This window comes from Equus caballus, chromosome 22 (assembly GCF_041296265.1).
Source record: "Equus caballus isolate H_3958 breed thoroughbred chromosome 22, TB-T2T, whole genome shotgun sequence".
NCBI lineage: Eukaryota > Metazoa > Chordata > Mammalia > Perissodactyla > Equidae > Equus > Equus caballus.
The window spans coordinates 40,467,065-40,755,422 of NC_091705.1; the positions used below are offsets into that span (position 1 = coordinate 40,467,065).

At 46.6% G+C, this 288,358-nt stretch overlaps 2 protein-coding genes across 11 annotated transcripts; both read right to left on the bottom strand.

Annotated features, from left to right (window-relative positions):
• Positions 1–3,019: 3,019 nt before the first annotated feature.
• ATP9A (ATPase phospholipid transporting 9A (putative)) lies at positions 3,020–130,673 on the bottom strand. 9 transcript variants are annotated; one of them, XM_023626759.2, is made up of 28 exons: positions 130,288–130,673; positions 101,582–101,726; positions 99,697–99,810; positions 92,737–92,845; positions 81,097–81,155; positions 79,780–79,831; positions 78,071–78,165; positions 74,600–74,680; positions 73,738–73,813; positions 66,680–66,756; positions 65,279–65,439; positions 62,728–62,870; positions 61,700–61,812; positions 51,184–51,396; positions 37,408–37,569; positions 27,349–27,441; positions 26,230–26,313; positions 24,685–24,855; positions 22,182–22,280; positions 20,015–20,104; positions 19,761–19,905; positions 18,865–18,929; positions 16,132–16,287; positions 12,983–13,047; positions 11,454–11,562; positions 10,597–10,654; positions 8,776–8,979; positions 3,020–7,425 (listed from the first exon to the last, which is right to left on the bottom strand). In XM_023626759.2, the coding sequence occupies exons 1-28, from the start codon at positions 130,311–130,313 to the stop codon at positions 7,289–7,291; spliced, it is 3,102 nt and encodes a 1,033-aa protein (XP_023482527.1). In that variant the 5' UTR covers positions 130,314–130,673; the 3' UTR covers positions 3,020–7,288. The 9 variants fall into 9 exon arrangements, with proteins under 9 accessions (XP_023482527.1, XP_023482526.1, XP_023482525.2 ...); XM_023626758.2 differs by lacking the exon at positions 130,288–130,673 and adding an exon at positions 129,443–129,516; XM_023626757.2 differs by lacking the exon at positions 130,288–130,673 and adding an exon at positions 128,952–129,275.
• Positions 130,674–138,770: 8,097 nt separating this feature from the next.
• Positions 138,771–157,122, bottom strand: SALL4 (spalt like transcription factor 4). Of its 2 annotated transcripts, none has more exons than XM_023626763.2 (4): positions 156,726–157,122; positions 145,519–146,538; positions 143,127–143,407; positions 138,771–140,831 (listed from the first exon to the last, which is right to left on the bottom strand). In XM_023626763.2, exons 1-4 carry the CDS (start codon positions 156,853–156,855, stop codon positions 140,412–140,414), a joined length of 1,851 nt encoding a protein of 616 aa, XP_023482531.2. In that variant the 5' UTR covers positions 156,856–157,122; the 3' UTR covers positions 138,771–140,411. The 2 variants fall into 2 exon arrangements, with proteins under 2 accessions (XP_023482531.2, XP_001914775.4); XM_001914740.6 differs by having other exon boundaries at positions 144,199–146,538; positions 156,726–157,116.
• Positions 157,123–288,358: the final 131,236 nt, after the last annotated feature.

Sequence of the window (288,358 nt, forward strand, 5' to 3'; positions counted from 1 at the left end):
CTCATCCCCTTTATTTAATAGTTAGCGTCATTCATGCCAATAAAATCACATGTAAATACCAGGCAGGGAGCCCGCGATTCCAATGGGAGGGGGCTTGCCGGAGCCCCCTCGGGACACTGAGGCGGAAATGAGAACAGGCTGGAGTGGGTCAGTGAGGCGGAGTAGAAGGGAGGGAGCAAGATGGGGCCCTGGGACACAGGTCAACTACATTGAGCTGCTTTAGTAACACTTGCTTGGTGCTCATCCAGGACTCGGCAGCCTGACTCCAGGGTCTGTGGGCCCTACCTACCTCCCTGCCCTCATCTCCTCCATGCTCCCCATGGTCTTAGCGCTCTAGCCATGTGCCCCGCTTTCCGTTCCTCCAATATGCCCAGCCTCTCCTACCCCAGGGCCTTTGCACACTCCACTGCCAGAACATCACTTCCCCCAGAGCTTTCCACAGCTCCCTCCTCTCATCCTTCTGGCTTCTGCTCCAGTGGCCCCCATCACTTTCTCTTACCCGATGTCGCTCTCTGCCTACCCCTCATCCTGCTTTGTCTTCAGAGGATAGCAGAGTCTGTGTCTGTTTGTCTGTTGTCTCTCACACCCATGGAAGAATATCATCACCCTCAGGGCAGAGACATTACGCCTCCAGCCCAAAGAACTGCACCCGACACACAGAAGGCACTCAGTAAATATTTAATGAATGAATTAATGAAAACGTCAGCATATTTCACACAATTCCTATCCCTCTTTCTCTTTCTGGATTCTGCAATCTTTCTTGAAGGGAAAAATATATATTCCTGAGCTTATCTGGACCCCATAAAAGAAAAAAAATGTTTTTCTCTTAAATCTCTTGAAATTGGGCAGCAGAGACCCGGAACACCAAGTTCTGAGTGTGAGTCAACAGAGCCCGCAGGCTGGGTTCTAGAAACGAGACCTGGCTGGTCATAGAGCACAGACTGTGGGGCCGGTGACGTCACATGTGACTCAGTTACCCCAAATTTTAGGGGGAACCCGTTTAAACTCAAAACTTCAGCATGGAAAGCGGAGGGTGGCTTGGCTGTGGCATTCCTACGAGAAGGCAGGCTTTCTGAAAAGATGCTACGTCGCAGATAACTCATCCACAAAGGGGGGGCGGTGGGGCAGGAGGAAAGGGAGAAACCCCAGGATCGGGCGTGTTTCTCTGCTGAGGCTTCGATGAAAACTGATCCCGGAGTGCGTGATCCTCCAAAAATCCACCAGCCCCCAAAGTGCTTCAGTTAGCCCTCCGACCACAGCCACATGGAGAACGAAATTAAACCCCACGGAAAGATTTGACTTTTTCAACATTATGCAATGTTTGGGTGAAAAAAAGGGGGGGGATATCAGAAAAAAACCTCATCTTTTTCCCAGAGTTTAGCAAAGCTATTTCTAGCTTTTAATGATACATTTCACCATCACTTCATGGGCAGTTTTCAGAGGCGCGAGGGCGGGGCCGTCCTGTTATGTAACCCATTTAAAGTCGGAAATTAGCGAGTTCTGAATGAATCCTGTTACTGTGCTCCCAGCTCTGGAAAGTGTGGAGCGACATCAGTTCTATTTTGAGGTGAGCAAATCCATCATTTATAGATCTCCTCACAAATACCGCAGGGTTTCGTGTCACCCTGAAAAGTTTCATAACAAAAACAGCTGAAGTACTTGGGGTGTTGGAACATTTAGTCTCAAAACCTTATTAGTCTGAACAGTGAGCAGGGCCAGCCTTCCCAGCGGCCAATTATTCAAAAATGCAAATACCCAAGATCAAATAAATATTCATCTCCATGCCCCCCCACCATTTTTTTTTTCAAGTCCTGCAAAACAGTCTGGTCAACAACATAAAAAGAAATGTCTGTTTCTAACGGAGCCGTTGGCCATGAAATAAATTCTGAAGGACTTGAAGCCGGCTGAATGTGCTCGGGCTGCCTGATTCTTGAAAACAGGAAACAGGAGCGTCTTCCAATCCCCCAGCCCCCCCCAGCGGCGGAACGGAGGAGCAACTGCGTGGTCCTGGGACCTCACAGCAGGCAGCGGTCAGACCCGACACCGATAGCACGTGTTTAAGGAAACGTGCTGTTCATCAGCGGCTCTTGAACCCAATCCCCAGAGCTGAGAGCACGTCCCCGACCTGCCCAGGGCAGCCCCTGTTGATGGAGACACAGCTAATTTACAATTCACTTCTTAATCGATAAACTGAGAATCGCCTCTCCATTGAAAGCCAGGGAGAGGGAATCAGTGGCTACTAATTAAAACATCTGGCCAGTTGGATGCGTAACTGGCTTTCTGCGACAGGAGTTCGGACTGCTGGGCTCTTTTGGAAATGGAGACAGACTCTTACAAACGGTAAAAGCGACACGTGCAGATTCTATTAGGGTTTCTCAGCCTCGACATTTTGACTTTGGGGCTGGACGATCCTTTGTTGTGAGCGCTGTCCTGTGTGTTGCAGGCTGCCCTGCAGCCTCGCGGGGCTGTCCTCATTAGACGCCAGCAGAGTCGTGTCCCCCACCCCAGTTGTGGCAACCCCAAAATGACAGCAGACACGACCACATGTCCCCTGGGGGACAAAATCACCCCCGGTTGAGAGTCACTGGATTAAGTAACTAAAATGCAGTGTCCTCTGCTTCCTACACAACAGCTTAAAAAGCTCTTTTGCCTAAAACTTAAGTGGCTGCACTCCTAAATCTTCTACCACTTGATGAAAAGAAAAAGTATCCAAAGTGATCAAGGATGGTGTATAAATAAAATGTGAATCATAAAATGTTTTTCATGTTTTTTTCTATTTATACCAATCACTTTTTGAAATTCTGACATGTCTGGAATAGACAACAGTACAGAATAATAAATAATGCATGGATTTTTTTTTTTTTTTTTTGCTGAAATCAAATTTTTTTAACTGGAGGAAAAGCTATTTACATTTTATGTGCCATGAGATCTACACAAAATAGGAGCATTCTAATAAAAAGCCCTCATTTTGACACCAGAATTCATGTTCCTGCACAAATTAAAATGACCCCCGAAGGCATAAAGCACACAAGCTTTATTGGGCAACAGCGATGGCGCAGGCTGGCAGACAATGAAAGGAGAACCACTCAGAAACACTCGGGATCACATGTGTGTCATCACAGGATCGAGAATTTAAATCATCTGGGAATTCCTGCTAAATTAAAGCATACTGCACCACAGCTTTCCTCTAATCAAAACGCGCTGGCCTGGGGAACATCTGCAGCGAGGACGACATAGAAAGAGATCCACTAACGAGGCAGTCATGGAAGCCTGGATGGGTTTACAGTCAGCCCCAGTGCAACAAAGTAACAAATTAGCCACGATTTTTTTGCAAATACCACGCCCCCAACATGCCCCCCACAAACACAGTATTCACTGACATCGCCCAGCGACATTAACAGCCGGTGCCTCCAACCACGCTGGGATGGGGAGACAGACCCACAGGTAGGCGACGCGGCTTCCGCGTGCGAAGATGCTACGGGACTCAAGGTGTCAGCATCGCTCACACAGTGGTATGCTTTTCAATTCCCTTCAGAAACATAATACATATTTTTTCCAGGATGAACTGGACATAATTAATGGAAATATTTCCTAAGAAGTGCATATAAATGACAAAAAGCTTTACATTAAAAGAGGGGGGAGAAATAAAATCTGTCGTATTTACAAAGCTCCTGGTATATTTTTTAAAGAAAACAAAGCCAGGAGTGATAGGATTTTAATGCAATGAAAACCAAATATCTCTTCAAAAAACTTGAGATGACATCATACCCTCACACACACACATTTCAAACACACAAAAAAGGTCAAAGATAAAAATGGCTGACAGGTGTTTGCCTTAAATAGGATGGAGCTGAGGAACACACAGGTCCCACCTGCAATTTTGGCAAAGATTTAAAATGCTGCCCCATAAAGGCGTGAAGGCGTTCCCGTCCCCACCCCCGTAAAAACAAAACAAAGGATAAAAACAAAAGTCTAGAGGAAGAAAAACAGGCAGGATCGTGTCAATTTTCAATGAGCACAAAACCCAAAATACATTCAAAAGTGTTGTCAGTATAAGCTAAATTTTCAGCAGAAAACATACTGGGGAAAGGGCAAGCAGACGGCGGCATTTAATACACTGCTACAAAAAGGGAAGCGAGTCAGGATCTGGATATAATAATGCTCAAAGTGGGAGAAGTCCCAGCTCTCGGCCTCCTGGCCCCAGGGGGCTGTAAACAGGTGGTCCACGCCAATGTCAGGATGCTCCCTGGGACGCCCCCCTAGCAGCCCTGCAGCACGGTCCCCTGCCCCAGGCAGCCCTGTCGGCGCAGCCAGCCCCACCTAGCACCATAGGCGACACACACGTGCACGTGCACGCTCGCAAAATTCAAATCAAAGCTGTCGGATATAAGAGATTAATGAAGACGGAGAAGCTTGTCCGGTCATTTTCTTACAGAAAGGAAGGAAGGAAGGAAGCGAAAAAAGAGAAACCAGACAGATCCCATTCTCCCCACGCACACACAACCATCATCAAAAGACAGCATAAAAATAACCATAAAATAATAAAAGTGCTGACTCTGACAGAAATACCTAGTGTGGTCGGAGGACAGGAGGAGTCGTAATCTTTAAGGAAAAGGGTTTAAACAGTGCTGACTGTGTACCATGGGGCCTCTGACTTCAAATTAAATGGGCTGTTGGGGACCCTGGTCCCAGGGAGTTTCAAGGCCAGGGGAAGGTGTCGACAGAGCTAAGTTCTTTCCAGATCGGTGAACCCAGAACAAGGTCAACGGAATCCTTGCGTGGAAGGTTCATGAACTCAGGGCTTTCCTGGAAAATAGCTCGGGTCTTTAATTCATTTCTTTGCCCTCTCCTCACAACTCAGACATCCCGGGAAGCGCCCGCGTGGCCCTGGGTCTCTGCCGAGATCACAGTCTGAGCAGTCAGGATGGTGGGCTCTCAACCCACTGGACGCTCCTGCTCTCGGGCCGTCCAGAGTTTCAGAAGCAGGCGTGTTCATTTCTAGACCCTCGAGGACCCCAGCGGGCGGTGTGAGCAGGCTGTCCACTGACGGGGGGGTTCTACGTGGTGGTCTCCACGTGCCTTTTGGTCCTCTTGCCCTTGAAGGCCTCCGCCGAAGTGTGATGGAGACAACGGGACAAGGTTTGCTGACGGCGCTGACGAGCCCCTTCGACTGGCAGGCATGGCTTCTTCCGCCCCTCTGAGAACCTTTCTCCCTGCGGGAGCTCAAGCAGCATCTTAGGTGTTGACTTTAAAAGGCAACTCACATGCCTCCATCACCTGGGAATTAAGGGGAGGACCAAAGAGACCAGATTCATCCCCTGTATTTCCCAACAAGGATTCCACCAGACCTCCGTGCAGGAGCCGTCTCCTGGCTGTGAACAAGGCCGGGCTCAGGGTTTGCCACCTCAGAGTGGAATGACCTTTGGTCTTCCACTTTTACAGGCTGACTTCCAAGAAGACAGACTGGGGCGCAAAAGCACCGAGCACAACTTTCTCCCCCTCCCCGTTTGAAACGACATCAGTCCTCAGGGTGAAGAGGTGAGAGCGCTTCTCTTTACAAAAGTCTCGCACAAAGACCCCAGAGTCCTAAAGAACCAGTCGTTCAACAAACATTGGTTTTCTGTCGACGTTTTCTGTATGGCAGAAATGGCTGGAAGAGACAGGGAATTCCTGCAAAATTGCAGAATCTTAAAACAAAACAGAAGTGATGTCAATAGCCAGTTTACCAGAGCCTGCAAATTACTGTCATTCTGTAAAGTTTTAAAAGGGCAACATAAATCTCTGAGCATATCAAGAGTGCTCCCAAGGCAAGGGACCGTGTGCTCCTCGTGTCCCCGACTCTCTCGGAGCAGCGGGCGGCAACCAGGCTGGAACGTACATCTCTGAAGCACACGAAGAATCAGGCTGAAGGGTTTGTACTCATAAAGGATTAATCGCAAATCTAAGATACAGACACAGTCAGCTCTTGAAGCTCTACCCACGGGAGCCTTCTGGCACGCATATGTGGCCGCTGCACGAAGTGACTGGAAAACCCAAGAATGCCTTGCCCTGCCACATCCAGTGCTTGCAAACTCCCTTCTTCCTCTGAAACGAGAGGCCACGGCTTTAGAAGAAACACACACGCATGCACTCCCTCCTGGTGGGGGAGGCATCTCCACGACCGGCTGCCTTTCAGCAAGTTCTCCTTGAAATCCGCAGGCAGGAGGGAGCCCAGACCCCAAAGCTGACGCCCGGGCCTCCCCCCACCCGGCTCCTTGCTCAAAGGTGCCACCAATGAGCGGCAATGCGCTAAGATGCCTCTGCCTTTGTCATTTCGTCCTCAATAATTCCTCCTAACAGAGAACAGATTTCTGCGGAAGTAAAGAGCGCCATTGCTGACCTTTCCACTTTGGACTCGGAGCGTTAGAGCCACATGTGCCACGTCGTCTAAAGAATTAGTGGAGTCTCTCATCTCACTGGTGATGCATTCGGAGGCCGCTCAGCGGCACGCTTCCTGCCGGAACAACTCTGCTGGAAATTTCCGAGGGTGTCATCAGAGAGCCACAGGCTTTCTAATCATCATCAGGTCCGAGCACACCTTTGAAATTCTGTTACAAGGCGGCAGGTGACGTGAACTCCAGTGCTGCAGATGCTCAACCAGACACAGGGTAACACACGGATTTACGGCCCGCTCCCCCACCCCCATCTGCTTTCTGTAATCCTCGGAGCCCGGGGCAGCTTCGATGAGCAGGGCTGCCTGAGAGAGGATATCTAGCATTTCCACATTGAGGCTGCTGTTCACGTAACTTTTTACCAAATGTCACTGTCTTTTCCCCCAAACCTACACCAAGAGCTTTACATTTCTCTGAAACCAGTTTTTAAGAGCAAGAAAGATGTAAAGAGTACACACACACATTCAGATTGTTCAAAAAAAATAAAAAACATAACCCTTCTAAAATCTTCACCTAGACAGAAATTATCATCACAGGACAATGAAATTCAAGTCATAGGAAGTTTGCACGGTGACCCATACGGAACCCTCTAGGCCAAGCCGTCAGTCTCAACACAGTCACATTCACTCCGACGGGAATCACCAAGGGTTCACACAGGCCCGAGAGGCAGCCTTGAGCAACCTCCCTCCGGTTTATTCGGTGTCAGGACTCCACGGACGCGCAGAGCCCCTTCGGGTCAAAACTGCACGTGTTAGCAATTACTGCAAAATCCACAGGGGGCGGTTAATACAAGTCGAACTTGAACTTGTCCATCAGGAAAGCACAGAGACCGGGGTCCCCTCCAGCGAGCGCACCGCCTACGACGTGAGCTTGGAGTAGCTGGGAGGGGAGAACCGTCTTCGCAGGTACTTGAGGACGTAGAGTGGGAGGCAGCTGACCAGCGTGATAACAGAGACTTTCCACAAGAAGGACAACGTGGCAATGAAGTACACATCTGCAAGCAAACCAGAAGACAGTGTGATGAGCGGGGCAGTGTTCCAGATGCCACGTGCAGTCCAGAAACAGCCGCCACAGCCTTCAAAGGGCACGCTGTCTCACGTCACCCGCACCCGGGCTGCCAGCATTGGCTTCTTTCCTCTATCCCAAGGGGATGTGCTCTGGGCTAAGAACACAGGAGGGCAGTCAGCTCCACTGCCCTCGCTCCCTCCTCCTCTCTGACCTGTTTCTGGAGCTTCCCGTATTCAGTGAAAAGCTATTTTCAACAGGTAAGGAAAGAAAACTCTTCCTGGTGTTTTTGATTTGGAACCTGACAGGTGGAGTTCGTCTTCCTAAACCCGGCCACTGGACAGCAGAAAGTGACACGTGAACACACGTTTCTGCTTCCCAGGAACTTTCTCTCTCTCTCCATGATGGTCACACAAAGCCAGGAGACGGATCTGAGGGTCGTGCAATGCGGGCTGAGACCCCCTTGTCAGAAACAGCCTAACCTCAGGGGCTCTGACCCCAGGACAGGAGCGCTCGCTTTTCTGCTGCAGGACAGTAAACCCTGCAGTTACGAGGTTTTTGTGAGAGAGGTGCGACAGCTTGTGGTTTTAAACAGCACATGGAGCAGATGCCACAGTCACACCTTCCCCACTTCCTGAGCACAGGATGGGGAAAATGCAGCCAGCCCTGATAAAGTACCTACTAAGAGCCAGACCAAGGGCCCAGCATGTGCTGCTCGCCCAGCTCTGTGGCTGGTCCACGTCTAAGGAGACCGACCGCAGCTTCCCGACGGCAGAGCTCACGTCTGCTGAGCCTCTGTGACCCCCCGGGCCTCAGCCATCAAGCACATAGTAGGTGCTCAAAAAACCCACTCTGAGAGACTTTGGGGACAAGTGCGAAACTGTCCTAAAACTTCACTTTTCACAAAGATCACGGTCCTCTTATCTTTTCCAGAACCTTCTTAAGGAGCATTTGCTGATAAGTAAGAGAGATCATCAAAGATGCTTTCAGGGAAAGGCAGAATTCCTCAACTGAATGATCATGACAAGTCCTGCTGGACTATCATCATCTGTGAGCAGGACCTGGATACCTGACACCCCCACAGCGGCACGGAGCCCAGCACTGGGGCCGGCTCCCTGGAGAAACCCCCCAGGGTCCTTGCTGAAGCAAATGAATCTCCTTCTAAGCCAGTTAGCACGGGGTGGTTTCAAAAGTGGATCTACTGGATGGCGCCCGACAGTCTCAGGTCCAGGCGGCTGACTCACAAGCGCCCCTCGTGCAGGCTGGGGAAGCTGCCTTCCTTCCCAGCTGCTGAGAGCTCTGGACCTGATGGACGGGCTTTAAAGGCAGGGGGTCTTACCGATGAATTCGTGCAGGAACACCAGGGAGGCAATGTAGCAGGCCAGGCTGAGCAGCTCGGCCACGGTCATGAGCCAGTGCCAGGTCTGGATGGTCAGGGCCACCATCAGCAGCTCGGTGAGGATCAGTGACGTGAAGGAAATCGCCACGATGTGCACGAATTCCGACTCGAACAGCAGCAGCGCCCCGTACATGATGGTGCTCCCTGGGAAGGCAGAGGGCAGCCGGGTGGGCAGGGGCCCGCGGTCCCCATGCAGCCCTCTCCGCTGGGAGCGACACCGCCCACACTCCCCACCCAAGGCGCACTCTGCGGGCCCACGTTCACTCCTTTTTTGTTTTTTCCATTTAGACGTGAAAGGTGCCACTTGTTAAATGAGGTTAACAAGTGGTACTTTATGCATGTTTTAAAGAGAGGTGTCCCATTCTAGTTTTTCCTACTTTCTCTTTTGACCTTATAGAACAAAGAGTCTCTAACTGCGGGGTGGGGGGGAGAGGGAAAGAGGAAAAAAGGAAGAGAAACTGAGAGAAAAAGTAACCACCGGGAGCAGGTGGAACAAGAAATAGAAATTTAAATATATTATTTAAAATGATACAGACAGTCAGTCACAAAAAGACAAATACTATATGAGTCCACTTATAGAGGAAGGCACCTAAAGCGATCAAATTCATAGTCACAAAGCAGCCTGGTGGTTGCCAGGGTGCGGGGCTAGGGAAAGAGGAGCTCATGGCATGGCTGCAGTTTCAGTTTGCAAGATGAAAGAGTTCCAGAGATCCGTCTCACAGCGACGTGAGCATGCTGAGCGCTACTGAGCTGTATACTTAAAAACGGTTAAGATGGTAAATTTTGTTATGTGTTTTTTGCCACACACACAAAATGATACAGGGAGCCAAGGGAGCCACTCAAAGAATTACGCGCCTCGACTGAGCAGAGAGAGGACAGCTGGGGCGGGTACAGACGAGTCCACTGTCATCTGGCACGGCAGGAACTGGATGGAGAATGCCTCTCGTTGATCGAAAATACTAGCAGCAGGAGCAGATTACTTAAAAGCGGGGCCAGGAGACCCTAAACCCACCAACTCCTCAAGCGCCCGCCTATCCTACGAGGGTTGCGGCTGGAGGGGGCGGAATGCAGCGCCACAGCTGGCTAGGAACTTCCGGCGGGATCTCCTTCCTTTAGCCAGATACGTTACACTGCTCAAAAAGACCCCCTGGAAGTTTTTAGTGAGAATTTAGCCTCCTGCCAACAAAGGGAACAGCCTCTAACCTTTTGATGGCCCATCTCAACAGTAAGAAACACTAAGAAGGAGCCCCCGATACACAATGCGTGTTTGTAAATTATACACGTGTGCCTGTGCAGACACAGAGAGACATCGGGACCCGCAAATATATCATGTGCATTATAAAACATACATAAAAGCAGAAATGCTAAAAGGAGTGAAGAAAAAATAAATACAGAGGATCTGACGTTCTCTTCCCGTGCCCCCATCAGTGCCTCACAAAGCCTCTGCAGTCTGAGGGACCTTCCCAGAGGCCACTGAGGTAAATACGCTTTTCAAAAACTGCAACTTGACCTCAGGAGAGGTGTCAGAACATTCCAGAAAGCAACTGCCTGTTGTCACAACAGCTCAAACACAGGTTTTGATCAGTGCTAGTTAAACTCCTCTCCGACCTCATCTCATTCAGCGTGTGGCCCCACGGCGCTGGGTGCTCCCGCCCTTGGAACACGCCTCGCAGGGTCTGCAGCTTCTTGTCTTCGTGACCTACAGTCAAGCTGACCCTTGGGTCAACGCCAGAGCACAACAGGTGGCCTCCCCTTCCTTACCTTGATAGATGCTAATCAAAACCCATATTAAGAATGTCTTGTAGGACAACGGCCGTCCCTAAAGGAGAGAGAGAAAGAGCAGGTTACCGCGCGTGGCTCACCCGGTGTGCCGGCTGCCTTCACACTAATCTTCCAGCAGCCGGACAAGGCAACCTGCCTGTCTGCATAAAAAAAGAGGCTTATGAGCCAGCCCTGATGGCCTAGTGGTGAAGGTTCGGTGCTCTCACTACTTCGGCAGCCCAGGTTTGGTTCCCGGTCGCAGAACCATACTACCTATCTGTCTGTTGCCATGCTGTGCCAGCAGCTCACGTAGAAGAACCAGAAGGACTTACAACTATGTACTGGGGCTTTGGGGAGGGGAAAAAAAATAAGAGGAAGATTGGCAACAGATGTTAGCTCAGGGCGAATCTTCTCCAGCAAAACAAAAAAACAAAAAAAACAAAAAAAAACGGCTGCTTACACATATCTGAATACATTTGAGAAATTACGCCTTTTAAAGAGAATTAGATAGGAATAACTCTGTCCTTTCATAAAAACTCCTTGAGGACAAAGAAATGAAATTACACACACACACATTTTTTAGAAGCATACACAAGAACATTTCTAGGCACAGACACAAGTTGCAGCTGCAAAAACTAACAGTCAGCGGCTTTTTAAAAAGTCGTTAGTTTGTTTTCAGTTCATACATTACTGTACGGTTATAATATTCTTTACATGTGTATATATTACTTTTTTAAGAAAAAAAATAAACTCCCACGCCTTCCTGCCCAAAGCCACCAGATCAAGTGCGATCCTATCAGACATGGAGCGTCTGTGACACAGACGGCGGCGGGGCCGGGAGAAGGGAGCTGGTGAACCTTGAGGAGATCCTTGTAGAGCTCGGGGTACAGCATGGCCACTTCCGACTTCACGTCTTTGTCCAGGACCAGAGAAAATACGGGAAACATGGTGTAGATGGTGGAGTACCTAGGCGAGAAGGCAACCCCGGATGAGACCCCGCCGTGGAACGTGAGCAACGTGCTCCACCAGCCTCTGGAGCCCACCTTCCATCCATCATTCAGCAGCTGTCCACTGATGCACCAGGGCGGGCTGTAAGCACTGAGATTCAAGACGAGGAGCAGACAGGAATGTCTGCCCTCAGGGAGCCTTCGTGTTAGTCAGTGAGTCGATAAACAAATTCAGGATACTGTACCGTGTGTCGGAGGTAAGTGTCAAGGAGGAAAATATAATGGGAAGGGGGAACAGACACGGGGGTGGTGCAATTTTAGAGAAGGTGGCCAAGGGACGTGACATTTGCATACCCACCCCGGTGAGGGGAGGCGACAGCCACACCAAGAGCAGAAGGAAGAGCATCCCAGGCAGAGGAAACAGCGAGTGCAAAGGCCCCGGGGTGCAAGTGCATCTGTCCTGTTTGAAGAACGGCAAGGTGGCCAGTGTGGCTGGGGTTGAGTGGGTGAGGGTGTGAGATGAGGAGATGCAAGCCGAGAGGGAAGAGGGGCCAGAGCATGGAAGGCCACCTGGAGGGCGGCTCAGGGAACCTCTGGCTATATTCTGGCACATTCTTTCACTCATCCAAGACCTAACAAAAGACAGTCCATTTTTCCAATGAGAAGCAGGCAGAATTCCAGCGCCTCCTCTCAGGCTGAACGTGCAAAGCATGAAAGGATGGAAGGCATACTCGGGAAGACTCTCCCCTGGGACAGCCGGCCTTTCTCTGCTTCCTGCCTCTCTGCAACCAGCTGTGTGCTCTGCGAGCATCTCCATCAAAGCACATGGTAGCCAAACTCCACCCACCTGGGTAAGCAAAGACTGGGTGCCCTGGCTGACAAGGTCAAAGGGCATGGGGGTGGGCGGACAGCTGCAGATGTCCCCGTGACATCCTCGCAGGTCAGCGGCACGCAGCGGTCAAGCTGTATTAGGTGCGCCCCCCAAGAGAGCAGGGCACTGGCCCACCTCAAGGCCCGACAGCAGGAGGTCCTACTGGGGTCCCTGCAGCAGGCAGAACCCTGCAGATCCCCTCTTTCACTTCTCCTAAGACCCAGTGAAATTGCTGGGCCTGGAACCTTCACTCTTGTCTTTACTGCCCGTCAGCCCATCACCTCGGACCCTCGCGAGCGAGCACTCCATCACCAGGGCCCAGCGGCCCAGCGCCACGGGCCACACAGAGTGGACCCTACTTCCTCCACCTGGTTAAGGGCTCGCCAGTTCAAAAACGTGTTAATTCCAGAAGGTTCTAAACTGCACTGCTGGGCCTGCCTCCGCTGGGGCCGGAGTCCAAGGCGGCTGACATGGGGACTGAAGGGTCTTCACACAATGCTTCTTCTCTCTTTTGTGGCATTTTAAGGAGGTTTCATTAAAAATTAACGCCTTGCCTGGATTTTCTTACCCAATGATGAGGAATCCTTGATAGAGAGGAACGGAGGCGAAGTAAAACACAGAGGAAAAGACAGCCTGTGCCAAGAAGAAAGGAAGATGTTATGAAAATCGTGACATATAATAAAAGTAACTCCCAACACTTACCTAGCTCTGGTTTCACCCCAGCACCATTACGGGTGCTGTAAATGTATTAGGTCATTTAATCCTTACACCAGCTCTATGAAGTAGGTAATGTTAGCATCGTCCTCATTTTACAGAAGAGGAAAGTAAGGCACAGAGACGTTAAGTGACTTGCCCAAGATCACACAGCTCATTAAGTGACAGAGCCAGGAGTCATACCCAGGTGATTTAGCTCCAGAGTCCCCTTTGCAAACATTTATTAAGTTATGCAAGGTGGACCCAGGAATACTTTGTGTATGATCTCAGTGAATCACCAGAACAACGCATGAGATCAAGTTTTAATATCGCCTGCATTTTGCAGGAGGAGAAACTGAGCAGGTGAACGGCACGGCGGGACTCAGGGCCAGCTCTCTCCAGAGCCCACACTCCCGGTGGCTCAGAACCACCGCCTCTCCGGGCACACAACCGCTCATCAAGCGCACACGTGTGCAAAGCGATATGGACACCATCCTCTGCTGGGGGATGGACACCAGTCACCCGGAGGCAGGGACTGCAGAGAAGGCCTCCCGCTCACATTACACTCTTGCTATTTTTGGAAATTCTTACAAAGAGCCCATAACCTGGCGCTTTTGCAATTAGACAAAAGCAATAAAGATATTTACAAACCCTTATCGAAATGTCTGCTTCCTGATATGGAAACTATTTGCTACTGGTAGTGAAAAATAGGCGGGAGAGATAAAATCAGGCTTGATGCTCTCTTCCTTCCTTCTCTAGACACCTCCAGGCCGACAGAAGGAAAGCGGCCTCAAGACGCTCATTTCTATTACAGGAAAAAGAAAGGGAGGCCAAGGACAACCGCGCCTGAAGGCTTTTTAACAACTGCACAGGAGAGATGCGGAGCCAGCCTAGTGAGCAGGAACAGCACCCAGCCAGGGACGTCCCCGCTTCCAGGGTTCGCCTGGACGAACTCTGGACAGATCTCAGGACGCAGGTGCCACCCAGGGCCACAGGCACAGGCAGCCCCGGCTGCACCCTGACCACGATTTCAGAATTGAAGGTGAAAGTCACCTTGCAAATGACCCCTCACCCAGGCTGCGCGGCCGCACAGGAAGGACGGTTGTAAAAGCATCAAGAATCTGGTGTTCGGTTTTGCAGATGCACGCCAGGAGCCTCTTTCCCGAAAAGGGCCCGGCTGCCCACACAGCACACCTGGCAAGAGCACTTTGGGAAGAATAAAAACACTGCGTCCTTCTCTGTCACAGGCATCGCGGTCGAGGTGGAACTCCACGCAGGACCTGCTCTCAGCCGCCCCCTTTCAGTACAGCGGACGGGCCGAAGGCTGCTTTTCCAGCACAAAGGACACTTCTTCATCCAGGAATTTTTTTTCTGAATCGATGTGAACGGGAACATACGGGCACTGAAGAAGTCAGCTCATCCAGGCCAGCTTTCGTGTATACGCCCAGGGACGAGCTGATTAATCTCCCAATGATTGAAACCACAGCACCACGCAGTTCCATTGATGAGCTAACAGAAATTAAAGGTACAGATGTGGCCTGATGAGCCATCCCGCCAGCCGTCCGCGTTTAGATCATGTTGATGAAAATCACTTTAAGGTTCCTGCACTCACAGATGCGATAGGTACTAGAAACACAACGTCACCACAAAAAGGCCCAGAGGAGGCCAGCGGAGGGTGGATGCTCACGCACACGCAGCAGCCCCATGCGACTCACTGTGAAAGGCAGGACGCCTTTCGTGGATGATCAAACACCCTTCCTGCGAATTAAATGTCACCTTCTGTCTAGACATTATCCTGTTCCGTTTTTCTTAATAATGGTAAGGATGCTTTGGCACTTGCTGCCTTACAGGATGCCCTGCTTTTCAAAGCAGCCCTGTCCGAGGGCCAAGGCAGGTCCCATCACCCCCATTTCACAGGCGGGGAAACTGACGTCTAGAGTGGCAGGTGACTTGCTCAAGGTCTCATTGATACTCAGCAGTGTGGTCAGAAAGAGACGCGGGTTCCAAGATACAACATCCCCATGTTCTCACCACTTCACTGGGGGTCTTTTCATCTAAACGCCCCAGGAAGAAAATCCGTCATAGCTTTTCAACACCTAAAATGATTCCCCTCCCTCCCCATGACCTCCTTCTGAGGACGCGCTTAACTGCCGCAGCCCGATGACAGATTCCGAAGGAGTCAGTGAGAGACGAGGTAGGAGAATACCTTAGACACTCTGGAATCCTTGCATGAAAAAAGCAAGCTGCTACTCCCCGGGAGGATGGACAGTGGGGATAACCAAGCTCGGCTCCCAGCCGGGCTGCGCTGGGAGGCAGAACCGGGATGCTGAGACCGCCTCTGCACCACGAGCTTCGCTGCCCCCCAGCACCCCCCCAAGTGGAGGCAGCACGGGCCCCTGGATGAGGGCACTCGAGAAGGAGGCCCTGATTAAGAGCGCAGGCTTTGGGGTCCCCCTGCCTGAGTAGACTAAATCCCCCAGAGACACTGCACGGATTTCTCAGCCTCCCCATCTGTAAAATGGGTGCAGCCTGTTTATCGTGAGGACTGCACGAGACCCTGCACTGTGAACACTTGGCCCGACGCCTGGGGTGGAGGAAGCACTCCAGAGAAGTCAGTTACTCTCCTTTTCTGGCTGCGCTCTGCCGGCCCCCGCCTCTGCACGTGGAAGACTGAGGGCCGGAGCTGACATTCGGCATTTAACTCTGCATCTCTCCCTCTGGTGAGCCAATTAGAACAACTCACCCTCAATTCTAATAACTTCGTCATTTGTACTACACCCACTTTGTGCCGAGCGCTGGACAGGTGCCACTGCTGATGCTCACGTCCACGCCACACGGTAAGAACGGCCATCCCACCCACCAGAGGAGGGACCTGGGGCCACCTGAGGTCTGGCAGCTGGAATGTGGCCAGGTGGGGATTTAACTGGCCAGGTGGGGGCCACAGCCCCAAAGCATCCTCCACTCCCCAGGCTTTTGCCGTGCCGGCCGGGTGCACCTGTGCGGAGGTGCCAGCCGCCCACCCACCTGCATGGTGCTGATGCAGAGGCTCCTGTGGATCACGAACTGGCTGAGGGCGGCCGAGCGCTTGTAGCTGTTTCGGCCGTGCACCATGAGCAGGCGGCCAAGGTGCTTGAATTGAGTGATGGAGAAGTCTGCCGCCAGAGAAGCCTGTTTTCCCTCCTGAAAGCCAATGAAATCGGGCACCGTCAGAAGCGCAAGAGGTCAAGGAAGCCCGCTGTTTCTAATTGAAAAAGCAAGACTCTGGAAGGAGGCCTTTGAAGAACTTCAATAGAGAGACTCTTTGGTTTCAAGCCCTGCATGGTTGGTGGTCCAGTCTAAATTTGATTTAAAAAGAGGAATTTATTTAAATAAAAACCATTCTGAATCACAGATAGTTATAATTTGGAGGTCAAATGAATCTAGTCTTAAGTCTCAGGGGCGAGGCCCAAACCATAATGTGTATCAGAGGCAAAGAACCATTCAAAGGTAGGCTTTTCGTAACATCCAGTCCCTTAAGAGTTAAACACAAAGAGGAGGAAAACCTGAAACTACTTAATAATATGAAAGGGAGCATTTCTGAACACACAGTTTTGCACATTTATAGAAGTGGCAATAACTTATAGCTCGGCCGTATAATGGAATTTTCTAATTTTAAAAGGTGCACGATGGATGCCACTGACGGGACAGACAGACGTCAGGGCCCCTGATGACATGCAACAGGAAGACACGAGTGCCCTTGTGCGCTGCTCACACCAAACACAGAACCTGAATGCAATCAGTCTGACCCACTGAAGTCGTGGAACATTCTACAACTGCTCTGAACGCTCTGAAAATATCGATGTCATGAAAAGCAACCCCTTTCCACAAAAAAAGATGGAGAAAAATGTTCTACATTAATGAAGACTAAAGAGACATGAAGACATGCTAATAAATGCAATGGGTGAGCCTTGATCAGTTCCTGGAGATTTTCTTTAAAGCTATAAAGACATTTTGAGGACTATTGGGGAAATTGGACTGGAGTATTCTACATTATGTATCAATGTCACATTTGGGGGGAGTGCTAACGTTATTTTGCATATGTAGGAGAATGTCCTTGTTCTTAAGAGATCCATACCAAAGGACTCAGGGTAACACGGTATAGCTGCAACCTACTGTCAACTGGTTCAGAGAGCGAGAGAGAGAATGTGGCAAAGGTTAACAACTGGTAAAGTGAAGTGAAGAGCAAATAGGTGCTCATTGCTCTGGTTCAACTTTTCTGAAGGAGTGACATTTTTCAACATAAAAAGACAGAGGGAAAGTAAAAAATGATAGATCTAGGGCCAGCCCTAGTGGCCTGGTGTTTAAGTTCGGCACACTCCACTTCAGCGGCCCAGGTTCGGTTCCCAGGCGTGGACCTACACCACTCCTCAGTGGCCATGCTGTGGTGGCGGCTCACATACAAAATGGAGGAAGACTGGTAACAGATGTTAGTTCAGGGCAAATCTTCCTCAGCAAAAAAAAAAAAAAAAAAGGATACATCTACATGTTCTGATATAGAAAAAATCGAAGATACAAAGTTAAACAAGTTGTATGACAAAATGCATAGTCTAATGTTTTTATTTCTAAATTATGCAGGAAAATAATATATAAACGAGTAAGATATATGTGTGTAGCTGTACATATGTAAATAAAACAAATATATTCATACCCATAACCAGTAATATACACATAGACCAAAATTCGGGAAGGATAACCAATGTTCCTAGTCTGACACAGCTGTCTAAAAGAAAGGATGCACTTTATTTCTAAATTGTTTTAATTTTTTACAGTGAGCACTTATTACTTTTATACTCCAAAAACAAAGGAACAGAATATAATTTTCAACAGAACATTAAATGTTTTAGTTCCACATAGAAATATGTAAAAAATTCTATTAAACTCAAGTGTGCTTCTTAAAACCTGCATTAAAGGTATCTATACACATTTCAGACATAGTACCATATTCAAGGATCATTTAACTCTGCAACTTCAAATAACTGTCAACTAGATGAGAATGAGAAAACCAGAAGGGGTGGAAAAGGAAAAAGGAAAGCTCATGGATTAGCCAAATTCATGAAGATACGGAACAAAACGTACGAGGAGCGTCTCTGGCCCTCACTCAGAACCTCTGAACTCTCAGTTTACACACAGTACTAACAAACTCGGTGCTCAATCTTTCTGCCTACAGTCATTTAGAGGTCACAAATCAGAGCAGAGTAAACTATCAGAGGCAAGCACACAGTGGACAAGGAAAGAGAAAAACTATGTCATAAGACACAAACTTTAAAAATTGCAGATGCCAAGACCTTTCAGTGAGGGGCAAACCATGTCACCTTCCTCCATAATCCCCAAGAGATCAGCGCACAGTGTGACAACTAAAGCTTTTACTGACAACGCTGCTCTCATGCGAAAGTCTTAAGTGCATTCAGTGTATCCTAAGAATACAGCAAACACTTGTTTTTTTGATTTAGGTGTTGGCAAGCAAAACATCAGCATTTGTCTGTTAAGATACAGTCACATGGATCTCTGGCTTCCACATAATAATACTAGGTAATTATAACACACGGGTCATGCTTTGTATTCTAATCTACAATTTCCAGAAATATTAAAGATGTGTTGTCTTTCGGGGAAAAAGAAACTCCAGCTAGAGAAGCGGAACAGCTCCCAGCCCAACGACACGGCAACTTAGATCTTGAACACCAAGCACCCGGCAGCCCTTGGCCCCCCTCATGCGCTCACCTTTCCCTCCACGCCCACTCCGCAGTCCGACTCCTGAATCATGCTGACGTCGTTGCCTCCATCACCTGCGGGTCACACAAAAGCCAGGAAATTGGGGGGAGGCAAGACACACGACTCCCGCAGTCCGTGCTTACTTTAATCACACGCTTTTGCCTTCCATGAGTGCTTACTAAGTGCCTTTTCCACACGGCTCCATTTAATCATTCTGACAACCCGTGGAATCAGGTTCCTATTTACAGGCCAAGGAGATCAGAGTCAGACGGACCAGGTGGCTAGCCGAGGGTCCCAGCCACCGAGCAGCAGCAGGAAGACCCTGTCCAGGCCACACCGGTGTTTACAACCACCGCACGCCTGCCTCTGCGGCGTGGGGCGCCGGTCACATCATCGGCAATGACTGACACTGTCCTTATTGGACCTCCCCTGCGTGCTGCAGCCAGTGCTTTTTGAATGCTGCCCCTTTCTACCGTCATAAGCACCATCTGAGGACAACACTGTTAAGATCTCATTCTACCAATGAGCAGACTGAGGCTCAGACGGGCGAAGGAAGCCCCCTGGGCCCCCAGCTGGTAAAAACCAGCAGAGCTTGGAACCCAGATCCAACTGCAGCGCGCTCGGCCTTCACTCCTCCGCAACGCTGCGTCCCGTGTCCGGAGCAAAGGACGTGCAAGCTAACGGAGAGGAGCTCTCGGGCACGCTTATCTGCTCTTTCTCAACGGGAAATATTAAAAATCATAATCATACCGAAAAGAGAGCCAAAGTGCATGGGGAAAATATCATGACCTGAGTCAAGTGGCCTGGGGGATCCGAGGACCCCGGCAGCAGAACCCGATCTTCCTTACGGAAAACAGATCCATTTCCGCAGCGGTGCGCAGGGGCGGGGCGGGGCGGCCACCTACCTACCGCGCAGGTGAGCTTGCCCGTGCGCTCCTGCAGCAGCCGCACGATCTGGGCCTTCTGGGTGGGCGCGCAGCGGCAGCAGACCACGGCCGGGCACTGGCAGGCCAGCTCCATGAACTCGTACTCGTAGTACTTGAGGCAGACCTGGGGGAGCGGCCAGAGGCGGGGGTCGGCCCAGGTCGCGGCCCCCACGGAGGCAGGAAGGGGCCCGCGCCCCCCCGGGAGGAGCAGCCGGTGGGGTCCCCGCGCCCACCTCCAGGGAGTCTCCAGAGATGACCAGGGCGCAGTCGTGCTTCCTGCGGAAGGCGTTCAGCTCGAGGTGGGCCTCGCCACGGTTGGTCACCTGGAAGGGGACATAGGGTGGAGGAAGCTTCGCTCCCTGAAGATGGTAGAACAACAAACAGCAGCTTCCTGGAGCTGCTGGCAAGACAATGGCCACCGCGGCCAAGGACCCCTGCCCCTCCCCTGCCGCCAGACCCAGAGCCAAATTAAACCCCGCTCGTTGTGATTCTGTGGGAATCAGGAGAGCCTGTAGCCCAGCCAGCACCCTGCATTTCCTCCAGGGCACCGTGACCCACGGAACAAAGACAGGAGCTAAAATCAACCGCACTTTCATGCGGGGCCAGGTACTGTGCTAAGCACTTTCCATGGATTTCCGCCCTTAGTTCTCACGATGACTCCGCGAGATACATCAGGAAAGCAGCTCTCCTTTGCACGTGAGGGACCACGGCGCGGCCAGACGGGTCAGCCCGCCTGAGGCACACAGCGAGCACGCTGTGGGGCAGGCCGCGGACGCCAGGCATCCAGCAGGGCAGCCAGCCTCTCTAGTAACGACCAGATGTGAAGCATGCCAGCTCTGTGGACCACACAGCCCCTGTCGGAGCCACTCCACTCAGCCAGCGTGGCACAAAAGCAGCCCCAGACGACAGGTGACAAATGAGTGTGCCTGTGTCTAAATAAAACTGTACTTACAAAAACAGGCGGCCAGCACAGGCATGGTTTGAAACCTCTGAATTCTAGAACCTACAGTCCATTCTCACTACTGGTGATAATTATATGCTATGAAGTTGCTGTGAATGCTGAACCTTTGCTCCCAGGGGAAAGGGGGGCTGGGTTCCTGAGCCTCTGCACAGTATTTTTGTCAATCGACCAACACATAAACTGTTTCACGTGTGCTTCTGTTTAAAGGCATCTTTTAAAATATCTACTGTTGGCTCATTAACACTGAACTCCCGGGCGACAGCACTGAAACTTCCACCGGAAGGAAGCGGATCTCTTGCGCGTTTTCTCCCTAAGGCGCATCCCGGGCTCCCTGCCCTTGGGGACAGCGGCCAGCACCTCAGCACTGTGCTGGGGGCCATTCTAAACAGTGAAATCGCTAACAAAAAGCACAAAAACAGTTGACATAAGTGGACCGTGAGAGGGACGCTCGCCTACAGTGTCGCAGCTGAAGCGGAAGGCAGCGCCTCGCCTCGTCCGCCCTCAGCTGGGAATGTGCAGGGCAGGCAACGAAAATTTCCCAGCCCTCTGCACACGTCCACAGATGACCCCGAAAGCGCCTCGAGTACTGATTTTCAGGTTACAGATAAATTTTAGTGAGTGCACAAATTCGCAGATACAGAATTCGTGAATAATGAGGATCGACTGCATCTGCCTTGACACAATGCTGTTGGCGCTACTCCCAACCTGCTGGATTTCCTGAAGCTTCTACGTGCTACGGACCAAGGCAGGGGCCGGGGGAAGACCCCCCAAAACATCTAGAGCCCTCCAGGTGTTTGGTAGGGTGGATCTGATTTCAGGTAAGTGGGGCTGCTGCATCCCGCCCCGGAGGGGACCCAGGGGCCTTACCGCCCAAGTCAGGAAAGCCAATCACAGCCTGTGGCTTCGAGCCTTGGAGCAGCGCCCAAGTTTCGGTCAAGCACTTGCCACGAGGGCAGGAAGCTTCTCATTTGCCCGCCCAATATACCTCCTTCCAAAGGCTCCTAAAGGCTTTCCTTCAGGAGGGCAGACAGACAGGTATCTGTGATCTGGAATTTATTTCTCATCCAAGGCCTAGGCCTTTGAAGGTTCAGGGAGCTCCCAGACTTGTACCTACAATTTCCCGGGCACAAGCTTATCTGCATCCTTCACGCTGGTAGGGCCAACCTTCCTCAGCTTCTCAGAGGGACCATGACCCCCCCAGGTGGAAAACACAGCGTTAACGTGGGCTGTAATGAGGCGCTCCTGAGCCACCACAGGAAGGAACCCTTCAGCTCACCTGGGTCATTCAGGATTTCCACGCAAACATACAACACAGGCCCCCCACCCTGGGTGGTTACTGTGCGTCCCCCTGCCCTCTTTAGGGGCCCACTCAAGGCTATAAGGTAACAGGGCCAACTGCAGCGTCAGCTCCTAAGGCCCCACAGCAGAGGACTCTTTACCAGCCGGAACACGTGGATGTCTTGGTTTCTGGTCACCAGATGTGCATTCTTCGCTGTGCATGTAGCTGTCTCCAGCTTGTCCCCCGTCAGCATCCAAACCTGGAATTACAATATGAAAGAGGTCCCTGCGTTAGTGTCTGAGGCCACCCGTGTCAGCTGAGTTTCCCAGAAGACTGAGCTGAACTCGACACGTTCCATCCACCTCCTCGAGGCACATGGTGTCCCCAAAACACCACGGAAACGCCCCAGTTCAAGGGCTTCAGGACCCTGAGTGACCATTGCTGGTGGCAGCAAAAGCTGGTGTGACCCTTTTAGAAAACCGTTTGGCCACACGCTTCAGCGGACATCACAAAGCTCAGCCTCTGACCTCGTCATCCTCCTTCTGGGAATTTTTCTCAAAGCAATAAATATTCTCAAAGAAGGGGAGAGCTGGAGGAATGAGGGGTCACTTCCGTATCCTACAGGAAACACTGCTCCGTCACGTCACATACGGCCTTTCTGCGTGGTCGGATGCCCGTGCAGAATCCGAGGGGGTTAACCCGAACTATAACATGCTGGCAGCAAAGAGGCCAGGGTCTTCCTTACCTCGTAACAGACCGCTCTGCATTTCACTGCTGTGGGCTCAGAGAGGGTAGGTGACTTGCCCCAAAGCTACACAGCTAGCTCCTGTCCCAACCAGGCCCAGAATCCAGGTCTTCGGAGCCCAAAGGAAGGCGCTCCCTGCTCTGCTCGTTCACCCATTAACCCTTTGTTCTCCTTGCTCCCAGCAGGGAGGGGCCCTAGGGCCATCAGACAAAGCCCATCTTGGCAGCGGGAAGTGTGGGAGAGAAAATCATAAGGTTTCCTGAGCGTCCGCCGTGCCAGGCGCCCTCCCAGTGCTGCCCATGGTCAGTGCCTTCTATCTCCACAGCGACTCTGAGACGCAGGAAACGGCAGCACCGAGAGGTCAGCCGCTGGCCCGGGGCCACAAAGCAGTCAGCAGAGGTGGCCTTCGAACCCAGGCAGTGGGATGGGCAGGATGAAGGTACCAGGCCCTTTTGGGAGGCCCTGGCCTCTGGGTTTGACCCTCATGCGTCAGCGTTTCCCCTCAATGTCCCATCTGGCCTTAAAAACAATATTCTTTTAAGGGATCCCCGTTTGCTGCCGGTTTTCAGGGTTTGCTGTAAGAGCAGACATCGGGGAAGGAGCTAAGAGGCTCAGGTTCTAGAACACCATGGAAGGTCCTCAGTGCCCCACGCGGCTGAAGCCCCAATGGGGACGATAGGGAGGGTGCGGCAGGAAGGGCCCAGACCTGAGCTCCAGGCCCAGCTCCAGGTGAGAACCTGGGCAGTGAGGCCACCTCGCTCGGCCTCAGGGGCTGCCTCTGGGACAGGGGCTGAAGTAGGAAGCGTCCAAGCTCTAGCATCTTCTGCCCGAGAAAGATGTTACCCAGGACCCTACTTACAAACTGCCCCGACCCTCCCGCCTCCCCACTCTCCTCCCACCTAACAAGGGAAACCAGACAGAGGAGCCCACAGCCTGCGGATGGAACGTCTGTCTTCGGGAGCGAAAGGTTTTAGGAAGGAGAAAACCTCAGGACGAAGCCAGAGCAGAAGCTGGAATCTCCAAAACTCCGAGAGCAGAGGTCTCAGAAACTGCCAGCGACAAATTTTCAACACCGCAGGGCAGCAGAAGCAGGCCCTTCCCACATCGGACTGTCTTCCCAACAATGGGATCTCGCTGGCAATTGCCTTGCCATGAACCAGGCCTGCGAGCCAAAGATCCGCGACAGAATTTACTTGACAACCAACCAGGTGCACATATGTGCCCCCCCATGGGACTGACTGGCTGGAGCTCCTGTGCTGGGCGTCCCGCCGCACCGTCCACACGGCCGCTCACAGGCAGCCCTCCCAACCGGGCGCGAGGGCCGGCGCAGATCCAGCATCCATCTTGCTTTTCTTTGCTTGGGTCCCTGGGCTTTGCTTGAGTCCATTAGGACGCAGCCAGCTCCTCAGATGCCCTCTACTGGCCTCCCTGGATTAAACTCCCAGATATATATTTTTTAGTCCCAAACAGCAGAGTACAAAATGTAAATATGGCACTTTGTTGGTGGAGGTGGTCACTCCGTTGGGCGGTCGCTCACTCACCCAGATCAAGAGATGGATGGCTGGTGGCCGGTTGCTCAACAAGACTATAAGGAACACCCCAAACATGCCGGGCACAGCTCGGCACTGAAGGATGAGCACACGCACGTGCTCCCGCCTTCACGGGGCCTGGTGGTGAGGGGACAGCTAGGAACAGCACACAGACGTCCTTCAGAACCAGGGCCACGAGGGCGGGAAGGGGGCGGCCCATGGCGGACGGGGCTGCAGGCCACTGCCCAGGCACCCTGGCTCCCTCCACTGCCACCTCCGCCTCTCCCCTCCTCGTGTTACACGCTGCTGCAGGGGGAAGTGGCTGACTCTGGAAGTCAGCTCCACACGGCGGGTCATCCCACAGCGGGGCCCAGGCGGGCTCGCCCTACCTTGATGCCCGCGTTCCTCAGGGTCTCCAGGGTGGGCCTCACGTCCGCCTGCAGCTGGTCTTCCACCCCCGTCAGGCACAGCAGCTCCATCTCCATCTCCAGGCTCTCAATCACAGTGGCCACTTTGAGGGAGCGGTCGTGCACACTCAGCTTGGCCTGGACATAGCGGGCCTGGGACACCAGGGGGCACAGTCACCGCTCAGGGTGGGGAGCTGCAAGGCTGACTGATCCAACCATGCAGGGTAGGGGACCCCAGCACGTGGGCTGGACCTCAAAGGGGTGAGATGGAGGTTTCCAGCCTCCTTCCAAGGTCACCAGCCCAGACACTGGGGTTGGAGAGACCTGAGTGCCACCCTTTGCTCTACACTCACCTGCTGTGCGACCTCCAGCAAGTCGCTTAACTTCTCTGAGTCTCAGCTGTTCTCATCGTGAAGCAGCAATGACAGTTCCAATCTCATTGGGTTGTTGCAAGGATTGGCACAACTCAAGGTCTCAAAAAACAGTAGGTTCCCCCACCTCACAACATACACTTTGTAACCAAGAACTCAACCACCAGGCTTTCTAAAGATGAAGTCCCACTTCCAGAGACCATCGACCCAACCCTTCTGTCAAGCCAGACTCCACAGTGTTAACAAAGATACGGACAAACAGTGACATCCCCTGATGGGCCGACAACGCACACGCCTTTAGAACCAAAAGGCAGGCAGAATGCATCAGGGCTGAAATTCTTATTAACCCCAACTTCGCGAAGAACTCAAACCCAGAAAAGAGACAGACCTGAGCACAGGTTCTCTGGGTGAAGCAAGACAAGAGCCCCAAAAGCCTGCCCCCCCAACCTCAGTCACCCCCTTTCAGCCGTGCGTGTGTGCATCCGGCTTTATGCCTGGTCAGGGGATACAAGAAGGCCCCTTCCCTCAAAGGACACACCGTGGGACAAGATGACAATAAACACGACATATTTATGCTGGACCCTTAGCCATGAAAGTCAGGGATCTGCTTCAACTCCAACATTCTTTGCAGCTTAAAAAAACTAGAGCTCTAAGATGTGATTCATTTCAAGTTTTCTAGAATGAATACTACGTGCCAAGGACGAGCCTAAGTTTTGGGGACATAAGAGCAAACCAGACTGATAATGTCTCTGCTCTCAAAAAGATTTTATTCTAGAAAGGAGAAACTAAGAAGAATGTTAAAATATATATGTAAACAAGGTCATTAAAGATGGTGACAAGTGCAATGAACGAAGTTAGACGGGGTGACGGATGGAGAGTCATGAGGTGGGGCTGCCTTAGGGGGGGGGAGTCCAGGAGGACTTCTCAGAGGAGGCGGCATTTGAGCTGAGACCCAAAGGAAGAGAGGAGTGGGCCGTGGCGCTCTGGGAGGGAGGAGAGTTCCAGGCAGAGAGAAAGCAAGTACGAAGGCCCCGTGATAAGAGGGAAACTGGTGTGCTCAGAAATGACGTCAGGATGGCCAGAGCAGAGTGAGCGAGGAGGAGCTGGGGAGACAGGCAGGGCTGAAGAAACAACGGGGAGGTCGCGAGCCACTTACTTCAAAGTCTTGATACTGCTCCTCGGCGAGAGACTTCTTCGCCACCACGAGCACCCGCAGCCCTTCGCGGGCCATGTTTCCACACTGGAAAGCAGACGTCAGTCAGCAGAGAGCCGCCCTGAGGGCTCTGTCCCCGGGTCCCTGACCCTCACTGAGGACAGCTGGACGCTGAGGGGACAGGCCCTCCCAAGGGGACAGCGAAACGGCAAATCAGAGCCCTGCTTTCCCCTAGAGCAATCTCCCGTGAGAAGACCTCGTAAGGGGAGGCTGCGTCCCAGCGGCCGGCCGGCCGAGCACGGCCTCCGCCAGGCTGTCCCTGACCCGCCCAGTGTGCTCTGCAATTAAGTCAACACTGTGAGGTTCCAGACAAACCTGGATTTCCAGCTTGTTGGGAAAACCAAACCTCTGACAAAACTGGGTGCACTTTTGCAAATGACCACAGTCAATGATGGCTGAAAACTGGCTGCTTCCAGGTGCTCCCAGAAAATGTAACTGTCACGTGAAGAATATTCCGACATGCTGAACACACAAAGTGCGGCCCTGTCATAAAACACATCCCAGCCTGCTCCATTCATTCGAGTTGCCCGCCTGGCCCCTGTGGGCGTTTGGGTTTGCAACTCCCCAGATGAAAATACACTATTACTGAAAGTAAAATTTGGATTCCCCTCCTGGAGCCGAGAGAAGAAAGAAAAGTGGCCTGACAACCGGATAGTTCCTTCTCTCCCTGCAGCAGCCAACCCCCCACGTCACAAAGCAGCCTGTGACGGGGCCCCCGGAGGTCCCCACTCCTGGTCCCGGCCTCCAGCCAAAAGCCGGTGAGGAGCTGAATCCCGCCCAGGGCCACCGGGAGAGCGTGCAAGCCGTCCTGCCCCAGCTGAGCCCTCAGATCACACCACGGCCTGTGAGGGACCCTGAGCGGAGGACCAGCTAAGCTGCGCCCCGATTCCTGGTCCACAGAAACCGTGAGAGATAAACGTGTGCTGTTGTGAGCTGCTGCATTTTGGGGTGATTTGTTACGTAGCCACAGGTAACGAATACAGAGACCCACCTCAGCACCCCAGAGATGGCCTCCAGATCACGTTTCTGGGGCCCAGTTTTCCCTCCCTGCGTCACACCTACCTCTTCCTCCAGCCAGTCGTTGTACTGCACGATGCCAGCCATGACGACGTCTGCCCCCTTCATGTAAAACGTAATTTCTCCAGTTGATTCATCCTAGAGAGGGGCCGGAAGCCATGAGTAACCGAGGGCAACGCTGCTTTCTGCTCCAGTGCCCACTTCCCACGACAGATGGTGCACGAAGCCGACTTAGCAGACGCCAAGGTTTTTTCATTTGGCCACAGATAAAAAGCAAGAGGGGGCTTCACTTCAGGGCAAAGGCCACAGAAAACAGAAGAAAACTCAAAGCATTCGGAAAATTATCAAATGATGAAAGCAAGATCAAAAGGATTCAAGAACTTTGTTTTTAAAGTTACTACTATTCCAACAGGAACGGACTGCCACGCTATAAGATAATTCTAAATGTTTATGTAGGACTGCCAGCATCACCAAATCGTGGTCCACCTGAAAGAACTGGGAAGGAAAATAATTACCTAGATCAGGGTTTCCCAGCCTTGGCATTCTTAACGTTAGGGGCTCGAGAGTGCTTTGCTGTGGGGGGCCGGCCTGTGTGTGGCAGGATCTTCTGCAGCATCCCTGGCCTCTCCCACTAGAAGCCAGCAGCACCTGCCATGGTGACAACCAAAATGTCCCCAGACATAAACAAATGTCCCCTGGGGGGCACAATGCCTCAATTGAGAACCGCTGAGCTAGATAATTCCAGACCCCAACGACCCCCTGAGGACTTAGCCAGAGATCAAATTAGCCAGATTTTCAGTTCACACGGACCAGATGTTCTGGGGGGTGCTAATGCCCAGGAACAGGCACCAACTGCTTGGACCCGGCACCAGCTCCCACTGTGTGCACTTGGACAAGCTCCGTCTCTTCTCCAAACCTCAGTTTCCTCATCTGTGAAACAGGGGTGCTGACAACTCTGACAGCACAGACTGCTGTGGCTTTAACAAAATCATCCACACGGAGCACGGGGCCAGATACTCAGAAAATGCCCACCCAGGTCACCTCTCCCGCTCGGGTCACCGCAGCTCCTCAAGGTCCTCAGCCGCCCTGTGTGTGGGGAACAAGGCTTAGCCCAGAGGTTCTCACTGGGGGCGGTTTTGCATTTGGCAACGTCTGGAGACATATTCAGTTGCCACAACTCTAAGGGGTGGAATTATTGCCATCTAGTGGGTGGAGGCCAGAGATGCTGCTAAACATCCTACAGTGCACAGGATGGCCCCAAACCAAGAATCATGCAGCCCCAAATGTCAGCACTGAGGCTGAGAAATCCTGACTTTGAGGAATGATGGTGAAATTGCTCCTTCCCAGCCTATGACTCTTTTTTTTTTTTTTGGCAGGGAAAGATTCATCTGATTCACCCTGAGCTACATCTGTTGCCAATCTTCCTCTTTTGTTTTCCTCTCCAAAGCCCCCCAGTACATAGTCGTATATCCTAGTCGTAAGTCCTTCCGGTTCTTCCATGTGAGCTGCCACGACAGCACGGCTACTGACAGACGGGTGGAGTGGTTCTGCGACCAGACAATGCACCCAGGCCACCAAAGCAGTGACAACGCCGGGGCTGGCCCCGTGGCCGAGTGGTTAAGTTCGCGCGCTCCGCTGCAGGCGGCCCATTGTTTCGTTGGTTCGAATCCTGGGCGCGGACATGGCACTGCTCATCAAACCACGCTGAGGCGGCATGCCACATGCCACAACTAGAAGGACCCACAACGAAGAATATACACTTATGTACTGGGGGGCTTTGGGGAGAAAAAGGAAAAAAATAAAATCTTTAAAAAAAAAAAAAAAAAAGCAGTGACAACGCCAAACCTTAACCACTAGGCCATCAGGGCTGGCTCTCCCATGACTCTTTCCTCAATGGATCCCATCATGGTGAGCCTGGAGGCAGTAGAGACAAGCGAGGGAACCAAGCAAGGCCATCACTAGCTCACGCCTAAATTTTGCCACCCCGAGAAGCCTGGAGTGCGTGCCTGTGAACTCCTCATTGAATACGAAATAAATACCCAAAGCCAAATTAGTGATATAACTTGCCTACTTCAAATAACTCTCGAATGCCCTCCAGTCACTGACGATCTTTCGGAATGACATGCTTACTCATAAAAGCATCCCCCGCCACGAAGAGGCACCTGCATTTTAAAAGCATTAGGACCACACGCTTCATCTTGGACAGATCGTGCCTATGCTGGCTCATGACTCAGGCCAAAGAGCCGTGGGGTCTGAACATGAAAGCACCCGAGTTTTTCCCTTTCCGCTTCAACCAAATGGTGCTTAACAACATAGCTGTAGGAAGTAGTGGCCCTCCCCAGCTTCCTCCACTCCAGAGGGGCTCAAGAGAGCTTAGCCGTCTCGTCCAATATAAATACTGGACCCACCGTCTCCTCCCATGAGTCATTTCCTCTCTCCCAGTTCATCACAAGGTTACTCCGTTCCCATATTATGGCAAGATTACGCTGTAAATTCACAAAGATCTGCTGGTTGTGTTGCATTGTTTGGGGACCTCATCTTTTTCCACTGTGGTTTGATTCTGGCACCTGTACAAAGGCTTCTTTTAGTCAAACAGTGACAAGGGTACAATCTACACCAACAATTCGACCCCATCATTCCACATCGGGGGGTAGGGGGAGGGCAGTGGAACAGCTCATACACAACCAAAACCAAACAGGCGACACACCTTTCCTCAGAAAGACAGGCACACAAGCCCAGAGAACCTGGCTTCTCCAACCTTGCCGACCTTCTCCAAAAACGGAGATTCACCCACAGACCTTTGCAAGAAGATGCTGACAAGTAGTGTCCATGAGCTCACATGTGTTTGAAAGGGCTGATGACACAGGTGGAAAACAAGAAAAATTCGCAAAATAATATGCACTTCATTAAAGACAGCCCAGCAAAGATGGATGCTCACAGATTTTTAGTGGTGAGAAAAGAAAAGCAAGCTAAGCATCCAAAAAAAGAATATTTTATTAAATAACGGTACTTTTCCGTTATTTAATAAAACACTATGCACATATTAAAATCATAAACATCATGTTTTAAATGATATGAGAAAATTTTCACCATATGTGTAGCTCAGTGGTTGGGGGAAAAGTTCAGAAACCCTGATGTGGAGCTCAATGCCAATTTTATAAAAATGTGTGTGGGTAGTTACACTCGTCCACACTTAGGAAAAAACTGAAGGGAAATTCTCTGAAAGGGTAAGAGTGGTTGTCTTCAGGTGGTGAAAATAAAGATGAATAGTTCTGATCCCCTTCTTTACATATTTATTTGTTCTAAATGCCTTAACTGAATGCTGTTTTTTTTTTTTTTTAATAACCTGGGAAGCAAGCAGCACTATTTTTAAAGAATGACAGACTGGCCCATGCGACAGTATCCCATGCTTCCAGGCACAGAGTCCTCCTCTTCCTGTGGGAGACAGAGGGGCCCCATCTCATAAAATGATGACACGCGTGTGTCTGGGGGTGAGAATCCTTTACAACTAAAGCAAGGGTGGGGCCTTGTGCCCACTTACTTTAGGACGGCTGATATTGGGCTGGCTATCTGATGATGATTCAGCCTCAAATGACTTCAGCAGAGGCCACAGCCCTGGAACTTGAAAAAATAATCACTGGAACAAAATGCAAGTAATTCCACAGGAGATAATGACTCTCGTTCCCCGGGAAACACCCACTTACAGGATTCACGCTGCTACTTCCAGGCCACGGATGCTCTTGCCATCAGATACGGTTTAGAAGCCACAAGTCGGGCCAGGTGTGGACCCGTGGGAAAAGCAGCAGCTGCATGGCAGAAAAAGTTCCCCTCCTGCTCGAAAGTCCTTAGAGCCTGAAATTACCTACTGGCATCAGGGACATAAAAATCTCTTAAAATGTGTTGATTTCAAAGCATGTTCATGCTGCGTGGAACTGGATCATCAGAACAGCAGCTCACAGAGCTGTTTCTACCTCCCCCCGGGGAGGCAGCCTCTACAATGCCTCCCAGCCATCCCACCTCCTGGTACTCACACCCTTCCGTGGGCCACTCCCAGTGAGTTGGGGCTGCCACCCAGTGACTGGCTTCTAATAACAGAGTAAGGCAGATTGATAAGGGTCAGTTCTGAGATCAGGGGACAGGGGACTGTGCCTTCCACCTCGCTCACACTCTCGCTTGCTCACTTTGATGAAGCCAGCTGACACGGGAGCTGTCCCATGGAGAGGCCCCTGCGGCAATGAGTGAGGGTGGCCTCTGGCCAACAGCGAGTAAAGAACTAAGGCTCCCAGTCCAACAACCCGCAAGGAACTGAATCCTGCCAACAACACTGATTTTATCTGGAAGTGGATCCTGCCCGAGTGGCACCCTGGCTGATAGCAGCGCCCCAGCTAAGCCCTGGACCGCGCAGCCTGCGAGAGACCCTGAGCCAAAGGACCCAGCTAAGCTGCACCCAGACTCCTGGCCCACAGAAACCAAGAGATGATATCTGTTGTCTGAAGCCACTAAGTGTGGGATAATCTATTACGCAGCAACACAGAAATCATACCCTACGTCAACGGCACTACGGGTGCTCTATGAGCTTTCTGACACCGCCTCATCACACCCAGACTGCCAGGTCCTAGTGGTACAGAGCATGGACCTGGGGGCCTCACAGCTCCACTACTTTCCAGCTCTGTGAACTTGGGGAAGTTTCTTAGCCTCTCCACACCTCAGTTTTCTCCTCTGTCAAATGCCAATCATAATCGTACCTACCTCATCGGGTTATGGTGGGAATTAAACGAGTTAGTTTACACAAATCATTTAGAACAGAGACTGGTACATAATAAGCACCATTTAAATGTTACCTATTCATTATCGTTACATTGTTCCTACTGCCGCTGATTAATACTGTTACCAATTACTAACGCTGCTTTTACTAATTTACTATAATAGAGTCTACAACTTTGATCTCTAAGGCATGAAACACTTGAGGGTGAAGGGGATTCTTACTTGTTTAAAAAAAAATTCAGAAAAGATGAAAGTTATTCCAAAGATTCTCATGATCTGAGTCAGTTCTCTCCATCAACTCAAATAGTGTGAAGAACCTTTAAAAATACCAGGGAACCACAAAAACAAACACACAGAGCCATGGAACAAAATTAAAAGCCAAGAAATAAAACCACACATCTACGGACAGCTAATCTTCAACAAAGGAGCTGAGAGAATACGATGGAGAAAGGAAAATCTCTTCAGTAAACGGTGTTGGGAAAACTGGACAGCCACATGCAAAAGAATGAAAGAAGACCATTCTCTTTCTTCATGCACAAAAATTAACTCAAAATGGATCAAAGACTTGAAGGTAAGACGTGAAACCATAAAACTGCTACAAGAAAATATAGGCAGTACAACCTTTGACATCAGTCTTAGAAGGACCTTTTCGAATACCATGTCTACTGGGACAAGGGAAACAAAAGAAAAAATAAACAAATTGGACTTCATCAGACTAAAGAGCTTCTGTAAGGCAAAGGAAACCAGGAACAAAATGAAAAGACAACTCACCAAGTGGGAGAAAATATTTGCAAATTATATATCTGACAAGGGTTGTTAATCTCCAAAATATATAAAGAACTCATACAACTCAAAACAAAAAAACCAAACAACCCCATCAAAAAATAGGCAGGGGGGACCAGCCCCGTGGCCGAGTGGTTAAGTTTACGCACTCTGCTTAGGCGGCCCAGGGTTTCACCGGTTTGGATCCTGGGCACAGACATGGTACCGCTCATCCAGCCATGCTGAGGTGGCGTCCCACATGCCACAACCAGAGGCACTCACAACTAGAATATACAACTATGTACTGGGGGGCTTTGGGGAGAAGAAGGAAAAAAAAGAAGAAAAAGGCAACTGGCAACAGTTGTTAGCTCAGGTGGCAATCTTTAAAAAAAAAAAATGGGCAGAGGATCTGAACAGACATTTTTCCAAAGAAGATATACAGATGGCCGACAGCCACATGAAAAGATGTTCCACATCACTAATCATCAGGGAAATGCAAATCAAAACTACACTAAGATATCACCTTACACCTATTAGAATGGCTATAATCACCAAGACAAAAAATAACAAATGTTGGAGAGGATACGGAGAAAAGGGACCCTCATACACTGCTGGCGGGAATGCAAACTGGTGCAGCCACTATGGAAGACAGTATGGAGATTTCTCAAAAAATTAAAAATAGAAATATCATATGACCCAGTTATCCCACTACTGTGTATTTACCCAAACAACTTGAAATCAACAATTCAAAGAGACCCATGTACCCCTATGTTCACTGCAGCACTATTCACAACAGCCAAGACATGGAAGCAACCCAAGTGCCCATCAACTGATGATTGGATAAAGAAGATGTGGTATATATACACAATGGACTACTACTCAGCCATAAAAAAGACAAAATTGTCCCCTTTGCAACAACATGGATGGACCTTGAGGGTATTTTGTTAAACGAGATAAGGCAGAGAAAGACAAACACCATATGATTTCACTCACATGTGGGAGATAAACTAACACATGGACAAAGAGAACAGATTAGCAGTTACCAGAAGGGAAGGGGGTCAGGGGGTGGGGATAAGGGGTAAAGGGCACATTTATATGGTGACTGACAAATAATAATGTACAACTGAAATTCATAATGTTATAAACTATTATGACCTCAATAAGATAAAATAAAATTTAAAAATACCAGGGAACCATCCCAACACCAAACTAGGTCTGGGATGGAACCAAGGAATCTGCATTTGTAAAGCTCCCTCGGTAATGCTGACCATCAGCCAGCTCTGAGAACTACCGAACAAAGTGGGGTGTGAACACCAGGGTCTCCCGACTTCCCAGAATGGAAAGGGGGATCTCTGAGGAAAAGAGCAAACAGACAAAGATGTTAATTCAGACTCTTCAGATTGGCAAAATGTAAAAAGTCTGATGCTATCAATGGTGAGGACACGGAAGAACAGGGGGACCAAGATTAGCACAGCACTTGGGAGAACGAGTTGACGGTATCTGGGAGACTTAAAGAGGTATATATCCTCCAACCCCACGGCTCTCCCTCTCGGTTCACGCCATGGAGAAAGACTGACAGATGCGCAATGGAGGCTGGAGCAGACGAGGCTACGCACAGCAGTGCTGTTTCTAATGGGAAAAACGTGGCAACTATCTAAATGTCTCTCAACAGGGAAGTGCACTAAGCCAAAGGAAGGGAAGTGTATCCGCACAAGGAGATACAGTCATGCCCCGCTTAACGACAGGGATAGGTTTCGAGGAATGTGTCGTTAGGCAATTTTGTCATTGTGTGAACGTCACAGAGGGCACTTACACCAACGTAGATGGTACAGCCTCTAGACACCTAGGCTCTATGGCACTAATCTTATGGGACCACCATCGCGTACGTGGTCCATCGCTGACTCAAACGTCATTATGCGGCACGTGACTGCACTATGAATCAGCTAAGATTAATGACGTAGGATTAAGTCTATAAATGGAAGTAAAGTTTTTTTAATTTTGAAGAAAAAACAGGAAGTGGAATAATGATACATACACAACAATGCCATTTATACAGAGAATAGAAACATGAAAAACACCATACATATTATTTGTACCCAAACATGTCTGACAAGACTATTTTAAAACTCTTAAGGACGATGAATTTGGAGTAAGAGTGGAGAATCTAGGAAAGGTACATGGGGCTTAGATTGAATCTACAATGTTTTATTTCTTTAAAAAAATCTTTTGAACTACAATACATGCAAAAAATATGGCTGAACCTCACAAACACAAATTTGAGCAAATGAACCCAGATACAAAATGGTTATCTACTGTACAATTTCCTTTTTACAAAGTTCAAAGAGAGACAAAACTAGTCAATAGCAGAAAGCAGGACAGAGGTTAGTTACACCCTTGGTTGGGGGGGTGGGGGAGGCAGTAAATGACCAGAAAAGCGCTCGAGGGAGCTACTAATGTGATGGTGGGCGGGATTCTGTTCCTCGCTCTGGATGCTGGTCACATGAGTGTGTTAACTTTGTAAACACTTGAGCTGTGAACTTAGGATGTTTGCATTTTTCTCGGTGTACGTTGTATTTCAATAAAAGTTTCAAAAATATAAAGAGAAAATCTGAAATATATATGGTAAAATGATGCTGCTGAGTGGCCACTACATTTTCTTTCAGTAACTTCTGTGATTGTACAAAGGAAAAACCATTAAAAATATTTAATTACAACAAACGTGCCAAGACCATTCAATGGGGGAAATAACAGTCTGTTCAACAAATGGTGCTGGGACAACTGTATATCAACACGCAAAAGAATGAAGCTGAACCCTCATCTCACACCATACACAAAAATTAACTCAAAATGCATCAGTGACCTAAACTACGAAACTCTTGAAAAAAAAATACAGGGGTAAATTTTCATGGCTTTAGATTTAGCAATAGACTCTTAGATATGACGTCAAAGTCCAGAGCAACAAAAGAAAAAATAGATAAATTGGACTTCATCAAAATTAGTAACTTCCGTGCATCAAAGGAATTTTATCAAGAAAGTGAAAAGACAACCTATAGCATGAGAAAATATTTGCATATCATATCTCTGATAAGGGCCTACATAAAAGACAAACAACTCAATTAAAAAGTGGCCAAAGGACTTACAACTCAACAACAAAAAGACAACTCAACTGAAAAGTGGGCAAAGGACTCGAAGAGACATTTCTCCACGGAATATATACAAGTGGCCAATAAGCATATGAAAAGATGCTCAACATCATTAGTCATTAGGGAAATGCAAATCAAAACCACAACGAAATACCACTTCACAACCACTAGAATAGCTATAATCAAAAAAACGGAGGGGCCGGCCCAGTGACACAGCAGTTAAGTTCGCACGTTCTGCTTTGGCGGCCTAGGGTTCACCGATTCAGATTCCAGGTGCAGACATGGCGCGGCTTGGCAAGCTGTGCTGTGGCAGGCGTCCCACATATAAAGTAGAGGAAGATGGGCATGGATATTAGCTTAGGGCCAGTCTTCCTCAGCAAAAAGAGGAGGATTGGCAGCAGATGTTAGCTCAGGGCTAATCTTCCTCAAAAAAACACAAAAAACTGAAAATAACAAGTATTGGTGAGGATATGGAGAAACTAAATTCTTCACACATTGCTGGTGGGAATGTAAAATGGTGCATAATTGTAGAAAACAATTTGTAGGTTCTTCATAAAATCAAAAGAATTACCCAGCAGTTGAGTAATTGACCCAGCAATTCCACTCCTAGGTAAATGCCCAAAAGAATTGAAAACAGGTATTCAAATCCTTCTACACGAATGTCATAGCAGCATTATTCACAATAGCCAAAAGGCAGAAACAACCAAAGTGTGCATTGATGGATGGACAGATAAGCAACGTGGAAATCCATTCAGCCATAAGAGGAGGTGCAGGACTGACAGGTGCTACAGTGTAGATGAACACTGAAAACCTTACGCTAAGTGGAAAAAGCCTGACACAAAAGGTTACATATTGTGTGATTCCATTTCTATGAAATATCCAGAACGGGTAAATCCACGGAGACAGAAAGCAGACTGGCGGCTGCCGGGGCCTAGGGGAAAGGAGGTACCGGGAGTGACCGCTTAACGGGTACGAGGTTTCCTTTCAGGATGATGAAAATTTTTTGAAACTTGACAGTAGTGATGTGATCGCACCACACTGTGAATGTACTAAATGCCACTGGATTTCATACATTTGAAATGGTTAATTTACGCTAAGTGATTTCACCTCAATAAAAAATATATATTTAACCAAAAGAGTATACAATGAGAAACGTATTATTGTCAAGAAATGTCCAATCTACATTCATTAGATCTTTCACTCTAGGTCTGGATTAACCGGAAGCTGATCAGCTACCCGACGTCTGTGCAATGGATGAAGTCTCTTTCTTTCTGCTTCGGGAATTATCTTCCCTTGTTAGTTTGGATGACACACATCACAACAGAGGGTCAGAAAGGGGTGGGAAAGAATGTCGAGCCACAGGGACACACACAGTACACGGGGGGGGGGGGGGGGGGGGCGGGTACCATTTGAAGTAAAAACTAAGACAACTCACCCTCACGATGATGCCCATGCGCTTGCTTTCGTACGTGAAAGGGAAGAGTTGCAAGATGGTGAAGTTCAGGATCTGGTCGCCAGGGGTCCTCAGCTGCATGGAAGACTGGTCTCGGCCCACCAGGGTTAGGCCCACACTTTCGGTCCACTGCACCAGGGCCACCTAAATGTAACACAGGGTCGAAGGTCAGACATTCAGTCAAGGCTCCCAGGTCAAGCAAATGAACACAAAGGTGGAAGGGGGCACAGTGACAGGCGGAGCGCAAGCAGTCACTGCGTCCCTGAGGAAGGCTGTGCTGTCCAGTGATGGACCAGTGACAGCATCCGCTCCCCCTGGGCTGCAGGGCGCCTGCACTCACAGCTGCCCCCATAAGCTGCAACGCACCTTCTCTTCCAGGCCCAAAGGCAGGGTGTGCGTCAGAGCCGAGGCAGAGAGAACTGCATAGGATCGAGAGTGATCAGCACAACCAGAGACCACTTCCAGAAGAATTCGCACCAAGAGGAGAAACAGACATGGGGAAAGAAGGAGCAGGACGCTGGGGCAGTGGTCCACCTCCAGGCTCTCCTTTAAGCCTCACGAATACTTAACCGGGTGGGATCTACAGCGGTTTTCAATCAGGCAATTCTGCCTCCCAAGGGGCATCTGGCAATGTCTGCGGACATTTTCGGTTAACACAGTGGGGGGAGGGGTTGCATGCTACTGTGTGTGGACGCCAAGGATGCTGCTAAACACAACAGAAAATTATCTCATCCCAGACATTGGTACTGCGGAGGGTGAGAACACTGTCTACACAGACGAGGAAATCCAGGCTCGGAGAAGCTAATTCAGTTGCTCCCAGCCCACAGTCCTGCCCACCCCAGCACTGCACTCCCAGAGGCAGGGACCAGTGGGACCCTTCTCTTAGCCTCAGTGAGGCCTGCCTCACCTCAGGGCAAAAGCTTGGGGGTCACAAACTCCAAGACAGGGGCCAGACCCATCAGGCCAGTGAGTGAAGAAGGCCGGGTGGGGCCTGTGGCAAGGGGGAGCCAGAGTCCCATCTAAGGGGGCAGCACCACCACGACGCACTGGCCAAGTAGCTGCCCCATGGGAAGGTGGCCCAGGATGGCCAGAGCTTCCAGTTTCTCAAGAAACAACAGCAACCTGGACTTGTCCCTGAGATCTCTAACTTTTACACGTAAGCAATTAATTCGCGTGTCTTAAAAGCCCGTGAAGAAAATAAAACGTGTCTGCACGTCAATCTGGCCTGGGGTCTCCAGGAAAAGAAGGAAATAGGAGGGCAAAAGGAAAGAAGAGGTGGAGACACGAGAGAGACTGGGGAGGGGTCGGAGATCACCGATCCTCCCCCACTTGCCCTTCCCCCACTGCCTGGGCCGGCGGGCAGGAGGAAGGACGAGGAACCCACAGTGTGGCTACAGGCCAAACGACAGGGGCATCCTGCTCCCTCGTGGGACGGCCCATTGAGGCAGGAGTTACCAGCTCCACCTGAAGGATGGAGAACCTGAGACTCAGGCAAGGTGAGCTGCCCTCGGCCGGCAGCAGTGACGGGCTGCGACGGGCTCTGCAGGCCTACCACCCCCGTAAGGGGCCCAAGGGAAAGTGCCAATCCCGGACCTCTGCATGCCTCTTCTCGAATCACCGGGGCCCACGTCAGGGTGCATGCACATGAGCGCATCCTCTGTGGGTGCCTGGCCGCAGTCCGACATCCCCCTGACACACTGTCACCGTTAGAAAGTCAATGGGAGGTGTGGTGGGCTGGACAATGGCCCCGAAGATGCCCACGTCTCAACCCCCAGAACCTGTGAATATTACCTTATCTGGAAAAAGGGACTGTGCAGATGTGATTAAGATTGAGGACCCTGAAACGGGGAGATTATCCTGGATTATGCAGGTGGGTCCAATGTAATCACACAAATCGTCCAAAAGGGCAACTTTCCTGCCTGCGGCCCCAGAGAAGAGTGAGGGGAGGAGGGTCAGAGAGATGAGAGGTGGCTGGCTTGGAAGATGGAGGAGGGGACCATAAACCAAGGAATGCGTGCAGCCTCTGGGAGCTGGAAAGGCAACGAAGCCATTCTTCCCTGGGCCTCCAGGAGGAAGCAGCCCTGCCGACACCTGATTACAGCTCGGGGAGACCCAGTTCGGGCTCCGACCACAGAACCGGAACAGGACCAATCTGTGTTATTTTAAAACATCAGCACCAAAGAGAAACAAGCACAGGAGGCTTCGAGTTTTAATGCCAAACAAGATGCCCCTTCCTTCCGATCCAAGTGCAAGGGCACGGTGTCTGAAAACGACAAAAGAAAAGGTGCCCCCTCCTCCTTTCTTCTTATAAAAATTAATCTCTAGGGAAAGAAAAGGAGGCAGTTTTAGGAGAGAGTAGACTTGAGGAGTGAGGGAAGGTGACAGAGAAAGGGGTATCCAGGAGGCAGCATCTCCCCGCCATGTGTTCTCATCTTCAAGCCCGGGAGTGAGCACGCGGGCACTCACGCCATGACTCTGCAGTGTCTGCAGGTCTGAGCTACTTCATAAGGATGTTCTGTCACTGAGGGGGTCGGAAGGTACAGGACGGAGTCTCGGGCAGCGCAGCTTGCCTCAAGCATTCTGCTTTAGGGTTCTTCCTAAGTTTCCATTCCTTCGACTAAGAGACACTCAGCAAGAGCAGCCGGCCACTCGCGGTTGTTTCTGGAACCCCTGGGCTTTATCTCAGCTGTAGTGCTGCACCCTGGAGGGGTGGGGCTCAAACTGGAGCTCACAACTGGGTCCAGCCCAGCTCTAACACCCGCCCAAGCCCTTCCCCGGGTCTCTGAAAATACGGGGCATGAAGCAGATTATCTCTCGTTGCCGTCCCACCTCTGAACATCCTGTTTAGACATCCTTGGCGGCCTATCCTCAGATATCTAACTAGGTTTCTACTGCTGAAATTAGCTGAATTTACATTAGCAAGAAGCCATTCTCCAAGAATGGGAAACTCTACCCTCTTTTAACAATGTCCTAACAAGTCAACCGGGATTACCGTGAATTAGCTTTCAAATCTGACCAACGGAAGGAGCCGTCACACGGACCTCCACCTCCACAGAAACACCGAATCGAACAAGGATTTTTTATTTATTTTTTATTTTTTTGCTATTAGCCTGCATAAGTCTTTGGAAACCCATTCGTTTATTTGTTTAATTCAGTGATTCTGACTTGCAGTATGGCCTGTCTTATCTGCTAACGATCTTCTTTCAAAGTTTAAAATGAACAAATCAGTAAAAATTGGTATATACAAAATCATCCTACCTGTATATATAAAAATGCTTTGGTAAACGCATTAAAATGTATATAGGGTGACACGCGTGAAAAGAAATCTACCTTTTACTTTTATCTCTCTATACTACTAAAATATTTTAGGATGTACATACATTTTTTATTTTTAATTTTAATTCAGTAAATAAATATCCCAACACAATACAAGATATTATAAATACCTAGGTAGACAAAGCCCCAAAATGCTGACTAAATTTACATCCTTCTTTACATACCAATTTAGTAACAAAGAAAAAGAAAAATTCTTCTATGGATGCTTTCAAACATGATTGTTGTTGAAAGGATTTTTTCATTCTGGTTTTTAAGCAGCTGCTACTTCACCCCTTAAAAGCCTGTTGAAGTGTTGAGAAAAGTCTGTAATATTGAGCTTCAAGGAGATATGCTAACTCCCCCCAAAGCCCGCTCCTAACTTCAGTCGAGAACGATTCTGGACTGCAGAAGCGCAAGTGGCTTTCAGGGCTGTGGAGGCGGTTCTGCCCTCAGCCAGCCCAGCCCCCGACGCCACGGACCCCACAGGACCGTGTCAGAGGAAAAGTCGACCTATAAATTGACACGATCAACGACGACAAATGTTCCTGATGAGGAATGAATTACAACTTCGGGCAAACATCTTTGAACCGCGCTTTCTTCTACAGCAGACCTCTCGATGGAGTCAAGGAACCTCCCAGACCATGCTGCCCCCGCCCCTCAGGTCCACGTCCTAATCACAACAGCCTCGTCTCCTTGGGGGCTGATTCCAACAGGACAGGAGCCCTGTGGGGGCTTTCACTCCCACCTGCCACTCTTTTGCTCCAACTTTAACATAAGTCAGCGTTCATTTAAAGCTACTTTCTAACAGGACATATAAAATGCCCCCAGGTCCTACTGAGAAGAGACTGGTTTAGAATTGGGGCACACTAACCCTTCTTGATGGCAGCAGGGACAAACATTACAGGGGTAAGGTGAGCGAAATGCATTCCTTTCCAAAACAAGATGATGCAAAATGAGGCCACTTCTTATTCGGGGGGGGGGGGGGGGGGGGCCAGGCTTCCGTGCACAAGAATCATTTGATGTCGCCAAATTACAAAGGATTTCGGGGTCCTGAGTCTCGCTGTCCTTAACAGCCAGAGTGGGGTCTCAGGAGGCCTTGGGTCAGAATATCCAGGGGTCAGAGCAGCAGCAGAAAAAGAAAACTCATTAAGGTGAATGAATGAACAAATAAATTAGATGCAAACTCGACCAAATGCTGGAAACCAAGAAAGGGGCAGAGAGGGGCCCCGGCTCAGGAGTCTGCTGCGTGTTCCGCGCGGGATCAGGAAACCAAAGGACAGAGGCTACTGCTTCCCCTCCTAAAATGCCATCCGAAGAATTCCTGCCAGAGCTGTCTGTGAAAGGGCTTTTTCATCATTTGTGGATCAGCAATAAACCGCCTGTGACAAGTTGTAATAACTTTCCCTTTGTACCTGTGAATGTGTGCTTGGGAAGCACGCCAGAGCAGGCTAAAGAGCCTTGAGTTCTTGTCCAAAGCAGGATGCATCCTAATCATAAGCGCGTGCATGAATCCGGTGCCTGATTAAGGGGTTCTCTGGCGGCGTGCAGTAAGGTAAGCACCCAGGCTTACAAAGGGCAGCCAGTCTGCCCGGGTCCAGCCTTTCGAGACCACACATCGACCCCCAGACCTGACATATCCTTTACTTCATTAGGAAATATATTCAACAACGTGCCACAGCGGGGTTCCAGGTTGGAATGCCAACAGGGGTTGGGCAAGCAGCAGACAGGAACAGGGCAGGCCGCATAGGTGCCAGGGGTAAACTGAGGCAGCAGCCACCCAGCTCAGCTAACCGCTGCCAGGTAGAAATAGGGCCCATTATTTCAGGATCTGAATTTTCTCAAGAGAAGCTGATTTTATATAACATTAAGTGATTTTTAAATGTTGCTGCAGATTTTTTTTTTAACATAGCATGGAGCAAACAAAACACAGCCCACTATGTTTAAGAATCAGTGGACGAGATGCTGTAGTAAAAGGGCACTCTCTGGTCCAAATTTCCTTGATCCTGTAGTTGAAATTCAGCTTCCATCACTTAACTCCAATAAAAATTACTATTTGAGAAGAAAGAAGGGCATCATCTCCCTAAAAACTTAGCCAGTTAGAAATGACCATTCACTTAGGTCCATTCTAGGCTAACATTAACATGACACGGGACAGCACACTTGCACCTGTGGCCCACGGATGAGCTGATACCAAGGGAGGCTCACCTGTCAGTTTTCTACAGCATCCCTGAAACACTCTGCTCCTGTCTTACACAGCTCCCCCCCCAACCTTCTGAGCAACCAAACCCTATTTCAAGACTCTAGCCTGGTGGTTAATAAATAACACTGATGGAGGACGTTTTCCTTAAGTTCCCGACCTCTGTTCTCTGACCTCACCCTCGGGTCTGAGGGCATGGCAGTGTGACGGTAAAGCCCCACCAGCCTCCTAAATCTTTCTGACTCAACACTCTGAGCCCGTTTGTGCACACGTCTGAATGCTGTCATTGTCCAAGGGCCTGGAGCTGAGGCCTGGGGCTATGAGAAGGCATTTCGGGGACAAGCACACACCTGAGACACGAGTGCACTCATGGAAGACAAAAACCTCAGGGCCACAGAAGGACTGAGACTGCAGGTCCCCCTCAAAGCCACGTGCTCACCTGTCCCCACTAGCGTTTATCCTCACTCTCTGCAACAGGGCTAAGAAAACGCAAAATGACATGTGCCTTTTACAGACACCCTCAGAGATGTGCAGAGACTGAATACACGACCTTAGTGATGACGGCCAAAAGTGGGAGACCACCTAAACAATATGCTTGGGAGACAGAAGAAATACACCACAAATCTTATCACAGACGGTTACTGGAAAGGGATAATACAATATATTACTAAGTGATCAAATCAGGATGGATGTGGAATGACAGTAAATTTTAAATTATATGTACAGAAGAGAGAGAGGAAGAAACCTCAAAATGTCTTTAGGTGTTTTCCTCTAATTTTTAAATTTTTCTGTGAAAAGCTCATGCTACTCTGATAACGAGAGGAAAAACTAAAAATAAAATCTGCTTCTAGATTAGCTGTATCTTCATTGTATTTTCACATCACTCCTGTCTATAACTCCCGGCACCTGGACGTTGCAGATGGATGCAGAAGGCTCTCCGTCTATCCACTCTGCCGTCAGGACGAGAGTCCCACTCGCACAGCTCTTTGCCCAGCTCTCAGAGCCCCTTGGAGGGGCTGTTTCAGGGCTACCGTGGCGTAGCGGAGGCACACACTCTCTGGTTTTCCTTTCTACGGGCAGGATCCTGGAGGGAGGGACGGTGAAGGCAAGACACTCCAAAGAAAGGCTTCTGGGGTCTGGGCGAAGAAGGTTTATCATCACCAAACTTGACGAGAAAAGAGGGAAGGGACAAAAAAACGTCCCACTGAACAGAGACACTGAACACTTTCTCACAACAGGCCACTCAAGGGGACGGGAGCAGGAAAGAAGAATCAGACACTCTGGAACCTCACCCAGTATCAGCCCTGAGTTCCCCCAACGCAGGAGCTTAACTCTCCGTGGCACGTCGTGAGTTGACAAAGCACTTTCAAGCCATCATCCCACGGGGAGGGAGGTGGCACTGCAGGGTTCCGAGTCCAGCCTCTGATGTGGGCTGCCTGGTTTTAATCTTGCCAGCCATGTGACCTTGCAAACGTTCCTTAGCCAATCTACACCCATCTGCAAAACAGGCACAATCATAGTGACCCTGGGTCATAAAGGATGCCCACTGCACGCTACCTGGCACAGAGCACACATTCAACAGGTGGCCGTTTCCTCCTGCTGTTGGAACCACTGCTGTTCTGCCTGCCATGCTCTCTTCTCTAAGGCCTGGGAGCCCAGGGGGCCTAGGGCTATTGGCCCCTCTTTACCCATGAGGCTAACGCAGCTTAAAAGCATGCAGCTCATCGAGTCAGACCCTGGAAGTCAAACGTGGCCAGCAACTGCCCCGGGGGCTGAAGAGGAGCGACATGATGCCCTCGTCTCTCAAGAAAGTTAGTGGAAAGGAGGGCGTTGAAATGCAGACGTCCATTTAATGCCACCAAGAGACTACAGGGACACACAGCTTCCCAGCACTTCAATAAAACTCAGCCCCTGCTGACGTCACAGCACATCGATGCTGCACACACTGACACGCTTTAAAGATGAGTTATGGAAGGCAAGGCGCAAGCCTGTATCTATAATTTACAACTGTGCTTTCAAATTTCGAAAATAGGTTAATAATCAAAGGAGGAGGAAAATCCTAATATATGCAAAGAACGATTTCTACAAGGATACTCAGGTGTTGCTAACAGCAGCTGGCTCAGAGGAGGTCTGGGAGAGGGGCCCGTTAGAGACTGGAGGTCTCCGGGGAGGAGGGACACAGACTCCTCACTCTGCGCCACGAGCACGAGGGAGCCACACAGAACATTCTCTATGTTACCTGAACTTGCAATTAATGACTCTGAAAGCATTGAGCTATTCAAGGGACAGCCAACTGCATCAAGACACTTCCATTCAGACTGTCATCCACACAGAGACACACGCATGTCCACACACATACACACGCACATATACACACATGTGTGCACATGTACACATATACACATACCTGCACACAAAATCGGACAGGAATATGAAAACCGTACGCGCCTATCACTTCCCCTTCCTCCTTCCGTGGACTACAGGATGATTCTGTACTACAGAAAACAATATGTTTCCAAATATATGGATAAACATACGCATAAATTTAGGGAAAATCTATACCAGAACATAAACAGTAATTATCACTAGGCAGTGAGAATTACAGGTTACGTTTATCAACTTCTTTTTGAATCTACAATTTCTACTTTCTCTGTAATGAAGACATTAGCCCTTGTGATTGTAAAAGCTTAAAAAACCTTAATATCAAAGAATTCATGGGAAAGACAAAAAATGAGTCATGGGGTTGACTCTACCCGCTTGTAGGAGAGCACCGCCTTCGGCAGCCACGCCAAGAAACACATATGTTACAAACTGCGTCACCACCGCGACCCCCTCCCTCTCTCACGGGACCCCACCTCCCACACCGCCGAATACCCTGGAAACGATGGGAGGCTGTCTGGGCTGAAACCTGCGTACTCGAGCATCGCAGGAGCACTTCTCTGGCCAGATCGCATCTACTTCATTTCCCCCGGGAGTTACTGTACTGCGGCAGGGAGGGCCCAGCGCCCTCGGGCTGTAACCGATAGTTGAATAAAGACACTTCAAGGCCTCCAAAGAGGAATGTGCACAGGAAACAAATTTAGGAAATCCTGCTTTCTGTTACAGGAAATGAATCCTACGCCAACTGGCAGAAATTACTCCAGCAGCTCCAGAGAAAAACGAATACTGGCTTCTTTCTAATATGTATTCCATCAACTGACCTTGCCTAGACCAGCACTGTTTTATTGATATAGAATTTCAAAGGTAGGATTCTAGACCCAGCCACGTCTCTGCGGAATCCCACAGGGATGTGGAAACAGTGCAGCTTTCTGAAAGATTTCCCTGGAATTAGATTTAGCCAACTTTCTGTCACATGGGGTATTTATATAAACAGCCCTGTGTTTTGCAGTACACTTCTTTTGAAATCATTTAGAAGGCCGGTCAGTAAAATATTAGCAGTGGTTACATCTTTAGTTAGTAGGATTATGGTTTACTTTTTTTTCTCTTCATATATATTTTCACATATTCTACCATAAACATGGAATAAGTGGGTAATAAAAAATAATAAAGTCGTGGGGAAAAAAAAGATACCAATAAGGTAACATTGACCTCTGTGAAGACAGCAAAGGCCAAAAGAAAATTTTTTTTCAATCATTACTCAGATCTTAGAAAAACAAGACAAATCTGAATCCGAGTACACTTAATGGACAGAAGAGATTAAAAAAAAACTACTCACTTTGAAAAAAAGCAACTGAGAAGCACAAAGCATTCCTTGAAAGGTTTACCCTTACGGAAAGATCTCTGCCTAGCACTAAAACAAATATATCAAAGTTCCGTGGAAACAAGGGTGGGGGCAGGCATTGAAGGCCTCCGCATAGGCACATCCACGGCCAGCAGGGTGTGCGGAGCGCAGAGGCAGGGGTGCGGATCAGATCCCTGACAGCTGGAACTTGTTCAAATTCAAATTCCATCAAAAACCCAAAAGCTACCGGTTCCCCATCCCTAACTAACTACCAAGAATCTGATCTTTTCTCACAGCTCCATTCAGTGGCGTCCTCCTCCCATTCTCAAACGGAAAAGTGAGATCAAACAGACCAACCCTGGGTGAAGAAATGATGACGAATTTTGGTCACTATGACAAGTCCAAGTGGTTCAGGAGGACCATCCATACCTATCACACCTATCCTTCCTCCCCGCTCTCCCTCTCTCAACCAATTCCCCTCTCACAATCAGGCCAAGGACTGCAACATTTTTCACCCCTAAAACACCTGGTTCCAGCGTCGACGGTTTTGGATGAACTGGGTTTGTGGCTTGAGCTGCTCCACGAACACCAAGCCGACTGGAAGGAGGAGTCTCGCAGGGGACAGACACATTGCATGGCCCAAAAAAAGAGAAAGAAGCAATCCAACAGGAAAAGACACATCCGAGCGTCCTTTCACATCTGAACTTTGGAAAAGATTCTCGTGGTGCCCTCCCCCAGCCGCCATTCACCACAGGCTCACTGATGTTCTCAGGTGAGTCCAGACCTTTAAAACACCTCACTGACGGGAGAAGCCCCCTCTCTCTTTCTTAAAATGAACAAAAAGAGAGTAATTGAGGGTCCTTGTGAGAGTGGTGGAAGAGCAAAATGGTTAAAAAAAAAAATTCTGGGATGCACTCTGGTTATTTATATCATGAGCCTTAAAAACACTCTTCAGTCTGACCCACAGGATTTATGGACTGCCTACCAAGGGCCTCACAACATCCTCTTGTCAGTCCAGCGTCACGGACGCGTGGAGGCACAGCAAGGATAAGTAGCTCACCCAGGTGTGGAGCTGGGACCCCAAGACTCACGCGCTCAAACATCTCTTCTTGTTCCCTCCCTAGGGGCATGGGCTGCTGCCCACGTAGCACTTGACTCCACAGGGCCTCGCCCATCACAGGCGCTCAAAAAACACCTGTTAACGACCCAATCACACCACTTCTAGAAATACCAGGTGCAAGGATGCTCATTGCAAATGTTTATAAACACTGTTGCCAAAAATTAGAAATAACCTAAATTCCAATAATATGAGAACAGTTAAAGATATTAGGGTACATAAACACATAGTGTTTCTGAAAAACTGGTTTTTAATAATATCCAAGAAAATTAAAAAACAGGCATGATAAAATGTTAAGTGAAAAAAGAGGGATACAAAACCATATCTATATGAAAAGTCTCATTTCTTTAAGAAAAAAATATATGAAAAGACAGTGGAAGGCTATTTATCAAATTAATAAAAATTAATATATAGTGGCTTCTGAAAAATGGTTTAGTAAAAAGATTCAGAGTTTGGACTCTGAAAACAAACTCCCTGGGTTAACAGCCCGGCCCTGTCGCTTAGGGGGCTGGTGTCGTTAAGATTAATTAGCAAGAGAAAATGGCAGCTTTACTGTGAGGAAGCCCAGGAGGTACCATGTTAGCCAAGTGACCCAAGTTCACATCTCCAAGAGCGGGACACACCGTCACGTGCATCCTGTGCCTCCTGATGACACGCACCGAGGAGGACGGTGCCAACAATGCACAACCTGAGTCAACATGGTAAGAAAATGTCAGACAGACCCAAACGGAGGGACAGTCTACAAGATAATCAGCCTGTATTGTTCAAAAGTGTCAAGGCCATGCAAGTCAAGAAAAGCTGAGGACCTGTTCCAGATTAAAATGGACTGAGGAGGCGTGACATCTGAATGTGGCGTGTGCTCCTGGGTTGGATTCTGATCTGGGGAAAATCTTGTGTGTGTGAAAAAGTAAGTGGGACAGGTGATGAAATTTTAATAAGATCTGCAGGTTAGATAAGAGTCCTGTATCAATGTTAATTTCCTGGTTCTGAAAAATATCCTTGTTTTTTAGAAAGAGAAGCAAAATATTGTGGAATAATAAGGGGTCATGCCTGATGCCTATTCCTCAAAGGGAAGAGAGACGATGACAAAGCAAAGGTGGAAAAGTGTTAACGTGGGAGGAAGCTGAGTGAAGTCTGGCAAAGGAGAAAGAATTCTTGGTACTAATTTTCCAACTTTCCCCTAAGTCTGAAATTATCTCAAAATAAAAATGTGTAAAAAAATCCAGGGACTTTCGGCTCTCTGTCCTTGACTTTTCTCTCCTGAAAACTGGGTGATAATAGTGCCTTTTAGTTGCTGGGCAGTTAAATGAGATGATACACAGAAAGCACATCAAATGGAACGAGACGTTCACCATGCGCTGGAGGAAGGTAACCTATTGTCAGTCATGAGATCGACCCATTTTCCTCTTTAAAGTCTTCTGAAATTTCCAAGTTTTCTACACTGAATAAAAATTGTTTGCATAATCAGAATAAAAGTTTTCTTTAAGGAATGAGGGGAAGGAAGGAGGGAGGGAGGGGAGAGGGAAGCTGGAAGAAAAAAGACCAAAATGTTAACCAGTTGGTGAAACACAAGGCTGTGTCTGAATTACACTCAAGTCGGGGGGACGGAGGATATGATACTGTTTTCATGCTGGGCGAGTTCTCTGCCCACACATACACACACGGCATTCCTATCACACGGCACCCTAAAAGGGAACCCAATCAGGGGCTTGTTAGAGAAATATTAAAGGAACAACTGTGCTTCCAGGCCCTGTGGTCCCGAACATGGGATCAAATGAATCCTTTAGGTTTTAACAAGAGAATACACTTAGATATGAACAGCAGTTTAGAAATATGTGGCTTACTGGACTTAAAATTAAAAACTTGTGTTTCAGGGGCTGGCCCCGTGGCCGACTGGTTGAGTTCCCACGCTCCGCATCAGTGGCCTGGGGTTTCACCGGTTCAGATCCTGGGTGCGGATGTGGCACCGCTCATCAAGCCATGCTGAGGTGGCGTCCCACGTGCCACAACTAGAAGGACCCACAACTAAAACATACACTATGTACTGGGGGGATTTGGGGAGAATAAGCAGGAAAAAAAAAAGAAGACTGGCAACAGTTGTTAGCTCAGGTGCCAATCTATAAAAAAAAAAACACTTGTGTTTCAAAAGTCACCATCAACAAGGTAAAAAGATAGCCTTCAGAGTGGGAGAAAATATTTGGAAATTATAAATCTGAGAAGACTTTTATCTAGAACATACAAAGCAATCTTACAACTCAATAATAAAATGACATAAGACGATTAAAATGGGGAAAGGATATGGATAGAAATTCTCCAAAGAAAATATACAAATAGCCAACAAGCACATGAAAAGATGCTCAACATCGTTGGCCATCAGGGAAACGCAAATCCAAACCACAACGAGATTGTACTTCTCACTCTCTAGGACGGCTAGAACGAAAAGGACCAACAATTACAAGTGTTGACAAAGACGTGGAGAGATTGGAACCCTCATTCCTCGCTGCTGGAAATGGAAAATGATGCAGCTGCTTTAGAGAACTGGGCGGCAGGTCATCAGAAGGTTAAACGGAGAGTTACCACACGATCCAGCAGTTCCACTCCTGTATATACACCGTAAGAAACAAAAACATAGGTCCACTCAAAAGCTTGTACACAAATGTTCATAGCAGCATCATCCATAATAGCAAAAAAAAAAAAAAATAGAAGCAATCTACATGTCCATCAACTGATGAATGGAGAAACAAAACGTAGTGATATGCACACAATGGAATATCATTCATCCATAAAAGGCATGAGGCACTGCCACCTGCTTCGACAGGAATGAATCCAGACACAAAAGGTCACATATTGTATGTTTCCATGTGTATGAAATGTCCAAAATAGGCAAATCCATAGAGATAGGAAGTAGGTTGGTGGTTGCCTGGGGCTGAGGGGAGGGAGTCTAGGGGAACACACGCACGGAGTGCTTCCTTTGGGGTGATGAAAATGCTCTAAAATTGATGGTGGTCATGGTTGCGTAACTCCACGAAAATAATAAAACACCCCCACGGAGCTGTATGCGTTCAATGGATGATTGCATGGAATGTGGACTATACCTTAACAAAGCCGTTGTTTTTTTAAAAAGGGATGCGGTTTGGATGGGATGTTGAGCCCCTTATGCACTAGCTGTACGAATTACAAACAAGACGTCCTGCTCTTCCCTAACTCAGGATGTATTGCAAATGCAAGACCATTTCTTAGAGGGAGACCAAGCCCTGCACACATCTGGACGCTGGCTTCCCTAGCGCCCTGCATCATGCCGGCTCCCGTCCGCCCTGGCAGCCAGCTTCCTCAGGGAGGCCCCACCTCGAGCACTCGGAGAACAGCTGGGCATCTCTCCGCGCCTCGCCACACCTGCCTGGGGGTTACCTCGTCTGGGCTGGACGCCTGGTACACGCGGCAGGAATCTTCGTACTGCTTCTCGGCCTCGGCCTGGTCGGTCACGCCGTTGGACTCGTAAACGGGAGTCACGTTGTGGCAGAGCGCAATGGCCTTCACGGCTTCGTGCACGCGGCTGCTCATGGTCCGCCGGACTTTGGTGGTGAGCGTGGGGCCCTTCTGAGCAGGGGGGTCCTGGGATTGCTACAGGAAGAGAAAGGAACAAGGAAGATGACCAGGGATACGGAAGGGTCTGGAGAGTGTGGAAGAACCACCATGCGGAGTGACCCCTTTTCCTTCTATTGCTCTCACACATGTAACTCTCAGGCAGATTTACGGTGATGCTGCAAGACACGGCACACAACTTTCAGGGATCCAATCACACTTGGCCAAAAGAAAAGCAAAATCACTAGAGGAAAAATTTACAATTTAGTGAATGTGGGTGATTCTAGCTGTGAACCTGTGAATCTGTCCTCTTTTGGGTGCTGTTGGGGGCTGCCCTCCAGCAGAGTGAGGGCCCCTACACTGCAGGTGATCCTGGCGTTGTAGACCAGGGCTCCTCGACCCCGGCACCATCGACATGCGGGCAGATCACTCTCCTGGGGGGCCGTCCTGCGCATTGTAGGATGTTTAGCAGCATCCCTGGCCTCTGCCCACGAGATGACAGAAGAACCCCCAAGTTGTAACAAGCGACCAAAAAGGTCTTCAGATGCTGCCCAATGTTACAGGGAGGCCCAAACCATCCCCGGTTGAGAGCCACTGTTCCAAACGTACATTCTTGTTTTAAAACAGAAGGCAACAAGTTCGACTATGCTCCGTCGGGTAACAAACACCCAGGGCAGGTCTGGGGGGTGCATGAGAACCACCCCAAGGGAGCCTGGCTAGAGGAACTTACAGAAAGAGGACACCAAGCCCTCCACTGAAGGCGGATTTTCAAGAGTAACTTTAAATGGCTCAGTTTTTGCCTCCCACGCTGACTCTGGACCCTAAGCAGTCTAAGAAGCGGTTCTGTGGCTTCCACAGCCCTCATCCACGCCTTCGTTCTCTCCTCTCAACACATGGCTGGGCCTCCTAATGGTTTAAGTCTTGGGGAAATGGTTTTAAGCAACGTGGTAAAGAGTACTGAAGGTTAAGAAATCTGAGCTTTACTCCTGGATGTGCTGTGTGGCCTGGAGCAAGTCCGTCTGCTCCCTGGGCCTCGGTTTCCTCTAAGGGATAGGAGTGGCCTAGGGGGTGGCGTTCAACCCACGCCCTACACCCAGGTAGCAGGAATCCTGAGAAATCGGCTCAACACCACCAAATGTGGAGGGCAGGCAGCCCATTCCTACCTAGGCAACACATCGGGGGCCAGGAAGGCCTGTCTTTGGAGACAGGATTCTATCGCCTTGAAAAATAATAAAAAGTTCAGATCACTGGAAAAGACCACTTGTTAGCAGTCTACGGCTCCGTGTTCAATAAAACTGGCCCTCCCATGGTCCAGGGGCCCACCTCATCAGCCATCTTCTTCCTCATTCACTCTGCTTTAGCCATGCTGGCCTTTCTGTTCTTTGAATACTGCCACGCTCCTTCCTGCCTTGGGGCCTTTGCACTTGCTGTGCCCTCTGCCTGGAACACCATTTCCCAGATCTCTGCAGGGCTGGCTCACTCCGTCTCATCATTCAGGTCTGAAGATAAATGTTACCTCTTCGGAGAGGCCTTCCCTGAGCCCCCCAATTCATGCTGCCCCGCTTGCCTTCCCCAGTGGAAGTCACGCTTCCACACCACTCTGTGTGGTATTGTCTTCACTGTCTAAAATTGGCTTGTTTGCCCGATGATTCTCCATGAGAACAGAGAGCTTGTCTGAACTGTGTTACTCATCATTGCATTCCTAGCACCCAGGGCCGTGCCTGGCACGCAGCAGATATTTGCTGAACAAATGAATGACTTAATATTCCGCAGGCCATGGTGGGGAGCCCTGGCTTCACATGAATTTTTTTTTTCCATTTTCAAGAAGAAATACATATCAAATTGGCCAACATCAGTTCCAGGTTTTAAATCAAGTCTTGGACAAAGGCGCCTCCTGCACGGGTCTTCCTGCCTTCACAGCTGCCTGAGTCCCAGAAGCCAGAGATGTTTACGGACTTACTGGATGCTCCATGCCCCTAAAAACGCATTTTGCCCAACAGAGGAGAAGCGATGCGATCCTTTAGAAGGGGTAGTGTTTCACAGCCATGAACACATGGTTGCCCAAAATAGAGAACAGATGGGTTACGAGAAACAAGAAAACGACTTTCGTTTAATTTTTTAATACTATTTTTAGCAGTGGCGCTAGACTCCTCAGGTAATTAGACAATTACTAAATTATTCTGCTCATGCAGACACACACGCTGCTCTGGCTTCCTGCTCTGTTAACCTTTGGTGTCAAGAGGACACGAGTTTCACTTCCAGGCCAAAGGGCACTGCATGGTAACAATAATTAGAGTAATGAATCAGAACTACAGTTTAAATGAATCATTATTTGCCAAGTGCTTTTAATTATAAAGAATTTAACTCTAAAATTACAACGAGGGCTAAAGATTCACAGAAAGGTTCTCTCTACCAGAGAGACTAAATCAAGAACGTTTTTTCCCAAGTTCTGTAATTTATGTTCTAGCCGCGGACGCGTGTCTTCGTTTTTGCCCACATTCCTCAGCACCTGGACCAAATTATTATTTAACATTAGAGGCAATAACAAGACCTTTGACAAAGTAATTGCTTCGGCTGGCAAGTTTTAGTAACCGTGGGTTCGAAGGAAAGGCCGAGCTAAGGGCGCCCCTACAAAGCTTTGGATTTGATTTCAGGTCTACAGGAGTCAAATACTTGCACTAACATTTCCAATGTGGGAGAGCACAGGGCTTTGGGGTTTTGTATTCCAGGTAAAATGAGTCCAGAGCAAGGCGAAAAGAGAAACACAGTCCAGAATTTTGCAAAGACCTCACTTTGAGCTCCGGGGACCACCTGACAACGAATCAGATGAGGGTCATGTGCCCAGACCAGCATCGCAGGTGACTGGTTTAATGTCTCCATGCTTGTTTATTTTTCTCTTCAATTAATACTTATCCTTCTTTCCCACTAAGATGTTTCAGGGAGGAGGGGCCCTAACCATTGATTCTGACAGTCTCTCTTAATTTTTAAATAAAAGGCTCACACACAGCAAATGGAAATCCGCGTGTATCATGAAGGCGCTGGGAACCACCAGGGTCTCAGCAGGATGGGTATTAGGCCCGGTCTTCACACACCCTCACATTCCCCATATGGAAGAGTTTCACATCGTACAGTGTTTATCTCCAGCCTCTGCCCCATAGGCCCTTTAACCTACACACATTGCTTCTTACTTAAAAAATACCAGGGGAAAATAAAAACAGATGTGGTATCTACAGAGGCAGGTTACGATTCTTTTTGCCCTGGAGAGAAACTACTGGTCCTCTTAAGGAGGGAGGGCAAAACAGCTCCATATGAGGTCAGAAGTTGGGAGAGGAATCAGGATGCCCATCTACGAAGGCCCCTGATGTGGGCCCCCAGGGGCGGGATCTCGCACTGCAGGGTAATGCTGCAGAGTCCTTCCACGGCATCCCAGTCAATGAACGAGACACGGTGACTCAACGAAAAACAGACCTCCATCTTTCACTAACCATGCACGGCAGGGGCATTTCCCAATGAGAACTCCGGTCTGTATTTCAGGAAAGATTAATACAAAAATTAAATGTTGAATCACCATGAATATCGATTTGCTTTCTAAATGCAATTACAATAACTCCACTTATGAACATTCATAATATTAATGGATCTTATGGATGGGCTACAATTATGGATGGGTAAAAATACACTATGAAAGAGAAGAGAAGAGACGAATTCCTGTTTCAATAGCCCCACTTCACTCCCCAAATAAAGCTCAAAGCTGATAACTCACTAACCTCAAAGGGCCACCCCCAGCGGGACAGGCTCAGAGTCACTAATTCCAAAGAAATCAACTGAGTTACAGGCTGATGAAGCAACTGAATAAACACAATGTTTACTATTTAATAGTAACACCTTCCAGCATGACAAAGGCAACAAGTTGCAATTCCTTGAAACTGAACCGCATACACACAGGGCTTCTCAGCTTGGGCCACTGTGTCCACCCTCTGGCACTGCCTGGAGAGATTTTTGGTCATCACAACTGGGGGTGGGAGAGTGCTACTGGCATCCAGACGGTAGAGGGCAAGGATGCTGCTAAACACCCTAGAATGCACAGGACAGCCTCACAACAAAGAGGTATCTGGCCTAAGATGTCAATATGCCGAGGGTGAGAACTGTGACAGAGAGCCAGTGACACTGTAAACCCAGGACAGGACTAAGGGGAGGCGGGGGGGGGGGGGCGGGGGGAGGGGGGCGGGGCGGAGCTGTGCTAGTGCAGGTGGGACCCCGTCAATTTAAAATTTGAGTATTGTTTTCATCATGGGTTTTTGCATTAATCTTGAGTTTTTTAAATATTGCATTACAATATGACTTATCTTGATTACTGCATGTTTTTGGCATCTCATTAAATTTTGCTCCCTAAGCATACACCTCACTCTCCTTACCTTAGTCCTGGCCCTGTAACAAAATCGTTAAAAGTGGTCATAATCATGGACAGGAGTGAAAAAAAGGAAGCTGGATAATGTTATTTTAACAGTGGTTCTTAACCAGAAATGCTTCTCAGAATAACCAATAAAGACTTTAAGAAATATTTACATAAGCTTGGGCCCCCAACACCTGAAGAATGCAAATAGAGCCCAGGCATATATATGTATCTATTTTAAAACTTTACACACAATTCTGATACTCAACTTTAGATAAAAAGAAATACGAAAATATGATGCCTTCTCCTAGAAAAAAGAAACACACACACACAGAGAAACAAAGAACACCTCTCTCCACACACACAAATGCAGAACAGGAGTTTGGCGTTTTATACGCCCAAGTGTTAAAAGTGCTTATCTCTGAGTGATGTGAATACAGGTGATTTCAATGTTTTTTCCTTCTACTTATCTATATTATTTATCTTTTTCTGCATCAAAAGAAATGTATCCTGGGGTGGCCCCGTAGCCTAGTGCTTAAGTTCAGTGCACTCTACTTCAGCAGCCTGGGTTCAGTTCCCGGGCACGGACCTACACCACTCGTCAGTGTCCACGTTGTGGCAGTGACCCACATAGAAAACAAAAGAAGACTGGCACAGATGTTAGCTCAGGGCCAACCTTCCTCAGAAAAAAATAATGTATCCCAAAGAAGTATTAGAGATTTTTTAAATGAGTAAAACACAAGGTGAGCTCTGTGTCCCAGAGAAAAATACGCAGATAAAAATTCTTCCTTGAGAAAACATAAATTTAACCTTATCTAGGTTTCCTATGGATGCAGAAATCGAGAAGAATACTGTCAGGAATGCAATAAGTATTGACCAACCGCATGCGTCAAGTGCATATACGTCTGGTGCAGGAAAACAAATCACACACACACACATTCACCAACATACTCATTAAAAAGAAAAAGTAAAGCTCAGTAAATTCTAACAACAAATCCTAAAATGCTATCAGAGACAAAATATCAAGCGAAAAATGAGAATGCCCAGATCAAAATGTATGGAATAAAACCAATTATGTTTTTTGGAAAATACGAATTTACATGTACAAAACAGCCTGGAACAACACAGAGAAGCGTTGGTCTTGGTCTTCTCTGGAGCAGGACATCATGAGGCTCCCATTTTCCAAAGTCATTCACCTGTTTTTCAGACGCATATGTTAACAAGAGTTAAACAAAGACATTCCCACTTCCTGGGCGAAGTCAAATAAAACAGACCACTACATGCTCCACGTAATGTAGACCAGCTGCCTCAAAATATTTTGAGTACATAACACATTAGGAAAAAATTTTTGAGTACTCTCCAGATATGGACATTTAACTTTGTGTAAATACTGTATTATGCACTATGAAACAAAAAAATGAAATTCTAAAAAGATAAAAATGAAAAACAGCATTTTCACAGAATTAGCTAACATCTCAAAATAACCACATATACTCAGGGTACAGGGCCCCGAGAATTACAGATGTAAATTACACTTCACATTGTCGTATCTGTTCTTCAGTCACAAAGGGGAACGAAGAGCTGATGCACCCCACAACCTGGGAGACCCCTGAAGACACGATGCTAAGAGAAATAAGCAGGTACGAGAGGCACTGAATGATTCCACTTGCATGAAATGTCCAGGACAGGCAGATGCATGGACAGAAAGCAGACTGCTGGTCGCCAGGGGCTGAGGGAGTGAGGAGCACGGACGGGCGTCTAAGAGATACGGGGCTTCTTTGTGGGGTGATCAATAGATTCTGAAATTAATAGTAGTGACAGTTGCACAACGCTGAGGATACACTAAAAAACACTAAGTTGTACATGCTAAAGGGTAAATTTTATGGTTTGTGAGCTGTATCTCAATTTTGCTTTAAAGGTACCAATGAGTAAATAAATAAGCCAAAGGAGAAATGACCGCCCTCCTGAGCCAGTCATGGTTTACTCTCATAACGTGCTGCCATTCTCTTGTGGTTCACTCAGGCTTGTGTTGATCCAGAGTTTCTCTGCAGGAATCTTTTAAAGCCACCTGCCCTCTTTATGAGGCTCACTTAGTTAAATAACATCCCTGAAACCAGGCCCCTGGACCCTCACAAACTGCAATCAACCTTCCAACGTGCTGAAAGGAAACAATTGTAGATTCTGACTCAGTCTCCAGGACACCTCGAGGACCGTTCCTGACGAACGTGCATCTGATAAATGGAGTGAGCATCCCTGGGTCAGTCTGGATATTATGAGTAAGGTTTAAACTCTGCTTTAATCTTGAAGATGAGAATGAAATGTGAAGGGAAGCTCTAATCTTTTATTCCTGCATCTCAACGGGTCATCCTGCAAACTCTGCTTTGGCGTCCACAGATTCAGACACTGATGGCCTGAAAAATAAGGGTGAACCTCAGCTCCAGGGGGGCTCTTCTCAAACCCGGCTGCACTTTGGAATCAGCTGGTTCACCTGCTGTAACTGTAGGTCTGAGCACAACTCCTGGAGATTCTGACGCTGCCCCGAGTGATCTGACCCCGAAGTCCCAAATACTGTACTTCACCGAACACTGTTATAGAATTCTATAAACTCTCACGGTCAGGCGAATGACTTTAACGGGCTCGGGGGAAGCTTTCTGGGGTGGTGGATATAGTCTAAGCCCAAGATTGGATTCTGGTGATGGTTCTACAACTCTGTAAATTTACTAAAAAATCACCGAATTGTACACTTAACAAGGCTGGATCTCATGGTATGCAAATTAAACCTCAATAAAGCTGTTAAGAAACATGGGAAAGTCTTCATGAATCTCATCACAAAAGTATTCGCGTGTTTACTGGATGATTTCTACGTGTCGCGAGAGAAGGAGGCACACGGTCTCGCTGGGATGGGTGTGTACTACAATTCCGGGCTCTCCCCAGCCTCGAGATGCCCTAACCCCATAACACTCAGCTATTTTAAACCCAAGGCCAGGATGGGCAAATCCATTTACGAGCTTCCGCTACGAAGAGTTATGAGTTAGAGTTCATGGTGAGAAATGCTGTTTTCTGACTTTTAACATTTTACAAAGAGTGTTATCTGTGCTAAACCAAAAATGGACCGTAAAAGCTGAACTGCGCAAATATCCTGAGATGGGACGGCTTCTGTAAATACCACAAGCTCTTAAAAATACCACCAAAATGGGCACGGGTGTGTCTCCTGCCGGGGCACACAGCACAGCTGTGAAGCTGTCTAATATAATCATCCACAGGCCAGCTCCGCTGGGAAAGGGCCGAGAGAGAGCAGTGTTCAGCCAGGCGCTGACAAGCATGACAGTCCACACAGCGAAGCCCTGGGAGGAGCCGGAAGGCACGTGGGTTGATGCTTCAGAGGGAAGAGTCTATCCCAAGACACAGACATGAGGCAGCTCGCCCTGCCCTAAATGCTTAAGGCGACGGCGTAACCAGGGTTAGCAGGGGAGAGAGGGTGAACGGCAGAGTGGAGTGGGAGGGGACACAGGTCGCAGCTGGACCACGCCAGAAGTCTCAGACCCCAAGAGGGAGGTGACAGTACAAGGGCGATCCTGTGCTCCTGGAAAGGGAGCAAGAAGAGAGGCAGAGAAATTGTGATGGCGGGTCACTGTAGACAGCCAGGCAAGGGAGAGTGCAGTTTCTGCCTAGTGAGTGACAGGGATGAAGACACAGGGCTGAGCAGGTGATCTGGTGGGAGCAGACGGGTGACTGAAGGAAGGTGGTGATGGAGAAGGAAGCAGGGGCATTTCCCAAATCCTTGGATGGAGCCAATGGGGAAAGTCGAGGTGGCACTCACTAAGACAAGGACCTCTGGAAGAAAGCAGGTGTAGGGGATGAGGGAAGAACGTTGGGATCATGGGTGTACCGTCCTCACGGGCCACAAGCAGCAACATCAGGGATGCGGGCGCATTCTGGTCTAAAGCTCCAGGTCAGGGTGCAGACAGATGTGGGAGCCATCAGCACGTACAGGGTGATGGAAGCTGGGGGAGGAGGGGACCACCCAGAGAGTGACCTATGGGGCCCAGTACAGAGCCCTGGAGACACCAACATCACATCACCACACAGAGGAAGATGGGTCAGAGACAGGGAGAGGAACAGGGCTGAGTGGCTCTTCCGCCCTCTCCAAAGAAATCCTCATGATTTTTTAATAGTCTGAAAAATACATCTTTGGAAAAGATCTATGGATCCACTTGGAGACAAGCCAAAATACCCGCACAGGGAGCCTAGAACTGCAAGTGTTTCATGGCTGGTTGTAGATATGACATCAGATGGATCAAATGAACTGTTCTCCACTCCAAATCCCCTCCCACCTCCACGCTCCACCCCCTGCTCTGCTGGTTTCAGGAGATACCCTGGGAACCCAGGTGTGCGAGTGTTCCAGGCAGTGAAATGTCAAATATGACTGTGTCACGAAGTGTTCAAGGATTCCACCTTTAACCTTTATCCAGAAATACTTCCTTCACATTTTTAACTGGCTTTCTGACCATGGAATTATTACCTATTTTAACAAATTTAAGCAAAAGATGGCCTCTCTATTCTCTTGTCTCCAAACCAGTGCCACAGCATGCAGCTGGTCTAATGTCGTCCGTCTTAGCCTTGGATGTGCCTGGGAATCACCAAGGGCTGTGTCTGTCTGTCTGCTTCTAAAGCACAGAGCCCAGCCTCTTGGCTCATCTCAATGACTCCGAATCTCTAGGCCCAAGTCAATGTCTTTTGTTTCATTGTTGTTCTGTTTTGTTTTTAAAACATCACCAGTCACTCTGATGAGCAGCTGAGGCGGCACTCCACTGGTCTAACTTTTTGGGAATATGAGGACACTTAGTTGTCATATCTTTCCCCGAAAAATGACTGGTTTTGAAAAACTTTGTAGGAAAAACAAATGTGGGAGCACTTAAGTTGTAAGTCACTTCTGATCAATTAATTTCTTTCACGATTGCTGAGATGAACATAGACGAGAAACCAAAGCTCATCAGTAATGTCATGATGATTTCACAAGCAGACCATTAATTATTGCTACTTCGGCTCATAACCAGGGAAAAGGGAAAAATAAACGCTCATAAACTTGAAGTGAAACCAACCCCAGCAGGTTCTCAAAGATCTTTCTGGCACCCATGATGGGGCAAACAATTTTCTCGTAGGTTTTACCCAATGTCCACAAGCAGCTCAGTAGAGCAGGTTAACCCTCTACTGAGGGGGCTGAGGAAGATGGGAAAAACCTCAACCGTAGTTTTACTCAATATGTCCAGGATTCGTGGTTGCCACGGGTTTGGAAGGGGAGGTGGGTGGGGGAAATGGGGAGTGACTGCTAACAGGTATAGGCTTGCTTTTTGGGGTGATGAAGATAAAATTGACTGTGGTGATGGTTACACAACTCTGTGAATATACTAAAAACCGCTGAATTGTATACTTCAAACGGGTGAGTCATGTGGTATTACGAATCATATCTCAGTAATCTTTGTTAGCGCCATCAAGTGGATTCTGCCTCCCAGTGCCCCTGCGGACAGCAGAGCCCAGCCCTGCCCACTCTATGCTCCATCCTCTCATCTTCCGGCACTCTATCAGACAATGCTCCGCGGCTATTCACAGGGTTTTCATGGCCAATTTTTTCAGAAGTGGGTGGCCAGGTTCTTCTTCCTAGTCTGTGTTAGTCTGGAAGCTCCACTGAAACCTGTCCACCATGGGTGGTGACCCTGCAGGTATTTGAAACACCAGTGGCACATCTTTCAGCATCACAGCAACACGCAGCCGGCACAGTGTGATAACCAACGGACGGGTGGTGTGGTTCCATTACAGGGAACCAAACCTGGGCCTCAGTGATGAGAGCACCAACTCTTAACCACTAGACCACCAGAGCTGGCGACATCTCAATGCGGGTGTTAACAAACGTAAGAGAATTGTTTGAGATATTGAAACAGAAAGCTTTACCTGGGTGTAAATACTAAATATGTGGCTTTGAACTTCATCCATTGAGTCAAGACCATAGGCCACCGTGCCTAGATGGAGCCGTTTGAAAACCATCTCATTCTGGGTAAGAGTTCCTGAAACAGAAGACAGAGGAGTAACTGTGCCTACATCCTGGAGCTTGAACAGTACTGACAGCTTTTATTTCTTGAGAATTTACTAAATGAAGTGCACAGGTTTCAGCACCGCCCCTGCCGGAACAGACATCTCTGGTATTGTCTTGGCCCAGAATCCAATTCCCTTTCTTTTGAAAATGGCATCCTAGGATCCCACAGGGAAATTACGGCCTCATTCCCTGGGGTGGTCCAGAGGGAGTGTCAATCACAGATGGATGGACGATGAGTAGAGTCGAGTCACCCCAATGACACAGCCCTACAGAGACCATCTCCGGGGTCCTGATGCTGACACATCTAGAACTTCCCTGGTTCCTCTCCTTCCTGAAACCTAGTTATCCTCTGATTTAGCAAGCTACCCCGGATCCCTGCAACAGATTCCCTTTCATCCCATGGTCACTAAACGGTAGAGACGAAGCCTGAACCCAGGTCTCTCCACACACGATGCTCAGCCACCGCGACAGTCTCCTAACTTGACGGACATTAAACTGTGAAGGATTTTGGGGGACAATTACGCAGTCAGGACTTGAAGCCAGACCTCCTGAGCTCAAAGCCTGCTTCTGCCACCATGTGCTTCTGACAGTCAGATAACCTCTCTGTGCCTCATTCCCTCATCTGTAAAACGGGGATAAAAGTACCACCCAACTCACAAGGGGAGGGTGAGGGCTGACTGAGTGACTGTCCACGAACAGGCAGAACAGGACTCTGCACATAACCAGGACTGTGTAAGGCTTTGCTGCTACCATCATCACCACCACGACCAGATAACCACTCTTTACTAAAGGGTAAAGAAAACGGAAGAGCAGCACACATCTCTAACACCTCCAGAAGGAGGGCTCCTTCTCTCACCTGACTCCTGCGAGGGCCCAGGACACTCACCTGTCTTGTCTGTGAGTAAGTAAGAGATCCTCCCCAGCTGCTCGGGAATTGTGCTGGAACGAACCACGGTGCCGGGGACCTTGGCATCCCTGCGGATCACCCAGCTGTACACGATCTTGCCCATGTCCAGGTTCACCCGCAAACTAGTGAGGAGACCAGAGCGCCAGGTTAGCAGGATACGCACAAGGCTGCCTGTGTCTCTTTTTCTGAACAACAAGGACTCTCAATACACGTCACTGGTGCCGTAACATCTGGAATCAGTCCCTCCAGAAGCACACAGCTGGGGCTGAGTCCACAGATTCAACAAGAGTCAAACAACTCGCTCAACAAATCATTATTTTCATAAAGCTGTTCTGCTACGGACCGAGGTCACTTAAAATACTGAAAGGGTAGTTGTTCTAGTCTTATTTTTTTTTAAATTACTGGTCCTCGGAGCTAATATATTTTTGATACTACATTCATTTTTTAAATTGTGGTAAAACATACATAACATAAAACTTACCATTTAAACCATTTTAAGTGGACGGCTCAGTGGCAATAAGTACATTCACACGGCCATGCAACCGTCTCCGGAACTCTTCATCGTGTAAAACTGAAACTCTGACCCACTGAACAACACCTCCCTTCTCCCCTCTTCCCTCAGCCCCTGGCAGCCCCCATTCTGCTCTGTGTGTCCACGAATATGACTGCTCCAGACACCGCGTACTGTGGAGCCAGACACGCCTCGTCCTTCTGTGACTGGCGTATTTCACGTAGCATAACGTCTGCCAGGTTCATCCGTGTTGTAGCCCATGTCAGAATTTCCTCCCTTTTTAAGGCTAATATCCCATGGTACATATTCAACTCATTTTAAAATATTATTTTACTGCAAAAAATAAAATCTTCAAATTCACTCATAATCCTATAAACTAATCAAATTACCTACTATTTTACTGGCGAGCCCTGGGCCATAGGGAGATTCAATTCATTAACTGCCAATCATACTGGAGAAAGAACTTTAAAGTTTACAATTTCACTTAACGTTACACCACAGACACTTCTTTGCTAGCAATAAAGCAGACATCTATTCTTTGAAACCATCACACGGAGAGCAGCGGCTAGGGTTCAAAGCCCCGGTGCTAAGTCAGGCTGTTACGCCAAAACCACAGACTCTGTCCCCAGAAAAAGACCCATTCTAGCTGGGATGACATAAACACACAAAAGAGCAAGATAAAATATGAGACAACATATTGAGTGTAAGATAGAGATTATAAGCACTGAAAGTTTCTGGAAAAAAAGATACGGTTTATTTTTAATAATTATTTTCTGACCATTTATTATGGGGAAAAAGTAGAAATAAGTATCCAACAATATGGGACTAAATAAATTATTAAACAGAATATATTCTAGAGCACTTCTAATAAATGATAGAGTGCAAGTATATTTGATGTAAAAAGTCATTTGTGGGACCGGCCCGGTGGTACAGCTAAGTGCACACGTTCTGCTTTGGCGGCCTGGGGTCTGCCGGTTCGGATTCCGGGTGTGGACATGGCACTGCTCATTACCACGCCATGGTAGGTGTCCCACATATAAAGTAGAGAAAGATGGGCACGGATGTCGGCTCAGGGCCAGTCTGCCTCAGCAAAAAGAGGAGGATTGGCAGATGTTAGCTCAGGACTGATCTTCCTCAAAAAAAAAAAAAAAAAGTTATTTGCAACACATTGCTCTGTTAAAAAAAAGCAGGGATAAATTTTTATGTAGAGCAGAATCTCCTTTTTCTAAAATAGAAAACAGTCTAGAAAAACATATATTCCAAAACGTTAACAGCAATTATCACTTAGTTGTGAGATTAGAGGTGATTTTTATTTTATTCTTTCGCTACTGTGAATCCTCGTTTTTTCTGACTATAATAATCTGTTGCTTATATTATTTTTTGAAACCATTTACTCAGCCTCCAAATGAGGAAGGCCAACAATTGACATACGTAACCAAGCTTCCATTCTAATCAATCACAATATTATTTCCCTTTGAGCCCAGACTCAGGCTCAGAATCCTTCTCAACACAGCACTCCCAATAGCAACTACCAACCTCTTGGAGCAGACAGATGAGACGAACTCTAAATGGCATCCTTAGACTGGGTAGGGTAAGGCAAGATCTTTTGAGCAGAAAGTAATTCAAGAAAGGATGGTTCGGGGCCTGGCCCGGTGGTGCAGTGGTTAAGTTTGCATGCTCTGCTTCGGCGGCCCAGGGTTCATGGGTTTGGATCCTAGGTGTGGACCTAGCACAGCTCATCAAGCCATGCTGTGGTGGCATCCCACATACAAAATAGAGTAGAGGAAGACTGGCACAGATGTTAGCTCAGGGACAATCTTCCTCACCAAAAAAAGGAAAGAAGAAGAAAAGAAAAGAAAGGATGGTTCATGGAGGAATGTGCCCTCCCAACACTAGAGGCACAGAGCATGGCTCACGTTCCTGATCCTGACTGTTCTTGGTCGTCACTCTACAAAGGGCCCAGCTGGTAAGGAGAAGAAAGCGTCATGGCACCCGAACCCAAGCTCGCTCTCTGCTCACCTGATAGGAATGATGTTGGAAAACAAGAGGAGGAAGCGGACAATCTGCAGGTACCAACGACCGGCAAAGCGCTGAAGGGCGACCATGACCAGCGACACCACCACCAGAGCGCCAAAGAGGATCTTTGTGAGGCAGTTCACTTCCAGGTCAAACAGGCCAATCTGTGGGACAAGGCACAAGGGGAGCCCACGATTGGTTGGTGCAACCCATGGCCCACCAAGAGAACTGGTGCCCGTGAACCCATGAACACGTCCACCGGGCTGAGACAGTGGGACCCATCGGTCCCCACAGCTCTGGTTGAGAACACTGGGCTCCACGGGCTGGAGCTCCTACCAGACACCCAAGGGGCCTCAGAGAATTCTGATTTCAATACTTTTCAATGACTTAAGATTTAGATTTGAAAATATATAAGCAGGTTACTGCAGCATTTGATGGTGCTGTGGCCTCTAACATCCTACACAGTGGCCTGTAAAAGGACTCAGTCCTACACTCTTAGCACCATACCACACACTAATTCAGTACTGCCTAAAGGTCAGGGTACACACCACTGGCGGCACCTGATTTTTAGGTAGTGCATTAATGAACATTATTATTTTAATAATTATACATTGATTTTAATGTATATTCAAAAAAAAATGTAACTGGCACAGGAAGCCCATAACTTCACAAAAGCATGGCCCGGGATAAGGCTAAAACATCAAATAAACGACATTATAGTTGCAGTGATGGCTGTAATGGAGGGGTGAAAACGACCAGAGTTTGGGAACCCCAGCATTCGTTCATAGTATTGACGGAGGAAATCAGTCTGCAATATTCTGACTCAAAACTGGGAGGAGGGGTGCAGCTGGGAGGGAGGGAGGGTCATGGTTGAAACGAGCAAGAGCGGGGCAGTAGGCAGACAGCAGATCCCACCGTGTACACGGTGCCCCGGCCAGGTGCTCAGTGGGGGTGTGAATCCAGGCCTGCCGTCCTGTCTGCAGCCCGGGCAGAGCTCAGGGCTTCCGAGGCCACTTCTCATCTGTAAGCTGAGGCTACAGAAGCCCCTGTGCTCACCGGCTGGTTCAAGGATTACCTGAGACGCACGTGAAGGACGCAGCACAAGACACGTCAAAGAGAAAGTGCTCGACAGTTTAACCTAAAAGCTTTTAGAATTTTATGTATTCATATACATACTCTTGTATTATATATGTGTATACACGTGTGTACAGCTGCATATGGATTTACCTACACACACACACGACCTTTTCATGAATGTATATGTGTAAGTCTGTATAAATGAAATAACACTGTTAAGTGTTCCTGTTTTTAAATCTGGCTCTTCACGCCATCAACAGCAACCATCAAAATACATAAGGGTAGAAAGTTCCAACAAGGAAACGCGTCCTGCGACCGCGTACACACCTTGCTTCGAGGATTCGAGGTGTTCATGACGCTCCGGAGTTCTCTGCCAGTGTACAGAACAACACCCACAACGGTACCTGAAAGGAGAAAAACAACGCACAGAAATGTTAACACCGACAGGCGGGCCTACAGACAGAGAGTCTGACCCCCAGAGGATGTCCTCTAAACCCAGCACCCACACCGGGAGAGGGTCAGGAGCATGCGCCAGGGTCACCCGATGATCCATGGCTACACTGACCGGCATGGTCGCCACCAGGCCCCTGCGGCTACCGAAATTTAAATTCAATGAAAATTAAATCAAATACAGTTCCCCATTTCACTAGCCACGTTTCCAGTGTTCAGTAGCCACCTAGGGCTAGTGGCTGCCATGTGGGACAGCAAAGATACACGGCATGTCCACAGTTGCTGGAAGTTCCCCAGGTCGGGGCCGGTCTGTGGGATCCAGCGGTCTCAGACAGCAGGGGTGGGGGAGCACCTAGGACATTCCTACTTTCATAAGCTGTTATGGAAATTTGGGAACACACTCTTCTTCTCAGAGCACTAATAAGCACTCTGCACCTGCTGAGCCTGGCTCCTTTCAGATTCTGTGTCTAACTGGAACATGTGGGGGATGTCTGTCCACATGACAATTCTTTCCTAAAAACTTTCCTGTCTCCCTCCCACGTCCCACACAATACTGAAAGCCCTCCATCCTTCTACAAGTAAAAAATATACAGAAGAGACACAAATGGCCAGCTAACATTAGAAAAGATGCTCAACCCAGTGAACAATCCAAGAAATGCCAAATAAACCACTGTCATCCCCATCACAGTAACAACCATTCAGAAAGACCGATAACATGAGAGCCAAGGGGTGGGGAAACGGACCCTGTCACGCACGCTGCAGGCCGGAGCATAAATTGGAATCTACTTGGAGAGAAAATTGGCGATATCTATCAAAAATTTACCTTCGCCTCCTCTTTTCAGTGTGTGCCAAGAAAACACTCAACACGGTGGGGAAGACAGAATAGTCAAGAAGAAAAGCAAGAAACACGGTCTCCGGAGGGTGGTAGGAGGCACTGGGATGAGAACGAGCAGGGGACAGCTGGCAGAGGCGGCAGCTGCGGGGGACTGGGCGGCAGAGGAGAGGCTCTGAGTGGAGGACGTCAGGGATGACAGCTGAAACATGAGAAGGCGCCACCCTCCAGCTCTCAGGGAGGACCCCAGGAAGACAGACAACCCGGCCTCCGCTGGAGAAAGAAAACCCCACATCTTCTCTTGGGCCGCGGTCTCGGGTACCACTGTCAGAGGGACATTCAAAGACACGAGGAGGTTCAAACACTTTCGGTGAAAGAAGCTCCCAGACTAGTGCTGGGGCTGGGGCTCCTGGACAGAGAGCCAGGGCGGGGGAGCCGCAGGCCCCAGATCAATGCCCAGGGCGTTCTCCAGCACAACGCCGGGCCCTTCCAGGGGCTCTCAGCAGATGGCAGGCCCGGGGAGCGCTCGCTCCTCAGCAGATGGCAGGCCCCTGTTGACCACAGGCCTGTCACCACAGCAGATGGTCAGGCAGTGGGAGCCGAGCCCAGGCCGAGCGAGGGGTGGCCACACGGCCACTGCACTTGCTCCCGCACAGGTGTGGCTCGGTCTTAATCCCCGATGCCCAAGGTTCAAGAGGACCCTAATCACAAGGGCCCCAATGGGGGTTCCCCGACTGGTGCCGGTCAACCTTGAACACCCCCGGAAACAGCCTTCCCCCAACATCTCCCAGCGCTCAAGACCAGAACCGTCCCCAAGAGATGCGAATCCCAGCGGCAGTCCCCAGAGAGAAGGCACAGGCCGGCAGCCCACGAGGTGTGCTGATTCGACCTGCACACCACTTTAGAAGTTTTGAATTAGTTGCCAACTTTTAAATATAGAGCATTCATATAAAAAAAAATTGAGATTTCTGGCGTTTCTTGGAAAATCAGAAGATGGGTTGATGCCGAGTCCACGTTCCTCACTGTGTATTCCAGCAGGTAGTGAGCACGGCCACTCTCTTTATTCAGGGTCACGCTCTCAGCTCATCACAGCCCCCACCCAGCCCAATCCACCCCTGTAAGACACCTGACAGAGCCTCTCCACCTCCCCGACCTCTGACCCCCACTTCCTATGCTGTCACCTCCGCCGTGCCCCCTTGCTCTTGCCGTTTCCTCCACCCTCACCCCCTGCAGCCGCAGACCTGGAATCCTCTCCATTCTGCCGGCCAGGGGCTCCCACAAGCCAGGCTGTCATGATCAGGGGCTTCACGAGGTCCTTCCTAACTCTCCACAACAGAGGAGTCCCGGGATCACACCTGCACTATGATGCCTTTGCTCCTTGACCACAACAAGATAAACACTGAACCCCGGAGACCGAGCGTTTGGAAACGTTTACAGCAATTAGACGCGGCTGCGATGTTCAAGCGTGTGATCACAGGACAAGTCCCACTGAAGAGGGCACAGACCAGCTGGGCATTATCTAACTCGTGTGGCAAGTGCACACGGTGTGACGTGCATGCTGGTCATGCACCGCAGAGCCTCAGATCCATCTGCCATAGATTGGTGGGGAACGGGAGTAACAAACTGGTCCCTCGCCACCGAGAGTCCCGGAACATCCAGGCCACCCCTCTGCCCCGGGGCGCCCCCATCCCTTCCCGATCATCGCCCCAGTGACTCCTCAGCCTAGCGGCACTGTGTTGGGTTACCATGGCAACTGCATCCTCTACAAATTGATGCCAACCAATGTAGCTGGACCCCCAGCACTGATTGGCAAGCTTTCTTATGTTTTAAACTTCCATCTGATAACACAGCAGAGTGACCAAGACACAAGAGTTAGATTCTAAAGGGAACATGGAAGCAAAATCTCATATGAGTAAGACTACTCTTTTTTTTTTTTTTTTTAAGGATTGGCACCTGGGGTAACAACTGTTGCCAATCTTTTTTTTTTTTTTCCTGCTTTATTTCCCAAACCCCGCCCCCGGTACATAGTTGTATATCTTAGTTGTGGGTCCTTCTAGTGGTGGGACGTGGGATGCCACCTCAACGTGGCCTGACGAGCGATGCCATGTCCGTAGCAGTGGAGCGCGTGAACTTAACCACTCAGCCACAGAGCCAGCCCCCTAAGATTACTCTTGACAGCTGTTACTGGAGTTGAGCACCAGAAGGAAATGGTTTGCATTTAACTCCAAGTTTCCGTTAGAACCCAAGTGCAGTCAGATGTCTACTCAGTGAGGAGCAGAGGAAAGCGAGGCCAGCTGAGGAGGTGGTAAGTGCCCAGCTCCTCAGACTCGCTCTAACACACACCCACTGAAGGGCACGGCAGGCAGGGTCACTGGGTCACGGGACTCACTGTTCTCGCTCTCTTCCCACATCACCAGCACAAACAGGGGGCTTCGGACAAGCGAAAAAATGCATGTTTAACTGCACAATGCATTTCCCATGAGCTGTTTGAATTTTCTACCCCATCTTCATTTTGCCTTCTACTCTCCTCCTCCCAGCAGATGACATCTCTGAGGCTGTGTGACCTTAGGCAAGTTGCTTAACCTCTCTGAGACTCAATTCTTCATTCCATTAAATGTCCTCATTTAATGTTGTGAGACCAAAACAAGAAAACGGCAGCTAAACACTTTGTAAATAAAAAGCGCCTGATAAATAAAAGATTTATTATTGTTAATCTCTGAGATAAAGGCTGACAAGCCCTTTCAACCTCACTCCCTCCACCTCAGAATTCTCCATATTGTTATGGAAATCATTCTCCTTTTTACCTGTTTCAAAAGAAATTCATAGAAGCCTCTCTCATTTCCTCCCATCTCCTCTGTAACCTACATTAAATTTATAGTAAACTATAAATCCCACAAAAGTCCGGAGAAAGCATTTTCTGGCATATTACTGTAGCACTAGGAGCAATTAGCGTCTCTAGAGGGAGGTGCTCAACGAAGGTTTTCTGTATGGAGAGAAGGAAAGCAGGAAGGAGAAGAAAATCATAACCAGACATATGAGCACGTGTTTATTATTGAAATATTATTACAACAAGTGCCCAACCAAACAAATCGAGGCTGCCGGAAGTCAAGGGAGCGGGTACCCTGGGGGGGGGGGGGTGTGACTGGAAGGGAGCTGAGCGGAGCATCTGGGGGGCTGATAATACCCTGTTTCTTGATCTGGGTCTTGGCGCTATATAGAGGATGTGCGCACTTTTCTGTCTATGTGCCACCTCTCAATAAAAGGGAAGAAGAAAGGAGGAAAAGAAGACATGCCCTTCTGCGAGAAACGACTCGGGCGCCGCTCACACCGCTGCCTGGTAAGGAGACAGGGACGCCACAGGCAGCCCTGAACTTCCACCCTGCCCCTGCCACATGCAACACGGCGGATTCCGACCCCACCTCATTCCGACCTCCTTTAACATCTCTCTCCATTCCACCCGAAGGCACAGGATGTTCTCCACCTCACACTGTGCTTTCCCGTTTTACATCTCCATTCCCCATCAGGCCGTCCCTTTACACAGGGCCACCAACACACACTGGGCACAAGGGTCCCGAGCTTCGGTTTCAGCCAAGGAAAGACCCCTTGCTAGTTAGTTGTCCTCATTTCACTCCTTAAACCAAGATGGAGCACATATTTTAATATAAGACTATATAAACCCTCCAAGAAAACATCGGCGTATTTTTATAATTTTAGTAAAAGCAGGAAAGACGTTTCTCAACGTGTCACAAAAACCAGAAGCCACAAAGAAAAAAATCAATAGGTCTGACTACATAAAAATTTTAAACTTCTGTGCCAAAACATGAAGGAGATCAACTGGGAAACAGTAATTGCAATTAAGATCACAAACAGAAGGCTAATATTCTTATGATAGAAAGAGTTTTCAAAAATCATTTTTTTAATGAGCTCATCAACAGAAAAAACTGAGCACAGGGCATAAACTGGCAATTCACACATGTATTTAAAAATGCAAATGAACAGTACACATAAAGAAAGATGTTCAGCTTTGCAAATCATTTTTAAAAGGCAAATCAATATGTTAAATATTTATTCAACGTCTATCAGATGGGCAAAAATTAAAAGGTCAAACAGAACACGGTGTTAGCTCAGGTGCGTATAGTAAAGAAGCTTCTCAGGAGGGGGAATTAGCAGGGGGAGGTTTATCACACGAATCCAAATGTAAAGCGTGTACACCCTTTGACCTAGTGATCCTGTTTCTACGAAAATGTTGATGACATAAACATTCAGAGATTCTACTGGAAAAAACAAACAAAGCTCATCACGCACAAAAAACAGACAGACAACAAACTGTGAAAAAATATTTGTGACATGTGACAGATGACAATTTGATACTATTTTTTCTATAAAGCATTCTGACCGATTAATAAGAAAAAGAAGAACCTAAATGGAAAGGAGACAGACCAAAATAGTAACAAATATATGTAGAAAGATGTTCACCTGTATTACAACAAAAGGAATGAAAATTACAACAACAAGATACCATCCATCACCCAAAAGACTGGAGAAGAATAAATGTAATATTTTTTAACTCCTGTATATCAAATACACCATAATTTTTTTTAAACCAGATGAGGTCTATGCAGCAGAAATGAGAAACTCTTACAAATGAGTACGAAAAAGCTAAGAACCACAACAGAAAAATGACTAAAGGTCACAAAAAGTAAGGGACAGAGGAAGAAACAAAACAGACATATGCAAAGATGGCCAACCTTCCAGATAATCTAAGAAATACAAATGGAAACAAATTACTTATTTTTCAGTCAAGTTATTAAAGATTAAAAAGAATAATTAATGACTTGTTAGTAAATGACTCGAAAGTGGAGAAAAATTGGGGGGGGGGGCGGGAATAACAGTTCAGCGGGATCTGAGTGGACAAGTGGCGGGAAGGGGCAGAATGTGCAAGGGCCACTGCATGTCCTGGGGGCCGTGGCCAGGCAGGAGGCAGTGGCTCTGCAGAAGCTTAAGGACCAACTGCTCACTTCTTCAGTCATCAGGCGAACTGAGAGACATTCCAGATCATGCTGCAAATACAGGAAGGCTGAGGGAAAACAGGGCAAGAACCTCAAGGCAGAGCTAATCGCCGCCCATTTCCATTAGGTGGGTCTGAGGATGGTGACCACGGCAGCTGTGTGTAGTCTGCGTCCCCTCCCTGGTCATGGAGCATCCTGAGTGAGCATCTCTTGGACTAAAGAGCCACCGCACCAAGCAGGGGAAAATGGGTTGGTGGGAGGGAGATATGACTGAAAAGGGAAAAACATTCATTCTTCCAATAGTAAAGGCAGCAAGTTGCCAGGAGTGGAACTGTGCGTTAAAAATAGGATGTGTCATTATCTATGTAAGAAAACAGTAGCAGCTGCACAATGAGCTCTGTAAATTTGCTTTCGGAGCAAAGTGCCTGGGTTCTAGGCCCAGCTTTGCCTTTCAACTGCTGTGTGACCTTGGGCGAGTTACTTAACCTCACGGAGCCTCGGTTTCCTCATCTGAAGAGTGCGGATAATACCAGCACCCCCCTCGTGGGACCATTGGGAGGGTTAAGTGACAGGCGCAGTGCACAGGTGGGCGGCACCCCACTGACACCAACCAGCGCTTCCGCTCCCTGTCACCCCACTGTTCAAAACCAAAAGACACCACTTTCTACATCATCTTGGAGTTTTAAACAGCAAGGCTCCAACTCAGGCCTGTGGCCCTTTCCTGCGCTCTGGGGCCCCTGCACCGGCAGGACTATTCAGAGCCCTCGTGGACACAACTCGTGGCCAGAACATCCGGACTGACCCAATCTCTGGGACAGATTAGGACGTCAATCTGAAGTGGCAATTAAGGGTCATTCCCAGAGTGGACACTGCAGGAAAGTCCACAGGCCAGAGCGGCGTCTCTTCTAGACGTCTGCAAGCGTCCGAGGGTCAATGGGACGTCAGCTCAATTCCCTGGGGGTGCAGGAACAAGTGGAAAACGTCACGGGACTGGCAACCGATTTTCCCAACTGACACATGATTATTCTAATTACACAGAAGGATTGTCTTTCCTTTCCAAATTGCTAACATACCCCTCAGAAAGGGCGCCCTACCTGAAGCGATGACAGTGCCGGCCCACAGCGCGTTCTCGATGCTCAAGCTCTCGCTGATCGGAGGGTCACTGTCCTCCTGGAACACATCAAACGGACACACGTTCATCTACCAAGGTCTGGGCAGAATCCACAGGCCGCTTCCAGCCTGCTCCTCTCAAGACAGGGAGAGAGGATGACCAGCCTTTGGAAGCCCACAGCTCGGCCAGGAGCCAAAGACGAAGCTCATAAAACTATTATCTTTGGAGTTTTCATCCCCAGGGAAATACTTGAAAAACCTGGTTCATGATTTAAGCAATGCAGGCCTCTAACACTGAAGAAATGGTGAGAACTAAGATGTGGGAATTCATCCATCAGAAAAATAGATTTTTGCTGGCCAGTCTTACGACGTATAGAAAGAGAATACGAACAATTTAATTTGGGTTCTATAAATCTATCAGCCCAGATTCCTAAAACAATTTAAATGCAAATTTAATTTCTATTTGGAAAGGTTTGGAAGTGGCTTAAAAATTCTAACAGAGGTGGACAGGACTTGTATGAGTAAGAGAGGAAATGAGCTCGTCTGAGGGAGACAGAAAGAGCGCCTGCTCTCAGGCGTCACAGTCCACGGGAATTATAACAACGCTTGGCTCTGAGTTGTCGGGTAACTCAAGCTGCTCAGAGGCTGGAAGAAAACCCCAGTTGTGTTGACCTGACTGAGAATCACGATGCCAACTTTCAAGGTGGGGTCCTCACAAGGGAACCTACCCCCTCCCTCCTGGGACAGAGCTCCTTCCTGACAGAGACTCGTCCACACTTCTTCTCAGGCCAGCATCGCTCACACACACTCTAAGACGGGATTCCAGGTTAAGCTGAGCTTACTCACTCTGGTAAAAGTCCCCACGAAGTTGTGAATGTCAATATTTGGCTCTTCTGCATAGACATACGATCGAATCTGAAGAAGATCCTGTGCGACAGAGGTAACATTTGGGAGTTACAACAAAGCCAGTGAATGACTAGAGAGACGGCAGGAGGCATCCGCTGTTTTTCAAAAGCAACTGTATTTCCCAACAGAATCAACAGGCTCTCAAAATTATGGGGCAGGCGGAAAAAAGGCAAACTCTTCCAATAAGTAAGTTTAGGAATTGCTACATGCACTACCCCAAGACACGCTCAGAGACTCAACAGTGAAGACACTGCTCACCTGGCGTTTCCCACCCTGGGTGACAGAGCCCCCTCGGCTGCACTCTGGTTTACGAGATTTGTTTATGGCACTGAAAACACTCGCTCACTCGACAGAGAGCTATCGGGCACCTACTCAGTGCAAAGCCCTGGGGAGGGCACAGAGGTGAAAAAGAGAACAAGATCACCCCCAGTAGGATGGCTACTATCAAAAACCAGAAAACCCAAGTGTTGGTGAGGATGCAGAGAAGTGGAACCCTTGTGCACTGTTGGTGGGAATGTCAAACAGTGTAGTGGCCGTGGAAAACAGTATGGTGGCTCCTCAAAAGAATTAAACATAGAATTACATGCAAACAGCAATCCCACTTGCTAGGAACTGAAAGCAAGGTCTCAAGGAGGTATCTGTACAGCCATGTTCATAGCAGCATCATTCACAACAGACAACGGGTGGAAGCAACCCAAGTGTCTACGAACGGATGAAGGGATAAACAAAACGTGGTCTATCCGTACAAGAGAATACTACTCAGCCTTAAAAAGGAAGGAAATTCTGACTCGTACTACAACATGGATGAACCATGAAGATATGATGCTAATGAAATAAGCCGGTCACAAAAAGACAAATACTGTATGATTCTGCTTACACAAGGAACCTAATCAAACTCATAGAGACAGAAGAATGGTGGTGGCGAGGGGTGGGAGGGAGGAACGGGGAGCTGTCGTCAATGGGCATAGAGTTTCGGATTTGCACGATGAAGAGTTCTGGCGATGGATGGTGGCGATAGCTGCAGAGGAATGTGAAAGTAACACCCCTGAATTGACCACTTAAAAATGGTAAGATGGTAAATTATGTGCTACGTGTGTTTTACCACAATAAAAAAAAAATTGGGAAAAGCACCCCGATCAGGTGGTCAGGCAAATTCGGGCCACGACCCTACTGTGCAAGAAGGGTCTGGAGTGAAGCAGAGGCCCCGGCCGCCCCTCAGGCAGGGCCCGGGCGCCCAGGAGGCCGTGGACGCAGCTGTGCTCGCTCAGCAGCCTCTCTGCACCACAGGAAAAGGCCCAGAGACAAGCTCAAAGTGGAGAGGAGAAAATTTGCAGAACAATAAGTGCAGTACGACTCCATTGACGTGAAACCACACGCCACTGACAAGCTTGTAGCTGTCCGTGAAAACATGCGATTAGGGGGCCGGCCCCGTGGCCAAGTGGTTAAGTTCGCGCGCTGCACTTCAGTGGCCCAGGGTTTCGCCCGTTCGGATCCTGGGCGCGGACATGGCACAGCTTGTCAGGCCACGCTGAGGTGGCGTCCCACATGCCACAACTAGAAGGACCCACAACTAAAAGTATGCAACTATGTACTGGGGCTTTCAGAGAAAAAAGCAAAAAGAAAATCTTAAAAAAGAAAATCTTAAAATGTGTGATAAAGAAGACCTGGGGAGGCCACTCCCGACTGTACGGGACCCCCTGGAGGAAGAAGGTAAGATGTGAGGCAAAAGCTGTGAGCAACACTTTCCACTTTTTCCTCGAGAGCTTTCCATTCCATTTGGTTTTTTAAAAACAAGAACACATTCGCCGAGTCCTCCGGTCATCTCTGCATCTAATTCTTTTCATCCGTAACTTCGTTAAAATGCTGCTCCCCACGCAGACCCCTCCTGCCCACTAAGGCTGAGAGTTCCTGACAACAGGGATGGTGGCACCTTATCTTTCTCTGGACCCCAGTCCAGGCCTGGACCAGCACACACCGGGACGCCAACTCTGTGCTGCGGACCAGGCAGGTGTCTCCACGATTCTGGGCTCTTCCGGACTGTCTCTTAAAGAGAGTCCTTCAAATCACTGGGAGGATCAGAACCTCTCCTTTGGAGAAATCTTGCCAAGAAGTAAAACACGTCACCCAGATAAAGTCAGAATGCCGGCGCCTTCTAAGGATTCCCAGGGGCTCCCGACCACAGCTAGAAACTCGCTGCTCTAGAATCCGGGTCCAGAAATTAATGACAGTCGTGCTATTGCACCTCGTACTGGCATGAAAAATTGTGAGTACCGTGGGCATGTTTCTTGTTACCTCCCCTGAGGCTCAGAACTTTCTTCCGCCCACAGCTTCCTCCCAGAACGCAGCGAGGAGTGGCATCAGCTGGCGTGACCACAAGCCCAGGAAAGGCTGACATGTTCCACTTAACCCTTTCAGACCACTGATGGGGTGGGTCAGTCTCTGGGCATTTAAATTACATTCTGTGATCGTGTAACCTAGTCCACAGGCCACAGCGAGCCCACGAGGCTTGTGTTTCAATGTACTCTTTGGCTCTCTACCCTCCCCTTTCACTCCACAAATCATGGCATGAGCGACGTGAGGCTGGTGTGGAAATTTGGGGACCTGGGGAGCTGTGAGTACCTGTTTGTTCCAACTACTTAGAGCAGCCCCCTGGAGAGGGCCTGTGTGCTATTTCACACCCTGTTCTCCATGCTGTTCCATGCACTGCTCTCCATGCTGTTCCATGCACTGGGTATACAGCAGTGAACACAATGGGCAGAATCCTGCTCTCAAAGATACTGCCTTGAAGTGAGTGGAGTGGAGATGCAAGGAGAGGGTGATCAGAAAATGCCTCTCAGGTAAGGAGACCTGTGCACAAAATCTGAGAGAGGTGATGGGGATGCCCAGCCAGGCAGACACCGGGTATGACTGTTTCCGGTGCAGGAAATGGCAGGGGCAAATACCGGGAGGCAGAAGCACACTGACAGAGAGGCCAGTGTGGCTGGAGCCAGTGGGCAGAGGGGAGACGGCCAGAAGCCGAGGTCAGGGCCTTAGCAGAAGGACAGATCATACAGGGCTTGCGGACGACAGGAGGGTGGGAAGATCCGTTCTCAGTGAGATGAGAAGCCTGTGGAGGTTGAGCAGAGGAATGACAGGCTCTGGCTCGCATTAAATTTTATGCATGGTACCTAGTCAAGGTTTCTTAAGATTTGAGCTTCCCTCGAAAGAGCTCCACCTCTGCACGTCGGGGTTGCACTCCACGTGGCCACATTACTTGGAACCCACAAGTGCTCAAGGGTCCCCGGGACCCCATACCACCCCACAGCCCCGCCTCACACGTGACACCCATGTGTGGCCCCGGAGGGCATCTGAGTCCGAGAGCCCCGCCATGGCACAGCGCCACCTTGTGCTTCTGCAGCGACAGCTACTCACGGCGGCAGTGGGGAGCCTCTGCGTGCAGGCCACGGGCAGTCGCAGCTTCCAGTCTGTCTCCCCGTCCAGCTGATCCGTCCGCAAGAAGCAGGACCCTACGGAAGGAAGTCGGGCACCATCTCTTCACGTGCAATTCAAGAGTCCTTCCCCGGCAGCTCTGAGCAGTGCCCGCTCTGGTCTTTGCAAAAATAACCAATCAACGGCCAACAACCAAAAGGGAAAATAAAATACCCATTTCCCTCTTCCTCCATAAGCTCTGGGGTCAGAAAACCTGGGTTCAAGTCCTCACTCCACCACTCACTCATAGCTGGGCTAGTTTCTTGATCTTGCTAAGCCTCGGTGTGTCCTGTCTGCAAAAGGGGGAGAAAGGCAGACCTCACAAGCTTGCTGTAAGGCTCCAGTGGGGTGACAGAACCCACACGGTGGCTGGCACGGGGGAACCAGCATTCAAGTCCGTTTCAGGCACCACTTACAAGCACCGAGGGCCTTATTGGGAACTAGACCTCCTGGGTTGAAGTCCAGCTCCACCACTTACTAGCTGTGTGCCCTGAGGCAGTTACCTATCATCTCTGAGCCTCGGTTTCCTCAAGAGTAAAAACGGAGATAGGAGCACCAAGCTCATGTTGTGAGGACTAAAGAGTTGATCCGCGCAAACGGCTCAGGACACGGGAAGTACTGCGTGTCCACTGCACATCTTACAGATGTCCATTTCAGACTGAGGCACAGGTCCCAGCACCGAGTCAGCTGTGTCATCAGACACAGATGTCCTAAATTCACCAACACTGCAGTCAAGACTTCTGAGAACTCTAAGGAAGAACACTTCCGATCTTTTCTTGAAGAAAGAGAAAGCCTTTCAGAGACCCTGACCCTGACGAGGACCCAAGAACCAATCTGAGGACAAAGCCGCAGTTTTTAAAAGAAGACTGTTTTAATCTAGCGCCTTCCACACCCTCTCCCAACTATTTAATATATTCTTCGTATAAAATTCCATCCATCCTTTTATTTGGTTCATGATAAAATAGGCTGCAGCAACCTCAAAGAAACATAAATGCAGATTTTTCAGAGGTTCAGAGATCTCTGATTGTGCCTGTCGGCTAGAGAAGAACAGCCTCACCTCCTCAAAACAACTGAAATAAAAAGCAAAAAGGAGATTTGAGTCAACTCACGGGCGGGAAGCCACCCAGAGAAACAAAAGCAAGGGGTAGAGCCTTGTAAGACACTCGAGTCGTCCCCTCAAGCCCAAACGGGCCATCATGACAAATATACTGACGGGTGCGGGCGGGCGTGGCCCCTCCACTCCCGAGCAAGGGCCAGAGAGGCCAGCGACCTCCCTCCCCAGTTTTTCTACTGCCCCATCTCGTGACACATCGCCCGGCGTTTTCTCAGGAGAGAGGATTCCTGCTTGCTTCTGTTTGTCAGACACACTTCCTCGTCCCGCCCCCTCCTCACGGGGAGCCCCTGTGTGACGCCCCCAGCTGTGACTCAGCATGCTCCCACCAACGGTATCTCTGGAGGGACTCAAATCTATTGACCTGCGAGCACCGAAAACATTGCTTTTTTAAAGACTGCTCTACGAAAAGAGAGGTTTTCGCTTCGCCTCCACGGCTCCACAATGATCATCTACTTCTGTTACATTTTCAAATGATTATTTTGCCAAATTACCACTGAAAGGTTAATGGTTATTTTCAAAATTGGTCCCAGATGTTTACCGTTTTTTTCTGATGTCCTCAGGAAGATCATGTCAGCAGGGACCCGCTGATTCTGTGTTATGAAAAGAAAGACTGTTACTGTGAATGGCCATGTGTGGGGTTTCTGTCCCCCGCCCCCTGGCTGGGGAGGGGAACAACCCAAACCCACGGCCTCTTTTAAGTTTCTGCCTTTGTCAAAGGCAGATTTGGGGATTTATTTTGTTTTGAATCTGCAAAATCTTGCACGCTGCTGTTACGTTCCTAATCCCCTACTGAAATCTTATCTGGAAGAGAGGGCATCTCCTTTTCTGGTGAATGCAATCATTACCTCCTGAAATTCCAGCCAGAGGAGCGGGGGCCCAAAAGCTGCCACCGCTGGCTCTCTTCCAGGCTGTCCGCTGCAACTAAAGACGCCCACACACCCCACTCACGCTTTCTGCTTCCACCAATTCTCCAGCTGGATGTCAGGTTTCGGGGGGATTTCAATAAGGAGGGCAAGAGTAAGAAGCAATAAAAGCCACTCTCCAAAAAAGAGGGAGCCAACAGCAGCCCTCATGTAATGACGAACAGCAAAGCGCGTCACAGCACATGGGGGTCTGTGTGGCCTCTGCACTGCCACCAGCACAGCTTCACCCTCCCTCAAATCAACTGTGGGTTCTCAGATTTAATCCTTTCAAAAGAGCACAGTTCCCTCCCTACAGAAACAAGATGCAACCCTTTTCTAATCAAATGTTATTCCAAGACTCTCCCGGGCCACCCTGAAGTCCAGAACCTTCCAAATACACCCAGTAACGAGAGACAGGAGGGTCTGCTGAACAATCAAGCGTGGTATTAACAGGGCTGTTTTTAAAAATGCATTTTTCTGGCCTTTTTACTGTTCTCATATTACACTTAACCCCTGCTCCCCATAAGATGATAGAAAAGCACAATGTTTCAGTCAAAAATTATAAGCTGAGATTGCTCAAAAGGTACATGAGAAATATTTTTACATGCCTATGTAGCAAGCAGACTTCCAGGAAAGACTTTAAGTTTAAAAAAAAAAAAAAGAACCCAAAACAACCAACACATCAAACAGGAAATCAAAATTTGTACTTGTGCTTGTAAGCAGGATTTCTGGTGAACCAGCGCGCATGAACCCTGAAAAAATATTGTGTGGGTGTGTCTCATGGGAAAGAGGTTTTTCTCCCCAGGCAAAGCTGTAGCGTAGCATACCGGAGAGCACACAGTCAGTCAGTCTACAGGACACACAGATCACAGGTCAGGATCCGAGACGTGGTGGCGAGGCTTCCCCCTGACACACTCACACGGCGACCGGCACGTGATGCAAGACCCGCTCACCTTCTCAACGATGATGAGATCGCCAACTTGGATGCTGGAGCTCTTCACCTTTACGGTTCCTGCAAAGAGACGGCCCAAGATGCATCATGTCTGAATCGTGTCAGTCCCGCACGTCTTTACAGTGTCTACAAGCCTGCCACGTCGACACAGAGCACCCAGAAGCATGTGCCCCATGCCCTGGCATCACCTCCTGCCTCTGAGAAAAGCCTTTCCTGCTGCAGAGTCCATTCCAGAAACTAAGCAACCCCACTTCTCACAGCACTGGAACAACCCACATCCCTCGAGTAAGACCTTCTCTCTCAACGGCACCTTAGAAGCTTTTCTAAATCGGCACCGCTCTTCAGAGATTCATTCAGCCTCAAAAAAAATAAACAGAGAAGTGGGGAAGAAATTTAAGAGTTCGATCCATAGGGAGAAGGTCAATTCTGAATTTTCAACACCACCAAAAAGAAAGAAGCTAAGCTCAAATGACTGATTCTTTTAAATTTGCAATTGTTCTAGAGTTGGTTTATATGATAATGGTCACACCGCACAACTCCTGCCGGATGCGCATCTGGCTGAACGACAACAGCCAGCATCAAACACTAACCCTGAGCTGAGCACTGGACAGATGCGGGCGCACTGACGCTTCAGCCCCTCCTCACAACAGCGGCAGAAGCAGCTCATACTGTCTCCAGCCTTCAGACGAGGAAAGGAGGCTCTGGGACGCTCCGTCCTCCCCCAGAGTCTCACCGCGGACGGGCCAGCCCCAGGACTCGCACCCCCCACCCGACCCAGCGAGGGGGAAGAAACAGCGAGCTCACTTCAACTGGAAAAACAGTTACTGAGTCCTGTGAATTCACAGACGAAAGAGAACCCCCTGATCCAAAACACGCCTACAGTCTCCGCAGAAGCCGACATACCGGGCTAGAAGGGCCAAGACAGTCACCCGTTAGGTCCTGCGGGCCAAGAGGCAACACTCTCAATCCTCCCAACCACTGCTCCCCTAACAAGGCTAAGAGTCTTGTGTACATCTGTGCTTCACATTTTAAAATGTGCACCGGGCCATTCTAAAAAAAAGCTGGTGGGCTGAATTTGGCCCACCAGCTGTAGACGCAAACCCAGGCTGGTGAGAAAGACAGCCAGAGAGCTGCCTTAGTGTACACTAGCGTGTGGAACGAGGGAAGTGAGTCCTGTGTGCTAAGGGAGCAGAAGGGAGGGAAATCTCGCCCTCTGAGGAGGACCTAGAACGGTGCCAGCACCCAGAAAGCACTTCATTATTCATTCAACAAGCAAACGCCATTTACTGAATGCCTGCTGTATGCCAGATGCTCTAAGGGTGGGGATGCGCGGAACTACCCTTCTAGTGGAGGGAAGAAGGCAATAAACAAACAAGGAGTGAAAGGCGTGGGGTCTGGGGAGGTGTCAACAAATGTTCTACAGGAGAGTTGAGGCAGAATTAGCCAGTTGAAGGATACCAGTTATCAGTACCAGATAAAAGGAAGGAACGAGAATGAGAAAGTGGTACACATGAGCAGGACATGAGTGTGCGGCCGCAGGCTGGAACTCCCTCAGTAAGACTAGAAGCATCACGTGGAAGGCAGGGAACAGAATGAGACAAAGGTGGAAGGTCTGGTCGGGGCCAGGTGGTCCAGCAGCCTGGGAGCCAGCCCGGAGAGAAGGTGGGTCTTGACTCGGGTGATGGGTCAAATTTTCGCACAAAGAGCAACTCTGTAAAATCTTTATGTTATTGGTGTCTCAAAACAAGCCCATTTAACCCACAAACCTTCAGCCGAGAGAGAAAAGAAATGATGATGACGACTCTCAACCCTCCTCAACAGAGGGTACGCCCTCTCAGAGCAAGGATGAAAGGGGAATTCAGGGATCTGCGGCTCCTTCCACCTCCCAGTCACTCAAGAAACACCCAGCATCCACCAACCAGGATTTCCAGCTGTAGTTCCTTCAGTCTTAAAAAGAACTGAAAGACACTAATGAAATAATCTGAGAGTACAACTCTAGATTTTTGCAGTTTTTCACAATATTTTACACTTTTCACATAATTTAATGCCATGTGTCTTTTTAGCAATTTACCACCATTGAGACTTCTCAAAGCATTCCAATTATTTCCATTGAAACAACTCTAATAGGTTCCATAGGGTTTGATTTTAACTCATTTCTGTATTTAATTGCGTCATGATAATAGGAAGTAGAATTGGTGCTAAAAGGGAAACGCATGAATGTCTTCTAGAAAGCAAGTGGCAGGACTTCCAGACTCTCCTTGATTGCATATCTCACCCTACGAAGTGAGCATTTAACCGTGCCGCATTTTCATAAAACACAGCACGAAATTCACTGCAATGGCCTGAGCCCTGACTTGCTAAAGAGATGCACAGCCTGAAGCGTTCATGAAGTCAATATGTTTACAGGGCTGGGGAGCATCCACTCGTCCAGGGTCAGATCATCAGAAAGGGGAGAAGGGAGGGTCCAACGAGCAGAATTCCTTTCCTGCCTCAACGATCCTTCTTGTCCACGAGGGGGCGACAGGAAAAATACACACATGGATGCAGCTCTTGCCGGGGAGCTTCCGGAAGCATTCCTTGAAGGAAGGTCGTAAATTCAACATGGCCCTCTGTGCCCGCGAGCTTTTCCTTCACCTGAGCTTGCGTCAACTTCGCCAAACATAAATTTACACACTGCCTTTGGTGTTACGGCTAAAATTTATGCTGGTGGCCTGACTCAAACTATCACAGCTGTGTTCCCATCTTCACGACTTCGTTACAAGTTTTCTCTTAGTCTCTAACTCAAAGAAGAGCATGTGTTTCAACTCTCACTGCATTATAATTGCACATGTATATGTGTATAGTTAGTGGAGCAGACGACACAACCAGAAGGATTATGCAGAAAGGGTTGACAGTGACTCTTTCTGGGAATGTGGGGGATTTCTCTCTTTCTCTGGCATATATACTTCCTAAATTCCTCACCGTGACTTTTTTATAATAAGCAGGAGCTGCTCCTCTAATAAGAAAAAATAACAATAAATTAAATTAGCTCAAACTTTTAAGTGAACGGGTCCAGATTTTTCCCTTCCCTAGCAGAGTCCTGATTTATGATCGGTTCATCTGAACTCTGCCTCCCTCTGTCCATCTGCTCTACCTCAACAAAAACCCCTTTAATCCACCGTGCTTGCAGAGCAGTTTCTGCCTAACCCCAGCAGGCCGATCCCCGACCCTGGCAGTCCTACTGTATCTGCCTGCCGGCCGGCAGCCTCAACTCCCTCTCAGGAGGGCGCGAGCTCACTGCCAGGGCTCAGCCACGGTGCCCTCGTCAGTATTTCAGCATTTGAGGCCATGGATCTCGACACCGCAGCTTCAACGCAGGGAGACCCTCAGACCCTCCCACTCAGCTGAGTGAACACCCAGTCCTGACTCTAAATCTGGACTTCCCGTCCATGTTGCCATTTTCTAATGATCAAAAATGTACAGATCAGGCCTGCATGCTGGACACATTATTTAGCGTGTGTCTACTCTGAATGAGAAAAGAGAAATAAAACAAGAAGAAAGAAAAGGAGAAAAAGCAGCAGGAAGAAAAGAGAAGGGAAAGCAGATACTGATATTTATACTCCAACATTGACTGTGGTTTTCCCACCAGCCAGGCACCTTGACTGGCTGTCAACAGCTGAATAAAGGGCTCCCCATCACCCCCCTTGGATGAATGACCTACTGCTGTCATCTTTAAATGCTTCATAATTTCTGCACAAGGGGCCAGCATTTTCATTTTGCGCTGGGTCCCACAAATGGCGTAGCTGGTCCTGAAGAGATGTAAAAACACTCAGTGACACCATCTTTACAAGGCGCGCAGGAAAACCCGGCCCTGATCTATGAACCAAAGTCGTGCAACTCAACTTTCCCCGCAGACACCTCTTCTCTTTTGGATCCTGTAATACCGCATCTCCAACCTCACAGCTCCAGGGTTTTTAAATACATCTGCAGAAAGTCCACAGAAGTTGGCTAAGAGATTTTTACAAAGGTTAAGTGGAAAATTCTCTGCCAGCCACATCTTAAATCATGAAATGCCTTCTATAAAATAAATTTATCCCTTTCAGCTTTCGCCACTTTGCCCAAGTCACCTCCAAGCCAGAGTTTATAATGGGGAACAAACTTCCAATTACTAGAGCTGTTTATTTCTGTAGAGATGGACCCCAGCCTTTCACAAGCAACGCTATTGAGCCCAAACCGTGCCTTTCATGGATGACAGCTTCAGAATAAGAGCAGTTTGTCTACATTGCAAGGAGAAACCAGATGTTTCCCTTGACTCGAACCCAGCAAATGACAATTCAGTCAAACTGGAGACAGCCTGCAAAAAAAAAAAAAACCCAAAAAACACTTTTTTAAAATAAATTCTGGGGCACTGGTATGCGTGGGCCTATTTTTGGACCCAAATACCTCCAGCTATGCGTCTGCCACTCTCCATCGTCACACAGGACATCGGATGCTTTTGCGGCTCTCTAACTGCAACCTCTGTGCACTCACCCTGGTTAATGTATTACTCTTTAACTCACGCTCTAATCTGACTGTGACAGTGATGAGTTGTAAATTCTGCAGCATGTGTCCATTTCCTGGGCTTGACACTAAAACGCCTCTGCAGACCCAGCAGAGTTCATAGGTTTAAAGTTGAAATTTTCGCATTGCAAAAGAGTCGTCTGTACTCCCCAAAGCCTCAGAAAAGACTGTTACTTGAAAACAGGCAAAGGGTTGGAAAGCATTATTATAAATTCCACGGCCACTCCCTGGGGGTTTTGTTTAAAATAGTGGGAACTTAAAAAAGAAAGGCTGCAGTTTAAATGTAACAAGTTTACATCCAGCAGAGGCTTTTAAAATAAATACGTAAATGGTCCTCTATGCTTCTGGTGCCTAATAATGATGAAACCTACTGACACCCTCGGCAGGGGGCAAATACCTTTGGGGAAAGATAACAGTGAAATTTGCATGTGAGATTTCTTTTCAGGTTTTTTTTTTTTTTTAATTAAACAAAAGATCAGTTCACCAATGATTTGTAATAAAGTGAAACTGAGTACTTTAAAAGAAAAAAGAACCCTATGGGTCTGAAATAACAGCTTTGCATCTGTCAGAGAATGTATGAGAAAGTGTTCTGCAAGATCTCCTTTAAATAAGACTCGTAAAAGCCGATGCTCTGAGTCAGGACCAGGGAAGCCGGGAGGGGGAATTCTTTGCTCCCTGAACTGTATTTGAGATCCTGGTAAAGAGTGTTTGCAGTACTTCGGCTCCGGTAATATCAAAAAGGCCATCACGGTAATTCTCTTTGCTAAAAAAAATTATAAAGCCTATCTAGTGCTCTCCCCTGTCTAAAGAGACTTTGTACTTTGAAAAACATAAATGGTACTTGTGTTCAGGAATACAGAGTCTCAATTTAGCTAACTAACTATTAGCTAAACAACTCTCCACTAACGACCACATCTTCCCTACACCATCCTGCTTCTCCTGATGACTCCAAAGGGCTACTACTCTTAAAAAGAAAACCACGTATGTCCTTAGACCTCAAAATGTAGTCACATTAATTGCAATCTTAAATAATGGTCCAAAGTGGATTTTGAATTAAATTGGAAAAAAACATATCACTCTTAATGGAGGTGAGATCCTTGAGGTTATTCCGTAACTGGGAAAGGATGCACACTGCAGCATAGTGGAACTATCTGGATAGAACTGGGGAAGAAGAAAAATACCAATTCGGTTTTTTACACCACGTATGTACTAAAAAGCTGAAGACAGGAGGGTTCTGTCCACTTTGCAGAGAGCTTTGGCTTATGACTTAGGGTTCGCCGTGTGCCCAGATGTCCCCAGCAGGAAAGAAGCATCAGCAATGGTGTTAATGATGCTTCTGTTTGCGCTTTCTTTCAAGGCTAATTATCCGCTTGCTTCATTGAGCCCTTGATCACAAGTTAGTCTGGGGAAACATTCCTGGTATGAAGACCCAGGAATTCTCATCTTGTGAAAACGCAAATCCAATTGCCTTCACCACCTGTGTTAATTGAGGCAGACCCCCCACTCCAGAATTAAACTTTTGGTTCAGCAAAGGCAAGTTTAAAGAGAAATGATTCATTGACTAATTCTTCTTTCCTGTCCTAACCCAAATCTTTCGAGTCACAAAACTTCAGTCTTGCTGGGTCTGCTGCTACTTCGAGATCCTCTCTCCCTGGGGGTTTGGTATTTCCAGTGCCACTGAATGCCATTAATTTGGGAAGACAGCTCTATAATTAAAGCCATAAAGCTCATAAAGGTCTAAGAACCCCTCTCAAGTCTCAGATCCTGTTTAAATGGGGAGTTCACATAGGGAGAAACGGGATGCTTATTTATCTGAAAGCATTTCCCTTATGTGGCTTTCAACAGTTTATCGACCTTAGAATGAGGAGGCTAGATTGAAAGGTTTCTTTGGACTCAGAAATGTGTTTTAAAATGACTTAAACCTTGTACACCTGAAATTTACAGTGTTACAAACCAATGCGACCTCAATAAAATGAAAAATAAAATGATTTAAATCTTTTTTTTGAAGAAGATGACGACTAGCCCTGAGCTAACTACTGCCAATCCTCCTCTTTTTGCTGAGGAAAACTGGCCCTGAGCTAACATCCATGCCCATCTTCCTCTACTTTATATGTGGGACGCCTACCACAGCATGGCGTGCCAAGCTGTGCCATGTCCACACCCGGGATCCGAATTGGCGAACCCCGGGCCACCAAGAAGCAGAACGTGTGAACTTAACCACTGCGCCACTGGGTCAGCCCCTAAAATGATTTAAATCTTAAAAGCCCTCCTGTAGCATATGCATGAAGCCTGAACACTGTGGTGATCACCGAGATGTTCTATGCTAAAGTGCTACGCTCGGCTCCTGGTACATAGTAGGTGCCTTGATTTACCGGCTAAGGTTTTACATGCAGACAAGCCTGGCCCCAGGTCACAGCCCTAGCCCTTACCTCACTACGTCATCTCAGACGTGGCACTTTCCCTCTCTGAGCTTCAGTTCCTCAGAACTAGACTCGACCTTGTCCAGCACAGGTCATCTCTCTCCCTATTTTTCCTCCTGCTCTCCAATCTGAACGGCATTTTTCAAACGGCCCCAATGCTACTCTTCCCCGTGGCGTGCCCTATATACAGATTCCTGGATCAAAGAATCCGCTTGCCCAGAGTCTCAGGTCCTCACTGGCCTACATGGTCTTTTCTTCTGTTTTCCTAGGAGGGAGGAGCTCAGGAACCACAGCCTGATTTGGAAGAATAAGATGGAGCTGTGACCTGGGCTTCCGTACCCGCACTCCCAGCTATCCATGACCTATGGCCTTTAGAGGACTCTTTACCAGCGCCACTTCACGGGCATGTGACTTAGGTACTGGCACAGGGCCCAACACTCATAAGGGTCACTTCCTTGGTTGAATACTCTGCTGACACCATCTTGAAAATCTTAATTTTTGAACAAGGGCCCCACATATTCATTTGCACTGGGCCCCACAAATCATGTAGCCAGTCCTACTCTCTTCCATCCTCTAAGACTCAGGACGAAGGTCATCTCTTGTGGGGAAACAGCATCAGCTCTCCCCCTGATGGGCTCCCATAACCTCCCATCGCCCCTGCTCATACCTCCATTTATTCGCCCATCAACACTGAATGAACCCCTGCTGCAGCATCGTCGCACTGCCTTTCTTGAGCAGACATCAAATCCCAGACGCAGTGCTAAGTTCTCCCCGTGCAAGAGTCACATTTACAGCAACTCTCACAACGGAAAGAACTCTTACGGTCCCCAACTTACTGACAGGTTATGGGATCTGCCCACTCAGCAGGAAGGACGTGGAAGCTGGACTCTTGAACCCAGGCAGAGCAAAAGCTCAGACCCAGGAATGCCGTGAGGACATTCCCTATAAGGGCCACCACACTCCTGCCACTGAAGCATTATTAGTTAGGTCTTTATCTCCTTGCATGCCTGGATCCCTCACTGAACTGTGAGCCCTGAAGGCCCAGCCCCTCACGTTTATCTCTTTAATACAGAAATTCATCATAGACTTGACCATGATGGAGTCTCAAATATTCTGAAAAGAACGAATAAAAAGGTCATTTCCCTGTATACGGATAATTACATTATTAAAATACTTCAAATACTTACTAAACCATGACAATTACATTAAAAATTAATCCAATTGGTGCGTTTCGATACAACTTGAATGAAATAAAATGATCTAAAATGTTGGAAGCGGCTATCAAAAAAAACTCCCAATGGTGAGTTCCTTATTATCAGGGCTTTTAGTTCAGTTGCTTAAAATCAAATTCTTTTCTTCTCGAAGCTTGACATTTTTTTACTTTGATTAATACAATGCCTCTAAAACTTTGGCAACGTCCCAACGAGAATCTATGCCACTGACAGTCTTAAAACCATATTAATTCCCACTAAAATGCATGCCAGGGGGCCAGCCTGGTGGTGTAGTGCTTAAGTTCATGTGCTCTGCTTAGCAGGGAGGTGGCCTGCGGTTCACTGGTTTGGATCTCAGGTATGGACCCACACACCGCTTATCAAGCCACGCTATGGCGACATCTCACATACAAAATAGAGGAAGACTGGCACAGATGTTAGCTCAGAGCCAATCTTCCTCACCAAAAAAAAGCCAAAAAGCAAAAAAAAAAAAAAACGCATGCCAGGAATCTAATTTTGAGACTTCAGACGAACACAAATTGAAGGACAAGCTACAAAGTAACTGGCCTGAAACTGGGCTATCCTTTTCAAAAACGTCAATGTCAAGACAGAGAAAACCGAGGAGCTACGCCACGTCAAAAGAGATGAGGAGAAAGGACAACGAAATGGAACTGCCACCCTGGATTGGTTCCTAGACCAGGAAAAAAAATGCTATTAAAGGACAGTTTAGGAATGGCAAAGGGCAGATTTTGAGTAAAGACTGTAGATTAGATTAATAGTAATTCCTTGAGGACAAATTTCCTGATTTTGATAATCCTACTGTGCTATTGTCCTACTAGGAATTAAACAGTGAAGTATTTAGGGGTAAAAGGGGATGACGTGGGCAACTTAATTCTCTAGCAGCTCAGAGAGCAAATATTAAAGAGCAAATGTGGCACAATGAGAACAATCGAGGAATCTGGGTGAAAGGCTTTTAAGACTTCTCCATATGATTTTTGTAACTTTTTTGCTAGTCAGGAATTATTACCCTCCAACATTTTTTAACCATATTAATACAACTCCTGCTATTGTTAATCAGGAAATGATGCAGAATGTAGGTAAATATCAATATGACCCATAATCTAGTCATCAAGGACTTGATATTTCAGTTTTTAAACATTTTTGAACTCCAAAAATAGTGTTGAAAAGAACATTTTAGGAGGCCATCTGATAAAAAAGCAAACGGTCCTGCATGGCCACACATATACATATTTGTTTCATTTTGCCTTGAAATTACTAAAATGAAGATCTCGGTGAAAAGCCTCACTCAAGAAAATATTATTAAGTAATTAAATAGTGAGGGCAAAGAAGGCTTCTCTCTCTGAAATCCTCCTGTCCGGCCTCCTCCTCTGGCCCTTCCCCCCAAAGGGTATCAAATAACTAAACTCACCACCATCACTCTCCAAGCTGACAGTTTCTTCAGAGCCCTTTTAGGGCTTTCAAAACAAACTGCAGAGCTGAGGCCTGGGTGGGTACTCAGCTCTCCTGCTCTGTTCCCCTACTGTCGCATTGCCATGACAATGGAAAGCATGGGCCACAAAAGGACACCAAGAAAGGAGGACACGTTTTTAATGCCAGAGCCATCTGCCAATTCTCCTTAGGATCTTTTCAAGAACGGGGCAAAGTGAAAGCAGGAGCTGAGAAGGGGGTCTGCAGGGGAGGGCAGAAAAATCATTCATGGGAAAAGCAATTGCAATATGAAAAGAAGGGAGGGCGCCAGACCGATGGATGAATGGAACCCCCAGGCCCCGCCTCAGGAGCTCTGAAGAGATGCCCCGCACCCTCTGTGACGTGGCTTTTGTCGGTTGCCAAGCATTTTAAATGTTATCGTCAGAACACGTTATTAAGAGAGGATTTAATATACACAAACCACAAAAAAACACCCTCCAGAAGGGTCTTCTGATTACCCACGTGGAAAGCCCAAGCCAGCTGCCTCTGCAAAGATTATGCTGGGTTTTTATTCTTTGGATCGCAAAACGTCCTAAATACAGTAGTTTAGCGATAATAAAGCATTTGTATACCAACTCTAAATCCCCCCTCCTCCCAGACTCTTGCAAATTTTTAAGACCACCAACTATGAAAATCTATTCAAATGCACTAAAACAAAATTATTTCATGCCCTTAGGGAATTTTATTAAAATCTCCTTTTCACTTTTTTCGAGCCCAAGACATTCCTCCAACATTTTTCTTAGAAAGAAAACTACTCAAAACCCTGAAACCATGGATGGACTGCTTCTTCGGAAGCCTAAAGCTCTTAAGGCAGCTGACGCCCGGGCTCGGGTCGGAAGCGCCCTCAGGCATCTGTCTTCTCTCTCTGAGAATTTTCAGTTTTCTGAAGGCGAGATGCAGCTTTTATTCCCTCAGTTCTCCTAAAGCGTTATTAATCCCCGGATGGGAGCGGTGACCTTAGGGAACTCCGGGTAACATCCTCTCCTTTCTCACTACAGGAAAATCTACTGCAGGATCTGTAGTTGGAAACAGTTGTCAGTGTTGGCTGGGATGTTTTGTGGCTCCTTTAACAGAGTGTATTTGGGTGGGTTTTTAAAATTCCACCATTTAAAAAGCACGTGTCTTCATTGATACAGAGAACAGATTGGTGGTTACCAGAGGGGGAGGGGTGGAAGAGGAGCTAAAGGGGTACGGGGTGGGGGGGGGGTACGTGTGTGGTGACGGATGGAAACTAGGCTTTTGGTGGTGAATGCAATGCAGTCTATACAGAAGCCAAAATATAATGATGTACACCTGAAATTTACAGGCTGTTATGAACCAATGTGACCTCAATAATATAATTTAAAAAATTTTTAAATGCACATGTCTTACAAGGGATTCAATGATGAAAGTTTTCCGGTTATTTCTCCTTGGGTCAGACTACACATGCTCTCTGCTTCCATTCTGAAGATTTCTAAGATGCCGTCAAAGAAATCTTCACAGATGCAGTATTTACGTAAATCTGGTACCTTTTGAAAAACTAAGGCTGCCAAGTTGTAACATGAGCTTTGTAATGTTGAAAGAGCATCTTTTAAAGCTGTGCTCCTTTGAAACGTGCACAGGACAGTACCCAGCCTCCCCGTGCACAGAAGGGGTGCTCTCCTCCCCTCCCGGGGAGCCCGGGAAAGGATCAGTGAGCTGGGGATGCCAAACACACAGGACTTCATTCCAGGTGGATGATGCACAAGTCAGCCAACAGGACCAGCTCTAAGAGGACCATGGCAGCTCGGCAATGCAGCCCAAGTCCCCCAGGGCCCCCGGACCACGGTGGCCCCCCTGGTGCCGGAAACTGAGTGACTGTCTGCCACGCGGCACCCACACACCCACGGGGCCTGGGCCTTGAACTCTGCTCCCTGACTGTCAGCGGCCCATGATTGAGTTGCAACCCTGAGGCTCCCGGGCCCTGACGGCAGGAGGCAGCCCCGGTGGGGCCAGGAGTCTGACCTCTTGCTGTGAGCCGGCTGTAGACCTGGGAGTTCACTTCCTTGTCCCGCAGATAGCATCGGATCTCCTCTACTGCCTCTCGGATGATGGTGACGGCCAGCACGAAGCCCTGCGGAGGAGAGAGGAGACCAGGTGAGCCCAGCTGAAACGGACCCTCCTCTCCTGGGGCCGCGGACAGAAAAAGCCAGAGGCCGCTGGGCAGGGCAGCAGAGCGGGACCTGCTAATTACCAAAGGCACATGCCCCAGCAAGCCCACTTATCTGAGTCTCTCCTGCACACATACCCGGGTGAATCCTTCACTGACACACAAGAACACCCCTATTCACCCCCAGAGGCTTCCTAAGAGGAGAAACACCAGAACCTTCGTCCACAGCCAATGGCTGAGTGATGGTGACCACTAACGCGTATCTCACCCGCCACGTGCTGGCGCTATTCAGAGTGCTTTACAAGATCCTTAGTGCACGTCATCCTCATGGCAGCCCTACGCTTCGTTACTGTTACTGAGATCGCCGTGCTACAGATGAAGAAACTCAGGCACACAGAGGTTGAGTAATCTCATCCAAGGACATAAAGTTCCTCAGTGATAGGCAGGAAATCGGGCTCCAGAGTCCTTGCTCTAACAGCCACGTTGTTCTGCATCTAGAGAAACTCGGGTGGGTGGAGCCAATCAGATGGAGACAGTTAAAAAGAAAGAGGTATAACCCGGTTTTGCACCCACGTGGCCAAATGGGGAAATCAATCTTTCCGAAGATACAGTGTAACACTGTTCAGAGAAACAACCACAAAGATCCCACACAGCGCTCAAGGCTTCCCAGTTTCTTTAACTATTGGTTAGATTCCTCTGCAAAGAAGGGGCTAGGATGGGCTGTGGGGGAGGCTGAAGGAGACTTTAGTCTTATCTGTAATGTTTTACATTTTTATAAAGAAAACACATTTAAGTATTAATTTCATAAGTACCAACTAATCAAAAGAAAATTTAAAACCACCCTACCTTCCCGAATCAGGTACCCCAAACAATAAAATCTGGAGGGGACTGGTGTGTGTCACCCACAGCAGGAATCTATCTCCATCTAGATTTCTCCTCTTGTATCAACAAAGGCAAGAACACTCATTCATTTTTCTTACAAAATACCCTTTGCCAACCCTCCTTTTCAAGCCACTTTTTCTAAATACGGAGAGCACAGTCACCCCAAAGCTTAGCCGCACTGATTCTTTGAGGATTTCATTTTCCTACTGTTAATCCCGTGAAATATATTAACTTTGATTCAAAGGACTTTAAATCTCTTATGTAAATCTAGCCAGAGACGTGAGGCTTTGTGAAACTCATCCAAAGGCCCACACATCTTCACAATCAAAGGATTACTCTGTTTCCAATCAGATGTAAAGTATACACGACAGCAAAGCAGAACTGGTCCATTGCAGAAGAAAAGCATAACCAGGCCACATACGGAGGTGAGAGAAAACCTGGCCCGGAAGCGGGCAGAGCCGGCCTGCAGCACCCCCACCGCCCCCCACGCCCCCGTGCTGCTGTTGCTGTTCAGGGCCAGAACCCAGGTTTTTGTTGTTATTTGTTTTTTCAAACGTTCCAGTTTCTATTTCTCTCTGCGTGGGCCTAGCTAAATCCCATTGATGTTCATGGAAAGTGTGAGCTCATGCAAAGACAGGAGCCGCCAACCTCTGCTGCAAATCCACACGGCCTCCTGAGCGATCGTGTCTATGCCCCCCGCCCCCCAAAACACACAGTTCTCATTAATCCCAGAGGACACGCCACCCCTTAGGCTAGAAATTGCTTTACAAAGGGATGCAAATGTCGCCCAGAAATAAATTCCACCCATCCCACTTAGGAGGTCTTTAATATCCACAGATATTTAGAAAGAGGCTTTAACAGCGGGGCCTGGGGTTGTCTGAGCTCGTAAAGAAATCACAGGCCATGATGGCACACACATGAGCAGTTCTGACGGGGCGCAGCCTCTTCTGTGAAGCTGTCCATCAAAAATAGATTTACTAAAGCAAAACTAATCTATGTGAGAGAGAAATCAGTCAAGCAGTTACCTCTGGGGGAGGGCTGGCTGCAAAGGGGCTCTAGGGACCTTTCTGGGCTGACGGAAATGTTCTGTATCCCAATTGAGGTGGGGTTTACGTGGGTGTTGCCCAACGTCAAGACTCAGTGAGATGAAAATTCAGTGTCTGTGCATTTTGTGGTGTGTAGATCATATCTCAGTAACAAAAACAATCTAGATATATTATTTGGTCCTCGTACAAACGATTTTATAGATTATTTCAGCTGTTTCTTGAGAAATTTCTCCCTCGAATATGTTAGTACCAAGAAAAATGTTCTTAACAGCTAAAACTTTAACCCAGACAATGAACAACAATGGCGCCAGTGCCAGAATTTAAAAATTAAACTGAGAACATTTCCTGAGAATTTTCTAGATCTCAGGAGCTGTATGAACCATTTCGCTTCACGGGGCTTCATCTCATCTTCCCAACAAGCCGAAGAAGCTGACATAATCACCCCCATTTCACAGGTGAGGAAATTGAGCCCCAGAAAAGCTGGTTCACGTCACACAGCTTCTCAAGGTGCAGCCAAGAGCCGCCCCTGAAGCATCTGGCCAGAGCCCTCAGTCTGAACCACTCTGCGTGCAGCTCGCGTTGAAATGAGAGGATGCTCAGGGTGCTCAGAGAGTTCAAAGCATGTTCCAGCTAAAAACTACAAATTGATTCTTTACATAAAAATCTAGAGGAAATCAGCTACAGTCACCCTGAAATAGATGCTGTCTACTTTCTTTGACCCCAAACCCCCTTCCGATAGCCCTGGGAACCGAGAAGCAGAGCTACAAGGCAAACATCCCCTCCCGCCCTGAACCTTCCCGGGAAACGCCAGCTAGAAAAGGAGCTGAGGTGCAGTTAGAAACCTCGGGGCTGCCGGAGGCTGCTGTTGCCCCGCCTGCTTCTGTCTACAGTGAGGGTCCCAGGATAGCAGGGTGAGTCAGCTGACAGACTGCAGAGGTGGCGGGGGCCCCAGTGACCGAGTACCCTGAAAGTCAGCCCTTCTCGCTTCTGGAAACTCCAAGCATCATTTCAGTGAGGAGACTGGGCGGGAACTGGGCCAGGGCCCTCCCTCTTTGGAGGTGTGGCAGACCTCGGGTCAGCCCCGTCTCCATCACTCACCGCAGCCCACCTGCCTCACCCCAGTGTTCCCTGAGGGGCTTCTGGAGACACTGGAGTTTGCCATCAGACAATGCCGTCAATACTAGTAACAGGAAAGGGATGGGCACCTGCAAGCAAGTTGCATTCAAGCCTTGGATCCTCGGTCACCAATCCCAAGGACCCTTCTGGTCTCCCCACGCAGCAGGGAGCAACTTTGTTCTCAAGGGTTTCAGATCCTGAATGCACACCTGATCCATTTAGTTTCCTGTAACTCTTCGACTTCCAGAAAGGTGCTGAACTGACCTAAAACAGAACTACAGGCACAGTAAGACCAACAACACTTAGAAGAAACGGCCACTCCAAAGACAAGCACTGGCTTTGGTGAAGAACCTTCCAGACCTCTATGTATTTACATACATAAGTGCGTAAAAATGTTTGCTGGGAGGGAGGGGAGAGGGTCATAAAAATTGGAGCCTACTGTCCATGTTATTCTGCAACTCACTCTTTTCATGTAAAGAAGGATATCATTCGCATCTTCGGGTGTCAACAGCGACGGAGCGACTTCACTGTTTCTAACTTCTGGCAACAGCCCACAGTACAGCGCTGCCAGCACTTGGCTAACCAGGATGGGCGTTCAGTTGTTTCCAGTGTTTTATTAACGTACACCATGCTCAAACACATCCTCGCACACGCCACACCACACACGCACCCCAACGCCCTTTCTGAATTTCAAGACCCGCCCCCCTTGCAAAAAGAGAATCTCTGTCTTTGTGAGCCCGAAACTCCCCGTGTCCTAGAGTGCTTGCTCTCAGGCAGGTCTCTTATTCTCGGCTCCATGTTCTCCTCCATCCAGTGGGGAATCCTTTCCCTAACAGTTCACTTTGTCCTCAGCCCACGGGCACCTCCAATTACCGCCTTTGGAGGAGTTCAACAGAGCTGATCTCATCTCCTACCCAACTATTTCTCAGGCACGTAAATTCCTGCATAATCCCATCTCTCCTTAGTCACAATGACGTGAATCTTGGCTAAGAGAATGGAAAATTTAGGCCAAATGTGGCCAAAGTCCCCTTCCCACCACAGATGCCAATGAGAGTGGAAACGAGGCTGCAGGGGTGCTGACAGGTCTGCACCCCCAGGACCTTTCGGACGATGCGGTTATACTGCAGGCGGGGCCGACGGGTAACGCCAGGGGAGAGAGCCAGACCAGACCACAGGTACCACACTCGAGATGCAAAAGGCGGGAGATGGGCAGACACACAGCTGCCTTCACGGACACCTTGGGATTCCAATTTATCAAACATGTGCATTTACGTAAGAGTTGAATACAATGCATGTTCGAGTGTCTACAGAACACAGGCAGATGCAAGAAGAGACTGAAAGGAAATACATCAAAGACATAAATCTCTCAAGGGATGGCTTACACAGGTGGGGTTTGGGGGGTTTGGGTTTTGTTTTGGTTCTTCTTCAAAATCTTCTCTAATAATCATGAGCCCCTTTGTAATTGAAAAAGGAAAAGAAAAGTGAGCAGAAGCTGCTTTGGAGGCAACAGAGAGTGGTGGATCTGGCTTTTGGGTGAATCCAATAGACCTGAGAGGTGGGGTGTGGTCCACACTCCCAGCGGGGCTTCCTGAGCCCAGAAGGCACCGAGGCCAGGCACTAAGGAACTCCTGACATCTTCCAGCAGAGCAGAGCCCACAGACTGGCAGCTGCAGACAGAGCACCGGGAGAAGGGGCTGTTCAGTTCACACCACGCTTTAACATATTTTAAATCGGTTGTCAACGCCTAAAAACCAAGAGAAAGACATGCTGGAAATTATAAAGAAAGAATTATTCAGGACTGTGTACAGCTTGTGCCCTTTCTTCTAAGAAGGGCTGTAGGGGAGCAGGGGAAAGACAGGAATTTGCATTCACTGTCTTTGTCACTCACAAACTCTGGAAGGACAGAGGAGGAACACATGACAGTGTTGGGGGCTGTACCGGCTGACGGGAGATTGATCACTAGAGACATTTTTATACATTTCTTGAATCATGTGAATGCAGTCATCTTTCAAATAACTACAACTTCAGAAAGGTAATCAATAAAAAGGCAGCGTGATAAATGATTTTATATACATGACAGACTAATTTTTCCTTAAATAAATAACCTACAGTTTGACTTTATGTTAGTATGTAATAAACACTTGTGGAATAAAAAAACTAGAATAAAATTAGAGTATTTCATGTAAAACTCTCCAGTTTTTAGCTCTTGGGCCTGGCGACTCTGGGTGCACGTCTGCACCAGATGGCGGGGAGCAGCCACTCCGGCCCTTGCACGCCCACGGGTGCCCCAGCTCTCCCTCAGCCTCTGGGTTTGCAGTGTTCGCGTGTGCGAGGGCACACACACACAGGAACGTCTGTTATCCGAGGGCAAGGTGCTCCAGCAAGGCTCGCTCCAGCTCCCAGCCCCACCTCGCCCAAAATGACTGGGAGTAGGAAAGAATGGCTCTCACGTCCCAGAAGCATCTTCGTTGCTCGTGTGGAAGAAGTAAACTCCCCTCCTCTTCTCAGGGCTGGAGCTGCCGAAGTGACTCGTCTGAGAGCGTGGCACACAGGGTGCGACACCCATGCACCCGTCCTTAGCGCCTGGCTCCCTCCCCTCCACAGGGCCCGAGCACCAAATCTTTCTCATCTCCCACCGCCACCAAAAATAATGCAAATAATGCTTGTTTTCATCTCTTTAAGGAGGGCTTAAATCTCTTCTACTTTAACAATCTTCTCCCGATTAAAAATTTGACAATATTTGTGAACAGAGAATCCTTCCCCTCAAGTCACGCTTAGTGAGAAATCAACAGCAGTTATATTTCAGAATGTCTCTATTTAGAGAAAAAGACATGTCCGTTCTGCCCTCTCCACGCCCCAGTCATGTTAGGCTTCTTTGTTCTTCAAATGCTCTGAGTGCATGCTTCCCGCAGGGCCTTTGCATCACTCCTCCCTGTACCTGAAATACTCCCGCCCACCTTCTCTCCTTCCTATCCCCTCCTCTACAGGCCTTTTGTGGTCACCATTTCTAAGGTGGCCCCTCCACATCTCCCAGCCTCCACCTGCATCCATTCAACAAATACTCAATGTGCCTGGGGACCCCATCTGTCCTATGACCTTATTCTATTAACCTTCAATGCACAATTCACATTTAAAACAATTACGTTCATCTGTTTCTTGTCTACCCCTCTGAAACACCAGCTCCGTGGGGACAGGAATTTTTATCTGTTTCGTTTGTTGCTGCATCCCCAGCACCCAGCACAGCACCTGGCGCACAGTGGGTGCTCAATAACCCTTTGCCAGAGGGAAGGAATAAAGAGAGGAAGGGAACGGAGGGGAATCCTGGTCAGTTCTGTCGCATTCTGTCCACACTACAGCACAGAATCTGTCCCCTTTTCAACCCCTCACGCTGAAATACCTACACAATGTAAACAGAAAACGTGATCTCAGAAAGCCATTCAAACACCACAATGCACGAAGACAGCGGCTCTGTCTCTCTCATTTACCACCGTGTCCCCAGAGTCTTGAACTGGGTGACACAACAAGCACGCGACAAATATTTGCTGAAAGAATGAATGCCTGAATAGCAGAGTGAGAATGACTGCACGGGCCCAGCTTTCCACAGCGGGATCCTGGGGGTGGAGGAAACAGCGCTTTGACGTGAAAGTCCTGGGGACTCGCAACGCGCAGGCCTGAGGGCATCCTCGCCCGCTCCAGGTGCTCAGGGAGACAGACAAAGAACTCCTGTTCCCAAACCCGAGGCCGCTGAACAAGCGACGCCTGTGTACTCACCAGGGGCACCCAGTAGGTGTACAGGGCGCCAAGTCTCATCTCAGGGACAAACTGGGAGCAGGCGAGCAGCAGGAAATAGAGGTTGAAGAAGTATTTGAACTGGTTAAACAGCACCTGAAACGCAGAGGGAGAGAGCAATCAAGGCTCGTCTGACGAGGAGGGGTAGGTCGAGCGGGAGGTGAATAACATTTAAAAATATTCCTACAGAAGAAGACAACAAGTTACACGCTACCTTTCTCATATATAGTCCAAACAGTTCTAAATGTCGTTTAGGAAAATACATATGAGTAATAAAAATATTAATTTGTGGTCACAGCCAGCCTGGTGGCATAGTAGTTAAGTTTGCACGTTCCGCTTCGGCAGCCTAGGGTTCTTGGGTTTGGATCCCGGGTGTGGACCTATGCACCACTCATCAAGCTACACTGTGGCAGGCGTCCCACATATAAAATAGAGGAAGATGGGCACAGATGTTAGCTCAGGGCCACTCTTCCTCACCAAAAAAAAAAAAAAAAAAAATTTAATTTGTAAAAGTAAAAAAATAAATAATGATCCCCATGGAAACTATAAATACCAAATTCAAGACAGTGGGTACCTCCGGGGTGGGGAGGGCATGCTGGGGGCTTCAACTGTACCTCTTATGTTTTATTTCTTTAACCATCTATTTTGTAAGTACAGGTAGGCCACTCAAAATGTTAAGAAGTTTTGGTGGAAAATACTTATGCTGTAAGATTGAATCCAAAAAGCAAGATAAATTGCTATGTCCACGAAATGATCTCAGCATGGTAACATAAATATAGTGGAATCTCCTCCTGGGCGGCAGGTGGGTTCTGGCAGTTTCGAGGGCTCCCGTGTGCCCTGGGAGGGAGGCTGACAGCACGTGACCCAGCTGGCCCTCGGGCAATAAGCAGAAATGACGCGTCTCTCCAGGGCTAAGGCAGTGAAGAGCCACTGTTCAGTCACCTCGCTCTCGCTGGGTCATGGCGATGCGGTGGCTGTGTATTCCAGATGGACAGACAGCCACGAGATGGCGGAGAGGGGCCCAGCCTGCATCAGAATTTCCACGAACGAGAAACAGACTATTTCTTGGCTTAAGATACAAGCTCTGAGGGGATGTGAGTTGAGCCAGTGAATGCAGTGGAAATCACCCTTAAATAGACATTCAAGCTGACCATAAGCCACAGTATCATATATTTGTGTTTCTGCATTCTTTCTCAACAAATCGAACAGTCATTTGTTTTTTCCTCCAGCAGTGACACTGACTGCAGCTGCTGCTGAAGTCAGCTGGAGTGTGCTCAGAGGCTGCTGGGTGAAAACAAGGTGTTTAACTTAAGTGTGTGTAGGGGGAAGGCTTGTGGAGTACATGCCCATGGATTTGTATAAGTTAATGAGGGAATGCTGTGACTACCGAGAAAAACACTGTGCCAAACAGAAACATTCATTAGCAAAAACATCAAAAGAAATACTCTTTCTGGATGATTGGATTAAAAACTTCTTAAAAAAATTTCTCTATACTTTTATCACCCAACTTTCCCACACTGAATATGTGTTTCGTGATGATAGGGGAAAAATTTAAGCACTGCTGATGGGTTTTTTTTTGGGGGGGGGGTTATAATGTTAAGTCTTCAAAAAATCTTTTTCACTCTTCGGCCCAACACATCAAATAAGTAGGAAGTTATTCTAATGGATCAGATGGAGTCTCATGGCCTTGCAGACAGAAGGCAGCTTCCTCCAGGCGCTCAGGACCTGGGAAGATGGCTAAGGCGTCATGGGAAAGACACAGGGTGTTCACAAAACCTGCCACGGGGACCTCGGCCTTCTAAGACTGGCACCATCGCATACACGTAGCATGGGAAGAAAAACGGATGTGGTCCCTGCCCATACATACCCCAGGAAGAAAGGTGAAGAAGTTGTACTTCTGATTGTTGATGACATTTCGAGGGTACCTCTGATCCCTCTTCTCGGGATGCCCCAACCAGACTGTGCGGGGCCGGGGCTCCCCTCTGCCACAGCATCTCAGCCATTCACAGCACCTGTGGGAAAGACACGCCCACACCATCAAGGCCACGCCCACACCTGCCCCAGCCACACCCACACCTGTCTGCTCTTCTCAGAATGTTTTCCTCTAAAACATCTTCCCTGGGTCAGGACCACAGACACCATCTGGGCCTTCATTCTTTAGAGAGACAGGAAAACAGAGCTAAGGCTTCTAAGAAGGTGTGGTCCAAATAAAAGATGCTTTGTCCCAAAGCCCAAACTATTTCAAAAAGTAGACATCATTTTTAAAATAATAAGACTTAAGTTAAAAAAGTAAATATACAGCAACAAATACTGTTATTACTTTTACATTTTACAGATGAGAAGGGAAAGGCCAGGACAGTTAAATAAAGCACTTCAATCTGCCTAGAAATGAGAAACAGCTGAGTGTGGTCTTGAACCATGTCCATCTTATTCTAAAACCCAGGGTCTTTCCATCACCCCACGCTGTCAAAGGTGCTGGTTACACCAAGACTGCTCTGTAACGGAGGAGGGGAGGAAGCTCTTCTCCATCCCTGGCTCTCCTCTTTAGCAACACCGGAGGGACAAGCCAGAAGGATGATGTCTCAGAGCCCAGCGCATCCTGGAGACGGGCCAGCGTGCCAGCTGTGGGCAGACTGGCCCCAAGTGCCGCCCCCGACCTGGCTGTCCCGAGAGAGCAGCTCATTAGGCACGCCCCCTCCCGGGTCACCCTCAAGCGAGGCAGGGGAACACCTGGAGATCCGCTGGCTCTAGCAAAACAAAGGCGCTCTCAGGACTCCCCGAAGGAGGCAGCACGTCCTTCAGGAGAGCCCATAAACAAGGCCTTTCCAGAATTACAAGCCCTCGTAAGCACTGCAGTGGGAACACCCCACACCGAATTGTTCGCCTCACTGCCCCGGCACCCACAGGCTGGAGGGAGAAACCCCAGCCCTGCCCGCCCCTGGAGAAGCTGCCCGCTGAAGTGAAACCAAACAGACACGGCCACCAGGACTTACATAATGACTTGTCCACCACGGATCTCCCTTCGCCCCCTCCTCCTACGGGCTGGGCAGGCCCTGGTGGGGTGCTGGGCTGCAGAGCCCAGCAAACACAGCTCCTGAGCATCAGACTCTAAAGATTAGCAAGCCAGCAAGCTGCCTGCTCAGATGCTCAAAATTTCCATGATGAAACACGATGCTCTTTCTTAAAAATAGCATCCTCATTCCAGTAAACTGGCGCTCAGGGTGGAGTGTGGCTCTGATAAGGACAGGTTTCACTTCTAGTAACTCATTCATGTTGGCCAAAAGCCAGAGACACACACAGAAGCCTCGAGGGGGCCAAGCCCACTCCTGCTCGTGGGTGTGAATCACCCCAGCTGGCCATGGGTGGGCACTCACTCAGCGTTCAGTGAATGCAGGAAGCAAGCAAGGTGGCAGGGAGGCAGGATTCCTTTGACAGGAAACATACCCCTGGATTTGCAGCAACCTTCCTGAGGGTCACGACTGACTCTCTGTGAACCAGCAATTCTCTCCTCAGCCTGTAATAATCCTGTAACGATGGACCCCACAGTTGTAGGTTTCCAATGAAAGCCACAGAATAAATTTAAGAGAACCACAAACTGAGGGGTTCACTGTTCATGAGTTTTGTCTGTTTTGTTTTAGCAGAAGGCCCCACACAGCAAGCTGCCCACTCAAGCTATTCGTGATTTAAGCTGCAGAAGTGCGCATGTGCACGAGGTAACAGGCCATTGCCTGCAGCGTGCACCATGGCAGCAAAAGACTGGAAACAAACCTGACCATTCATCAGACGGGGCTGGTAAATAAACAGGGAACATCCAAAAAATGGGATTCCCAACAGTCTGTAAAGAATGAAATAGAGCTGTATGGACTAAAGGGCGCCATTTGCAAGACACGCTAAATCAAAAAGCAAGGGCCGAAAGCTGTGGCCAGGATGCTACTCTTCGCAGGAAAGCAAGAGGACACACACGCAGACATAAGCCTGCAAAGGCAGGAAACCTCCACAACGAGCCGGCAACGCCAGTTCCCTTTGGGGGTGGGGAGGTAGGGAGACCTCTTCCTGTGGATCTGTAGTCACATGGTACACATGTTATCTACAGGACTAAATGTTTGTTTGGAGTTTTTTTAAAGCTAGATTCCTAATACTAAGCATTTATGAAGTGCCCATCTGGTACAAAGTATTATTCCAGGGCCTGTGGGGACAAAACTCCAGAACAGGCTCCTTGCTCTCTTCTTCCTCACAATTTCACCGCAAAGCTGGGGTAAAATGAGGACTTTGTGTCACCTGAGCCCAGTGTAATTAGCCCCAAGGCTAATTTCAGGGCACAATTAATTTGACTTTCAGGTCAATAGCATTTATTGAACACTTAATAACAACAATAAGAGAAGTAATCGCCGCTTCTCTTCTGCCGTGCTTTCATTCACCCAGCATGTCCTGTGCGCTCACAAGGTGCCCCCGCCCAGGCACTGGGTGTTCAGTTGTGAACAAGACAGACGAGGTCCTCCCTCCCTGGAGTTTATACTCCAGCGGAGGGAGACAAACAGCCAAAATAAAACAAGGCCGGGCAAGAGAGGGCATGGGGAAGGGGTGTGGCTCCGGGAGATTGGGTAGTCAGAGAGGCTGGGGTGACAGTGGAGCTGAGTGACAAGAAGGAGCATCCGTGAAACAACGCAGGAAGTGCAATCCAGGCAGACTGGAAAGGCAAGGGCAAAGGTCCAGAGGGAGGAGGCAGCCTGGCACACGTCTGCACAGAGGGAAGACTGGTGGGGCTGGGAGGCAGCGGTCACCGGGGAGAGGGTGACAGACGCGGTCAGAGGAGGAGAAGGGGCAGGTGACACAGGCCTTGTCACCAGGGCAAGGAGTCTGGATTTTACTCCATGCACAATGGGGATCACTGGAGGGTTACAAGCAGGGGTGGCACGATCTGATTTACATTTTTAAAAGGTCCCTCTGGCTTCTGGGCAGAGAAGACGCTGCAGTAGACAAGAGGAGAAGCAGGTAAGGGGTGTGAGTTTTCTTCTGGGGTGATGAAATGTTTTAACGATGACTGTGGTGGTGGTTGCACAACTCTAGGAAGATACTAAACTGCTAAATTGCACACTTTAAATAGATGAATTGTAGAGTCTGTGAATTATATCTTAACAAAGCTATATAGTAACCAAAAAAAGTGGAAATGAGGGATCATCTAGGAGGCTGCTGCCTTCATCCAGGCAAGCAAAGACTGCGGTCCAGATGAGAATGGTAAAAAAGAAACGCATTGGGCCAGCCCCACTGGCCTCGTGGCTAAGTTTGGCATGCTCTGCTTCAGCGGCCCAGATTCGGTTCCCAGGCACGGACCTACACCATTTGGCAGCAGCCGTACTGTGGTGGCAGCTTACATACAAAACAGAGGAAGACTGGCACAGATGTTAGCTCAGGGCCAATCTTCCTCAGGAAAAAAAAAAACAGAAACGCATATTTCATTTAATGTTCACAACCACCCTACACGGTAGGCAGTAGTGCCATCCCCATTTTCAGAGTGGGTAACTGAGCCCACAGAGGACTCAGTGACTTTCCCAAGAGCTACTCCTGCATCTGATCCATCTACTATCGAGTGGGGGAAGCAGGCCTTAAGCCCAGGCCTGTCTAATCCCAATCCTGAGCTAAGAGCTGAGAACACCCTGCACTGCCATCAACAGCCTCATCAGCACCATTATTCTACAGCTCTATTTTTTTTTTCCAGTCTTTCATTTCATAAAATTGGAAGGATCTTCTGGGCCATCAAGAGCAACTGTCTTGCCCGTGGAGCTCTTCTGCGTGCTCTTCCTGCCCCACACCCATTCATCTTCACGCCAGTTGTCAATTTGTCATCTCTCGGCTCCCAAGTCACCCTTCAATACCTGCCCTAGGATCACAGACAGAGGTCATTCAAGCATCTCTCCTGTACAGTGAGCGCAATGCTAGGCTTTCTCAGTAGTGGGCGCCAGAGGGACCTTTCTGGAAAAAAGGCTCCTGGTGGTTTCCAGGCTGTGGCACCATGGGTCAGTGGCACGGGTGTGAGGACATCCAACGGTGCTCTGTCTAGCCACATACCCAGAACGCACCATTTCTCGGAGACCTCCAAGCCCCACTGTGGCCCAGTGGTCACCTTCCCAGGGCCCTCTCAGTACAGACATCCTGAGCCCCAGGCTCCCCCACACCAGCACCCTGATTCCCTCACCCCCAAGTTTGTCTCCTGAGGTTCTTCTGTCACTGTGTCCCAGACACTGCAAGTTCCAGGCCTCTTGTTGGCACCAGTGCCTCACTCCCATTGCAGACCGAATGTGTCAACCACCAGCTGTGACTGCCACCCCACCTGCACCCTGGGGATTGCTTTCTGCTTGCCCCATGCCTGCAGACCAACTCCAGCCCTGCCATCCAGCAACCTGAACTACACCGTCTCCAACCAGGTCTGCACCCCCGCCTTGGGGGGGCCCCTTCCAAGTGTGTTCCCCTCCTTGGATCCACTCCCACAGCCGCAGCTACCATACAGCTTTCTTCTATCCTATAGCTACTCTTTCATCATAATTTAATAAGTCATTTCCCTCCGTCTCCCCACTTGGCTTAGCCCACCTAAGCCAAGTGGGGAGACGACCAGGTAGAGGCCAGGGATGCTGCTAAACATCCTACAGCGCCTAGCAGGGCCCCACAACAAGCAATGATGGGGCGCAAAACGCCAGCACTTGGCGACCCTTGGCGACCCCACCTCTGAGCTCCAGATGTGATGAGCACAGGATCCAAGCTGGGCCGAGCAGAGCCCTTGACATGGTGATGGGCGTGAGAAAGGGCCAATGAGACCCCCGAGTGGCATTTTTGCTAGAAATACTAGGAAAGATGCGCTCTTCACCCTGGGCTTGCTAAGGTGGCAGAAAACAAGTCTTGGCAGCGGGCGGCCACCCCGCTCCTGTTGAGGGAAGAGTCAGCCTGAAAACGAGCCACAGGGAGGGCTGCAGAGACCGGAGGAGTTCCTGACGACCGGGGAGAGCACGCAGGTCTGTCCGTTCCCTGGCCTTTCCCCTGCTTTGATTCCCTGGAATCAATCAATTGGCTTTTGTCTTATTTTACTTTGCTGAAGCCAATTTCAGTTGGGCGTGTTAACCAATACCCCAAATCTCCTGCAACGTGGCAGGACCGTCCTTAAAGAAACATCCCTACTGGTTCCGTGTGTTCCAAGTCTAGGCTTCTGAAGAGGGCGAGCAGCACCTGACAGCCCGCCGTCCATCACCCTGACCCCTCCACTCTGGACCTTAGAGCTCTGCCGTCCAACACAGCAGCTTCTCCTCCAGGTGGCTATTTACCCTTAAATGAATGAAAAGAATTCAGTTCCTCATCCTCCTGAGCCGCACTGTGAGCGCTCCACAACCACGTGGGGCCAGCGGCTCCGGACCGGACTGAGCAGATTCAGAACATTCCAGCACGACGGGAAGTTCTACTGGACAGTGCTGCTTTAGAGCATCCTTTTCAAGACATCTCCTTCCACCCACCCTGAACTGAGGTCAATGCCCTTTCAAGGACACACACGTGAACATCAGTAAGTGGACCCCACAACTGAAGGAAATTTGCCTAAACAGGTTCTCAAACTTCAGCCATTTTCATACACACATGGGATTTCTACAATATCCAACCACCTCTACGTTCTAACTTCATGATTTTGCCTCAATTTGCATCCCTTAAATCAGTGATTCTCAACTCAGGGAAGGGTTGGCTGCTGGTATCCCGCAGGTAGAGGCCAGGGATGCTGCTAAACATCCTACAGCGCCTAGCAGGGCCCCACAACAAGCAATGATGGGGCGCAAAACGCCAGCAGTGCTCAGGTTGAGAACTCCGGTCCCAGATTTAGTTTCTCTAAGTTACTTTAAAAGTCACTTTATGGGGCCGGCCTGTGGCCGAGTGGTTAAGTTCACGCACTCCGCTTCTGTGGCCCAGGGTTTTGCCGGTTCAAATCCTGGGCGCAGACATGGCACCGCTCATCAGGCCACAGTGAGGCGGCATCCCACATGCCACAACTGGAAGGACCCACCACTAAAAATACACAACTATGCACCAGGAGGCTTTCGGGAGAAAAAGGAAAAATAAAATCTTCCCAAAAAAGTCACTTCATGCCACTATTATAAATGGAAACCCAGTATCACTTGCCATAATAGAAGGTAACCATCAAAATCAATGCAATGAAAAGTGAACTACGCTACTAAGTTCACGCTGGACTCGCGGCTCCGAGCTGGAAGCCTGCACTGCTGGCTGCCTCGCCTTCCTCGACTGCAGAGACCTTAGCAAACGTCTGCTGTTAACAAGTTGGCCCGGATGGCATCAGAAATACCGAAGGAGGGGCCGGCCCAATGGCGCAGAGGTTAAGTGCGCACGTTCCGCTTTGGCGGCCCGGGTTTCGCCAGTTCGGATCCCAGGTGTGGACATGGCACCGCTTGGCAAGCCATGCAGTGGCAGGCGTCCCACATATAAAGTGGAGGAAGATGGGCATGGATGTTAGCTCAGGGCCAGTCTTCCTCAGCAAAAATAGGAGGATTGGCAGCAGTTAACTCAGGGCTAATCTTCCTCAAAAAAAAAAAAGAAATACGGAAGGAGAAGTGACAAAGGAAGTAAGGGTCTCGCTGCGTGTCTCCGTGCGAGTCAGTTCCTGCCCATGAATTACTCAGACTTTATCACTGCAACCCCTAGAGCCATCGCCTGCCCATATTTTGGTAACTACGGTCCTGCAGTAGACGCCTTGGGCTTGGTGGCAAATTTATGAGTGACCAAATTCCCCAAAATCTATCCAAACAGAAGAGGTGGCAGCCAGGCTCCCTCTCCCCATCTGGGTTACACCTGAGGCTCTCCGCCCCGTCTGTCCGGTGGGTGGACGTCAGCCCCCCAGCAGTCTGAGACGGGCAGGTGCCTAGAGCTGTGCTGTGCCAGCTATCACCCTGGTGTCACGGACTGCTGCTGTTGTTTCTTAACACCAAACTGAGCTGTCTGTTACTTGGCATGACAAAATAACTCCTATCCCACATTCTAGACAGGCTGGGGAGATGGAGAGGCTGAAAAAGAAACAAGCAAGAGCCGCAGGTTCAGAAGAAGAGGACCACGTGGGCTAGAGTAAGGAACACCGACGGACCCGGGCGCAAACCCCGGCCCTGCCCCACACCGTGTGCCTTCGGGCTACTCATCTTCTGTGATCCCCATTTTTCCTCTCTGAAAAATGAGAGTAATAAGACCCGCCTTGCTGAATTACTATGAGGATTAAGGACTTTATATATAAAGGGCAGAGGACAGGATCCAGCACATAGCAGGCATTCAATGAACAGATGCTGATATTTCTCCTGACTTATTTTTTCAGATAAAAAAAGAAAACATGAAACAATTTTCTCACCTGTTGACAGCAACAGCTATTCAACTCGGTTAAGATGTAAGGCTAGAAATAACTTAGTTAACAGTGCTTCCAGCTTAGATCATTTAAATAAAGGACAACCAAACTTGATTTTCTTACGATTTGACTCTAAAACAAAGGTTTTGACAGCCAATAGCCTGCGAGATGTGCAGTGGCTTCACACAATCTGGCTGAAATGCAAGGGAAAGTAAACATTACAGAGGGAAGCGCCGAGGCAACAATGTTTCTGGAAAAGGTAACTACTGTAACAAGAAGTCGGCCTCCACAGAAATAACCATCTCTGAGCTGGGTGCCACCCCGATCAGCAGGCACTCAGTAAAGATTCGCTGAAACACCTGCCTGACGCAGCAACCTTCCTGAAGCCAGAGTCCAGGAAGCTACGGTGTCAGTGTTAACACTGGGGAAATCCAGGAAGAATGTAAAGAAAAAGCGACATAGAGAAAACAGTCTGCAGCAGTGGTTCTCAATGGAGAGGGGTGCGGGAACCACCAGCCACACGTGGCTGTTGAGTACTCCAAATGTGAAATTTAAGTTTTATTCCATTAATTTAACTAATTTAAATAGCTCCATGTGTCTAGTGCCCCCCACATTGGACAGCAGGTCTAGAAGGATGGAACCCAAAACCTTAGGCATAGATGCCCAAGGAGAAGAAGTGTGAGGAAGGGAAGGTATGAAGGGAAACTTTTGCACTTTGCTCTAAACACACCTAAGTGGACAGATTTTTTTTTTAACTAGGAGAACATAGAATCTAAAGTCAGAAAGAATGCAAAGAAGGAAGTTTGTTCACTGAAGCGGGAACGTATCTCTGACCACAAGAACGCCACTGGCTGGAGGAGAAATGGGACGACAAAGCCAAGTCGACGTGGCAACTTCTCTTTAAATGGAAAGCTCAGTTCCTCTGACCTAGGAAATCTACCTGGAGGGATGTATCCTATGCCAACACTGGTCTGGTGAGCAAGAGGAAATGCACGAGGATATTCACAGCAGCAACAGAGCACCGCAAAACCCTGGAAATGACCAAATGCCCATTACAGAGGGACCACCTGTACGACGGACCTGTAGCAAAGGAAAGAATGAGGGAGAGACACACTGCAGGATGAGATCCAAGTGATGAAGTGGGAGGGAAAAAAAAGCAAAAGATACGCAATTTATTATTCTGTATTTTAATAAAAATAATATATGTTAATATATGCAAGGGAAAAAATACTGGGAAACACATACACACACCACAGACTGTTAACTCCAGTCTCTTGGGAGAAGTCACGGGCAGTGGGAACAGCAGCCTTTCCCTATTGGTCCCTTGCCGCTCAGCAGTGCGTGACACCTCTTAGAAAAGTATGACTCACACTGCAGCCCAGCCCCACGATGATTCAATAATTATGGACTCGAGTCCAAGCATGTCCCCTTTCCATCCCAGGTCCTCCACTATCCAGCCCCCGACTGCAGCCAAGGCAGGCCAGTGCCAGAACTCTGTGCTCCTGGTCCTTGCTTTGCTGTTCCACTTTTCTCCAACTCCCAACCCCTGTGCAGGACTCATTCACCCCCCAGACTTCCGGGAACAAGCCCATCCCCCATCTGCTATTATCCTTCAAAACCCAACTCCGTGCTCCTCACAGAGAACAGGGGGCAGCTCTGCACTCCCTTAGACTTTATCGTTGGTTTCTCTCTGGACCAGGATGGGCAAACTCTCATCTACAGAAGCCAAGCAAACAACATAAAAGAATAAATGAATAAAAATAAACACAGGGTCCGGTGGGACGGGGCACGCCGAGGAGCCCGGAGTCTGTGGGAAGGAAGTGGCTGCCCCCAGCTCCTGCCAGGACACGCTCCTACACAAGCCCAGCACACAGACCACCAGAGACTTCAAGACAAAGAAGAAACAGATTCTGAAGTTCAACGTTCAGTTTCTAAATGTTGGTAACTAATTCAACTTCTTTTTAAAATTTATTTTATTTTATTTATTTTGAGGAAGATTAGCCCTGAGCTTACATCTGCTGCTAATCCTCCTCTTTTTGCTGAGGAAGACTGGTCCTGAGCTACCACCCAGGCCCATCTTCCTCTACTTTATACGTGGGATGCCTACCACAGCATGGCTTGCCAAGTGGTCCACAGGTCCACCCCGGGGATCTGAACTGGCGAACCCCAGGCCGCCCAAGCCAAACGTGCGTGATCTTAACCGCTGCGCCACCGGGCTAGCCCCTCAACTTTTAAATTTAATGCAAAACTAAAACCACACCGAGGTATCACTTTTTACTTAGCAGGATGACTGAGATTAAAAAGTTGAATACACCTGTGTTGGTCAGGATGGGCAAACAGGCACTGTCCTGCAGGGATGGCTCTAAATCCGTGTTCCCCTGAGGAAGGGCAACCTGGGGACAGCTATCAAAATTGCAAATGCACACTCACCATGACCCCAGTGGTTCCCTGTGAGACAGTCCATGTGTTCTAACATGGACACAAAGCCTTAGGTTCAAGGTCATTTACCATAATAGCAAACCTCAAGAAATAACCCAAATGTCCACCAGTGGTAGACCGGTTAAATATAGTTTGGTACATCTATTCAATGGAATCCTATAAAGACATTAAACAAATAAAAAGGGATGAAGAAGCTTTATTATGTACTGATAGGGAACAAGCCCAGGGTGTACTGTTAAGTGAAAAAAATATGTTGTACTGTGTAAGGTGTACCAACAATTGAATAAAAAAGGAAAAAATCTGTGTGTGTGTCTAGATAGATATCAAATACTTGGGCTTTTTTGGGTAAATGGTTAAAAATTCTCTAGAAGGACACAGAAGAAATTGGTAAGCGGCTGCCTGGGGAGGGGCACGGGGTGGTGGCATGGAGGGATGGGAGGGAGACTGAGTTGGCAATGGACACACTTCTCTACCTTGTAAACACTGAACGACGTGACCCTGTGACTGACCAAACTTTTTAAACTTTTTAAAAAGGAAACAGAAACGCCGCCACACAGCTCTCAGTCTGCAGCCTCAGATCTTGGCCACCAGCTCACGCATCCCAGACCAGAACCTACTGGCCTCACCCCCCAGGCCTGGTATACAGAAGGCGCTCTGTGTGGACTAAGGACACATGCTCCAGACTCCCAGCACTCAGGCACCTCTGCCTTCCCTCAGGCATTTGCACTGTATCTAGGCCAACGCTCTCAGGTTCTAAAACAGGTCTGGTGCCACCACACCCAGCCAGAATGTCCGAGAACTGCATGGGATTAAATGATTAAAGGGAAGGCGATTCCCCAGACGCCACCACAATGAGCAAGAACGTTTAGAAAGCGCTCAGTGTGCGCAGGCCCGGTGGTGAAGCATCCTCAGAACGGTGCTACAGACGGGTGCGCTGTCCTCGCCCTCCTGAGCATGGGGAACCTGCACCTCGGAGACTCCCGCAGCCGGTGAGGGCGAAGCCAACGCTCCACCACCGCCTTTGCAGACCTCACCCCGCAGCAGAACCCGAGAGCCGCCTCCGAACTGTCTAGACAGCAAGCTAGGGAGCAACTCAATGACAGGGACACACCAAGGGTCCCCAGTGGCACCGCCCAGGCCCACTTGGCTCCCCCCTCCAACCCACTGTTGGCCTTAACAATGGCTAACACTGCTGGTACTTTCCACGGGCCACACGCTTTGGGGTCTAAGCACTCCACATCCATGAACTCCTTTAGTCCTCAGAACTACGGAGCACTATCGTCATGACCACTTTCAGAGCGTGAACTCACTTGTCTGAGGTCATACAGCCAGGAGCGGCAGAGCCCAAGCTGGAACCGAGACAGTCTTGCCGGGATCCACGCTCGCAACCCCTCCTGATCCTCAGCGCCAACCCCGGGCTTGAAGAGCCACCACCTCCGCTGGGAACCCCTCCTCCTCCCCTGCCTCCAGCTCCGCGCCTGCTCCCATGGAGACCCGGGGGCAGTCACAGCGATGACGGCACTGCTCCGCCTCGGGTGTGGCTCTGGCACCAAGACAGCCCCCGGAAGGCCATGGGAGCCGTTCCGAAGGGCGCGTGGAGAACACCACAGGTTACCTCACCTGTCCGTTGGAAGGAGTTCACTCTGGACCAAGCAGTGGAGGGACTGAGGGTGTAGACAGCTCAGCTGTGGTGGGGCACTCACCAGGCAGAATGGTCACAGCCTTCCTAATGTGACTGCCACGGGGGATGCCACCCTGGGCTTCAAAACCGCCCTGCAAACCTCAATCCTCCACAGGGAAGCCAGTCGTTACTGTGCTTGGCCCAGCTGTCTAGACACAACTTCATCACGAGAAACCATATCTAGAAAGACTTTCTTTTATTCACTCAACAAATATTTACGGAATGCTTTCAGGCTCCCAAACAAGTCTTACGTAACTACCCAACACGCCACCGCGAGGAGTTAAGCTCACCCAGTGCTTCTACAGAGCACTAATTGTGCAAGAAGCGTGTCCTCCATCAACCAAGGGCCCCTCCTGCCCTCCACCCCTGCCCATTAATTCACAAGAAGCCCAACTCATGGCAGACGGAGAAAGGAAACACGTGCTTTTACTTCTTCCTCTCTCTCTTTGAACTTTCCCACCTCACAGGCATGCACTGGGCAACAGGCAGAATTAAAACACAGGTGGAGAAGGCCATCGCCCACATCTGACCCGGGAGCACAGGGCAATTCTGGTTTTCAGAGTGTACAACGGCGGAGTCCTTCCAGAAAACCACTTAGCACTACACGGTCAGAGGCCTCGAATGACCACGTGTTCCGTTTAACCCAGGGACCTGGGGATTCAAGCCTATGAAAATTCTCCACAGGGTAAGAGAAAGCTCATGCAACCAGACAGCCTCCCCAGACTAAGTTCCAATTTATAATGGTGAAAACAAACTGAAATTTCACTAATAGCCATTCAATAACAACACAGATCAAAGGAAACAGACCTAAATGTTAACAGTAGAAGGTGGGGCTTTAAATAATTCTAGCGACTGCATCTTTAACAGGAACCACTACTCTCCTACAACAGGAATTATTACTTTCACAAAGGACAAATAAAACTCCAGCATTTAACAGTCCAGTGCAGGGCCTGAGAGCTGGCAAGGGCACTCAGGCCGGGCTCTGAGTCCCTCCTGGGCCACGCCGGCCCTCTCCGGCTCGGCTGGGCAGGGGTCTTTCTCTGGCAAGCCATGGTCCCCCAACCCACTAGTTCCATCACTTGGCACAAAACAGCCCACGGCTGCTGCCGCTCAGGGGACATCAGTGGCTCTCTTGACAGTTAATGCAGCTGCCTGGGAACATCAGAAACCTTGTGACACAACAGGAAGCGGCCAGGAGTCAGTGAGGTCTGAAACGGGGGCATCTCCAGCCAAGAAGCAAAGAGGGCATCAATCTGAGATCTGTAACCCAGGCCTCCGATGACGAGACGCAGGTGGCTGCATCTGAGGCTAATTCCTTTAAGCCACGGGCTATGTGAACGAGGAAGGGGAGGCAGGAGGAGAAAAGGGAAGAAAAGGCTGGATCCCCCTTTCTTTCTGGGAAGAAGGGGGTTCCCCTGTTTTTCCTCCTTCTAGCTCCTATACGCAGCACACACCTTCACGAGAGCCCACCGTGTGCCCTGCACAGCACTTTCACCCCCAATGAGTCAGGAAAACAAAGTCCCTTGGGTTATTAAGGTTTCTGAACAAAACTGAGGGCAGTGGAAGGAAGCAGGCCCAACTAGAAATGTGGTTCCTATTCTTCACACACTCATTCAGTCGGTCTGCAAACATTTACTGAGCACCTGCTGCATGCCAGTCTTCATGCTAAGCACTGGCACATGCAAACAAGACAAAGGAGGGCACTGTTTCCATGGAGCCTATTATGTTGCAGGTGGGCAGGGTGGCCACAGAAAACAAGCAAAAAAAAAACACGAATATGTTGCTGGGTGAGGGGTGGCTCCTTTAGAGTGGGTGGTCTCGGAAGGCCTCTCTGAAGAAGCGACAATTGAGCTGTGATCTGTGAGAAGGCAGCAGCTTAAGAGCTGGGTGGCCCTGCGCTGGTTACTTAACCCCTCTGAGCCTCCATTTCCTAGCAAATGGAATGTCAGTACCTAGTGTGGGACTATGTGTTGATGCCACAAGATTGTCCACTTAAACTATGCAGGACAGTGGTATCGGCGGCTAAGAAACTAACAGTCAACAAAATTCTGAGAACACCCGCGATGTGTCACTAAACGTAAGCTCCTTGCTGGTAGGGGGTTCTATCGCCTGTGTTCTCTGCCATGGCAGAGTAAGTACTCAGCAAATATTTAGGGAGTGAATGAATGTCAAGCCGCTGAAATAGCCAAAAACCAAGGCTAAGATTCTGGTTTTCTGCAGTGTAGTAATCATTGCTCCTTTCTGAGCGTCACTCCACAGACTGAGCTCATCCGAACCACGCAGGGGACTTCTTGTGTCTGGGGATCTGTGTCTCCCTCAACTTTCCCTCTGTGTGTCTTCGCGGTGACTCTGCTTTGGGGGGCCAGCGTTCAGAATGAAAACATGATTTATTAAAGTGAAAATAAAATATGAATCAACTCGTGGAAATACAGGGCCCCTGGTTAAGTAAATTAGCAATGTCTACACAAAGAAATACTGCTACCATTTAAAGTGTCATTTACAAAGAACAACATGATATGAAAATGTCTGACGTTAAAATGCTAAGTGAAAACAAGTAGGAAATAAAAACACGTGTTACATGGTTATAATTCATAAAACAGGGGGGCCAGCCCCGTGGCCGAGCGGCTAAGTTCACGCGCTCCACTTTGGCAGCCGGGGGCTCACCAGTTCGGATTCTGGGCACTGACATGGCACCGCTCATCAGGCCACGCTCAGGCGGCGTCCCACATAGAAGAAGTAGAAGGACCCAGAACTAGAATATACAACTGTGCACTGCGGCTTTGGAGAGGGGGGAAAAAAAGAGGAAGATTTGCAACAGATGTTAGCTCAGGGCCAATCTTCCTCACACACACAAATTCATAAAACAATATACACACAGAATCAAGACAGGAAGAAAACAGCAAATGCTAAAATATCTGCATAAACTGTGGTTGTCTTTGAAGGAAAGGTAACATCAGTATCTCTTTCAGCAGTTTTCTCTTCTCCAATTTTTCTTGAATACAGATACACTCATTTTACAGTTAAAAGAAAATAAATTTTATACTTTTTAACCATTTCCCTCATAACATAAACTACTCAAGAAGAGGGCAAGAGGAAAGGCTGCTGTGACATGATCAGTTTGCCAGGTTTAGGTTCAAGGTTAGCTTACTCGGCTAAGCTATACGTCCAAAACTTAACCTCAGGATCAAGAAAAGCAAGCCTCTCTCATATAAATCATTAAAAAGTAAATTTCTTGTGACACTACTACAAGTATGGGAGTAGCACATACTTCCACGAGGACGGCCGAAAAGAAAGGAGATAGACGATACCAAGTGTCGGTGAGGATGCGGAGCAACCAGAACTCTCCTGCTGGGGAAGCACAAATTAGCGCTAACAGGTTTGAAAACGATCCATTTCTCCTAAAGCTAAACAGGAATATACCCCCAGGGCCCAGGAAAGTCACACAGTACACGCACTAAAAGACATGTTCAGGAATGTTCACAGCAGCTGTCTTCAGGGGAGCCACAGCTGGAAACAGCCCAAACGTCCATCAGGAGAAGGCGGCAGAGAGAGACCACAATGTGTTCATACAATGCTACTTGTGGCACGAGGGACACAGAAACTACAATACACACGCAATGTGGTCCAATCTTACAAAGGGAACACAGAGCAAGAAAAGCCAGGCACAAGTGAGCACACGGGGCATGCCTGCATTTGTGCAAAAACTGGCAAAACCAATCTCCACTGTTGGAAGTCGGATGTAGGTGAAGGTGGGGGAGCATGAGAGGGCTTCAGAGGTAAGAGCCTGCTTCTCTGTCTGCTGCCGGTCACGAGTGTGGTCACTTTATGAAAATTCACTGAGCTGTGCATTTGTGATTTGTGCACTTTTCTCTGTGTGGATGTGTAATTATGTTGGGTATACAGGCATAATTTTTTCCATCAGTTTATTCAGGGAGAAAAATCCCTGCCAGGTGGGACAAGTGGGCTTATCGGTGTGCTCCCTGGTCCTTTGATTTATCTGGACACAGTGTGTCTTTCCTTGTATGAGCGCCTCTAATTGCCATTAATCTAAGGAGAAGAAAGACAAGGAGAGAGGATGGGGGTGGAGGAGTTCTCCAGTTTTAAAGTTTATTTGGACTTTCATGGGGACTGATTGTATAAAAGCTAAAAAGTATTCACATTCAAATGATTTTCATTTACAGGGTGAGCATGGGCATTTTAGAAAGAGATGTTCCACACGTTTCCCCCATTAGCATGAACGTCTCTCATACAGAGAGGATGAAGAAAGACAATAAGAATCAAAATGTAAACTAACCCTGAAAACAGATACTATACTTCTGAACAATTTACAGTTATTGGGACAATTTCAAGTTGCTAGAATTTTCTTGTCACATCATTTCTGCTATCAGCCTTCACCAGGAACAACAGAGTACACACCTACTTACCTCCAAATCACTGAAGCCTCGCAAACCCCCAGTTCCTTTCCCCTCAACAAAAACCAACTGCTCCAAACAGATATCATAGAAAAAGTCAAACAGGAGAGGACATCAAGACAGGGTGCGAAACGCAATTTGCTGCATAAGCTCAAATTAAAATGAATCTTCCAAAAAACTGAAATGAGTCTTCATCATTGTAAACCAAAACCTCTCCTCAGTTTGTCATCTGTAAAGTAGGGCTGCCAGGAGGATTAAATGGGATGATCCCCATAAAACTCTCAGACTAGCGCTCAGCACCTAATAAGTACCGAATCAGGGTATTATAATAGCAACTATTATAATCCTCATCAAATTAATGTAGCACAATCCCCATGACAAGAAATAACAACCAACCAACCACTCTAAGTACCACCTGGAAATGTGACTACTCTAAACTCCTTAAGCAAAAGGAAACGTCTGGAGACAATGCCCCCCCACCACCACCACGCCCACCAGCACACAGTGCTTTTAGGTCACTCCTGAGGGGTGGGGTTGTTCTGCTCTGGTCCACATGACTTTGCAACATGCTTATTGTGAGCTCTGGAGACTGGACTGTCCAAAGAAAACTGCTAAAGAACTCATCATCCCTTTAAAATAAAGGTTGGTGAATAACACCGAGATACCACACCTGCCAAAACAGCCATGAAGGAAGTGCTTTCTGTATGAGATCGCCAGGGCTGCTACGATAAAATGCCACAGACCAGGGGGCTTAAACACAGACACTTATTTTCCCACAGTTCTGCAGGCTGGGAGCCCATGCCCAAGGTGTCGGCAGGGTTGGCTTCTCCTGAGACCTCTCCCCGCGGTCAGGTGGCCCCTCTCACGCTGTCCCCACATGGCCTCTCAGCCTAGAGTCTCTGCAGGTCCCAGCTGCCTCTTCTCATAAGGACACCAGTCAGACTGGACCAGGGCCCGCCCTGAGGGCCTCATTTAACTCAACCCCCTCTCCAAACACAATCCTGTTAGAGCTTCAACACGTGAACGTGGGGAGGGGTCGACATCAGCCTGTAACACCTCCCAACGCCTCCTCCCCCAGAGCAAGGCTTCCTAGTGACTCAGTCAGAAAGCTGAACTCACAGTTAAGAATGTAGTCAAACAGGAATTTCTCACCCAAGAGGTTTTTCTTCTTTTTTTTTTTTACAGACACAATGAGTCATCTTAAAAGGACAACAAGGGCTGTGCCCACTCTCAGTGCATATTCATCCCACTGGTCTAGTGGTTCCTAACAGGAGCAATTTTGCCCACTCCTCCCTCCCCACAGGGGACACTTGGCAATGCCTAGAGACACTTCTGGTTGTCACCACTCCTGGCATCTAGTGGGGGTGGCCAGGGATGCTGCCTCACATCCACAGTGCAGAGGACAGCCCCACAACAGCGACTTAGTGAACCCCAAATGCCAAGAGCGCCAAGGCTGAGAACCGCCGAGTGGAACCCAGCCAAGCCTGACGTCGCCTGTGTCACGGCAGATGGTCCCGCGGAGGGGGATCCTGCCAGGCCCTGTTCTACGGAGTGGGCACTGCTCACACCTCAGGCTGCTTCCTCCTCCCAGGGGGCAGCCAACTCGCTCTTGGCTGGCATTCGGCAAATGCCACAGGGACCTCGGTGGGAAGGGGCAGGAGCATCCACCTGCCTGTCCACGTCCCACAAGCAGCCCGTCTTTCCCACCGTCCTCCCCCACAACCCCCTCAACTGTGCAGACAACGATAAAAGCAACATTAAAAGCCCCAATCAGGTGGTGAGCACGACGCAGTCTATACAGAAACAGATAAACAATAATGTACACCTGAAATTACACCATGCTATAAACCATTATGACCTCAACAAAGTAACTGGAAAAAAAAATCCCCCATCAACCTGCTAATCTAACCACTGTTTAAAAATCATGTTTTTCATGGATAACTTGGCAAAATAAAAATTTTTTTTAATCTATCAGCACAACCAGATTATCCTTTTTTTTTCCCCCCTTGTAGCAATAAGACTGTATTTTCCGACTGCCAGCACCATTTCATCGTAGGCCATCGCTTCCTAAATGTCACACAGGACTCGGGGCCCAGCTACAAAGCTTGTGACCTATTACCGACTCCACGCCTTTAAGTTGATTCTTTCACTTAAATGTATTCTAAAAGGAAACTTCCTGTCACTATGGCAGAGAGTAAGTATCACCTGCATAAACAGAGAACCCATAAACATAACTGCTAACCTTTCAATGTCTGCCTGGGAGCGAGCTAAAGCGATTTCTAGCGACACTTCCCACAGGCCAGCCTCCGAATACCCGTCCCAATCTTTCAGAGCCACACAAAGAAAACAGACGCTCGCTTAAGAAATCAGCGCCATTCTAACTCTCTAGGAAGAAGTCGCTGATAGAAACATTACAACTAGTCTTTTTCTTTCTAAATTAAAACCAGTGTCCCCTCGCTGTCCTGAGTGAAGCTGGAGGTACTTCATGTCCGTTCCCAAAGGTGGCCATAAAATATGGCCGGCCCTAATTAATTACTTTTATTATCTGCAGCTCAGTAAAGATATGAAAAGGATGTTCTGTTCTGAGACGTAACAGTGAAAAGTCCAAAGATGGATCGATTGTTCAATGCCTTGCTTCCTCCGTCCGATTTGTGGCATGTGTGGCTGGCCGAGGACAAATGGCCGCCCTCTTTCCTTGGGGACCGGCACACAGGGTCCCTTCCCTGGCCTTCCTCAGGGAAGCCCCAGCAAGAACGACTTCTGTACCCACACTCCACCCTTCGGAGTCCCTACCTGGGCTTGTAAGTGCACATCCCCTCGTGTCACTGCCTGTCACTGGCGCAGGCTGGGAGCACCTGGCCTGGTCTGGGTCAGCGCAGGGCCGGGCTCCCAGCAGGGAGCCGTAACAGGAAGTGGACGGCAGCAGTGCAGCGGGGCTGGCCGCAGAGCTCGCAGCGCACTTCCCGATGGGCGGCTGCCAAGCTTTGTTCTGACTGTTCTCATCCAAGAGAGCAAAGAGCTGTTTCTGGGACTCTCTGCTCCGCCACGGAGAAGGGCAGGGCTGGGGTCTCTGGATTTCACCAACCAGCACAATCCGCCCCCTCCTCCCCCTAAACACAGCCCTACACACTGTACACCAAATACCACCTGCATTGTGTCAACGGAAAGACACTGAAAACACACAGACCCCGATGGACAGTCGAACCTCATGATCCGTGGTTTCAGTATCTGCGAATTCACCTGCGATCTAAAGTTTGTAACCTCAAAATCAATACCCCCAGCACTCTCACGGTCATTCATGGACATGCTCAGAGCGCCAAAAAGTCCGAGGCACCCACAGCCCTTCCCAGCCGAGGAGGACGCGGTGGACGCCCTGCCGTCTCGCTTCAGTTCTCACACTGTACGCAAGCATCCTTTTCATGGTCTATTTGGTGCCACGTTTTTCTCATTTTCGTGTTTTGTTAGCAATTCCATTGTTTAAAATGGCCCCCAGCACAGTGCTCACATGCTATCTACTGTCCGCAAGAGCAAGGCTGTGAGGTGCCTTATAAAGAAAACACATGTCAGATAAACTTTCGGGCAGGAGCTGTAGGGCTGTGTGACCAGGAGTTCAATGTTAATGAATCAACCATATATACCTTAAATAAGGTGTCTTCCAACAGAAATATACCTAAAACCAGCTTCTGCACTGTCAGGTGACAAAAATGTGACCCGCGGAGTCCCGGGAAGCTGACACTGCATCTGCCCGAGGAGCGATGACGGTTCAGTGCTGGCGGGGACGTGACAGAACATAACTACTGCCACTGGGAACCCGCTGTGCTATGTCCTGTCTCCACCACATCCACAGAGAAAGGGCATGTTAACAGCACAAATTAGAAACGGCAGCTGCAATAAAAAGTTCTCCGACCTTTCAACTGAATAAACGTATCTGTAGGAAGCACTCCTGACGTTGGCATTGTTTTTCCTGGTTCACGGAAACGGTGAAATCCACATCATTGATGGACCCGCGTCCCTGCAGGGCGCGGAGGGGCCTGCCAGCCCACTGCAGCCCTGTCTCTGCAGACGGGGTGACCCGAAGGCTGAGGGGCTCTGCAGATCTCAGTCCTCTGTGGCCATTTTCTGGCCAGTTCTTACTCAACTAGACCCTCTACGAATTTCTAGAAAGAGGAGGTGTTACCCAGTACAAGAGCCCACCTGCGGCTCGGCCCTGTGCTCTGGACCGTGAGAACAACAACTTCTGGGATCCTCCGAGGGCACACATGCTGCTCAGCATGCCTTATGCCCGACCCCACAGGTGCTCTTCCTATGTCCCCATTTTACAGAAGCAGAAACCGAGGCATAGAAGCGAAAAGATAGTGGCCGGAGTTGTACAAGCAGGAAAACTGGTACACTAACCCAAGCCTGTGTGACTCGGGAATCCAAACTCTTAAGCACAGAGCAACAAAGCCAGCTTTCCGCCCTGGCTATTTAAAATTGCAGTCTACGACATTCTTATGTTTATTCTTACAGCAGTTTTCAAAATGCAATACACCTTAAACAACGGCCACTCCAAATTCTCTATCCTGCAGTCACTTGCCAAAAAAATAACTTATTGTCGCTGGAGGGAAAAACAAACAAATGGAGACAAACCGCACCGAGGGGACCAAGCTGGCCAAACACCATCCAGCCCCCAGCCCCCCACCCCGAGAAGCCCCCCCAGCCCCCCACCCCGAGAAGCCCCCCCAGCCCCCCACCCCGAGAAGCCCTCCCCAGCCCGGGTCTGGAGTCGGACTCACCGGAGTTCTAATTCGTTTCTGCCACTCATTCTTGGCCTCTCTTAATTAACCCTTCTGAGCCTCAGCTTCCTTATCAAGAAGACAAGGATAAAAATTACCAACACGAAAGGGCTGTGGAGCAGCAGGAGGGAGAAAACACCAGTTCAGAGACCAAACACTGCAGATCCAAGATAAATATTAGTCCTCCTCCTCAGTGGTCAGGGAGCGAGGCAACAGGTCAATTTAGGGGCCAACCCTGTGGCACAGTGGTTAAGTCTGCACGCTCTGCTTCAGCAGCCCAGGGTTCACAGGTTCAGATCCCGGGCATGGACCTACACACTGCTCATCAGGCCATGCTGTAGCAGCATCCCTCTACAAAATAGAGGAAGATGGGCACGGTTGTTAGCTCAGGGACAATCTTCCTCAGCAAAAAGAGGAAGATCGGCAACAGACCTTAGTTCAGGGACAATCTTCCTCAGCAAAAAAAAAAAAAAAAAAAAAAGAATGTCAATTTAAATTCTGCACCCTGAAGCCTGAGCCTTGAGATGCTGGGTTCCTTCTAGAGGTTCCAGGGGAGAATCTGTTTCCTGGCCTTTTCCAGGTTCCAGACACTGCCTGCATGCCTCTAGCTGTGGCCCCTTCTCCATCTTCAAGCATCTTCCAGTCTCTCTCTAGCTCTGAGACTTACGCCTCTGCCCCCTCTCTCATGGATGCTTGTGATTACACTGGGCCACCTGGATAATCCAGGACAGTCTCCCCACCTCCAAGTCACTAACTTAATCACATCTGCAAAGTCTCCTTTGCCAAGTAAGGTGACACATTCACAGGTCCAGAGATTAGAATGTGGACATCTTTGGGGATCATTATTCTGCCCACCACACCTTACATGCTGTCACCTCTGGAATGATCCAGATTTCATATTATTTGATTCTTTTCCATTAGATGTTTGACTTCTTGCCTCTTCATTAGTATAGCTTATAAGACTTTTCATATATTTACTAACCCATCAAAAGAAGTCTTCACTAGAATATGTGTCTTGTATTTAAAGATGAAAATTAAGTCATCTCAGAAGCCCAAATACCACCTAAGCTGATGCCCCTCAGCAGAGGGAAAGAGACAAAGGCAGAGAGAGGGGACCCAGGATGTCTTCTCTTTGCCTGTGGCTCCCATCTCCTGACACTCACACCTCAAATTCCTCAGGCAGCCCCGCTCTCGAATCATGCGGTTAAGACATAAGACTTGATTCCACGGACCAGTGAAGATCTCTGAGCCAGGGAGCCACAGAAGCAAAAGCTTAGTAAGCAGTCACTTGAGAATGTCCCACAGACCTCTGCCTGGACCATCCAGAAAAGGTTATCGTCTCCTCGTCCCCAGGGCAGAGGCTTCCTCTCCTTCTTTTATAAACTGGGTCAGCTTCAGGCATTTTTTCTCCCAGCAAGGATTTACTGGGCACCTACTCTGTGCCAGGCTCTGTGTGATGGTGATTAAGTTGTCACCAGCCAGGGCACCATGGTGTTCCCAGCTAAACGATCACACAAGCACGTCAAAATGCAACTGTGCAAGAAAGAAGAGGAGCAGGTGCTCTGAGAGGCTCCAAGAGTGGAATCTGATCTCTAGTCAGGAACACCAGGGAAGGACTCCCTGAGGACATCAGACCCCAGTAAGGCTTAATGGAAGAATGAGCTTTGACTAAATGAAGAGGGAAGAGACGGACGTTCCAGGCAGAGAACAGCATGTGCAAAGGTCCTGCACGTCAAGAGGGAGCCCAGGAGAAGACAGTGAGTGCAAGCCGTGTGGCTGGACAAGGAAGGGGCCAGAGTGTGTTAAGACGAGAATGGCAGGAGGCGGGAGAGACAGCAGTGCTGTCCAACAGCAGCCACTGGCCACATTATCAGGCACTAAAACGTGCCTACTGCCACTAAGGGAGTGAATGTTTAATTTTACTTAATTATTTTAAATCTGAATTTAAATAGCCATGTGAGGCTAGTAACTACCACTCTGGACAGCACCGGGACAGAGCACTGCAGGGCCTCACAGAGATGGCTCGCTAGAGGTCTCTGAGCAGAACATTTCAATGATTAGAACATTCGGTCACGTCTGTGCTGGCTGCAAGGTGGAGCCCTCACTGGATGGTCAACAGCATGGACGCAGGGAGACAAGTGATGACAATCATGATGACGACTGCGGTGGGGGCAATGCTAGAGAAGTGGAGAGATTCCAGAGTGACTCACGGGGCAAACGGGGGAGGTTGGTAAGGGGTTAGCAAGGGAAGATGCGGGCAAAGGCAGCATCCAGAACAATGCCTGGGTTTCAACATTCAGCCACTGAACAGATGCCACACCCATTCTCTGAACTTGGGGACGCCGGAGGAAGGACGTCCAGACTTGTGGTGGGAGCAAGATCAAGAGTCTGGTTTTGGCCAGGTTGAGAGCAGGAGTCAGAAGGAGGACACAAGAACTCGGCTCCCTGAGTAACATGGCCATTAAGCCACGGGTATGGGTGAGCTGAACTCAGACTTCCAAGGGGAAGGAGGTCCAGGACCAAATCTTGATGGTCAGATGGACAACGATGAGGCAGGAGAGCTCGCAACACCGCCGTGGAAGGTACAGCAAAGTCCGACAAACTGTCGCAAAAACCCAAGGCGGACAAGAGAAATGAAAACATATGTCCAAAAAAGTCCTGAATCTTCTTGGCAGTGTTATTTATAATAGCCAAAACAACTGGAAACATTCCAAATGTCCATTTTGATGAATAAATAAAATGTGGTCTATCCATACAATGCAATTCTATTAAGCAACGAAAAGGAACTTCAAAACCATCATGCCCAGTGAAAAAAGGCACACACAAACACAACATATTGTATGACTCCATTGATATGAAATTTCCAGAAAGGGAAAACCTGTGGAAACGAAAAGCACATCAGTGGTTGCCTGGGATTAACCGCAAAAGGGTAAAAGGGAAATTTTGGGGGTAATGGAAATGTTTGGAAGCTGAATTGTGGTGATGGTTGCCCAAACTCTACAAATTTACTTTTTAAAAAGTCAATCAGGGCCAGCCTGGTGGCACGGTGGTTAAGTGCACACGTTCCGCTTCTGGGCGGCCGGGGGTTCGCCGGTTCGGATCCCAGGTGCGGACATGGCACCGCCTGGCAAGCCATGCTATGGCAGGCATCCCACATATAAAGTAGAGGAAGATGGGCATGGATGTTAGCTCAGGGCCAGTCTTCCTCAGCAAAAAGAGGAGGATTGCAGGCAGATGTTAGCTCAGGGCTAATCTTCCTCAAAAAAATAATTAATTAATTAATTAATTAAAAAAAAATGAGGTGGAGTATGTACCTAAATACTCAGCTCTTTCTCAACTCAGTTCATATCCAAAACTTCCTAGTCCAAACACATCAGAAAGCAAAGCATCCTTGTCTATTATGGCCACAAAACTCAGAATTATTATTAAGAGAAGGGGAAGTCTCAGTTCAGCCAGAGCCAAAGCTCCCTGCCTTTCTACGGTATCACACCGGGGCCTCTACATATGCGGATGGACTAATTTATGTACGTAATTATTTTCCTGGATTTGATCAGGAGACAGCAATGAAGTTTTTAATATTTTTAAACTTCCCACCATCAAAGGCCCCCTCCTCTCAAAGGAGCATTGTGGAGACCCCCCAATAGCAAACCTCATGCAAAGACCTAATTATCACTATTAGCTCCAGTAAATACCTAAGGTGGACTGAGCGCCCAGTGTTCTAAACTTCACATAGATTAAGTCTCCAAACAATTCTATGAGGGATATATGATCAGCGTTATTCCCACTTTAAAGATGAAAAACTGAGACCCAGAGATGTGAAGTTATTTTCCCCAGATCACACAGCTAGTAAGTGGTGGAGCCTGGGCTTCAACCCAGCTCCTTAACTCCCGAACCCACACTCCTAACAGCCAACCTCTGCTGTTCACCAAGAAGGGAGCCCCGTTCAGCCAGAGGCAAAGCACACAACATCAGAAAATGGTTTCCAGCAACATGGGGGAAATGCCTGTTTCCTAACAATCCACTGCAATAGTTTTCTCAACATGGGATGTAGTAACTTTCTCAAGAGAGAAGAGAGCGATGGGGCTAACGGGATTCCTCCAGCAGACAGGTCGCCTGTCTCAGCACCATATGCTGAGTGACCCGAGTGTTAATTACACTCTGTCTTCTGGGACTCAAGGCACCTATGTTTTTGGTTGCTTAACCACAAAACCCCCCAAGCATCTTACAGCTTTGAGCCCTTAGGTGAAATGAGTAGACCGGGTTCAAATCCACCCCCTCACACTGACTGTCTCGATGAATCCTCGAGCAAACTATTTAACACCACTGAATCTTAGCTTCTTGTCTGTAAAATGGGAAAATTACTCCCAAAACTCACACAGTCGTTATGAAGGTTAAAACGGGGCCATTTATCTCAAGCACCCAGCAGAGAGCCAGACCCAACACAGGCTCGTTTCTTCTTCCTGTAACTCACTCCATCCCCGTTCCATTTCAAGAAATCTCTCCATCTCTCTGTGCTTCCAAAAGTGTTTCCATACACAAGATTCCCACCTTGACGTGGCTCCTCCTAAAAATTAAACTAAATACAGGAACACAGACGGAAACGCCTGGCACTCCAGATACATGATTTGAATCTGAGTCCAGTAAGTAAGTTAGTTACAAAGTGGCAAATTCTAAGAGGGCTGTGATCCTCCATTCCACCACCAAACAGACATTTTTTTTTAATTGTCTGCACCACTCCCTCTGGACCCCCCATATTAACAGTGCATACATACTTCTATCATGGTAATTATCACTTTTAAACAATTATTAGTAATTTTCTCTCATGCACTGAATCAGAGCTTCTCAACTATGACTGCACACTAAAATCAACTGGGAAGCTTCGAAAAAATAAAATAGATACCCAGGCCCCACCCCAGATTATTTCAAAGGTCTAAAATGAGGCACGGATGTCGTGTAGAAGCTCCCCAGGCGATGCCAATGCACCACCAAGGCCAGGACGCCACACCTGCGCGCAGAGCTTCTGTGAGGCATCTTTGCATTCCCATCGCCCGGCACAGCCTCGGCATGCACTGGGGATCTCCTGATGGTTTATGGCACGCATTAATAATTAGAGTACTTTGGAGTCCACTGACTCCATTAATTCATTACAGTATTTACGGAGGGTGTATATTACAGGCAAGCACTATTCCAGGCACAGGGCGCAGAACTTGTCATTCTCCAGCCTTGAGCAATCAGGATTAAAAACACACAACAACACTGAAGGAAGGCGTGGAGGACTGTCTGTCTTGGGGTCAGAGATCCTGAGTCCAGTCTCCATTTTGCAGCATCTCGCCAGCAGTCCTCAACCTCGCTGAGCTGGTTTCCTCCTCTGTTACTACATCAGTGGGGCCTCCTCACCGGCAGATTCAAGGAAGACAGGGACAAAGACCCCACAAAATGGCAGCTGGCATCCTTCCTTCTTTTTGAATTCCACGGACACCTGATGAAGCCACCCCAGGGACTGACCTTCCCCACCCCCTGCACCAAGCACCTGACGCCGCAATAAGCTGCAGCCACAGGGAAGTGCCCAGAGGAGACAGGACACTAAAGGGTAGGGCGGGTCCGAGGACGCAGCCCCGCCCAGCTGCGTGCTCAGCCTTCGGGAGACTCCAGCCTCACCGGGGCAGCCTAGGAAAATGCACATCTCCAGGTCCCACCTGCCAAGAACGTTGATTGGCGGGTCTGGGCGGGGCCAGGGAATCTGCATTTTAACCAGCTCCCCTCAACCTTGACCCCCAGATAAGTCTGTTGCGGGCGATGCGACAGCCCCTCAAAACCTCAACAGGTCACTATCATCCTCCGAACAGGAAGAGGGCAGGGTGCAAAACAGCAGCCTGTCCTCTCTCCAAGAGAGGGAAAACCCACGCCTAGGCTGCCCTGGGGTCTGCCGCTGCGGGAAGGGCACAGCAGGTGGCAACCTCCGCCCCTGTCAGGGGCCTCCTACCCTCAGATTGTAGGGGCGGGAGAGGTTACCCATCGACCGGTAGGGGCCCCTCCCACCCTCCTGCGGCTGCCGCTTCGGGCCCACCCAGGCCCTGGAGGGGAAGCGGCCGACCTGGGGCCGGGGCCCGGCGGCGCTGCTGGGGACCCCGCGGTGGGTCTGCGGAGGAGGCCGTGCCTCCCCCACCAAAAAGCTGAGCATATCCGCGCTCCCGAGGACTGTCCCACGCGCAGATTGTGATTCTGACCAAATCGTAATCACAACGACAAGCAGTCAGCAGGAAACAATAAAACGGTGAAAAGGCAGGGCCGATTCCGATTCCGCGCGCGTGTAAACAGCGCCGGGGCGGGCCCGGCTTCTCGGGGTTTCTAAAGGGAGGTGGGCAGGGGTGCGAGACAGCCCAAAAGGGACGCGAGCGCGCGGGGGGCCCGGCCCTGGGCCGGCGCTGGAGGAACCCGCCCCCCACCCGCCTCCCCGGCCCGGCCGCGGGCTCATGGCGCCGGGCGCGGCGCGCGGCCAACCTGTCAGGCCCGGCCAGGCCGCCCGAGCGCGGACAAAGGAGGCCGGCCGGCCCGCTCACCCGGCGCGGGGCCTGCTGTCCATCCGCTTCTTCTGGCGCACCGGCTGCAGCGGGATGTTGTCCGTCATGTCGCCCGCGCCGCCCGCCTTGGCCGCCGCGCCCCCCGCGCCGCCTGGGCCGCCGCCCGGTCCGGCCTCCGCGCCGCCGCCCGCCGTCGCCGCGCCGCCCCGGGGGAGGAGGCGGCGGCAGCGGGCGGGCCGGGCCCGCAGCGAGGGGGCGAGCTCGCGAGCGCCGGGCCACGCGCGGAGCCGCCCGCGCGGCCCGACCGACGGACACGGGCGCACCATGGGCCCGGGCTCCGCGCTGCGCCCGCCTGCCACGGGGGGCGGCCGGCCCTGTCCGCGCCGCCGCCGCCGCCGCCGCAGTGTCCCCGCCCCCGGCCCGCGCCGCGCGCCCCCCACGCGCGCCCACCCGGCCACGCGCCCCCCGCCCACGGCCCGCCGTGCGCGCGCGCGCCCGGCCGCCGCCCCCCGCCACCGTCCGACAGTCACCAGCACACAGGCACAGCCGGCCGGGCGCCCCCCATCACGCTACATCCATTCTCTTACATGCACGCCCTTGCACAAACATGCATATTCACACGCAAGCCTGACGCACATACTCTTTCTCACCCGTTCCCTCCTCGCCCACTTACCATCACAATCACACATCTGCAGGCACACACCCGCCATGCCCACTCCCCAAAAACTGCCATTCACAAAGTCACACACACACATCTGCACACACACACGTTGCCATGCTTACTCCTCACTATCTGACATTCACAATCGCACACACACACCTGCACACACGCACCCTGCCATGCTTACTCTGCATCATCTGCCATTCATAGTCACACATCTACACCGTTAGTCACCCTCAGCTACCCACCCTGGATCTCAGGCCTCACACATGTGTGCCCCCCGGGGAATCACAGTGGCAGAGGGACACATGCCCTATCTCACTCTGCTCTCCAGGCTCCCTCACCCACCATCCTTCACCATCACCCACCCTCACTCTCCCACCGGGATGTCTGGGATTCACAATCACACACACACACCTGCTCACCCTCATTCTCACACTCACTCCCTCAACTATCTCTGGGGCTTACACATGTGCCCTCTCAGTCACTCTGACACATTCAGCCACACCGATTCACAATCACACACACACCAACTCCTTCACCCAGCCCCACATCCACACTCACTCACACTCTCCCACAGTGTCTAGGATCCACTAACATTCTGAGGGCCTGATAAAATTTTGAGAACAGAAAGAAAACGAGAAGTGGTGAAGGAAAGAAGGGAGGGAAGTTTAAAATCCTGATGTAATTAAAGAACCTCAAAATGTAACTTACAAGTAATTGCACCTAATATATTTCATATGGGGTCCGGGTGCCTTTTAATCCACTTGCTGTGAGTAAGAGTGGAGCCACCGAGTATCTGTGTCTGGGGGCCCTGGGAGAAGGAAGGTTGATCCCAAACCACGGAGTGTGACTTATCTCATGTCCCGACGATGTCCTCAAGAAAAGAAGCGTGTCATTAGACGCTGCCTCATTGCACCTTTGGAGGGAAAATAGCATTCTTTGGCTAACAGACCTGGTCTGCTCTGCGTTATTTCTCTCCTACACCTAGGACAGTGCTCAGCACGTAGCATGGCACACAGTCAACCCTCAGGAAGTGCTTGTTGAGTGGAGAAATGTAAACACACTGACCCACCAATTATGGCATCAGAGAAGGCCCCACCCTCGCCCACCTGCTCCCCGCACATCCCCCCTCCAACTCCACCCACCTCAGATCAGCTGCAAACCCCAGCCCCTCTCTCCGCTCCAGGTCACAGAGGGTAACAACAGAAAGAGACTGTGACCCTTTAATCCAGGGGCCCACACACAGCTAGGGTTCAATAAATGTGAGCATCAAAACATACACAGAATTCCATGTTTAATCCTCCCAACAGGCCTGCAGCTGTAAATGACAAACCCATCTTACAGGTGAGGAAAGAACTCAGAGTGGCCTGCCCAAAGCCACATGGTTAGGAGGGGACGAGGCTGGGCCCCAGGGCCTGGTCTGTCAGGCTCCAGAGGGCAGGAAAAATGGCCTCCTGTGATCAATGGAATCAGTATGGCGCACTTCCGGGCCCCTCCTTACCCTGACCCAGATGTCGTCTGGCTCCCTCTGTCCCCATGGAGCCCACCTGTGGCCACCTCATCAGACTGTGCCCCCACGTTCTAAAATAGAGTGTAACAACAGAGGCTCCCTGGTCTGAGATCCCCTATCACATCCACCACCTTCCAACTGTAGAACCAGACAACTCACAAACTGCTGGGCCTCAGTTTCCTCATCTGTAAAATGGGGATAGTACTGGCCTCATAGGATAGTTGGAAGGATCAAATGAGTTTATCATATACATAAAGCAATTAGAAAAGTGCCTACACAGAGGAAGCGTTCTGTGAGGGTCATTATTATACGGTTGCTGGAAGAATTCAGGGCAGTGTACTCCTGCACCACATCACAATGGACTGCATAGACGGCACACGGCATACACAACAGTGGTCTCATAAGATGAGTACCACACAGCCTGGGTATGTAGTAGGCTATACCTTCTCGGTTTGTGTAAGTGCACTCAATGACGTTCCCACAACCACAAAGGCAAAGTCACCTAACGATGCATTTCTCAGGACATATCTTGTCATTGAGCGACGCATGGCTGTAATGGGAACATGTAAAGCACGTAGTACACTTAGTATCCAGCATGCCCCGTGGTAAATACCCATCAAAGGGCAGCTGTTACGATTCCTCCTCCTGTGAGTATTATGAGTTTTCCCTAATGAAAGGAAGAACGTCATAGTGTTATCGAATGGGTGTCTCTGGACAAAAGGATTCTAGGTAAATTTTTAAAATATAACAATTAAATTTTTTACTATATTTTTTAGTGGTTTTTCATTTATAGAAAACTTGAGCCGATAGTACAGAGAGCTCCATATACCCACCCATGTCCGCCCCACCCCGTGTCCACCCCACCCCATGTCCACTCCCCACCCCAACCTCAGCCCAGTTTCCCTTATTATTAACATAGCACGTTGGTATGGTACATCTGAGTGGACCTTAGAATTTTCCTTCTTTTTCTTTTGTCTGTAGTATCAACTTTTTCTCTAGTGAACACGCATCACTTTGACAATAATGTTTTTCTTTCAAGAAATAAAGACCAAAGAGCCCCCTCTTAACCTCAGAAAGTGATAACATTTTCAAAGGAAAAGAGAGGGGCGGCTTTTATTGCCTTTGTGTTCTCCACATTTTCTTCAGTGCACTTTTATAATCACTGCAGAAGGCACTTTTTTTTATTTGAGCAAGATTAGCCCTGAGCTAACATCTGCTGCCAATCCTCCTCTTTTTGCTGAGGAAGACTGGCCCTGAGCTATCATCTGTGCCCATCTTCCTCTACTTTATACGTGGGACGCCTGCCACAGCATGGCTTGCCAAGTGGTGTTATGTCTGCACCTGGGATCCGAACCGGTGAACCTCGGGCCACCGAAGCAGAACATGTGACCTTAACCGCTGTGCCACCAAGCCAGCCCCAGAAGGCACTTTTTGAAAGACTCCCTTCTAGCGGGGCAGTCCCTCAGGAAGGGAGGCACATAAAGGCTTTTCCCTCATCTTGAGAGAGATCCAGATGCTTGCCTGAGATAGGAGCGAGGCCCGTGGGGCCTGCAGGAGCAGCGCCAAGGGCCAGGAGAGGAGCAGAGCCGGGCAGTGACGGGATGAGGGGGTAATGCTGGGGTCCCACTCAAGGGGCACAGCATCCCTCTTCCTGGTCCAGCCCTGCCTTCTCCCTGTGGTCCCAGGAATGGTCACTTCAGGGTTCTGCTTTCTAAGGAGCAGCCCCTTTCAGTGGCACTTGACAACCCTCTCGGTCCCACAGGCCCTGGGTGCAGTAAGCTACTGACCCCTGGATGTGTGGAGCAGAAAGGCCTTTGCAGATAAGCCAAACTGGTCCAGTCTCTGCTTTCCAGAAATCAGAGACCTGGAGACCCACAGAGGTCATCCAACCTCGCCGACAGATGGTAGGCCCAGGCCATAATCCATCTTGAGACCCTCAGTACGGCCCGTCATGAAGCCTGATTTTCATAGATCTCCAAGTTGACAGCTGCTGTTTATAGAGAGTTGGAGGTAAGTGGACAAGAAGTCAAGGGCACTAGCAGGGATGAAATGGAGGCAGGAAAAATGGTAACTCAGAGTTAATAAAAATATTTTAGATAAACTCAGGCTGGGGAGAGAAAAAATGAAGTTCTTTTGGTGCCTAAAATCTTCTCTCCGAATAAATTCTCTCCGTAGAGGAGTTTCTCAACCTTGGCACTACTGACATCTGGACTGAATATTTCTTTCTTTCTTTTTTGCTGAGGAAGATTCGCCTTAAGCTAATATCTGTTGTCAGTTTCCTCTATTTTGCATGTGGGTCGCTGCCACAGCATTGGTCCAGGCCCAGGATCCAAAACCATGAACCTGGGCCGCTAAAGCGGAGCCCACTGAACTTAACCACTATGTCACGGGGCTGACCCTTGACTATTTCTTTATTGTGGGGGCTGTCCTGTGCATTGTGGGATGTTTAGCAGCATCCCTGCTCTCTATCCTCACATGCCAGTACCAGCTCCCTCCTCTGCTCTCCTGAGTTGTGACAGACACAGAAATCTTCAGACATTGTGAAATGTCCCCTGGAGGGCAAAATTGTCCCAGGTTGAGACCCACTGGGCTAGAATGTGATGTGAAATAATTTTTAAGCCTCTAGTAAGACTGTGTCTCTAACACTAATCCCGTCCTCCCTACCTCTCTTCTTTTTGGAAAGAAAGAAGTCCTTAAGAGCTTTCCACAAGCAACCACATCTAGCTAGGATTTGACCATATTGTTCTGTTTGTGTGGTACTCTGTTTTTACCTCCAAAAAGACACTAGGGAGTTTAGGGGAAATTCCACAGAACACTGAATCTTTCATTTAATTAATCTTCACTGATAATCTATAATGTTCCAGGCACTGGGGACACAGTTAACAAGACAGACACAATCTCTGCTTCCTAGCGTCCAGAACTCTGCTGGTTCCAGAGAAGGTCCTTGCTCTGCAAGGGGCAAGAAAGATGGTGGATGACCAGCCTAGCACCCTCTTCCAGGTTACCTGTGCCTTTCATTGTCTTTGAGCTATTTTACAACTCATAAGATGTAGAAAACTAAGAATAATACCGATGGTTCTTGCCTATAGAAATGCAAATGAATTTTGTCCAAAGGAATGCAATTGATTATTGCCCTGCGGATATTGACCATGTTTTGAGTCTGTTTGTAAATTCACTTCAACATTCCTGACTGCCTGCAATTTTGAAGTTCTTCCAATTCTTTGAATCAGTTGTAAATCTGTTAATAAAATTTTGGACACATGTTCATTTTATATTTCTAAGAGTCATGATTTTCCCTTTTGGAGTATTCTATTTTAACAGGGTAGACAGAAAATAAACAAGGAAACATTCCACAGAGTGCAGAATGCCACGTGGCGAAGCCAACAGGGTGATGGGAAAGAGATTGTGGTGCTGTTCTCGGTCGTCCTTGCCTGATAAAAATGAAAAGTTGGCAACCCTAAGCATTTCCCTCCTACTTCTCCCCTATTTTTCACAGTGAAAACAATTTCACTGGCCTGTGGAATCCCAAAGATTAGCAATCTTAAATTCCATAAGAGTTTCTTCTTCTCCCCCCTCTGTGGTCTCCGCCATACAAGAAAAAAGATGAGGATAGAATCAGCCTCTGACTGAACAGCTAACTCGGGACATTGAGGGAGTCAGTGAAAATAATTTCTCCCATGAGGATGGCCTGAAAGCCATCAGAGTGGTCAGCAAGCATTAGAAAACAAACAAACAAATGGATTTATGTGAAGTAAACAGAAGGGGAAAAGCTCCTTCAACACCAGGTCCACCTACAGCACTTAGCACCAGATGCTGTGGAAGCTCATTTGTTTCGCTGCTTTTGGTTTAAGGACCCAGTTACCCCATCAGGATAAAACAAACCTTCGGATCCTGGGTTTCAGGCCTTAGTCTGTACAATTCCTTCCAACTTACTTCTTCTTAACTTAAAACAATAGGCTGTTTACAAACGATTGGAGGGTGAGATGCTAGGGGAGAGGACCCGAGCCGGAGAAATGCAAGTCATCTGGGGTGTTCACTCTTCTCCCAGAAAGGTACTTAGGACTTTAAAAGGCAGAGATCGTGCTGCTTCTTTTGAACACATTTGCAAGCTCTTAACACCTCAACTGGGAAGTCCACTTTTGAGAGGTAGATTTACTTCCTTATCCTCATCTTGGCCTAGTCTAACGCTCCATTTTTCTTTTGATACTTAGAAATAGTTGGAATTGGTTACAGCAAAGTGATAAGGACCTGGGGTGTGGCTTTCTTTCTTTTTTTTTTTTTCAGGCCAACGTCTGAATTTTCCTGGGTGCCCAGAGCATACATCCCTAGACAACAGCCATAGTCCCCAAGAGCACTGCTTCTTTGGGCATATTAGGGGATTGTGATAGCTTTGAAGGCCAACCCACTTTCTTTGAACAGAAACGGGCATTTCTACTTATTGTGATCATTTTGCAATGTATACAAACACTGAATCATTCTGCTGTACATGCAGAAGTCAATGCAATGTGGTAACTCCTGCTGAAATACTCAGTTCCTTATGTGACTTGATCTGAAGATGCATGGAAAACTCACCTTAAAAATTACCCCTAACTAGCCCTGTGGCCTAGTGGTTAAGTTCTGCACACTCTGCTTTGGTGGCCCACACCCAGTTCCAGGGCACAGACCTTCACAACTCATTGGTGGCCATGCTCTGGTGGTGACCCACATACAAAATAGAAAAAGATTGGCACAGATGTTAGCTCAGGGTGAATCATCCTCAAGCAAAAAAAAAAAAAAAAGGAAGATTGGCAACAGATGTTAACTCAACAGATTGAACCAAGGGAATCCACCTGATCAGAGTTGGGACAAATGAGTCCTGCCTAAGTAGGATGGTGTAGATTTTGTGAACCAAACAGGAGAAATGGTGATGGCTACCATATTGAATCCATACTGTCCCAGATTAAGTGTTTTCCTGGTCTTGTGTAACCTCATCCTTATCCTACAAATCAAGCATTGTCCCCATTTTGCAGATGAGGTATCTGAGGTTCCATTAATCCTCTTGCCCTGGGGCACCCGGCCAAAGCGTTGAGCTGGCACCTCTTTCCCAAATGAAGAGCCAGATACTTCATCGTGAACGTCTCCTTTCCCCAGATTTGAAACGTACCTGTTTCACCTAACTCCTCACTAATTTTGTTTCTAGACTTTACACATGCCAACATGTGCCAACTTTCCTGTTTGGCTCAAGCCATCTGCTGAGTTGTGAACAGGGCACGGTGCTGTGAGTTGCCTTTGAAACTCTCCTGAAGGGCTTCCTGGAGACGTGCAGAGAATCCCACATCTTCCTTCATGCTGCAGTTTAGCTAACGCGTCATCGGGCTCAACCTGGCGAGGTCAGACGTACCTGAACCAAACACCCATCCCCAGAGGTCAGACGGAACTGAACCAAACACCCATTCCCACACCCCCATCCTATTCTCGACGGCTCTGGGGCAAGTGCTGCCTGGCAAAAAGGCCTAACTTCTCCCTCTGCAGGGGGGCCACCCTGGGCTTTCTCCAGGCGCCCCCTGCAAATGCACTTACCCCGTGTGAAGCAACAATTCCTTACCCTGAACACTTGCCTTTAAACAGGTTCTGGGGGCCCAAGTAAAGGCAGCCAGCCAGGGGAAAAGGTGGAAGGTCCCCCCTCCCCTGTTTTACTGACATATAACCAGCAGTTTATTCTTAAAGTCAAGACTTTGAGATTCCCTTAAATCGTCTATCAAATATCAGAGTTTTGAATACACAGAAGCCATTGAGGAAGACGCAGGAAGGCAGGCAGGTCTCCAGTAAAAGAGAAAGTTCTGAAATACCTTGTCACCCAGCCATCCCACTACTGGGTATCTATCCAAAGAACTTGAAATCAGCAATTCCAAAAGTCCCATGCACCCCTATGTTCATTGCTGCATTATTTACAATAGCCATGACGTGGAAGCAACCTAAGTACCCATCAACTGATGATTGGACAAAGAAGATATGATGTATATACAATGGAATACTACTCAGCCATAAAAAGGACAAAGTCGTCCCATTCACAACAACAGGGATGGACCTTGAGGGTATTATGTTAAGTGGAATAAGCCAGACAGAGAAAGACGAACTCTGTATGACTCCACTCATAGGTGGAAGTTAAACATATAGACAAAGAGAACTGATTGGTGGTTACCAGGAGAAAGGGGGGGTGGAGGGAGGGCACAAAGGGTGAGGTGGTGCACCTACAACATGTTTAACAATAATGTACAACTGAAATTTTCACAAGGTTGTAAACTATCATAATCCTACTAAAAAGTTTAAAAAAAAGAAAAAAGAGAAAGTCTGCGGCAGCTGCATTGCTCAGCTTCTGGGCTCCCTTCAGAGGGTCCACTATACTATGGTGGTGTGCTCACACTGCAGTGCGCTCTTCAAGAATTGACTTCAGAGATCAGGGCTGAGAAAACAGGCGTACACACCCATACACACACACAGAGTACACACTTGCGGAAAGAACTGCAAACACGCATTCATAATCTTTGTCCTAGAGATACCCCAAGTAGGACTTCACCCTGGTGTCAATTCAAGTGCAAGAAAAACTCATGTCACAAAGATGACTGAAATTATTTCATAAAAAAATCTGCGGAAAACACGAATACTGTCTAGCAATAGCTGATTGAACATTTTTGTGTTTCTGTAGATATTTTAAAAGATTAGCCAGAAAGGGGCTTTTTTTGGAAAGATGTCTAAAATATGCTGGGGGGGAAACACATCATGTTTCACTTAAGTAAAAGAATTCTCATACGTTTGCCTCTGGGAAGACATTAAAACTTAACTCTAAGTTAGTACCAAGTGAGAGAAAGGGTGAGAATTGTAGTTACTTAGGACCAGCGCACGTTAGGTTAAATTAGGTATTTCCATTTGTTATCTGGAGTGGGTTAACCTTTCTCTCAGAGTCAACAGGGTGGCTGCCTAGCCCTAAATTTAAACGAGCTGAGGCCGAAAGACAACGCAAACCTTAGCAGAGGGGGATCCACCCGCAAAGGAAGTTGACACACACAGCTCACGTCAGGGCAAAGACCCATAAGAACAACTCCCAGCCCTTTCCTGGATGTCAAGAGAATCCAGTCCAGGATGCTATGGCATCCCCATCCCTGAAGACTCTCCTGGGCCTGCGGCTGGTTCTGGCATTGGGTTCACAAGGACAAACACAGCAAAAGGTCAGCAAGAGGAGGCTTCACTAGCAGGACGTTCACCTGGTCTGGCCCTTGTGTCCTACCACCTTCTCTAATCTTCCCTGGGAATTAAACGCCATCTCCCACCTGACTCTCGGCCCTAAGCAGTCTGTGTGTCAGAGATGGTAGAAAATACTCTCTCTGCCCAGTGACTTGTACCAGGTTAGGGCAGGTCGAGATGTGGGGTAATCTAGGGTATGACAAGCCTTCTATGATCACAAGCACACACACAGGAAAGTTCTCCAGAATGAGATTATGCTAGCGAAACTTTTACGCCTTAAGGAGAGAGACCAACCAGCACGTAAGGGTCTGTGTGCTTGAGCAGAGAGTCAAGCATGGATGGAAGCAGATGAGTATCTTGGATTCCAGCACCTGGAAGGTCACAAGGCAGCTGGAAATGACTGTCAAGTAAGGCTTCTCAGGTTTAGAGTAGAAACTACAGAAAAACTTACATACACAACTGATGGGGCAAAAAAAACATCCAAAATTTATTCTCCAACAGACAGACAGCATCAGCAGGTAAAACTACAGGGGTTTCTCCGTAGATCATACATTCACAAGACATTATTAGCTTAACAGTGAGAAAGCCTCTGGTGTGTTGTCTGTAACAATATCCACTTCACAGTGTAAACATGTACTATTCTTGTGTTCACTTACAATTCCAGAAGGAAAGGCACAATTTGGCAAAAACAAAATATTTTTTTGGATCCTAAAATCAGGTGCAATAACTGAAGACAAACTTTCGCTAACAGTCTTGATCTACTTTTCCACATAGAGGGGGAAAGACTTCTCCACCCCGAAATCCGGGTCTTTCTTTCTCCTCCCTTGTTAAATTGTTAGAGCAACGTTTCGTTGTTTGCTTAATATTACATATACAAAAAGGGGGTTAAAAAAAAAGAATCGCATCATCCAGCTGCTCCCACCAATACATCAATCAACTCTTAGGTTTAAGACAGAGGCTAGAAACACTTCAGCGGTCATAAAATAGGAAAATAGAGACTATGGCTACAAAAATAAAAAATAAATGAGGTAGATAAATTAAAGCTTTCACATCCAGGACTTGCCTGTTCCAACTTCGTAGCCTTCATGCAATACTCAGGGGGAAAAAAATCTTCATCATTACTTGGCATAAGTCGCACCAAGGCAATGTTTGTAAAAATCAGTATGTGAACCTATAAGAAACACGCCCTTCCAGGAGTTTCTTCAAGAAGGAAAACCCAGTTCTTCGATCGATAAAGTAGGCACTGGCGAGCTAAAGTCAGTCACCTGAGATTCCCTGCTCCGCTGCCCACCTCCCCCGGGTTCAGGAAGGAGGCGGCATCTGGAAAAGCACAGGGAAGTACCTTGGCACTCCTGGGGCGCCAAGGGAACTGTATTTAAATAAGCAGCACACACAATTGACTCCCTAAGGACTAAAATCAGTCCCTTGAGGGCATCCTACTTAAGGTTCCAAGGTTGAAGGAATTTAGTAATTTCTACAACCTTAGGGGTTTTTTTGTTTTGTTTTTTTAAAGTACATTCAAAAAAGAAAAGAAAAAAAAAAGGATGGATGTGAGGGGCTGGGGATAGAAAACAGGTCCCAAAATAGATGACAGATCTTGTCCATTGACCGGCATACAGTCACTACAAGAGTATATAGCACCCCTCCCCCTCCCATTAGACTCAAACAGTTGTCTTTTCCATTGTGGTTCAGTAAGTTCCCACTTGAAACAGACGCCGGTCTTTGGAAACAGTTACTCCAGGTTACACAAAGGTTTTATGTATACAATTTGTCGCAAGTAACAAAGCTACTTTGCAAGACCCGCTTCTTTCCAGAATTTAAAAAAAAACAAACAAAAACCAAACACTAGTCTGTATTTGTTTTAGTGTTAATTTTTTTTTCTTTTTTTCAATTTTTCTTTTTTTTGTTTTTGTTTTTTGTTTTCTTTTGCAAAGCAGCATAGCATCATGATTGTAGGACTTGCCTGAGGTTGTGGTCACAACTGTAAACATCATTTGCACATCCGTAAGATAACAAACAGGAGAAGATGGGTTCTTAAAAAACAACAAAAAAGGTACAGTTCTAGAGGTCACTGTCTGTATTTCTCCTTCCACGTGGGTTCTCCTTAGCTGACTGCGATCTTGTTTTCCTCCAGGAAGTGAGGGAACTGGTGCTTGGGAACACTGTCGGCAGCCCCTGGTTTCTCTACTTCGGCGCTGAGAGCTGACTGGGAGCCATCCATCTTGGAGATAGCGTTGTTATTCGCGATGGAGCTGGCCCCCAGGGAAACCGGGAGGGTAGGAATGCCACCGCTCTGGATCACGGAGATCTCGTTGGTCTTCATGGCCAGACCGCCATTGAGCATGGTGGTGTACTGGTTCCACACGACAGGGTCCACATTCACCGAAGGGGCCAGGATTTCCTTGGGAAACATCTCGGGGACTCTCTTTCCCTCCGTTCCTAAGAGAGCCATGGTGTTCTCGATGGCCAGCTTCCTCCCCCGGCGTGCAGAGCTATTGCTGGCCCCGTGCGTCATATAGTGGACCTACAGGAAAAGGGACAGAGAGGTTTCCAGCAAAACATAGGTTTGACTGCATGTTGGCAAGCCACAGTCAGTCTGCATGTGGGCTTGGTTCTACCCAAACAGTGTTTTAACATAAGTTAAGAATCAGATTTCATATATTAAAAAATCCAGGTATCGGTTCTCTTGGGAGGAAAAAACAAATCAGATGATCTGGCCCAGAGGCAAGTAAGGGCAATCAAGGTTGGAATATACACTCCAGTTTGTCCCCATCCCACTGTTCACATGAGCAGTTCTGCGAACCTACTGTGTACCAGGCATTGTTTCCAGTGCTGGGGTTGAAATCTGTTAATACACAAACCTACGCAGGTAATGCAATTGTACAGAACTTAACACATACGCACACTAAGCACAAGCGAAACAGGAAAAATCTGAAGAAGACCAGTAGATTGCAGCAATGTCAATATCCTGGTTGTGTTATTATTATACTACAGTTTTGCAAAATTCTACCACGGGGGGAAATTGGGTCAAGTGTGTACGGATCTGTGTGACATCTCACTGCGTGTGGATCTACAATTACTTGAATAAAAATTTGAGTTAAAATGTACTTTTTGAACAAAACGGACCCTGCCCTGACGGAGCTGAAATCCTACGTGCCCAGCACATCAACAATGGCAATCATTGCTACAGAGGAAACTATGCGTTGTCGGGAAGGTCATAGAAGGCCGTGGTGGGGAATGAATGCGATTTAATCTCAGGTGGCAGGCAAGGCAAGGCCTCTTCTGATGAGGAAAGAGATCCTGTTACCTATTGGTTCTCCAAGCAGGCCTCCTTTCTGCAATTACTGGTCTGGTCTGGCTCGTGAGTTTTCAAATTCCTTTCAGCTTCTTTAAAGAGAGCTGAAGAATGTGGTAGGTCCCAGGTGTCTCAGGCATTCCCATTTCATCTTCACTGACATCCTTAGAAGTCACTAGCTATCGTCCCACCAGGCTCAGAAGTGACTTGCTCTTAATCACTATAAGACGCTGTTAAGATGCTCCAGGTGTAATTTGAAACACTTTACTAATATAACTCATTTAACCTCCAGGACAAATCTGAAGTTGTCATGACTACATTACCCCTATGCCTGGGAAACCGAGGCTCAGGGAGCCACCTGCCCAAAGCCACTTGTGCAGCGACAGCAGCTCCACACCTTCCCCAGGCTGATGCCAGGGCCTGGGAACTCATTCAGGCTTTGTATTCTAGTCAGTATTAGAGATTAAGTTATTTCATGTTCCTCTTCTGGTGGTTTTGCCAACTAGACTAAAAATATATTCTTTATCTATCTAGTATATATAATACATAAATTATATTCTATACAGGTTGTTTTTGCAATAAGTACTTTTAATTTTTAAAAGGACGCATAGTCTCCTGGGTCAACTTTCAGATGAAGTTTCAACCTTTATTCTAGCTACAAAGAATTCGTCTGAGTCTACTCACTGGAGAAGGAGAGACAGCCAGAGAAACACGCCTGTGCAAGCTGAAGGCAAGGCCAGGAGGAAAACCTGGGTCCCCCATTCCCTTCCTGGCTTCTCCCCCAGGCCACTCTCCATCCTTACATGGGAGAGTGTCCTCCCCATGTCCCCAGTAAAGTTTTAGATAGACCAACTCATCATGACAACATAGGCCATTCTCCAGAAGGACCCAGGCTCAGTTTTAACAGCACGGCTCATAACCTGCAGGCTTTCTTCTTTTTAACCCCAGTGGTACTGTCTGTAACTCATGGATTTATTTCAACCTAGCAGGCTAGGAAAACAAAAACCAATGCACAGGGTGGTCAAGTCTGGAAGCATGCGCAAATCCATAAACGACTTAAGACCACAGTACACACGTGACAAACATCATCTACCTCTCCAGATTTGCTTTCATACATCTACTTCACTGTTGTTCCAGGAAATCACCGTGTCCCCCAGTACTGGACGGAAAACCACTCACGCTGGACTTTCCGCTAAGAGACAGGAGCACACGGTAGACCACGTGTTCTGCTCCCTCCCTCACAGCATCACTTGTAAAAACACATCATTACTTTGTGTGCCGCTAAGATTAGAAAAAAACATCACCAATTACAGACACTGAAAGCGAGAAGCATCCCAGTTTCAGAGAGCTTGCAAGGTGAGAAAATATACTTCTTTTTAAAGAATATTTCAAGAGGCAGTTGTGGGATGACTGTAATATCCCATTTGGTCTTAACGGGAGAATTCATCACGGATGGGTAACAGAAGTAAAGAGAGGCTGCTGAACACTGAGCCCCACCCCTGCAGAAACCAGAAGGAAACGCACCTTCAAGTTGCCTTTAGTGGTAAAAGCTCGTGCACATATGTTACACACGAAAGGCTTCTCCCCAGTGTGCGTCCGCTCGTGAATCTGAAGAGCGCTGGCAGACGAGAAGTTCTTCCCGCATCGCGTGCACCCGTGCTGCTTGGCCTGTCGGCGTGGCTGCGCCGCTAACAAAGGTGTCACGCCTGGGGACATGGTCGCAGGTCCAACAAACGTACCAGGAACTTCAACTTTGACATAGGTTGGCTGGGCTCGGATAAAGGGTGATGGGAGACTGCTCCGACCTAGTAGACAGAGAAAAGAAATCCCAAACCTTTATCATCTCACACTCATTCACTCTGCAACAATTGCCCACTGTCTAGTGCCTGGAAATGGCTATCTGGAAATTCACACCCTGGAAGCAGCTTTCCTTTGACTTGTTTTCCTGCACAGAGAACAATGACTCAAACACTTAAGGAAAATTTACCATTTTGGTGTAAAAGTATGGGCAGCACATAAGCCCCTGCAATTCAAGCTCAACTTTCTGCATAAGAAGTTATCTTTAAAGTTGGCCCAGACGCCATCTTTCTTTGATTCTACCAGGCAGCTGTTACCCCATTTTACTATGAAGGACCTCAAGAGGCACCCCACAATTTATATGTACATTTCAAATGGGTTAGATTCTTTTTCTCCCTCAAGAGTTATTAATTTGTGAAACTTACATAGGGAATGGGACCTCAGAATCAAGGAACTACGGCTTATCTCAGTGGTCAAAACCCACTTTCTCAAATATTCTTTTAATGGAGCATTTACTTAAGATTACCCATATGTCCCCATGGGGCTCAAACACAAAAATAAAAATCAACAAGAAACTATGCTGTCCATATCCAATACAATTAACCATCATAAATAAAAGCATGTCAGTACCAGGACAGAGGTGGTTATTATTTCCCTCTACCCACAAGTACAGACTAATTGCCCTAAAGAGGAGCTGCTTTGCATACATCATACTCTCCGTCTGTAAAGTTCAACCCAGGTTCCTCTTGGATGACCTTGTGCCCAAACTGGACATAAGTTAAATCCAAAACTCTATCACCTTCCATCTCAGGGCGGCCGCTCTCGGAGCCGTCTGCTTTGCCGCCAGCATCAGGAGACTTGGACTTGATACTTTCTGCTTGGCTATTGGCCGGGGAGAGTGCCTGGAAGGACGTGGTCTCCAGGACGTCTGGACTTCGGCTCTGATATTCCTGGTCTCCCATCACGGAGGACGACGAGTCGTTGGTCAAGCCATCACTCTCCACTGAACCGTTTTCTCTGCTGCTCTGTCGCTGAAGGACAAGAGGAGCAGGACCCACTTTCCCTGGGGCATCTAGGGACGCCATCATGGTGAACCCTAGAGTAGGTGATGCCGAGTGGACGTTGGGAAGAGGCATGGGGACCTTTGAGGAGCTACTGGGGGCATCCTGGGGGCCAACTTCATCTACATCGATGCTTTCGACAACATCATCATGGCAGACGGCACCTGTACTGCCATTCTCACTGACCATCATTGGCTCGGGACCTGTAAAATCACAGGGATTCTCCGGCAGGGGTGTGTTGGGAATCTGCCCACCCATGTGCATCCGAATATGCTGCTGCAACATGACTGCGTTGGTAAACTTCTTCTGGCAGATGGGGCACGAATGCTGCGTCTTTATGGATGTGTTGGTTCGGTGAACCCCGAGGTGTGTCTTCAAGTTGCCTTTGGTGGAGAAGGCTCGACCACAGATCTTACACTGGAAGGGTCTCTCCCCAGTGTGGGTGCGGTAATGCATTTTGAGGGAGCTTTGGCAGCTTAAGACACGGTGGCAAATGAGACATTCATTGGGGTCGGTGGTGGCCTTGTCGATGTTCTCCACCAGTTGCTGCAATTTCAGAGTCTCTGACCCTGGCTCGGGTGTCCCACTCCCTTGGAAGCCACCAACCCTCAGGGAATTATGGTTTGGCCCCACCCCAGAGAGTATGGATCCATCCTCACTTTCCGGAGAAGGCCCAGGCTGCAGGTCGTTGGGCAGTGGGCCACCCATGAGGTCCTTGGGGTTAGTCCCCGAAGAGAGATTCTGAGGTAGCCCTACATTGGGGGTCCCTGTTACCAGGACAGGTTTGCTGTCTAAAGAGAGACTCGATTCATCTACAGGGACAGGTACAGAGAGTGCATAGGGAAGGCCATTGCCTGCCGCCATTTTGTCGTGGAACTCGGCAAACAGCTGGGGGTTTGCCTTCACCTGGGGATGTCGATGAAAGTGCACCTTGAGGTTGCCCTTGGTGGTGAACCGGTGGCCACAGACAGAGCACACGAAGGGTCTCTCTCCAGTATGGGAACGGAGGTGGATCTGCAAGGAGCTATCAGTCCCAAAAACCTTGCTACAGTACTTACACTTGTGCTTGTAGAGGATGGCCTCGTCTTTGGGTTTGACATCCACTGGGGAGATGCTCGGTGGCTTCCCTTTCCCTTTCTTGGATGGGTCTAACGCCACCGTGGAGAAGGGGCTCTGGAAGAGCACAGAGCCTGGGGCCTGAGGTAGCAGGGCACCCGGGAGGCGTGACATGACGTTCGGGAGCACCCTGGTCCCATCTGGCTTCAGGGCGAAGGGTGTCAGCCCTGGGGACACGGAGCTGGTGGTGGAAGGGATGTTTGTGTGAGGTAGCTTGGCTTGTTTCAAGGCATCCAGAGACAGACCTTGGCTTCCAGCCTTCTGGCTGAGCAGAGCCACAGCGGCCGAAACCTGCTGGGACATGTGGCTGCCCAGTGTCTTCAGGGTATCAGCTCCCGCCACGCCGGAGTGGAGGGCGTGGGAAGCCCACATGTTCACCTGAATGCGGATCTGTTCGGTGAGCTGGATCTGCTGTAGCTGCTGCTGCTGCAGACACAAGATCTGCTCGAGGACCCACGGGATGCTGTTGGCACCAGGCAAGGGGGCTGGCAGAGCATCCGCACTCCGCTGATTCACCGCCACCTTGGTGCCCCGTAGTGCTTGAAGAGTGACGTTAGTGTTGGCCACTTTGCCTTTGGGTAAATAGCTTATGTCCTGGGGAGTGGGTGGCACAGCGGTCTCCGTCTTTAGGTACATGACGGGCTCTGCCCCCGGCTTCTCCTTCCCGTCCCCTGAGCTGCCGGCATCCTCCCGGTGACCATCCTTACTGCTCGGACTGTGCGGCTGGTGGCTCAGCACAGCCCCAGAGAAGTCTTCTGAAGGCACCGGCCCCTCACTGTCATTCATGATGAGGACAGGTGGATTTTTAGTGCAATTTTTCTTATGTTCTAAGAACTCAGAGAAGCTGAAGAACTCCGCACAGCACTTCTCACAGATGTGAGTGTCTTCCCGACGAAGCCTCTTCATCGTCACTCCGTCCCCACTCACGTCATCGCCATTCCCTGGGTGGTTCATTGGAGCACCTGCAGCAAGAAAGAGAAAGCTAAGAATTCTACTCAAGAAGGGATCTGGGGCAATTTCTGGGGAAAAACCACAACAACTCATGATACAACAAGTCTTCGTGAGCTGTGTGCCAACAGGCAGAAGATTGCGTAAGGGACCAGGCGTCGAAGGTCTGTACAAACCAACCACTTAGGTAGTGGTTACATCCCCTAAAATACGTCCACGTCCTCACCCCAGGCACCTGGGCATGCGACCTGCATTTGGAGGAGAATCTTTGCAAATCTAACTAGGGAGGGTACCAAACCCAACGCCTGGTGTCTTTAAAGAGAAAGGAAAGGACGATGAGACAGAGGATGAGAACGCGTGAAGAAAAGGATTAGGCAGCTGGAAGCCAAGAGAAGGTAGGAAGAAGGCCTGGAACAAACTCTCCCTCAGAACCTCCGAGAAACCAGCTCACACCTGAATCTCAGATATCTGGCCTCCAGAACCATGAGAATAAATGTCTGTTGTTTGAAGCCATCCATTTTGTGGCCACTTGTTACAGCAGCCCCAGGAAACTCACATAATTTATTAAAACAGTCCCCTTGGAGCTCTGCACCCCACTCAAAGCTAGCTTACAGAGGCAAACGGATTTCACACAATCAAAAAAGATGAGGTGTGAACCCGCTGAAGTCATGGTTGCGCCCATCTCTGTCCCGGGCCCATCAAAAGCGAAATTGCAGTGAATCACGCATTCAGGCAACGTAAGGAGTGCAGCTTCCCACCCGAAACGAGCAAAGTTTAAAGGCACCAACACTAACGATGGTAGCGCTAAATTTACTTAAAATGTGGAGAACAGTACACTGGGTGAGTTCAGACGGGAAGGCCAAGCCGATATTCCTAGGACTATTTTCACATATGAGAAACACATCAGAAGAAAGGAAACATTGCATATCCAAGAAAGGCATGACTATAGAAAAAAACTTCACTGGCCCTCCAGATTATGAAAAACCTAGAGAAATGTCTTGACGGTTAGGACATTAAAAGAGTTAATAAGCCCTTATATAAAGAGAGAAGCCCGAGAACGGAAGGAGGGGTGGGAAGGATGGAGTCCGTTCCTCCGCTTCCATTTGCAACTTCTCCTACTGTTACATGAAATCAAACAGCGGCTACATTCCCAAAAATGATGGGTCCACAGATTCCTTTTGGAACTGGGTCCTATGCCCTGCCCGGTTAGTGCTTGCCCGCACATTAAAATTCTTGTCTCGGGACGTGCTTTAGCCAGAAGCCTGGGCTCTGGCAATAAGCAGCCAGGCGGGAGGAGAGCCTCTTTAAGCTCCTTTACTTTCCTCATTTCCCGGCTATCCTATCATTATATGTACCCCCCACCGCTGAGAAGTCACATAGGTCCACCTCAGATCCAGCAACTCCAAGTGTTCAGACCCAAACTACAGAGACACCTGCGCATGTGTACAAAGATCTAAGCAGGAAGAAGGGTACTTTTCACCGAAATGTCTTTAGCCTCCAAAGACTAAATTTTGGTGTACCCACAGTGCAAAAATGACACAGAATTCCCATATGCCCTGACATGGAGACAGAAGTTAGGCAAAAGAAATAGGCTGCAGACGGTATGTAAAATGTGATCATTTTTGTTTAAAACAAAACCTGCCTGAAATGTACAATTGCATCGGGGAAAGGGCAGGAAGAATCCACACCACTTTTCAATAAATTACTACTTTTTAGGGTGCCGGCCCCGTGGCCAAGTGGTTAAGTTCGCACGCTCTGCTGCGGTGGCCCAGGGTTTCACCAGTTCAGGTCCTGGGCGCAGACATGGCACTGCTCATCAGGCCACGCTGAGGCGGCACCCCACATGCCACAACTAGAAGGACCCACAACTAAAAATATGCATCTAGGTACCAGGGGGATTTGGGGAGAAAAAAAATAAAATAAATTATTACTTTTTAAAGTAAACTAACATATTTTGCCTCTCAACTTCTTGGGTGATCACACTTCCTCAAACCACGGGTTTTTGACTGAGGAGCCTGTCGACAGTTCGGCAGAGGGGCTGATCTTGAAACAAAGTCTATTGCTCTTGAGATCCACAGGTTTCATCAGATTTTCAAAAAGTCGTTCTTTTAAATTTACAGAACATGGCCTTAGTAAACTGACTTAATCTTTACTAATTTCAGACTAGGTAAAAATAGGAAGATTTGTCAGGTGTATGCAGGTTGGGGTGGGCCAGGAGAACGAGACAAGAGCCATCAGCAGGTCTCGCCTGCCAGAGGGAAGGAAAGAGATGAGGGGCAAGCCAGAGGCCACCTCTTAACACAGGCTGGATACAGGGAGTTCACCCCTCAGAATTTCTATTAGACATGCATAATCGTGAGCACCTCCTAAGGTAGGCACCTGGGTTAAGTGAAGTGATTAACTTAACCCGTTTGTGGAGGGTCTGTGCCCTGCACCATCCTAGGATCTGGGGAAAGTGCAGACACTGTATGTGTTCAGTGAACACTAGTTTTCCCACCTCTTCTACAGTTGTGCACTGTATAACGACAATTCAATCAAGAACGGACCACAAATGTGTCAGTGGTCCCATGAGATCGGTACCATAGAGCCTAGGGGTGGAGCAGGCTACACCACCTAGGTTTGTGTAGGCATGCTCCACGATGTTGCACAACGATGAAACACCCGAACAAAAGCATTTCTCAGAACATGCCCCATTGTTAAATGACACACGACCATAGTTCTAATGGCTTATATAGTTAGCTGGGCAATGAAGACTGCTGAGAAGACGACGCCAACAGTCATGTACCGCCTCACGCATTTAACACATCTCACCATGTGCAAGGCTGGGGCAAGGGACAGGGTGGTGAGAAGACGAGCCAGAGAGCTTCCTGTAGTTCAGACGAGGCTCTCTAGATATCCCCCCCTCTCACTATACTATTAAATATCAGTCCTATTTACAGATGAGAAAAACAAACTGAAGTAATGTGACTTGCACAAGGCAACACAATTAAAAATTAGTCATAGATAACTTGTGACCACTTATGTGCCAGGTGTATTCGAAACAATTTATATGTTATTAACAACTGTATATGGTAGGGACTATTACATTTAACAGAGGGGGAAACTGAGGCACAGGACATTAACTTGCCCAAGGTAATACACACAACACCAACATTAAAACTCAGGCATGCAGTGCCCAGAGCCTCCATCCGAACTGTTTGTTCTTACACTTCCTTTCATAATATGTTTCTTCTGTTGAGACTGTAACTATCTTCCCTCTCACAGAATCCCCAGGGGGGGACAGCAAAGCCTGAGGGGTCAGGTCGGCGGGGGGTCTGGGGGGGTGTGATTAGCGGGATGGACTAGAACACGTTACCGTCTTTCTGGGATGTCCAGAAGTCGTCTAAAAAGTTTGGACACAGTGCACCCCGCTATGTCCAGGTGGAGTTCAACAGGTAGGTAGGTCCTTCCTTAGGGCCCCAACACCACACCCAAACAGTCATATTGCAACAATCAAGTTAAAAACACTCGCCAATTCCCATACTGAACGATACTATCTCTCTCTCCCTCCAATTCCCATACTGAACGATACTATCTCTCTCTCCCTCCGTATACTTTCCCAAGACTTGAAATGCAGCGCCTGTGGGGGTGTTAAGTGGCACAATCTTTCTGGAAAAGCAATTCTGGCAATTATGTGTCAAGAACTTTAAGAAGCAGAACTTTTAACTGTTTAACAAGTTTCTCTTGGGAAGGAAATACACACTGTTGGTAGGCGCATATAAATAGAGAAACAGAGCTTCCTCAGACGGCCATCAGGCAACATCACAGCTTTAGCGCAACCCTCCTTTGACCCAGCAACTCCTTTGTTAGGAACTTACTTTCTGTAATATAAGGATACAGTTCTCGAATTAACAAACAGCAAAAACAAAAATGGATGCACTTATCCATCCACCAGTAAGGCTCTGGTTAAATAAATTAAAGTACAGAAAAAAGATGACTAGTTTGCAGCCTACAAAAATAGATCCTTTACATGCGCTGCTCTATAGGACAACTACCGGAGATTTATTTCAAGAGGAGAAAAAAAGGGTAGAGAACAGGATGTCTATATAACGTGCTCCCATTTTGCATTTGCAGATAAAGATATAAATACGTACATGGAAAACTTCTGAAATAAGAGAAACTGTGTTGGTCTCTAGCTCTTGGAGTGTGTGAAGAAACTTTCTAAGTGTAGATATATACATTTTGTACCACGGTTTCTTTTTAATAAGGATGCTTCCATCCTTTGTCTTAGCCGCTTCTGGAAATCTCTAAGAAAGCCCACACAAAAATGCCCATTTCACTTTTTAAGGGCTAAAGCAAATCCATCACCATTCTCCACAAACAACAAAACACGCACCTGAGACTCTTAGACCATATCTCATTTATCTGCCCAATTTGCAAATGCAGAAACTGAGGCTCAGAAATAATGAAGTGATTCAAGGTGACATATTGCTAGTTAAAGAATACAAGAGCAGAGATTGTATTCTTAAATACTCTTTAAGGAGACTAAAATTGCCCAATTTTTCATTGTTTCTTCTAGAGCAGTTGCTCAAAACACCCCTCTCTGGAAGCTCTTAAAGCAGTTTTTCCTAATCACCCCCCCATGAAATCTTAATATCACAAATATACTGCCTGTCTGTTTCTGCACTGTGGCCACAAACCACTCTAATACCAATAAATGTTTTTGTCCCCCTCCCCCAAACAATTTTCACCCCCTTGGGGACAATATTCCCTCACTGTTTTAAAATGCAGGTTCTAAAAGGCATTCACCACGGCCAGCGGGCAGAGTGGTTAGGTTTGCCCGCTCCGCTTCAGCGGCCCAGGGTTTCCCCAGTTCGGATCCTGGGCGCGGACATGGCACCGCTCTCAGGCCACGTTGGGGTGGCGTCCCACATACCACAACTAGAAGGACCCACAACTAAAAATATACAGCTATGTACCGGGGGGCTTTGGGGAGAAAAAGGAGAAAAAAAAAATCTTTAAAAGAGGCATTCTTAAACTGGGATCCAGGAAATTAGATGGGAAAAATAATTTCTTGATTTTCGCTAACCTGAACTAAAATTTAACATTTCTTTCACTTATGAATGTAAGGAACCATACCACAGTGGTCCCTACAGAACCTGTGATCTGTCATCAACAGAAAGCAGGTATCTTCATGTGGTATTAATGCTGCTGCGTTCCTGGAAAACTCTGGTGGTGACCTGACTGACTGCTGGATCTTCTTTATTGTGGTCATAAAGGAGCACATGTTACTATCTCATAAATGTTTCCAGTTTTGGTCACTATATTTCAATACAATTTATTTCCTTGGAATTCTACGTACGTATTTTATTTTATGCCTTTAAATACATTCTGTTGAGACGGGGTTCTATGGCACAAAAAAGGTTAAGCTCCTCTGCTCTAGAAGGATCCAACAGTTCACAAGAGTGATTTACAACCTGAATACCAGCTCGGCCTTCACTGTATACACAGGCTTGCCTCTTCTGTAGCCTCCAAGCAATTCGGGCAACATCCCACTTGAGTCTTAAAACAGCAGGAGCTCTGTTTGCTCGCGCAGTAAAAAGTACTTCTACATCCAGACCACCATTGGCAAATACTGAAACCGTATTTGCCGAAGAGTAAGAGGACTCTGTTATGAACAATTGCTGGGTATGCTTAAGTTAACCCTTCCTGAAAGGAAAAAGCAAAGTTCAGAGGGATTACACAGCAACCAGCTCTTCCATCCTTCCACCCCACCCCCACTCCGAATTTTAGGAATGTTATCTCTCAGCATCTAGTTATCCAATAAGTTGGAAGAATGCAGTAAACCCAGCAGGGGTCTTAGATTCAATCACTGCCAAATGGATAGAAAATACTCTTACTATTGTATAGGAAGAAAAGCTCATCTGCTAGAAGCCAATCAAATTCTGGAGACTCGAAAATGCTTAAAAAATAAAACCTGTATAAGCTTAAGAAAAGTCTTACGCCCCAAGCTTATCTTTTTTTCCCATTCCTATATTAAAAGAACTACAATGAGTAGATTATCCAAAGTACACAACGTCTTCCACCCTCCCTCCACCCGCGGGATAACTGCTTACCAAAAATAAAAGGAAACTGAGAAGTCCTTAAGTATTGAACTAGGTGAAACAAAGTGCCCTTCAGTTTAATTTTACATCGGAATTCAGCAATTCGAGAAACACTGAAGTAACAAGCCTTTAACTCAATTTGCAGGTGGTACATCAGAGCTATAATTAAGTTTCTACTTCATTAAGAGCTAAAAAAAATTGTTCCAAAAGTCTTGGATCAAAATTCAGGGACTCTACTGAAAAGGAAAAAAAAGAGTGAAATCATGAAAGCAGCCAGCTTAAAGAATCACCTTAGCTAGCTACTAAGGTGTGTGAGCTCGACTATTTACGTTAGAGACAGTCCCATTCTGCCTCAATTGGAGCTCATCTTTTAAGCAAATTCGTAAACTCCATGCAGGCAGGGGCTTTGCTGCCTGGAACAGAGCCTGACACGGACACGAAATTTACTTGAAAAAAATGAACCACGGTGACTGGAGACGCAGTTCTCACCTGGACTTAGAGGCTTTTCAAATTGTTTAGATGCTCTTTTAAATAAACAAAAGTACAATAGGTGAAGGGTGATGAAAAGAGAACTTCTGGAACTGGCTTCCCCATCATTGTTCCCAGGTAGTAAGGTCCACCAAAGGCACACTGCTTCGCAGGGACCAGCATCTCAGAAAATTACAAGGGAGGAGAGAGCACCAAACTCCATCAGCCAAACACTCACCATGGCTCCCTCATCGAAGGAACCGACAGAACATCCCATCCCATAAGCAATTCCTCTAAGACTGTGATAAACACAGCCCACCCCCCCCCCCACAACGCCCCAATTCAGAGTAAGGCTAAAACTCAGACAGAAGAAGCCATTTCAACCTGGAGCCGCAGTTTACTCCAAAGCGAGTAAAAATGAGAAGTAAAGATCGCATACTGGAGGCCCCTAGCCTGGTGTCTGGCGCACAGTAGGCTGCAGATAAAAACTGCAGAATCACCCCCACTGATGGCTCAGCACCATCTCGACACAGTAAGTAAACAAAAACGAAATCGACCTTATTGTGAATGAAACTACTTCTGATCACTCTCCCAGCACACAGTGGGCCTTCTCTAGTTGAAATTATCTAAACGAGATAAGCTTTATCACCACAGTATAGAGAAAGAAGCCAAAAGCTCAGGGAAATCCAGTGGGTCTCAAGGTTACACTGCTGAAAGTCATACAACCAGATTGGAGCGCACATCTTCCTCTAAACCTTTACAAAAAGCCTGACTTCATTTAAAAAGAGGAAGTGCTAATTCTTCCTCCTGCCTGCAAGATGGCTCCCCAACTCCCCACCGGGGAGGAAGGTGGCAGAGGCCTGAAGGACCAAGGACCACGGACTTGTGCAATTTATTTTTAACGGAACAAAAGGGGCTGTGGGCAAGCTGTAGCCCCTCTCTTTCCTAAACTCAGATCAAAACACAGTCAGCCTGCAAGATGGACTAACGCTTCTATCAACGAGATTCCCCTCTCCCTCACTTAAAATGGGAGCTTCCTGGGGCCCTATTCTCAGAATCCTTACAGCCAGTGTAGGTCATTTCGGTTTAGAAACTGGGGCTAGGCAGTTATTTGAAACTGGGGAATCTTAATCGTTGATGGTTGTAATCCAGTTTAGCACAAAAGGCGTTTGAAACTCTTTTGAGAAAATGCTAATTTTCCTGTATGTAGCGTGAGCCCCCTGACCACCTGCAGATTTTTTGATCTGCTAATTGATTGCCGGACTTCATTTTCCTCCCTCAAAAACGGCATTCTTTACAAGCGGGTCTGAGATTGACTTTGTAAAATAAGACCAGCCCAATATTGACTTAAAAAAAATTATTCATATCCAGATTATATATATATATGTATATATGCATATAAATTCACACTGCTCAAATGTAACAGGTAGTCACTAAAACGTACTGCTCGGGAAAACTACCTTCTGGCCCATGTTGGCAACTGGGGATTCTGCAAACATTCTAGGATTGAGGAACTCTATTCAAGAATTCCAAAGACTTGGCAAAGTACACCAGGCACAGCCATCAGAGAACGCACAAACAACTGGCTGGAGGCCCCAGGGGCGCCCATCCTCGGCCCAGGCCCGCGCTGTGCATTCCGCTCCGGAACCCGTCCCACCCGTCAGGTGTGAGCCGGTACCTGCGAGAGGACCCGCCTCTCAGCAAAGGGCGCGGCACCAGGCTGGGCCTCCAGGGGGCGCCCGCGCGCAACGCGGCTGTCCGCTCCAACCCAAGCGATCCCTAGCGAACCCACCCCCTCCTCAATCGTGGAGGGGGCGCACAGCCAGGCCAGAGATCCTAGCCTAGCTCGGGCTAACTAATTGCAAACGCCAGCCAGCGATAATTCAGGAAGGCCCCTGTAACAAGCTCCCCGCTAAAGGTGCCAACCACCCCTAAAAGCCCCACTGGTGTGCGCCCACCCAAAATGAAGGGGGAAGGGGAGGTCAGAGCAGGACCAGGGGAGGGGTCAGAGCCAGGAGTTCGCCCCTCCTCTCGGGAGGAAGCGGGCGGGCGGAGGGTTAACCCTTTTGTTCCAGGTGGGCCAGGCGACGAAGCCTCTCCATGCTCCCCCCACCCCCCACGGCACAAAGAGAGTCCGTCCTCCTGGGAGCTCGGGTGCGCGCTGCCCTGACCATCAGACGCCCCGAAAACGCACAGCCGCACACTCAGTCAAGCCGATCTCTTTAATTTGGCCTGGAAAAATGTTCCTTGGGGGAAAATAGGGATTTACATTAACCTACTATAAATTTGGGGAAATTTGTTACATTCCCTTCCCGAAAAAAAGGGCAGGATACTGGAGCCAAAGTCTTCCCATCGGAGTTGTGGGTCGGAGTGTCTGGGCTAGCCGCGCACACCCTCCTCAGTGGCTGAGCTATTAGAAGGCAGGCGGGGAGTGGACGGGAAGCGACCCCATAAAGCCCAAAAGAAAGCTAAAGACGCCCCCTCCCCCCACACGGACGCTAAAAACTTATCAGGCGACAATTTGGCGGGCCGGGACGGGGGGAGATGGTGGGAAATCGACTCGCTCCTAAAACCTCGGTTAAGTGAGGAAGAGGGAGTTTGCCCCGCCGCTCCCGGCCCGCCTGGGGTCCCGAACTCCTCCCGACCCCGGAGACACTCGCCGCGGAAGCGTGGGCCGGGTCAGCCCCGGAGCTCGCCCTGGCCGCGACCGCCCAGCCCTGGCCCGACCTCTCCCCTCTCGCCCCCGGGGCGCGCCTTTGGAAAGCCGTGCGCCCCAGAAAAGCCACGCAAAACGCCAGGCCGGTGCACCCCGCGGGGCTGCCGTGCGCCCGCGACCCCAGCCGCTGGGGGCCCGCACCCCTCCGGCTCGCCGCAGTTATTTTTAGGAAGTCGGAAATCAAAGATGGCTGGAGGTCAGGCCCCGAAAGGTTAGGGCGAAGATCGGCAGGCGGCGTAGCCCAGGAAGAAAAAGCGAAAACCAAAAAAGAAATTTTAAAAGGGAAATCCTGTGCCCTTCTCTCCCACCTCTTCAGGCCCTCCAATGCCCTCCGCAGCGCGGGTGGCCCGCACCCCAGCTCCCGGGGGTGGGGAGAGGTCGCGCCCCCTCCCCCCGCTTGGCCCGGGAGGGGCGCGTGCAACAGCTCGCCCTCCCCCGGGGGGTCTTCCAGGGGTGCGCTCCTTGTCCAGCCTCCTAGAAAAGCCCCCGAGGGGTGAGCGAAAGAGTGGGGACCCCCGGGGTCTTTCTTTTAAAAGCGGCGCCAGGGAGGGAGGAGGGGAACCTAACTTACAAGTGGGGGGAGGTTACTAGAGAGGGGTGTGGAACCAATTAAGAGAGGGGCTCAGGACAAGGAGAAGGGAACCTTTCAGGAATGAGAGGGACAGAGGAGCGGGTGGGGGTCAATTTTACAATAAGAGGGGAGAGCCCTGGGGGTGAAACTTACACGAGAGGGGAAGCGAAGCGATAAAAGTGTAAAATTAACAAGGGCGGGGGGTGGAATGAGGCTGCCTCCCTTCTCTGGAACTGAGTCCCCTGATCTCGGTTCCAGAATCTGCGCTGGAAGCCGCTAGCTCCCCGAAGCCCGCGCCTTCGAGGGTCCCGCGAACGTCCGGGAAACTGCCCGCCCCGGGCGTGCGCCCCCAGCCCCACTCACCCGGCTCCCCCGCCGCCGGCGCCGCTGGGGCCGCATCTGCAAACTCCCGGGCCGGCTGCTGCGGCTGCTGCTCGCCCTGGTCCTCCTCCGAGTTGATGTGTTGGGGTTTCGCCTGCTTGCGCCTCGACATGGTGCGAGCATCGGGGCGCCGGGAGAGCCGCGGTTATTTGCCCACTCCGCCACAAATTCCTGGAGTTGGGAAATTTACCCCCCTTCGGCCGGAACGCGCATGTCCCAGTAATTATTATTATCAATAATGCATTGCGATTTATCATGAGCCCTGACAGCTGATTGGCCTGGGTCCAAGACCTCAGAGATCATTTAAATAAGCCCTCATTGATCAGGGAGGGGCGAGGCATTCTGGGCTTTGTAGTCCGGCCCTACATGCGACAAAGGCGTGTTCATCGAGGGAGCGCAACTAATTAGCATCCGGGCTCAGATTGGCTGGATCGTGGACGGAATCAGAGGGGGACCCATCCTCGCTCCAGCTATCTGAGTCCTCGGAGAGAAAAAGAAAAATAATTGTATGCTTATTGAAAACTGGGAGCTTCCGTGAAAGTTGTGCAACGAGCGTAGCTGGTAGTGTGCTCCTAAAATTACTTTTGTTTAAGGTTGGTATCCGCTCAAGCCGGGGAGGAAGGTCTTTTCAGTGAAGAATTTGGCTCAATTTTTACGTCTACCCAAAAAACAAAAAGCAAACAAAAAATTGAGATGTGACCCAGGTCCCCTCCCATCTTTTTTTCTCTGAAATGTTTAAATTGAGTTTCGAGATGCCTGAAGAATGGTCAATGGTGTCTTCAACCTTCCCACCCCATCTCGACTCTTAAAGTGGCTTTTGAATTTCCAAAATTTCAGATTATCCCCTCACCGTGATTTATTTCCTTTAAATGGTAAATAATAGCCCCCAGGATTCGTATTCTGAAAGATTGGTTTGTTGCTGCAATGCGACCTTGATTTTTGGTTTGGGGTTTTTTTTTTTTTTACTTTAAAATGGATACTAAATATAGAAAAGGCAGATTAAAAGCCTGTATAGTCAGAGATAATATCAGAACAGCAAGCCACTGCATTTTTTCCTCTATGAGCCATAAATGTCTGATAACATCATATTTTATTACTGAGACAATGCTCTTACATCTCCCATGGAGTAACAATGGGCGGGGGCTGTCAGTAACTGGGTGTTCCTAAACTAATCATTAAAGGAATTTTTTGCAATACAGACTTTATTATGGAAAAGGTGTATAGTTCAAAGTGATTGTATCATCCCCACTTGGGGATACCTGGAATTTTCTAAAATTTTGTGTGTGTATATATTATATTATGTATATACATCTATACAGGAAGTCTCTATGTATTTAATTCTACTAACTGCCTTGCACAATGTAAATGCTCAATAAATGTTGAATGAATGATGAACTCTCTGGCCTTCTGGGTCTTTGATTGGTGTTTCCATGACGCCCCTGGGCGTGCATCTTTATCTGGCATTTACTTCATTGTGAGGGACTGTGCAGCCATAAACGTTTCCTCCACATTTGTGCATTGCATTTTCTTGATTAGTTATTCATCAAGTTCCCAGCTTATAAGAGTTTCTTGGAAGCTCATCAGGAATGCAAGCCAAACAGAATGCCTGGCTCACAAATCTGCTCACCTGGGTGTTTGGACAACCCAAGGCAGAAAATAAATCAGCTTGATCATCTTTTTGATACTCATGGCCATCAATAAAAACTTATTGAAGGAAGGAGGGTTAACCTCCAATTTTTGAGTCTCTGAAAATGTTTTGCATGGTTTTATGGAAATCCCCTAAAGCAAAAAGGATAGAATTACCGTCAACAGCCGAAGTTGGAAAGGTAAGAATCTGGTTTAATAAGAGATGGAAGCCGTTTAGAATTCTCATACTGAGTAAAAAGGCCAATTAACGCCTGCCTTGCTGACTAATCTACTTATATTCCCAACACCTTTTCTGTGTAAGACTGGCAGATGTAATTTACAGATCTAAAGGAATGTACAGTCGGTTTACAGCTCAAGAGATATTAGTGGTTTAAGGAAAACTTCATTTAAGATAGAGCTGTTTATTTATTTTAGTTGGTGATAGTGAAAACGTGTTCGCCATTCCTGCTTGGAACAAGCTAATAAAATTGTGCACTTGATTCTCCGAGTGATAATAATGATAAGAATTGATTGAGCCCCTCGTATGTGCCACAGACTGCACTAAATGCACGCTTTCTCCTTTTATCTTCCCAAGAAGACAGGATTGTTTTGCCCATTTTGAAAATGAGGAAACTGAGGCTGAGAGCTGTGAAGTGACTTAATTCCGAAGTGGCTGAGTTGGCGGTCAATCCCTAAGCCTGGCTCCAAAATTCTTCCTATCACATCCCGATACCTGACATCCAGCTACCACTCCAGATAGACAAGAGAGCTAAAGAACAAAAAATTGTGCACAAGAAAACCTATGTTAAATTCAGCCTGTCCTGGAAAATCCAGAGTCTGTGGAAATAAATTCTACCCATAAAGTCAAGGCGAAGTTTTCCTTAAAGGGAAACCCTCCATGAATATCACTTCAAGAAAAGAAAGACACAGTACATATCTCGACTCTACCTCCAGCTCAGGAGCTGCAGCCGGGAGCTGGTAAGTGGGAGGTGAAGAAAGACCCGAGAACGAAGAGGAGGGGTGAGTGGAGAGAGGAAGAGGAGAAGGAAGTCCCTCGTCAAAGGTAATTGTTTTGATTATTTAATATTCCTGAAGCAACCAAAAGACCTGGGTGGGACCAGAGTTGGAAAAAAATTTTTAAAGATCAGAGTAAAGGATGATGTTAAACCTGTTAATGCCTTTGTTGGATGACTGGGTTTTTATAATCCACTCATTCTTGCCATTTGCCCCAAACAGAAATTATCAGGAAATTCACTCTCATTATACCTTTCAGCAAGCCGTCTATGAACACTGAAGCTTTACTGTCCACAAGGGTATTTGAGATACATAATCCTATTTCATCCTCATTAAAATCCTTTTTTGTTCCCATTTCGTAGATGGGAAAACAAGGCCAGTGCTCCTGTCAGCACCCTGTGGGTACTAACAAATGCATGCTGGATGGGTGAATTTAGTAGCTTTCCAGCTAAAGAGTATAGGTCTCCAGGGAACTAAGACCTTCTAACTCTTTCCACAAAATCCCACCTCTGCTGTCTTCTGCAGAGAGCGTTCTCCACTCGGTGCCTCTCTTCCCCTGGCCACTCCTACCAAGCCTCTAGTCTCAGTCCAAATTTCCTTCCTAAAACTGGCCTTTCCTCATTCAAGTTAGGTCTCGCCTATTAGTGTCGATCTTCTAGAAGCCAGCTCTTTCCTTTTATAGCATAGTTCAAAATTTATAATTACGGACTTAATCATATCTCCATTTATTGCTTGTCTTCCATACTTCAGGCTCCATGAGGGCAAACGCTGTCACCACTATGTCCCTAGCACTTAGCCACAGTGTCTAGGCACAGAGCGCAGAGTCACAATAAATCACAATGAATCAATCAATCGGGGGCGAATGACCTTGGGGGCCTGAATATAAAATAAACTATTAAAATGCAATGACTGTAAAATGATGCAGACACTATGGAAAACAATATGGCAGGTCCTGGAAAAGTTAAACGTAGAGTTACCGTATGATCCAACACTTCCCCTTCTGGGTGCACAGCCAGAAGAATTGGAAGCACGGACATGAAGAGAGATTTGTACACCCGTGTTCACGGCAGCATTATTCACAAAAGCCAAAAGGTGGCAGCCACCCAAGAGTTCATCAACAGATGAATGGATAAACAAAATGTGGTATGTACATGTAATGGAATGTTATTCAGCCTTAAAAATGAAAGAAATTCTGACACATGCTACAACATGGGTGAACCTGAGGGCATTATGCTAATTGAAATAAGCCAGTCACAAAAAGACAAATATGATTTGATTCCACTTATGTGAGCTACCAAAAATAGTCAAATTCATAGAGACGGAAAGTAGCGTGGTGATTGCTGGTGGCTGGGTGGAGGGGGCAATGGGGAGTTCGTGTTCAATGGGTATAGAGTTTGAGTTTTGCAAGACAAAAAGAGTCCTGGAGATTGCACAACCATATGAATGTTCTTAATACCACTGAGCAATACACTTAAAGATGGTTGAGATGATAAAATTGATGTTATGCGTATTTTTCCATAATTGGGAAAAAAAGGCAATTACAAGCTGCTGGTTGCCCAACTATACAAATTTATTAAAAATCATTGAACTGTACACTTACAATGGGTGAATTTATGATATGCAAAGCATGCCTAAATGATGCTGTTTTTAAGAGGCACTTAGGTATTCGGCCATCCCATAATTGAAAGGGCTGTAATGATATGTGTGTTTTTTCTCTGTGTAGGAGTCCCAGCATCTCAAGCTTGAATAGACTGAAGTGGCAAAGGCTGGTGTCCATAAATCGTCATCTGCCTCTGCAAAAGGATTGCCCCTTTGGGTCTCTATTTGTTCGTGCCAGGAAGTGAGCAAGTGGACCCACGTGGGAACCACTGCTGCTTGAACTTGGGAAATGTGAAGTTTGGATGCGGGAAGTTTAAAGAGTGGCCTTTTTCTCAACATGAACCCACCTCTTGGAGACTGTAGCCTCTCATCGATTTGATAGCTGCCCGCCTCAAATGGAAGACCTTGTGTCTGGAAGGAACTCTTCAAATTCTAGTGATTTCGAAGTTGAGCTAAAATTTCTTCAGAAGTCATGCTTGTAATTTCCTGGGAATGCTTTATTAAAATGGGGCCAAATGGCCACTTCTCTGAGTGTCCAAGCCCAGAGCCCTTCTTTTGGGATGATTTATGGTCGCAAAGTTTGCCTAATTGCAATAATCACCACCTAACTGATGATACTCCCGCTCCCTCGTTTTGACATGTCTCTGCCTGTCGCCATTTTATCAATCCCAAATGGATATTGAACCATTTCGTGCTCCAATTAGTCTTCCTAGTTGCCGCTAATATATTGAGGTCTACAACTGTGTACTCAGAAAAAGTATAAATATTCCAGTAAGTTTGTTAAAGCAGGAAGGATTGTCCGAAATGAGAGTTTCTCCTGCAGGTTCTTCAGTTGAAGACTAGAGGGACCAGGAATGAAAAAGTTGATGTGATTGGCTTGTCCCTGAGTCGCTTGACTAGCTCACTCTAGCCCATGCGTGCGGTTCTCCAGGTCAGTCTTGGGCACTCACATGCTGCAGAGAACGTGGATTCTCGGAGTCCAAGCAGTGGTTCTCAGTGAGGGGTGATTTTTCTCCCTCCCCGACCAGGGGACATTTGGCAACGTCTGGAGCCTGTTTTGGTTGTCACAACTCAAGAGTGCTAATAGTATCTAGTAGGTAGAGGCCAGGGTTCGTGCTAATATCCTACAACGCCCAGGACAGCCCCCTACAACCAAGAATTATTTGACGCAAAAGGTCAATAGTGCCGGAGTTGAGAAACCAGGTCTATAGGCAATATGATTTCAAGGCCATATTGGCATCTACCTAATACATTTTTTTTCTTTTGAGGAAGATTCGCCCTGAGCTAGCATCTGCCACCAATCCTCCTTTTTTTGCTGAGGGAAATTGGCCCTGAGCTAACCTCCATGCCCATCTTCCTCTACTTTATATGTGGGATGCCTGCCACAGCATGGTGTGATGAGCTGTGTGTAAGTCCACACCCAGTAACCGAACCCATGAACCCCACGCCACCAAAGTGGAGCACACGAACTTAACCACTATGCCAATGGGCGGGCCCCAAACCTAATACTTTTTTTCAATAGTAAAATATTTTCTGGTAAAACTTTAAGTACTAAACCACAATCAAATCCTCTTATCTTTTCCAGGGGAGCCTTCTTAACCTTCTCAGACTGAATCACACCCCTGATTTCTGGCCTTTCCCCTCGAAGATTGCACAGTCTTGTACTCACTGGTTGGAGTGAGTTGAGTAATTTATCTGCTTCCTCTGCAAATTAGAGAAAGATTACGTTTTAGTGAATTTTCTTCTAACCTTTCTTCCGTGAGCATCGTAACTTTTGCATAATTGAGATCAGTTGAAGATACCTTCTGGAGTTCTATTTATTTCACTAAACAGGATTTCATAAGCCTTTTCCACCTCATTAAAACAATCATTTTTAATTTTTTGTTTTGTTTTGAAGATTGGCCCTGAGCTAACATCTGTTGCCAATCTTCCTCTTTTTTTTTTTTCTCCCCAAAGCCCCAGTATGTAGTTGTAGGTCATTCTGGTTCTTCTAGGTGGGATGCTGCCACAGCATAGCTTGATGAGTGGTGTGTAGCTCCGAGCCCAGGATTCGAACCGGCGAACTCCCAGCCGCTGAAGCAGCGCAAGCGAACTTAACTACTCAGTCGTGGGGCCGGCCCCCTAAAACAATCTTTGTAAATGTGTTTTATAATGTAATTGTTTCACTCTGTGAATGAACCTGTAATTTAACCAGGCCCCATTATACAGTTGTTTGTCTTTATTATAAATCATATTTCAATGAACATCCTGTTCATACAGCTCTGTCCTAATTTCGGATTTCTTATGGCCTCGCGTCCTGAGTCTCTCTGAAACGAATGTTGGTGTTTCACAGATTCACAACCCTTCAGGAGCTTTTTTCAAATACTATCTTATTGCCTTTGTGTGCTCTTGAGCAAGACACGAGCCTCTGTAAGGCGCGCGATCAAGCTAAGTGGGTAAGCCCATAAACACGCTTATCAGGATGCTCACATATTTCGTAACTGGACGGGAGAAATGTATAGATTTTCAAAAACAAGTCGAAGGTTCAATTGATTGAACAATTTTTCTGCTTAAAAGGCTTCCCATTGCATTACCTTTTTTTAGCAGTTCTGATTCATTCTTTACTTAAATATTTCTATATTGGCACCTATAACCTTTCCTGAAAGTTTTCTCTTGCCTTTTTTTTTTTTTTTGGTTATCTACCAGACAGAAGTCCTGCCTCCCCCTCCCAAAAGAGCACCTATTCTGAACTTTGTCTTCAAAAAAACATCGCCGAGAAGGCACTTCTGTAAATTTGCAACGTGTTCTTTATTATAACAAACCTGTAAGAGCTAAAAGCCCAGCACACGGGGAAGTTTACTGTCATAAATATCTATCCATCTTTGCAGTATAAATTATAATTGAAAATAAACTTGTCAGGGAACTCTACCGAACACACAAAAAGTGAGACAGTTAGAGCGAGGCAATTAAGAATGTTAATTGGCAGAGAGAGAAAAGCAGAGGACGGTCATTGTTAGGATAACTGGTCTATAAACACCTAAATGGATTTTGTGGAGGGGAAGAAAGGATCATCTTTTGGCCATGAAAGGGAATATAAAATGTTCTTTTCTTTGTTTTAATGTGCGGAGAGATTTTAACTTCTTTTCTCAGCTCCGACTCCCAAATAAACAGATGACTGGGCCATAGTCTGGTGGGGGTTACAAAGACTGAGACGAGGCACCGAAATGGAGGGAAAAGCCAGGAGCAGAAGAGAGCTGACGAAAAATAAGGAGGAACAATAAACGGACGGGGATAAATAAAGACACTGCAAGAGAAGGAATAAAACTCCTAGGAAACAGAACGGGAGTTAAGCGCAGGGAATAACACAGAAGCTCTCGTTCATGTTTTCACCCTCCAGTGATCTGAAAGTTACCTTCTTAAATCGAGCGGCGTGGACAAGCTCATGAAGATAGATCTGGGTGTGGGTCTTGCCTTTGCAATTTCTGTCCAGGCTGTCTGACCTCTGCCAGGAACTCAACCTCTCTAGTCCTTGTTTATTTTCTTCCCCAGTAAATGGGGAGATGAGTTTCTCGTTACGGCATTGCCACCAAAATTAGAAATGATTTGTGTAAAGTCTCTGGTGTATAATTGGTGCTCAAGAAACATCTCTCATCATCATGCAAATTTTTTCAGGCTATAGCAGGAATATTTATCTAGGGTTTCTCATAATATTAAGTAGACCCACAATATACATGATGGTTTTGGGCTCAGAGTTATTTTAATTCTTTGATCATTCATTTGTTTATCCATTCATTCAACACGTATCTATTTTGTCTGCTATGTACCAGGCCTTGAGCTGAGGATTTAGAGATGAAAGAACTCAAGTGGGCATAGTCTAAAAAGTGTAAAAGCTTAACATCAGCATTGTGGGTTCCTGCAAAAATGGTAGTCCACGGTACACGAATTCTGCCTAGAATGGGGCTGGGGTGGGGTGAAGTCATGAAAGGCATAACTAAGGACATATCCTCTTCCAGACTAGATATTCCTTGACAGAAGGGGCCATGGTCATCACATTCACCATTACATAAACAAATACTTTTAATATATGTCAGCTAGAGGCAAGTGCTGTGAAGACAGTTAAAGCAAGGTAAAGAGGCAGGAAATGTCAGTGGATGCTATTTTGTAGAGTGATCAAGAAAGGTCAAACCGATAAGGAGGCACGAGCAGAGACATGAAGGAGGTGAGGGAAAGAGCCATGGGAAGAGCATTCCAAGCAGAGGTAACAGACAGTGCAAAGGCCCTGAGGCAGAAATGTGTTTGGTGTGTTTGAAGACCCTTAAAAAGGCCAGTGGGGCTGGAGTGGAATGAAGGAGAGGCAATGGGGCAGAGCATGTAGGTCCGTAGATATCATGGCTCTAGCATTTTTGTTTTCTGTTTTTCCAATTTTAAGAAATTGTGGCAAAATATGTATAACGTTTAACATCTTAATCATTTGTAATTGTACACTTCAGTGGTATTAAATACATTCACATTGTTGTGCAACCATTACCGCCATCCGTCTCCATAACCCTTTTCATCTTGCATAACTGAAACTCCAGTCCCATTAAACAATAACTCCCTATTTCCCAATAAACCAAGGCCCTGGCAACTACCATTCTATTTCCTGTCTCTATGAACTTGACTATTCTACGTACTTCATATACCTGGAATCATACAGTATTTGTTTTTTTGTGACCAGCTTATTTCAATTAGCATAATATCCTCAGGTTCATCCATGGTGTAGCATGTGTCAAAATTTCTTTCATTTTTAAGGCTGAATAATATTCCATTGTATGTATCTCCCACATTTTGCTCATTCATTTACCTGTCAGTCAACACTTGGGTTGCTTCCACCCTTTAGCTATTGTGAATAATGCTGCTACGAACACGGCTATAAAAATCTCTCTTCAACATGCCACAACTAGAAGGACCCACAACTAAAAAGTACACAACTATGTACTTGGGGGATTTGGGGAGAAAAAGGAGAAAAAAAAAAACCCTCCAAGACTCTGCTTTCAATTCTTTTTGGTGTAGACCCAAAAGTGGAATTGCTGGGTCATATGGTAATTCTTTTAAAAATTTATTTAAGGAACTGTCATACTATTTTCCACAGCAGTTACACCACTTTACATTCCCACTAACAGTGCTTGGGGGTTCCAATTTCTCTGCATCCTCCCCAAACTTGTTATTTTCTGCTTTTTTTACACTAATGACGTTGAACGTCTTTTTCTAGGTTATATCTCTATATATCATATAGAGATATATAGCTATAGATTAGATAGCTATCCCAAATAAAAACTGTTTTGTAGGGGCCAGTCCTGTGGCCGGGCGGTTAAGTTCGCACGCTCTGCTTTGGCGGCTGTCTTACCTTTTCCTTCCTTCCTTCCTACCACTTATTAAATAACCCATCACAGTGGCACCTTCCCAAACAGATACCCAAATAACTACTAGGACATTTCAAAGACGTAAAGAATAACGCAAAAGGGATGACTAGTAGAATGCTTAGGAAAGTCTTCGTTATCCTGCATCAGAAACGTCTAAGAGGTGACATACTTCCATAGGCTTCATCTTAATATGACTGCCAAGGCCAGAGCAGTAAGACAGCTCCCCTCCTTCTTTTGTTTTTTAAGAACATTGTTTTTGGTCTAGTGAGATGAAGAGCCATCGGAGGGTTCTGAGCGGAGGAATGACGTGATTTCCTGAGAAGGAGAACTCTGAGTGCCATGATAGACCGTGGCTCCTGGGGGAGGGGCAGACATGGGAAGGGCCACGAAGATGTAACAGCAGTAGTCCAGGAAGGAGAAGGGGAGGCTTGGACCGAGGTCGAAGTGCTGGGGGTGGGAGAAGAGCTTGGACTGGGCAATACCCTGTCATCATGTGGCTGATAGGACTTGCTAACAGGTTGGATGTGAGTGTGAGAAAGAGAGGTCAAGGATGACGCCTAGAATTCTGACCTGAGCACCTAGAAGGATGCCAGTGCCGTGTACACAAACAAGGGAGGCTGTGGGAGAAACCGATCTGGTAGTGGCGGGGGACAGGAGGATGCTTCATTACTCGTCTGGGACCTGTTATGTTTGAGACGCCAATTTGAAATTCAAGTGGAAAAGTCAAGTCAGGAGTTGGATAGACCAGTCTAGAGTTCAGGGGTGAGACCCAGGAGTCTGGTGACATCAGCGTAAGATGGATTTGAAGCCTCGGGGCTGTTTGGGATCATCTAGGCAGTGAAAGGGGATGAGGAAGAAACAAGTGCAAAGAAGAGGGCTGGGGAACTCCCAGGTTCAAAGGACATAAGTTGAGGAGGAACCTACAAAGGTGACTGAGAAGGAGCAGCCGGTGAATCAGAAGGACCAAGAAAGAGCTGTCCAGGAAGCCGAGAGCAGGAAGTGTTTCACAGAGGGAGAGATCCACTATTGGAACACCATCCTGCTGTTTCAAGGCAGATGAGGACTGGGACCTGACCAATTGCTTGAGCAACATAGAGAGGGCCAGCCATCAAGAGAGACTCCAATGGAACTGTGGGGGCAAAAGCTGAAAAAGAATGGGAGGAGGTGATGAGTAGGGTCAACAATTTTGAAGATGTTTCATGGCGAGTAGGGTATGGGGGCATAGAGTGGGGTGAGAAGGAGAGCTTCAGGGAGAATATGAGTTTAAGGGAGCTGTTACAGCAGGTGTTGGATGATGATAAGGACCCGAGGGAAGGAGAGTCGTTGATACTGCAGGAGAGACAAGGAACCACTACAGAGCAATGAACTTAAGAAGGTGGGAAGGGATGGGGTGCTGGCACATCGTCTGATAACATCAGCTCATCCATTACAGCGGGGAAGGAGAATATTTGGGTGCACGACAAGACAAATGAGTTGACTTAGCTTGGGAACGTGTGGAAGTCTTCCAGCCATTGCGTCTATGGTGCCACTGAAATTAGAAACAAGAGTGAGGAAGAGGAGAGGGTGTTGAGTGTTAGAAGAGAGGAAGGAAGAGGTGAAATAGTCTTCCAGGAGAGAGGGAGAACGAACGGAGGAGGGGCATGCAGTGGGGTGGCTGGGCCATGTGGGTGGTCATACGTTGAAAGAGGACCCGTGGTTGTGTGTGTGTTCCAGCCTTCCTCAGCTGTTCCCTTGCAGGTGCAGATGGCTAAGAGTTGGATTTAACTCGGAATGGGGTTTAGCCAAGCAAGTCAACAGAGAAAGCAAAGAGCAAGGGCGCTCAGGATGAATGTGACGGAGTATAATGACAGAGCCTAGAACCCAAGCCTGGCAGGACGGGTGAAGAAGAGTGAAACAATGACAGAGTCAGTAAATGTGGAGGTCATGGGAAGTTCAAGGAGTTGGTGGACTTGGGGTCCCAAAGGGACTGAGCTAGGAAGATACTGGGTGATGATCGAAGGGAGAGATGCTTGAAATTGAGGTGGTGGAGGTGATGTTGTTATTGGAAATGAGAAAAGTGTGGGCGTGGGCGTGTGTGCTAACACGGAGTGGGGACAAGATCCCTAATGGAGAGGCAGTGCAGGAACTGAGCAGCCAGGAAATCAAAAGGGTCGTCTTCATAGACTTGGAAAACATCCAGAATCATTATAGGTGAGCGCGATACTGAGTCAGGGGACAAAATCTTTAAGAACTGAAGGGCAGGATCTCAGGGGTCTGCAGAGGATGCAAAGAGGAGGGGGCATGGATAGGAAAAGCTGAATTCTGGGCTTCCAAAGGGCTGAACGGTTTAAAGGAGGAAGAAGTGATAAATGAGGGAATGAGAAGCTTGGAGCCCACCTAGCCCAACTCCAGGCTGCTGGACTGGGGTGTCAGAGGGAAACAGCCATCCCTTGAGAGGGCGGGGATGGGGGAGCAGCCTCCCCAGGGGAGAACCAAGAGTCAGTTAGAGCAAAGAGATGCAGGGACATTCAGAGAAAAGGTGAAGATAAAGGAGATTTTGCCAGAAGGGACGCAGAAAGGTTGAGGGTTTGGGGGTGGGGTAGAGATTGGATCACAGAAGTAACTGGGGGATGTGGAGACGGTTACTTAGCACCAGGCACTGTTCTGACCACTTTGCAGATTTTTAATCATTTACCCTGTGGGATAATTACTATTATCATCATGCTCATCTTCCGGGTGAAGAGATTGAGGTACAGAAAGATAAGCGACATGCTCGAGGTCTCGTGGGGTTAGAGCTGACATTCAGAGCTAAGCAACTTCCTCAGGACTATGGCCGGCGTCACCAACCACAGCCCGAAAGCCAAACCCAGCCTGCCATTTGTTTTGTACCATCTGCCAGCTAAGAATGGGCTTTTCACAGACAGGAACATTCGCCATCTATTTAATGAGAAACATTTACTTTCAGGGCCAGCCCCATGGCTGAGTGGTTAAGGTTCCACATGCTTGACCCTGGCCTGAGTTCACGGTTCAGATCCTGGGTGTGGACCTACTCCACTTATCAGCCATGCTGTGGAGGCGTCCCCACATACAAAAAATAGAGGAAGATCGGCACAGATGTTAGCTCAAGGCTAATCTTCCTCAAACAAAAAAAGAGGAGGATTGGCAAAGCATGTTAGATCAGAGTGAATCTTCCTCACCAAAAAAAAAGAGAAACATTTACTTTGAACCTCAATCAAGCAAAATTTATCCTCCCAAGGAATTCTATTCTTCTGTATTGGAAAAAATTATAATCAAGTATTATTATAAACTTCATCAATTGAAAATTTGTTTCCTTTCTTGTGTATTTACATACTATCCTTAGTTTTGCCTCTTGGTCCACAAAACGTAAAATCTTTCTATGCGGTCCTTTACAGAAAAAGTTTGCTGGCCTCTGGACTACTTTCAAATATCTCTCAGTAGAGGAAATACTCAAGCAATGTGAGTTGTTATTGTTGACTCATGATTATCATCATTGGCAGCCAATTCACAGGACTTCAAAACAACCTGGCTCCGAGTCCAGCCTTGTGGCATCACCCACAGCATATTCGGTAAGTGTTGGCTATTGAATGAATGAGTGACTGATTGAGAGAGGGTGGGAGGAGTGAAGGAGGATGGGCATGGGGTAAAGCTGAGAGCATCTCTCACGAAGACAGAGAGCCCATCCAGAGGGCGAGGGTCGGAAGCAGCGAGCCGACTCTCAGAAGTGTTGTTGGAGGTGACAGTTGGTTAGATCAGCATAAACCCAGGGAATGCTAACTGAACCTGAGCAAATCCGCCATTGTCCTCTGTAGCTGACCCCTGACAGAAAATTCCATAGCTATGCAGAAAGCCCTGTATACCTCTGGGATATTTTTATAGGAAATATAAAAGAATTGGGTGTGACTGGAGGGTGGGGGAGAAGATTCTGGAGGGCTGGTCCTCTGAGAAGATTTTATCGGGAAAGACCCATATTTATTGCGTTCCAACTAAATTTGAAACAATGTGCTGGGGCCCTCATGTGACTGTCCTCGCAATTCTGAGGATGGGTATTGTTATTCCCGTTTTACAGATGCAGAAAGCGAGGGTGGGAAAGCTGGGACCTTCCCAGGACACGTACCTCGGAGGCAGCAAATCCAGGCTCCGCGCCAGCTCGTCTGACGGCCCGTCATTCATTTGCTTCTTCACGCCACCCCAGGTTGCAGGCCCCACAGTTCAGCAATGGAGGTCTGCCTCGTGGAGCCCCCAGCCCAGTGGGGAAGACAGACAATAAACAAGTCAACGAGACACAAATAAAGTAAGTGCAGACTGTCACGTGGGCCGTGCAGAGAATAAACAGGGCAAAGTAATTAGTGAGCAACTTGACGTGGAGCCGCCTGAGCCAGGATGCTCACGGCTGACCACTCTGAGCTGAGACCTGTAGAGCTGATGGAAGAATGATCTAGAAAGTAGCCTTCCCGAGTCAGGAATGAGGCTGGAGAGTTTGAGGATCAGAAATGAGCCACTGTCCTTGGCGTGCAGCCGGTAAGGGACGGCGGGGAGGAGCTGAGGCTGGAGGGTGGGCAGGCCGAGATCACACGGGCCCTGTCGGACCTGTCAGTGGTTTGAATTTCGTTCTAAGTGACGGTGGGGGGGGGGGGGGAGGGTAGGCTCTGGAGGGCTTTAAGCAGGGGCGTGCTGTGACCTGATTTACCTGTTAAAAAGACTGCTTGTGGGGAAGAGAATGGAAGAAGGCAAGATGGAAGACAACAAGGAGACTTGGGGACCCCGTTTCCCACCACCCCAATGCACACCCACACCCACGTTTCTCCCCAGGACCGTGGATGAAACCACGCTCCATCTCATGCTTCCACTTCCTGCCTCTCTAGTTGAAGGGGGTGCAACAAGCGGGGCAGGACCTGTTACATAATTTTTGGGGGCCCACAGCAAAATGAAAATGAAAAGGTGTGACAGCAGAGCGTTAAACCAAGCGTGAGGCCCTTCTGAGCACGGGACCCCGTGTGACTGTTGGGTTCATATATCCTTGAAGCTGGCCCTGAGTGGGGGAAGCCACTTTGGACTCGTTCTGAGAAGGTGACGTCTGAACCCCTTTAGAGACTTTCTTGATCTCAGAGGTGTTGCTTCTGTAATCACTGGGAGGTGGTGGAAGTGATGGGAGTATCTTAAAAATAACTCTCCCCATGGTTGGGGGGCGAGATTATGACAGCAGAAGTTGTACCCAAGGACTAGCGGAGATTAGAAGCTGGAGGGAGCATTTCCTCCCGCTGCGGGAACCCGGACGGCTTCGGAGGACCTGGGAGCATAGGCAGGACTTGGACAGGAAGCCAGGAGGCGGGGAGGCTTTCCAGGCAGAAGGTAAGAAAGGAGAGGCCCGGCCTGCTCAGAGAAGATTCGATCTGGCCGGAGCATCAATCTACAAAGAAGAGAAGGTGGAAGTTCTGGAAGATCAAACCAGGAAGTGAGTGGCTTCTCCCAACGCGCTTTGGGAGACCCTGGCTCAGCCTTGGAGAAGGTCAGACTCTGCGGTTGGGCAGTCTGGGTTCACAGGCCCCACCTTTTACCAGCTGGACAAAGGTGGACACCTTTCCTAGCCTCAGTTTCTCCAACTGTGAAGTGGGAGGAACGGGGTTCCTGCTTCACAGCGATGTTGTGAGGATTAGATGAGTTTATGCACCTCTCTCGGGAGATGCCAGGGGCTCATTCAGTGACGGCCGCTGATGTGCCCAACACTGAACAGCCTGGAGTAAAAGAACCCCCATCCTGTGAATGGAAGGGCCCCCACATGAAGTTATCTTCCTGTTGTTCAATAGTCACTATCAAGGTTTTGAGAAAGACGGAAAGCTGGTGCAGCCTGGTCTCCCTTGGGCTGGTCTTTCTTTCGTTATTTGTAATCCTGATATGCCATTCTTCTTTTCCTCTTCTTTTCTTTTCTCTTTTTTATTTGGCCCTGTAGTCTCCCTGGTTATAGGAGAATAATCCATGTTGAAATGAATTGCTCACTTGTTGGGAAAACATAACAAATGCCCCTTCTTTGTTGCAACCCAGTGGCTAAGACTTTGAACATGTTACCTGTGTAAATGAGGCCCTTCATGAAGTCAAGGGCTCAAATCTTAGCTTTGTGGTCCATAAGCAGGTTCTCAGGATGCTGAGCCATCTGACGCTGTTTGCCAGCCTTGGTGCATTTGCCTGGAGAGAAGGTTCATGTCTTTCCCTGGACTCTCAAAGGGGCTTTGTGCCCACCTCGCTCCATCCTAAATCTAAACCCAGGCTCCTGCCTTTGCCTCACTTCCCGTCTGCCTGGAACACTTGCTGCAGAGACGCACGTGTCTCAGGCCCTCGCTCTGATTTCTGCACTCATGTCCCTTTTTCAGAGATCTTCCCTGACCACCCCATGGGTAATGGCATCCTCCTGCCATCAAGGTCCTCGTCACCATAAGCATCATGCCCCTGTCTTGCTTGAGGTTCTCTGCGCGGCACAACCCAGCACTGTTACGCATCTTGCATCTGTTTGCTCGTTATCCCTTCCCGCGCGTTAGCATTTAAGCTCCGTGCCTTCGTCCAGTTTATTCAAGGCTGTGGTCCGTCCTCCTGGTACCATGCTGGGCAGATAGCAGATGCTCGAGAATTATTTGTGAATGAATGAATGGACCTAGGGATAAGTGGGTTTGTATATTTGGTTGGGGCGAGTTGGGGGTGTCCCCTTCTGATGGAGTCCCTTCCGGTGTGATGAAGGGAATGAGATGGGGACTGGGAGTGGGGGGAGGAGCTGGTCAGGTATTAGGGCTTGTGGAACTAGGTAGGGAGAAACTAAAGAGTTGGTTTAATTTGGGGTTGTGCATCTGGGGTTTGGAGAAGGGAATTTGTGAGGGCCTTGACCAGAGTGTGGTTCAAATGAAAGACCCTGCCAGCCACACAAGGACGGGTGACAACTAGCAGTGGCTGGTTCGGCAGAAATATCAGAAAATCCCTGAGTAAGCAAGAAAGGAGGAAGAAGGTGGTGAGTGGCCCCTACTGTTCTACCCATTCTACAGATGAGAAAACAAAGGCACGGAAAGGGATGTCCCCAGAGCTGCGAGGTGACAGTCTGCATTTGAGCCCAGACCTGCCACATTCCATAGCCAGACTCATCAACTTCAGCAAGTAAGCAGATCTTGCCTTTGCTTTAAGGCATGATATGAAGGCAGTCGCCTAAAATGATTCCAGTTTCGGAGCCGGACAATCGATTGGAAGCAGCCAAGGAGGAATTTTAGGTGTGTCCCCAGGTGGAAAAAAAATCTGTTTCTAGGATTTTAGGACTCTGAGATCTCTTCTGTTATGCTTATATTCCAATATTCTCTGGGGGGTTTCTGTCTCCTCCCCACTCGCCTCTATTTTTTTATTTACGAAAAAAGAATTAATCTGCTTGAGGTCTGTTGGACGTGGCTGAAAAGGAATCTAAACTGGAGGCAGAGAAGCTTGTTGCTCAGTTGATCAGGTGACTTAAGAGCACCAGATATTGTGATAATAGTTTTTGGTCAAAGCTTTTGAGGCCTTTACATGTGTAAATGAAGCTCTTCTTTAACCTGAGGTCCAAGGTCCCGGGATGGGGCCATAAACCCTTTGCAACTGCATAACAAATTTTGTGCATACCTGCATATTCTTCTCCCAGGGAAAGAAGTCACAGCTCCATCAAATTGTCACGACCTCCTCACTTTCAGCCTCCAAGACCCCACCAGCTTCTTTTCAGACCTTCTCCCTCACCACAGGGCCTTTGCACCTCCCTGCCTGAAACACTCTCCCTTCCCTAATTTTGTTAGTGACTTAAATTGACCCCTAGTTCAGGCATCTTGTCTCCAGTCCTGTCTCCCCTTCCTGCCTGACTAGGTCTGGCTCCCCGATACGTGGCCCTTGGAGAGCTGGACACCTTGCCACTAGCATTTATCAGAGATACGATTTTGTTTTATTTGTGAGATTATTGAGTACAATCTCTCTCCTCCAGGCTGTAGGTGCCATCTGAGTAGTGGCCACCTCTATTTACCCAACCTTGTCTCTCCAGTACCTGCTACAGTGCCAGGCACCTGGTAGGTACCCTCAAGCTACGGCCACTGGCATACTCATGTATCAGAACCGTGGCTCAGCCTGAGCTCCAGATCTGAAGACTGAGGTTCAAAATATGCCATAATGCCCATTTATTGAACAGCCAAACCCATGCCGTCCACATTTGCTGCCACCCTAAACTCTTTTCCCGAGAACATCCTTCATTTATCCAGGTGGTATTGTGTAGAGGTCAAGAGTGTCCTCTGGAATCAGACTGTGTGTACTTGACTCCTGGCTCTATCTGCCTGCAATGTGGCCCCCGTCAAGTTGGTTCAGCTCCCTCTGGGCTTCAGATACCATCCGTAGAATGGGGATAGTAACACGCATTATGCATCTGTTAGGAGGATGAATGTGATTAGTACATGTAAAAGGCTAGATACATGGTGTGCATGCAGATTAGCTATTCTTTTCATTTGCTAGACTTTGTGCTAACCTCTTCCTGATTTTTTGACACTGAGCCCCTAGAGATTATCAACCCAAGTTTCAGGCACATGTGTTTTTATTAACGTCTCAGAAAGCTCGGATTGGAGGTTGCACACACAATGTCCGAGCAAAGTGCAGGAATCTCTCTTCACGGATGCATTTGCAACTGGCCAAATTCAGTTTTTAAAGAGCAGTAAATACTTGCGAGAGATGACGGCAGGAAGAGAATGAAGGAATAGACACATTCTCAAAATCCCTTGACAGCTTGGACATCTTGAGAGCCGAGCAGGTCAGGGATGAATTTCCTGGCTTCCGTGTTGGATGCTCTGTGGGTCATGAGATGTGCCTTTGGTCCTGATGTCAGCCGAGAGCCGATCTTCGACAGAATGTGTCTGTCAAGCACATTTGCTGAAACATCTTGGCTTCATTACATCTATGAGTTTTAAAAGCATGTAAAATATTTTATGTGGTTCTTGCAAAAGGGTAGCAACATAAATAACCAGCAGGGATAGGACGATTTTCAAGAAATGTGGCCTGTCGACTCGCCAGCATTAGCTCACTGAGCATCCTGAGTGTGCAGAATATTCTCTTCGCCCTTCCAGATGCACTTGCTATGTTCTCTCCCTTCTCTGTGCCCAGGAGGCTGACCTGTGGGGACTGCATTCCCTGGCTCCTGTGACATCTAGGTTTTGTTGTCTTTGGCCAATAGGGTGCAGGGGCTGGAGGTGGGCGGTCAGGGGACAGTGAGTTTGGGGCACTGATTCTCTGGAAGACCACAGCCCCTGTGGGGTGGCCCTCTCCTACAGCTCTTGCCAGGGCCAAATAACCACTCCTTCCGGTTGCCTTTTCAGGCCTAGAGGAGGTAAAGGCCCCCAGGGTGCTTCACCACCCCTACTGGTTTCTCTATACCCTCCCTGCACCTTTGTAAATACCCCTTTATCAAACTCTCCTCAGTTACTCTGTTTGAAAGAGCCATCTAATTCTTGCTGGGACCCTGAACGGACCCACTTATTAATCTCATATTTTGGTGAGAAATCAAAATCTTACAGGAGTTTGAGCCTTTATGTTGTGGTGGCTTCCTGTCCCAGTGGGAAGGGAATCCTTACAGTAGAGAGGTCAAGCTCAAAATTGTAGCCAAAAAACCAAATATGTGATATCTATTAGGTGTCTTTTACAGAGAAGGTACTTGAGATGAAGCTATACATGATTTCAACTGTCCAGAAAACATCCATTTTAGCAGAGAAGATAGACAATTCAATAAGAAATCGTAATACAGGAGGAAAATGGCTTAGCAGTTCCGAGCCTGGCATTAGGGTTTGCTGGGGCTGCTGTAACAGATGGGGGCTCAAACAACTGGAATGTATTGTCTCACAGTTGCAGAGGCTGGAAGTCCAAGATCAAGGTGTGGGCAGGGTTGGTTTCTTCTGAGGGCCACGAGGGCACCCTCTGTTCCAGGCCTCTCTCCTTGGCTTGCAGACGGCCGTCCTCTCCCTGTGTCTTTCACATCATCTTCCCTCTATCAGGACTGTCTCTGTCTAAATTTCCCCCCAAAGATACCAGTCGTATTAGATTATGGGCCACCCTAATGACATCATTTTAACTTGATTACCTCTGTAAAGACCATATTTCCAAATAGGGTCACATTCTGCGGTACTGGGGGTACGACTATAACATATCTTTTTGGAGGGGATAAAATTCCACCCATAACAGAATCCATCCAGTGTACATGAGTTCAAATCCAGTCTGGGTCACCTTGGACAAGTTATTGAAACTGTTCAGTGTTTCCATTTCATCATCTAAACAATGGGGACAATATTGCCACAATCACTTTGCAGGAGGATGCTGTGAAACAATGACTGGGAGAATGCTGAAAAAGTGCCTGGCACATGACAAATGTGTAAGCGTGGGCTTTTACTATTGTTAATGCCAAAGTGTTAGACTGCTCGCTGCCACCTCCATTTGGATGTCTATAGCGTCTCAGATCTTCCCCACCCAGTTGGCTGCTTTTCCAGTCTTACATGGAAAATGGCACCCCAACAAGCCAGTTGCTCAAGCCGTCCATGGTTCCTCACGTCATCGTCCCATGTCACTGCGTCAGTGAGCCTGACTGGCAGCCCTCTAAGGACACTTTCTACCCTGAATCCATTAGCTTCTGTCATCTCTACCATTAGATCTCAGAACAAGCCATCATCATCCTCTCTTGGACAATCTCTTGAACAAAGCAGTGGCCTCCAACTTGCTGTCACTCCCTCCTCTATAGTGGACTAAAGGGATCTTTTAAAAACATGGATCACATCGTGTCTTTCCTTGCTTAAAGCTCCTGATGGCTTTCCCTTGAGATTAGAACTAAACCTCTAAGTCCTTTCTCTGGCTTCCAAGGCCCTGCTGAGCTGGTCTCTGCCTGCCTCTCCAAGGTTACTTCCTACCACTCTCCCCGGCCATCACAGCATTCCAGCTCCCTGGGCCTTCTTGCTTTTCCTCCAGTATAACGAGTGGATCCAGCTCCAGGGCCTTTGCACTTCCTGTTCCCTTTATCTGGAATGCCCTCCCAGAACTTAGGCTTTCTCCCCACTCATTCAGCTTTCTGCTTAAACATCACCTCCTCATGGAGGTCTTCCTAGGCCATCCTTTCCTGATTTTGTTGGCTCTCTTGCTCCCTCAACTCCTTTTTTTTTTTTTTTGGAGGAAGATTAGCTCTGAGCTAACTACTGCCAATCCTCCTCTTTTTGCTGAGGAAGACTGGCCCTGAGCTAACATCCATGCCCATCTTCCTCTACTTTATATGTGGGACGCCTGCCACAGCATGGCTTTTGCCAAGCAGTGCCATGTCCGCACCCAGGATCGGAACCAGCGAACCCTGGGCCGCCGAGAAGCGGAACGTGCTCACTTAACCACTGCGCCACCGGGCTGGCCCTTCTCATCTGTTAATTGCATCCTTTTATGTGATTGTCCTCGAAGCACTTACCACTCTCAGGAGTTATCATATCTGTGGACCTGTTTGTTTCTTTATGGTCTGCCTCTGTCTTCAGAATGTAACTTCGCCGTCTGAGAGCTGAGAGCGCCCTTGCTCACAGCTCAGTCTCCGGGGCCCAGAACCGTGCCTGGCACTTAACAGGCATTGAGGAACTCTATGTGAGGAAGGGTGGAGAAACAAATGCAAAACGATACGCCCTTTTCTTCTCCCTCTTCCTCCCCCGACTTGAACAAAATCACCAGCCGAGGAAAGAACCAGCTGTCTGAAAGAGCTGTCAAGATTCCCGCTCTGGACAGACCGCCAGGGGCTGGGAATCCAGGCCGGATCGGAAGTGGGCAAGCATTGGCTCGTTCTATCCCACGATGGGAGCGTGGGTGGGCTAGGGGAACAGACCCACTCAGGGTGCGGGCTGGGGGCATGGCGAGGTGTTTAAGCCTGTCAATAAAACAAGTGACCGCTGCTTTGTATCTGCAGCTACTCAAGGGAAATAAAGCCGTTTGCTTATAAAGAATTTCCATAAACATTTCTGAGGATGTGTATTAGGGGTAATCTTGGGATGTGCATTAAACTAAACAGGGTAGTATAAACACAGGAACAGGCTGAAAGAGGGAGAATAAATGGCCCAGGTTTGCCCTGGCCTGATGGCCTTAGGCAACTTGTGCAGCCTGCAGAAAGCCAGTGTCTTCAGTCCTCTATTTAAAGAGGGCGGGGACCAAGAGGGGAGCCAAGTGCAGCCCTGACCCGGGCGGATTCTTGAACAGTCTCTGGAATTAAGCATATATATATATTTTCTTTCTTTTAACACTCAGAGCTTTGGATTTCTGAAGTCATGTATGTTGAAATACTTAGAGGTAGCAAACAGAACATGAAGACGTGGCCTCGTTAGGAGAGTGCTCCGTGCCGGGACAGTTCGAGAAGCTGCACATGCATGATCTTGTTTCATCCTCCCAACGCCGCAGCGGGGAAGGTATCACTACTGACTTCGTTATACAGATGAAGAAACTGAGGCACAGGGAAGTGGGGGGTGGGGGGCTTGCTGAAGAGCACAGAGCTGTTTGGGGTGGGGGCTGAGCTCTTCCAAGGATGCTCTACCAATGGAAGGAAAACGCTCCCCATGTCATCATCTGCATTTTGTCGGGTTTGTTTTGAGGAACCTCTGGGTAAACAGAAACCCATCACGTGCCTCCACTTGTGCTTTCATTATTTGTTGGTGCAAGAAGACGCTTCTCTCAAATTGTTTATTTCTTTCTGTAGTCAATGCACGAATGTCCTAGCAAATCTAAAAGGTGTAACAGGGAAAGGAGGGCTCCCTCTCCTGTGCCCCCACCCAGGTCCCTCTGGGACACGCACGCAAGCCTTTCTGTTTACACACTGACTTGCTTCTTGCTTTTTTCATTTAACAATGTATTTTGGGGTTTATTCCATAGCCTCACTGATATGTCTACTCCATTCTTTTTTTTTCTTTCGAGGAAGATTAGCCCTGAGCTAATATCTGCCACCAATCCTCTTCTTTTTGCTGAGGATGATTGGCACTGAGCTCACATCCATGCTCATCTTCCTCTATTTTACATGTGGGACACCTGCCACAGCATGGCTTGATAAGCAGTGCGTAGGTCTGCACCCAGGATCCAAACCCTCAAACTCCAGGCCACCAAAGCAGAGTGAAACTTAACCACTAAGCTGCCAGGCCCACCCCTTACTCCATACTTTTTAATAGTTGTGTAGTATTTCACCACATGGAGGGACTGTGATTAATGTGGTTAGAACCCTTAATCTATACCTAAGTATTCAGGCTGTTTCTAGTATTTTGTGAGTATAGGAAATACTCTGGGTCGGGGGGGAGTGGGTGTATAATTTTGTACATATGTATATGTGTATATAATTTCGTACAGGTGCAAGTATATCTATAGGGTCAATAAACAGGAATAGAATACTGGGCCCTTTAAAAATTATTTTACAATTCCCCCCCATCTCTATCTCTAATCCCATTCCCCTCTGTCACAGACAGCCACTCTTGTGTATAAATGAGTCCTTCCAATCCACTTTCGATATATGTACTTTTATTTATGTTGTGTATCTTAAATATGCATATACATGTATATGCATATATAGTATTGTTTGGTATATGTTTAATTTATATAAATAATGTGTTGCAAAATATTATGGAGATTCCTTTATACCTTGCATACTTTCCCCTATGATAATATCTTACATAACCAAACAGTAATTATCAAAACTAGGACACTAACATTGGTACATTACTTTTTTTTTTTTTTGGTGAGATTGGCCCTGAGCTAACATCTGTTGCCAATCTTCCTCTTTTTTCTTTTTTTGTTTGAGGAAGATTGCCGCTGAACTAACATCTGTGCCAATCTTCTTCTATTGCATGTGGGATGCTGCCACAGCATGGCTTGATGAGTGGTGTGTAGGCCGGCACCTGGGATCCAAACCCACAAACCCCAGGCTGCTGAAGTGGAGCACACGAATTTAAGCACTACACGACCGGGCCGGACCCTGGTGCGTTACTATTAACATTGGTGCAATACTATTTTGTGTGTGTATATGTGAGGAATATTGGCCCTGAGCTAACATCTGTTGGCAATCTTGCTCTTTTTGCTGAGGAAGATTGTCACTGAGCTGACATCTGTGCCCATCTTCCTCTATTTTATGTACGTTGCTGCTACAGTGTGGCTTGATGAGCGGTGCTAGGTTCCCACCCAGGATCCAAACCTGCGAACCCCGGGACACCAAAGCGGAGTGTGCGAACTTAGCCACTATGCCACGCGGCCAGCCCCAGTAAAATACTATTAACGACACTACAGCCTTCATTCAAATTTCATCAGTTTTCCCACTAATTTTTTTCTTTCTGTTTCAGGATCCAGCACAGGATCTCATGTTGCATCTGTGACCGCTCTTCCATCTTTCCTCGTCTTTCATGACTTCGACACTTTTAAAGAATACTTGTCAGCTGTTTTGTAAAATGCCCCTTAGTTTGAGATGAGCTGACGTTTTCTCATGATTAGAAAGCAGTTATGCATTTTTGTCAAGAATACCACAGAAGCGACGTGTCCTTTCAGTGCATCTTATTAAGGGCTTCGTGGCACTGATGTCTCTTCTTATCAGTGATGTTAACCTTGACCCCGGGTGAAGGTGCTGTCACACTTTTCAGATCTACAGATGACACTGTGTGATTCTGTCCTCATGGCCTCTGCACGGAATTCCTCCTCTGTCAGATTGTGCTTCCCTTTCCTCACATGATGATAATGTGATTCCTTATGAAATAAATTATTTTAAAACTTTAGCCGGATCAATAGAAGAATAATTAAGGACAGTGTGTTTCAGTAATATTCTAGAATACTATGCAGCTGTGAAAAAAATAAAACCAAATTATAAAGAAAGAGTTAAAACTGTAGGTTATGAGAGGGGAAAAATGCCCAAGACATATTATTACTTTTAAGAAGTAAGTTTCAGAAAAATTAATATTTTCAATACGATGTTTGCAAAAAGATTCCCAAATTATTTGAAGATATTTGTGCGTGAATGCAGAAAGGTCTAGAAAAACAACCACAAATATTAACAGTGGTGAGTTAAAAACCCCAGAGAGTGGGAGGAGGTCTGGGGTCTTACTGCAGCTCAAGACGCAGAGTTTTACTTTATATCCATCTGCACTGCTTGAATTTTTTTTTTACAATGAACATGTATTGTTTTATAAAAAAACAAAAAACAAACAAGAGGAAATAAAATATGTCTGCATAAATATCTAAAACATCTTGGGAGAATTCAGATTACATATAATCTAAATAGCAAACGATAGGAAGCAACATAAATATTCCTCCATAGAGGGTGGAGTTTGTGTCCATTCATGGGAGGGGACATGATGTAGTTGTCTCAAAGAATGAGGGAGCTCCTCGGAACGGATGTGAGATGATCTCCAAGATAAGGTGATTAGGAGAAAGAAAGCAAGCTGCAGGGAAAAAAAGGCATACAGTATGTAGCATACGTGAAGGAAACAGAGGGAATAAGAATCCATATTTGGGTGCCGGCCCGGTGGCGCAGAGGTTAAGTGCGCACGTTCCGCTTCGATGGCGGGGTTCGCCGGTTCAGATCCTGGGTGCGGACATCGCACCGCTTGGCAAGCCATGCTGTGGCAGGTGTCCCACATATAAAATAAAGGAGGATTGGCAGCGGATGTTAGCTCAGGGCTGATTTTCCTCAAAAAAAAAAAAGAATCCATGTTTGTATTTGCATAGAGATATTCTGCAAGAATCCATGAGAAATCATGGCGACAGGACCTAAATGGAGGATGAACAAGAGATGGAGGAAAACTTCCCACTGTGCCCATTCGTTCTAGGTTTTGGGTCATGTGACTGTATTACCTACTCAACAATATGTATTATTTTTAAAAACCTATGGAGATATGAATTTCAAAGTTTTAAAAAGTGTGATGTAAAAAATAATTTAAATAAACAATAGGAAACGGAGAAAAGCTTTCAGAAATGCAAAGGCAACATGTCCCAACGTTTTAAAGCAGCATGACCTTGCTTCTCATGTCAAGGTCAGTTGTAGAACTAAATTAGCCGGCAAGCAGGTCAGGGCAGGATTAAAACATCAATGAAGTGGGTCTTTCCAGCGCCTTTTCCACATGGAAATTATCTTTATCAACAGTAGCCGATCAGCTTTTCTCTCGCTCTCTTTCTGCCTTCTCTCGCTTGCTCGCATGACCTACTTCACAGTCCTGGTACATTAAAAGCACATACAGCTCCTTCACAATGTTCTGGCAAGAACTGTAAAGGGCAGCGATGCAGGGATCCAGAAAGGCCGAATATCAATATTATCACTGATGTTTTGGTGGTCATAATGTCTGTTTCCTGGGAGACAAGGATCAGAGAAACTGCCACCACATTAGGCTGAGGCTGCTCAAACCTGAGGTCAAAACATCTGGATGAAACAGTTAACTGAAAAATCTGGTTGTTCCCACATATCTGGATTCATTTACTCAACAATTACTTACTGAGCATCCACCATTTGCCAGGCCAGGGTGGGGACCACAGTGAGGGAAGGAGGGCACCTGGGGTACAAAATGTAAGGAGCCCGCTTTGCCCCATCTTCATCCCCTTACCATCCCAGGTGCTCTTCTAAGTACTGAGGCCATAGCAGTGAGGAAAACAAATAAATGGGGGGAAAAAATGAAAAGCTGGACAAATGACGAAGTCTTCATATTTTAGGGTTGGATATTTTGGTGCTGAATTAATTCTGTTAGAAACAAAGCTTTTGCCCACGCTTCACCTTGGAGTTACGAAGAGAGCTCACCTGTAGTCTTGCTTTGGTTGATTTCGCATTCTGTGTCTCCAAGTTGTCCTTTGTGGCTCAGGACTGGCTCGGACAATGGGGCATCCCACTTCTAGAGTACTTACTAATGCCTGGTGCTATAGATGCATTGACCAATCCAATCTACATAATGCCCCATGAGGTGGGACCCTTGATTATCACCATCTTTCCAGACTGGGGTCATAGCTGGTCTGTAACTTGGGAGAGGTCACCCACAGAGAAGACTGGCCAAGACAAGGTTCCAACCTGGTGTGGATCCCAATGACCTGAGTGGGTGTTCTCCATCATTTGACACCATTCCTTAAGACTGGTGGACTCTTACTCACTTCCTTGTGGGTGGGCTGGGGTCAAGACATTTCCATGAAGTGTGAACCCTGTCAAGTGCGTGCCCTAGCAAGACTTGGTCACACCAGGTGCCATCGTTACCCCCCGTCCTACCTCTGGGCCCAACTGCAAGGAAAGGTTCTAGCTTAGCTTTCTGGCTCCTTCCACCATCCCAACCCAATCTGCCCAATCTGTTACCTCTTCCCTCAGCATCCTCACCAAACCACTTCAGTCACAGTGTCAACAACAGTAACAGCCAACATGCCCTGCGTCCTCTTCTCCTCTCTTCCTTCAAGTAACAAAATGATTATTTGACAACCTTACATGCCAAGCCCTATAGTTAGGGCTTGTTTACTGTTACCGGAATGTAACAACAAACAAAAACAGACATGGTGCCCGTCCTCATGGAACTCATGGTCTAGAGAAGAGAGATGGACTCCCAAATATGTAGAGAGATACCTTTGCACTCTGGGATAACTCGTATTAAGAAGAGGTGCAGGGTGCTACTGGGATTGTTGGGGTTGGTCCAAGGAGGCTTCTCCGAGGAAGGGACCTTTGAGCTGAAACCTGGAGGGTGAGGTAACTGAGTAAAGTGACAGGAAGAACATTCTAGACAGAGGGAACAGCATGGTTCTGTAGGCAGAAGGAACTGTAGCCCTTGGTGCTGGAGGGCGCTGAGGGTCCAGTGATGAGGCTGAAGAGGAAAATGGAGGCCTGTCTGGGAAAGGACTTGAGCCTGGCCTGCTGGGCTGACGGGGAGCACCTGCAGGGTCTTCCGTAGGACATTCATGGCACTCAGTTTGGGTTCAGTCAAGTCCACCCTGGTTGCAGTTGGAGAACTCACTGGAAGGAGTAAGAGTGGATGGGAAGACCAGTTAGGAAGGTCCTGCCACCCCACAGATGAGAGAAGATGGTGCTATCAAGCGGACGTGCAAACGGATGGATTCGAGATGTAGTCTGGAGACTTGCTGATGGGGTGCGTGAGGCGTGAACAGGGGAGTGAGGGACCCCTGGCCTCCAGCTCAGGAGATTAGAACAACTATAGACCCTGAGGTGACCGTCCAGCAACCTTCCCAAATTCAAACCACCTGCCCCTCCCTTGCAGAGGTGAGAAATGGCATAGAAATCTATAAATTGAAGAAAGGACTTTGTGGCCCTATTTGTTTTTCTGTGCTACTTAAAGTGCCCAGGCACTGGCCCGTGGCCAAGTGGTTAAGTTCACGTGCTCTGCTTCAGTGGCCCAGGGTTTCGCCAGTTCGGATCCTGGGCATGGACATGACATGGCTAATCAAGCCACGCTGAGGCGGCATCCCACATGCCACAACTAGAAGGACCCACAACTGAAAATATACAACTATGTACCAGGGGGCTTTGGGGAGAAAAAGAAAAAATAAAATAAAATGTTTAAAAAAAAATGCCCAATGGAAACTTTTTCTTTTTAAAGAGTTTTTTTTTTCCTTTTTCTCCCCAAAGCCGCCTGGTACATAGTTGTATATTCTTCGTTGTGGGTGCTTCTAGTTGTGGCATGTGGGATGCTGCCTCAGCGTGGTTTGATGCGCAGTGCCATGTCCGTGCCCAGGATTCGAACCAACGAAACACTGGGCTGCCTGCAGTGGAGCGCGCAAACTTAACCACTCGGCCACGGGGCCAGTCCCCCAATGGAAACTTTTTTTGGCCAGTGAAGTGAATCACGATGAGAAACTGGAATCTCCTCTCTGCTTCTCTCTTCACATCTGTTGCTTTCTCAAAAGACACGTCATCGCTCAGTGCCCGGAGAGGATGAATGGATCAGAAAGGACGTTCGTGTCATTTGAGGCTTAATTTCATTAGCAAATAAAAACTGCGTCTAACACCACCACCAATCCTTTACATTCAATCTAATCGATTTGGGAAGGTCGCCAAGGCTCGCCAGGTTGAAATCAGTTAAAGCAATTATTCTTTCATAAAAGCTTATAGTATCAATGTGTACACCGCACCGTAGGTTTGCAAGGCCTTATCCACAGGCTCCTCCCGAATGACCCGGCTGGGAAAAGCGAGTTGCAGAACAATAAGTAGGTATGATCTTATTGATGTAAAACCAAAACAAAACAAATCAAAACCAAAAAAATAACCCAAAGTCAGCGGCATTGGCATCATCTAGGAGCTTGTTATAAATGGGGTATCTCAGATCCCACCCCAGACACACTGAATCAGAACGGGCATTTGAACAAAATTCACAGGTGATTCATAGCACGTGTTTGACAAGCACCACGGTAAAATTTATGTTTAGACAGACGCACATACCAACACCTACGTGTGTAGTATGTCTATGCATCTATCTACCTACCTACCTATCTAGATGTACATAGAAATATGTATATGAATGAAAATACAAATGCACAGAAAGGTCTGGAATTATATGCACCAACTGCTCACAGTGGTTGATTTTGAGGAGGAGAACATGCTGGTGAACTGGAGCGGTTGGGAATTCAAGAACCTTCGCATTGTACCGTCTACCCTTCTAGACTGTCGATTGGTTTAGTCTACTGAGAGAGCCTATGAAGGTATTACTTGAGTAACTTAAATTTAAATATTAAGGCATTGCAAAACTGAAGGCACAGCAATTCAGCCTCATAAATACACGGGCATCTCAAGTCCTTCCTTTCCACCCGTGGGTGATCAGGAACTCTCTACCTACCAGTTCCACGTGGAAGGACATACCCTCCGAATTACTCACACGTGGGAAATGATGTCTGACCACGATTAGTCAAGGGAGCACTGTTTGTAAGAGCAAAAGATCAAGGACAATCTCAACACCCATCAATGGGGCATGGTTAAACAGATGAAGGTACATTTACTGTGGAACATTATGCAGCCATGGAAAAGATTGATGAGCTCTGTATGTATTGAGACAGAGCGGTGGCCAAGATAAATGGGTCGCGCAAGGAAAAAAGTGCCAAACAATCTGTAAGATAAGTTAACATTTGTGTAAAAAAGGGGGGAGATGAAATACATATTCATATTTGCTTACGTATGCACAGTATATCTCCGAATATTTCCTAAAGAAAGTGAACTAGTAGCGGTGGGCTATGGGAAAGGAGCAGGTGGCTACAGCACAGGAGGTAAAGACTTCTCACTGTTCTACTTTGTGATTTCTGAACCACTTGGAAGCATTACTATTCAAAACTTTACTAAAACAAGAACAAAACAAACCAAACAGAAGCCTCTAGGGTTCTCTTTATTCCTCTGGGCAGGCTCACTCATGGGAACTCCATCTGGGGAACTCATTGTGAACCTAATAACCCAGGGGCTTGGTTTCCCATGAAAAGAAGGCGCTTTTCACGGAAGGAGGGACATTCTCCATCCTACGGGGACGCGCACACATCCCTCAGTGCTCCCTTTATTGCCATTTCGTCCTTTGCTGGTCTCATTTTATGTGCCTCGGCCTTTTTTCTTAAAGGTCCCACCAGTTTTCTTTTAAGACAGTACCCCAAAATAAAATTTCTGTAATTTTCTTTTAAACCACCCCTCTACCATCCATTTTTAAAAATAATAAAGACCTTATTTTAGGATAAAAATGATGACTAGGAAATAGCTGGTTTCATCCTTCCTTTCCCCACCCCCACGTCTCCCACTATTGAAATAAAACTGAATAAAAACGAAAGTGAACAAGGAGAAGATGTCGAAATCAGAACATTTCATGTCATCTGCCAGGCTGGGCAGAGAAACAGGTCCTTTGTGGCCCATGGTCCCAGCATCCGGGAAATAGAATTTTTCCAAAAGTCGTACACGCTTGTGACAAAAAAACTCAATCATTTTCAAAGTATAGAAGCCAGAAATACCTTGTTTGCTAGCAATTTCCTTGCCTTACTCATGCTTTCCTGAGATCTGAGTTACGCTTGAGAAAAAGAAGAGAAGAAAATGAGACAGAAAATAATCCTTGCTTAGGTAAATATAACCGGCTAAGGAAAGCTCCCTAGAAGGAGCGAAACGCACTAAGTCACAGTTTGCAGAGGGAATCCTGGAACAAAGGGCTGCTGTGAGGGCATCAGTTCCGAGCCCAGCAGAACTTAGCATACAATGCGGCAGCCGGATAAGAGGTTTCCAAGCGCCACGCTGGTTGTGAGGAGCGCCCAGGGAGAGAGAGAGAAGAAAAAGGAATAAACATCTGGAATGTTCCCAACTGTCTTCCTAGTTAGCACTCATGAATGCAGGAGAGGTTTCTTATCAGCCTGAGTCCGAGCCATTTTTCAAAATAAGAAGCTTCTGCCATTTTCTTCTGGATCCGTTCTTGGGTCCAGAGGTCTTTGCCTTCCGTGAAGGAGATTGTGAATTCACGTGAATGCTTTTTCAGCGAATGTTTTCATGAATGTTCCAATGAACGTCTCATTGTTCGTGTTAAATGACTGGGTATAAGAAACAGCCCTTTACATTTTGCTATATATCTTTTACTGTATATAGAAATATAGAATGTATATATTATATATAAACCTATAGTGTGTATAAAATACGTATACATATAATTTTTGAAAGCTTCAAAAATTAAATGTGCAATTATCGATTTTGGTAAGAATAGAATATTTTGCTCTTGGGGTTGAAAGTCTCCTAAAAATGAAGTTCACTTCAGTGGCAGGTCCAGTTAGCACGATGATGTATTTTGTAGCCATTTATAAATTCTATATTTTTCTTTGGCTCGTGCAAAGCTCATAGGTCCTTGAATCCAGTGCTCCAGCGGCTTATAAAATTATCCCTGAGAATTTATAGAAAGCAACTCTCAGCTTTCCGGGGAACTGCCCCTGCCTGCTGTCCAATTCCATTTGCTATTCAGCTTAAAGCACATTTCTGATTTCTGTTCATTGTCATTCTGTCCACTGGAGCCTGAGGAGGTGTGGGTGAGGCTCTGAGGGTGGGGGCCTATGTCCGGGTGTGTCAACTAATCTTCAAGTATTTCTTAATCTTCCACTGTATGCAAATACTCTGTGATAAAAAAAATATAAGACAAAATCCCTTTAGGAGACTGCAAATGAATATTATGGATTAAGTTAGCGGCTGTATCAGAAAAGATTCATGACCTCTAGGCATTATAAAGAACATGCAAATATAAATTACTATGAGATATCTTTTTTTATTGATTAGATTAGCAGATATTAAAGCTTGATAACACTGTCTTTGTAAGCGGTGGGGCAACAGGCTCTCCATACATGGCCTCGGTGGGTGGGAGTTAAAATTGGTTCAATCTCCTTGGGAGGTATTTGGAAACATCTACTAAAATAAAAGATGTACATACCCTTTGACCTAACAATTATTCTGGAAATTTGTCCTACAGACCCACTGTGGCACACATGACAAATGGTGTACAGTATGTTCAAGGAAATACATTGCAACATTGTATGTAAAAGCTGAATAATGGAAACAACCAAAATGTCCATTAGAGGAAACTGTCAAAATAAGTTATGGTCATCTATATGGCATTTTATTTCTGCAGCTGGAGGCAGCTGTGTTTGTACTGATATGGAACAGTCTACGAGTGGTACTGTGAAATGAAAACACAAGCTGCCAAACTGTGTTTTGGACGCTACCAATTGAATTGAGCGGAAAAAAGATGTTAGGTTGAACCATGTGAAAGTGCCAATATTAGACCATTATTGGTCTAAATAAACACAACAATTTGATATGATTCAATATAATACATATTTTTTTTACTTAAACTTTTAATTTTGGGATAAGCGTAGATTTACATGCACATATAAGAAATAACACATGTACAATACCCAGAGAGCCCATGTACTCTTTACCCAGTTCCCATAATGGTAACATCTTATAAAACTTTAGTAAATATCACAGCCAGGATGTTGACATTGATACAGTCAAGATACAGAACGTTTCCATCACCGCAAGGATCCCTCATGTTGCCTTTTATAGCCACACCCACTTCCCTCCCACCCTACTCCCTCGCTGGCCCCCTCTGATCCGGACTACATTTGTATAGTTTTGTCATTTGAAGGATGTTACATAAATGGAATCATATAGTATGTAACCTTTGGGGACTGGCATTTTTCATGCATGTAATTCTCTGGAGGTTCATGCAGCTCGTTGACTGTATCAACAGCTTGTTCCTCTTTACTGCTGAGTGGTACTTCACGGTATGGATGTAGCATAGTTTAACCATTCACCTGTTGAGAAACATCTGTGTTCTTTCCAGTTTGGTCCTAGAGTGAGTAAAGCTGCTCTAAACATTCACGTCCAGGCTTTTGTGTGAACATAAGTTTTCATTTCTCTGGGATAAATGCCAAGGAGTGCCACTGCTGGGTCATAAGATAGTTTCACGGTTAGTTTAAGAAACTGCCAAACTGTGTTTCTGGAGCAGCTGTAACAGTTGACATTCCTACCAGCATTGTATGGGTGAACTAGTTTCTCCATATCCTCTCTTTTTAAAAAAAATTAGTTTATTGGGATCACACTGGTTTATACCGTTGTGTAAATTTCAGGCGTATACCACCATATTTCAGCTTCTGCATAGGCTGCATTGTGTTCACCACCAAAAGTCTAGTTTCCATCCATCACTATCTTTTTTTTGGCTCCGCTGATAGGTGTGTGGTGATATTCCTTGGGATCTTCTTTAGCATTTCCCTGATAGCTAATGATGTTGGATATCTTTTCATGTGTTTGCTTGCCTTCCGTATATCCTCTTTTGGGGAAATCTCTGTGTCTTTTGCCCATTTTCTAACTGGGATATTTATTTTACTGTTGAGTTTTGAGAGTTTTTTTATACATTCCGCTACAACAAAGATCCCTCATGGTGGGTGCCATCCCTTTGTTAAGTATGTGATTTGCAAATATTTGCTACAGGCTGTAACTTGTCTTTTCATCCTTTTCATGGGGTCTTTCACAGAGCAAAAGCCTTTCCTTTTAATGATGTCCAGTTTATCACTTTTTCCTTTTATAGACTATGCTTTTGGTGTCAAGTCTGAGAACTCTTTGCCTAGCCCTGATCTCAAACCTTTTCTCTTACGTTTGTTTCTGAAAGTTTGACAGTTTATATTATTTCCCAAACATGCTCTCCAGAACATCTGAAGTTGATAGCAGAGGGGCCAGCCCTGTGGCCTGGTGGTTAAAGTTCAGTGCATTCCTCTTTGGCAGCCCAGGTTTGTGGGTTCAGATCCTGGGCACGGATCTATACCACTTGTCAGCCATCCTATGGTGGCAACCCACATACAAAATAGAGGAAGATTGGCACTGGCTAACATCTGTTGCCAATCTTCCTCTTTTTGCTAGAGAAAGATTGTTGCTGAGCTAACATCTATGCCAATATTCCTCTATTTTGTATGTGGGATGCTGTCATAGCATAGCTTGATGAGCAGTGTACAGGTCTGTGCCCAGAATCTGAACATGCGAACCCCAGGCCACCAAAGCAGAGCACGTGAACTTAACCACGGTGCCACCAGGCGGGCCCCTAAAAACTTTTGTGCATCAAAGGAGATCATCAAGAAAAGGAAAAAAACCACAGAATGGGTGAAAATAATCGCAAATTATATATCGGATATGGGTCTAGTATCCAACATATATAAAGAAACTTTACAATTCAACAACAAAAAGACAAATAACCTAATCAAAATATGGGCAAAGGACTTTAATAGAGATTTTTTCTAAAGAAAATTTACAAAAGTCCAGCCAGCACGTGAAAAGATGCTCCACATATTAGTCACTAGGGAACTGGAAACCAAAGCCACAATGGGATACCACTGCATACCCAGTAGGATGGCCAGCATCAACAAAACAAAACACAAAAACAAAAATGGAAAATAATAAGTGCAGACGAAGATGTAGAAAAATTGGCACTCTCACACGTTGCTGGTGGCACTGTAAAATGGTCCAGTCATTTGAACCAAACTATCTGAACAGTTTGGTGGTTCCTCAAAAAAGTAAGCACAGAATTACCATGTGATCCAGCAATTCCACTTCTAGGTGTACACTCAAAAGAATTGAAAGCAGCGACTCAAATCCAGGTACACACATGTGCATAGCAGTAGTACTCACAACAGCCGAAAGACGTAAATAACCCAAACGCTCACCAACTGATGAATGGATAAACAAAATGATGTACATAAATCCAATGGAATATTATTCAGCCATAAAAAGGAACGAAATACTGATACATGCTACAGTGTGGAGGAATCTGGAAAGCACTGTGGTAAGTGAAAGAAGCCAGACATAAAAAGTCATACGTTATACGATTCCTTTGTATGAAATATCCAGAACAGATAAATGCATAGAGACAGGATGCAGACAGGCAGACCTCAGGGGCTGGTGGAGGCGGGGAATGCAGAGCCATTGCTTAATGAGCATGGAGTTTTTAAGAGATGAAAATGTTTTAGTACGAGAGAAAGGTGGTGGTTGCACAACATTGTGAAGGTACTAAATGTCTCTGGATTGTTCACTTTAAAATAGTTAATTTTATGTTATATGAATTTCACATCGAGTTTTAAATTAGCATCTGAGTCCCGGGGTTTGTAGAGTAGCTGCCTCTCACTCTGGGTTTTCCCGCAGCCAGTGCAGGGATGCGAAAGGAAAGAACAAAATGGGCAGAATCCCTTTAGGAAAGATATTAACATTTATTTGATGCTAATCCCTCAAGTCGCTTGGCTTTCGGCACCAGAGTATACTGGACTTCGAGCTGAAGAATGGATGCTCCCACCATTCGAGCTTGAGGGAGCTTTGAACTCCTGTGTCATGGAGGGCAGCCTCGTTCCCCTGGACAGCTGCAGAGACTGGGGGAGTAAGGATGTGTGCACGTTGGCTTATTGGCTTGTTCCTTCCTTCTCTCATATGCCACAAGCTCCCAGGGTACAGACAGCAGGAGCGAAGTCACCCCAGGGGCTCAGAGGCGCCAAAGGACTGGCCAGCTCTGTCCATTTCATCCAGGAACTGGTCAGTGGGGTGAAGGCGAAGCGATCAAACTGGCCTTTGCCGACAAATGAGGCTCGAGGCTGGGGGCTTCAGGAACTGTCCCCTCATCTCGGCTGCCATGGCAGCTGGCTTTCGCAGGCTGCCTGCCTCACAGTGGCTCTGCCAGGACCGATGGAACCCTGGCCTGTGATGGCAGGACATCTGATAAGAAACTGTTTAGATGTGACAGAGAACACATTTTAACAGCCCAGAGAGGTGGAATTATCACAGAATGGTGTAAAATTATTTCAGATAAACCATGAAGGAATTTTATTACCCAGTGACATTATAAATCAAGTTCTCTGTAAATGCAATAAAACAATTGTTTAGTCTGCATGATTCATACCACAAACCTTAGGATTCTGGGTTTTGATCTTATGGCCGCAATAAACTGTCTAGACAGCAATTAACAAACTGTCTTCCCTTCAGATGTTTGAAGCGCCAGTACAGAGGGACCGACACTTAGAAATACCGGGGCTTCCTCCTGGCTCCTATTAATTATCGGGTTGGGGTGAGCGGGAAAAGCCCAGAATCTTGTCAGAATTAGCCTCCCAGAAGTGCCCCTCTCTCTTGAATGCCATGCTTCACCATATAACGCTGGTTTATAATTGGCAGAAAATCTAAATATTCAGATTTTTCTTAAACCTTGGCTTGTTGTTTAAGTGTCACTTTAGACAGTGGGTGCTAGAACTAACTTTTTAAAAGCTAGCAGTGGGAGAAGTCCAAGCTGGACAGCTCAGATCCTATGGGACAATAGAAAGAGATAGACTATATTTTAACAATGATGGTCTGTATCTGTTGAGGGTTCCCCAAGGGGCAGGTGCCCAATACACTGTTTAAGTCGGTCTTCACAGTAGTCCCATGAGGGGTGCAGCTGAGGATGCCACCACTCTGAAAGAGAAGGAACTTTGCCCAAGCTTTCAGAGCTGGTGTTAAGAGGCTAGGATTAAAACAAGTTCTGTTTGGTTCTGCAGCTCTCTCTCTTCCCACCAGGTCACATTATCTAAACTGATGGAGCAGAAATACACCAGATTCTAAAGACTCCTAAGTTTAAAGGCCCATCAGCACAGGGCTTTCATTCGGTTGGTTACTGTGTATCACATACATGGCTTTCAAATAACTGAAGAATGAATGTCCCATGTGCACACGAATAGGGATGTGGGCTGTAGCATTAATGTAAGAGGGAAAAACAGGGCAGCACCTAAATGTCGATCAATAAGGAACTATTTCCCTATCCCATGAGATACATCCCAACCATAGAAATATTCTGCAGCGGCCGGCCCCGTGGCCGAGTGGTTAAGTTCGTGCGCTCCGCTTCAGCGGCACTGAGTCTCGCTGGTTTGGATCCTGGGTGTGGACATGGCACCGCTTGTCAGGCCATGCTGAGGCGGCATCCCACATAGCAGAGCCAGAAAGGACCTACAACGAGAATATACAACTATGTTCAGGGAGAAGAAGAAGAAGAAAGATCGGCAACAGGTGTTAGCTCAGGTGCCAATCTTAAAAGGAGAAAAAAAAAGCAAGATTCTGCAGTAAAGGGAAAGAGACGTTTCTGTGAACTGATTGAGAAGCTCTGCATACATTATAGAGTGACTAGAGCAAGGTGCACGACGAAACACAGAAAACACAAAACAGCGCTATGTTTTCTCTATAGAGGCACAGCGAGGTATGGACGTGGACTGAAGTCCCAGAAACCTACATTCCACATCTATGGCTGAGGGTTCCATTGGGGGAGGGGAGGAAAAGAAACTGGGAAAGCAGGTCATCCAAGGGGACCTCAGCTTTTTCTGTAATGTTTTAGCTTTTTGCAATGAGGATGTAATCATGCATTATTAGTGAACTTAGAAATTAATTAAAGAAAAGGAGAAAGTCCATCTATAGAAGGATAGTCAGATAAGTTGTAACCCAAGCAACCCAAAGTACAATGCAGCATTAAAAATAAGGTGACAGATCCATATCTACTCTGCAGAAATCCCTCCAAGTCCCACGATGGAGCAAAAAGAGCAGGTGGCAGAAAAGCTTCACACGGAGTGATTGTATTTATGTAAAAAGGAATTCTAGAAGGACGTACACAGTGATTATTTCGGGGACACTAGTGTCCTATGGGGTACTAAAGGTAAACTTCAATTTATTTTTAACTATAGCTTCAATAACGTTATTCTAAAATAAAGCTGAATTATCTATTTTTAGCTTTTTAATGAATAATAAAAAAAAAGTTTGAAAAACCAACAGCTGACACTGAATTGAGGTTGCCAGTGGCCAGACACTGCGATAGTGCTTGCCAACAACCCTATGAGGTGAAAATTATTTCTGGTCTAATTTACAGAGGAGGAAACTAGGCACAGAGGTGAAACCAGTTCAAGGCCACACAGTCAGAATCAGAGACCCAGGAGAATTGAATCCGGAGCCCGCAGTCTTAATCACGCCGTCATCGCTGCCGCTCTGCTCACCGGGGACTCCACCCCGTCCCGGCCAAGGGTGAGCATAAATCTTGACCAGAACAGTCTCTGAAAGGAAATTCACGACCATCCAGCCCCACCTCCTCACTGGACCCACAGGATTCCGAGGCCCGCAGAGCCTACGGGGCTTCCATGGCCACGCAGGGACAACCAGGGGCAGAATCCAGGTTCCATCTACACTCTCTGACCACTGCTCTATCCGTAGTTTTTCTACGGGCCCCGAAACAATTTATAACTTGTAACCTCCTTAAACACCCGTAGTATTTTTTATAATTGCTCCAATCTACACTGTTTGGTTTACAAAGCAATGCGAGAAAAAGTTTCAGGTTTGTTCCTGGAAAAGGTAACACTGGAAAAAAAGACCCAGTTTTATTCTTATTTAGTTTTTGTATATCTTTTGAGAAAAATCTGAATATAGACAAGTCATTCATTTATTTATTCAGCGTTCAGTATAATTTTTCATTGTCCTCACTCAGGAGTCAGGCAGAATTTAGTCTCATTTCAGACTTGTGACTTAACCCTCCCGAAACTTATTTTCCATATATTGAAAATAGTGGGGAGGATTAAACTAAATAATCAGTGTAAGTTTCCTGGGACATCATAAGGGCTTCATGTTCACTATTATTATGTATCATTCACGCATTCATCTATCCAAACACTCGCTCACCATCTCTCTGTTCACCGATCCCTCCATCCCTCCAGCCATCCCTCCTTCCTTCCTCCTTCCTTTCTTCTATCCATGCATCCACTCATCAATCCAAACTTCCTGTCTCCTTTTCCTTTCTTCCTACCTTCCTTCCATATGCTTATCCATCCATCCACCCATCCATCCACCCATCCATCCATTCTTCCATCCATCCACCCATCCATCCATCCACCCACCCATCCATCCATCCACCCATCCATCCACCCATCCATCCATCCACCCATCCATTCTTCCATCCATCCATCCATCTAAGCATCATCCATTCACCTACCCACTCACTCATTTATGCCTCCTTGCCTGGTGCTCTATGTTAGACTGTTGAGATTGCAAAAACAGATAAAACATAACTCCTGACTCCATGGAGATGCCAGTTTAGAGAGAAAGACAGAATCAGGCCTCTGGCTGTAGGGAGTATTTGATCCTGAAGGGAATAGAGAGAGAAAACCTGGGAAAGTGTTTAGTTTCTGTCCCAGCCCTGGTGGTTGTTTAGGAAGATACGTGATACCCACTCATCTTCCAGGCCTCTTGATGGCTAAGAGCTCAGTGGTGAGCATGGCTTGATCAACACAGTAACACTAGGAAGCTGCACCTTTTGCCAAATGCCCCCCACCAAACAAACAAACAACATAATTTGGGTTCAAGGGTGACAGTCTATCACACTCTCGAAATCTAAAAACGCTCCTCAGGGCTTCTTCCACATGTTTTCCTCCCCTCTTTTCACCAACTCCCTCACCTCCATTTTGCACCAAATCCCATCCGCGTTGGGAGGATATTGCTCAGGCCACACCCCGGGGATTGGTGCCTTATTTACAGAGAAAACAGGACTGCTCAGATCCACAGGATCTGTAAAGGAAAGCTCCCCTAGAAAGGAATTGCAGGTTTCCCCTCGGAGGGCAGAGCAGCGCGGTTGGCGGCTGTAGTCACTCTCCAAGAAAGCGACTCAGATCTCTCCTCCCTTGACTACAGAGAAGCTTTTCATGAACCATCTTTCGCCTCTGCCTCCAGGGAGCTGCCATTTTTCAGCCTGGTCCTTAACCCAGGCCTGGACCTTGGTCACTAGCCCTGTCCCCGTGAGGGTCAACATCTGTTGGGAGAGACCAAGCAAGGAGTTTGGAATTACCATGCAGTGTCCTCAAGTATTTGAACGAGAGGTCTTGGGCCTGTTTTATTTTTTGCTTGTAAGTGACAAAAACGTATTAAGCCAAATAGAGATTTTTAGTTTTGCAAAGTTGGTTGAGCAGGGACTAGCCCACTTGATGTTCACGACACCCCTGTAGGCTTGCCCCCACCACCTCTCGCTTGGACACTGTAGCGACCTGCTCAGCGGTCTCCCTGCTCCCACCCTGCACCCCACAGTCCGCTCTCCCCTTGCGACCAGAGAGATCCTGTTAAAACCCAGTGAGATCACATCCATTCTCTGCTCAAAACCATCCCGTGGCTTCCACTCCACTCATATTAAAAACCAAACTCTTGACTATAATGTATGAACCCTACCTCACCTGGCCCCCATCACCTCTCTGATATAATTTCCCACTATTCTTACTCTTGCTCTCTCCGTTCCACCACACTGGCCTCCTTGCTGTTCCCTGAAATCTCCACGCATGCTCCAGTCTCAGGACCTTTGCACTTGCTGTTCCCGTTGTTGTTCCTTTCTACCAGGTATCTGCCTGGCTTGCCCCTCACTTCCTGCTGGTTTTTACCCCAAACTCAGCATCTACAGATTTTTTCCTAGACCTGTCAACATAAAATTGTATGCCCCTTTCCAATGTTTCCTATAACTCTTTCCTGATTTAATTTCATTTCATTAGCATTTATCTTTATACAATTTGTCATGTATTTTACTTTCTTTTCTATAATCTACTTACCTTCTCAAACGGAGTGTAAACCTCATGAGGGCAGGGATTTTTCTGTATCCTTCACCCCTCCATCCCCTGTGTCAGAAGCATTATAGTGCTCAATAAGTATTTCCTTAATAAATAAATTCTGGTTGTGCAGAAGAGGATACTGAGGTTCACAGAGGTTAGACAGTTGCCCAAGGTCACATGGTGGACTGGAATCCAGGCAGTCAGACTTCAGAATCCAATAACTGCCACTTAAATCGCCCCTGGGTGCTAATGCTTTCATTCATGAAATTGAAAACTCCAGGAGTCAAAACTCTAGGGTGCATGGAGCTCCCCCCAAAAATTAAAAATAGAATTACCTCAAGATCCAGCAACCCCACTTTTGGGCATTTATCCAAAAGAATTGAAATCAGGATCTCAAAGCAATATCTAATCTCTCTTGTGCACTGCAGCATTATTCACAGTAACCAAGATGTGGCAGCAACCTAAATGTCCATCAGTGGATGAATGGATAAAGGAAATGTGGGGAATATTATTCAGCCTTAAAAAAGAAGGAAATCCCGTCATATACTACAGCATGAATGAACCTTGAGGACATCATGCTAAGTGACATAGCCAGTCACAGAAGGATGAATACTGCGTGATTCCACTGCTATGAGGTATTTAGAGTAGTTAAACTCATAGAAATAGGGAGTGGAATGGTGGTTGCCAGGCACTGAGGAGAGCGGGGAATGGGGAGTTGCTATTCAATGGGTATGAAGTTTCAATTTTACAAGATGAAAAAGTTCCAGAGATCTGCAGTATGATGTCCTGCTTATAGTTAACAATACTGTATTGTGTACTTAAACATTTATTAAGAGACTAGATCGCATGTTTTTTAACCACAATAAAAAAAATTAATTAAAAAAATTTGGGTTGCAGGTATGGCTGGATCCAGGGCTCAAATTGTACTGTCAGGTCCTGACCTCTCTCAGTCTCTGCATCTGCTTTCCTGGCTCCATCAGGTCAACTCCCGAGAAGCCCCTTGGAGCATCGGGTTGGTTGGCTGTCTGCACAGCAATCTCAGAAGAAACGAAGAAGCATGTCTTTCTCAAGAGTTTCAACAGAAATCCCAGCATTGACTCTGGTTTGCCATCTTTGGTCACATGTCCACCCCTCGATCAATCACTCTGGCCGGGGGACTACATAAAACCAGGGGTTAGCAAACCCCAGTCCAGAGGCCTGCTTTTGTAACTTGAGAGCTAAGAATAGTTTGTACATTTTTAAATGGTTGAAAAAAAAATCAAAGAATGATACTACATGACCCACGAAAATGACATGAAATTCAAATTTCAGCGTCCCTAAGTAAAGTTTTTTTGGAATACGGCCCCACCCATTTGTTTACGCATCGTCCATGGCTGCTTTCAAGTTACGACAGCAGAGTGGAGCAGTTGCAACAGAGGCCGTATGGCCCACACAGTCTGAAATATTTATTATCTGCCCCCTTCCAGAGAGAGTTTGCTGACCCCTGCACAAAGAGAATCATTTGGCCCGGGTCAGAGGTCTACTGTAGGAGCTGGGGGCGGGGTGAGGTCAGGGATCCAGGTCAGGCGAAGGTGTTAGCCGGGGAGCCAGCGCCAGCTGCCAGTCTGAAGGTATTAGCTCAGGATGTGGGTTTGACTGCCGTGACAGACTCACAGTGACACAGCTTTAAGTGAGAAGGAAAGCGATTTTTCTCACCCACCAACATCCAGATCTAAGCAGTCTGGGACTGGGTTAGCAGCTCCATTGCCTGGGACCCACCTTCCATCTTGCTTCCACGCCTGGGGTGTTGCCTTCATCCCTACGGCCCAAGTGGACTCCTCTACACCCCCATTCCAGCCAGTGGGAAGCAGCGAGGGTGAAGGGAGGGCTCGCTCCTCATAGAAATGCCCTGGAATCTTCTCGCAGCTCACCACGCACACCCCATTGACGTGGATCTAGCCAGGCGGCCGAACAGGGGGAACGCGCTCTTCATTCTCGGTGGCCACACGTTCATCTCTATTAGTACCAAAAAGCAGAGGGAGAACCAGCAGACTCTGTCACACCCCATAAGGGCTCGATGCCTGCCCAGGTACCCCTGTGTGGATGTCTGAGTCTCTTGTTTTTCCTGCTCCTTCTGCTGCTGGGAGCATGATTCCTGCTCCAAAGGCTGGCGCACTGCGAATCTTCAGGCTGTGTCTGAGTTGCACCCTCTGGCCTTCCAGCAGGAAGGAAGGAAGTGTTTCCTGGGGAGAAGCGTCAGAAGACTCAGGGCTGCCTCTGAGCTGTGTTACCTCTGGGTCTTTATTCCTGGACCCAGGAATGAGAAACCTCTGAGCTCAGTGAACGGGGGAAAAAATTAAATGATTTCCACAGAGTTGCGGGGAAGAGCAAATTGCGTGACCAAAGAGAATTTGAAAGGGAGAAACTTCTACAAATTATTAGGGGTTTTATCATCATCGTCATCGTGATCATCATTGCCATCGATGTTTTTTTGTTCTTGCTGTGCTTATATAGCTGGATTTGCATAAGCTGGATTTGTGTCACCGGATCCATGATGAGAGGCCACTTTTTTGGTCAACATTTCATTTGGAGAGGAAGGTGTGCTTTTTCTCTAAGCATTTCCCACATACCGTTCTTTTCACTTAAGGTGAACGCCCTCTGAAGCTGCTGGCTCAGGTGAGCTCAGGCTGGGGAAGGGTCCCTGAACAGGTCCTGGTCAGGTTTGGGAGCGGCCCACAAGCAGGACTTTCCACCAGGAACAGCAACCCTAGGAAAATGACCCACAGAAAAGGAATCAAAAGGACAAAGGAGAGTCTTTTTCTAAGAAGGGCCACAATGTGTCCAGGAACGGCACAGATATCTCCTGGAGTCCTTATCGCAGAGGACAATTCTTCTAGACCAATTGATTCAGAACCCCGGGCGTGGGGCTCAGGCATCAGCATTTTTAAAGCTTCCCAGGTCATTGCAGAGCGCAGTCGAAGCTGCCATCCGCTGTCCTGGGGACCCAGCCACCCCGGCTTTAAACAGGCAGATGACTGCAGCTGTGACACTTTCTCAGTTCCAGACTTGCTTATCTCTTTCCTCAGCCTCACCACTGGAATGTCTAATAGACACGTCATCTTGCAAGAGTAAAGTGGCCTGTTCCCTCCAGACCGGCCCCTCTCCGGTGGTCTCCATCAGCGATTGGCATCGCCAGTCACCCTCTTGTTTCTGGCCAAAGCTGAGCAACTTCCTTGGTTCTTGTGTGTGTCTTACAACCCGTATCTGATCTGTTCGGCACTCCTGCTGGCTGTGTCTCAGAATATATCCCCGTTCGAATCCCTCCTCACTGCCTCGCCAGCTGGTCTTCTAAGAGATCCCCCACTTCCTCTTTCGAACTTTTCCACTCGGCTCTCCAGCAGCAGCCAGAGTGAAATCTATTAAAAATGAAACTCAGCATGAAAAGGTGCTCAGCATCATTTAGTCATTGGGGAAATGCCAATTAACCACAATGAGACATCACCACAGACCCACTAGAAGGGGTCTGTATCCGAAAGCCTGGAACATTGCTGGCGGGAGGGTCAATGCAGTAACTACCTGGGAGCACCGTTAGGAAGTTCTATGACCAGCAATTCCACACTTAGGTATAGATCCAGGAGAAATGAAAACTGCGTCCACACAAACCTCACGTAAGAATGTTCACAGTAGCTTTATCCTCGTTAGCCCCAAACTGGAAACAGTCCAAAAGTCCGTCTCCAGGGGAATGGGTAAACAAACTCTGGTATATTCATATAGTTGAATACCACTCAGCAACAAGAAGAAATGACTTACTGACACATACAGCAATGTGGAGGAGCCTGAAGAAGTATCATGTTGAGTGAAAGCACTCAGACGCAAAAGCCACTTGTTTTTCATTTATTTAAAGTTCTAGAACAGGAAAAACCAACCTGTTGTGATAGAAATAAAGACAGTGCTTGCTCTGGGGGTTGGGATGGATTAATTGGGAAGGGCATGAGGGGAATTTCCGGGGCCATGGAAAGGTTCTATGTCATGATGGGATGTGGATTAGATGGGTGCACGCATTTGCCAAATCTGTTTGGACTCTGCATTTAGATCTGAATTCTTCTCTGTATGTATATTATCCTGCAAGACAGAAACAACACACAGGCTATCACTTCCTATGCACCAGAGCGGCTAACATAAAAAAGACTGACAATATCAAATGCTGACAAGGATGTGGAATAATTAGAACTCTCATACACTGGTGGTGGGAATGTAAAATGGTGCCAACATGTTGGAGAAATGTTTAGAAGTTTCTTATGATGGTAAATGTGCATCTACGTTATATCCTAGCTATTCCGCTCCTAGGTATTTACCCAAAAGAAGTGAAAAACATTTCCACTAGAAGAATCACACAGGAATGTTCATAGCAGCTTTATTCTAGTGCCCAAAACTGAAACTCATGCAAATAGCCATCAACAGGAGAACAGATGAACAAATTGTCATATGTTCACACATGGAATCCTGCTCATCAAAACAAGAAATGAATTATGGATGCAAGCAATGACATGGGTGACTCTTATGGACATTCTGCCGAGCAAAAGGAGCTGGAGGTACTGTATGATTTCATTTATGTGAGGTTCCAGAAAAGGCAAAACTAATCTACAGTGATCTAAGTGAGAAAATGGTTCCCAGGGGGCAGGTGGAGGCGGATTGACTGGAAAGGAGCATCAGGGAACTGTCGGCAGACATGGAAAAGATTTGTATCTTGTTTTGGATGGTGATTGCAACAGTCTAAACTAATTGAACTACACACTTGAGAACTGTACATTTTATTGTGCGTAAATTAGACCTTAAAAAAATAACTCGAAGCCCCTCACTGCCCTGCTCGAACTCCCCCAGTGACTACCTGTCACTTTTAGAAGAAAATTTGGAGCACTCATTCTGGTCTTCAAAACCCTGCACAGCCAGGCCTCTCCCCACTCCCTGACATTGTCTTCTGTCACTCTTCCCCTTGCTCACTGTCTCATCTCCTGTCACACTGGCTCTCCTGACTTTTCTTGCACAAGCCAAGCTTGTTCCTGTCTCAGGACCTTTGCACGTGCTGTTCCTTTTGCCTGAAATGCACTGTCCCAGATAATGACTTCCCTAGGGAGGCCTTTCTTGACCATCCAGTCAATACACCCTCTCCTGCCAGCCTTCCTATCTCATTACTTACGTGTCTTAATACAAGATGCGTCTTCTGTTCAGTCAGTCATGTATTTGTCTAATGTTCTCACTCTAGCGGCATGTCTGCTCTATGAGGGCAGGGACGTCGTCTCTCTCGGTCATTGCTCTGTCTCCAGAGCTTAGAGCTGTGCTTGGTTCTCAGTAAACATTTGTTGAATGAATAAACTGGATGAATTTGTAAGTATTGAGCAGACAAATGGAGACCCAGCATTGGCATTCAGATGAGACACCTGAATGGGAAAGTTAGCGGGAATCATGACCAAATTGGGGTATATGCTTACACATTATCAAAATCGTTAATAAATATTTATGCAGCAAGCACACGGAGAGAAGCTGAAGGCACATAAATAAGAAATAAATGAGCTTTCAGAGAGCTCACTGTTTCATTTTCAGTCACATCCTCACAGCCCTATGAAGTAGGTGCTTTTCTTGTCCTCACTTTGGGGTGAGAAAATTGACACAGAGATTTTGACCGCTTTCACACAGTTCTAAGACGCAGCCTGTCTGTCTGAGGCTAAAGCCAGCTTTCTTAGCCACTACACTACTTTCTCACTTTCAAATGTAAACACTTTAAAAGTATCTTAAAAGATAGTATCTAAGAGATTAAGAAATCAGATGTACAAAGGGCTGGCCCGGTGGCGCAACGGTTAAGTGTGCACATTCCACTTCGGCAGCTCAGGGTTCGCAGGTTCAGATCCTGGGTGTGGACATGACACTGCTTGGCAAGCCACGCTGTGGCAGGCATCCCACATATGAAGTAGAGGAAGATGGGCATACATGTTAGCTCAGGGCCAGTCTTCCTCAGCAAAAAGAGGAGGATTGGCAGCAGATGTTAGCTCATGGCTAATCTTCCTTAAAAAAAACATTAAAATAAAATAAAGCAAGAAAACATTAAAAAAAGTTTAAAAAAATCAGATGTACAGTCACCAATTAAAGCCTGCCTCCTTTTTTTAAATTAAATTTTGAATATATGAAAGAAATCTTTAGTATATGATGAGTATAAAGAATCACAATAATGCAAATACTCAGCCACCCACCCCCCTGCTAAAGAAATGAAGCATCACCGTGGACCCTTCCCCAGCGTCTCCCAGCCTCTCCTCCAGCACCATCCGTACACTGGAGTATGACTACACATATACACACCACTAACCAAGTATTCTTTCAGTTCTTGCAAACTTTTCTAGAAACATACTGCGTGCACTCTTTCCATTTACTGCTTTTGCTGAATACGGTGTTCCTGAGATTCCTCCAGGAACCCCATTAATTTTCACTGCTGCGTAGTATTCCCACGTATGACCATCACATAGTTTAGTTATCCATTTTCTTGGGAAGGGGCATTTGGGTGGTTTCCAGGTGTTTTGCTATTTTGCACATTGCTGCTGGGAGCGCTCTTGTACGCAGGTCCTGGTGCACATGCACAAGAGAGTCTAAGGTTCTTAGAGTAGGATTGCTTGGTCATGGGGTTTGTGCATCTTCAACTTTACCTGATATTTCAAAATTGTTTTTCAAAGTGCTGACACCAATTACACTTTTCATCAATAGCGTACCAGAGTTTTGGTCGTCCAACATCCTCACCACCACTGATTCTTTCAAATTTATGAATTTTTGCCAAACTGCTGGTTTTGATTTGCATTTTCTTGATTATCAATGAAGTTGATAATCACTTGATAGATTTCTTGGGCATTTATGTCTCCTCTTCTGTGAAATGCCCCTTCAAGTATTTTGTCCATTTTGTATTAAATTCTTTGTCTTTTTCTTATTGATTTATAGAAGTTCTTTACATATTCCAGATAATCTACTAAAACCATAAATGTTGTATCTTCTCCCAGATACTAGCTCATCTTCTCAATTTCTTTGTGGTGTCCCCTGATGTAGTTGTATTTATCAATTTATTGTATTTTAATATAGTTGTACTTATCAATTTTTTTCCTTTATGTATTGCCTTTTGTGTTTTATATAATAAATCATTTCATAACTCAAGTTCATAAAAATATTTTCCTACACTATATCCTAAACATTTTTCCTTTCTCTTTTAACTCTTCAATCACCTGGAATAGATTTTGTTATTGAGATATAATTCACAAGCCATAAAATTCACCCTTTAGAATAGTTTTTTTTTTTTTTTTGAGGAAGATTAGCCCTGAGCTAACATCTGCTTCCAATTCTCCTCTTTTTTTGCTGAGGGAGACTGGCCCTGAGCTAACATCTGTGCCTATCTTCCTCTACTTTACATGTGGGACGCCTGCCACAGCATGGCTTGACAAGCATTGTGTAGGTCTGCAGCTGGGATCTGAACTGGGGAACCCCAGGCCACCGAAGCAGAACGTGTGAACTTAACCACTGAGCAATTGGGCTGGCCTCTAGAATAGATTTTTATGTGTGATATGAGCATGAGATTTAGTTTTTCTTCTTTCCCCTATGGATAACTGTCTCTTGCACCATTTACTGAATCTCTCTCATTCTCCACAGTACTGTACTGCACTGTAATCTGTACTACCAATTTAACAATAAATTAAATTTTACTAGAATAATAATTTTCCATATCATCTTGGCTATATTTCTGGGCTGTTTACTATGTTTCAGCAGTCTTGTTTCCTTTCCCTACACCAAAACTGCATTGTCTTCATAGCTATAAGTTTATAGAACAATCAACAATATTTGGCAGGGTACATTTCTTCCAACCTGTTTTCCACGGAAGTTTCCTTGGTTCTTTTCGGTCATTTGCTCTGCCATAAAAAGTCTGGGAGCTGGCCCCATGGCCGAGTGGTTAAGTTTGCGTGCTCTGCTTCGGTGGCCCAGGGTTTTGCCGGTTTGGATCCGGGGCATGGACCTAGCACCGCTCATCAAGCCATGCTGAGGTTGTGTCCTGCATGCCACAACTAGAAGGACTCACAACTGAAATATACAACTATGTACTGGTGGCTTTAGGGAGAGGAAGGAAAAATAAAAAATAATAATAAAAAAGAAAATACAGAGGATAATAAACTTATAAAAAAAATTCTAGAGTCAGCTTGTGAAATTCCTTAAAAACCCTGATTCTACAGGTTGAGTCCATTTTGGCAACTTTTATTTTTCTAGGAATTAATCCATTTTATCTAAGTTTTCAAATTTATTGGCATAAAGTTGTTCGTAATGTCCTTGTATTTTAAAACCTTGCTGCATATGTGGTTATAGTCTCATAATATTATTTGTTTTGTCCTGTTTTTTTCCTTGATAATTTAGCTGGATAGTTGTCAATTTTATTAAACTTTCTTTCTTTTTGGTGAGGAGGATTGGCCCTGAGCTAACATCTGCTGCCAATCCTCCTCATTTTTGCTTGAGTAAGATTTTCCTTGAGCTATCATCCACGCCAATCTTCCTCTATTTTGTATGTGAGCTACTTCACAGCATGGCTTGATGAACGGTGTGTAGGTCTATGCCCAAGACCCCAACTGGTAAATCCCGGGCCACCGAAGCTGAGTTCGGGAACTTAACCACTACGCCACTGGGCTGACACCCGTATTAAACTTTCAAAGAACCAATTCTTGACTGTGTCGATCCTTTCTTTTCTATGTCTGCTTTCTATTTTTTTAATTTCTGCCTTTATTTTCATTATTCCCTTCCTCTGCTTTTTTTGAGATTACATTGTTGCTATTTTTCTGATTTGTGTTGGATGATTGGCTAATAATTTTCGTCCTTTATTCTCTTCAAATGTAAGCATTTGAGTCTCCACGTACTGCTTTCAACCCATAAGTTTTGTGCAGCATATTAATTATTGCTGAGTTAAAATAATTTCCAAATTCAATAAGAATTTCTCCTTTAATCATGACTTTTTTGGAAATTTGTTTTAAATTTTCTGTAGTCATTGTCCCGTTATTAATTCCTAACACTTTAGTCAGAGGACATATTACAAATGATAAAATTGAAACTTGCTGGGGTATGCTTTATTTTTGTGGTCCAGAACACAAAGTATCATCTCTTCTCATGAGTATTCTTAAGTAAAATTTAAAGCATCCAGGAAAAGGATAGACTCCAACTTCAGGCTGGGAGTGTCCCCTGCAGAGGGATGGACTGAAATGACATCGCAGAGGGTGGGTAGGATGTTGTCTGTATCCCTAATGATTTTTTTCTCTTAAAAATTGTATAAAAAGAGAACTGGAAGAAATTTGGTGGAGATCCACAATGCCTTATCTGAAACTCCTGGGGCCAGATATGTTGCAAAATTTAGAATTTTCTAGATTTTAGAAAGGTGACGGTTGTGCAAATAATTATACTACTCCCAGTGCAAATAATTATAATACTCCCAGTGGGATCCGGGCAAGCCCCTGTAACCAAACATAGTGATGTATTGCAAAAAAGTGTATGTGCTCCAAATTAGGTGAAATATCAGGATTACAAATAGCTTCATATCAGTTTTTGATTTTCAGGCTTTTTATATTTTGCAGTTGCAGATAAGGAGTCATGAACTTACGTTAACATTGGTTAAATCTGTATGGTGTAAAACACGTCTATCTGTTACATCATTTGCTTGTGCTTCTCTGAGTGTTTGAAACACTTCCAAATGTAAGATTATTAAAAGTTTTGTTAAAGGATGGAAGAACCTTCTTCAAATTGCTTTCCACCAGGTAGTAGATGAAAACATGTGTTTAAGAAAATAGAGTCTATGCAGTGTGGTTTCCTGGGTCGGATCTTGGAACAGAAAAATGACAATAATGAAAAAACTGGTGACATTCAAATGAAGTCTGCAGTTTAGTTAATAGCGTTTCATCAGTGCTAATGTCTTAGTTTTGATAAATGCCCCATGGGATGATGTTAACATTAGGGGAAGCTGGATGAAGGGCATGTGGGAACTCTTTATACTATTTTTGCAGCTTTTCTATAAATTCAAATTATCCCAAAACACAAAGTTTATTTAAAAAAGCAAAAAGAGGGATAACATTCAGTGTTGGTGAGAAAACGGACTGATGGGTATCAGGGGCTCTCACATGTTGATTGGTGGGAATGACGATTGGTGGAAGCTTTTTAAGGGCTGCTGTGACAAATTACCACTAACTAGGTAGTTTAAAACTAGAGATGATTCTGTCACAGTTCTGGAGCTTAGAAGTCCGAAATCAAGGTGTCAGCAGGGCCGGGCTCTCCCTGAAGGCTCCAGAGGAGGGTCTTTCCTTGTCTCTTCCAGCTTCCAGTGGTCCCTGGCAGTCTTTGCTCTTCCTCAGTTTACAGCTGCATCCCTCCCGTCTCCCCCTCTGCATCCCTCCCATCTCCCCCTCTTGCATCCCTCCCATCTCCCCCTCTGCATCCCTCCCATCTCCGCCTCTGCATCCCTCCCATCTCCCCCTCTTGCATCCCTCCCACCTCCCCCTCTGCATCCCTCCCATCTCCCCCTCTGCATCCCTCCCATCTCCCCCTCTGCATCCCTCCCATCTCCCCCTCTGCATCCCTCCCATCTCCCCCTCTGCATCCCTCCCATCTCCGCCTCTGAATCCCTCCCATCTCCCCCTCTGCATCCCTCCCATCTCCCCCTCTGCATCCCTCCCATCTCCCCCTCTGAATCCCTCCCATCTCCGCCTCTGCATCCCTCCCATCTCCCCCTCTGCATCCCTCCCATCTCCCCCTCTGCATCCCTCCCATCTCCCCCTCTGCATCCCTCCCATCTCCGCCTCTGAATCCCTCCCGTCTCCCCCTCTGCATCCCTCCCGTCTCCCCCTCTGCATCCCTCCCGTCTCCGCCTCTGAATCCCTCCCGTCTCCCCCTCTGCATCCCTCCCGTCTCCCCCTCTGCATCCCTCCCGTCTCCCCCTCTGCATCCCTCCCGTCTCCGCCTCTGCATCCCTCCCGTCTCCCCCTCTGCATCCCTCCCGTCTCCCCCTCTGCATCCCTCCCGTCTCCGCCTCTGCATCCCTCCCGTCTCCCCCTCTGCATCCTCCCGTCTCCCCCTCTGCATCCCTCCCGTCTCCCCCTCTGCATCCCTCCCGTCTCCGCCTCTGCATCCCTCCCGTCTCCCCCTCTGCATCCCTCCCGTCTCCGCCTCTGCATCCCTCCCGTCTCCCCCTCTGCATCCCTCCCGTCTCCCCCTCTGCATCCCTCCCGTCTCCCCCTCTGCATCCCTCCCGTCTCCGCCTCTGCATCCCTCCCGTCTCCCCCTCTGCATCCTCCCGTCTCCCCCTCTGCATCCCTCCCGTCTCCCCCTCTGCATCCCTCCCGTCTCCGCCTCTGCATCCCTCCCGTCTCCCCCTCTGCATCCCTCCTGTCTCCCCCTCTGCATCCCTCCCGTCTGCCCCTCTGCATCCCTCCCGTCTCCCCCTCTGCATCCCTCCCGTCTCCGCCTCTGCATCCCTCCCGTCTCCCCCTCTGCATCCTCCCGTCTCCCCCTCTGCATCCCTCCCGTCTCCCCCTCTGCATCCCTCCCGTCTCCGCCTCTGCATCCCTCCCGTCTCCCCCTCTGCATCCCTCCCGTCTCCGCCTCTGCATCCCTCCCGTCTCCCCCTCTGCATCCCTCCCGTCTCCCCCTCTGCATCCCTCCCGTCTCCCCCTCTGCATCCCTCCCGTCTCCGCCTCTGCATCCCTCCCGTCTCCCCCTCTGCATCCTCCCGTCTCCCCCTCTGCATCCCTCCCGTCTCCCCCTCTGCATCCCTCCCGTCTCCGCCTCTGCATCCCTCCCGTCTCCCCCTCTGCATCCCTCCTGTCTCCCCCTCTGCATCCCTCCCGTCTGCCCCTCTGCATCCCTCCCGTCTCCCCCTCTGCATCCCTCCCGTCTCCCCCTCTGCATCCCTCCCGTCTGCCCCTCTGCATCCCTCCCGTCTCCCCCTCTGCATCCCTCCCGTCTCCGCCTCTGCATCCCTCCCGTCTCCGCCTCTGCATCCCTCCCGTCTCCGCCTCTGCCTTCACATGGTGTTCTCTTGTGTCTCCATCTCTGTGTCTCTTCTCTTCTTACAAGGACACCAGTCACCGGGTTGAGAGCCCACCCTACTCCAGTATGACCTCGTCTTAACGAATACATCTGCAATGACCCTGTTTCCAAAGAAGGTCACCCCCCTGGGGTTCTGGGAAGGAAAAGAATTTTAGGAGCACAGTATTCAACCCAGTACAGAGGGCAATTTAAATGTGGATCCCACTTCCCCTGGGCATGCCCCTCCTGGGTGTGTGTCCCAGCGTACACAGCACAGCAGGTATAAAGTGCACATTACAGCACTGTTTTAGCAGGGATAAATTAGAAACCACCTAAATCTTCAATATTAATAGAAATAGCTACACAAACTGTTTCACTCACATTAAGGAAATCTATGAAGCGCTCTAAGAGGAAGAGCTATATTTCAAGTACTAACATTGGCAGTTTTTTCAAGTGAAAAAGGGAAGTTATGGAACGATATATACAGTTTGATCCAATTCATGTATTTTTAAAAACCACAAAAATATAAAGCTACGTATGTCTATACAGGTACGAATGCACAGACAAAGACCCAGAAGACTACACACCAGAATGAGCCGGGTGGTCGCTCCAAGAAGGAGCGAGAAAGGAGGGCTGTGAGGGGGACCTCTTGTGTGTTCTGTGTGTTTTAACATTTTTACAATAAAAATATTTTAATATACTTCTTATAAAATTAAAATAAAAATTAAGCAAGATAAAGATCAGTCTGCATAATTGATCCAATTTCTGCAACACACATAATCTTTTAAATGTACAGAGAAAAAGTCCTGGAATAATTTACTCCAAGGTACCAAGAGTGGCTGTGAGGAGAGGGGACCCTGGGCTGAGCGGTGGTGGTGAGAATGCAGAAGTCGGCATGGTGCATACTAACGTCCACTTTTCTAAAAATTTACTTTTACTTGTGTATACCTTTTTAAACGTTTGAATATTTTCTTCAACCTTTAATATAAGATGCATTAGTTCTACAATTTAACATTTTTAGAATTCTTTTACAAAAATTTTTTCTGAGATTTAGTTAATTCTAAGGATCCAAATTTTCTGTTGACCGTCACAGGTATGAAAAGCAAAGCAAAGCAACTGACCTGGGACGTACGTAAGCCCGAGGTGGTGTGTAGCTCTGCTATGACCAGCACACACACGCTGCAAGAGCTTAGGACCACTGCTCTGATATAGAGGTAAAGTTCCCATTATACTACTGGGGTCCAAAAAGGAAATTATAAGCACAGCCTTCACAAAATCCCTGTTTATTACTTTAAAACTGTGCTGTCCCATATGGTAGCCACCAGCCACATGGGCTCTTTAAATTTAATTAAAATTAAATAATGTGAAAGATTTCGTTCCTCAGTAACACAAGCACTTGTTTTTTTTTTTTGGTGAGGAAGACTGGCCCTGAACTAACATCTGTTGTCAATCTTCCTCTTTTTTGCTTGAGAAAGATTATCACTGAGCTAACATCTATGCCAATCTTCCTCTATTTGTTTTTTGCATGTGGGACGCTCCCTCAGCATGGCTTGATGAGCAGTGTGTAGGTCTGCACCTGGAATCCAAACCCACAAGTCCCAGGCTACCAAAGCAGAGTGTGTGGACTTAACCACTCGGCCACAGGGCCAGCCCCAAGCACTAGCACCATTTCAAGTGCCCAACAGTCACTTGTGGTGGTGGCTACTGTATTGGACATGCAGATGATAGAACATCTCCATCGATCTGGAAAGTTCTATTGGACAGTACAGGTTTAAAGCACAATGATGTATGGACATTATTATTGTTCACTTCATTTGATAGGATTTTTACCATGGGCAGGCATCCTCGTGTTTTAAGTACTCAGACGTCCAGGGGAGGGTCATTTAGCAGATGACTTCTTGTTAGGCCGTCTCTTTTGAGAGGAATTGTGTGTGATTCCGAGCTTATGATGCTGCAGACCCCCCACCCAGACCCCTGCATCTTCCACCCACTTAAGACATCCCCAGGGGACCCTAAGTATCCCACGTTCTGTGTAACTGGTTTACGAACCACGATTTGAGAGGTCCCGTCTCGCAGGCGGCCGGCCCCGCCTTTGTGTGGCCGCAATCAGGCTGTTTATGGAGGACGGAGACAACTCTCAGGGAAGATGAAAGGTTTGGTGGTAAAGGGAAGCAGAAGCTCGGAGAAGCAGGTTTCTCCTTATAGCAACGACTCTCCAGATAGGATAAATCACCAGGGACCATTAAACCTTCAAGAAGAGTGCTCATAAACCTCCCCTCGAAACTCACAAAGCGCCTCCTCTCCCGGAGCGGCCCCTGCGGCGGGGGGCGCGCAGCTTTCCCCCAGCCCCCGGCTAGTCACAGTTTAACCCTCCCGGGCTCTCTGTCCAGGACACTGAACCAGAAAATCACTTTCAAAGTCATTCCTTAGGGTGGCCGACCGTCCCTGCTGGCCCAGGGCTGCAGGATTTCCTGGGACTCGAGACTTCCAGGATGACACCCAGGAAAGTCCCAAGCAAACTGGGACGAATTGGTCACCCTGCTTCCCCTGTACCTTGGGGACAAGTGATGCCTGGGGCTCAGTAGGGCCACTATTTATGAGGTTTTACTATGGGTCAGGCAAGGTAGCTCTGGACTTGCTTTTTCTCCTTCAGTCCTCGCAACGGAATGGGGTTGGCATCCTGATTCCTATTTGACAGGTGGGGCTCAGAAAGCCGAAGTGACTTGCCCAAGGTCACACTCACACGGTGATGGCCCATGCTCTGAACTCTCTCTTTCTCCTTCCTCTTCCTTCTTCATCTGCCTCCTGCACAAATGGGGACTGCTGGGGTTTCCAGAAGCTTCCCCCAAAAGAGACTTGGAAGCAAGCATACTTTCCTCGTCAACCAGGACAGTAGGACACACCCTGAGAGGAGTCAGACTTGCAGCTGGACTGTGTTTGCCTGTTAAAAAGTCAAGTCTAATTTTCTGGAACTGTCTGGACCTTCTCATTGGCAAAGGCTAAGCTGGAAGGACAGTCAGTAAATCACTGACAGATGTACACCGGCGGCGGCTGCACAAACCCCATCCTACTCTCCTCACCGGCGGGGAGACAGGATGAGGTGAGAATTCCCCACCAAATTCAGGGCAGGTCAGAGTTCAGAGCACCTGTGGCCAAAAGGAAACGCTGGCCTCACCAAAGTTTCCTCCCGAGCTGAGCTGTGGGAGAACAGCAGCATCGCTAATGGGTCGCTTTTATTGAGGGCTTACTGTGTGCCAGGCAAGGCTTCATTTCCTTCACCTCTCACGTCGAGCTATCTGTGAAATAGATGACATTGTTACTCCAACTCAGAGACCGGGGCGTGGACAGCTTGAGAGTTTCATCGAGAGCAGTGGTTGTCAACCAGGGGCGATTTTGTACATTTTTGTTTGTTTTTTGTTTTTGTTTTTTTGTGTGAGGAATATTGACTTTGAGCTAACATCTGTGCCAATCTTCCTCTATTTTATGTGGGATGCCACCATAGTGTGGCCTGACCAGCGGTGCTAGGTCTGTGCCTGGGATCTGAACTGGTGAACCCCAGGCTGCCAAAGCTGGAGCGCACAAACTTAGCCGCTACGCCACCGGGCAATTTTGCCCCCAGGGGACCTGTGGCCGATGTCTGGAGACATTGTCGTTGTCAGAGCTTGGCGGGGGCAGGTGCTACTGGCATCTGGTGGTTAGAGGCCAAGAATGCTGCTAAGCATTCTATAATGTACCCCACAGCCCCCCACGAATGTCAATAGCGTGTCAATAGCTGAGGTTGAGAAACTCTGGTCTAACCAAGGAAAGGCCCGTGCTTCCTGGGGGCCCCTTCAGCCCAGAACTTGAGGGAGTCACTGTAGTCTCGTCCTGGCAGGGAGCGGAGCAGTGATTAGATCCCACCTGGCCTCGCCTTCCTGGACTTGGAGCACGGTTACTCAAAGGTCAGCCCGGGAGGGTACGGACTTGGTGTGTGTTTGATGATGGAACAGTGTTAGGCACCAAACAGGTGCCCTGCGATGTTTCTTGCATGAACGAGTGAATGAATGCTAAGTACAGTTCACTGAAGGCTTTCTGTCAGCCAGGCTCCGCCCGAGCATTTTACGCATCATTCCAGTCCATCCTCAGAACCCATTTCAGAGGCAGGCACTGCTGCTCGCATCTTAGTTTGCACAGTAGGAGGCAGGGCGCAGAGAAGGGAGGCCCCATTCCGGGGCCACACAGCTGGATAGCGACTGGCTCTCCAGCTGGGGGAGGTCCAAGTTCAACGTTGAGCTGCATAGTCTCGTACCCGAATCTCCAGAAGCAAGACCAGCTCCCAGGGCTCACGTGCACCAACTTTTCACTGCCTGGATTTTTGAATATACTCTTCTTTTTATACATATTTTAGTTTTGGCCCTAAGAGATGCCATAGACTATACGATAAATAAAAGGGCTTCAGAGACAGCTCATGAAAAGGCCCAGTGGCAAAGCTGTGTTATGATCAGAAAGAAAAAGTTCAAAATAATATTCTGTAGTTGGAGGGGCTGGCCTGGTAGCATAGTGGTTAAATTTGAGTGTTCCGCTTCGGTGGCCCAGTGTTTGCAGGTTCTCATCCCGGCCAAGGACCCAGCACCCCTCATCCAGCCATGCTGTGGCAGCAACTCACATAAAATAGAGGAAGACGGGCACACATGTTAGCTCAGTGACAATCTTCCTCAAGCAAAAAGAGGAAGATTGGCAACAGATGTTAGCTCAGGACCAATGTTCCTCACCAAAAAAACACCCCAAAATAATAATAATAATAATATTCTGCAGTTGGAGATGAAGCAGTTTAGGGATTAGGGCCCTCACTGGCATTGCATTTCTCCAGAGACTGAAGGCAGCTTTGCCAGGAGGAGAAGACAGTTTCCCACCCCAGGGGTGCAGCCTTGACTTCCCCAAATTCCTGTCAACATGAAAATTTTAATGAGTCTACCCAAGATCTGGGCTCCCCATTGTATTTCCATTTTATGACATCTTTTTATATTCCAGAGGAGAGGATTCTGAATAAAAATGAGGCAGGCTTTTAGGGCTCCCTTTTATTATTAGCATTTGGTAAAAAGCAACCTTAATGAGGTGTTAAGAGTCTTCTTGCAACCTATTGTGGAGGAGGCCTGGGAGCTCATAAACTCCTGAAAAGCCACTGGGCAATTTATGAGCCTTGATACCACCCCTTCCTGACAAAGCTTCCGAGGGAGCATCTTTCGTTCTGGGGCGCTTCCTGCAATTTACACGCCCGAGCTGCTTCAGCCGTAAGCTGAATTAAACCTTGTTAAATGTCACGAGGATTCTTCTCGCCAAGCTGCTCACCCCTGAGAAACTGGTGGGTCCACCCCACATGAATGCAGTTTTCCCCTGAGTTTGGACAGAAAGCTCCTAGGGACCGACGCTGCATTTCTCTCCTCACTGGTGAGGAATGTAACAGTGACACTGCTGGGAAAAAAAAAGCAACAACAACTTTTGCTTCTCAGCAGGGAGAAGAGCTCCTTGACAAATAAATACAGTGGGGTTTTACTAATCGGTCAACATTCTTCCTGAAACAGGCCTCATTTTAACGCTGGGTTTTTTTCCCTCCCCCTAGAAAGATATGCTGTCTATCAGGGATGAAAAACAAATCAGCTTCTGGGATGGGGCCAGATCCTCAGGTTTAGTCTTGGAATCTATAATTTGAAGAAAAAAGGAAATAATTTAATCTTTCATATCCTCCTCATTTGGAAATCTTTTTTTTTTTTTAATGAGAAAAACCCATATGTCACAATATATATTCACTCTCCCTGACTTTACTCAATTAAATCTTATAATTGGTCAACAGCACTGTATTAAATACTTCAAAATTGCTAAGAGACTAGATCTTAAATGTTCTCACCACAAAAAAGAAATGGTAACGATGTGACAGGACAGAGGTGTAAGCTAAAGCCATGGTGGTGATCATATCGCAACAGATAAATGTATTACATCAATATGTTGTACACCTTAAACATATACAATGTTATTTCTGTTATAGCTCAATAAAAAGTCTTATAATTGAATCTTAGACTGTTATTTTTTCATTGCTACTAAGTTGTACTATCAGCATTTCACACAATCTCTATTTGATTTTCTTAGTTCCTTTTAACAGGATATAATTTATATTTAACTTGAAAAAATATGTTTCTATTTCCCCTGAGTAAAATATAAATAAAAAGAAAAGTATACAAATTCTATATTTTGTCATGCAAGATTTTATGGTGTTTCCAGAATCCGAGTGGATAAGCAATTCGTATGTGAAGTCTGTTCGTTTGGTTCCTAGATCCTCGGGGGAGGTGTTATGGGAGAAACTCCACAAGGGGAGGCGTTGGAGGCCAGAATAAAAGTCCTGTCCTGACGCTTAGCAACAGTGCGGTCTTGAGCCCATCCTGTCACTCATCTTCACTGACCTCAAATATAATTATTACTAAAATGAAACTGTTCATACCTATGTCACTAGGGGTTAAATTATTATTGTTTATTTTCATTGTAATTGACAGCTATTTAATTGGGTTTAAACTGTAGGCAAAGTGCTGTGAATGTATTATGTCACAGAACTTCCGCTATAACCTATAAAGTGGGGACAGCTACTAGCACACTCATGTAACAGGTGAGGATTCTGGGCCTCAGAGCAGTCAAGCGACTTGCCCATGGACACACAGCCTCCAAGTGGCAGAGCTGGGATTCAAACCCAGGAACACGTGAATGCAAAAACTCTACCCCAGATCACGCACCACAAAGCTGCCTCCCTGGGATGATGTCAGTGAGATAGCCTGTGAGCTGTAAAGTCATCTCTAGATGCCTGGTTGAGAGATGTGGCCAAGACATCACAGATTTTTGAGAAGAAAAAGGCACAGGGAAACATATCATTGAACAACCTGATTTTCGAATGATAAGGCTGAGCGCCCACCTGGGCTCGCAGACTAGGAAGGAGACTTCAGAGGAGAAGAAAGGGCCCTAGCTGACCCCGAGACTCCCTAAGGTGTTCTGGTTAAATACTCGGACTTGGAGCCAGAAGCCTTGGTTCAGATCTGTGCTCCATCACTTACCAGCTGTGTGAACCCGGGCAAGGTACATAAATTCTCTATAGCTTAGTTTCCACATCTATAAAATGGGATGGATACGAGTAGTTACAGAAGGATTAAATGAGTTTAAAACATGTAAAATGCTGAAGACAGTGTCTAACACACAGTGACTTATATACCTACAAATGCACCATTATTCTAGCCACCACTAATATTCTTAAAAGCCATACCACTCTAAGTTGATGAGTTGAACAAACAAAGAAGTCCATGGGTACCATTATCAACTCTGTCCCTTGGTAAACAGCCAAGGATGAATGAACGTACAAGTCATCTTTGTAAACCATTAATCTGGTCATTTTGCTGCCTGATGAACACCTTGCCATAAACTATTAGCAAATCATACATCTGATAAGGGCCTAGTGTCTAAAATGTACAGAGAACTCTTACAACTTAACCATTTTATTGTTTTGAAGACAAATTGCCCAATTAAAAATGGGCAAAAAGTTTGAATTGACATTTTTCCAAAGTAGATACATAAATTCCCAATAAGCACATAAAAAATGCTCAATGTCATTAGTCATTAAGGAAATGCAAATCAAAACTACAATGAAATACCATTTCACAACCTCTAGGGTGGATATAATTTTTTAAAAATGGACAGAAGTGTTGGCAAGGCTACAGAGAAATTGGACCGCTCATCCATTGCTGTGGAGAATATAAAATGGTGCAGTCACTTTGGAAAACAGTTGGGCAGTTCCTCAAAATATTAAACATAGAATGTCTATTGACCTAGAAATGTTACTCCTAGGTATGTAGTCAAGAGAATTGAAAATATATGTCTACACAAAAACTTGTACAGCAATGTTTATAGCAGCATTATTCCTAATAGCCAAAAAGTGGAAACAACCCAAATGTCTATCTACTAATGAATAGATAGATAAAATGTGGTATATCCATACAATGGAATATTATTTGGTCATAAAAAAGGAATGAAGTAGAACCATGGGATAGAACAGAGAGTCCAGAAATAAATGCGTGTATATGGTCCAATGATCTTCAACAAGCGTGCCAAGATAACACAATGGGGAAAGGATAGTCTCTTCAAGAAATGGTGCTTGGAAAATGGACATCCAAATACGGGAGAATGAAGATAAACCCTTCTCCTACACCATGTACAAAAATTCACTCAAAATAGATTAAAAATCTAAACATAAGACCTGAAACTATAAAACTGCTAGAAGAAAACATAGGGGAAAAGCTTCATGACAATGGACAAGGATTTCTTGGACAACATCAAAAGCACAGGTCACAAAAGCAAAAATAGACAAATGGGACTGTATCAAACTTACAAACTTCTGCACAGCAAAGGAAACCATCAACAGAGTGAAAAGGCAACCAATGGAATGGCAGAAAATATTTGCAAACCATATATTGGACAAGTGTTTAATATCTAGAATATATAAAGAACTCCTACAATTCAACAACAACAAACTGATTAAAAATGGGCAAAAGACTTGAATAGACATTTCTCCAAAGAAGATATACAAATGGTCCACAAGCACATGAAAAGATGCTCAACATCACTAGTCATCAGGAAAATGCAAATCAAAACCACAAGGAGATACACTTCACACTCATGCAGATGGCTGCTATCAAAAAACCAAAAAATAAGAAGTGTTGACAAGAATATGGAGAAATAGAAACCCTTATACACTGTTGGTGGGATTGTAAAATGATGTGGCCACTATGGAGAATAATACAGAAGTTCCTCAAAAAATTAAAGAGATGGGGCCGGCCCGGTGGTGCAGTGGTTAAGTTCACACGTTCCACTTCGGTGGCCCAGGGTTCGCTGGTTCGGATCCCGGGTGCGGACATGGCACCGCTTGTCAAGCCATGCTGTCGTAGGCGTCCCACATATAAAGTAGAGGAAGGTGGGCATGGATGTCAGCTCAGGGCCAGTCTTCCTCAGCAAAAAGAGTAGGATTGGCAGCAGATGTTAGCTCAGGGCTAATCTTCCTCAAAAAAATAAAAATAAAAAAAACAAAGATGGCACTACCATAGGATCCAGCAATCCCACTTCTGGGTCTATATCCTACAGAATTGAAAAGAGGATCTTGAAGAGATACTTGCACACCCATGATCATTGCCTCATTATACACAATAGCCAAGACATGGAAGCAACCTAAATGTCCATCAAAGGATGAATGGATAAAGAAAATGTGATCTATACATACAATGGTGTATTACTCAGCCTTGAAAAAGAAGGAAATCTTGTCATATGCTGGAACACGGATGAACCTTGAGAACATTATGCTAAGTGAAGTAAGCCAGTCACAAGAAGACAAATACTGCATAATTCCATTTATATGAAGTATCTAAAGCAATCAAACTCATAGAACTAGAAAGTAGAATGGAGGTTGCCCCTCAGGGTCTGGGAGCGGGGGGGTGCGGGGGGTGGGAAACAGGGAGGTGCTATTCGGTGGGTACAGAATTTCAGTCACACAAAATGAAAAAGTTCTAGAGATCAGCAGTACAACACTGTGCCTACAGTTAACAATATTATAATGTACACTTAAAAATTGAGGGTAAATTAAACAAAACAAAACCAACAACCAAAAAAGAGAAACATAAAAAACAAACAAAAAGAAATGAAGTCCTGATATATGCTACAGTGTGGATGAACCTTGCAAATATTATGCCCAGTGAAAGAAGCCAGACACAAGGGACTACATACTGTATGATTCCATTTACGTGAAATGTCCAGATTAGGCAAATCCATAGAGACAGAAATTAGATTAGTAGCTGCCAGGGGCTGGAGGGAGGGGAGAATGGGGAGTCACTGCTAGTGGGTCTGTGTTTTGGGGAAGATTATCTAACACATGTATTTCCCCCTAAGGCACATCGCAGCCTTCCCGAACTTAGGAACAGTAGCCAGCCCTTCAGCACTGCGCTTGGGGATCATTTTAAACAACGAAATCACCAACCAAAAGTACAAAGAAGTGAGAAACATAGCACTAAATAGATGGAGAAAAGGACACTTGTGAACAGCATGAGAGCTGAAACAAGAAGGCAGGGCGTGTGTGGGCGCCGCTCTGCAGGTGACCAAGAAAGAACTGGGAGTGTTGATGTGGGGGTTACAGATACATTTTATCGGGTAGGCAAACTACAATACGTAATTCTGGAATGATAAGGATCCACCGTCTTTTGAAGACCACCTGGCGTGAATGCGGCCGGATGAGGCGGCTTCCTCGTTCTGACGGTTAAGGCTTCCGGCTCTTACTGGAAAAACGTGAGTTAAAATCTCTCACTTATTTGCAGCTGACGGTCAGTCTCCTCGGGGACCCAGGGCCTCATCTTTCACCAGGAATTATGAAGCAAAGGCAGTGTTTTTCACAGCACCTGGAAACCAGAGATTTCATACCCCTAAGATGACTTACAATTTATTTACAAATGGCTACGAGATTTCAATCAGGAGATGAAGAATGCAGAAATCCTTCCCCAGCACAGGAAAGCCATCTTATTATCTTCCTACCTCTAGTTTGGAAGGCCTGGCTGGCTCTTTAAAAATAAATGCTAATATATTTTGGTCCCAGAGTGCTCTGGAAATTTCAAATGAGTGGCTAACAGTCATATAACAGCAGGCACAGATTCCATTCGGCTTCCTGGTTCCAATGCTAGGTCCCGCACATCCCAGATGTGCAGTGTTGAACGAGTTACAGGCCTCAGTTTTCCTCATCTGTAGAATGGGGATAGCAGACGTAAACTCGTTAGGGAGCTCAGAAGAGTGCCTGGCGAGTAGTAAATGTCGGAAGAGTCGAGGAAGGCTAGCTTTTAAGAGGAAAAGCAGCTAATGCTCATTAAGCTTTTGTTCTCTTCCAGGCATTGTGTATGGTGGGAAGCAATACACATGGCAACTTTAATTTAAATATTGCTTCCGGGGGTCATCTTCAAAATACAGTCGTCCCCCGTTATCCGTGGGGGACACGTTCCAAGACCCCCAGTGGATGCCTGAGACTGCAGATGGTACCAAACCCTGTGTAGACTGTGTTTTTTCCTATACATCCATACCTATGAAAAAGTTTAATTTATAAGTTAGGCACAGGAAGAGATTAACAACAATAACTAATAATATGATAAAACAATTATAACTATATACTGTAAGTTACTGTAGATCCTGGCAACCTCAGAGTACAATTTTTTTTTCTTTCCTTATTTCGTCAAGAACTTTCACCTTTTCACTTAAACAAAGCACTTTACGGCTTCTCTTTGGCATATCCAAGTTGTCAGCATCACTGCTCTCGCCCTTTGGGGCCATTGCTAAGTAAAATAGGATGACTTGGACACAAGCACTGCGTTACCATGACAGTCGATCTGATAACAAGTGAGTAACGGGCAGGTGGCGTCTACAGTGTGGACCCACTGGACCAAGCGATGACTCACATCCTGGGCGGGACAGAGCGAGACTGCTCGAGATTTCATCACCCTACTCAGAACGGCATGCAATTTAAAACTTTGAACTGTTCATTTCTGGAATTCTCCATTTAATATTTTTGGACCGCAGTTTAACTGAAACCATGGAAAGCGACCGTGGATAAGGAGGGACCACTGTATCTGATCTAAAGGAGACTCTCTCCTGGCTCACTTTTTCCATTCCAGAGAGCCCTGATCATGACTCTCGATTACTTTATTTAAATTTATATCTTGGTCTGTCCTCACCACTAGAATGAAAGCCCCATAAAGACACAACCTTTATTCTTCTTGTCCATCTACATAGCCCCAGCACGGCACCAGGCACACAGTAGGTGCTCAATAAATATACATTGACTTTGACTGCATAGTTAAATGAATGTTGGAATCCGTGCCTGACTGGAGTGCCTGCTCTTAACACAAAGCTGTCCTTCCTCTCACGTCCTGCACTGTGGGGGGTGGTCTTGATTTAGAGCAGCGCCGTCCAATACGGTAGCCCCTAGCCACCGGTGGCTACTTAAACTTAACTTTAAAGTAATTAAGTGAAATAAAATTAAAAATTCAGCTCCTCAGGCACACTAGCACATTTCAAGTCCTCAGTGCCCACAGGTGGCTCATAGCAGACAGTCCAAATGAGGACATTTCCATTATCACAGAAAGGTCTATCCACAGAGCTCATTAGACCAGTGGCTCTCCATTGGGAATGATTTTGTCCCCCAGAGGGCATTGGGCAATGTCTGGAGACAACCAATATTTTTGGTTGTCACAGCTTGGGGGATGCAACTAGCAACTAGGAGAGGCCAGGGATGCCGCTAAACCCCCGTAGAACGCACAGCACGGCCCCCACAACAGAGAACTGTCTGACCCAAAATGTCAACAGCGCAAGGTTGAGAAACATGGTTTACAGAAAGGCACTGGGGTGGCATTTCCTCTCTTTGACCAGAATGCTAAGTTTCCTAGGCGTTGGGTGGGTTAATTTGCAATTAACTGCCTGAGGAGGACTTTTCAGTGTACGTGGTATGAAGTCCAGTTTCCTGGCTTAAATTCCTGGCATTCCTCATTACATTTGGAATAGGATATTAAAATCCAGAAATTGTTGTCCAGCTGGTGTTGGCAAGCATCCTTGCACGCTTCCCTGGGAGTATTGCGAGACCCCTCAAATGTGATCCACATCATTCAGACCAAGAGGGGTTTCCAAGGCCAGCTTGTTCTAGATAAAGTGTCTGTAAACTACGTGTGGTCCTGGGGCCAAATCTGCCTGTGAACCCAGAATGGTGTTTACATTTTTAGATAGTCTGGAAACAATCCAAAGACTAATATTTTCATGACGTATGAGAATTATATAAATTCAGATTTCGGTGTCCACAGTTTTATCGGCACCCAGCTGCCACCGTCATTTCTTACGCGTCGTCTGTGGCTGCTTTCACTCCACAGCTGAGTTCAGTGGTCTCAGCACAGAAACCGCACGACCCCCAGGGCTCAGAGTATTTATTCTCTGCCCCTTTGCAGAAAAAGTGCTAATTCTTGTTCTGGATACTAAAGATCTTGGTGGATTTTTCTTTCTTTGTTCTTCTTTTATTTATTTATTTATTTATTTTTTAAAAGATTTTATTTTTTTCCCCTTTTTCTCCCCAAAGCTCCCCGGTACATAGTTGTGTATTCTTCGTGCTGGGTTCTTCTAGTTGTGGCATGTGGGACGCTGCCTCAGCGTGGTTTGATGAGCAGTGCCATGTCCGCGCCCAGGATTCGAACCAACGAAACACTGGGCCGCCTGCAGCGGAGCGCGCGAACTTAACCACTCGGCCACGGGGCCAGCCCCCCTTCTTTTATTTTTTTTAAGGTCATAATTATGCTGATAATTCGCAGGTGTCAGCTCAGCCCAAATGACCACAGGGACTTTGGGAAGCCGCGTGCAGGAGAGGATTAGCCGAAGCGCAGGGGTGTTCACGTGAGAGATTCCTCTTAGATGAATTTAGGGAACAAAGACCCCGTGGTCAATGATTCCTGTGGGTATGAAAGTCAAGGAGGGCCTGAGTTCCTTTGTCAGTTTTGCAGCAAGAATCCTACAGTTACTGAATACCCCTGTCCGCAGTAGTGTTCTTTTAATGCTTAACTCGTGACCTCACAAAAATAATTGCTGGGAAGCAAATTTACTTAGCCCTCTGCCTTTATTTGCTGACCACGGGGCTCAGCCAATCATCATATTGTTTATGGAAATGTGAGAGGGGGTAGGGTGCGAGGAGGAGAAAGAATACACTTTGGCCAGAGAAGATGGATGGATGGAAAGGATTCCAGTGAATTTATCTTTGCTTTATAATTGGAGTCAGGATTTCCCTTCAAGTTACTACCCACTGCCGATGCGTGGTGTCCCTGGGCTCCTGGCCAAAAAGTCCTGCTAAGCTCCTTCTCACTGGGTTGGCATCTGGCTCTTTAAATCCTTGTCATTTTTATGATTATAACAAATATTACAACTTGCCTGGTGAATAGGCTTTTTCAAGTGCTGACAATGGCTTTAGTCAGAAAGAAAAAAAAAGTTGATTAAAAATGATTAGTATGCTTTGGGGGCAGTTGTGAATTTTTTTTTTAAGTCCACAAGAATTTTCACTTTAGGATGGATTGCCAGAGGCTCTGAATTCACCTTGGAATTTTACTTGCAGAAATGGAAGATTGCATCTTGGAAGATAATGGCAAAATCACCTTATTTTGCCCTGTATCCTCATTTTAGAAAACAGATGGCCCCGTGATTAGAGGGGATCACACTCAGCAATTTGGGGATTGCCTTGGTGGGCAAGAAAATAGGGAGATTTTTCCAACTCTTTAATTTGTAAAACCAAAACCTGTGCTGACTGCAACTGATCAAAAAAAATCAGTATACCAAAAGCAAAAGTTAGCAACGCTGACTTTACCAGGCCAGACCCAGGTCATTAGTCCCTGTGAAAGCAATATTAAAATTGGCTTCCTTAGGAAAATACTGAACCCCTCAGTGAAACCATCTGATAACTGCTTATCTTCTCTAAGGCGATTGCGAGTCCTTCTGATGCTCCTTTGCATTCCAATCACAGAGCTCATCTTAGGTAAGCACCTTGAGGAGAAAAAAATTCATGAGTCTTGGCTTCTGCATTCATGGAATTTTCTTTTCACAATAGCAGGAAACATGTTAAGCTGGGTGGGGACAGGGTGGGGGTACGGAGGTGATTGAAAATCTCTGAAAGGGAGGGGCACAGCGCGTTCAGTTTGCGTGTCGCGAGCACACACAAAAAGGTGAAGCACTTTAATTCTGGCTAAACAGTGAGAAATAATCTAAAGACCGTTCTATGATGTGTGAAAACTATATGAAATTCACATTGCAATGTCCATTAAGAAAACTTTATTGGAATGCAGTTTCCAGCCTCTGGAGCTAAAACAGCAAAGCAAAGAAATCCTGTGCGAGAGAGAAACATGGAAGATGAACTGGCTACGCTATTCTTCACCTTTAGCCACTCAGTCATGTGGGAAAAATTAAAAATGTGTATAAGCAAAAATTTCCAGCATTTGAGATAATCGTAACTTGCATTGTCAGCTCTCTCTACATCCACAGTCTCTTTTATTTATTTATTTTTGTGGTGAGGAAGATTGGCCCTGAGCTAACATCTGTTGCCAATCTTCCTCTTTTTGCTGAGGAAGATTGGCCCTGAGCTAACATCTGTGCCAGTCTTCCTCCACTCTGTATGTGAGTCACCACCCCAGCATGGCTTGATGAGTGGCATGTAGATCTGTGCCTGGGATCTGAAACTTGGGCCACCAAAGTGGAGCATGGGAACCCAAACACTACACGACTGGGCCAGCCCCCACAGTCCCTTTTATAATCCTCCATCCAGTAGTCTTCCACAAAATGGGAGAGAAGTAGAGTGCCTCTCTCATAAGAGTAAAAAGTTAATAAATGGAATAGTCTGGCACACAGTAGGTGCTCAAAAAAATCTTAGCCGTTATTCTTATTAGGTCATTGTTACAGTAATTGTCCCTTTACTTGACCATCTCACATTGAGAGCAGTTAGGTAGTATCCGTCAAATTTGACATCAATATGTACTTTGACCCAGCAATTCAATTTAGAAGAATTTTTATCCCACAGATAAACTCCCAGGCCGTGTGTCAACTAATTTATACTTTCATTTGTTTTGAGTTCTATACCAGGTACCTGTGTTATTCTTTCAGTTCTGTGCTAGTAAGGACACACAAACTTAGGACTATGTCCTAAATTTGGTGAATTGACCCCATCTTCATTTTGAAATGTTCCATTTCAGCCTTGGTAGTGTTTTTTGTACTGAAGTCTGCTTTGTCTGAAGTGCAGCCTCTCCATTTCATTATGCTTCACGTTTGCGTGGCTTATCTCTTTCGGTCCTTTACTTCTAGCTATGTCTTTATATGTAAAGTGGGTTTCTTGCAGACAGCATATAGTTAGGTCTTGCCTTTTTATGCAGCCTGACAATCTCTGATTTTTTAATTGGAATGTTTAGCTCATTTACACTTATAGTAATTTTTGATATGGTTGGAGGTAAGTCTGCCATCTTTCTCTTTGTTTTCCATTATCTCATTTGTTCTTTATTTCTCTTTTCTTGCCTTCTTTTGGCTTAATTGAGTTATTTTTTAGGATTCTATTTTATCTCCACCATTGGATAATTAACTATATCCCTTTATTTTTTACTCGTTGCTCTAGGCCTTATAAAATGCATTTTTAACGTATCACAGTCTACCGTCAAAGGATATTATAACACTTCACATGTAATGTAAAAATCTTCTAGCAAAATACTTCCATTTCCTCCTCATATTTTTGTGCTATATGTGTCATAAATTTTACTACTACTTTTATTATAAGCACTAAAATACTTGGTTATTTTTCCTTTAAATAATTATCTTCTTAAAAAATAAACTCAGTTTTAGAACAGTTTTAGGTTTACAGAAAAATTGTGCAGATCTTACTGAGCATTCTCATATACCCCTACCCAGTTTCCTCTGTTATTAACATCTTATGTTAGCATGGCACATTCATCACAATAAATGAACCAATATTGATACATTATTATTGACTAAAGTGCATAGTTTATTGAGATTTCTTTAGTTTTTATCCAATGTCCTGTTTCTGTTTTGGGACCCCACCCAGGACACCATGTGGCATGTAATCTTCATGTCTCCTTAGGCTCCTCTTGGCTGTCATAGTTTCTCAGACTGTCTGTGTTTTTTGACTTTGACAGTTTTGAGGAGTGCTGGTCAGGTATTTTGTAGAATGTCCTCAACTGGTATTTTTCTGATGTTATACGTTTGTGGAAGGAAGACATGGAGGTAAAGCCATTCTCATCACATCGTATCAAGGGTGTATACTATCAACACTACTTACCACTGCTAATGTTAACTCTCGGTATCTGCCTGAGGTAGTATTTGCTAGGTGTCTCTACTGTAAAATTTCTTCCCCCCCTTCCATGCTGTGCTTCAATTATCTTTTTATTTTTTGAGGAAGATTAGCCCTGAGCTAACATCTACTGCTGATCCTCCTCTTTTTGCTAAGGAAGACTGGCCCTGAGCTAACATCCGTGCCCATCTTCCTCTACTTTATACGTGGGACGCCTGCCACAGCATGGCTTGCCAAGCAGTGCCATGTCCGCACCCAGGATCCGAACCAGGGAACCCCAGGCTGCTGAAGCGGAGTGTGCACACTTAACGGCCGTGCCACTGGGTTGGCCCCCTCAATTATCTTTTAAAGACTTATAAAAGGGGAAAAAACTATTGTATATTTATCCACATATTTACCTCTTTTGGCATTCTTTACTCTTTTGTGTAAATTTTCTATCTGATATCATTTTCCTTCCATTTGACAAATTTTCTCGATCATTTCCTGTAGTGCATTCTGCAGATGACCTATTCTCTCACTTTTGTTTGTTTGAAAAGATCTTTATTTTGCATCCAAAGATATTTTCCCTGGGTGTTGAATTCTAGGTTGACAATTTCAGCACTTTAAAGATGTTGTCCCATTGTATCTGGCTTGCATAATATCCAACAAAAAATATTCTTCTCTGCCTTCTTGCATATTCAATGAATTTTGTTTTCTGGCTGCTTTGAGATTTTCTCTTAGTCACTGGTTTTCAGGAATTTGATGATGATATATCTCAGCACGGTTTTATTTTTATCCTGCTTTGGATTCATTTAGTTTCTTGGTTCTGTGAATTAATAGTTCTCCTCAAATTTTGAAAAGTTTTGGCCATTATCTCTTCAAATATTTTTTCTGCTCCCCCTTCTCTCCTCATACTCTGAGACTGCAATTACACATCTGTTAGACTACTTGATACTGTCTCACAGGTCACTCTGACTCTGTTCATGTTTTTCAATCTTTTGTCTTTTCTGTCCTTCAATTTAAATAGTTTTTATTGCTATGTCTTCACATTTGCTGAGCTTTTCTTCTTCCGTGTCTAATCTACTGCTAATATTATTCAATGAATTTTCCGCTCCAGACATTCTATTTTTCTTTTCTTTTCTTTGTTTTTTTTTGAGGAAGATTAGCCCTGAGCTAACTACTGCCAATCTTCCTCTTTGTGCTGAGGAAGACTGGCCCTGAGCTAACATCCATGCCCATCTTCCTCTACTTTATACATGGGACGCCTACCACAGCATGGCTTTTGCCAAGTGGTGCCATGTCTGCACCTGGGATGCAAACCGGCAAACCCCGGGCCATCGAGAAGCAGAACATGCGAACTTAACTGCTGCACCACCAGGCCGGCCCCCAGATATCCTATCTTTCATCACCAGTAGTTCCATTTAGTTCTTTTTTAATCTTCCATTTCTCTCCTCACTGTTCATGTTTTCCTTTAAGTATTTGAATTGAGTTATAGCAGCTGTTTTAATGAAGTTGTCTGCAAATTCCATCATCATCTCTTCAATTCTGGGTCTGTTTCTATTAACTGATATTTCTCCTGGTTGTGGGTCATATTTTCCTGCTTATTGGCTTATCTAGTAATTTTTGATTAGATGCTGGTCATTGTGTTTGAAATTGTCAAACACCTGCATTTTGTTGCCTTCCTCTGAGGAGTGTTGGACTTCGCTCTACCAGGCAGTTAAGCTACTTGTAATTCAGTGTGATCCTTTTGAGCTTGTTTCTAAGCTTCATTAGGACAGAACTAGAAAAGCCCAAGGATATCTAGGGATGGCTTAGCCTCACTATTAAGATGTAGCTCTTTTTTGGTCTCCACTAAATATCCCAAGAGATCAATGAGAATTCTCCTTTTGGGCTGGTAGGAGCTTGAAGAATTTCTGGCCCTGTCTGAGATCTGAGAATTCTTCAGCTTAGAGCTTCCCAGTCATTCTTTGCTCAATGTTCTGGAGGTTCACCCTATGCACACTCATCTTAGTATTCAGCAAAGACTGAAGGGGACTCCCACGTAGATTACTGGAGCTCTGGGAACTGTGTTGTTCCTTTCTCTCTAGAATTCTGTGACAACTTCCAGTGACCTCAGACTTTTTGAATGCCAATATCCAATATCCTTAACTTAGTGAGACAGCCACACTAGGCAGGATATCCTCCCCTGTGCTCTGCATTCTTGAAGGTGCCTCCAGGCAGAAATCCAGCAATCGCAAGGTTCACCTAATTTGCTTCCTTTCTCTTAGACAACCCAGTCATGATATTCCTATTGCCCAATGTCTGAAAATGTAGTCTTCACATATTTAGTGTAGTTTTTTTAATTGTTTAAGGAATGAGGACGACAGTCCCTATTGTTCCAGAATGGCCAGAAGTGGAAATCTGTGTACATTATCACCTATTTGAATGTTTAAAAATAGTGAGTGGCTTGAAAAGCATTGTGTTAAAATACTGGATTCATCAACAACATTTTATGAATGAACAATTATTTACTTTCTCTATTTCTCTGGCTTTTACGGTGCTATATTTGTTTCTCATAGGTAGTCACTAAATGCTTGCTGTCTAGCCAGTATGTTTCTTGGAGTCATAGTCCATTTTGGTTGGAAAGGTGTTTAGGAGTTTCAATATACCTATTTTATGGATGGGAAAACTGATACCCAAAGTGGGGCCACTTCTTTATCTAATTCTTGCCCCTTAAACACTCAGTGCTTCCTGTGGTAGAGAAATGATGGGCTACGTCAGGCTTATTAAGAGCAGGGATAATGTGCACAGAGTCAGACTCTATCCACAATTTAAGGGACTTTTTGACTGTATGTATTTTTTACTCTCCACACTGGTTCAAAGCCAAATTTCTAATTCAGATGCAATTTCACCAATTGCACTCCTATAATGTGTGGATATTAAAATTACCTAAAGCCACAGACTATTTTCCTTTCCTCTACCCTATGTTGACATATAATCAGACAGATTAACCAATAAGAACATCTACTCTCAGTCTCAGCTCCTGGGGAACAAAGGGTTTATTTTAAAAACTAAAGAAATTAAATAGTTTTCTTTCTTTTGGCTGAGGATTTTCATTTCTGGGACTTCACTCTGCAGAGTCATGGCACAGGCAAGCTGAGTTTTATGCAGGAGGATGTGCTTTGCAGCATTGTTTGCAACTGTGAAAAACTGGACAGAAACTCAGTGTCCATCTGCAGAAATGATTAAGATTTTGTTGCATGTGCATACAAAGGGAAATGATGGGATGGTCAATAAAAAGAAAAAAGAGTGAAGTAGAAAGTTTATACACTGCCATAAAAGTTATCTAGAGCAGTGCTGTCCAACAGAATTTTCTGTGATGATGGAAATGCTCTGTCTGCCCAGTATAGTAGCCGCTAGCCACATGGAGCCCTTGAAATGTGGCACATGCAACTGAAGAACTGAAGGTTTAATTTTATTTAAATTTTCTTTAAGTATTAATTTTTAATCCCCCACTGAGTTCTTTTTTTTTTTTCTTCAGGGGAAGATTCTCCCTGAGCTAACATCTGTTGCCAATTTTTTCTCTTTTTTTTTTTCCTTCTCTCCACAGCCCCAAGCATGGTTATATATCCTAGTTGTAAGTCCTTCTAGTTCTTCTGTGTGAGCCGCCACCACAGCATGGCTACTGACAGACGGGTGGTGTGGTTCCACAATGGGAAACAAAGCCAGGCCACCGAAGTGGAGAGAGCAGAAGTTTAACTACTAGGCCATCAAGGCTGACTCTAAATTTTTATTTATTTAAATTTAAGTACTCACATGAGCTCCAAGATAGTGTCTTGGACAGCACACATCTAGAATGTATTGTTTAAAGAAAAGGCTACATGAAAAATAGTGTGAAGAATATGAGTCCTTTAAAAGATAATAAATAATATATGCTAACATATGTTTATTATTTAATGTAGACATTAAAAAAATCTAATGGAAAATACATCAGACAAGTTATAGTGACTTTCTCTGGTCCGTGTTTTAGACTTTCACTTTTAATACCATATATTTGTATAATATTTGAATTGAATTTTTAAATAATGAACAGAATTTATTTTGAATTACAAAATAAATAAACCCCACAAAACAAAAGCAAATTCTGAAATTTCAAATTACTTCAAGCTGGATGAACAGGTAACATGGTTGGAGGACAAATTTGACAGACTCTTCTGGAGGATTTATCAGAATTTCAAGTACCCTGAGGAAGAGGATGGGGCTGCCGGGTTTGAAGCCACTCAGCTGGGGCTAACATGCTACCATGGGGGCTCTTGGTAGGTGGGTTTAGAAAACAATTTTCAGAGCTAATGACAAGGGAGAGCTGAACACCAGTGTTCTGTGTTCTGGCGGGTTGAAAGCCCTGGGAGAGTGTGCCTTCTCGCTGCTGTGTTCCAGTGCTCATCACAATGACTAGCACAGAATCGCCAGGCAATAGACGCAAACGAAAGCTTGGGAGGAGGATTCAAATCCTTCATTACCAGGAATTCATCCAAATTTAAATACGCTTTTTGTTGGCACCAATCTGCAACCAGGTTTTTTGTTTGTTTCTTTAAAGAACACTCTAAGTATGAAGGAAGGAGGCCAATACACTCTTTTCCCTCACAACTGCCAGCCCCTCTCCTTCCCTGTCACATAGATCTGATATATGTGATCAGCATCTGTGAGGATGGCCACTGGGGGAGGGACAGAAGTCTCTTTGCCTTCAGGATGATGCAACTAGGTAGATAGACTCTACCAGGACGGAGGGGGAGGGGAGGATAACATGGATCTAAAGGCACTTGATTTGGGGAGTTTTCTTAATTTTAAATGGAAATTTATTCTCTCTGTTAACTCTGGCAGAGGAGTCCCAGGGAGTGCTCTGATTGGCTCAGTGTGATCCCTTGTTCATCTCTGAACCAATCAGGGAGGCAGTATTGGTAGGAGACTGGAATAGAGTTTTCTGATTGGCTGATCTACGGGTGGGGGGGTGAGGGATATACAGTGAGGCATCTTGAGTGGCAGCCTCCTGTATGATCCCGTGGTGTGGGGAGGGACTTCCCCAAAGGAAGCAGGGTGGCTGTGGAAGGAAAAGCTTGCTGGGAAGACAAGAGCAATCTATTGCACAGCTCCAGGAGCAGCCAATCTCATAGAACCACACGGGCTTACGCATTCTTCTTCCCTGTGTAAAATTCCAAAAATGTTACCTCAGCTACCCAGTGTTAATACAGTAAAACAGACCTAACAAACCCCAATGGGTGGCACCCCAGCGGCCAAGGGACTCCTCCTGCCTCCATTTCAGTGTTTCTGGGTGAGGTGCTTCCCCGTGCTTTAGTCTGGATGTGGCTTCTCAGGAGCTGGCAGCCTATGGTCAAATGATACATTTATTTACTTCCAAATTCTATACTCCAATTACGTATCTCCACACAGTATATAGTGGTCGGGTGAACACACACGGAGGCATAACCAGACAACAGGAATCAATCAATCAATCATTCCACAGATACTGACCGAGTTCCCTCTCTCTAGGTCTCAGTGTCTCATCATAAATGGACACAATTCTTTTTAAGGATTAAGAGGCAATGCACATCAAATGTTTAAAACAGTAGCTGGCACCGAGCACACACTCAGTAAACAATAACTGTTATTACTATTCCACCATGCCTGGCATGTCTCAAATAGGTAGCCAGTGAGTTCTAAGCATGCTGCATTGTGTGTGAAACAGCCCTTCCCCTTTGGGAAGAAGCAGCCCATTTGGGAGGAATCTCTCACTTGAACAAGCCTCTCAGGGCCCAGCCCCACCTACCAAGGTTTAACAAGATCCCAGGTGTTCCCCATGCACATTAAACTCTGAGAAATGCTCTTCTAGGTTGGTGCTCAATCTTGGCTGCACATTAGAAAGCATCTGGTAAGCTTTTAAGAAACATACCAAGGCCTGCAATTGGGGGTGGAGGAAGGATTGGTATTAGGTTTTTTTTTCCCTTTTTTCCTGAGGAAGATTAGCCTTGAGCTAACATCTGTGCCAATCTTCCTCTATTTTGTTTGTGGGATGCTGCCACAGCATGACTAATGATGAGTGGTGTAGGTCAGTGCCTGGGATCCAAACCTGGGAGCCCCAGGCCGCCAAAATGGAGTGTGCTGAACTTAACCACTATGCTACCGGGCCAGCCCCTGGTATTAGTCTTTAAAGCTCCCCAGGCGATTGTAGCTCTTGGATTCCCGTCCAGCTTTTCAGCAAAATCTATTGGTTCTACCATTAAAATACATCCCATATCTGACCATCTCTCATCACATCCATTGCTACCACCTTTGTCCAAGACGCCATCATTTCTCACCTGGATGTTGGGACCTACCAGCCCCTGTAATGCGCAGTCAGGATGAGAACTGGTTTAGGCCAGTGGTTCTCAAACTTGGGTGTTTCTCAGCAAATGCAAAAATTACTTGGGGGGTTTGTGCAAACTCCGATCATTGGCTGCACCTCCAGAGCTCCTGAGTCAGACAGGCTTGAGTAGGGTCCCAGAATCTGCATTTATAGCAAGTTCACAGACGCTGCTGGGCTGGGAACATTTGGAGAACCACGGCTTTAGGCGGCCGTTAGAATAGCTTCGGTAAACACTAGTTGCGTGTTGAGCATGCGAGACGAATGACGATGCAGGGCACACACGCCCCCCCTGAGAACTGCCCCTGCATAGCACTGACTTAGTCCATTTCCAGAAAGGCTTCCCCTGGCCCATATCAGGACCGGTGCTGTAGGAATTCAAATGAGAGTCGTCTCTTCATCTGGATTGGCCAGGGGTGGGAAGGGAGCCGGAAGGATGGGCAGGATCCAGACCAGCAAAAGCAAGAAGGGGAGAAAGGTGGCTATTCCACGACGCTTGTGGTCCAAGTTCCAGAGGTGGAGTGAAGAAGGGGCCTGTGTGAGCAGAGTTCAGAGAGCAATGAGGCAGGCACGGAGCAGACTCTCGGGTCCCCAAGCAGTTAACAACTACTCAACTATGAAGGACCCTGCTTGCCGGGAAATGAGAATACCTGTGGCCCAAATAGGAAAGGTCAAAGCCACACAATTCTCTTTGCCCTTGCTCAACACTTCCAAGCCGCAGTGGGTCAGGATGTAAGTTCACTTACATATGACATGCATACCAAGCAACCTGCCTGATGAGGTGGAGTACCCAAGCTGGAAACTGCTTCATGACTTTTTGTTCATTTATAAATTAGAGTGGATTCAAAATTACCTCTGTAATTACAGCAACCACTTTCACTTAAGATTTTTTTTAATTGAATTCTTTTTGGGGGGGTGTACCGTTTGATCTGTTTTAACATGTTATCAAGTCGTGTAGCCACTACTACAATCAGGATACGGAACACTTCCGTCACCCCAAAGAACTACTTTGTGTCACCCCTTTACAGCCACACCCTCCTCCCAGCCCTAAGGAAAGACTGGACCTGGGTCCACGAGTGGAGTACAGGTGACCTCAGGTGGGAGAATTGAAGACTTGTGGGCTAAGAGACCCAGCAGGTCTCTTCAAGATGGAGACATTATTTCAACTTCAACCTAAGACTGAATTGAGATAGCAAATACATTTCATCTGGGACACTAACTCCAACCAACTGCCTGAAATGCTGGGTGGAGGAGGGCCCGGAGGTATCATCAGGGATCGGTTGAAGAGTGCAGTGATCAATTAGTGATGTCTCTCATGGACACGGGCTAGTGCAGAGGTGGCACATGTACTGAGAAATATTGTTAGTGTAAGGGCTGGATTGCCTACCACGAGAGCATGGGGAAGGACTGAGGAAATGGAAGAGAATCCCCAGGCCAAAATCAGGCACGCATGTGTATTGTGTGTTAGGTCTGAGATACGCCATCTTTGAAATGTCGATACTGTTTGTCTTTGTTTACTTGTGCTCAGAAACGACAGAAACCATGACTTCCTTATAAATGCATAAAATCTTGAGGGAGATAGAGAATTAAAGTAGAAGAAAAACCAGATAAATTAAGTCTGTCTGGGTATTTATATAAGTGCTTAGAAACCCCAGATTGATTACAATTTGAAGCTATCCCAGAGGGCTTCAAACACAATGCTGGAAGGAAGCGAGTTAATTATCAAAGAGAAAACTAGGAAACGAGCTGATGACCCGACAGTAGGAGACCAGGGGCTGTCCAGAGGAGGCACGTCCCCACAGGGGCAGCAGGAGGGGATGCTGGGGCAGAGGGAACTCTTCTGTATCGTGACTGTGGTGGTGGTTGCACAACTCTCACAGTGTGTTAGAGCTCATAGAACGTACACACATATACAGAGCTGATGAGACCAGTATCCGAAGTCTATTCAGCCTTTAAATATGATGCCTAGAACTTTGTTTCTCAAAATGTGGTACGTACAACTCCATCTGTACACAGGATGATTTACAATCATACATGGATGAACATGTGAATTTTATCAGTTCTGTATTTATATTAATTCGTATTAGAAGAATGTATAACTAGTTTATCCAGCCTGTATTTTCAAGGAGACAATTGCACAAGCTTAGGCCAAGAGAAAAAAATGTGAGTTGTTTTAAAGGAAAATATTAAGTAAATAATTGCATAGGTGTTATGCATACATAGCAAAATTTGAGATGGGGGTCTGTGAATAAAGGTGGAAAAATACTATTCAAAGGCCCTACCCTCGTGGAGTTCACAAACTAGCAGATGCAGAAAAACACTTAGGAATATGAAAAGAATTTCACTCAGTACCAAAAAATTTGAAAAATGGGTTACTGAACATATACTCAGAATGAGGTCATTTTGGTAAAAGCAGTACATAGTTGTGCGTAGAAAACTGAGTGAAAAGATACACAACGTTAATACTGGTTATCTCTCAACAATAAGATTATAGGTGATTTTATTAAGGTTATTTGCCTTCTCTAACACTGTATAGAATAAATACATGTTAATTTGCAATGAGATTTTATTTACAAGACTTTTTTAAGGTCATAATTTTACCCAGGAGACAAATATTTGCTTCTCCCGCAATACATAATAGCTATCTAAGAACAGTGGTCCCAAAGCTGACCACCAACAACATGATTATGGGAAAATCTTTTTTTCTTTTTTTTTTGAAGGACACTTTATTAACTATCAAGGTCATGAAAGACAAAGAAGCACTGAAGAACTGTTCCATGCTAAAAGAGACTAAGGAGACCTGACAGCTAAATGCAGTGTTTGCAGCCAACCCAGTGGCACAGCAAAATCGCACGTTCTGCCTCGGTGGTGGCCTGGGGTTCGCCAGTTTGGATCCCAGATGCGGACCTATGCACCGCTTGTCAAGCCGTGCTGTGGCAGGCGTCCCATGTATAAAGTAGAGGAAGATGGGCACGAATGTTAGCTCAGGGCCAGTCTTTCTCAGCAAAAAGAGGAGGATTGGTGCCAGATGTTAGCTCAGAGCTAATCTTCCTCAAAAAAAAAAAAAAAAAAACAATTAAAACAAAACAAAAACATAAATGCAGTGTAAAATCCTAGATTGGATCCTGGGCCAGAAAATTAATGTTAGTGATGTGGGCTCGGCAAGCCAAGGAGTCAAAAGAAAGATTTCTTGGACTCCCAAGGTCTGGTGGTAGTTCTCTTTTATTCAGAGAATAGCACGGGGACAGGACCCATGGGCAGTGAAGAGCTGCCGAAAAATGTTTTTAAGATTCATTTTTTGCAGTTCCACCAAGGAGAGACAGTCAAAGGACTGTGTTTTCAGTACCTCAAAATCTTTCCTCTTTGTATAGTTATGCCACTAACTAAATATATTGTTAGGTTCTTTTTTTTTCATTTTGTTTTCAAATTTTAGGGACTGCTTTTTTAAAAATTGAATTTGTTTTAATTACGTAAAATACTTAGATGGGATCAAGGTAAAATTTACCCAACAAAGTAGTTTTTAGAGAAGGTTTTGGCTGACTCCTCTGCTCTTTTTCCTGGTTTCCCTCATCCGTAAACAGTTTTTAAGAGTTTTTGGGGGGCCAGCCCCTTGGCCGAGTGGTTAAGTTTGCACGCTCTCCTTCAGGGGCCCAGGGTTTCTTTGGTTCGGAACCTGGGTGTGGACATGGCATCTCTCATCGAGCCATGCTGAGGTGGCGTCCCATATGCCACAACTAGAGGGACCCACAACTAAAAATATACAACTATGTACCAGGGGGGCTTTGGGGAGAAAAAGGAAAAATAAAATCTTAAAAAAAAAAAGAGTTTTTGGTTCATCTTTCCATTATTTACTTTTTATTTATTTTTTATTTATTTATCTTCTTTTTCTGCTTTTTCTTGCCAACCGCACCCCCCCCTACCCCTGCATACATAGTTGTATATTTTAGTGGTGGGTCCTTCTAGTTGTGGCATGTGAGATGCCACCCCACCATGGCCTGATGAGTGGAGCCATGTCCACGCCTAGGGTCTGAACCAGCGAAACCCTGGGCCGCCAAAGCTGAGTGTGCAAACTTAACCACTTGGCCACGGGGCCAGACCCTACTTTTTAATATAGCTAGTATGTATATGTATTTTTTAACACCTCCCGTTCTTAGATGGATAGCATGAGCATAGCATACTATACACACTTATATATACACTATATACACTTTTCCTAGGTTTCTCCACGCAATAACATGCCTTGGCAATCCCTCTGTAGCAGCATATAGAAATAGATATTCCTCGGCCCTTTTTCACGGCTGTGTAGTACTCCTCTCTGTGGAGGTGCCATGGTTTATTGATTCTGTCCACTATTGATAACTACACCCCTTTTTAAGATGGGGGAAAACTTTCCTGGAGCCCCTGGTAGATTTGTTCTCAGGTCTCATGGACCAGAATGATCTCCAGCACATAACTGGACTCATCGCCTGGCAGGACACACAGCACCGTCAAGTCTCCTGGGTCTGCAGAGAGGCCAGCCTCCATGGGGAGGGAGCCACGCAGGGAAGCAGTGAGGCCTGGCAACTGGAAGGCACAAGCCACTTCCCTCCTGGGGCTCAGTTTCCTCATGTGCATAGGGAAGGATTTGAGAGAGACCGGTGTTTCTGAATTTCAGCCCTTGCAGCTCTCCCCTCCCAATATTCAACTCATCTGTAATCACTCGTATAATTACTTATATTTTCCTTTAAGCCATCTTTATATTGACTCACTCTTTTACATTTAGCCTTATCCTTGGAAATAATGTCTATAAAATGGTCTTATTGGCTTGTTATATATTTTTCTAAAAGCCATTAAAATATACTGTTACCTGATTATTTAAATAAAACGTGTTCATTGATGTACCACCTACAGCAATCCCTGCGCTAGTGGGATGTGCACCACCGGTCAGGACATGCTGAAATAGACAGACTATGTGCTTCCTTTCAGAAGACCTCCTCTTTCATGATTTCTTTATTGAATGGCAAAAAATGAAAAAAACCAACCCAAAACCCAAAACCAAAACCCAATGTTGTGGGGAGGTCACTGTGATGAAACAATATAAGATTTAAGAAAAAATACAAAAATGCAACATAGTATCCTGGATTGGATCCTGGAACAGAAACAGGACATCAGTGGAAAATCTGATGAAATCATAATATAGTCTGGAGTTTAATTAATAGTATTTTACTAACGTTAATTTCTCAATTTTGACAAAGGTACCATGGCACGTGGGACGTTAAAATCAGGTGAAGGGTATGTGGGAACGCTCAATGCTATCTTTGCAATTTTTCTGTAAAATTAAGTTATTTCAAAATGAGAAATTTATTTTTGAAAGCTAAGTCCAGAAGTTGGAATGATCTTTCTGCTTTTAAGTTTCTGTCGCTCTCATTAACAATAGCACTGAAATGACTGCATTTAGAGTTGCCATAAATAGCAGAGAACGGCACTGGGATTAGGCAAATTTAGAAGATAGAGACTCTCAAACTCAGAAGAAGGGAGTTTGACTTCTTTCCCCCAATAACATTCTATAACAGCTTTCCAGTGACCTTGAGAAATTCTCCTTGGGCTGCTCTTAGCTTCCAGGGCGACATCGAGGGGCCTCGAACCACAGGATGCTTGCACGAACCAGTCCATGCATATGGATCAGGGGCCAGATATTCTACTTGTGTTTCCAGAAATATGAAGGGGAGTACTTCTTAAGGAGAGGATGTCGTCTCTTTGAAATTTGACCCCTTAAAAGTTGGGCTGCTGGACATTAATAAGGAAGAATGGAAAGTGCAGATCAACAGGACTTGCTGAAAATAAAACACACATTAGCATAGAGTATTCCCCATAACCAAGATTAATGCCTTTTTAAACCAAACCAGAGCACAAAGGTATATCTTTTAGGCTAATTACCACTAGCAGATTGCCAGAGAAAGAAAGACAGGCTGGGGGCAGGGGGTGGTGGACAAAACCCCATTGCAGAACTCCAAAGCGCTGGAGTGAAATGAAATAACCCCCAGAGTTATGCAGAGAATTTAACCAGCGCTGGGCTTGGCTTTATTAGGCATGCATTTGAAATTTAAATATGTTCTGCGGACAATGCCTTTTTATAGCATGGCTGGGAGCTCGCCCAATGGGAGTCTTGCAAGTTTATTAACAGGAGGACATGATCAAACATAAAATAGCAGGCTAAGGGCTCGCTTTTCTTGTACAACCCTGCTGAAAAGACTTCTGTGGAATTCCGATCCTTTACCCGACACACCCCGTGTCTAGGATTGTATTTATTCAAACAGCCAGCCTCCTCTCCTTTTAAATTTTATTTGTAATTAGCTGTTACTCACGGCAAAGCCCCTTCAGGAGATTTTCATATCCTTGAGTATGGAGCACAAGTTTTAAGAACTGCAATACTGATATTTTTGTTGGTGCAATATTTTAGTGTTAAAAAATATGAAATCAGAAGAATTGGTGGCTTGAGCTACTCCCAGATGTATCAATATTCCGAATCAGAAGTGCACTTGTTTAAAAAGCTTTCAGGTGACATCCCTCCGCTGTGTCTAACCCTTGCAGTGTGTCACACACTGGTTGAGCAGGTGGCATCTGAACAAGCTTGCCTGTTCCAGGCCTCGTTCGCTGTGGCCTTGCCCGAGTTCCTTACGCTCTCCGTACCTCCTTTCTTCAGCTATAAAATGGGGCTAATGGCAATGCTTACCCCATTGGGTTGTTGTAAGGACAGACATGTGTGCGTATATATGTGCGTACACATAGTGCCTATGTACACATTGCGTATGTGATGTTGGACATGTATGTGTAAATATAGCACACTGAGGAAAATTCTCAAGAAATGGGAGCCATGGCTGTTTTAGCTTTTTCTTAGGTGTGACTAGAGAGGGTCAGCTGTGTTCTTGTTTTCCCCAGAACTGGTTTGATTATGGAAAAGAATGGGGTGAGGGGTGATGGTGGGGAGACCACCAAAAAAAACCCAGGAGGCGTATAGTTGGGACAGAGAAGGAAAGGAGGGAGGGAGGTCCCGTCTCAGCTCCCTGCCCTTCTCAGGGAGCCTGGCAAAGCCCTTGCCCCAGGGCAAGTCTCTCAGCTCTGCCCCTTTCTTCCTCGGGGGCCATCTGGCCCCTGGACGTCTGACTGCCTTTCCTAAGATGATTTATTGTAACCGTGACCTTCCGCATTGGTCTACCTGGGGAGCCTGAGGCCAGCAGCTCAGATGCACCTCCCTCTCTGCCCATGGTCGTCTCTTGCATGGAACAGCAACTAAGGACAAAGCATGGAAGGCAATGTTAACAATCTGTTACTTTAAAGAAGTAAAATACAGCTGTTAATTAGCAAGATGATATTGAAGGAGAGGCCATAATTTTCCTCCACCCTCTCAGGGTCTCTGGCTGGGAGGTTAAGAAGTAAGTTGACACAAGACAGATTAGCAGGAGAGAAGCATCCAAATTTTATTTAGTAATTTCTTTTACGTGGACTTGGCAGCCTTCGAGAATACGAAGACACAAGAAGCACTTAGGCCTGAGGGCTCAGACACTCAGCTGAGCAAAGAGCAGTAACTGTGAAAAAGGAACGAACGCAAATGGGAAAGCTAAAGAAGAGAAGGGTGATTTTAACGAAGTTTGTGCAGATTCTTCTCAGCCTCAGAGCACCTGCCCCCACCCCCACCCCGGTCTCTGGTGATAAGAATGTTCTTTTCCTCCAGGTGCAGAGGGAGCATCTTGTGCGTGGCAGTTTATCTCCTGCTTTCAGGAAGGAAAGGGTTGGTCAGAGATCTCTTTTGCATCTGCTGTTTTTCAAGTGCCTTTAGCTCAAAATAGTCAATACGCCACACCAGCACACTTTGGGGTGGCATGTTCTGAACCCCCTCAGTATCAAGATAGCGGTGTTGTTATTTTGCTCAGGCATAGGAAGCACCGTGTGACACCAACTGGAGAAAGCCGCCTTGCCCAGAAGTCCTGCCAGGAGAGCCTGGCCTCCAGGAGAAAGGCCCACAATGACCCGAGGTAGAAGCTGAGGGCCCCCCTTCCTTCATCCCACTCCTCCGTCCTCCCAGAGTTAGGGGTCGGCCAACAATGGAGGTTTGGGGCGTGTGCAGAGGGGGCTCTCCTGTATTATATGAGGAGAAGACGCTGAGGTCCCTGGGAGGAACCCAGAAGAGGGGAGACAGGCTCAGGAAGGAACTGGCTTCCTGGGTGATGGTGTCTAGGGCTCAGACACCCCCAGGACCAGCTACTCTGTCTTCTGACTGTGGGCTTATATTGCCCTACGTGCTGGCTTCACCCTTTTGGGCCCGTGTCCCCACGAGGTTGTAACCTCGTAGAACACTGGGATCTCTCCTGTTTCCAGACAGAAAAGAAGACTTGTGAGAAAACTCCAGAGAAGTAGTCCAACCTTGTTCGCGAGAGCTTCAAGAAGAGAGGGCTCAAGGCAACAGCCGCCTCAGGGAAGCTTCGGCTTCTTGTCTCCTCAGCGTGGGGCAGTCCTTCAGCGTGTTCTGAGAAACACTTATCCAGAGACACGCTCCTCAGTAAAAGCGAGTTCCATGGTCAAATAGTTCAGGGTATGCCTTCCTCAGGAAGATTGATAGGTCCGGTGGCATCTTAAAAGCCCTGACAAGACCTGCAGCAATAAAACCTGTTTGATATGCTTCACTCGGAATTTCTCCTGCTCTTTCACAAACACGCTCCCCGTTCTTAATATGCATGACAATTAACATTCCCCTGACACCAGTGTTCTTAGGAGCACATTTTGAGTATAACTGTATTAGATACTTCCCAAGATTCGTTTTAGCTTTTATATTCCATAATGGATCATTCAGGAGTGTGCTTGTCCACAGGTAACAGAAAATTCTAAGCTCCTCAAGATAAAGATGTATGTGTTGCACGCCACCATAAGTCTGGGAGAGGAAATCCAGGATCAGTTCAACTGCTCAACGATGCCTTTGGGGAACAGATTCCCACATTTCTGCTCTGTCAGCTTCAGCATATGGCTTTTGTCCTCATGGTTACAACATGGCTGCAGCTCCCCCTGGCACTGAATCTGAGTTCCAGACTGGCAGAAGGAGGTAGAGACAAGAGCCTTCTCTTTGTGAGTTTTATAAAAGTTCATAAAGGGATGTACTTCCTGGGATGTCTGCCTGTGTCTCATCGACCAAAGCAGGGTCACAGGGCAACCCCCGGCCGCATGAGAGGCTCAGAAGACAAGTACTTTAGACTCCTAGGCTCTGTGATAGAGGACGGCAAAGGGAAGGGTGCTTGAGAATGGCTTTTGAGGAGCTAATGCACGATGTCTGCATATTTGTTGGCTGTAGGTTTGGCGGCTCTAACAAAGGCCGACAAGACAGAAGTTTGATTCTCTGTCATGCAACAGTTTGAGGATAAGGAGCCCAGGACCGATATGGCAGTTCCCTGGTGACAGGTCCCAGGCACTTTCTATCCTCTTTCTCTGGCATCCCTGACTTGTGGCTCCTATTTCATGGACAAGATGGCTGTGTCCTGTGCTGCCCAGCAGGGAGGGCCGAGGGTGGCACCCTTTCCCCTTTCAGGGAACGCTATCTAAAAGATTACGTATCTCGTTCTCCCTCCCGTCCCACGGCCAGAATGTCATCATATGGCCACACTTCATTACGAGGGAGACACGGAAAAGTAATATTCGGCTGCCACACATCCAGCTGAAACACGGGCGTTCTGATCTAGAAGGAGGAGAGAATAAATCTGGAAGCAAGCTCGCCTTGATCTGACACGGCCCTTCTTCTGTTACCCATATCACTATTTCTCACAGTAAAAATAGCACCATGCGGTAACTATGTGGGGGATGGATGTGTCCGTCAGCTTGATTGTGGTAATCATTTCACAACGTATACGTGTGTCAAATCATCACGTTGTACACCTTAGATACAGACAATTTTTATTTGTCAATTATCCTTCCATAAAGCTGGGAAAACAAAATAGCACTTTTGATGGTCACATATTTGTCACTAATGTATCCTTCAAAACCCAGTTCAAATGTCACTTCTTCCATCAAACCATCCTAGATCTTTTAAGAGTTGAGGATTTTTTCCTTTGAGTAGCTCCCCACCTCCCAGTCTGTCTTTCTCTAAAGTTAGCATTCTTTACCAAGAAGCATATAACATCTCTTTGTACATTCTTCCATTTGTGGAACTCAAATTGCTGTACTTGTTAGCAAACTTGTCTCTCAACCAGACATGGAGCCTCTTGAGGGCCAGGAACGTGCCTGATGCATCCCTGGCCCCTTGCACAGCCTGGTATACAGTAGGTGCTCAATAAATGTTTTTGAATGAATGGACATTGCATTATGGGAGTCTCTAGAGTAAAGTTCCACCAATAAGGTGATATTTAAGTTGGAACTTGAAGGAAAAGATGGAACAAATAATGAGATTTTGCAGTTAAACTTTTTTATTTTTTTTTAATTAAGGAAGATTCGCCCTGAGCTAACATCCATGCCAACTTCCTCTATTTTGTATGTGGGTCATCACCACAGCATGGCTGCCGACGAGTGGTGTAGGTCTGTGTCTGGGAACCGAACCTGCGCCACAGAAACGGAGTGCATGTAACTTAACTGCAAGGCCACGGGGCCGGCCCTAAACACATTTTAAACACATCAACATCTCCCACAACTCCCTCTTGCTTCTTGTTTCTAAAAGCTCTCTCTCTCTCTCTCTCTCTCTCAGGAAACTCTGGGTTCTGCTTCCCCAGCTCCCTCCTCTGTGATCACACAGCCCTGGGCTCAGACAGCTGGCTTGGCGCTTGTCTCAACGTGTCGTGAACGATGAAGTGGTCACGTCATTGACCTTGCTGAGTCTCAGTGTCCGACCTGGAGAGCAAGGCTAACAGTGACAGTGCAGCGTGAGGAGGACCCGAACGGAGCCCATTCCCCTGTGATTCAACAAAGGCCATGGGGTGACCACCATGCCCTTCTCATCTTTTGGTGGCCAGTGTCTAGAGCAGTGTCGTGCTTGTATGGTCACTGCTGTGTAACAAATTACCCAGAACTCAGTGTCTCAAAGCCATAAACACTACGTCTCATTGTTTCTGTGGGTCAGGAATTCGGGCGTGGCCTAGCCAGCTGGTCCTGGACTGTGGTCCCACATGAGGGGCAGTCGAGATGAGAGTCGGCGGTGCTGTCATCGGAAGCCTTGACTGGGGCCTGAGGGCCCTCCTTCCAGATGGCACATTCACACGGCTGCAGGCACCAGGCCTCAGTCCCTGGCCACGTGGACCTCTCCACGGGCTACTTGAGCATCCTCAGCGCAGGGCGCTAACTTTCCCAGAGCGAGAGATCCAAGAGAGGGCAGGCTGCTCGCCATGGTGTCTTTTTCTTAAAGTTAAATAACTCGTTTTACTTGCATTTACTGTGGTAACGGACGTGACCAATCTGCTTCATATCATCTCAATTAATTTTTTCCATTCTATATATATGTATGTTTTTCTTTTGCTGAGATAAATTTACATACCATAAAATTCATCCTTTTCAGGTATCCAGTTCAGCGCTTTTTCAGTACCTTCATCAAGCTGTGTAATCCTCATGAGTGTCTAATTCCAGACGCGTCTTTTATGACCGGTCCTGGGAGCCGCGCCTTCATTTCCGCAGCATCCTATTGGTTAACAGGTCAGCGTATTCAGTGCAGGAGGTGAGAACCACTGGAGGCCGTGTTGGAGACTGGGTCCCACAGAGCTTGATATATTTTGAATGAATGAATGAATGAATGATTTTGTTAACTGAAGGGGGATGAAGCCAGAGAGTAGAAGAGACTGTCCCTTCCGCCTTGTTCAATTCGACGGCCGTTTCTCAGAGGTCAGCTTCCTCACCCTACCAGTGGCATTCAACACCATCCATGCTCCTCGAAGCACACCCCAGGCTTCTAGAACCTCACATTTGCCTGGTTTTCCTCCCATTTCCCAGGACACTCCTTAACCTCTCACTGCATCTCCCTCATCTTCCGGCCCTTTTCATGCCACAGTGCCAGGAGCTCAGACCCGCACATCCCCTCCTCTCTGTGTATACTCCCTTGATTCAGGGTCTCTGTCAGCCTCTGTAGCTTTAAACGCCAACATCCACCAGCTCACACCTGTCCTGAACTCCAGGTTCAAACAGCCACTGCCTTCTGGATGCTTCCACTGAGGCCCGGGGAGGCTCTCAGACATGACATTCAAAACCAAACTCCTGGTCTCCCTCAAACCTGCTATTCTTACAGGATTCTCCAGCTTGGCTCACAGCAACTCTATCTCGCCACTCGGCCAAAAAACAGGGGACTTGCTCTGCTCCTTTCTTTCTCTGCTGTCCCCGTGCAACCCACCCACTCACCCATCTCCACCTTCAAAATGCGCTCATGATTCGGCCATTCTCTCCCTCTCCATTGCCCCCATCCTGCTCCAAGTCTGGGTACCGTGGTGGCTTTCTAGCTGCTCCCCTGGTGCCTCCTTCTGCCCCACCGCACTTTACACAGAGCAGGCAGAGGGAGCTTGTGAAAGTGCAGGTCAGATGACACGGCTCATCTGCTCAAGTCAGGAGCAGCCAGATCCCACCCTCCCCCTGACCGTGGATCTCCTCACTCCCTCCCTCGCTGAGTCCTCCAGCTATACTGGCCTCCTCGCTCCACAAGTACCCCAGGCACCATCCCACCTCTGGGCCTTTGCACCGGCTGGTGCCTCCGCCTGAAGCCCTTCCCCCCAGATATTTCCATGCCTTTCCCCCTCCTTTGTTCTATTCTTCCTTCAGATCACCTTCTCTGTGACCTATGCTGACCTCTGGCTATAAAATGGCAGTCCCTGCCCGTCAATCCTGGTTCCCCTCTCTACTTTTTATTCACAGCTCTTACTGCTATCTAACAGATTATATGTTTTACTTAGATTATTTTGTTTATTGTCTGGCTCCCTTCCCTCTCCCCCCAGGGTGGCTGCCATGAGATCTGGGACTCGCCTTGCTCACTCTCTATCTCCCGTCCAGAACAGCGTCTAGCGTCTAGCACACAGCCGGGCTCACCATTATTTGTTGAATGATTAATATCTGTCCGCTTGACTACTGTCTGTTCCATCTTCTACAATACTCAGGGGAAGGAACTCTGCTGGCTGACTCTTCATGGCCCCCCAAGGGCTCCTGCTTCCCTCTGTGCAATGTGAGGAGCGGGAATGGTCATCTAGAAAGCTTGGTCCCGCCACAGGAGCAGCCTGTCCTCGGCCCCAGCCTGTCACCTGTAGCCACGGGCGACCAGGCTCAGTGTGGCCAGAACTTCCCATCTGTCAAAAGAACCAGTGATCTGAATTCTTGTGTAAATGCACCTCAATTTTAAATGCCAGCAATTAATTTAAACATTTTAAAAGTCAGCTCTGTTTCCTTCATGACAAACCACTCCAGCGGTGAGTGTCTTAATACAACCATGGCTCATGTAGCTCACGTCTCCCCATCCAGGGCGGCTCAGCTGATCCCTCCAAATCAAATAATCCTTCCAGGAGACACAGATTAGAATCGACACCCCTGGCGAGCTGAGCGCTTTTGTAGCGAAGGAGGAAAACGCCACCATCCCAGAAAAGGTTGGCATGAAATTAAGGAGACAAGGGAAAAAAGAGTCATGAGCTGCTGGCCAAATAATTCAGCTTAATCTCCAGGAAATGATTGTCAAAGCACCAGGACTCGGCTGGTGCAGACACGGGGAAGCTTGGCTGAAACAGCTCCTCGGCAATGCAAACAAACCCACATTGCAGGTGACATGCCCCAGGGCAGCCGGCTCTGGACGCAGCAATGACTATATTATATGAGTGGGAATAAAGAATTGATTTGGGGGTGGGGGACATCTAATGATGAAGAGAGTGAACAAGCACCCCCAAACTAGGATGAGCCCACAGTTACTTCTGAGTACATAATCCGGGTCACAAGTCACTTCCATTTTTCTCAGAATCTCTGTATATATTCACTCTATATACACAGAATAATACATATATACATTCTGTATAAATTGTATACAGAATATATAATATATTCTGTTATACATATTATGCAGAATATTCTGTATATGTATAATTATATATATATATGTATATATACAGAAAAACAAAAAAGTAGGGTATTTCAGCTCAATTGGGTGATATATTAAGATACCCATGTGATATGTTAAATGTATGCAGTTATAAATTACAACTTTTTTTTCCTTTTTTAGGAAGATTGGCCCTGAGCTAACATCTGCTGCCAATCCTCCTCTGTTTGCTGAGGAAGACTGGCCCTGAGCTAAAATCTGTGTCCATGTTTCTCTACTTTATATGTGGGACACCTACCACAGCATGGCTTTCCAAGCGGTGCCATGTCAGCACCCGGGATCCGAACTGGCAAACCCCCGACCACCGAAGCAGAACGTGTGCACTTAACTACTGCGCCACTGGGCCGGCACCTAAATTATAACTTTTAACAGGCCAAAAAAAAAAGGGGGGGGGGGAAGAAACTAAAAAGCAATGCAATATAATAGTGCTAGTCAGAAGATAATTTAAAAAACAATTCAGGGGCCAGTCCGGTGGCACAGCGGTTAAGTTCTGTTTCTCTGTGACTCTGGGTGTGACTTCATTTGAAGACAATGTCACAAGTCCGCGTTGGAGACCTTTTGTGAAAGTGAAGACAGAGCCCAATGGCTTCCTTGGTCTCCCTGTGGCAGCACCTGGTGGCTTCTGTCCTCTTCCTCCTTCATTTTATCCTGACAACGATTCTGCCAGAACAGAGACTAGAACGCCCCCAGGGACCCACCCAGCTTCTCCTAAGTCCTCTGTTTATTTTTCAAAATAGGAGAGGGAAGGTGAATTTGGAGATAAGGGATGAGGCTGATTAACCAGTTAAACCATTTCTGTTAGTTCAAGTGATCACATTTCACTGTATTATCTGCAACGTGAATAGTTAACTTTCCAGGTGGCGTCTTCCACAAGGGAGGTGAAATAAAGTCAAAGCACATCCAGAGAGGTTTTTTTCCTCCTTGCCTTTCTTCTGAGTTTCCTAACGGCCCTCTGCAACTTGCTATTTGAAGCTACAACTTACCATTGAAGCTGAGAAGATAGTGTTGGTTATGAATGCACATCACACACAGACACTGGTTAATTTCCTTTTCCATGCAGAAATTTCTGAAGAATGAAGGTCCATGGAGGCAACATTTTACAGGCTTCTATACGTGAAATACCTTTGGAGAGACGCAAACATCCTAGCCTGTCCCTGGGATCTGGGATTCGTAATTATCTGCAACAGACTCAACTTTCAAAACGCAAACTTAGTGTCTTGAAATACCAAAAAAATTCCAAAAAGCTTCCAAGATTTCTCATACTTGCCAAAACTCACCCCGGGCAAAAAGAACCCGAGATTATGGGTATGGACAAAGAAACTTAGTGCTGACGATTTTAATTCTCAAGGAACTTTAAACGCTGACGGAGAAGGATGGATTTCAACGTGATCAAGAGGAGGCCGTACTGATTGAAAATCTAAATATCTGACCTAGCTCTGTTTATCTGGTTTCGGCAGGCTGGTGGGTTAGCCCTGTCAATCCAGATAGCGTTGCCTACCTTATAGCAACACTTTTCAAACGCATGCTTTAATGAAATCCATAGAATGCATGCCTACATATTTCCCTGTAGGATCAAAAACAAACAGCTGTGAGTTTGTTTTCTAAGGGAGACAAGTGAAGTTAATAGCTACCAGCCTAATATTGCATTCCCTAAGTATTCATGAAATCTTCATTCTGTTCATGTAAAATTCAAACATGGCGGAAGGAGAAAGAAATTCATGTCGTAGAAGCGATTCTTTTTAGCACAGCTAAAGCCTGGAAATCAATTAACATGGTAGGCTCCTGTCATGGAAGGGTTGATCCCAGAGGTTGGCAAACTAAGACCCATGGGCCAAATCTGGCTCTCCACCTGCGTTAGTAAATAAAGATTTATTGGACAACAGCCAAGCCCATTCCTTGATGTATCGTCTGTGGCTGCTTTCATGTCACAGAGGCAAAGTTGCACAGTTCTGTCAAGGACAGTTTGCTCTATAAAGCCATTTACATAAAGCCCCTTTGTATAAAAGCTATGCTGACTCCTTCTTGGTTAATGCCATGAATGTTAGAGTAAGGCAGGCCCAGACTGAGGATCCGGCCCTGCCAACCAAGATGACCTTGAGCACATTCCTTAAGATCTTTAAATCTCCCCACTTCTTAAACGGGGATAATAAGAACAATAACATTTAAGTTTACCATTTACAATGTGTCCAGCACTGTTCCGGGTGCTTTGAACATATTAACTCACTAAGCCCACAGCAATCCTATGAAGAACATGCCTTGATTGCTCCCATTTTATAGGTGAGGAGCCAGAGGCACAGAGAGGCCAAGTGACTTGCCTAAGGTTTCACAGCCAGAAAGTGGTGGACCTACAACCTCACAGGGGTGATTCTGAGTGTAAATGAGGTCGGGCGGGCAGGAGGGGTTGTTATCCTGGTGCCTGGAAGATAGCGAGCCCTCAAAAAATTACAACGGTTGCGATGATCAATTGTGAACATAAGCCACCAAAAATCGATAATTCAGTTGGTACCTGAGCTGACCCTTCAAATTTCTACTTCGTGGGGTGTTTATTTAACCGATGTCTTCAGGAGGGGCTGCTCCCAGGTCAAAACGGTGCTGGTTGTTCTGGGGACAGTGATAGGTTACGCAGGGTCTGATTCCCTCACTCCCTAGATTGTTAGTTTTCGAACAGGATTTTGAAGCTCTAAGGTCTCCCAGAAAGTATGGCGACTAATAATGCCATCAAAAAGAGGAGGAGGAGGAGAAGGGGAGGGGAGGAAGGAAAGATAAAGACTGAAGATGGAGAAGAAAGCTCACGAGACCAGAAGCTCCGTGTCTACACTTCACAAGTCAGTTACGGCCCTTAGTCATTTCACATGCAAACCACAACAAACACGTGCATACGATGAATTAAATTGGCTTTTGGAAGCTATTTACTGTCTTTTTTTTTTTTTTTGAGGAAGACTAGCCCTGAGCTAACATCTGTGCCCATTTTCCTCCACTTCCTATGTGGGACATCTACCACAGCATGGCTTGGCAAGCAGTGCCATGTCCACACTCGGGATCCTAAGCAGCAAACGCCAGGCCGGTGAAACGAAACGTGTGAACTTAACTGCTGCGCCACCAGGCTGGCCCCTATTTACTTTCTTTATAACTTAAAAAACTACACAGATCACATATTTGTTGTAGAAAATGTAGATAAACAATAGAAAATAGAAAAGTGGGGCCAGCCCCGTGGCCGAGTGGTTAAGTTTGCGCACTCTGCTTCAGTGGCCCAGGGTTTCACCAGTTGGAATCCTGGGTGCGGACATGGCACCGTTCATTAAGCCATGCTGAGGTGGCGTCCCACATGCCACAACTAGAAGGACCCACAACTAAAGTATACAACTATGCACCAGGGGGCTTTGGGAGAAAAAGGAACAATAAAATCTTTAAAAAAAAAAAAAAAGAAAGAAAAGAAAAGCAATCACCCATGATCCTCCCATCTTGAAATAAGCTCCTTGAACATGCTGGTATTCTAGTTCCGTTTTGATGTAGGGGTTTTTTTTCCTTGCTGCTGCAGAAATTGTTTCAATAGAAATTGTTTCAATATTCCAAATTGTTTCAATAGGTCACAATGTAAAGCATTTAATAAATGATGGCTACAGTGGTTATGGGGGTGGGGGAGGGTGGGCGGAGAGAAGAGCTCCACTTTCTACACTGTATGTTTCTGTACTCCTTTCCTTTATCTTCTTTTTCACCAAGCCTGAATCACTTTTTTAAGGTGAGGAAAAACCCAATAAGGATCCGTTGTGAAGTTTAGAAAGGTAGTGGTTACAGTGAATTCAGAGCACACATTGGAAGCACTGCATCAGTTCCAAATCCGTCTCTTCAGAAGGCAAGGCAGCCAGCACAGACACACACACGCTCCCTGGGAATCTGGAAAGATCCCTCACTAGCCGAGTTTTCCCTGTGAGGTGGAGGGTTGAGTCAGACAGTGTCCACACAATTTCAAAACAGCTTGTCAATTCAGTAGGGAAAAAAGAATCCCAACACCAATCATCTAGTCAATTCAGGGGAAAATTCTCAGCCAACCCTTTGTCACGTAATCCAAACAAATTATTGGCTGAGGAAATCTACTTTTTAATTAGCTACACTTATACTGCGTAGACACTGTGTCAGGCAGGACTTTTGGTGGCAAAACAAAAGACTGTGAAGATTTTTAAGGAGATATTTCCATTTAATCCTCTTTGGAACCCACCCAGGGGTGAAAAAACACTATCGTATATTTATCTTAGTCCACGATTATTGGAAGAAAGAAGAAATTAAATGTCTATCAGTGTAGGAATCTCTCTGGGGAAAAAAAAAACGCTAAAGCCTTTTCAACAAAATATTCAGATACAACCAAACTGGCTCCTTAGTAGGAATCATGCAAATATAATGCACATTAAAAACAAAAACAACAACAAAACTGAAAGGAAAACCTATCCTAATGCTGGCAGGGGCTATTTCTGGGTAGTGGGGATTACGAACAATCTTTTTTTTTCTTTTTGCTTCTTGGTCAGTTCTGATTTTCCTGCAGTGATTGTGTAGATTATAACTACCCACGTAAGAAAAAACAAAGAAAATAAGAATGATGCTCAAAATGAAGGCTGAGGAGGTTGACTCCCTCCAGGGTGTTAAAGATAAGATGGGGTACAAACCTCTACACCTGGCACAATAAGGTTAGTGTCCTTCCTTATCTCTAACACCTTTCTTAACACTTTTTCTTTGGTCAAAGAAAAGGCTCAGGATCAGAGGCTGCACCGTTCTTTGAGTGAATTGTCATGGAGATAATCAAGCGTCAGATCAACACACGGCCTCTGGAATTCTGACCCTGTGTGTACTTACATGATTACCACTTGCTATTTAAAAATGTTAACGCAGAGAACCAAACTTATACTCTTTATCCATCCACCCATCCATCCACTATAGGTATGGCAGAATGTGGAGGGGAGGAGCAGAGACTTTAGTCTCACTGCCTTGGTTTGAAACCTAACTCTACCTCTTATTAGCTCTGCGACCTAGAGAGAGTGACTAAATCTCTGGGGTCCACCCGCTGGACTCACGGATCTATTCTCTGAGTCATTCTTCTTTTCCTGTGAAAGGTAGCTCTTGTTTGCATCTGATTTGTTTTGCAGGCTGCTTCCTGCCTTCAGAAGTTTGAGGGTTCAAAGGCCTCTTTTATTTTTTACTGTCTCTGCTCACCTCTGTCCAAGTTGGCTGTATTTCTGCCAATACATTTTTCTTAAAAATTTTGTGGATCACCGATGAATTCAGGAGTGGCTTAGGTGGGTGAAGTTGCAGACAAGTTTTTGGCCAGCGTTGCAGTCATCTGAAGGCTGGACTGGGGCTGGAGGCTCTATTTCCAAGATGGCGCACTCTAATGGTTGGTGAGTTGGTCCTGGGTGTTGGTAGGAGGCCTCATTCCCTCACCACATGGGCAACTTCATAGAGCTGCTTTCATGCCCTCACGGCACGGCAGCTGGCTTCCCCCAGAGCAGGTGGTCCAGGAGAGAGCAACACAGAAGCTACAATATCTTCCACGGCCTTGTCTGGGAGTTCACACATCGCCATTTCCTCAGTCATCCACTGTTCACACAAGAGCATGAATATGAGGAGGGGAGGATCGTCAGAGGTCATTTTGGGGGCTGCCTAATACAGGACTCTTTCAGAGCAAGCCTTAGGCAGGTTTTTAAATGTCATTTGAAAACTTGGGGTTTTCTTTAGGTTTGGTCTCTGATTGATCCAGCAAGCATTTATTTAGTACCGACTGTGGGCCAGGCACTATGTGAGATGCTGAAGGTATAAATATGAGTAAAAATCTGTTGTACGTGTTTCAAGTAGGCGAAGTTACTGTGGAGCCCGTACACATATAAGATAACATTTCTGCAGAATACCGTCAGTGGCATGATCAAGTGGTGTGGGAGATGCATTGTTGGAGTCAAGAAAGAGGCCCGGTAGCTGGGCCTGGGAGGCTGGTTTTAGTGGGGGTCAGGCAAAATTTCCTGGAGAAAATAATCAATACTGTCGTCTGTTGGCATTTATTACAAGCCAGGCCTTACGCTAAGCACCTTTAAATGCATCCTCTCAAGTAACCCTCTGAATAGCACACGCGAGGTGCACACTATTATCAATATATTTGTGTGCTTGTGAATTCCTGTCACTCTCACCCCTACCCCAACTGGAATGCATGCTTCAACTGGACAGCAGTTTTTGTCAGCTTCTAAATCCCAAGCATCTAGAAGAGTTCCTGGCACAGAGTTAGCCCTCGACTCTTTTTAGTTGAATCACTGACTACCCATTTTACAGATGAGAAAACAAAGGCTTAGGGAGACGTGACATCCTCAGGATCACATGACCAGGAAGCGGCTGAGGCAGAATTCCAACCCATCCATGCTCGTATCCATGGTAATAAACGGTCTCCCCCCAAGATAGCCTGTGCCCTCAAGGGGTGGACAGCTTAGTGGGGAGGTCAGACAGAGAGGTACAAAGGCAGGTTATTGTGGCACAATATAGGTGCTACGAACAAGCATTCCCAAGGTGTGGAGGAGTAAAGAGGACGGGTTTGGAAACTGGCGGGCAGGTGGAGGGTAACGAGCAAAGGCTGCGTGGGCAGCAGATCCGGGGCTGTGCGTTTTGGTCATAGTCCTTCTGGTGGCGATGTCGAGACTGTAGACCCCATCATGACACTCTGATTTTATTCTCTGAGCACCGGGGAGTCCCAGCTGGTGGGACTCAGAAATCCCGAGTTCAAGTCCTCCTTGAAGGCAAGTAGGATGGATCACCAACATGCTTAGGGACGCAGCTCTTCAGGCCCGGGCTCGCTGGTCCACATTCAGCCGTCTCTTCTCTCTCTGTTGTGTTCTTAGTGCCCACCACCATTGGCAGGTGACTCGCACCCACTCTCACTGCCCTCAGTCTGCTGTCTCATCAACCACGACCACAGTGGCTGCCAGCAGAGAACTGAATGACGGTTGAGGCAAGTGTGAGATGAAGAACGAAAGGCACCCAAGAGACCCTGTGCTGTCACAGGACAGCGTCAAGAGGAAGACATTCTCTTTCGCCGTCTTTGCTTCAGCCACAGTTGCTTCTGTGAAGTGACAGAGACGAGTCAGGGCAAAAACAGGACCCTCCTCCGTGGCGTGGGCGTATGCCCCTCTGCTTCGGGTTCTCCCACTCGGTCACTGGCCATCGGGTAGGCAGAAATGGCCCTTTCGTTCCTTCAAACGTAAAGTTTGAGAAATGCAATCAACTGGCTCTCATTACGTCGCTGAAAGTCAGACCTCGACAAGAGCATTAACTTTGAGCTTCCTTTATCAGTACCTGTGCGGTATGTGAGCCTAAAGAAAACGCACTTTCTTTAAGTTGCCACGTTCCCTCGCGGTAAACGGGAAAGTCACACTCGCTCACCGCACACAGTTGCAGAAGCACAAACACGTGTACTGGAAGGGAGGTCAGCCCTTACACCACCACCCGGAGACGACCAATCACACCCTTCTGTCCGTCCTCCTGCTCTTTTATTTAAAGCACGTGCATGTCAAATCGCACAGATAGCGGTTAAAGTACAGCTCTAGGCCAGGCATTCCCCAGCTTGTCCCGGCCCCGGACCCCCCTGAAAGTCTGCCGAAGCCCAGGGACCCCTTCTCAGAGTTACGGTTTTAAATGCATAAATTAAAACACAAAGGAAATCAATTCTATTGCAATACAATTATCAAAATATTTTTAAAATTTTGTGACAGTAACAAATGTGCTTCTTTATTAACTCTTTTAATGACAGTATCTAGTGCTCAATCTAAGAGCTCTGGCAACTTCTACGTAGCGATGAGCATAAGCGTATGTGGAGGTGTCTGCTGCCACTAACGGGAAAGATCCGTGGTTCCTATTGGCGACAGTCATAGGCACTGTTCACGCTGCTGTGGCTTGTTGCCTGCATTCATAATCAAAGAAATGCTAAATTTTAGTTAGAAGGCAGTGAAAATAAATTTAGAGGGGTTTTTTCCTATCAAGGCTCACAAACCTCATAAAACCCACTGGCGAGGCACAGGGTAAGAACTGCTCTGGTCCAGGCTCCCTGCATTTGCATCCCAGCTCTGTCAATTACCAGCTGTGTGGCCCTGGGCAAGTTACTCACCGTTTCTGGACTTCAGTTTCTCTATCTGTAAAACGGGCATAATAATATCTCTCATAAGCTCATTGTGCATACTGAAGGAGATGCCCTGTGGAATATGCTTAGAAGAATGTTATTTAAAGACAAAAAGCTCAGAAAACCAACTTTAAGTCCTTTGACAGCAAAAGCTCACGTGATATCAAGTCATTTGGTGGCAAAACTTGACCTGAATTGATGCCAGACTCTGTGAGAGTATTCACGCTTTTCTGCTGCAGAAACGTCAGTGCACTTGACGACAGCGTGCTGTTCCAGACCCCGCCGACACGTGCTCTACGCGCCGCACCGCCTTTCTAAACAGGAACATCATTCTGAACTCCAAAATGCGGGTGGGCGCTGAAGAATCTGTGCTTCTCGTGCTAGAAATATGACCTTTTTTGTTTAGTTGAGCTTCAAACTAATTATTTCATTTTATGCTCATGAGTCAGGGAGGGGTGGCACGATCATCTCTCATCTAATAAATGGGGAAACCGAGGCACAGATTCCCAGCTTGTCGCGCAACTTATCCAGACTCCCAAAGGGACTGGACTAGCACTTGGTGCACGGACAAACCCAGCAGGGAACGTGCCTGTCAGCACTGAGGAAGCCTAGGAATTGGTAGCAATTGGATTGTTGGCTATTGTTTTCTTAAACTTAAATTTTGGAGTTAAAATCAGCTTGCGAAGAGTCAGTTGAACACACTGTAGATTTAGAATCCTCTCAGAGCCTTGTTAAAGAGGAGTAGCGGTCATGGTGATAACAATGATCGAAGCCACAGTTTATTGATCAGTTGATCAGTTACTGTTGCCCAGGCGTAGGTGTGATCTCATTGAGCCAGGCACATGGGTTCTATTTTTATTCCCATTTTACAGATGAGGAAACTGAGGCCCAGAGAGGTCACGCAGCAGGCACCAGGTCACACGGCTAGTAAGTGGCAGCGTCAGGATTTGAAGTTGGCACTGTCTAGTGAGCCAGAACCCTTGGCGACTAGCTCTTTCCCTCCACAATCCTCTCCATATTAAGGGTCCTGTTCTTGTTGCTGAAATCACATTGCATTCCACTGAACTTTTCAAAGACTTTTGTCTAAAAGGATAAAGTGGCAGTAATTCTATTTCTGCAAACTGCTCCTCAGAAACAATCAGAGAGATGTACAAAGGTTTATGTTCAAAGGTGTTTACCATGACATTATTTACAGTAGTTAAAAAAAAGTGAGATAAAAATGAATATTGTACATTTCTTATGAGAAAATAACATGCAGTCATAAAAATGGAATTGTCAAATAGTTTATTCTAAGGAGATGTTCATAACACATGTTAGGATTTTAAAAACAGATAAAAACCTGTGTACATAGCATTAGCCTCTTTTTGGAAATAAAATACACACATGCACGTATGCACACACCAGGAGTCAGCAGACAGGAGCCAAACCTGACCCCGTGTTGGTTTTGTGACAGCCTGTGAGCTAAAATGGTTTTACATTTTAAAATGTAAAGTGTAAAAATGGACGATTTTGCCTTTCAACAAGAATGGCTGCTTGAGGAGTTGAGGACTTTGCATCTTGTCCCACAAACCCTAAAATATTTACTATCTGGCCCTTTACAGAAAAAATTTGCTGACCCCTGGTATATACCAAACAAACAAACTGTGGTTGCATTGAGCCCATGGGAACAATCCAGGGTGATCTTCCACCTCAAGGTCTGCTGAGCAGCAGCCTTAATTCCATCTTCCACCTTAATTCTCCTTTGTCGCGTCACATAACGTATTCACAGGTTCTGGGCATTAGGACGTGCACATCCCCAAGGGTCTGGGGGCCTGCAGAGAGCTGCATTTACACACCCAATAGAATGTAGATTCTTTACAGATATTTTTACATTTCATCCTGCAAGGATCCTGAAATGTACATAATATTTTCTCCATTTTGTATATGAGGAGCCTAAGGCTCAGAGAGGTAAAGTGATTTGCCCAGGATCACACAGCTATAATGTCAGGGTTGAGGACTGAGCCCAAGTCTGTGGGGCTCCAAATCTGTGGGTTTCCAACCAGGCTAAACTTGGCTGTCATTGACACGTGCAGAATAATCTCTTCCCTCACTGGCTGCCCTAGAAAGGGTACAGAATCCTCGGCCGGTTCAACTTCTCATCCCTGTAGATTTAGGAGTGGAGAGGGAATAAAGGCCAGGCAAGCTGCTGCCAAAGACCTGGGTTCAAATCCTGCCCAAGGTAAATGACATCAGCTCTCGGAGCCTCAACCTGCTCCTCATGAGGGTAATAAACCAGCTCCGCATCTTTTCACCCGGGAGTGTCTGAATCATTCACACGGCAAAAATTTGTTGATCTCCTCTCTGTGCCAGACTCCATTCTAGAAATGTTACAGCACTGTGTAAAAGCAGGATAAGATCACTTTATTTGTACCATCAGATAATTTTGCCATCAAGTTATGTTAATAATAAACATAATGGCCAAAGTGACCAATGGTTTACTGTGTGCCGGGCACCAAGCTATGGATTTGGCAAATATGGACAGTTCTGAATCACAATTCATTCTAACAGCTGGACTTCAAAAGAAATGGCAAACTTTCATTCCCCTTATTCAAGGTGGATATGCCCTTAATGAAACCCCAAATTAAGAGCCAAAGAGCTCGTGATCGTAAGAAGCACCAGGCTTACCGTGGGGCGAGAGGCTCCTAGGGGAACGCTAATTCTCCCCATTTCCCGTCCTGGAGCTGAGCCTTTGATCTTCCCGCTCCCAGATGACAGGGCTGGCCACAGTCATCAGGCATTGCTAACGCGTTTCTGTCTCTCTGCGAATGAAGGTGTGCAGACGCTCAGAGCCTTCTTGCCCGCTCTCAGGTTTTATGAGCATTGAGCTGCGAATTTTGAAGGCCCTGGTTCATTTCGGATCCATCTGCTTTTTTGAAGTAAGAGCAGTTTGCCGCTGCTCTGTGCTCACGGCGAAAGGGGAGGGGGAACCGGGAATGCTGATGACCAAGCGTCTTTCTGGGGAACAAGTCCCGCTTAAAGCAGGGGAGCCTCTCCTGGCTCCCAGTGTGGAACTCACCATTTGGCGTGTGGGCTGCCTCTCAGAATGAATTTATGACAACAAAACAAAACAACTGAATTTTAGAAGTTTCTGGAACTTGCTAACAGAGTGGGGATGAAATGAGAAGGAGCTGAGATTTGTACCCTACAAAGAGTATTCCCATAATTTTGGGAAACTATCTCGATCCTTTAGGCCAGCTTCTATATCTGGGGGAGCGAGGGAACCCACGCGAAATGCTGCGAACTCAAAGACTCCTAGAAAACGGGTTCTGTCTCTCTGACCGTCCATCTATCCATCCGTCAATCAAAAGAAATGACAATTTAAGCTAAAAACAGCCTGCCCCACACAGGAAGAATAAATACTAAGTCTAAGTAACTTGGCAGTGATGATTTTCAAGATGAAAAAGATGCCTGGCCTCAGGTGCAACAATCCTACGCCCAGCATTTAGGCCAACAAAAATAACGATAAGGTGTGTAAAAATAGATGTACAAGGACACACATCACGGCATTGCGATGGAAAAAACTGGAAACAACCTTTCCGTTAATAGGGCCATTGTTAATTATCTCTCAGCCACTTAACTGCTTAGTTCCTCAATTTCCCCCTCTGTAGAACAAGGATATTAAGAATATTTATTGGTTGATGGTAAGGACTAAATGAGTTAATGCTCAGACAGAGTTTAAAACCAGGCTGCTCACACAGGATATGCTCAATAATTTTAGCCATTATTATTATTACTACCAAATAATAGAAACCAACATATTTTTTAAAAAGACTGAAGTTGATCTATATGTACTGAAATGTCCGTATTTATGGTCAAGTGAAAACAAACCCCACAAATGACAATATGTAGAATATGGTTGACCACTTCTGTGCTTTTCAGCCAAGAACGTGCCTCATATTTGACATAGAGGTTTATTTGTAGATAGAATATTTCAGGAAGGACACAGAAGAATTGGTGGTTTATAAAAATATTTCCATGTAGACTCTAGAGAGTGAGTGTTAAACACAGCAGAAAAATCCGTCTATGTTCTTTTAAAGACATCTGTCATCCACTGACAACTCCCATTTATGGTTTACGACACATAGGAATGGGACGATTTGAGTCCAACTGTCTAATCTAGACTAGTTTGCAACTAGTGGGTTTAATTAATTTATGGTTTGAACCAGTGACTAAGAAGTACTAATCATAATATGTTTTAAGAAAAAGAAAGCTGTCTATAGCTCTGCCGGCTAGCAACTTTTAAGTTTGAAAATAATTGATATCAATAAAAATTTATCAAATGTAAATTTTGGGAATAAAAAACTATGAAACCTTCAGACTACATTTTAAGTTATCTTCCGCCTCAAATACCTGGTGCAAATTGGTGATAGAAAACTAAAGAAAAAGTTTTTGTACAAGATACTATAGGATGGGTGACAAGTTGATACTAGGCAACTATTGCTTAAATGTCTTATTTTACACAAAGAACACAATTGCAAAAGATGAGTGGATCTTCGTATTTAAGATGAGCAATACATCTTCCTTCCATATTTCGTAGTTCAAGCTCATACTTGTTCATTATTCATCTATGCTTGTTAGATATTCTTTGATTGTATAAAATCTGGGTCATTTTACAAACACAGCGATTTCTGGGTCCATCTGAGCGCTTAGCACGTTTCCACAGATCTCTCCTTTCCTGACCAAATTCTGGTACCTTTCGGAAATGTCTTCTGAATGTTGTTCATCGTAAAGTTATCATCTTTAATGAAAAAATGCCTGCTGAGGCGACTACAAGCCATTTGGTTCCCTCCTGTCAGGGGAGGAAAAGAATAACACTGAGTAAGGCTGAAGGTTTTTATTATCACATCATAAAGGAGCAAATGGCATCTGTCAATACAAAGAAACTCCGAGGGCCCTGGGAGAGGAAGCTGCGCCGGGGGAGGCTGTCGAGGGACAAAATGGATTTTTATGAACCTCCTGGTCCAACATCTCTTTCCTATTTTATTTTTCCTCATTCACTTTGCAACATAATAATGCTATAGAAACACCCAAACAGGAAGCTGAGAACCACTAGGAACCGCACCGCCAGCCGGTTGCTGAACAGCAGTAAGGAGTTTGAATCGTAGACAATCTTTAGCATTTTAAACACAGGTATGCCAACACATACGCATTTTCACAAACAGGCCCTGCTTCGGGTCTTCTTTAGAGGGTACGTCTTTCCAAGAATAACACAGCCTGTTTGCCTAAGCGTTAATTCTCACAAAGTTTTCATATTTGGGTCATAAACATCTTTCACGACACTGGTAAAATGGCCAAGGTGTTTATGAGCTGCAAGAAATGTTTATGCCAAATGCATAAAAGCAGAAAAGGAACTGTTCACAGCAAACCTGGAATGAGCTGCCCCGGTGTGGGGGAAGGGAAGCCAGGGGGAGCCTCCAGAATGATTTTGCTGGAAGTTGTTAAGGTGGAGGTCTCATAAAAATGTTCAGTAAATGTTAGGAGTAATTCAGGCCTGAGCAGGTGTGGGAGCAGCACACCCCGCCAGGGCAACTGGCAGATGAAGAAGGGAGCCTGCCGGCTCTGAGAGGAAGCAAGCCCTCTCCTTGGTGCTGGGGAAGGGCGTGGACCCAGCTCGAGAAACGCCAAGGCTGACGCTCTGAAATTCTGACATCACATTTACCAAAGAGATTTAGAGCCTGGGCATCAACTGGGTTACTCCTTCCTTGGGGAGTTCACAGCAACAGTACAGATGTTTCATCCTACGAACATTCATGCTGCAGCATATCAAATTGCTTCTGACATGGAAAGATGTCCACGATTTTTTTAAAAGGCAAATGTGAAAATAACATACAGCTCAGAAGATACCTTTTTATTGTTTTTTTTTTTTTTTTAAAGAAAACAGCATATACACAGAGAAAATAACCTGGGGAAAATACCCCAAACATCACACTGGGTTTGAATATTCTGCCCTTTATATTTCTGCATTTTTTAAAAGGCCATGTAGAGAGAAAATGTCATAGAGCTACACACAAAGACATACTAAAAAACAAAAACGAGGGCAATTAAAAACGAGTGGAGTCTGAGCAAGGTCTGTAGTCTTAATTGTATCATGCTGATGTCAATTTCCCGGTTTCGACAATGTGCTGTGGTTACGCGGGATGTCACCACTGAGGGAAGCTGGGCCATAGGACATGGGACGTTTTTGTACTATTTTTACACTTCTTGTGAGCTATAATTACTTCAAAATAAAAAGTTAAAAAAGGGCATTAATAGTTTATAAATGAAAAAAAATAAAGAAAAACGAAGTGATTTGTAAAATAGATGCCCATGACATACTGTTGAAATTTAAAGATGCAGATGGCAGAGCAGAATGTATACACAACATGTATCCAGCAACACGGTACACAGATGCTCCGAGAAATGCATGAGTGGAGGCTGCCAAAATGCTAGGAGGAACTATCATCAACTGGAAGCTTTTCATTTTGGGGGATGCTTTTTGGTACTTAGTTTTTAAAATAATTATGACTATAGAACACTTTTAACAGGTTTGTTACTTCAGTCTTTGTACTTTTGTGAGGGTTATTTTTCCCCAAACTTATACCCACACACACACACCTATATGTGCGTGTCTATGTACTTAATTTTTACCCCAGGCAAGTTCTGCACCCACTGCTTACTGTTTTGGGTATGGCGTCCCTGAGTCCTTTCATCGGTGAAAATGGCAATAGAGACGATTCCCTCAGTTTGGAACCGGCTGCAAGCACTGTAAGAGGAGAGCTTGGCCTGATACGCCATGTCTGATCTCTAAGGAGAAGGCAGTTAAAATATGCTGTGGACCTACCGTGTGCCAGGCACATTACATCCTTTATCCTATTTATTCTCCAAAACAACCTGATGGGTAGATATTTTTTGATTGCCTTCTAGCAGGTGAAGAAACGGAGGCACTGAGAGCTTAACAGGTCACACGGCTTATGAGATGGGGAGCTGGATTCAAACCCAGAGAGCGTAGTTTTGCTATCTGTGCTCTCAACCACTCACAACTTATACTGCTTCAAGATGGAAACTTAAAACATCATCAGGGCCAGCGTGGCAGTGCAGCGGTTAAGTTCACATATTCCACTTTGGCGGCCCAGAGTTTGCTGCTTTGGATCCTGGGTGCAGACCTACGCACTGCTTATCAAGCTATCCCACATATAAAGTAGAGGAAGATGGGCATGAATGTTAGCTCAGGGCCAATCTTCCTCAGCAAAAAAAAGAGGAGGATTGGCAGCAGATGTTAGCTCAGGGCTACTCTTCCTCAAAAAAACAAACAAGCAAACAAACAAAAAACAAAAGAAAACACCACTATCATTAAAATGTCTTATAAATGATGAATATACTTCTACTTTTGGATTCTTAACCAGTAACACAGCCAATAAGTAATAAAGGGCTCAGCACCAGCATGTGGGGAATGCAGTGGATAACTTAGTACCAGACAACCTGAATTACTATTCTAACCAGATTTTCTCTAAGGAGAGCAGCCGGATCAGGAAAACAAGCGTGCTCTGCCATGGGCTGTGTACACGAGGGGAAGGGAAGATCAGGGTGGAGGACAGACTGAAGCTGCCGGGTCCTGTGCTGGAAACAGTTCTGGGCAAGGCAGGTGGGCAAGAGCAGACGTCTCCGTGGATTGTTTGGGAGGAGAGAGGAGCAGAGCTCGGGGATGAAGCTACAGGGTTGGCAGAGCAGGAGGCTCCAAAGAAATTACAGGGACTGTGCAAGGCTAATACCCACTCCCAAAGATGTCCACATCCTAAACCCTGAAACCTGGGAGGATGTTACCTTACGGGGCAAAAGGGACTTTGCAGAGGTGCTTAAATTAAGGATCTTCAGATAATCAAAGATTATCCTGGATTATCCAGGTGGACCCAATATAACCACAAGGGTCCGTATAAGAGGGAGGCAGCAAGTCAAAGGAGGAAGCAGGAGACGAAGCAACAGAAGCAAGAGGTTGGGTGATGTGAGGAAGTTTCCAGGAGCCGGGGGATGCAGGTCCTTCCAGAAACTGGAAAAGGCAAAAGGGATGGATTTTCTACGAAAGCCCCGAGCAGGAAGCGGCTCTGCCGACACCTTGACCTGAGTCCCTCCCGGGAGACTCATTTTGGACCTCTGGTCTCCAGAACCGTAAGAGAATAAACCTGTGTTGTTTCAAACCACTAAATTTGTGAAAATTTGTTACAGCAGCGATAGGAAACAAATACAGGGACTGCGAGTGGGCTGGGGAGAAGAGAGGAGACTGAGAAATAGCGCTACTGGTTTTAAATTGACCCATCTTTCATTGTTTTTAGCTTCGGGGGGAGACAAGAATTCTTTGTAAATTGATCTTTTGTGCTTCTTATATGTGTCTCCTTCCGTTGACTGGGCTGCACGGAGCCCCGGGCTTTATTTGGATAATGTAATTGTTAATTCCTTGTTAGCTATAACGACGGAAGAGCCGAAGCCGCTTCACAGAATGGAGAACTATGGCACAGGCAGCTCCGCGCTCCTCTAAAGAACCAGAGTCCGAAGCCGTGTTTGCATCGTGAAATTTCACCCTCTTTCGTATGCTAATGAATACAGAGTCCAATTTATAAAGTCTATAGCGATGCAAGGACAAAAATCAGGAATTTTTTAGGTAGGATAGGGCAAAAGTAAAATATAAATAGAGCGTTCTCTCTGTTCTTTAAACAAAAAAATAACTTCACACAAATTTGTAGACAAATTTTAAAATACAGATAGAAGATAAACACATAGATACAGAGAACAGATTGGTGGTTACCAGAGAGGAAGTGGACTGGGAGGAAAGCGAAAGGGGTAAAGGGGCACGTATGTATGGTAACGGATGGAAATGAGCCTTTTGGCGGGGAATACGATGTGGTGTACACAAAAGTTGAAATATAATGATGAACACCTGAAATTTACATACTGTTATAAACCAGTCATCTCAATAAAAATAAATAAAATACAGATAAACAGAAGAAAAAGAAATTCACTTGTTAGACTATGAAACAGATTACTGTCTGTACAAATTATGTTAGTGTATTTTCTACGCCTAAATACACTTACATATCTTCACAAAAAGTGATCCTACCGCACAAACCATTTTGTGACTGCTTTTGTGCACTGAATCATCGTGAACATGTTTCCATGTCAATATGTCAATAAATAAATTTCCTTAAAAGTGTTTCCCAAATTGGTTTCCGAAGAATGTTAAAAGGCTCTGGAATAAATTATCTCGAGAACCGGGGTCAGAGGAAATTGGAGAACTTTGCGGCAGGACTTCTCAGGTACTTTGATGGGACAACGCACGGGTCTAAGAGGGGCACACAGTAGAACGTTTCTCCAACCTCTCTTACCGTGGAACCCTCCCCCGCTTTTTATTGAGAAGAAAAGTACATAACATAAAATTAACCATTTTAAAGTAAACAATTCAGTGGTATTTAGTGCCTTCACAATGTTATGCAACCACCCACCTCTATCTAGTTCCAAAAACATCCATCACCCTAAATAAAACCCTGTACTCATTAAACAGCTGAATCTTCCTTATCCTGAGATCATGAGCTCCTGGCTTTTCCCCGTGTTTGTTGAATGAATAATAAAGATATGGTTTAAGTCTGTAATAACAACTCTTTCGACTTTGATCTGTAGGGCTACCTATTTACAAGAACACAAAAGCTCGTGATACAAATCTACACTCAATGATAATCCAAGAGGGTCATTTCTTGAGTCCTAGAGGAAAAAGGAATCTGCCAAGATTTGGTTTGTTACTACCATAGTTCAGCCCAACCATATATTTATCCAAGTTACTTAAGCATAAGAAAAGGCGATTTATTTTCATACAACATTTTGGCAGATTATAAACATTTGAAAGAAGACTGCTCTTCCTTCAACATACTAATCACCCTCAGCTCCTAAAAGGCTAGAAAATAGTTATCTCGTATCTTTCTTAAAAACGGATACTTTAGGAACAAATGAAAAACAATGACACAATAACACACCTCTGTGTGTGGAGGGAGGAGGGCAGGAAGGTGGGTAATGGATTGCAGGCGGTGAAGCTCTCATCTTCTCCAGCAGGAAGTCGACAGATTAAACTGTACAGTTGCTACTCCACAACAAGTGGTGTAAATCTAATATTTAGATTTCAGGAGTAAGAACTAGAAAAAACTACAACCAGAAAGAGTTAAAAGCGGTCTCCTCAGAGGAATGGGTCTCGGGGTGGGGTGAGGCAGCCTTGCTTTTTCATCATTAGTCCTTCTGCAATTGATTAATTTTTAACCACCAGCAAGGAATTCTTTCATTTAAAGTTGTCTTTTAAAGAAGTAGGTGCTTTGGGGCGATAACAATGATAATAGGTAATCTTGCCTTAGAAAAAGTACATAAGCTCTGGCCAGATTTAGCTCCAGAGTGAAGACAAGAGAGCGTAAGATCTCTCCAGAATGGAACACCGGAAGCCATCAGGCTGGTTTCTTCCAGGGAGGGGAACAGCATAGGCGAGCAGAAGAGGGATGAGGACGTTCACTGCGCATCCTTTCATACTCTTTAAAGTTTGAAAGATGAGAATACACCACCTGTTAAAAAAATAAATGTTTTGGAGAGGAGAAAAGGACACGAAGTCAGAGTTTAAATTTATTTGCAGTGGATCATTTTTATTGTTATGAATGTGTTAAAATGGATAAAAGTTACTACAGTCATAAAAGTGAATTATTCAGAGTAGATGTGGCCAAATGTCAACCCTGAGTGAATCTGGGTGAAGGATTTGCAGCTCGTTTTACTGTGCATGTAATTTAAAATTCTCCAAAATAAAAGCTTCAGGAAAAACATTACGAAGTTAAAATAAAATGATAAATACCTGAGAGGCTTAAAAACAATCCTGGCACTCAGGCCACATTCTGGAACAATAAAATCGGGATCTCTGAGGGTGGACCCAGCCATTATTAGTTAACAAAAAATCCCCCAGAGGATTTCAGGGCACAGCCAGGTCAAAAGCAGCGATCCAGGGAATCTGCAAGGGTCCTTCTTGCTTCAACTTTCTGTAATCTTGAGAGTAATTTCCTGTCTCTGCAAAGTAAGCTCTCAGATACTTGGAGTGATTTCTAACCTATGTTCCAAAGAAGTCATCTTTAAAGTAATGAGAAAAAATAATAAAATTATGTATTAGGAGCAGGGAAGTATCGTAATAAGGAAACAGCTTTTCCTCTGAGAAACCGCATGATGCTCACACATCAGTGGGTGGCAGGAAGCCAAGAGCACCATGTTTTTATAATTTTATTTGACCTATTGAATTTAATAAAGTTCCCTTCTCACCCTGCTCCTCAGTCAGTGACTTCAAAGAGAGGGTAGGGTCAGTTCAACTCGACAGTGGAGGAGAGAAAGTTCTAGATTTTTCGGTATCTTGGGGAAGCTGGAATGTTAGGGTAGTTTAGCTGTAAATAACGGAAAACCCAGCTCAGCAGGGCTTGAACAACCAGGTCACTGATTAACCATCTATCAAGGAGTTGGTGCTAGGATGTCTCCAGGGGCCGTGAGTGAGTTAGTTAATTTGGGAGCCAGGTTTTTTTTCTTCTTTCCACTCTCCCATTCTCAGCTTGTTTTCTCAGGCTGCCTCCCATCATGGCCCCAAGATGGCTACAGAGTTCTAAGGAGTCACAGGGAGATGGCAACATCCAGAGGAACAAGAAAAGTCCCTGCCTTTCCTACATCCCTCTTGAAGGAGGAGGAAAACCTTCTCTGAAGCCCTCCCAGCTGACTTCCCTTTGTGTCTTGTTGGTCAAAGTTGTATCACATTCTTATTCTGTTTTTTTTCTTCGGTGAGGGAGATTGGCCCTGAGCTAATATCTGTGCCAATCTTCCTCTATTTTGTATGCAGGACGTGGCCGCAGCATGGCTTGACAAGCAGTGTGCAGGTCTGCACCCAGGATCTGCACCCGTGAACCCCAGGCGACCAAAGTGGAGTGTGTGAACTTAACCACTACACCACCGGGCTGGCCCCTCACATACCTATTCTTAATGACTTGACAAGAAAAATGAGACCATCATAGTGGGCTCACATCCATGGGAGCACACACATACACACATCTAAAATGAATTGAGGGGCCGGCCTGGTGGCTCAGCGGTTAAGTTTGCCCGTTCTGCTTTGGCAGCCCGGGGTTTGCCGGTTTGAATCCTGAGTGTGGACCTACGCACTGCTTGGCAAGCCATGCTGTGGCAGCCGTCCCACATATAAAGTAAAGGAAGATGGGCACGGATGTTAGCTCAGGGCCAGTCTTCCTCAGCAAAAAGAGGAGGATTGGCGGCAGATGTTAGCTCAGAGCTAATCTTCCTCAAAATAAATAAATTAGTTAAATAAAATGAATTGAAAAGAATTTGTATTCCACTGTATTCTGATGTGGTAAGTAGTCACTGTTTCCCTTCACAATTTTAAATTAGTGAGTTAAAGTATACACATACATATGCTCCTGTTTGTCCATATTAATTTATAAGATAATAATCTTAAAAATCCTGTATAATAAACCCAAGCACATGAGGGAATTTAGTGTATGATAAACACTGCCTTTCAGATCAGTGGGGGGAAAAGGGAGTTATAGAATGAAAGGTACTGGGATAACTTAGTGGCTGTCTAGGGAAAATGTGACGTTGGAGGTGGACCTCGAATCATACCCAAGAATAGATTGAAAATGAATCCGAAATTTAAACGTAAAAAAAGAGCACTAGAAGAAATTTATCACAGAGTATTAAAATAATCTTGGAGTCGGGGAGGTCTTTTTTACTAAGACACATAATTCAGAAATTCTAAAGTAAAAATATTTGCTTGGCAAAAACTATCATAAGCAAAGTCAAAAGACAAGAAACTGGGGGAAACTCATCTAACAAAGTATGAATTTCCCTAATATACAAAGAATCTCTACAAGTCAATCAGAAAAAGGCCAAGACTTTGACAGAAAAACTGACAAAGGACATGTAGATGATAGTTCACAGAAAAGGAAATACCAATGGCTTTTTTCTTTTTGAGGAAGATTAGCCCTGAGCTAATCACTGGGCCAGCCCCACCAACGGCTTTTAAACATAAGAAAAGTGGTCAACCTTCCTCATAATAAGAGATATGCAAAATACACTATACTGAGATACTGTTTTTTTCACCCATTACATGACAAATGATCAAAAAGTTTAATAACAATAAACAAATGGGACTACATGAGACTAAAAAGCTTCTGCAAGACAAAGGAAACCAGGAACAAAACGAAAAAAAACCACCAACTGGGAGAAAATATTTGCAAATCATATATCCGACAAGGGGTTAATTTCGAAAATATATAAAGAACTCATACAACTCAACAACAAAAAAACAAATAACCTGTTCAAAAAATTGGCAGAGGATCTGAACAGACATTTTTCCAAAGAAGATATACAGATGGTCAACAGGTACATGAAAAGGTGGTCACCATCACTAATCATCAGGGAGATGCAAATCAAAACTACAAGGAGATGTCACCTCACTACTGTCAGAATGACTATAATTAACAAGCCAAGAAATGAGAAATGTTGCAGAGAATGTGGAGAAAAGGGAACCCTCATACACTGCTGGTGGGAATGCAAACTGGGGCAGCCACTATGGAAAACAGTATGGAGATTTCTCAAAAAACTAAAAATAGAAATACCATATGACCCAGCCATCCCACTACTGGGTATTTGCCCAAAGAACTTGAAATCAACAATTCAAAGAGATTTATGCACCCCTATGTTCATTGCAGCATTATTCACAATAGCAAGACTTGGAAGCAACCCAAGTGCCCACCAACTGATGATTGGATAAAGATGTGGTATATATATAAACAGACTACTACTCAGCCATAAAAAAGACAAAATCTTTCCATTTGCAACAACATGGATGGACCTTGAGAGTATTATGTTAAGCAAAACAAACCAGATGGAGAAAGACAAACACTGCATGATTTCACTCATATGTGGAAGATAAACAAACACATGGACAAGGAGAACAGATTAGTGGTTCCCAGAGGGGAAGGGGGCAGTGGGAGGGCGAAAGGGGCAAAGGGACACATATGCATGATAACAGATAGAAACAAGACTATTGGCGGTAAATATGATGCAGTTATACAGAAACCGATATATAATAATGTATACCTGAAATTTACACAATGTTATAAGCCAATATGACCTCAATAAAATAATTTTTAAAAAAAATTTTGATAAAATACTGCATGAGCAAGAGTGGGGTGAAACTCGCTTATTAGCTTCGCCTGTTCCGCTTCGGTGGCCCAGGGTTTCGATGGTTCGAATCCTGGGCATGGACACGGCACCGCTCATCAGGCCATGCTGAGGCGGCGTCCCACATGCCACAACTAGAAGGACCCACAACTAAAAATACATGGCTATGTACCCGGGGGCTTTGGGGAGAAAAAGAAAAAAAATAAAATCTTTAAAAAAAAAAAGAGATTGGTAGAATTAGCGCTTCTCGTGGCGCTGGTCGGCAGGAAGACTTCATTCCCTTCTGTACCTCGTGTACCTTTTGATTTTGACCCAGGTGAATTTTTAACCTATTCAGAACAATTAATTTATACACACCACCACACAAATTCATACTTGGCATTCTTAATTTGTATATACAGTAATATGTGATGTGTCATAAAATAATCAATGATAGCCACGGTTTATCATCACGTGCCAGTCGTTTGCACGTGTCATGTCATTTAATTGTCACCAAACCAGTAATGGCATCAGAGGTGGCTTTGAGGGACTTTACATCATGTTCTCCCTTTTCTAGAAGAGTGAGGCTCTTCTCACTTGACCCTCCCAGAAGCTGCTCCAAACACACCACCATCTAAGTTTAGAGAACTTGTTATGGAGACACAGTTCAAAACAAGTCCTCTAACACTCGATCCTTCTCCCTCCCACCAGACTACAGCTCTGAGCCCCTGCGGTATAAAATCGGGAGCGGCTATTGGCACTTTGATCAGTATCCATCTTGTAAAGATGAAGAATTTGGGGTTCATCATACAGTTAGTGGCAGCGGGATTCCGACCCTGGCGTGTGTGACCTCAAAAGCCACGCTTTCTCAAAGATCTCACTGAAACTTTCATTGAAAATCATTTGATTTTCTTCAAGAAAACGTTAACTCTGATTTTATAGAGAGAATCAACGGAAAGCTGGAGTCAATACGCGGAGAGCCATTCTTGTCCAGTTTCTTGGGAACTCAGTGATTCCCCTTGGATGAGGCACGCCTTGAGGACAGTAGCAACCACAAAATCTAACAAAGTAAGATGCCGCAGAGTAGAGTGTTAATTTCAGAGTTTACGCGCCAATTCCAGCGTTTCAGAAATTGATAAACGTGCTCACGTGCACACACACTCACATACAAAGGTGAACTTTTTCCCTTTGTGTTTGGATTTAAGTGGAAGTTAAAATGAGGCTTACTGAGAAAATTAGTGACACTGGACAAGAGTGTTAGCGAAACTTCGATTTTAGAAAATCACGCTCTGACTTGACCATAAGGCTTCAGTCTCTGTAGTTGATTGGGAGAGAAATCGGGTTGCTCAGACCTTTCCGGGTCTCTGCCATAATAGGACATTATTCCTTGTATATCTCTGTCCATCACCTGGGGATCAAAGACAGTGGAAAACTTTTCGAAACAAAGGGAGCCGCAAAAAAAAGCTCATGCCAAAAACTAATTAAAACACTCCATCCTTAAGCATAGCATTATTTGCTCTCAGTACTTAAGTCTCTCAGAAAGTTTATATGAAACTTCTTGTCAAGGCTTATTTCTTCTGTGGCAAAGAATCAAGCCCTCTCTTTCTTTTTATTCAGATTTTTCGTTTTCGTCAACAGAAAAAGTTAAATAAGAGGAGGAAAGCCAAAGCTTTGTGATTTAATGGTAGATTCTCCTTCATCTTCTTCCACTTGAGTGGAAATTTGTCCCTGAACACACAAAGGTGTCCTTCTTCCAGGAAAGAGTCCTTATTAAGTGATAAATTCACTTAAACAAAATGATAAAGAGTTGATTCTCTCCCATCTGTATAAACAACAAAAATTTTTTTAATAAAATGTCAATGATAAAGCTAATGCAGGTTGACGGAAGAAAATTTGAAAAATATAGAACAGTATAACTAAAAACCTTCCCATGATTATCCAAGATAATTACAGCGAATGTTTTGGTCCATTTTTCTTGCAGCCTTTTTTCACGGTGGGGAGGGAGGGAGGGGAATTTTAAAGAATTTATTAATCAAGTCTCCACAGCTTGGAAGGTATTTGGATTGAGAAGCAAAATATATTATAAAATGAAAATACTCATTCAGTCCTTGTCTTTAGGTCAGGTTTTCTGGAAACAAACTCTCAGATGGAGATTTGCCTGTGGGAGTTTCTTAGAGAGTGACCTTGGGAGCAACACTGCAAAGGGCAAAGGGAGAAGTTGACTTGCTGTGTGGTTGCAGGTAAAGCCTCAGCTGATTGCACATGGGCTGTGGTACTGGGATGCCCTTCAGAGCTGCCCCAGAGACTGGAACTTTGTGCCCAGCTTTTGGATTCAGGCTGCCCCTGGGGATGCCATGTAACCGGGAGTGAGTCAATTCAGTCAAGAGTGATTGAGAGCGGGCATCAGCCCACACTCCTGGTAGCTGGCAATGATTGTTGTGGTCCTCTGTTGGCACACAGCATCCACTGCAGTCCCCATTCATCCATCCCTGCCTGCTTAATAACAGCCTCTACTTACACCATCAACCCAACATTCTCTCCCTAAACACCCAATAAAAAGTACAAAAACAAGGTTTAATCACTTGAAGAGTGAAAATGTAGATCTTAGAAAGAATGCAAGATTTCACAAAGTCAAAGAAATTGCTGTTGGGGAGCCACTCCAATTATAAGCAAAGCCACCTAAAAATCATGATCTGGGGGCCGGCCCCGTGGCCCAGTGGTTAAGTTCCTGAGCTCCCACTTTGGCAGCCCAGGGTTTCGCCGGTTCAGATCCTGGGTGCAGACATGGCACTGCTCGTCAGGCCATGTTGAGGTGGCGTCCCACATGCCACAACTAGAAGGACCCACAACAAAAAGATGCAACTATATGCTCGGGGGGTTTGGGGAGAAAAAGCAAAAACAAAAACAAAAATTTTTAAATCCTGATCTTGTCCTGTGGGACAAAGAAGAGAAAAATCCACAGGGATAATGAAGATAAGTTTTTTCTTCAATAAATACATTGCAAGAATAAAAAAAGAGACGGAGAACCAATAGATTAAAAGAAAGTTAAAATTGCAATTTGGGGACCTTATTTGAATTCTGTTTCAAATAAGCAAACTGTAAAAAACAATTATGATACTTACGAGACAGAAATTTGAACACTGAATATTTGATGATATTAAGGCAGTATTGTGCGATAATGGTGTTGAGATTACATAAAATAAATAGTGCTTTTCTTTCAGAGACACATACCGAAATGTGTACAGATAGAATGACATATCTGAGGTTTGTTTCAAGTCATAGCGGGCTGAGGTGGGAACTGAGCAGTGGTAGAGACAAAACAAGATCGACCTGAGTTCGTAACTGTTGAATCGGAGTGAGAAGTGCACGGGGGTTCGTACACTTGTCCACTTTTATATATATTTGAACATTTTCATCATAAAGAAAAAAGAGAAAGACAACAGTTACAACATGAAAAGATCACAAGGGTCCCTTGGGAAAACGAATTAAGCCTCTCAATAATTTTTTTTTAAATATTTTTTTCAAAACTGACTTTATGATCCAGCACAAGGTTGAATGTAAAGAGAATATCCCACCACACGAATCCACAGTTTTCTCAGGAAAATTAGCTCACCCTCCAAACCAAAGAACAAATACTTTATTCAGTCTTAAGGATGTCCTCAGAATTAACGCGGAGCTGTTACTATGACCTGCATTTGGTTAAAAACAACATAAAGTCAGCTTATTTTAAAGCTTTTAATATTCGTTTTTAAGATAAAGCCCCAATCAAACATTTTTTCCCCTTGTACATTATGGAATTTCAGTCACCTTGGAAGTGGGCTAATTTGAACAATTATTCTCCAGAAGAGAATCAAGGCACCTGTCAGCTTTTTTTTTTTTAATGGAAATATAAAATCTAAATATAAACCCACAACTTTTGATGCCTAGTTCTTTCTGATATAAAACTTGGTAAAGTTGAAACCTGTATCCTCGAGCCTATTAGAAAATGCCACTCACAGCTGGGGGTTTTTCCTGCGCTTTCCAACTTTAATGCACACGGGGTTTTGTGGTGTTGCGTATCTTTTATTTTGAAGGGACAGGAATCATAGCTAACATTTCAACAAAGTCAGTTCCTCGCACCGTCTCTCCATTCTCCCTCCCTGTTTCCTAAGAAACATCTCCAAACACAGCCCAGTCGTGGTTAAAAGCCAGCACAAAGGAGAAAGGGCAACTTAGCAGGATTTCTTACTCACACTGACTTTATCTTTGCAGAGATGTGATATTAAATTCCACGTATTCCTGTCAAATATTGACAAACAGCTATGGACACAAAATCATCCCCCGCCCCCCCCCCCCCCCCCCCCCCCCCCCCGTCTATACTCCCTGCCCGACTTTGCATTAAGAAGGCAATTGACAAACTAATGTATGGAAAGCGAATCTTTTGTGCTCCCCATAATGACCAATTTTTCCTTTGGGCTCACCAAAGCTGTTCAAACAAGAGCGCCATTGTCCCTTTCAGAACAGAATAATAGAAAACTTAAATGAAATCTGGAGGTCATTTGACCTCTTAGGACACATGGAGGTAAACGCTGCAGCTCGAAAGCCCGGAGCCCGTTAACGTGTGACATGTTATGCACACTCATATTTCCAGAGGAAAAGCGAGGATTTCTGACGTCCGAGGAAGCTGTGGAATAGTGATTTCCTCATTTTTGTGCCATATCAGAGAACCTACCAGATAAACTTTACCCAAAACAAAGATCAAAGTAATAATAATGATCATTGTAATAACAGTAAACATAATAGCAGCTACCATTTACTGAAGGCTTAATATTTGACCCCTACCATGACCCTGCTCCGTGGGCACGACTGCTGTGCCCATTCTGTAGATCAACAAACGGAGGCTCAGGGAGTGAAAGGATGTCTTAAAGCCGGTTTTCAATTCTGGATTATTTTGGGAGCTTCTTTCTTAAACACTGTGCTCTTCTGTCTCTGGTCCCTCTTAGACTCTTTTTCTTGGAAGTGTTAAAAAATTTACCCTGTATTTAATCGCATAATAAATATTATTGCAAATTATAAAGTGGTACATACCGAATTTTTCACGACAGTGTGAATATCTGCTGGATGAATTTCTAGAAATGGAATAGCTGGATCGCTGGCCAAATATACATGGTTAATTTTGGCAAATATTGCCAAATTGCCTGTCCATCTATAAGAGACTGGGTAAAGAAGTTATGGTACATCCATACTGGAGAATATTACGCAGCCGTCAAAAAGAAAGATGAAGCATTTAACAAGTTGATATCAATGCCCTCTGTCATATGTAGGTGAGTAAAAAAAGCAAGTATAAGCTGGTGTCATGGTATTTATCACTTTTAAGGTTTTATATGTGTATTTTCTTACGTATGCAGGGAATCGCCCCAGAAGAATACAAGAAAATCATAAACCAGTTGGCTTCAGGGAGGGAAGCTGAGTGGCAGGGGGCAATGAGGAAAGAAAAATGTATGTTTTTATTGTCTACCCTTTTGCGCTTTTTGAATTTGTAGCATATGAATGTACAAGCAATTCAAGTAAAAAATTCACCCTACAGGTTTACAAAGTATGAGAACTACATCTTACCACCAGCCCAACTATTTTACAGATGGGAAAACAGACCCAGTAGAGTGAGGCGACACGGGCCTGGCACAACGCCCCCAGGCATCCTCACCCCCAGCCTCTCTTCTTCGAGCTGCTCCACACCGCCTCTCAGGGACTCGGGGGCAGACAGTGAGGGACTGCATGCTGGGAAGAAAGGCACCCCAGAGACCACGGGGGTTCCTTTCCAGAGAGCTGGCGAGAGAGACAGGGACAGTCAGATGATAGCAATCGTCACACGGTCAGCGAGCATTACCCAGAAACCGAACAGTCACGACGCCTGTGTTGAGTGCCAGCTGTGCAGCACATTCACCTCCCTTACTCCGGAATTCAGCCCCTAGATTCAAAGGCTACAGCCACCGTCAACTCAGATCTAGTCCACTAATCGCAATGGTCTCCAAACCCCTTCCCCTGCTTCCACTTTTGACATCCTCCCCATCCCTCCTCCCCGCTCTTGCTCAAACGTCAGTCAGATCATGTCACTCCCCTGCTTAAATTCTCTAATGGCTGCTCGTGGCAGAGTCCCAGGTGATGGACCACAAGTCTGAGCCTGAGTCCTCAGAGAGACACTAGGAGAGGAAGATGGGGCTCGAAGAAGTAAAAGATGGCAAAGTTAACCAAAAGAAAGACCCCCCTCAGGCCAGCCTGGTGGCATAGTGGTTAAGTTCGTGTGCTCTACTTTGGCAGCCCAGGCTTCGCGGGTTCGATTCCCGGGTGTAGACCTACATATCGCTCATCAAGCCACACTGTGGTGGCATCTCACACACAAAAGAGAGGAAGATTGGCACAGATGTTAGCGCAGGGCCAATCTTCCTCACACACACACACACAAAGACCCCCTCCCTCTGCAGAGGCACATTTTGAAGACGACTCTGTAGATCGGAGACCATCCCCAGGCCAACCCTGGGGGCCATGAGTTGAGGATGGCAGGGCCATTATTTGGGAAGAAGCCTGGGTCCCTGAGTCACCCCCATCCAGGAACACTTGCATTGAATGGGGGCAAACTGGCTCCATTGAAAATCCACAAACTTGTAAGGCCTTTCCAGTTGTGATTGATTTCTCATGAGTTCTCATGATTGAAATCCAGGTCTCTTAGTCCATTTGGGGGGACTCTTTAGTGCTCTGCCCCTGCCCACTGGCATTGACCAAAGACCAGGACAGAGAGACTCTCAGAGGAGGGAGATCCCTGGGACCTTTGTAGGCAGTACCAGGCTTCCCTGTGGCAGAAGAAAACTTGAAGTCAGGAGAATGAGCCTCACCCAGGGGCGAGGGCCTCACCACTCCACCCTGACACACTTAAGGGCAGAGAAGAAGGTACAGCCTGGCACCACTCTGACCCACTGGGTTTGCTGTAAGCCACATATGGCTCCAGGCTGCAGTCAGCTCTTTGCACTTCCCAAATGTACCCTACAGGCAACCTACCTGTTACTGGGACAGTTAGAGAGCATTGGTCTCTAGAACCTGGCTGGTCTCCCCCTCCCCCAGCCCCAATGATGGCCTGCCCTGGTTGACTGGCACTTGTTTGTGCTGGAGATGGAGCACTCTGCAGGGTTCCGTGGGTCATTTTTGGCCCAGAGGACGCTGGCCATCAGAGGCAGAGCTGCGGTGCCCTGTGGAGCCAGGAGGGCCTGCCACCACCATGTCTTCCCAGCTCGTCCTGGAGCAGCTGTGGGACGCTCTGCTGGTGGTGTCTGAAACCTTGAGATGAGTCCCTGATCTCTTGGGTTTCCCAGGGAGATCCCGCTCTGTACTGTTACGGTGGTTTTTATAGTAAAGAGCTGACATACTTTAAGAAGAGGAGAAGGGCTGGCCAAGGGTGTTGTGCCCAGGCTGAAGTCTATGGAAAAGTCAGGGAGAAGACGGGACTAATGGCACGGCCTGTGAAGCTCTCGAGGTAGATGTGGTGGAGGCAGTGCTCCCACGTTACAAACTCTGAGCTCAGCAGCATTTAATAAAGATCTGAACAGGTCGTCACTTGAAGACATGCAAGACTTCCTTGAAAAGGACAGAGAAGTGAGGTTCCTTCCCTTTGATTTCGTGGGCCGATGATGGCGCACCTCCAAGGACAGATACGGTCGCTCGGAGGTACATCGGAATCCCACCAGTCCCTGTGACCGACGCAAAAAGCATCTTGATAACATCTCAGAACGACGTACATCACCTTCGGAAGAAAATAACGGATGGTTTGAATGAAAATAGCCATCTTCAGCAAAGTCCAGAGCTGCTCTCCCAAGCACCTGAGGGATGGAAGCACAGAGTGCGGGAACCGAAGGGACAGAGGTGCGCCGGAGCACGCAAACGCGTGGAAGCAAGAGATCCCGAAGGAGAAAGGGAGCCAGTGAAATGCTCTGGTTGAAATCAGCCTAAAGCCCGTCCATTTGCCCCGATCTCTTTAAAGAAGAGCGTGTACAGGCGGGCACCGCGGAAACCGAGGAGAAGCGAGAAGCAGGAAACGGACATCACCCAGGCTGTCCGTCGGAAGCTGACCTGAAGAGTCTCATTTTTGCCGCTAGCTTAAAAGCATCCTTTAAAAGGCACAAAGAAGAAAAAGAAGAAATAGCCAGAAAATTGTATGAAGAAAATCAAATGAATGAAGAGCTTGTGGGACAAATTAATAAAAAGTCTCCAAACCGAGCACACATCTTTGCAAATTTTTTTGAAATTTTTCTTTGAAAATTCACAGCTCGAAAGTGAGATTCAGAAGCTTTGGCTGAAACTTCAGATGCTGCCTGAATTACATCAAAAGCATGTAAAGCAGGTTCTGGAAAATTAGCGGAGGAGGAAACACATTGCCCGGAAATGGAGAAGAAACGTCCCAAAGCGTATGTCCTTTGTAATTGTTACACAATTACAATTTCCAACTTCCAATTGTAATTGTGTAATTCCTTAGTAATTGTTTTACCAGAGAATGCAAAAAATCCCAGAAAAGCACATCTAGACAACAATAAAACCCTTCCAGTGCCTTCCCTTCGCTTTCTCTTTGCACCAACGAGGCCTTCTCCAACCTGGCTGTCGCCACCCTGGGCTTCTCTGTGGAGCGTCAGACCTGACCGTTCCCCCCCAAGGGCGTCTGTGCTGGCTCTTCGTGCTGCTTGGCGTCCCGGGATGTTCACACGGCCAGTTCTTCACCATTCAGGTCCACTGTGAATGCCACCCGCTCCTGGAAGCCTTCCCGGAGCAGCTCGGTGACAGGGGTCCCCTTCCCCGAGTCGCTATCACAGTTTCCTCAATGCACTTGATGCTGGCCAACATCATCTCCTTCACTTTTTACTTACAGATTTATTGTCTGCTCTTTTTTTTTTTTTTAAAGATTGTCACCTGAGCTAACAACTGTTGCCAATCTTCATTTTTTTTTCCTGCTTTAGCTCCCCAAATCCCCCCAGTACATAGTTGTATATCTTAGTTGCAGGCCCTTCCAGTTGTGGCATGTGGGACGCTACCTCAACGTGGCCTGAAGAGCGGTGCCATGTCCATGCCCAGAATCGGAACCGGCGAAACCCTGGGCCGCCGCAGCGGAGCACGCGAACTTACCCCCTCGGCCACGGGGCCGGCCGTCATATTGTCTGCTCTTGCAGACCACCTCCAACTGGACAGCAGCAGCAGCTTCTGTAGGGCAGGGACCTTGTGGGTCCTGGGGAGCCCGTTAGCCCAGCATGCAGGACCAAGGGCAGGCGATAGACAGGCGGTGACTGATGGAGGTATGAATGTACTGTGGGAAAACCCTGGTCCTTAGTACCTCCAGCTTTCTCCCAGTTTATAGGTGAGGAACCAGGGCGTGCTTTGCCCGAGATCAGACAGCTCAGGTGGACAAGTAGGCCAACTCCAGCGCCCGCCCCTGAGCATCTCAACCTCATGCTGACATCAGAAAGAAGGGCCCTCCCCATTTGTGCCCCATTTCTATCTGCCTTTCACACCCCTCCCCTCCCCTCCCTCCAACTAGAATCAACCTCTTCTCAGGGCTCTGTCCTCTGAGAATCCAGCTAATAAAGCAACGAGAGCGGAGTCATCAGAGTGAGATCGCAGGCTCACTCAGTTACCCCTCAGGATAAGGGATACTATGAGTGGCTCCTCCCCCAGGCTCCCTCCCCCTCTAGGGTGAAGGAGGCTACTTTCAAAACAGTGCTCCAGGACTCCTTTCCCAGGAAAAAGCAAACTGCCGCCTGCTTTCAGTCTCTCTCTGTCTGACGGTGGTGACCGCAGTCAGGGAAGAATCACTTAGTGGGTCTGTAACACGTGCGAGGCAGACATCTCACACCGTTTTCTCATTTACAAGCCCCGGAGCTTGCCACTGTTATTCTCCCCATTTTACAGACGGGACACTGAGGCTTGGTGAGGTGAACGCTTCACGTCATACAACTGGCAAGTAAGTGGCAGGACCTAGACGTGAGCCCAGGACCGACTGGTTGGAAAGTCTGGGTTCTTGCCATTGCCTCTCCAAGCCTTCTCATCTGAGGTTGTCATTAGTCCTCCAACCACAGCTTTGTTTCCCATCACTTCGAGTCCCAGCTCATTCCGAATATGCATATAAGCCAGTGTGCCAACCACGACCAAGTAATTCTTAACTTACAAACAAAGACCAAGGATGCTTTCGGCTTGGTGGTTAGTCATTCATTTAGCTGTTTAAAAATAATTCCCTTTACACATAGTTAAGTGAAAAAAAATCCCAAAAAGCAAAATATAGACCAGTTTGAACAGCAGGCTACCATTTGTGGGGAAAAAAGAAAACATTTTATATTTCTTTGCATATATAAATATAAACTTACTCTATGTGTGGACACACACACACACATTTCCTTGAATATGCTTAAAATATATCTAGGAAGATATACATAAAAATGGTAACAGTGATTGCCCCTGGGGAGGAAAACTCAGTTCTGAAGAAGAGTTTAGAGGGGGAGTTTTTAAAAAAATCATTTTCCAGTTTTGGACTCTTGAACTATGCGGATATAAAGCCATGAAAAATTAAACGACAAGGATGTAAAATAATTTCGTACTGTCTCATGAATACTCTTTTTAAAAGTCAACCAGTTAAATGTTATAACTAGCCTATCCTGCAGTCTTTGAGACAACTGGCAATAACGATTTTTTTTTTTTTTGAGGAAGATTAGCCCTGAGCTAACATCTGCTGCCAATCCTCCTCTTTTTGCTGAGGAAGACTGGCTGTGAGTTAACATTCGTGCCCATCTTCCTCTACATTATACGTGGGATGCCTGCCACAGCATGGCTTGCCAAGCGGTGCCATGTCCACACCTGGGATCCAAACCGGCAAACCCTGGGCCGCAAAGCAGAACGTGCGCACTTAACCGATGAGCCCCTGGGCCGGCCCCAATAATGATTTTTTTAGGCAGAAAATATTTACACGCCCACTGTAAATAATTTAACTAGTATGAACAAATATCAATCCTTAACCTCTCTCCTCCTCTTCCTCACCCTTTCCATATCTTGGAGGGAACTCTTACCTATGAGTCTGTCCATCTGTCTGTCCACCACTGTACGCATCCACAAGTAGATTACATGGCACATGTAGATTTATCTTTGCCATTTTTTTTCTTGTGAGGAAGATTCACCCTGAGCTAACATCCGTTGCCAATCCTCTTTTTTTGCTTGAGGAAGATTAGCCCTAAGTTAACATCTGTGCCAATCTTCCTCTACTTTGTATGTGGGATGCTGCCACAGCATGGCTGATGAGCGGTGCCATGTCCTCACCCAAGGTCTGAACTGGTGAAACCCTGGGCCACTGAAGCAGAGTGCCCCAACTTAACCACTCAGCCACGGGGCCGGCCCAAGACCATTATCGTTTTTATGATAAAATTAATTTAGCAGATCTATGTCATGGGCAAAGTTTCATGACCTCATTGTTTGTTTACTTACCAAACAGCTAATAATAATTACCTGGGCTAGTAATGTTTCCTTAAAAACGCTAATGATGGCCTCACAGACAGATTTAAGACCAGCTAACTTTAAAAAGACCCATGGACAAAAATGACTTCAGTCAAGGTCATTTTTGAGTCAACTGTAGAACTCAGCTTAGGAACCCAAGAGCAAAAGTGAAGCCAAGGGCGCTCGGAATTGATCTACATATGCCAGTTCTCTGAAATCGTAAGTCTAAAGAGAAAATAAGAAACTAACTGATTTCTAATTTATTTTAGACTTAAGCCCATAGACGCATAACTTTTCTCAGCTTCCAAAAGAAATCTTTTTTGGACAACAGAGAAAATGACACAAAAGTAATGTGCAAAAAGAGCAGAGGACGAGCACACAAAAATAGACGTGTGAGGATATTTACTGCATCATTGTTTGCAATAGGGAAAAACTGGAAGAAACTTGAACTGACGTCAAAAGGGAAGTGGGGGGCTGGCCCCGTGGCCGAGTGGTTAAGTTTATGCACTCAGCTTCAGTGGCCCAGGGTTTTGCCAGTTTGGATCCTGGGCGTGGACACGGCATCGCTCATCAGGCCACGCTGAGGCGGCATCCGACATGCCACAACTAGAGGGACCCACAACTAAAATATACAACTATGTACTGGGGGGTTTGGGGAGAAAAAGCAGGAAAAACAAAACAAAGCAAAAAGAAGATTGGCAACAGCTGTTAGCTCAGGTGCCAATCTTTAAAAAAAAAAGGGAAGTGGCTCTGTGCGTCAGCGGTGCGTCTGACTCATGGAGTACTATGTACAAATGAAAAAGAACAAGGCCGAATTATGCACGACAAGCTGGAAAGATTGGCAAATCTAATTGCTAAGTGAGATAAAGGAAGCACATGTATAGTAAGACTACGTTAATTAAAAAAACACCACCACTAAATATATGTACATAGATCTCTGCCTTTACGAGTATATGTCAGTAGCCAGTGCATCTATACATGGAAATTCCTACAAGAGATACAGAGAGAGATGCACCAGAGGGAGGAGGGAGCGACCTAACCTTAGAAGCAGAGGAAGAGTGAAAGAGATTTTAGATTCCCTTTACAAACTGTTACAGCGCTGGGCTGTTTTACTGTATGCACGTCTCGTGTGTCATTAAGCATATTTTCAAGTGCCGAGAAAGCATGGGTCGATAGCATTGAAATCGGATGCTTTCATGTAAACATATTTCACTCTTCTAAAAAATAATTTGGTGATTCAAAATTCATTCTTAATCATAACAGCCAGCCAGCCCGTTTGCGGCTCCTTCATTCCTCCCAGAAAACAGTGAATAAACACAGCAGGTATAAACGCATACATCTGGAGAAGATAAACTTTTACACTAGTTCTGTCTTTTCAGCTTTCTAAAGTGTGGACCTTACCAATTTCTTTGACCTGCCTTTTTTTTTCCCTCTCATTCCAATGCATGGCGGTGACAAGGCATTGAATTACCAGTTTGTCACTAACGCCATAGGCTTTATTATTCCTTTGAACAGAAGCTCGGCTTAAAAAGAAAAGTTTTTCTTAATAAGTAGCTGTCCATCCTTTGATATGCACATCTGGATCCGTCGTCTTATCTGCAGCATGCTAATGCTGCTTCCTGCAGATAATGATAAAAGAACAACTCAAAATAACAAAAAAGGAATAAAATGTGCCAGATGCCTAAAAAATAAGGAGCACAATGCATATAAAAGCAACTGGTTTTTCAATTCCGGAGAATAAACTCTATCAGCAATTGAAGTAATCATTTTAGTGCTCAATTGATGCAAGAATTTTTTTTTTTGAGGGATTAGGAAGAAAAAAAAAAAGCAAACATCAGTTGACAACCACCACCGCATTCTGTTAGAAATTAAGAGGGAAATAAACCTAAGGATGCTATAAATCACTTTGGGGTTTAATTTCACTTCTGCCCTGCTACAGTGTTTCTGTGTTTTTCCTTTATCCTCATTTAGCTGGGACTTAGACACTGCTAATTAAAGACCAAACTGAAAGACTTGGATTCTCACGTTTTTTTAGGAATTATAAAATATTTCAAACATACAGAAAAGTACCAACAAAATAAAGAACATCCGTGTCCTCACCATCCGGGTTTAACTCCTTTTCCTTCACGTCCATTTCTTTAGGAATAAATTTCCTTCATTCTAAGGAGTCCTTCCAAATGTGATTTTTAATTTCTCCCTCACCTTGGTTCATTGAAGGAAGGTGCTCTTCTTACAAAAATACGATTTTCTCAGTTTTAGTAATTCTCAAAAGAGCTTTCTTCCTCTACTATGTAAATGGCTCTGATGTTTTGAAAGTTAGGTCAGTGTTCAGGACCAAAGAGTAGAACTGTTATATATTTAATATACATATATGATTCACAGATACATATGGTTGCTATCTAGATGATCTTCGTTCTTTACAGCTTCTTTTCGGAAGAAGCAATGGTCAACCTGCTTTGTCAGTTTGTGCGGATCGCATGAGTAGTTCTGTGGCTGATTGTAACTGATATGTTAATAGACAGGCAAATAAAACTTCTGCTTTACATAAATTGTTCCATAAACTGAGAGCTGAGGACTGTGGGGAGAGCTAAAAGGCAACGGTAGCCTCTGCATCTCCAGCACAATTGTAGATCATGGTTTGGACCCTTTCTTCCCTAACCAGATAACACTGGTGAATTGATTCCACATTAGCATGCAGCAGGCATGGGAAAATGATAAACTCCTGTTACCACTGTCATGGCAACTGAAAAAATGGCTGCTTTGGGGGAGCAAGGTCCACAGGAGAAGAAAAGCAAAGACCCCGTCTCTTTCTTCTGTTTGACATCTGTTGTTTAACATACAAAATAGTATTATCATGACGCAAGCTAGGCGGCCAGGACTAAAGCCTGCCTAGGAATTGTTAAAACCACCTCCGACCCCCTCTCTCTACCGTAAGAGTATATAATTTGACCCTGAACATTTTCACTGAGGGCTGTAAATTCCCCTCCCTTTTCATCCCAGGTACACAGTGTGAAGTGCCTTGGGAAGGTGGAACATAGGGAAAAGGGGCTTGTTGGGGGGGGGGGGACACACAAATTATCAATTTTACAGCAATAATAAGACTCTTAGGTTTGTGCTTGCTTTTCTTCATTGTCCGTTCCTCTTTCCTACTCCTCCCACCCTCTTTCCTCAAAAACACTTTGGATTTTTCTCAGCATTTGAGCAGAGCTTGTGAACATGGGGAGATAGAGTACAAGTAGAAACAGTGAACATGGTGCGGCTAAAGGTTTAAAACCGTTGTGCAGGTCGTTGGGAAAAAGGCTGGAAGGAGGCTCATTTCAACGCTACAGCTGTAATGTAGGAGTGGTTGGACCAGAGGTGGGTGTTTCCTTCTTTCTATGGCCCTTTTCCTAATTTTTTAATAAAGTGCTTGTATCACTCTCATAACCAGCAAAAATATCCAGTAAGTGTTTCAAATGGGGCTACAGAAGTTGGTCCACGGAAGGATGTCGGAGCCCATACTCACACAAAAATCCCATAACACCCAAATATATCGCTTGAAGCAAGTCCTTTGTTCATATATATGTATATACACATATTTACAGATGTATCTTAGTACATAAAATACAAATTTAATACATAATATACATATGTATATATTAAAATAATACATAATTTTTTAATAAGGACATTTAAATGAAATGACTTTCAAACATTTTGCTTCCCATCTCCTCCCAGTTGTCTAAACAGAACAAACTGGGTACCATTTTGGGTTGTTTTCACAATACATCCTGGACACAGCTGTTAGAGGTTCGTTGGGAGCCATCCTAAAATGGACCAAATGAAAATTTTCAGTAAGAGTGCGACTAAGCCCACGGATAGGAGGCAATCAGAGTAGGGTGAACCAAAGCGAGCACAGCCGTATCCCTGCCACGGGTCATCAGCGAAGTTGGCCAAGGAAGATGGGGAACAAAGAGCCTGGGATCAAGGCCACGCCACGTTTCCGCGTGTGCGGTCCGCAGCCTCTTCACAGTCGAATAACGATCTGAGCGAAGGTGCAGGCTCCAGAGAAGCTGCAGAAGCGAAAAAAAGCAAAAAGGTCAGAACTGCTCTGTTTGTTTTCGTGAATTGTCAGAGTAAAGTTACAATATGCCACCTGGGTAAGCCCACGAGCTAAGTACCCGGATCATGTACACAGTAACCACAGGGATTTCTCGGACCCGCTGGAAACGCTGGAGGAGGATTTGGTTGGGGGAAGGGAGCCTCGGGAAAGAGACGAACGCGGGTCAAGCCCTAACTAAGCACCCAGGGTTGCTCAGTGCTTGACATGACAACGGTCTTATTTTTAATCCTCACAACATCTCTTTGAGGCAGGTATTATTGCTCCCAGAATAATAATAGGGGTTGGGGCATGCTATTGTGACTTGCCCCCTGGCATTTTACCTCACGAATATTCCAGTGGCAGGTCATTTCTGCTCCTGGTTTCAGCTTTCCGTTCCATCTGCATAATCTTTGTCAGAGGGGGGCAGTTTTACATTTGCAATTCTAGATTTTTCTTTCTGCTGGGTTTCCGGCAGCCCACCGCTGTTTTTTACATATCTACTGCACATCAAATGAGGCCAGCCCTCGAAATGGTCCTAGGATGTTTCCTGGGGAAGGGGGTGAGAGGTCCCTGGGAGATTTCTCTCTTTGCACTTTAAGATTTTGAAAGGAGTAACTTTGGGGGGAGCCGGGGTGGGTGTGCTCCCAGCCAGCCTTTTCAATTAAAATCTCCACCCCCCTTCCTCCTTAGTCTTTTCACTGCATGTTTGGGGCTCAAACCTGCTTCCTGACAATCCTCTCATAAAGTCATTCCCAAACCCGACTGCATCCGATCACCTGGTGAGTTTTCCAAGAACGGGGATCACTCAGACTTTGCTTCCGATTTACAGGATCAGACTCTGAAGGTCTAGAAAGTATCCTGATGGCAAAAGTGCCCTCACTTTATGGGGCTGGCCCGGTGGCCGAATGGTTAAGTTCGCACGCTCTGCTTTGGTGGTCCAGGGTTTCGCAGGTTCGAATCCTGGGCCTGGACATGGTGCCGTTCATCAAGCCATGTTGAGGCGGCATCCCACATGCCACAACTAGAAGGACCCACAACTAAAAATACACAATTATGAACGGGGGGGATTTAGGGAGAAAAAGGAAAAATAAAATCTTTAAAAAAAAAGCGCCCTCACTTGGATCTCAAAGATCAGAAAGAGCTACGACGCGTGGAAATACATACGAATTTAATATCATGAGAATCATTTGGTTACTGACCAAGTCACCTCTCAGTGTAAATGCTGCCTGATCAGAGACCTTCTCCAGCGTCCCGCAACCCCTAGCCAGCTTCAGTGCGCGCTGTTGATATCATTTCCTTGCGTGTTTACCATCCGCTTCTCCCGCCAGGATGTCAGCTCCCTGAGAGCTGATACCTTCTCCACCCTCCTGGTCGAGTCACAGTGCGGCGCTCACTGCCTGCACAAGGCAGGTCCTCAGTTTGTGCTGAGTGATTGCACCAGTGAATGATTTCACTGTAAAAGATTCGGTCAGCAGGGAGGGATGTTAGTCCTTTTCTCATCTGACCCTCATATGGTGCAGAGCTGGAAGGCAGCTCAGAGGGGACCTGGCTAGTGGAGCCTGTCAGGTTACCTGCCACGGTGGCCACTGTCAGCCACCTTCTGCTCCCAGGACACCTGGGATTTTTTTTTAATACTTTAATTTTTTTTTTAAAGAATGTGGGGCTGGCCTGGTAGTGTAGCAGTTAAGTTCACATGTTCTGCTTTGGCGGCCCGGGGTTCGCTGGTTCGGATCCTGGGTGTGGACATGGCACCGGTTGGCAAGCCATGCTGTGGTAGGCGTCCCACGTATAAAGTAGAGGAAGATGGGCACGGATGTTAGCTCAGGGCCAGTCTTCTTCAGCAGAAAGAGGAGGATTGGCAGCAGATGTTAGTGTAGGGCTGATCTTCCTCAAAAAAAAGTCACTTAAAAATAATGTGTATTGCATCATTGTTAATGGTAGCAAAAAACTGGAAACATAAATACTGGCACATTCACACCATGAAATATTCTACAGACATTAAGTAAAATAAAACTAAGAATTGTCTTGAAGGAATTTCCATTAAGTATGGTTGTGTGACAAGAGTAAAATGTACGAAAGTGTAAAATAAAACCCCATTTGGATAAAACACACGGTGATAAACTATCCTTGCCAGGATTCTTTGAACCTGGACAAAATATGGAACGATACAGACTGAACCGTGAGGACAGGCTGTGTGTGAGGGCTGGGTGGGACGCAGAGTGTCATGGGGCACAGGGGAGAAGTTGGCAGACCAAGAAAAAATAGAAGAAAATTAAGTGACTCTGATATAAAAAAATCATGATATGTTGATGTTTATGTATTTTTGAAAATTATATAATCATACATACATGTCTATCAATAGAAGTTGCCTTTTTCAAAAAATGTGGCATGCACCTGAAGTCATGTGAGGAAAATATATAGCCTTGAGTGTATCTTTTAGGAAAGAAAGATCGAAAATCAGTAAGCTAACATTTAACTTAGGAATTGGGGAAAAAGAGAATCAGGGTAAATGCAAAGAAAGATGGAAATAAAAGGAAATCACTTTATCTGAAAGTTTTAAAAATAGAAATGTCTTAAAGCTAATACGAAATGTTAAGTTGTTTATTACAAGTGAAGGGTACAGGGATGTTTGCTGTGTTATTTTTTCCTACTTTTCTGTATTTTTTAACCTTCTTGTTAGGAAAAAATATATCAAAAGACGAATTCACGTAAAGTGTCCCCAAGAGGGTCATTCTCCTCCAGAAGCAGGAGGCTTGGCCCCCTGGGTGGTGGACGCTAGTGTTCCTTCCCCTGTCCTGGGGGCTGCTGCATCCAGAACCAGCACTTCCTGGTCAGTGGAAAATAAAAATTAACCAGGGGACACCAGATTTTGATTTGCCTCTGCCTGCCTGACTTCGCTGCTCTTCCTACCGCCCCCTTATGGAAGGCATTTGCCAGAGTTGGGTTTTATTTCGTTGTCTCGGGGGTTGAGAGCAATCTGGGTTCGTGGCGCTGCCATGGACTGGCTGTGGGAGTCTCTTCAAGGATGAAAGGAGAGAGGGCAGCTGAAGCGCTCAGGGCGGTGCCCGGCTTGAGGAAGGAGCCTTCCTTCTTCCAGGCTCCATGGATTTTGCTCCCATAGCTGAGTAAATGATTCTGAAATCTGTCTCCACTCCCAGTCTCTTATGCAGGTTTTAGTCTGGATAGTTCTCGAATCCTGTCCACTCCCTGCTCTCAGCCCAAACTGTGCACGTCCATGAGCCAGGCAAGGGGCACCCTGCACAGGAAAGGAAAAGTCATACGTGCTCCTCACAGGCTCCAGTGAGCTTGGGCTTGGGCGAGCATGTTCTCCATCTTACTGGCTGGTTCACCTGGGGCAAGTGATGATTTCTCTGAGGCTCAGTTTCCTTGTGCATAAAGCCAGGATCACAAACTGGGTGGACATTAAATATACAATGAGTGTTTGGGCTTTGAAGTTGTTTCCTGGGTGTCCGCCCCATTGTGTCCATGAGGGCATAGTCTTTGATGGTTTCCTTCACTGCGGTTTCTTAGAGCCTCGAATGTGCCTGGCACATATATAGGGATTCTAGAAATATTTGTTGAGTTAATGAGTTACTTTTGTTTC

Excerpts from the sequence above, each read along its gene's own strand:
- SALL4 (XM_001914740.6), bottom strand. The coding sequence starts at position 156,855 with ATGTCGAGGCGCAAGCAGGCGAAACCCCAACACATCAACTCGGAGGAG. Across the intron at positions 146,539-156,725 it reads GCCGGCGGCGGGGGAGCCGG|GTGCTCCAATGAACCACCCA; the intron begins GTGAGTGGGGCT and ends TTCTTGCTGCAG. Across the intron at positions 140,832-143,126 it reads CCACTAAAGGCAACTTGAAG|GTCCACTATATGACGCACGG; the intron begins GTGCGTTTCCTT and ends CTTTTCCTGTAG.
- ATP9A (XM_023626757.2), bottom strand. The coding sequence starts at position 129,238 with ATGGTGCGCCCGTGTCCGTCGGTCGGGCCGCGCGGGCGGCTCCGCGCG. Across the intron at positions 99,811-101,581 it reads TCTTCACCTTTCTTCCTGGG|GTGCTGTTTAACCAGTTCAA; the intron begins GTATGTATGGGC and ends TCTGCGTTTCAG. Across the intron at positions 18,930-19,760 it reads CAAGCTCACCTGCGCGGTAG|GTGATGGAGGCAACGACGTC; the intron begins GTAGGTGGCCGC and ends TGTGACCCGCAG.